Source organism: Platalea leucorodia (genome assembly GCF_965183815.1).
Source record: "Platalea leucorodia genome assembly, chromosome: 1".
NCBI classification, from domain to species: domain Eukaryota; kingdom Metazoa; phylum Chordata; class Aves; order Pelecaniformes; family Threskiornithidae; genus Platalea; species Platalea leucorodia.
The window spans coordinates 115,677,601-115,924,635 of record NC_138823.1 but is presented as its reverse complement, the minus strand read 5'-3'; the positions used below and the strand labels follow the sequence as shown (position 1 = coordinate 115,924,635).

The window sequence follows — 247,035 nt, the reverse complement described above, 5'->3', positions numbered from 1 at the left end:
TCTTATGTGGTGTGTCCCCGACGTGTCACACTTGCTACTGACCTGCATGTGGGAACACGATAACTGGCATTTAGCTCTGTGGACCCTTGCGTGTGGTAAAACTTCCCAAGAAACATAAACTGGAAGGATGTAATAATCTCTTGCATCAAGCAGGGTGAGACAGGCAAGCTCCTCAGTGTGTCCTGGCATCCTGAGAGCAAACTGCAGAGAGCTGCAGGACTTTCCTTCAGAGCAGCGCTTTACCAAAACCCTACAGAGAATGCAAAGTACATCCCTCCTCGTCTGTGTGCTGAATGGGGGGAGCTGCAGGACCTCCGTTTCCTTGGTAGGAAGCAGCAGTCTGTGTGGGGAGGTGTATATGATGTAGATGTGCACATTATTTATGTATTTATTATCACTAGTCTAAATTCAACCTTGAAAAAAATTCAATGGACCCTACATGTCCTGTCTAGCAGTGTGCAAGTGACCTGCGTGTCTGCAGAGCTGGGTCATTGCCAGAGGACTGAGGGTTTTCCATCTGCAAGAAGTGGTGTCCTCACCGCACCTCTGGCTCTCCACAGTCCTCACTCCCTCTTCAGAAGTGACACGTGGAGGCCCAGAGAGAGCCAAAATGTTGATTGCATTCTCAGCTCTGTGTGTGTAATGCTGCAGGCGGGTACTTAGTGGGGTTTCCAGGAGCTTCTCTGCAGAGTTCATTCCTGCAGCCCACCTGGCTCTTGTGTTCCCCCAAGGCAAGTGTCAGGGCCCTGGGGCACCCGTGGGCCATAACAGCCCTGACCAGCCCCACCACGGACCCCCACCCAGGCACCCTGCCCAGGGGCCCAGGACCCCTATCACAGCTCAGCCCTGAGCACCCGGTCCCCATCTGAGCTACACTCCCCTGCCTCCTGGCTGGACCTGATGCAAGCCCAGGTTGCAAACACGTTGAAAAAACAAGAGAGCTGGGGAGACAAAGATGCTCGCAAGCTGTAGGGTGGCCCCACCAGACCTTTTTGGGCAGGGCACATCCCAGGCATCACCCCTGTGCCCTGGTGCTTTGCAGAGAGGAGAGATCTGGTCTCCCATCGCTCCAGCTGCTGCACGCTTACATCTAGGTTGGCAGCACCTCCTGAGTCACCCTTCTCCCAGGTCTGCTTCCCTGGTTTAGATGTTGTACACAAGCCCAATGGAAACATTTATGATCAAATCCCTTCCTTTGGGACAGATCTAATGTGTTTTTTACCTCCCATTAACATCATTCATGCACTTACTAAGATTAAGAGACAATGTCATGTGCTCCTTCACTGCTATACCAAGACGGCTTTAGGTCTTACTGTCTTAGGGACTTAGAAGTAATATAAAATCTACTTGGCAAAAGGCAGGGCTTGCTATCTATCTGATTTGAGTGGGAAGGAGAAAGATTTAACACCCGGGGGGGAGGGGTTACCTTCCCAGCTGGCCTCCAAATCTACACATGCAAATCCCTCATTTGTCTGACCAGACTGCATATTTTAAAAGCGTTGGTGTTTTTCTTTAACTGGTTTAAGAGCTTGGAAAATGCATAAGGTATAGCGAAAACCAGCTCTGTCTCTGTGTTACGCACGATTCTGGGTTTTCTCACCACTCTTTCCACAGCCTGAAATGAAAGGAAATAACGCAGCCGATTATGGGCTAGAGCTGTATGCTTTGCAGGTTTACATGCCTGGGAGCAGCTTGGGATCTATCTATATACCTTATAAGTGCCGTTGTTTAGATTTGTATTTTGCTATAGATATAAAGCGGAAAACATTCCAAAGACCTCTCTGCTAGGAAGATTTTTCTTGCCTATTATTAGCACTCCGCTTTTGCAGCAAGCGCTCATGAGCCAATATGCAGAGTTTTAAAGGACTTCAAAGTGTCATTGGGAACCAAGTGATATGTGTGTTAAAAAGGGTTTAATGGAGCTGCAGTCACTGTAGCACAGTGTCTTTTTATAGCAAGTTTTTACAGCGTTAAGAAAAACATCCTGCAGATTTCAGTAGGATTGGCATATGGATAAGGTACTTTGCACTATGATTTTTGTTTATCTGCTATTAAAAAAAATGAAAACCAGCATTTCTAGCTATAGGGAGAATGATAAGCAGGAAGAGGTCTGCAAAACTCAGGCAACAGCTATTACTTCTATTTTGGTTGTTTTTTTTTTTTTTCTTTTTCAGAAGAAAAGCATACATTTGGAAGCCAATGGCTTGGTTTAGAGAATGGAGATACGGGGTGATTTGTATTCACATTGAAGCTTTCGACAGTCTTTTTTTTTTTTTTTTCAGAGCCACTGGATTATATTATCATTGTCAAATTTTGCTTATCAAAGTTGAGGCAAACTTTCTGGGACTGTCTTTAAAAATGTCATAGGTCAGGCTCCCACAGAAAAGAAGTGGTTTGCAGAAAAACCACATCAAATACTAAAGCTGACCTGATCCCTGTGCAGTCATATTGATCCATAGGAATGCCTGAAGATTTGGCAGGGAATCACTGATTTTAATATATTCTCTATTTTCCCTCTTACAACACCATTTACGAGTCTCCTTTACTCCCAGGAAGCCTGTGGGGATGCCAAACGAGGCAGGCTCCTCATTGCCCTTTAGCAACCATGATGACAACCTGTCTACTTCTGAAAAGGCCAGGCAAGGAGTGGAAAGGAAAGAGAAGTACCTGCGGCCAGCTGTGGGGGTAAGAGACTTGCCCAGGGTTAAACAAAAAGGCAGAGGCAGAGGTGGGATGTAGCTCTGGCTCTCCAGTGCCTCAGCCCTACGTTGTACCCTTATAGCCATCCTTGCATCCACAGCGTCTGGGATTTAGCTGTTTGGACTTGTTCCACCTCTCAAGTGATGTCATTTAAACCTATTTTACTCTCTGCTTTTGCTTCAGGCTGGGGAACGATGGGTTTCTGCCTTATCTGGGGGAATTAAAAAAAAAAAAAAAGAGACAGGGAAACCTTTAGTTGTTGTGACCGCCAAAGCAGGAAAAGATCAGGGCTTTTCAAGCCTCGCAGGAAGCTGGGGGGTGCAAACAAACGCGCTCAAAGCTGATGAGAACAGGGGTTCAGCTCCCACTGCTGCCCTTACGCCGGCAGCTGCCTCCCGTCCCCCCCAGCTCGACCCCAGCAGAACCAAAGCCCTGGCGAAACCCCAGCGTGGGAGCCCCGTGGCTGCAGTGCCCCATCCCTCCCACCCCCCGTAGCACCGGCCCAGCGGCCTCTTTCTTTTATTTTTCACGCTCTGTCCTGCCAAACGGAAACCCTGGTCGAAAACTCTTACAGAAGCAGCCAGAGATACATTTCTTTTCTTGTCTGCGGAAGAAGGCAGAGGAGTGACGTTGGGGGGGGAAGGGTTTGTGGGGTTGCATTTTTTTTTTTCTTTTTGCAACACTAGTTGTTCAGGGGAGTGTCTTGCGTTATTAATGCTGAGTGGCTCCAGTACTGTGGTTTAAGGTCGTTAGTCATCCGCTGCTACCGCAGGAGGCACGGGAGCGCTGAGCCAGAGCTGTTCATGCAACCCTCATGGTCCTCCCAGGCCAGCAGGTTGGGAAGAGGTGCAAATGGGGCAGCGGGGGCGTGTGGGGGTGTGGAGAGCGGCCCGGGGCGGCGGGGGCATCCTCCCAGCCCGGTCACGGGGCGCCCACCTGCATGGGACTTGCTGGGTTGTGGTGGGTGGCTGCACAGCCACCCCAAATGGTCTGAGAGGGGCAGAGGGGTGTGTGAAGGGCAGGGGCTGGGACAGCACCTCTGAGGCATGAGTGTGGGATCCTCCGTGCACCCCGTGAGAGGGCAGACGTGTGTCCCCCTGCCTGGGAAGCACTCCCTGCATTACATATAGCTACAGAGGCGTGCAAGTCTCCTTTCACCTTAAGCTGCTGATGAGACAAGGATGCAGGATGCTCCCTGAGCATTAAGGGAATACAGGTCCACATGTACCCTTCCCACTTGATTTCTTCCTTTTTTTCCTTCCTTAGGATGAGGGGGTCTAGGCAAACATTCCTTAATTTATTCTGCATCCTCTGGCTCCCACTTCTGCTGAAGGCTGCCTCTTCCTCCCCTCTCCCCCATGGCAACAACCCACCACCCGCTTCGCTCCCCTCCAGGCTGTACAAAGGACAAACCTGCGTCGGTATGTATTCAGGTTTTGTTTGCCTGCTGGACTTGTTCATTTGTTACTCCACCGGTGAGCTGAGAATTGCTATGCACATCATAAATCACTCCTTTATCGGTTTCAACAGCTGGACTGCAAAATACTCGTAGTCTTTGGCAAAATAATCACTGAAGATTTTGCAAGGCCAGCGTGGGGTCTGGAGTTATTTTATGATTTTGTTTTTGAGTGGCTGCTTCCCAAAGTTCATGTTTTCGCTCTGCTGGGAATGGCCTCTGAAAAACTGGCTGTAACATCTGTCGGTCTGGGACCTGGAAACAAGGTGTTAGGGGGTCCTAGTATTTATTAGGGTTCACGACGCATTTTGCTTCACTGCAGGAAGGCACAATTTCCCTCAGACTCACCCAGGGTTTCCTCATTGATTTCATTGCCTGGGAAACTTCTCTTAAAAACAGTTGGTCCATACTTGGGCCGGAGAGCTTTGTGGTCTGGATGGTCATCTCTGGATAGCCAAGTTGCAAGGGCTGTTTCCTCACATTTCCTTTCCTTTTCACCTCACATTTCCTTTTCCTTTTACGGGTCGTGTCTGCATGACCCGTACTGCAGTGGGGCAAGTGTGTTTTGGCAACTCCTCTCTCATGTGACATTGGTGACTGTGGTGATCTCTGCAGCAGCTATAGCTGGGGGCATCCTACAGCCTCAGCTGACTAAGGGATTCCCAGAGCAAGACCAGTAACACCAAAGTCAATGTGAACTGTGGGCATCTCTGCACCAGAAATGCCCTTGGCATGAGACTCTCTATACCTAGAGAGATACGGTAGCTTATATTTTTTATGTGAGCAAATGTTAAATGATGGATGTGTCTTATGCATTATGATAAAATGTTTTATTTTATCTTCTTTTGCTTTTTCAAGGCACTTCCGTGCTGTAAACATAAACCCTGTCATGGTTCTCCATCCTTCAAAAGGAAATATTTCCATTCAGCCCGAAATTATTTTCACTGTGACTCAAGGAACACAATTAGAAATAATAATCCTAAGCTTGATAAAAACAGGGATTTGCCTCACTTCTGAGCCATCCACAGTGCCCTCGCAGATTTTGGTGCCGGTGAGGCAGGGTGAACTGAAAGAGGAGCGAAGTCAGGGCGGTGAGGCTTGAGTAGCCCCTGCCAGGGTTTAGCCACCAGCCAGAAAATGAGAACAAATTGTGTAAAGCAGAAATGGTTGTCAGGGACTGGCCTTGTTTGGGCTGGCAGCCACACAGTGACCGAGCAACAGCCAGAGCGAGAGGGAAGTGGTGGTTTTTTGATGGTGAGATCTTTAGGCAGCTACGGTTTTGATGCCGCAGAAAAGGCGGTGAGCATGCTCGCCTGTAGAATTTTTACACTGGTGTTTTTTAAATGTCAGGTGTGAGCGTTGTCTGCCCTTCCCATCCTACAGACCCAGCAAGGCTCTAAATTCCTAAAGTGACTGCACGTTGCGTTGAAGTTGCCTTGCACAAGATAAATTGTGCTTTTTTTTTCCCTCCCAAAAGGAAAAAAGTTGTGCCAGCCCCGTTGCTGGGACCACTGAGCATCTATGTTCAGTGGGGAGACACCAAAAAACCTGCCTCCCACACCAGGTGCTCTCTCTGAGGTGTCCCTTCAGCGAAAAGCATCCGCATGATCTTGACTCAGGACCAAAACAGACTGTCCACACCTCTGTAAACCGCAAGCTAAAAATGAAGCATGCAGAGCTTTAAAACTGCAGGGGCCGGGCCTGGCAGGGAGGGCTGGCGACTGCACGCAGGCAGGCTGCTGCCTGCTAGCCCAGGCGGCTGCCTTTGGGGTTTCACCGATTAGCTGCTCTCTCAACTAACTCTTGAAAACACTGACAAGCCATCTGTGTCTCTTTCTTTTCACAAGCGGGAAAGGGAAAGCACAGAGGAGCTGGTGGTTACACTTGCCATGGCGTGGAGCAGGGGTAACGTCAATTCTTGCGGCTGATTTGGTGACCAGCCCTCTTGGGAGCAGAAATTAAGCTGAGATCAGCTTCAGCGGTAGGAGGAAGACTGTGATTTCTTTTCAACAGCTCGACCCCAGACCTCGCTAGCTCAGTTTGCCATCTGGGAAGGCACTGGGAGAGAGCCATGAGAATTTCCTCTGTGGCTTCTTGGCCTTATAGATCAAGGCAGCATTTTTAATGTGAAAAATGCCTGCTGCCAAATGTATAGGAGATTTTCTTGAAGAAATTGACTTTTTCATCCAAGTTAAATGTGTGGTCAAGTGTCTAATCTTTCAGAGTTATTTACCTCTCTTTTCTGAGGGAAACGAGGTGGCTACACATTGAATAGGCGTTTCTGATCACTCCTGTGATGATCGAGATGATTGCTATGTTAGTAGCCAAAACCAGCCAGAAAATGGATGCTCTTTCAGTAACAAAACCAAGAAAATATTTTCCATTAAGCCTTTCCACTGAAAGTATCACACTTCTTGAAGAAATACGTAGAAATGATATGACAGGAGAGCAAAATGCAGCCCTGGCACCTCCATTGACTGTGATACAACTCGGTTGCTTCCTTCTGTTTCCCTTGCTAGTGGTGCTCCCTGGGTAGGCACCATCTGCCCCAGTATACTCTGGTCATTCTGGGAAAGCAGCTGGATGCTTCAAGGGACTCCCCTGCCCTTAGCACATCCTGGGAAATGTATTTTGGGTAGGCACCTATATACCGATACAGAATAAGGCTGGAGGAGAGGAGGGTATGCATCCAGTGAGGTGCCACAGGAGGCTGAACAGTTCAGACAACTCATAGGGGGAGGCTGGCCGAAACATTTCTGCTTTCAGATTGTTACTTGTCTAAAAAAGAAGGTGACTTTTTTACAGCAAACTTAATTGTGTTAGAAAACATTTAGAGGGAAGTTTTAATCAGCCTCAGTAACTATAGAAAAAGTCACATCATTTTTTGCTGCGTTTTCTTGAAAAATTTGGCTGCTTCATTCAGAGAAAGTCTTTTCATAATGGTGTGTAAAAATAAAACTCGGTGTAAAAATAAAACACCTGGAAAGTGTTCCCACCTAAAAAGGGATTTAATAGTACTGCCTTTTAGAATTATGGAAAAGAGGGGGAAAGGACCTGATGATAATCCTCCTGGCCACAAAATCAGATGTAGTATGCCTAAGCAGTTCCTAACCATCTCTAACCTGCGCTTAAATAGATACGTGGTCTTTCTTTTGCCCTGTCACTAGAAGAATTTCCCCGACATTTGACACTGTCTTTTCTCCGTCAGCGTTTCCTGCCTCCCCAGGGTGGAAAAATGTCCCCCTTTTTGCATACCATGAGATCAGCTCAGGCCCTTCCTCTGGGCCTCTTGCACACTTTGCACGTGATACGTTCTTCTGCTTTTTCCGCATGGTAGGTAAAAGGGCTTTAGTAAGTTTCCCTATATGCAAAGGCCCATGAAGCTGGTTTTTCTTATGTAAAGACAGTGAGTTTTTGCTCTGTACACTGGTTTGGGAGCCGGATGCTAGGTCTGGTTTTCATTTCTGGGTTTGTTAGTGACTGGCAGTATGGCTTAAGGGATTTATTCAGGACAAGACCTAGAAACTCTTTTGCTAGGGGTAGCCTGGTAATTTCAGTGGCGCATCCTGAGAACAAGATGCTGTGTATTTTTGTCTCAAAAATTAATATGAATGATCCCTTCAGATACTCAGGTCTTTGACTTTCCCAATCTGTTAAATGAGGAAAATACTGCCCATTTCACAGGGCAAGCAAAGTTTTCCTTAAGTTAATGTTAAGGTACCCAAAGACAGTAGAGTAACACTGGTGACTGTTGACACTGGTGTTAATGTTTCGTCATACCTAAGATCATGTCCTTTATTTTTCTGTTATTTCTGATTAATTTTTAAAGGTTTTATTCCACACCTCCCACCACCCCAAATTATGACAGAGACCTTAAAGGGTCTTTGCAAATTGTCCTGTTCTCTAGCAAAGGTGACTTCATCCAGAAGTATCCAAAGCAACCTCAGGAAAGGCAGAAGCTGCCCTGGGGGATGCAGAAAGCAGGGGAGACACTGGAAGACAGGAGGGAACTGCTGTATTCATCTCTTCAACATGGTGAAGAAAGGAAATCTGGGGAACTGTAAATCAGTCAGTTAAACATCAGTTCCTAGAAAAATCCTGCAATAGTTAATAGAACTTCATAAAAGCACCTTTCAAAAGTAAATATGAGTAAGAGCCTCACTGGATTTATCAAGGAGAAACAGTGTCAGATGAATCTAATTTTCTTTGCTGATGGGATAATGGCACGTAGACACAGAAGAAGCAGCAGATGTTACAGCTGGACTTTAGTAAGGCTTTTGGCACCACCTCAGCACTAACCTAATGGCTGAGAGATATGTGACATTGCTTAAGCTTCTATACGGGAAGACAAAACTGGTGGGTGGCCTTCTTCAGAGAGTAATTACGAGTGGCTCACTCCCTAAGCGGAAGGATGTACAAAATGAGGTCTTTCTTGGACTTCTGTTTTGAACATAGTATCATTCCATATTTTCATTAGCCAGGATAATGAAATAGTGCGCTATTAAATTAGTAGTTCATATAAAGCTGAAAAGGTTTGCAAGTACAATGGAGGGCAGGATTAAATTCAAAACAATCTTGAAAACTTGGAATACTTGCTCCCAAAAAAAGATCATTTCAATATGGGTATGTTGAAGGCACTTCAGCAGAAATAGACAATGACACACAGAGCGGATGAGGAACGACCGGCTGGGTAGCATCCCTAGGGAAGATCATCTGGGCTTGTAGTGGCACGATGATGGCATGCTGTCACGAAGAACACACACACTGCGTACACTGAGACGTGTGAACAGAAGTTAGCTTGCAAGACATGTGAAGTGACCCGCTACCTTTCTCAGCATTGACAAAGCCTCAGAGGAATTTCTGCCTTTCCTTTTGGGGCTGTGCATCAAGCATGATGCAGAGTGACAGGAGGTTTTGGAGAAAACCAAACATAAGCTATAAAGAAAGACTGAATAAATTACAGTTAATTAGTCTAGAGAAGAAAAACTTGAGAAAAGACATGATATTTGTCCTCAAAAACATTAAAGGGGTGATCCATTCTCCAGGTTCATAACAGCTATGGCAAGAAATAACGGAAATGGATACCAGTAGGGACATTCAGGTTAGGGAGAAAATTTTCTAGTGGTAGTGATAAGTGAGCACTGTCATCAGTTCCTGAGAAGACTATAGAGACCTCATTAGAAATCTTTACCGATCTGTGTCTACCCTGTCCCTTCGGAACAGCATAGATGCCATAGATCAGCTGCTAGGGCAGAGGCTTGTGTAAGAGCACTTCTTCCAGGCCGGCTTTTTGGGGGTTCTGCACTATAACCGCGAGAACCATTTGCAAATAGCAGGGTTTATTTATTTCCTCCCCAGCAGCAGGCTGCCCTGCTTTTTTGATGATTAACTTTGGCTGCCCTTTTTGGAATGAGGCGATCAGTCAGGGCGCGCTCAATGCAGTCGGACAGCAGCGTTTTCCATCTTCTTTGCTAGTGAGCGGAGATCCTGTGGGTTAGCAGCCGGGAAGCAGATTTCCCCATCTTTGTGCTCGATATAACGCCATTCTCAGCAACCTTTGCGGGTCACCTCTTCCATTCACCCACGAGCACATAATTCCTAGCGTATGAAGAAGCATGTTTTTGAAACATATTTTCAGCTCTGATTGCATTAAAGTACGGATGTTTCCAAGCTTCCCAGCAGCGTAAAATGCCGACCTCTACCTGTGTTGATTTGTGTGATAGCCAATGTCCTCAACAGTTTGCCTCCGTCTAGCTGTGCATGAGTGCAGGGATGAAATATGCCCCGCGGAGTGGCAGCAGGACCGGTGGCGTTTGGAGTTCCCAATAACTTCACACAATGGAACATGCCAAATGGAGTTGGAGGCTTTTAATAACTGCGCTCAGACAAAGTGGCTGTGCACATATTGTCTGGGGAGGCACTATGACAGGACGTATAATTTACAGCTCAATGAGTTCTGTAAAAAGGCCATGCCCAATATCAGTGTAGCACCACAATGTATTTTACTCTGAAAGGCTGGGAATCAACTTTGATTACAGCTAAACCAGTGCCAAGCCACAGCACCTCTGTTCACTCCACCAACATTGCTCAGTTTACTCAGTGGCAAAATTTGGCCTGATGATCAGTAATAAGTACCGAATTTGATCGTAATATTTTTTCCTATGATTATACTTTGGATAGGAAAAACCACACGCATGAGTAGTACAGTAGAGATACTAAAGCAACTACTAAAATAGGAATATTTTCCTCAAGGATTCATATTTTTCAGCAAATGATGGTAAAAATTTTGTTTTCAAAATCACCCCAAGTCTTACTGAAAGTTTATGGCTGTAAAATGCAAATGTATCTATTGTTCACAATAAAAAGGTGTGCTCAGCATACTGACATATATACATGTATGCGTGTGTAAATACACAATTGTATATATTTATATGTGCATTTGTAGACATAGGTAGTCTTGTACGTTTTACATTGCTGATGCTTGCCTTCAGTGTAAGTTTTCTTTGATAATCTTATTTATTTAGTATTGATTGTCTGGTTGCTGACTGCCATAACGTGTGTGCCTCCCACTCTTGTTCATATGTTAGCCCTATACAGAACTTCTGCTTATGTTTAAGGCAATCACTTTCAGTGGTTTTAGGAACTGTATTTCTGAAACAAGTTTTGTGCATTCAGAATCTTAAAATGGTGAAACCTTTGTGACAAGGATGAAGTTATCCAGTTACATTAACTCTCTCTCCCACCATTCAGGCTTCAGTAAGTTTTTAATACCCTTTCCTGATTTGGAAAAGAAAGATATGTTAATGGCACACATACATATGCTTTTTTCCTATTAATTAATGCAGAAAGCATTTCCATTGGAAATGCCTGGGGTTATAGATTTTGTTAAATAGGGCTCTTTGAAGTGTAATGCAGGAAACACTAGGGATACATTTGGCTGGCAGGTATGGATACCAGAGTCTTCCACGAGATGGAAACTGAATTTTCTGTACCGGCATAACTGTTATTATCAGAGTGTCTTAAGGAAAAAATAATGAACAAATATTGCTCTGAAGTTAGGGGTCTGAAGTGGCTCACTGCTATTGCATGAGCAACAGAAATGATAATTGATGTTCCAGGGTTTGCTGGTTTTGTTACAGAGCTACAACGCACTCTATACTGCTATATTGATATTAATATTTCAAAAATGTCTTTAGCCAGCATACTATATGTAATTTTATGTCCAGTGACAGATTTGGTAATAGTGTACCATTTAGCATTTCCAGGATATTTTATGATGCTTAGCAAATGTAGGGGGGAAAGGTCTTGTATATGCCAACATATTTGAATATGGATACCTATAATTATATTCCATCACTTCAGTATCTCTATGAAATACATTAACACTGTGAATGGAATAGGAAGCAAAGTCTGAGTTAAAAGACTTTTACACTCAGATCTCTTTCTAAATTACTTCTCAAAGCAACAAATCCTCTGGCTGTATATGGGAAAATAACTATCCTAACTTTACATATAGAGCTATGTCATCTGAGCTGAATATTTCCATGCTGGAATGAAATCTTGAGGTTATAAAGGGCTGTTCTTTCTTTGAAAGTATCACCTTGGTGCTGAGAGGTGGCGAAAGAAGGCAAAATGGGTATCGGGAAGTATTAGGAAAGGAATATATAGTGAAAAAGAAAACATTCCTGTATTGTAACTTTGGATATCCATGGTCTGCCTGCACCTAGAATACCCACATGCATGTCCCCTTCTCAGAGGAGAAAAACTTATTTCTTATTAGCTCCCCATGTAAATGCTCTTATTTCAAACAGGAATGTCTTGTTCCAGGTTGAGCTGGAACTGGATTAGATGAATTTGGAACAAGGTATTTTTATGCCAGATCAACAGCGTCTGCACAAGGAGTAGCAGTATCGTCTTTGGTAGACAGGATCTGGGGACTCCTCATCTGTAGGCTTTAAGAGATGCGTTGGAGCCTATGATCATCTATAAATGGAAGAAGCAAAGAGTGTGTTTTGGGAAAACCTTCATCTTCTATATAAAGCCAGGAATGTGATAGATGGGTTCATTTATACAGGGGCTTGCTGCTGCGGACAGATATTTGAGGCAGAGGTTTGCTGCTTTGCCAAGCAGGGCTCCAGCTCCTGTCCCACTGGGAGCAAGCAGGGTGATCACAGCCTGGCCGGCAGGGTTTGCAGAGAGCTATTTGTGTCCGAGGCCACTTTTTGGGGGCGTATTTCCTCCTTGTGTTCCAGGGGGTACGTTTAATTTATGGCTGGGGAACAGCAATACAGCTGGAGGGGCGAGAAAGACCTCCAGCACCCAGGAAAGTAAGCAAAGGATGGCAAAGGAGGATATGTCAGGTGCCAGAAATCCCATTTAACAGAGTTTTACTCAGACAAATATATCTACAAATCTGAAACTTAGAGAGGCAGCTTTCACTATCCAGACACTTCTTGACATCCCTAGGTATAATTCTAATTATAGAGCCTTTCAAACGTGTGCGGCAGAAGTGGATTAAGTTAAATAGTCTGCTCAAACTGCCAGAGGCTTCACAGCTAAGAAATGAATTTCTCTAGCTCTGATTTTATTATTGGGGTATGATTTTTTTTCCGAGCTTATTGGAAATGTCATTTTATTATTACACGCTATTTTCAAATACATGGAGAGAAGTACTTCCTGACATGTGAGTTTTCAGATTACTGCTGCTGAGCAAAATGGTTATGGTTTTCTCTTATCTCTTCAGAAATTAATAGCAGATGGGACAAACTATCGCTAAAAGAGACAGGCATTTTATTAATACCAGAGTCTAGTTTCTAATGGCTGGTAGGCATTATAATACCAATGAATTTCTTCCAGAGAAAACATCCTTCAGCCTGTCAAGGCATTGAAACCTATTATTGAAGTGCGACAGCAGAGTCAATTTCTTGAATCTTGTTTCTAAAGAAAATCATGTGCAACTATAAAAAATTTAGAGCTGTTTTTAACCTTTAATTATGAAGCCTATCTACATTACCTTATACATGCCCAGCTCATGATGAGAAATAAATCGCATCTAAATAGCTATTAAATTAAAAGCAAGCAATATTTGCTAATGACTGTCCAGATCTGGAAGTGCTTTTCTACTGATGTCAGAGTATTAAAAAGTTTATATTCTCACACACATCATAAGTAATTAAAGCAGTGAGATTTCTACAGTTGAAGACAGCTGATTTCCCCCTGTCCTTTTTAGATAACTAATTATTTTCCGTTTTTAGCCAGCAGAATTAAGACCCATTAAAGGCTAGGATAACTGGTTAGCATTTCTGATGATATTTGGTATGCAGGGAGATTTCTGTTAATTTTGTTAGAGGGTAGTGGCTTCTTATGCTGCAGCCAACAGTGAATTATTTTTCTGCCACTAAACCTAGAGGAAGATGATATATATATATGATTTAAAAGACAGCAGGTTTGTAGTAGGAGCAAGGATAGTCTGAGTTAACTTTAATTTATAGACACTAACGTCTTGAGGTTTTACCAATAGTCCAACACAGGAGATAGGTTCTCCTAGAGGATAAATCTGAATTCCTGGGGGAGCATGTTTTTATCCAAAAAACCAGTGACCCTGGGTGGGTTAGACTCCCTGGACAACAGTGAGTCCCCTTAGACATTCCTTCTCCCTCCTCCCAGGGTTCAACCCTTTTCCTGAGTAATTTACAATCTCCAGCCCAAAAGCTGCTCCTGATGACATCAGTCTAAATGAAAGGCTTTGAGGCCAGCAGAGCCCAAACATAAGCGGGGTGTCCCCTGGGGCATGGCCCATGGCGGGGCAATAAGAGGTGCCAGCAGACCGTGAGGAGTAAAGAGAGATGGACCAAGGGCACCTGATAAAAGCCCAGGTAGATGGGGGAAACAGAGAGCAGATCAGCCGATGGCACACGTTGGTGGCACACGTTCCCGGGGAGCACCTTTCCCACCGGAGGGCAGGAAGACTCCCCAAATTCAGGTGCAGAGACTTCAGCCGTGGTGCCTGAGGCTGAGGATGCCGCAACTGGAACTGCAGACCCCTTTGAAAACTCAGTCAAGACTTTCCTTATCGGCTTTTCCTGTGAAGCATGGCATTTCGTCTGGAGTAAGTGCATTTGCGGGAGAGCATTTGAATAACCAAGGTGTGGTCTGCGGGTGCCCGAGGCCGGGAGGGTGTAGTAGCATGACCAGAAGCATCCTCTCTGTGATAGTAAAGACTAGTTTATTAGAGCAAACATTTTGAAGTTCAGCTCTGTGGGTTTTTCCCAAGTAGTCAGGCTATTATTATTGTTATTTATATTCATATAGCATCTAGTAGCCCAAGGTACTGCATTAAGTACTGCACAAACTCAGCAATGGCTCTATTAATTCTCATGCGAAGCAAATCTCCCTTTGGGCCTGGTTCGATAGACACAGAAGTGTCCAACTGACTTAATCAACATGAAAAAATTCCATTTAATTGCTGGGAGACTGCTCCATGAGTTTGCTCACCTGCATGATTGTGTTTGTGATTAAGAATTCTGTTTCTGTTTGGCAGAGCTGAACCAAAAATAGCTATTGTTTTCCCCCCCTCTCTGTGGTACTGTGACAAACATGAGAGAGAAACTCACATCTTCAGTGGAGACTGTCTTCTTGTATAACAGAGGAAATGGAAACACCAGGGGTATTTTTATCCTCAGCCCAACTTTTTGGATTTTGAGCACTCAGACTGTTTGTCCATAAGCCCCTTGCTCTGCATCGACTCTACTGGAGGCGAGAAGACCTTGCTGTGATAATGAAAACGAGAGTCATGGGGGCAACGTCTGACTCGGAGAGAGAAGAGCCTCTTCACACCCCCACCCTGCGACGAATCCTTAGGCAGGCTGCTGAGCCTGCGCTTGGGGTGAATAACTCTATTTCAGTGTAAAAGCGGTGCACTGAGGTGCGGCAGGGCTGAGCGCTGCAGCCAGAGGCAAGCTCTTTCCTCGGCTGCCGGGGAAGGCGTGGGGCCGCGTCGTAAGATGGTCTCTCCCGTTGCAAGAGGGTTGACTTGTTGCGTCGATGTTTTTATCAGGCTGGCTTTTACACTGAAATAAAATCTCTCCTTGCAGGGCTGGAGCCAACATTTTGGCACCCGAGGGTGCTGTAACTGAAAGCAGAGACATTGCGGAGGTTGATTTCTGCTCGCGGCTGGAGCAGACCCGCCACGACACAGGAAGCACGAGCTGTGGTGGGGGCAGCAGGGGGAGGCGGACAGCGTCCCACTCCCACCGGCAGCAGTCTGCAAGCTTCATTGCAGCGGTGCACAGCACCCTCTGGTCCCGCAGAGGATGAGGGGGTGCCAGAGGCAGGAGACAGACTTTTAGAAAGCTGGACCCAGCTGGAGCCCCCTCCCCATTCCCATGCCACTTGGTGGGGATGCCCAGCAAGCATGGTGGGTGGAAGAGGCAGCTGGGGGGGACAGGGGAGCTAGGGACCAAGAGAGAAGGACTCTGTCCTCTCTACAAATTGTAATGGCAGGCCCCAGCTGAAGGTGCAGCAGCACTGAGTTACACAGCACAGGCAAAATGAGCATCATTTCTCTCTGTTGCAGTTGGTGATGGTGTCAGCTCTCTGGTGTGACGGGTTACTGAGCCCCAGGGACATGACATCCCAGATCCCTCCAGTTTTCACCTGCCCCCCCTGTGTCTGAGCTCGTGCCTGTGCTCGCAACGGGGGCTTTTCCCTTGCTCTTCATCCAGGCTTGCAATTTCGCAGTCTGGTCAGGCCGTCCTGCTCCTCAAGCCACATCGGTGTCTGCTCCATCGCTGATGCCCACTTGCCCCTGTGCTCAGTTCTGCTACAGCCTGTGTTTTGGGGACTGTCTGCTCTCCCAACTCCTTTGCCCTCTGAAGCATTTTCCTCTGCTAACACTGCTAACCTCAGTGTCTCCCGAGTTTCCTTCTCTCCTCCTCATCTTCATCCCCCACAGACTCCTGGACCCATGTCTGCTAAGCACTGGCACATCCTCATTCGTAGCTTCCTCAAGCTCCTGGTGCAAAAGAATGAGAGGTAAAACAACAAAAGCTGTCTCCTTTAGAAAATATCAAAGGACTAGCTCCTGCCCGTCTTTCTGCTGGGACTCCTTTTTGTGTTTCTGACTTCTAGACAGCAAGATTGTTAGATAAAGGCTCTGACATTTCTAAGAGAAGAAAGGAAGGCACAGAAACAGTACGTGGTTTTGTGGTTAAGGCATCATTTTGGTAATTTAATTTTTCTGAGCCTCCATCCTCATGAATAAAACAGACATAGAAGGCAGCGGAAGGGTAGTTTTGGTTGTCTGTAGGTTGCTCATGTGTGTTAATAATATGACCTTGTAAGAACCAAGTTATGCAATGCCTTTTAGGTGTGTTTCCAGCGTGTTTCAAGGATGTGCACCGCCATCTCAGCGCTAAGCGATGGAGTCATTCCAGTGTGGCTATGCCCACACTACCCTTGCAAATAAGTCAGTGTCTGTTTTCTGTCTCTAGGGCCAGTGCAGGACATGGCTTGCACCCAAACAGCTGAAGTCTCTTGCACCCCTCAACTGCCCCCTGCCTCGACTGGATGTCCTCCTCCAAATGTGCTCTGGGGACGGGTCCCTAGCACAAGCACAAGCATTGCCTGGGGCACGGCACGGGATAAGGCTGTGCTAAGGCACCTGCTAGTGGTTAGACAGGGACCACGTGGCCCTGGGCTGTTCTTTGAGCCCAAGTCCTGAGCACGCTTTACCCTCCAGCTTGGATGTCCCCTTTGGTTTTAGTTTGGGTCTTTATTATTCTACTTTTTTTTTTTTTCTTTACGAGCTATTGTGTTTTAATTAACTGCTAATTCCTTGGGCTAGCCTGTGGCTATTTTTGCAGGGAGGGAAGGGAGAGGGAAGAAGGAATAACTTGCTTCAGGGTTTTTTCTTGGTTGTATCTGTCTCCATTTATTCTCCTATTCTTTTAGGCTGTCTGGAGGTAATGGCTCTTAGCATGCTTTATAAATCATTCTGCAGAGGACTTTGAGTGAGCATTTTATTTAATAAGTATGGAGAAGTGGGCTTTTATCCCTGCAAAGAGGTGGCAAGTTCACTGTAATTTCCACTGGATTACTGTATTTGGGGTAGAAGAAGTAATAGAAGACTCAAAGATATTGGTCTTGCAGCAAGTTCTAATTGTATTACCTCCTCTTTGACTTGCTACTTGATCCATAGGAGCACCAAAGTTATTTACGTTGAAAAACAGCACTTTGATTTAGTAGCACATAGGCAGGGGTACTTGGAAGGAATTTAAAAGTGCACTTTGAAGAGTTGTGCCAGTCTGAAAACCTGAACATTAATGGTCTTGAGCTTTGGAAAAAGGTGGATCTGCAGCCACATCCAAATGCTGCAGCTCACCTCCATTTCTAGACTGTGTCAGAGCAAGTCCTGAGAGCTGAGATTTCTTGCAGAGGGGAGGAAACAGGGTTCAGCTACAGGGATTTCAAAGAGAAATCTTTATTCAGGCTGCTGGAAACTGCCATCCTGGCTCCTTGCCTCCTGGCTGCCTGGGATACCCAGCTCTGTTACACAGGCTCTGAGTCCAGGCAGGGACCTCGCTCTGGCTGCCAGGTCTAACTATATTGGTCAGACTTCGCATCACCAAATGTGGCTTCTTTATAAAATGGTGAAGACACTGCAGAAACAGAGAGCACAATGCTGGCCTACAGCAATTTAAAATCAACTTGAAATGAACCATTTATGGTCATCACATGGATTTTGAATGATTGCTATGTGGGGACCACATTGAACCTACTTCATCCTAAGAATATCAGAAAAAGTGCTGTACATCTCAAGAAATGCTTCACTATGGTGTGCAAGTTCTTGGGTCTCAGCCACAGCTAGTCCAAGGAGCAGCTCGGCTTTAGCCCTGTTCGCACCCAGATTAGTGATGAGAAATAACCAGCTTTGTAGGTCATAGGAAATGGTTTCTTTCCAACCACAGAAGGAGAGCAAAATGAACTCTGAAGGCATTTTGGGTTTAGCAAATGTGTAGCTGGGCCCAGCAGCCCTGTGCGTGCCAAGCACCGCTGGGCTTCAGAGGAAAGGCTGTGAAGAAATGATGCAATGGATGCTTTGTGGTGGTCAGCACGTACGTCTGCTTTGTGACGTCTCTTCTGCAGGCACTCACACCCATTTGTTTTGCAGTTTCGGTAGCTCTCTGTGTGGCTTGTGTGGAGAGGTATAGAAGTCCTATCAAGTACAGACCTGTACCTTTTTTCTTGTGATAAATAACGAGAGAGCAGGTGGCCAAGCAGGCAGTTGTAACAGTGGCTGTCCCCCTGGCTCCTTGATTTTCATCATTGAAAGGATGGAAAATTGTTTTTTCAGGAGCAACATCCAGTGCTGTAAAAGCCAGGCTGTTCTGTGCGCTCCTCTGGCATCAGCATCCTCTCTGTGATAACTTACAAATTTTGAACAAAGACAGAAATTCACAGATATTTTTTCTCGTTGAACACTCATCTGCCATGGAGCCTCTCAAGAAATGAAATGCCCAACGATGCCTGAAATACTTCTATGGCATGGGGTGCTTCATCACACTTCACAGATAACCCTATTCCGTCTTTTTGTTTGTTTGTTTGAAGGATGCGTGCTTGTGGTGTCTGTAATTGAACAGCTTGCACAGTGGCACAACAGCACAGTAAAGGCAGCCGTGGAGAAACTGTGCAACTATATACCTGGTAAGTACCAAATAATACGCCATATGTTACGATAGTACTGCTGTATTTCTCTGTTAATTAAAAATTCACACGTGGAGTCTGAAAAAGCTCTATCCACTTCTCGTACAGCATTTCAAATGAATGTAGCTGAAAGATAGCAAGGTGCTATCTGCAGGGAAGTCAGTGGTGTGGCTCACTTGGCTTCAGAGCTGGGATTTTGTCCCAAAGTTAGAGTGAATGGAATTGTATTAAGCCCACATGCGTGTGAGCGCCAACACATGCAGACCCCTTCCCTCCCTTTTTCTCCACTTTGTCTCTTTGTTAGCAGCTTAAGAACAGATTCACTGTATGCCCAACTACTCCTCTTTCTTATTGATATGGGTCTTTCTTTATAGCAACTGTGAAGGTGAAAATATTTTCAGCAGGTATAGGAAGTCGCTATTGTAAAATCTCAAAAATGAGGTGAGGTTGACAGGTGTAAGATGTGAGCATTTGGTCTGCAGAGAAAGGCTATTGAAATGTAACTGAAGATACAAATTTCAAAAGTGATAGCTATTCCGTATGAATATATGTAGACTCCCCTTTTTCTGCCCCGTATTTTATCTGCCCAAAGGAGGTTAGCTGTCTGAATACACATCCCTAAATAAAAAACAGTTTGAATGCCAGAATAGCTTTGTGCCTCACAGACCAATCCTATAACTATTTAAGTAACTAGATCTCACACATTTTTAACGGTATGAATGTAAAAAGATGGCTTAGGATTCTTCATTAAAAAGTCATTTATATAGGACTTCATGAAACGTATCTCTGAGAAACCATCTTGCTCTGTAGACCCTAGTTTCACAGAAGATGCGCGTAGAATATTAATTCCCTCCTTTCCAAGAGAGGATTTCCCGATGCAGGATGGGGCAGAGAGGTAATTGCTGGGATTCATTCATTGATAGAATGACGCTTATCTGATTTCTATTCCATAAGTCATATCCTCAGTGTTTTAAATTACAGGCACATAACCATGAAGTTACAATTAGAAGCGCTGATCCTTCTATTAAAATACAATTTTCTTCTTTAAAATATGACATGCTAGCTCTATGTTCATGATTCACTCAGTGGACCTTGTTCCGCTGACATGTCAAGATATTTCTTTTCAGCTGCCATTCTTTACACACATAAAATCCTATTATCCCTTTAGTTAGATCTCTATAATCCAGTTACCTTCTATGAGATGCATGGATACACCCAATAGAAAAAAAAAAATGACCCTGAACTTGAAAGGAGTGAAAAATCCTATGGATTGTGTGGGAGCTACAGCATAACCTGATTTATCCTCCCCCGGGAGGTGAACGCTGCAGCCCAGCCAACAGCTTCCTCTTGCTGCTTGAAACAATAGAAAAGCTTTGGATGATCACGAGGAGTAAACCTACTAAAGCAGGCCATGCCATTTCACCTGAAGGAACAATTTCATTGTTATACACATGCCTGCAATTGATTGCAATAATGACAGCAACAAATTAATGGCAATGGGGCTTTTCCTAGGGCCAAAAGGGAATAAGGACTCGTGTGGGTTTTTTTAAGGGCCTCCTATAATTTCAATTACAACCAAGTTGGGTTTGGATCAAGCCTTCAGTGAAGTTATGTGATGTTCAAGAACAAAAAATGTTTGGAGAAAAAGAGAGAGAAAAATTCAGTACCCATCAATCCCACTCAATCCCATAGGCTGTGTAAAAAACAAAATCGCGTCCTTATTTATATGGAAATATTTGCAATGATGTGTGTGATTCAAGCGACATGGCCAATAAACCTATGAAAATAAGAACAGTAACACCATAAGTGAAGGAGGCTCTTGAGCAGACAGAAAGGCCAGGTCTGGGGGAATGGGCAGTATTTACATTGTAAAAGATGTTATTAGCAAGAATGTGTGTTTACCTGGATACTGGCTGTCTGCCTGATGCAACAGAGGTGTCTGATACCCGAAATGTGCTTTGAGACCATCTGCCTCCAACATTGCCTCTGAGTCATGCTCTGCTTCTGTGTTGGCCACTGCTGTGTAAACACCTTAGAGCTCAAGTGGAAATGGCAACACGATTAATACCATCTTTCTTGCAAATATTTATCCTCTGGGATTCAGCCAGAATTTGTGTTTCTGGGACTATGAAGCTATAGAGGAAAATCTTCCGGATTTTTATCACGTAAGAACAGGGCAGTTTAGGGGATCTCTTTTACCTGAAGCAGAGCAAAAGCAAGTATACTCTACATTTTCTCTAAATGTTCCAGCATTTAGTTTGGTTTAAGCTCTTCTCTTGCCTGTGAGCACTCAAAGTTATTCATCACGTTCTCTCTCTCTCTTCCCCTCCTTTCTGACTTACACAGCTTCTTCCTAACAGAGCTTTCTCTCTGCAATATCCTCTCCTTGTGTGTGTTAGCAGAGCTGGAGGTTTGTGAACGCATGAATGCAGGCTGGCTCGGAGGGCAAGTCCGGTAAACACTGCCTGTGGCTTGGGTCTGTTTTGCTGGAAGCCAAAGCCTGAATGGCATCTGTATCTTCCAAGAGGACTCTATGTGCTCAACAATAATTTTATGTTATTGCTGTTCTTTTTACCACCCGTCATTTGTTACACCATGGGGTAATTACATGTCAAGCTTCCTGTATGCATAAGGAAATCAGCGCCTAGAAATCAGTGTGACCAGCAGACCCCCAACATCAGCTCCCCAGAGCTGACGGCTAGCCAAACCAGTACAGGTTACAGCAGCCAGCTGGCTCCTCCAGGGCCAGAAACATTATGGAAACCAGCTGGTTTGGGAAACCCATAATGAGACCATCGCCTGCAACGCACCAGGGAGGTGTTGGTGAAGCCAGCCACCTTCTCCTGCGGGCTACTATAGGGAGCCAGGGGCCCTGCAGGCAAGCCTCGTCAGTGGGTGTTTTAATCAGCGATGATACCAAATGCAGGGTTATTGATGTCTGCGATGTCTTTCCTTTTAGGTGAACAAGAATAAAACCTAATTCTAGCCAGGAGACCAATTTTTAACTTGCAGATTGCTTCTAAAGAGCCAATAGAGAGGAGTTATGTGGCAAAGGAGGCAAAGAAATGAAACTAATAACTTGATTGAAATAAAACACCTGGCATGGGATAAAAAAATCAGCTATCATAGTTACAGAAGCTGCCTGCAACACCTTATGAGCAGGAAGGTGTTGGGGAAATTATCTTTTCATTCCCTGCTATGCCTTTCAGGTCCTAGTCCTCCCTTCTTGGGCACAGGTTGCCAGCTGGGATGTCTGCAGTCCTGGCAGGAGAGCAGCTGCAGGAACAAGAGCACACCCATGCCTGCTGACAGAGTCAGTGCTGCAAGGCTTCGTACCCTCCCTGGAGCAAAACTACCCGCCTTGTATGCAGCAGACCCCCGTCCCTGGGCATGTCCAGCCTGAGGCTGGTTAAAATTGAATATTCAGCCCAAAGCTGGAGGGAAGCGGCTGCTTTGGGGGTTTCTAAGGCTTTTCTATGGGAAAGATGAGGATACTCTCAGTTTTCGTCCCCAAATACAGATATTATCTGTCTGGGTAATTAAGGTGCAAGAGAAAACAGTATCTCTCAGGAATTTCAGGAGCTGCAAGCTTGTCGTTGCTGCACTTGTGTGAACCTGTCTCTTCATGACTTTTCACAACACCACCCCTGCCAAAACAAGGCCTGACACCTCCTTTGCAGGATACGTGCATGGTAAACCAGTTCTTGTCTGTTCAGGCCAAGAAACAGTCAATTTTCCTTCGTGGGAACTATCAGACCAGTGCTACTATCATGCCCTACCTGTATTCAAACCTCTAATCTCTCCCACAAATATCTTTGCTCGGGTGAGGGGACCACTTTTTTTTACAACAGTACCTTAAAGAAATCTCTGATGAGCTGTCTTCTGGAGGGCATGCTCCATCCAGGTTAAACAAAGCCACCTGAGCCAGCATCCCAAAAAGGCACACAGCTGCAGACTGTGAAAGGAAGCCCAACGAAAAGTGTCAAATATTTGTCTGAATGCAATTACTCCTGCGCAACTCCTGCTCTACGCAAAACATATTCTCTTAACTCTCAAAAACACTGAGAAGCTCTGAGGCAGCTCTAGCAGTAGCATCAGGCCCTGCATCACTTTCTGAGCTTTGATTTATATATTTGTTTTCTTTCTTCTTGCAAACCTACAAAGCTGTTTCTTTAAACTGCTTAGAAGATGCTGTGACATATATGATTTCTTTCAACTTTTCCATGATGCCATACTCAGAACGTTTAACAAATGCTAGTTATCCTTTTTAGTCTTTATCACGTGGCTTGTCTGAAGCCAGAGAAGGGCTTTAGGCAAGGTTAGAAATACAGGTTTTCCCATTCTCTGGTGCTATCCTGAGGTCATAGATTCACACGCCTTCCCCTAAGATAAATCAGCATTCACCTTAATGAACCAACTTCTGCTGTATTTTGACTGTCATAAAACCAGTTTCACTGTGCTTAAATACTTAAAAAAAAATATGTTTTCTAGAGAAACTGCAAGGTTTCTGTTACGTACTTGCTGAACTTTATGGACCACACATTGCTGAACTGTAAGTATTGCTGTGTCCTCTCAGGTCTTTGCTTAATTTGTTCTTGACACGTACGGATGTGCTGTCGGATTGAAGTGTAGAGGTTTCATTCTTAAAATCACATTATTATTAAAGCAGAGATGCTTGAGAGTGATTCTGGTTTGGCATTTGGCATAGCTGTTCCTGAGTGAATAAATACAGGCTGCCACTGGTAACCATTTTCATACTCCATTTGAATCCCAGATCAAGCCCACCTGATGTAATTACCTTTTGAAATTCAGCTCGTTTGGCTGAGGGAGGAATTTGAATAACTTGTGTGTGCGAGACAGGTTCTACAGAGTCACGCTACTGTAATACTTGGCTCTTGCTTTCCCTTCTACCTTTAATCAAGCTTTCTAATTGTCAGCCCCTACATGCTCTCAGCCCCAACCTTGATACACACTCTTGGGGAAGCCTACTAAGTAATGTAAGTGATTAAAAAAATAAAATGTAGGTCATTTTATTCCTCTTTGAAAGTTCTTAGTTTAATTAACAGAGCTTTTGCTAGACCTTCTTCCTCCCTAGGGTTTTTATTTTTATTTTTAAAACTAGCCAAGGGACTGCAAAGTGCTTACAGGACTAAGAAGTGCTATAATCAAACATCTTAATTTAATTCCTGATTAGCCCAGGGGTGTGTCCCAAAAAGAAAGAAACAATCCTAGCACTCATGCTTGGTGATTAAAGGTTAAGGATCTTTGAAGGATTTCTGGTTATTTTCTTGAGTTAATGATTGAACGTTCATATGTGCCAAATTGCATATGCATTAACTTTAACCTTTAAATCTTTGTCAGACTTATGATTGATTAAAAAACAGAACAGTCATAATGCATTTGATTCAGGTGCTGCATATAAAGCACGGCGCTTTTTCATCATCCTGGGATCCAATTTTAAATGCTGAGTAGGATGCTGTGGCAGCAAATCGTTAGGACCCAACACTGTACTGAGCAACTATTACAGGCCGCAGTGAAGCGAGCTGAGGTTATTGTTTGGCGTTGGGGAGATTTAGCTTCCCATGGAAACAGCTTCTACTTTCAAGCACCCAGAAGAACATAATAGTCTTTGTTTTCACACCATTTCCTTCAGCATAGACAGGGAAATGAATGCCGATGTGGTCTGCCATTCCTTGAAGCTATGTAAACAGGATCCAGGACAACCGCTTTGTCATCTCTACCCTCCTCCAAAGGTGAGTTGGTTTTCCACTTTTTTCAAAGCTACAGATGGTGGAAGGTCTTTTAAACTGGAACTGAATTGTACGGAGGCTTCCAGTGCACGTGCATTGTCTGGGAAATAAACATGAACATTCTGAGCATGGACACTTTTAGAAAATGGCTGTTTTAACAAAAGGTACATAACATACTTTAGGTACAAAGCACACTTGAGGTGTGTGGAGCATCAACAATATGGTTGTCAGAGAGTGGGAATTACAGGGCCAAAGTCTCTTGTACCAGTCTAGGTCAGAGAAGAAGAGCAGGCAAAATAAAATCTCACTTTCTCCAGACTTTATTGTTAATCAGTACAATGACCCCAAACCAAATACTCAGCTGAGGTTCATGTATACCACCGTGTTACCACGACATGACAAGTTATCCCCGCATTGCCTGATCTGCTGTGGCAGCCTGTGTAGGTACTAGTTACCCACTGCAAACGCAGGGCTATTTGGCTTGGATTAGTCTGCAAGTGCAAGAGGTTTAAGCTAGTGTGCATAATCCTTTGCCGCAGGCTGGAAACTTGTTTAGTTACCACCGCTTTTTTGATGTACAGTTATTTCCTACGCCACAGTAACTTGATTGCATGTCATAGACCTTTGGTACTCGGATACATACACATCTGCATAGGTGTCTAAACAGATACAGTTTGTTTTGGGATTTTTTTAGTTGTGTTTTTTGGGTTTTTTTCCAGTCATCATGCAGCCTCGGTCACACTAAAACCTGTGAGTGATGATGGTTGGTTGGCAGTGTCAAAAAGCAAGTGATTCACTTAGGCATCTATTTTTGTAAATCTTTTTCCCTGCATCTGGACGGGTAAAGACATGTTTGATTTCTAAAGGTTTGCATAAGATGTTTTACACAGGGCCTTATCCAACAGCCATTGAAATTAGTCAGAGCCTTTTAATGGGCTTTGGTGAGCTGTGGTTCATCTCCAAGATGGATTTAGTTCTGCCAATATTAGACCTGGAGAAACACTTGCCTTCCAAGAATGGCAGTAACATTTGTTCTATAGCAGATGTGTGTCCCAAGTGACTACTATGCTTCATGCTATGCCAACATAGAGATATATGGGTGTGCAACCAGGCAGGGGTGGAAGAAGATGAGTGCAGGCAGCAGAGAGGGCCCACACTAACTTGACTCAACCAGGATGCTGCCCAAACTTCGTCAAACGGGTTCCTTCAGAAATCTTGCGCCTGAACTGGTAAAACAGTTCATGGGTCCTTCCACCCTTCCCCAAGGTACATCAGAGCTACCCTATTGCAAGCTCTCCCTTAGTAATTGACAGGCCTTTACTCACCCCACAAACATTTGTGAGCTCAAGCACTTTCTGTGCTGGTAATTGCATGTTTTTTCCCTCTCCTGCACCTGTAACAGCAGCAGAGACCCTGTTAGTGACTGTGGGGCCTTTTTTTTTTTCTTTAAATTAGGAGTCCAAAAGGTAAAGGTGAGAGTACAGCAAAGCCTGGCAAGCTCCCCCAGTGTAGCAGATCACCCAGGAGTACAGCAGGAGGTGTAGCAATGGTGGCTGCATATGCACCGTGCTGCCAGCCTGAGAGTTAGATTTTCACATGGACTTGCTTGTATGCAGGAATAAAGAGAAGTAGAGACCACCCTGCACCCTGACTTCTGCTGGTGGCAGAAGTGCAAGGTGCCTCTTGGAGTGAAAGAGGATGCAGGCAATGAACTGCACGTAAAGAGCGGGGTGAAATCTCCATGGCTGCACAGTGAGCTAGGCAAACGAGTCTGGAGAGAGGGGCTGTTTAAACCAAAGCGGCTCCCGTGCAGAAATTAGATCTGTGGTGAAATACTTGGCCTATCAACCAGAGGGGACAGGATGCCACTCACGGGGTTGCTGTCATATCTTTGGTTAGCTCTTCCCGTCTCTCAGAGCCGGTGTGGGATCAAGCTGTTGACTCCTTCCACCCCCAGTGACAGCTCCAGCAACTGCATTTTCTGCAAGGAAAACTACTGAAGATGGGGTTTTTTGGTTTTGTTTTTTAAACAAAATTTGGACTCTCATTTGCATAGCCTGGAGACTGTCCCTCTAAGTGAGTGGCTCGAGCAAACCCTCTCTCTTCCAAGTGGTAGTTAAATCCCTTTCTGTCAAGGTGTATTTGTTTCTCACCAGGAATAAGGGACCTCTACCAAAAAAATGATTTTCCTACCCCGACTGTGCCCTCCTTTTTAGCTCACCTGATGCCCTGAGACAGCTTGAGGAGGCTGGGGGAGATGGGAGGAGAAAAGCAGTGCTTAGAGTTCATGCTCAAGTGGTTGATAAATTGCCCACAGTAACTCTGTGACAAGTCAGACTGAGTAAAGATGAATTATGGGTGAAAAAAATTAATATACAGTCAGAGATGCAGATGCATAAAATGCAGTTTACCTCACATTTGCTTCTTTGGTTTGTAATTTGATTGATCACTTCAGTTATATGAGCCTGCAAATGTTGGCTCGGTCCCCTGCCAAGTGTTTGAACAAGACTTTAATACTAATGACTGTTTTGTTCAACTCTATTGATTTTCAGGTAATTCGTTTATTCATTTAGACTTTGGGATGCCCATTTTCCCAGAATTAGTATCATATTTGTACTGGCGAAGGGAGTAAAATAAATATAGAGTTACTTGCCCTTATAGGGCAGTATAATGTTCAGGTTTTAATTGCCTTTAAGGTGGCAAATATCAACATGTAGCTGCTTTTTCAGTCAATAGTTTATTTTGTTCTGTTTCTGTGATGTTGCTCTAGTGAGATCGTGTGTCTCAAGGAAGGAAGAGCCCCTGCTTCAGAGGCCTTGCAAACTATCTGCATAATGGAGACACTGCAAGCCGAGTAAATGGTACGTGTGTGATATTACACACTTCCCTGGTCTCTGACAAATTAGCCCAAATTAATTTTTTTGCCAACCTGCCTGGAGTCATTAGCACTCTGTGATTATTCTAGGAGACTTGGCTCTAATTATGAATAAAAAATATTGCTCTGTTTGCATGCGGTGCAATGTTCTCAGTGCGGAGCTGGAGAAGGAGGGCATCTAACCTGGGCGAGGGTGGCTCCGTTGCAGGGGCTCCCCAGGGGCTTGAGAGAGGTGGGCTGCCCCACTGGTGGGCGGTTTCAGGAGCAGCCCCCTGATGTTGGTGGGGAAGAGTGGAAGGGGTACTCGCAGCTTGTGGATCACCCGTACGGCTGTGCGACCACGTCACTCGTAGTGGGGTCCAGTGAGACTCTAATTGCCACCAGTGGCCCATAGAGCAGAGCCTGGGCCAGGGCTGGAAGTGCAGGTAGATGTGCATGCATAGGCTCTCCTACTGCATGTTTCCTGCCCAGCAAGACGTTCTCCTCTACCCTTAGTATGAGGCTAGCAACACTGGGGACTCCTTCAACTCAAGAGGCAAAATAATATGGTGCATCAGAAGTGTAGGCTTACCATAGGTAGCTGGAAACTGGGCAGTATCTAAAGCTGCTGTAATACGCCTTGTAGTTTAAGCCACATCAACAGCAGATACTCTAACATTGGCTGCAGCACCTCTCCAAAATGCTGACAGTGGGTACAGGTATTCAAGCTAGCTGGTTTAGGATGACTGGATATTTTTTTAGTCAAAAAAGTTTATCAGCTCATATGGTGGAGGACTTTCTGCACCAGGTCCTGTGATACAGGGACATTCCTTTAGTGAACGAAAAGGGCTGAAATAGTGTGGGGGGTTTTAGGCACTGCCTACCAAGCTCCCCTTCTGGCCCCGGGAGCAAGCAGGTTTGCAGGAGATTATTCTCAGCTTGTCTCTAGATTGTTTTAAGCCAGCTGGCCTGTTCAGTTAAATGGCAATACTTTAATTGATTTTGTTGGGGCCAGACTTCAACACTGGAGTCCTGCTGCTGTCAATCTCTTAAACAGTCTGTGTTGGAAGGAGCTTGTACCCTTCCTTCTGCCTTTCAGAGAGCCTCTTCTGCTCCCCATCACTTTTCTGATCTGAATTATTAGAGACCTTGTGGCTACAGATTTTAGCTTAACATCCAGTAGTAGGATTTTGCTGGGAGTCATCTTACATCAGCAAAAATATACATGTTTATGCTAATGTCATTTTATCTTACCAAAATAAGCTTCATCGCCACAAGCACTCATGCTGGTTCATGTGCCCTCTATCAGGTCTTTCATTGACTTTGTAAAAAGCATGTCCCTCATGGACATTACTGTGGCCAGCCTGCTCTTTGACAAAGTAGGAGCCAACCAATTCCGGCTGGAAAAAAGAAACCTTTTGGGGTTTCATAAAATAAAAACACTTCAGCTATTTTCTCTCATTCCTCTTTCCCTCTCAGTGAAAATGTGAACTGCTTCTCAGGAGGTGAGGCAGAACCAAACTTGGGTGGGAGTGCTTCTGCATTCCTGGTAAGAGCAGGCTGCCAGCCAAAGGTAGACCTTGTGGCTGGGACCCATTTCCTTCTTTTGAGACCACAGGCTGTAAAGCAAGCATCTGGGAGGCAGGCTAGGTCCTGGGGAAGATGATGCCCACCTTTTAGCCTTTCTTTTTGGAAATAGGTAAAATCTACTGAAATGTGAGTTGTTTCTGCTGCAGTCAGAACTGAGCCCTGAAGAAATAACCTATAGACAAGCGATAGCAGAAGGCACAGTTTGAGCACTAGTTCTTCCTCTTCCACTCATTTCTCACCATTTCCCCTGCTCCTCTTCATTGGCAGAAAATAAAATGCAGAAAATAAAAGGCAGAAAAAAAACCCCTCAACCAAAAAAACAAACAACCCCAAAAAACCAAACCACACAACCCCAACCTTCCAGCAAATAAACCGAAATAAAACAGGGTGGGATGGGGTTTGCACGGTGCTGCATGCAGCTATGTTGTACCGATGAGGAAGCTGACCCAGGCAGGGCCCCTGAAAACAAGTCTTGGGCAACCCATGGGCACAGCGGCAGTTGGGGTGGGAGGCTGATAGATAAAAGCGTGAGGACAAGGAAGTGTTGCTTGTGGACACTGACTGTGTTTTACAGAGGCAAGCTAGAAAAAGTAAATCAAAATATTGCATCCAGAACACACAGAGTCCAAGCCCAAAAGAAACAAGTGGTGTAAAATGAGCAGAAGTCAGAGTAATTGCCCTGGGAGGAGAAAGGACCAAGTCAGGCTTCATGTGGTTTAGATCTGGGCTTGCAGGGAAGGTCCCTACTTTGCATCCAGAGCGCATATTGTTTGGTTTGGCTGTCCCATGCAATCATAAAGATTTCCCCTATAGCCTCTGCAGGATGAAAGGTGGGAGTTGTAGAACAAATCCCAGTTTTGCCAGTGCTCTTTAACAAGCTTTGCAGCGTTTTGGTACCTTGGCATGTGTACTCCTGGTAAAAGGATGATGAAAATGAGTTAGAAGGGAAACTTGGAGTGTTTTGTAAATATCCACTCTCCTGGGAAAGAGCTGGCTAACAAGGGTGATAAATGAGAGAGAATTAGAGTTGGTTCCTGTGTTTGCTTATTATGAGAAATAGATCTGTTTGCAAAAAATTAATTACTGGGAATACACAGGCTCTGTGGAGAGCATTGAAAGAAGGCAGTGAATGAAATCCCAGTGACCGCCCTGCCCTCAGCCCCATCCATGGTGCGGATATCTTGTGTACACCGGGTGGATGGAACTGGCTGCTCCCCAGGACCTCTGCACAGCCTCTGGGCAGCGGCTGCAAGTTCATCCATCAGCCTCTGGACCCTAGGGAGCCCCTTCCTCGGTGGTGTTTTCATGCCATGGGAAAGAGAGGAGGCTGCTTGCTAGCTGAGTTGCAGCAAGAGAGGTTGTATGGGCTGTATGGCCTTTGGTGGCAGGCTTGACATGCTGGTGTCAACCAGGGATTGCAGGTGACCCATGAAACCAAGAGTATTTTCTCCCAGATGGGTGTTTCAGCTGCCAGTCCTCCACAGCCCACCCTGGAGTCCTGGCTGAAGTAACTTCGGCAGGGGGAGAAGATCTTGTCCCTAGCATTTCAGAGAGAGCATTTTCTACACACAGGGGCAATTGAGCCTTTCCTCCCTTGTTTTCTGCTTTCTGTGTGCAATATTGCTATAGCTGTCTGAAGCGTGCATTTCTCATGCTCTGTTGCTGAGAGCAAGAAAGGTCTCTCCTCCCCTGCCCAGCAGAAAGCGGTTGATAAATCCTACCTCTCTGGAAATTTTTCATCTATCATACTCAATTTTAAGCCATTTTCCTCATCTGTCTCTCAAGTTATTTTATTGCAGAAGTGACAGCAGCTGGTAACATACAACATAACTACAGCAAGTGCAAGATGCATGCTTGGTTTTGGGGACAGCAGTTGCCCAGGGGGCAGAAACTTGGAAACAGTGTCTTGGCTCATTCCTAGCGTCTCTCATCTATCTGTGACACACCCAGATTTTTATAAGAGTATAGACACAATGAATTAAACATATATTAAGCACATATATTAACGTGACACATATATTAAAAAACAATAACTCAGAAGTCTGTGTTCCTTGCTGCTTATGATTATTCTTCCTTATCCCTTTATATTGTTCACTATAAATTTTTGACCCTTGAATTTCACAGTTAATTAATTTGCTTTGATCACTGCCTAAATCAATTAAAATGACATGCTAAATTTTATCCCCAGTAAAAAAACGTTGGTAATGGTTGCTTTAAATGCAAATATATGCTGCTTTAATATTCCAAGCTGGCATGCCCGCTGTTCAGTAAGATACCATCACTCAAGGGATATTTTCTTTTTTTCCAAATGCTTTAATACTACCATTTGGCGAAGCATACTTCCCCCCCCCATGTTGAGTTCCTGTCGCTGTAGCCAGATAAATATAAACTTGTGCTGAACTTTACCTTGGAGCCCTCAGACGCAGTTGGTGTTAAGCTAGCAGTTATGTCCTTAGGCTGGGCTGTAGCAGGTCATTGTCAGACAGAACAGTTTGGCCTCGCTAACAACTTTGATCAGAAACAAAGTGCTAACATGTTTGTGATACACCAGCTTTTTTCTTTCCATTTGAAACATTTTCAAATGTAATTGATTTTTATCTCCTTTTTTTATTTTTATTTTTTTTTTACTGATCCTCAAAGCCTACAGAACGAAAGCAGTTATTCCTTCTGAAAGAGGGCAAATGGGCAGCATTTTCAGCTGCCTTCATGCTGAATGCTGAGAGGAAGAACAGAGGCCATCACACAGATACTGCCTCACAGATATGACTGTTTGCAAAGGTGGCCTAATAAATGCAGGACAACATATGGGAATTACCATCACTGAAATGGAAGAATATTGTCCAAAAGTGAAAATGGAGCAGCAGGGGGGAGCACGCTGGTGTTATCCTGCCAGAAGCAAATGCTTTTGCCTGAAGTTTGCACACAAGTCTGCAAACGGAGCTCATCTCGGGCACTCAGCAACTGGCTGTCTCACGAGCAGGGCACCCATAGTACAAACTTAAATCACCCTCCCAGACCCCTGTGAATGTCTTTTTTTTTTTTTTTTTGTAAATCAAAGTTGTGAGATCTTCTTTTCCTATGGGAAGATGTGGCTGAATTTAGAAAGTGCTGTTCATCAGAGCTGTTAAGCAGTTGTTAAACATTTTGGACTTCATGAGCATATGTGGGGCATCTCCTCACCTCCATGACTGGAAAGAGTCCTTGTGGCAGGAAAACCACTGTGGTCTTTCCGTGCTGTGGTATGGGACAAATTTCTCAAGGCCAGGGGTAAACACTTAACAGCATGGTGCAGAAACAGTCCCCGCTTACTCTCCATGCCTTAGCATTTAGCCAGGCAGGACCCAGGGCTGTGGACCAGGTGGGCTGCAAAACTGTGTTGGTTGAGGTTTCTGCAATGGCAGAGCCTTGAGGAAGGCTCGAGAGCAAGACCTTGGCAGTGCTTGGCAGTTCCTGGCCATGGTAAGCAGCCGTCGGTGTGCGTTCGACCACAGCCCTGCTGCACCACACATGGCACATCCGTCCTCCTGCCGCCAGCACTGCTGGTCCCTGGCTGTCACTCACACTCATAGATGGTGCCCCTTGCACAAAATTTCCTCTCCTCCTTTGAGGAGCATGTGTGTAAACGAATTTGAGGAATTATTGGGGTATCACCAGTGGTTGACTTCTTTGTAACCCATGGCCTTACAATGGCCAACCTGTTCTCTTTTGATAAGGATGCCTTTCCAAGGTCCTTTCTTGCAATGGTTCTCCCACTCTTCCTTTCTATTTAGGTATAAGTACCCTCATTGTGGAGGAATCCCAAAATGCTTCTTCAGCACAAGTTTTCACGGACCCAACAGAAAAACAATCTTGCCACTGTCAGTGAGAACTTGCCCTCCAGGGCAGATATTTCCAGAATAAAAAGCTAACCTTCCTAGATCCTAAGCAGGAGATTTGCCTTCCAAACTCTATTCCCTGCTTTGTACCTTCCCGCACACTAGCTGTTCCCTTGCTGGGATGAACCTCAGCCGAGTATAACCCTTATCCGTGCAAGACCAAATGTTTCCTCTGTACCCTTCCACAGCAAGTCAGACTGACATTGCACGCATAACCCTATTTGGCCATCTAATGGGTGAGTAGTTCTTCAGTAGGAGTCACTGGAGAAGTCTGTCCTCTGCAGCTCACGCAGTGCAGTCAGGATATGAATCTCAGCCTTTCAACTTATCTAGACTTTTCCTTAGGAAATAAATGATGCCTTGGAGCAAAATAAATGAACTCTTGCAACTGGAGTTTCATAGGGGGTGATTGGATAATTGATTGTTAGTCCAATAAAAAGTAACTGATGATGAGTTTGTAGACTCATATATAATTTTTGTGCTGTGACTGGTATATTAGAAAAAAAAGGTAGGAAATGGGGAGAAAAACAGGTAGGATACTGTGAGACTGATCTGTTTGTTTGGGTTTTTTTTATTATTTTGTTCTTGCTCTCCTAGGTGGGGCTGAGTACTGCAATAAGAAAAGCAAAAATGATTATGAAGACTTCCAAGGACCTGGTAAGAAATCAGTGGCATTAGGGTGTCTTACACTGTACATGGATTTTATCAGCAGTGAGACCTCGTTTATTTTGCCTGATTGTGAATCCACATAATCAGCATTGAATTGAATGCTGACTCACTCCTACCTGGTATAGGATCTGCTCTATCAGGTGACACTGGGAAGAAGGAGAGGGACATAATAGAGAGGCAATATGAAAGTATGGGGAGAGCACAAAAAAACCTCATGAAAAATGCAGACTGCTTGTGGAGTAGGGATGTCTATATCTATCCAAGACATAAATTTATGTCTGAAATTTATGCAGCAGCTGAGGATCTCAGCTGTGAGCTCCATAGTTTAGCTTCACACTGAGACGCTTGCTTGTACTAGCCCGACTCGCCTTTGGTGGGGTAGCCAGCCTTAAAACAAGATGCAAGCAGATATAGATTTTGTTTAGATTTTTTTACAAAAGCAGGAATTTCTCACTCAGCCTTGCCCTGTGTTTTTCCATCCAGAGAAGCTTCCTTCCTTCCTTCAACCTTTTTGCAGTGTTTATTATTGCTTCTCCTTCTTTCATGCTTCTTCCTTGTCCCTTGTCACCCCTGCCTTGCCCTTGTAGCCATATGTAAGAGGGAGCCTTGTGAACCGAGCCACTGCCTTAGAGCACAGTGGCTGCACTTCGGGGTTGTCTGAAACTCAAGCAAGGTCCTGAATGCAAATTCTGCATATTTTTCCTTTATTTGTGAGAAGTTGCCTTTGCCTCTTAAATTTGAAAAGTGGGATTTGAAATCTTTCCGCCTCCACCAGTTTTCAGATTTGTAGAGGATCTCTAAAGGGTAGCAGAGAAGGGAAGGGTAGCTTTTATTCTTCTGGGTTCCGTTACATGAGTCAGCTCAGCCATAGAGTTTGCTTCCAATTGTCTTCAGGCACTTAATGCAGAGCAAATGTTTTTGCTGTTTGTGAAGAAATTATTGATATTTCTTCTTCCTGAATCCTCACTGTGATGCTACTCACAAAAGTGAAAATTGAGGTGCCTAATTAGCCTTTGGGCAATTGCCAAATTGCCAAGCCAGGGAAATAAACAACGCACTGGAGAGACAGGTCTCAGCTCCCGCAGAACAGCAATCAGCAGGATCTTATTCATTTTCCTTCCTATTCAGTGCTGTGCTACTGATGGCCTGAGATTTCCACTCAAATTACATGAAGTTTCTAATCCCCTTTCCCCGGGTGCAAGTCCCCACGTTAACACCTGCAGCGAGATGCTCTGAGTCAAGGACGTCCCTGCTGTTAGCCAGAGCCCAGGCGCAGGTGTGGGGATGAAGAAGGATCCGCGTGCAGGTGCTGGCCCTCGGGGCACAGGGCTCCTTTGCTCCCTCACACGTGCTTCTGCCCTTGGCATATTGGGCTGCGGCCCTCGCATGGCCGGCCCCGTGTGGCCTTTGTGGGCTATGCATGCCACATCCTTTTGGGCTCTCCTGGGTAGGGCTGCATGGTTGAAATCAATCTTTCGGTGCAATGGGGTCTCCTTCCAGCTTGCCTCTACTCTCCTGTATCCTCAAACCTGCCCAATGCCCCAATACATCTCAATCTCCATCGCAATGCCCTTGGCCCCTTTCTGCTCCTAGTTGCCCATTTACCAGCGGGAGGGACAAGCAGACTGTGCCATGGCTAGAAGCAGCAAGGTCATAGTTGGGTGTCTCCAGTCAATGTATTTCTAAATCTACATAGCTGCACGATACAAGGTCAGCTCAAATTAAAACAAGTATCATGTGGTTGGTTGGGGCTCTCCTGCAGTTACTCCTAGCATGTTCCCTGTAATGATCCTTGCTGAAACTTATTTTAAAGCTAGAAAATTAAAAATAACAACATTTCTAGAGGCATTACTGTATCTCGCAACTTCCCCTTCACCCAGATTGCAGTTAATTTTATTTCAAATCCAAAAAAACAATGTAGTAAGAAACACAAAGGAAGATCTCCAGGAGAGAGCACAGCATGCATCACACTTGCATAAGCCCCCATATCCCAGAGTGGCAGCGTGTGATGAAATAGTAATAAAATCACCTGCACAATCTGAACACTGCCAAATCATGGTCTGTTCACCTGCCCAGGCAGATACACGTGCCAGTGAGCAAGGGCCAAAGCAGCTGAGGAGCTCTTGCTGCTTGAGGAGAGGATTGCCTGGCTGAATGTGTGCGTCAGGATCCAGAAACACCCTGTCTGTGGTAGGACATCTCTGCATCCACACTGGTGGAGAGAGAGAAACATTCACCTGGCCTCTTTATGCTCTGGCTCGTGCTGGACAGAAACGTCAAATTATATCTGCTCATTCTTCCCATATCTGCTATTTTGGTTGCTTTTGCCCCATTGCACATTTGGGGAAAGCCTTCTGAAGAGGTTCCTGCAAGTTCACCGTCCCCATCTTTGCTTGGCAGCTGTGTGTGACTGAGCATAAAAAAGAGGTGTGATTATGGCTGTTGGTAATGAGAATAGGAGGTCTGTCTGGCTCCCAGGGGTTCATATTTACTGGGCATTTCTTAGGATCATTGTGGGTTTGGGAAAAAGAAAAGATATTTTCCAGATGTAGAGATGTAGCAAAAGTGGCTACAACCCAAAAAAATCTAATAAATGTCTCCATTCATTAAAAGTAGTGAGCCATCTGTGAGCGACTGGCTTAAACCAAACACCAACAAGCATTAGGGGTTCATTATTATTCTTTTTTGTAAAACCAATTAAAATAATTACAGAAATGTCATTAGGGAATGTTAACAGGCAATGAATAAAATATTGGTGTTATCAATCACTATGAGCACCTCTAGCGCTAACTTTTCTTACGGGTGGAAAAGATACTACGAGACATCTCTGAGCAACAGCAGCGTAAGAATGACGAATAGAGTCATGGCTGTAGCATTTAATGAGAGCAAGCACCATGCGTACAATCCTGTCGTGACTACGTGGTCCCTGCAAGTCACAGCCTGGCAGTGGGAGAAGTGGGAAGCCATGGAGGGAGCCAAAAGGTAATTGCAAGGCAGAGGGGGGCATGAACCGGTCTCTTGGCCACCTGCTCATGTTACGCAGGGGCAAGTAGCCCACCTCCTCCCAAAAACACATACTGCAATCATAGCCTGGCTCTGCTGGGAAGGACCCTGTAGTGCCTGCTCACTTGTGCTTGCGTGCTCTCTCACTTACACGTGCAAAGGTTATCCTTTTTTTTAACCCTGTGCTCCTTGCTGCCTTTTGAGAGTAGCCCAAGACACCCTCAAAGAGCAGATGAGCTGCACATCACCACTCTCTTGCGCATCGCCAAGCAGAGCTGAAGCATTACGTCCAACCTCACTGTCCCATGTGCTCTGGGACGCTGTTGCAGCTGGTCCTCAAAGCCGAACTCAACATCGCCCACACCACTTCCAGGGCACCATCACACCAACTATTCCCACCAAAGTTAGGCAGTCTGTTGGGGCTGCAGGATAGTCTTCCTTTGAAACTAACGGAGCTCCAGTTGGCAACAATTTTCAAATGACTAGCTGAGAAAAAGGCAGGAAAGATTTTATTCTACTTACAGCAAAGGGTAGACTTTAAATGCAGCCTGTGAGCAGAATGAAAGGAGGTTTGTTTTATTTATTTATTTCTTGCAAGCCCTGTAGTTTGTCTTACTGGCACAGTTTCAGCTCCAGATGCCTTAACTTCAAAGGCTTTGCATGCTGTGACTTAGGCTGAAGTGAAAAGCCGACAGCTCAAATGAAGACACTGTAAATCTTAGCCTGATGGAAAGCTTTAGGAGCCTCTAGTGCTTTTGTAGGCAGCACTGAGATTAGTCCTACATGAAGGAGGTGGGGGAAATAGTTTCTTTCCTCTTTCCAGGAAGGCATACATAGGTTTGCAAAGCTCTTTGAGAAAAGCTGGCATCCTGCTTGTGCAACTCTGGCACTCTCTGCCTACCTGGCCATACATGCTTATGCACACACAGAGAGCAAAGAGGAGGTCTGCGCCCCTGCCGTGCTGCAGGACATAGCCCCAGGGCAGCCAGGCAGGCAGGGAGATTAAATGCAGGGATACGGATGGATGGAGAAGAGCGTGGGGCAGCTGGAGCCACAGCAGTGGGACCAGGCTGGTCTTTCAGCTCATGGAAAGGCCCCACTCCCTGCTGCTTTTAGCCATTTCTATCCTCTTTTTTTGCGGTTGTGTTCTGGTTTCTCCTTTGACTCCACTGACACTGCCTCCACCTCTTGGTCGCCTCCAAGCCGGTGCAACTCCAGCCTTGTCATTTGAATGTGCTGGACAGAGCTGAAGAGAGTTAATTGATGGGGGGTTTTGCAAGTTTCTTGTCGCTCATGCCCCGACTTTCCTCCTTTTTTTCTCCTATGATTTCTCTATTGCATTCTTTAGAAAGTGCACTGTCATGGCTCCGCCTCCGGCACTGCAGAGCTTCCCCACAAGGCACCACTCTTGTCATCTTCACCTTGCTGCTTGGTCCCTTCAGCCACTGGTGTGAAGGTTAGCTGCCATCTTTGTACCAGGGCTTCTTTCCCAGCCCTACTCTCCACACTGAGATCCTGTCCATGACATATTGCTGTGGCTGACCTCCTGCTCTGAGCAGTGAGAGACCCTCATCTCCATCACCCCCTGTTAGCTGTCCAAGCAAACACCTTCCTGCCTTCCCTGGAGCTGCAGGGCAATGCCCTACACACCGCTGCAGTGACGCCTCGAAGTTCTCCTTTGTCACTCAGAGCTTTATATGCTGGCGTTACTGCCCCTCCTGGTGATTAATAGCCTTTTGTTGTCCTCTCCTGAGCTGTATCCAACCTTTATCTTCTGTTTTATCTTAGATTTGGGTTGTAATCTCATTAGGGCAAGGACCATCTTTTTTTTTTTTTTTTCTTCTGTGTAAATAAAGCGTGTAACACAAGGGAGTTGGTCGAAGGATAGAGCTCTTAAGTGCTATGGCAATATAAATAATTACCCTTCTTTGCATAAAGTTATGACTATGTCCATCTGCTCCATATTTACATGCTGAATGCAGCCTTAGTGAATACAGTTAATTAGACTGTGCACCAACTAGCCCTCCGTATTTATAGACCACCTGAACGCCCTCGATGTTTAAAGACCACCTGAGCTTACAGTGAAGCCACATTAGCAGCATGTTTGGAGGCTGATTGCCAATGCAGTGCAATGCTTCCATAGCTTGAGCATTCATTAGCAAGGTCTCTTTCGGCTTCTGAAGCTTCCTGGTTACCTGGGATCTCAACTGGATTGGCCCATGGTTATGGTCTACCGATGTTGAAAGAGTTTATCCTGCAGCAGCTGTCTTTTACAGCCTGCAGGTCTGGCCAAGATAAAGTCTAGTGAGATTTCCAGGTAAAAATCTCATTAAAAAATCAAGGGTGTTCTATGCACATGCTGGATCCTCTCATTTCTCCTCTCTTTGGGATTGTTCCTGACCTTTGGCTTACCCACCCCTCCCAAGTGTGCAGAAACCAGCCTCATGGTGCACCGTGTGTTGCTTTCAGTAGTTTTGCACTAAGTGTCAGATACCATTGTGTTTATCAAACATGAGAACAGTAATTTTTACGAAGAGTGAAAAAAAATAACTCTAGTACATGAGAGGAGACAGTTTCACATGAGCTTCTTCCTTCCTTTTTAATTTTACAGCTCTTTGAAAGCAAGAGTGGTTGGTTTATAAAATGTTCAGTGGAAATCCTTAAGTTGACTGCTGTGTCAGGTCTAAATCCTCTGGCATGTAGTATCCTTAATGGTGTCATTGGAGTTTTCAGATGTTTCTAGACAGAAAATACATGATTTAGCTCTGGACTTCACTGACACTGAATATACCAAGACATGCTGCCTCTGTGAACTAATGCATTCATCTTTTATTTTCTTCCTCTCCAGAAAAGCTTCACGGGGTTCTCAAATATATGTGCATTTCCTCTTCTGGCTAACCTGTGTGAGAAGATTAAATAGTATGTATAAAGTTTTCAGTCCTTAACCAGAATCAGAATATGGTACATTTTTCTTCTTTCAAAGGAGGAAAGTAATTCTCAGCTACACAAAGCTTCCTATACTTTAGTTCTGTTGATTTCTTTCATAAAACCACTGTCCAGGTAGCATAGAGGGAGGTTGCACAGAGTTCAGGTAAGTAAGAGTCCTCGGAGGGATCCCTGTGCTTTTTCAATACTTAAAATATTTGCATAATTTTAGTGGGCCACAGAGGTCAAATATATGACACACTCAAAGAAATGACACCTCCAAGAGGGAGACAATTTTCTCCTGAGATTTCCTGACCCCAAAAGACTTCTCCATTTCATTTGTTCACCTAATTGTGGTGCCAATGGCTCAGCACAGGAAGGCCACCAGCACCTATATAACTCCGTGAGGAAGATGAATTAAGTGGCGGTTGCAAAGTGTAGGAGAATCTCAAGGTACTTAAGAAAGCTGGGTGGATGGTGGACATGAAAAACACCTTATGGCAGCGCTAACTTTGAGTCAGTTTCTGAGAAAGGCTGTGGACATCCGCTGGGCTATTACTCCTAAGGCGTATTTGTCAATGTACTCCAACGAGTCAGAGGAGGAATCAAGCAAATCTAAAAATAAATATTATCAGCAGTATATTTTGACTGATTTAACTGCCAAGACTAACTTGCTCACCTATTTCTTCTCATATAATTGAAACTGTGAATATCGGGAGTGTATTGGGAATGGGTTGGTTAACACGAAACATCTTGTCAATGCCTTTGAAATGTAAGTCAGGACAAATAATCTGAGTCTGAGCGCTGTGAGTGCAGACAGTAGAAGCAGGAATCAAATTGTATATCATACGTTGGATTGAATGTGTTCAATTCTTCTGATCTCTTTCTCTCATGCACTCTCTCTCTCTTTTTTTTTTTTCTTCTACTTTTCTCCAATATGTTTGAGCATGGCCAGAAGTTTGTGGGACTAGATAGAGAAATTGCAAGATGAGACTCTGATCCTCAGTTAAACCATAAGGCCACCTGTGAATTCAGTGTGTATGGTCCTTCTTCATATTAAATCCACTTTTACCCTAAAAAATAAGCTTTTTTTTTGGGGGGGGGGGGGGGGGGTGTAGCTGCAGCCTGGTATGCAAACTGCAAATCTTCTAGACTGAACACAACAGGAGAGAGATGGTGTAAAGACTCGAGGGATGAATATGAGAAAGGGTATTTGCCATTTGTTTTTAACAGAAGGAGGAGATTAGTGTCCATCAGCATAAGGCCCCATTCTGCATCTCTTTCCCAGGTAGAAGGACTTCTGCCAGGCTGAGTGTAGTATTTATTTCCGAAAATTATAGTTACTTTTACCACAGATTTGATGTCCTAGTTTGTTTTAGAGACTGGAGGTTCAACAGTGCAGGCATACACGAGTCCTTCAGCCTCACCTCCAGAGCTCAGTCAGCAGACAGTGAAAGAAACCAGAATTTGCTCCTTTGGACAGAATCACTTTGCTGAAGTACAAGCACGGAGCTAAAATTGAATATGGAGCTGCGAATGACATGCCAGCTAATATCTATTCCGTACATTTTACCGTGGTTTTTTTCTATCTGAATAGGTTCCCTTCCATATGTTAATACTGCATTTGTTGGTTTTGTTTTTTACAGTGTCATAAAAAATAAATTGCCTTTTGAAGATTTTGATGGAGATAAATTTAGTACTTTCCCGGTAAGCAAAGCCTTTGCTTTGGTACAGTAATCCCTTGATAATGAGAATGTCTATGGGATTCATCCTACTTTCTGCAAAGCCTTATTCATTCATCTGAAAATAGGTATAGGAGTGAAGTGAATGGAGAGGATTTTTGTCATAAAAGGTGTTTTTTTCTGGATGAAAAAACAATCATTTATTTATGCCACCTGGGGAGATGCACACATAAAGCTGTGCTCCCTGCAGAAGCAAATTGCTCTGCTGCTGAGTGGTCTGTTTACTGAATTAATAAGAGGTGAAGTAAAGTCACATAAAAAAACCAAATTAAATTGTCAGCTTGTCTTATTTCTGCACCAAAGTGTGCAAGGTGTCATTTATTAAAGCTTAGCAAAGGGACTCTGGAATACAACCCATTTACTGGGTTTTATTCCTACACCTTGAGTTAGATTCTCATTTTAGATATTTTAAATTAAAAGTGCAAGAGTAATAATGAGCATCCTCTCTGTGTGCTTCTCCTGGCTTTCAGACGTTGAGAGGCTATCACTGGCGAGGCAGAGACTGCAACGACAAAAACACCACCGTGTACCCTGGCAGACGGTAAAGCTTTTAATTATTTTAAAAGCTTCCTAATAATTGTGGCTTCTTGAAGAACAAGCTCCATATTTGGTTTTGGCCATACTCTAAGAGACCACGTCACTGCTCATTGCTTGTTTTCACTGCGATGGAGATGAGAGGGGATGATTGAGACCAGGGATGGGGAGCATTAGCGTGAGGGGTGGTTCACAGGTTTCTTTCTTTTCTCTGAAGTGTCTGCAGCCAAAATTGGTCAAACAGGCCAAAGGTGGGGTGGGAAACCAAGCCACTGATGCTTACAAGCCTGATGGCCCTTGAGCTAATACAGGCTGTGCCTACTGTAGGGAGCAGCAGGGCAGGAGGGCAAAACAGTGGTGCTCATGGCTGGCTGCTGAGCTCCAGCATCCAATCCTCATGTTATGTTGGTGGAAACATAGAGCTAAATATGTGCCTTTCTAAATGAATATCTTCTGAGTGAATACCTCCCAGCTGCCCAAGCATGGGCTTCCATGCACACCCAAAATGGATAGCACAGCCAGTTGTAACAGCGTGGCCTTGAACAAGGTCCCCTGCTCTTGCTATTTTACCTTGTGCTCAAAATATTCTTTCAAAAGTAGAGCTCTCCTCTACTATGTGTTTGCTAAGAAGTTGTTAACCAGGACCATTTTTAAAGCCTAGGCATTAACTAGCTTGTGACTACATAAGCTGAGTTTAAGGGTGTGGGCTTGGGAGAATTATGGGCCATCGGCCTGGGCAGCACACCTGCATTAGCAGAGATGGGCTTACAGAGTCCACGTGTAGTGCTGGACTGAATAGATGGAGTCTCCTTGTAAAAGGGACCTGAGCTAATTACACTGTGTTATGGGCCAGAGGAAATCCTCATTACACGGCACTGAATTTGGAGTGAGGGGCTTGGCGGAGTTCAGTGAACATTTAAAAGAAAGGAAGAGGGCAGGGGAAAAGGGTCTGTCTTCTGCAAAAATCAATGCTATTCACTTCGCCTAAATGAATACGCAGACTAAAAGGGTAAGTTTCATTCAGCAACTTCCAGTATTAACTTGAAATTAATATTACATTTTGCTAGGAAAAATTGCCTCTCCTGGATTCAAAGGGGGAAAACTCCACCTTTCTGTGCAGAAAGGAATTCCTAATTATTGTATATTCTTAGTGAAAAATGGCACAAAGGATCTGATTTCCTCAAAAGCCCCTTTTGCTTTATTTTCTCTAACACTGTATATCCTTTTGTAACTGTTTTAGTCCTGATAACTGGGATGTGAAAAGTGACTCGAACTGCAATGGCATATGGGTAAGTAAATGAAGTTACTTTTTATACTTCCTTCCTGATTGCTGCTTCACTTTTTTCTTTCTTTTGAATTAGTCTGGAAATGTTTCCTTTTTATTTATTCTGGTTTATTAACTGATTTGGATTACTCGTATTTATTTACTGCCTTTGATATTCCAAGTAATAAAACTGTATTTATTAAAAAATAAGGAAACATAAGGGAAGCAGTTATGAGTGAATGTTGTTTATTGATGCTTATGATTATTTAAATTATAGCTGTTATAATTAATTTAAGTGTACATATACTTATTAAAATAATGTAATGGAAAGCATCATAATGATGATGCAGTGCTTCCTGCAGGCAAACATTCAAGAAGAACTGAATTCTCAGCCTCTGTTTTGCACGGCAATTTTTCAGGCGCTAGATAGATACTATCATCTGCCCCTTCTCTCCTCCAACAGGGTGTGGATCCAAAAGACGGAATTCCCTACGAGGAGAAATTCTGCAAAGGTAAATCTTTACAGTCAGTACAAGAAACAATGTGTCTTTTGTATTTATTTCATAAATATTATAATATTTTCATGGTCATTGCCAATGTAGGGAAAAGACAACAGGTTTTACAACTTCATGAGAAAGGTAAAATGGCAAAATTTTTTTTTTTTTTTTTTTTTTTTATCCTGAGGATGGTCAAAGATGAAACATGAAAAGCACAGGCTGATGGTAATTTCCCGTTAAAAGCCAGCTCAGTTATTAAGTTGAAATAGATAGATCAGGGACAGCAACAAACGGAGATGTCACCTCTGCATCTTCCGTGGTGCCTGAAGCCTAACGCAGAGGGATGGCCTTGGGATTCGGGAGAGCAGTTTAACATCCGTGTTTGTCCAGTTTGACCCGTTGCCATAAATACCGGCAATCATGCTGATACTTTTCCAGAGAAGGCCTTAAAGTGGTGAAGTAATGGCATCAGCTGATCTCCCCGACAGCAACGTGGGTGCCTGTGTATACACAGACGCACAAATAACACCCTCTCTGAACAGCCGTGACTACAGTTGCTGCTCACCTTGCCTTACATTTAAATCAGCATCCTAGGGATGAACCATTGCCTGGCAAGACTTTTCAACATTTTTAGATGAAAGGCACTGAACAAATGCTAAGTAACATTAATTATAAACCAGCCAGATTGTTCTAGCAGAAATACTCATATGAGTAGCACATCCACCACCCAGTTCTGTTATAAGGAGCTTTGAGCAATTTCCTGAGTAATCCGATTTCCCTAAATGTTTAAGTACTTTTTAATGCATATTCTAGGGTAGTAAAAATAAATGTTGGCTGCACAGCAGAGCCTCTGCTGAAATAACACATCCATCCTTGAATACAACCAGGATTTTTTCTGATTAGAAAGACCTCTCCCTGTTTTTCATGGCCAGTCCCTGGTTGTTGCTTTAGGGTTGTTGGCACATGCCTGATTGATAGCCATTTTTTGCTGCAGGTGGAGTAAAAATCCCATTGCAGGGTCTGAACATTTCAGCCACGTGAAGAGTGGTGTAGCCAGTCACCCCATGACTCCATCAGCTGCCATTGCTGTTGCTCTTTAAGCGTTGCTCTCCGTGCTCTGTTTTGGTTTGCTCTTTCTGCTCATGCGACTAACAAAATGCATTAATTAGGTGCGGACTCACAAGGGGTCGTGCTGTTGGGAGACTCGGCCGGCGCTCACTTCCACATCCCTCCCGAGTGGATGACCGTCACGCAGATGTCAGCGGTGAGGAATCATGTTCGGGTTGCCAAAACCACTATACTGCTGGTTGCCAAAGGGAAACAAGTGCAAAATGCCTCATTGCACTGGAATTTATCGTTATGGTCTCAACGTGTGTCAGTCCCCTACTGCAGCTGCTCTTCTGAAGATAAAAAAGCATAGCCCTGTGGTACCGCTGCTCCTCTGACATCTGTGCAATTGGGTCAGGGAACAGTTTGGCTTCGGTGGCCCAGTGCTGTGCCAGGGATGCAAACCAGGACATCTGGCTTTCCACACACATGCCTGCGGCTCAAGGAGACCTGTGCTGCCTGTGGGATCAGGCCCTGCTGTTAGCGGGCTTGTTGGTACGGCTCCTTGCTGTGCAAGTGTTGCAGAAGTGACCCTGCTGACAGTCCAGGAGCTTCTGTTTTAGGCATCTGGCTTTGAAATGATGGGTCCTGGATTGTTTTCCCTCTTCTGTGGCATATGTGAAAAAGGGCTTGTAACTCCAGCATTCAGGCTCTGAGGCTTGTTGAACAACTACATCTGCAGGTGTTTGAGGGTCATCCAAGGGTTTATAATGGACTTGTCCTAAAGGGAAGAGTTTCTGTAGTGACCATAAAATATCACTACCACACTAATGTCTATCTTTGGGCAGTATCCCAGCATTTCCCATTTTCAAACAACAACAAAATGTGCCTGACTGGGAATGATGCTGAGCCTCAACTGTTGCAGTTCACTGGCGTGGAATGAAATAATTGAGGGGAAAACATCATTCCAGCAAACCGCAATTGCAGGGTGGAGACAAATGTGCAGGTATGCTCCTGTCCTTCGCTGTTGTTTCCTATCCCGAGCCGGTGTCACTCCCTAGCCAGGGAGGACTGTGCGTTGTCCTTCTCTGCACAAGAGTCTGTTGCACGGGGGTGAGCAGATAGATCGTCAGTGCCCACCTTCTTTGGTGAAAACCTGCTACACCTCCAATGGCTCCTGTAGAAGAAGGATATGGACATTTTCTGGAGAACAATACTTGTTCCAAAATGTCAGTAGTTGGAGGTCTGAGAGTTTCATGTATTTTCCCACTTTTGCTCCCAGAGCTAAGCTGATTTAAATGTTGCAGATTAGCAGTTGTTTTTCTTTGTTAAACGTTTATGAGCAACGATTAAACGAATGACACTGATGACAGAGCTGATGATGAGCATAATAAATTACCACTAATGAGAATTGAGATTATCTTGTCTAATAAAGATGGTAATAATACTGATGGTGATGATGATTCTGTAAGTGACGCTAGTAGCAGAGCCGTGTAGGCAAGAAGAGTTTTAGACTATGTCAGCGTTTTTTTATCACTGTAATTAAGGTTTAGAAAGCATTTCTCTTGCTTGAAGCTTGCTGGTCCACTAGCTGGATGGGTCAAGGGCTGGTAATGGCACGCAGAGGCAGAAGCTTCAAGGTCGGGAGCTGGAGTGCAGATTATAAAGTGAGTTTTGATGGCACCTTGTTACTGTCTGATGGGTGTAGAGCAGCTTGCACAGGAAGGGAACTGGTGCTCTCTGTGTAAGGCCCAACAAATACATGCTTTCAGTGCTCAGCTCCATCTGGCCAGTGTGTGGGGAAGATCAAGGACTGGTTGGAAAGGGAGAAGTGGGCTGCTTTTCTTTGCAGAAAGGGTGACTCCAGGTTAGAGCTAGTACCCTGCACTGGGGCAAGGAGGGCAAAGAGAGATGTGTTCACTCTCTGACCTTTTGTAGTCACTCCACTCACAGTATATAAAATAAAAGGAGTTAAGGCATCACTGGAATTGGAGAAGCTAAAACACAATATATGAGTAAGTAAAAGAGAAGCCTGGACTTCACATGCAGACCCAGAGCTGTTGCAAGCCAGTCCCACGAGAGATCTCTCGTGCACCAGTACAAGGCACCAGGGCTGACATCTGTTCTAAGCCCAGTAAGGAATGGATGTATTAAGGTATTGCTTAAAATACCGCTTATTGGACCTAGCAGAAGAAGGTAAAAGAGGGTAGTATAGATAACCTTATGTCTCTTCAGACGCTGGGCACCCTGAGCTGGGCAGCGTCAGACAAACCTCTGACAGGGGTATGGCATGGTATGCTGGTAATGTAGATGAACTTGAAAAAGTCAGTTATAGCTACCCAGGGCAGAGCAGGGCTGGGCTAATGACCTTGCGGAAAATGCAGCCCTCCTACGGCTAGCTGAGCTCTACGGTAGTGCACTGCACAGCCGCCTGGGTGTCTGGGGTACGTGAGATTTGGGATAGGAAAGAACAGGTTCTTTTCTAGGACTGTTTGCAAGCTTTCCTACCAACCTAGCAAAAATACAGCAGTTAAATATTAATGCAGGGGTACAGAGATTTCAGTCGTATAAAAAAACCCCTAGTATCTGTGTTTAAGCTCTAGCAATAGTAAAAAGTTATTTAATTTGCAGCTCGCCTTAAGTAAGAAAGTTGTTGCCTGAGCACAAAAGTGCTAGCAAAAAAATTTCCGAGCTAATTCAGACTTTGTCTCTTCCTCTTGCTTGTCCTCTGTGTCTTGCTTTCTGTGTGCAGAATGGCAATAGCAGCAATTTATCTGCCTCGGGGTTGTGAAGGTGCAATACTGTTGTCTCTTGATGTGTAGTATTAAATACCACTGGCAAATATCCTTCATCTGTAGTTTAATTAACAAATTAATTGGCTTCAATCCTTTTTCAGTGCAAGGCTTTCCTCAAGGAGAATTTCTAAGCACATCCAGGTATGGTTTTCTGACCAGAGAGAGTGTGGAGAGTCTATGTCCTAATCTCACAGAAAACACCCTTAATCTGGGACCACAGCAAGAATTTGAAGATAGGGCTCTGAGAGGGGAGGGTAAAGCATTAGCCTCGTGTACCTGCTGCTCCCCCGTGCTGTCAAGACACTTTGCTTTGATTCTGCCAAAATTTCTTTGATAAGACACATAGAAAAATTAGTTTATCAAACGGTTTTCTCTACAGTCAATATTAGAGTCAGTTCAAAGCTTTAATTTCCATTTCAATGGAACCTCAACCCTCTACATGGAATTCCAAGTTGGACTTCACCCCCTGACCCCATCTAGGTTTTTTAGCATCTGTACAAGAAAAAGGTTGTGTATCTGTTAATTCAGATTTATTAAGTGTATTATTTTATTACTTTAATTTTTTTTATATTTTTACATATCTATTTTATATACTTTATATATTTCATATATTTCTTATTTATATTTATCCCTATACATGTTAACATATATAAGTGTTTACGTATACAAGTGTAAAGTAAAATTTACACTTGGTAGCAATGCTGTGGGCCCTTCTGTTGATCAGCACCACATCAGTGGCAGCTGTTAATACCTGTTTTAAAGCTAATTAGGTGGGGAAATACTTTTTCAGGAGAGATGCTGAAAATTTAGTTAAGAGGCTCTGCAGAATGGTTGCTTTCTCTGATTATGCTGCACAGAGTCTACCATGCAAAAAAGCAGTAATGATGAGTGAGGGAGAAAGAGAATGTGAATGAGAAATTTCCTCACTGAAGCAGGCTCAGGGTGTCGTTTGGGTAACTGGATGATTAGCACAGGCGTAACCAGATGGGTATTTGGGCTGAACAGCTTTGGAATTCAGATGCCCATGCCATTGTCTTGAAGACCGTTGTTGGGAAGCTGTTGTATACTGGATTTTGGATTTCCCGGTCTAACTGGGAACCTACTGCCCTCTTGGCATTGGCCTCTCACACAGTAATAACCAGCCATGTAGTCCAGTGCAGGGGGACATGCTCCTGTCATACATTCCATGTCAATGAATGCATCAAGTTGCATCATTCACTTGTCCCATATCAAGTCCCCTAGTGCCTTTCTGATCTTCCTGTTTTCTTAAACCTAAGTGACCAAATGCAGAGACCTGAATCATGTTCCTGCAGTCATCAAGGAGGCTGTTTTGGGGGCTGTTTGCAGGCACCCCCAGCCCATTTCATCTGTTGACAAGCCTGAGACGTGCGTTATATCAGAGTGGGTACTCATGTTTTCCAGTGGTATTTCCAAAGCCTTTACCTAGGAGCCAGTCACAAATACAGTTATCGTCCCTCTCAGAGTATGTTCTTCCCACAAAGAGCATATGGAGACACTACTTGGTGTGGAAAATGTCCATCACAAGATGGACACATCTTTGAAAGCTATAGCTCAAGCATCTTATTTCTTCAGTTAAAAAAACCCAAAACATCAAAAAAACGACCCCACCCTATGTAGCACTAGGGGAAGTTGCAGGTGCCTTGATTTTGAAGTTTTTGACCAACCTGGTACTGCTGAGTCCCAAAGTCTGCCCTACATGGATCTAGCTGAGGTGCAGCAAGACAGAGAAAATGATGTTGGGCCCATCACTGAGGATATCTGCCTGCATGTTCCTGCAGAGGCAGCCGAGTGCGTGGCTCTGTTCTTAACCTGCCATCGCTCCCGTAAAGCCCCAAACACCCAGAGTACAATTACAGGAAGAGAATTATACAGCTGTAAGAAGGGGTGAGTCAACTTTATTTTGGCTTTCTGCTTGTCAATAGGTTTTGGGTTTGCCAGGCTTTTCTTCTTTTAAAAGGTTCAGCAAGAATTGAGCTGAATGTTCAGTCCTTCGATCTGAAAATGTGGACACTAAAAATGAAGTGTAATGCAGTAGACATGCACTTTATGAGGTTTAGCAAAGCCGAAGAAATACTGGGTATTTTTTTGAGGTGGATGGGTTTTGCAGAAAGCTAATGTTGAAAACACCAGTGTGTCTAGCGATGGATATTGTGCTCCTGCTGCTCTGTCCATCTGCTTACAATTGACTTCCAAATAGCTACTAAATGCAGCATTTTTCTGTTATGTGTCTGGGATAGAAGCTTACTTTCAAATCTCATTTTAGAGGCAATTTTATCTGGAGATAAAAGCACTGTATTTATAAATGTGCTGGAAATTATACCCTTTCTAGGAAGATGCATTTTAAAACCCTTGGATCTCTATTTCATGCTGAATAAAGAGAAAAATAAATCCCGCATCTGTCTGTAATCCAGTAAATATCTATTTGCCCACAAATTCAAGGGGTTCTTAGGTTTCATTAAAGTAACTGTTTCATACTGTATATTTCCTATTAAAAGAATTCAGCTTTTCTTTAAGTGAGGGTTCAGGATGTCCCAAACACTTATCCCACTGACTTCTTTTTTTGCATCAGTAGAAAAAACAGGAGTTTGATCTGTGAAAATCTTATTAAAAACATTCTCTAACTTCCCTCTAAATCCAGTGAATTGCAGGCAAGTTTCTCCCAGCTAGTATTGTGATGACTAAGAAGCTGCATTTTGGGGAAAATAAGGTAATAATTTTGCTAATTTCAAACCTATGTCCCTTGCAGCTTTACAGAGTCGAAATGCCATACATGCTTTTTAAAAAGATAGGCTGTGCTTTCCTCAAGAGCTCTAAGGCTTACTTATTTGTATACTTAGAATAAGAAAGTTGTCTGTGGTACTTAATGCTATCATGAGGATTTGAACAGCATTAAAGTCAGTATAAAAACAAGTACCCAGTTCCCCTTCAAATTAAGGGATACTTCAGTGCTTTGGGGGTTTCTGGGACTGGCATTTCTAAAGGCTTATATGAGCATTAGGTTTCCAACACCCTTTTGTGTTCTGATTTTGAAAACTTTTTGCCATAGCAACCCTGAACCTTCTTCCATTTAAGTGCAGCTTGGCATGTGTGCGTTTAGCATCATCCATGGCTTAGGAGGTGAGGACATTCCTTCAAAATGAGACCTATCTAGAGCATTTGAGGCTAAAATATGGCATTTGAAGCTAGGCTGGAATAACTTTCTAATCATCCTCTGCTAAAATCTGGCATGTAGGCTGAAGCATGGTTTCTCAGCCAGAATAGTCTAGAGAATGGTATTTAAGCAAGGCTGTGCTCAGAAGAGTTTTAAGCTAAAAGTCAACATAGATCCACCTCTAGAGTGGGACACATTTGCATCTGAGACTAAGTGAAACGCAGTCTGTTAGACCATGCTTTCCAAACTACATCACTGCAGAGTTCAAGGTCTAGCATTCTTCTGAAATTTCCATTAACTACTCATCTTCACCCTTCGGTCCTGAAATATCTTCAACAGTCTGGCTTTAAGTGCTTTGCTGGAACAGTGTCAATGCTAAACGTATATACAGTTTTTAAATGCAACTATAATTCTGGGCTCAAATATTCCTTTCCAAACCAATTTGCAACTCAATTAGGTTCTGGCTAATTCATATTTAAGCTAAGTTTGCAGAGAAAAAAAAAAAAAACAAAACAGTTAAAAATTATTGGGAATTGTCCAATGAAAATATTGTTTTGGAGTGCCAACAGGAAATAATGAGAGGATTGGTCATAGGAGGATTTGTTTTAAAAATATTTAATAATTTTTTGAGCTCTTTTTATACTCTTATATGCTGTGGCTTATAAGAGAACATATCTATAGTTTGTTCTATGCTAAGTGACTATTTCAAGATTTCTGTCACTTTAATGCAAAGCTACGAGGAGGCAAATACTGCAAATGGCCAAGCCATACTGTACTCCCCCACTTCTGCTCATAACTGCGCCCTTGGATTAAGCACTTGTCTGCACATGAAACTATCAGATTTGAAGAAGGCAGATTTGGAATTTCCCTCCAGTCTTAAAAAAATAATCATTTCTATATATATGTGTATACATATATACAGAGACACACAAGGACACATAGATGTATGTGAGAGAGACGGAGAGAACTAACTGAAAGATAATTAAGCCAGACCCATTTTCACCTTGGTAACTAACAAAGATCTACTGTAAGTAGGTCAAATATGCTGTTACATGCTTTAAACTGGCATCTGCTGTGCATTAGGCTTCTCAGAGCTTGGCTTCAGGATTTCTTCCCCTCGACAACCCTCCTTTTCTCACCTCTCCTCCCCTTTCCCTGCATCTCCCCCCATCCTCTTACAGTCAAAACCTGTAGGCATATACTCAAACGTAGCTCCCATTCACCTAAATGATAATTTTCTGGGAATGACGAGTTGGTGGGGACCACAAGATTCAGCTCGTCTGTGGCTCCTCAGTTACCTCTGACCCTCCTGGAGAAAAAATTATGCACCTGCTTGCTGTTTATAGCAGTGAGGGTTTAAGGAAACCCCACAATTGCTTGAAAAGAAAATGAAGCTAATAAATTACATGGATTAAACCAGCCTGTAAGTTCTCTGATTTTATGTTTTGACCTTCTTTTGGTCATTACCTTTTTCATCAACAGTTTTTCAGTATGAGCACACTGGATTTATGCATTTGTCTTTGCGAGCATACCCCAGACTAGGAGAAGCTGAAAATTTACTCCATGTTCTCGTCCTTCTGAGGTGCCGCAATTTCTCGAGGCCATTTTTCTCGCCTTTCCTGATTTTTGACACATTCAGAAATCAAAGTGGAAATGAACAGGGCACTGTGTTTTGAATGTGCAACAGGGCTTGCATCTGCATCGAGGCTTTCGCAGAGGCAGTCGCTTAAAAAAAGCGTTAGGGACTAATACCAGCAAAAGCAGAGAAGGGTAAAGGTTGCATCTATTTGCGTGGGAAGGTTATGGCAGACCATGTGTTTTTCTCCCTGGTCCCCGCTGTGCTCAGGGGCCTTTCTGACTCTGTTGCTTCAGTGCTGTCCCCAGAATTTGCAGTGAGGACCAGGCAGAAGTTTTTAGGGGGCTGGATGCTTGCAGTTCATCCTGCTGAAGAGGACAAGGGAGCTTTGAGTGAATTTGACGTTATCCCTCTGCTGTATATGCTGGGGACATCATGCTGTCATCTCTTCCTGTGCCCAAGGAGACCCACCTTTGGACAGGACAGATGCCGCAGTGAATAGCTGCTGCCTTGGTGGTCTGCATCTGCAGTACGTGCTCTGTGTCAGGAGTTTTGGGCTCATCCAGAATTAAAGGGCACCAGGAGATGTGATTCAGATATCTCTTCTGCTTTTCCTTCCTCCATCTCTTGATAAGTCCGTCTTACAAGAGTCGACCTTTTAAGTATATGCATAAATGATTACCACTACAGCTATAGTTACAATTGCTGCTGTCCAGCTAATGCTCCAGCTAAGAAGTGCTCGAGTTTACTGAAAAGAATTTTTGTCTGTCAGGGTAACACCATGTTGATTTCAAAATTTCTCTTTCAGAAATCATTTGCTAATCTCCCAATGGCTTTCACCGACGAGCTTGACTGGCCCCAGTTCTCAGAGATCACTGGATTTCTGAACTCCACCATCGGGTAAGCCAACAGGCAGGGTGGCCAAGTCATAGCAAGTCTCAAGGTCCCTCAAAGCACAGCAAGAAAAAAAAAAAACAAAACAAAAAAAACCCAAAACCAGTGCTTGAAAGTAAAGATAAAAATGCTAGTCAGCTCTGCTTCTGCTTTTTCTAAAATCAAGATTGACACTGGATCTAGGGATTTTTTAAAATCTTTTAAATATATGCACAGTACGCTAGCCCAGTCTTCCTAAAATTCAGGGTAGTTTTTAGAGCTGGTCAAATTGTAATTTAGAAGGAGGAAAAAACCGAAGAAATGAAAAACAAACTTGCTTTTTTCAAAATTCTGGGGCAGAGAAAAGGGCAGCATTACTGAAACTAACAAAAATCAGCATTTTCCTTTTCTTATTTTTTTTTCTCTTTCCCTCATCCTCCTGTTTCCTTTTTGCTGCTGAAACAGTGGAAGAAATGGTAATCCCAGGGTTATTTCATGGTGTTCCCTTTTTTGGGGCAATCTTTCTTCCCCTTTCTTTTTTCACATTGAGAAGGAAGTAGCAAAAGAAGAATTTGGAAGTGCCTGTGACCTAATGTACTGTGTTACATTGGGTCATGTGGATGGGGAAGGATACAGGGATAGATGGAAAAAAAAGAAGTCTCTGCCAGAAGGGAAGGAAAATAAAGTCCAAACACAAAGAAAACACCTTGAAATGCCTGCAGCTTTAACTGTGAAGTTAAAAAAAATATTCATAATTTTGTTAATCATCTTTCTGGCCAGCATTAAGAGGCCCTTGACTCTTGCTGGAACTGCAGGATACAATCATCAACAGTGCCTGGTCTGGCCTGAGTTTCAGATAATTTTTATTTTGTATGTCTAAGATAGGTCATGAATATAGTGAAATGCCAAACCAAGCATGAGTCAAGCCTAAAGAGGCTCTCTACCAACAGAATTTAAAAATTGGCAGAATTCTTTTCCAGGAAAAATATCTGTACACTTGTACTTTTTGCTTCCTTTTTCTCCCTGTGCAAAAACTATGCTCTCAGCCTCAGCTACCTTCACACAAAGTGTGTTTTAAAGTGGTATACTACTTGACAAGCCAACAGAGAAGATCTATGCAGCCTCTTCTTTCAGTCAGCAGCAAAACCACCCTTTAAAAAGCTGTTACAATGTCCAGCTACTCAATACACAGTTTTTAACTGGGCTCCAAAGAATGTGAAGTTCACAAGTGATCAGAGCTTAGTATTGACCCTGAAGTTGTCAGTGATAGGCCTTGGATCAGTGTTCAGTTTTTAATCTCTTTTTTAATCTCTTCCACATCTGGAAGAAAGAGAAGAAGGACTGTTTGGGACTTCAAGGCATTTTTAAGAGAAGTAGCTCAAAATCTCACACCACAAAGACTAAGTGTGGTGGAGACTGGTTGGCAATGTGCAGTGGGAGGCTCCCATTTACTCCCAGCCTGCAGAAATAGAGAGGCAAAGTGATGCAGTCCGTGCTCGTCTTTCCCACCCCCCCAATGGGTGAACAGGGGCACCACTTTTTAATATCTTCTGACCAAGAAGGTCCGTTTTCTTCTCCTCGTCCGCCCTCCCGCTATGCTGAAAACCAAAGAGCTCGGGTGTTTCTTGTGTAGCCCATTGCACGGTGACTGGTTGATGTTATCATGCGTTTCTATGTAGGTAGTGTACTTTTTATTGCTGGTTTCAAAACTTATTGTTATCTTCTGTTTCTCTGCATTCGTCCAAGTTTGCTGTTCTTAAGCCATGGTATTTGTTACCTGATTCCTTTGGTGTCTAATTTCAAACACAAAATTAGCAGCCCTGATAGAGATGACCATGTACTCGTGGCTGGGAGCATGGTCTTCTCATCAGCTTCCCTTTGGGCTGTTCTCCTTTTCATTTGCATTTTCATTTTTCTCAGCAGCGAAAAGTAAAGGAGAGAACTAATCACAATCAAGCATAACCTGTTTTCAGATCAATCCATCCAAGATTTATGGCATTGGGAAACGAATGCCCTGCCAATATTTCTTCTTTTTTATTTACTGTTCCATAACAACCAATTGAAAAGTCAATTAGTGAGCAATCAACAGGATTGTTTTGATAAATGAAGTATAACAAAAAGGTTTTTAAACACCTTATCTGGACGACCAGGATAAAAGCATCCTGGATGGAACAATTTCAAATAAACTCTCCATCAATTTGTAGTTTCTGAGAGGATATGTTGGCTTCCATTTTAGGCCACCCTGTTCAAGATGAAAAAGATTTATGACCACAAAAAGGAGAGACGGTGCAATAGAAGTATATACGTAACTGGGGCATGGAGTTGTTCAGAGACAAGAACATACTTCATTTTTAATATCAGCTGTGTTTTCACCAGTATTACATGAGTTTAGCAGCTTGCATTTTCTTGATTTGTTTCAGAGGCTGGACAGACTCTCTGTATCTACGTTTACGCAGGAGAAATCGCTGCAATCACAGAGACTTACAGAACATTTCCCAAAATGGTATGTTAAGTTTTTTTACTTTTTTTTTTTAACCTTACTAGTCTGATATACTTGATGCTGCATTAATGAACATGATGCTGCATTAATGAACATCTTTTAGAATCAAATAGAAACCGCTTCTTAATTACATACGTTTCTTATGGAAAAATAGAGAACAGCACTTATTTACTTAACTCAGCGCCTTTTCTTCTGGCTCTGAGTAGGGAGGTGTGTGGTTTGATCACTTTTATCCATGCACAGACTAAGAATTTCCACTGGGCTAAAAATGAGTGTAGCCCACTGTAACTCTATGGGGGATTTTTTTGGCCATGGCCAAAAGGGGGGATTTAGAGGGATATCGCTAGCAGTGATGGGGCTAAAAGGTCTGCCCTTCCATCTCCTCTGGAAGCTGTGGCGTGGTCCCTGTTTGTTTGCACCCCCCTGCTCTGCACTGCCGCGGGGGATGCCGGGAGGGCCCTACGCTGCACCCCACAGTAGCACAGGGGACTCACAGGGCTGCCACACGGGCAGGCAGAGTGGGCACAAAACAGTCATCAGTCTCATAGCAAGGGTGTCCAGTTCATCTCAGTACCTGATACCCTATTACCTTGTTCTGCTCTCTTTACATTAATGGGGGTTGTACTTTCTGCTCTTCCTTTTCCCTAATTCCCTCATAGACTTTTAAGAAAAAAACCTCTCACTGTGTGCATCGTTCCTTTTTCTCTCCACTTCACATGTCTCCTTTCCACTTACATTACAGACACCTGCAGGATATAAAAGGAGGTGAGCCTATGTCAGGGCAAAAGACTCTAAAGAAAATTGAGAAGGGAATTTAAAAAAGGGAAAAATTACAAGTGACAGAAAAATCCCAGGATATCTTCCCTCAGTATCTTCTCTTAATCATTGCACTAACACCGCATTGTAGAGGTTTGCTTTTATTGCCTCACTTGGCTTAATAGTTTCCCCGAATGGAAGGAATTAAATGGCCGCCTTCAGTGTCAGTAAAGCAAAAAGCTGGCCACCAATCTGACCTAGCCCCACCTGGGACAACTTAACCTTCCTCTGAAAATGATGCTTCACAGCCCCACATACATGCAATGAGAGGATGAGACACTGGAGATGCGGTTCTGATGGGGGGAGCATGCAGCCAAGAGCTGGAGCCCAGGGATGGCAAGCCAAGCTAGGGGCTGAGAGCAATGCTCGTCTCCAGCCCCCCTACAGAAGCAGCAGTGCTGTGTCAGAGCTCAGCACGGAGGGACTTTTGCCCATTGCCCTTCTTGGGACATGCATCTTCACCCTAGAGGAAAGCTTCCCGAGCCTCCATGCTAGCAGGATTTCTGCCTTCCTTTTCTTAAAAAAATCCCATTATCCCCTGGAGATGGTGGACCCTTCCCTCCTGTGCAGCTGGCTGCAGGGTAGGGTGCTCAGCCAGGGCCAGGGAGGGTGCCCGTCAGCTCTCCGTGTATGTTACCCATGTCCCATGAATACATTCACATCAGAATTGCTGACATTCATTTTGGGTGACCAGCTTTGCTCACCAGGCACCCCAGAAGACGCTTGGTATATGAGATATAGGTTAATAATTTGTAACAAATCTGTTCTATGCCACCGTTACTGCTTTCAGCTTGTGGTTGCACAACAAGCAGCTCACAGTCCTAATCAATGTTTTCCATTGAAGTGGCTTGCTGAACAGTTTTCTACAGGTAATTTTTATGGGTTCATTGTTTTCAGTATGGTTTTGGTGGCTTGCCTTCCAGCAGCTTCACACAGGTTGGTAGGCCATGTGCTATTTCTGGTTTTTGACTGGGTGAGTGGGATGCTCAGGTGTGAGGGCCGGGCATGAATGGTTAGGTGTGGAGTTAGAAAGTTCTTCTAAATGTTCTCCAGCACTTGTTGAAGATCCCTTGTTTTGATAGAAGCAGCCTAATAGTAAAATCAGTTGCTAGAATATTCCAAAAAATCATCAGATAAACATGGTGAAAGTGAATACCCTCAGAATTTCTAAATAATTACAGAACAATCTTGCAATTGTCATCCATGTTTTGCAGGACATACTTGGATAATGTATGCTACTTCAAAACATAGATATTGTATATTCCTTTGCCATTTGTAGTCTGATCTGTCTCTTGGGGATTCTTGCCTTTGACCAGAAAAATTAGGCCTTGTTAACACATGCTGTGGCTCACTGAGCCATCAGGCACCAGATATCTCACACTGGCTTCAAAACCAGTTAAGAAATAATAATTTTTTTCTTTTTTTTCTTTGTCTGTCTTGGAAATTCTAGTTCATTTGGGGAAAACCAGTGACTTTTTTCTTTGCACCGTTACATTTCCAATTGCTTTTACAGCATAAGGGAGCAAAAGATTAGAAGGCAATAAGCCATTCTTGCCCACGCAGCACTTCTGGTGCTATCTGGACCCAGGCTCTTCCAGTGCACATTAGTGCTGCTCCTTGTCAGCCACACAAGGTCTAAGAGCAAGAAAATCAAGAAGTGCAGCTCAAGTATTCCACAGTTTATGAAATCTGGGGTTGCTCACAAGTGGAAGCAAACCCAACCCTCACTCCTCAACCAAAACTAAAAAACCCCACCTGTCTGAAAATGTTTGGAAAGCAACAGAGAGGGGGGCAGGAGAGATCCAGGAATAGCTGCCAGGACATTCAACAGCGTAAGGGTAACTGTTCTGCCTCATCTCTTTTTCTCTCTTGAGTGTTTTCATCACAGATTGCATCCTCTTTCACAAAAACTTTCTTAAAGACTCGATTTACCCATGAAAACGGTTCTCTAAAAAAACCCTTCATTTTCTTGATGTATTTACTTGATTTGTAAATGTGCTAATGCTTTCCACAGAGCTGCTTATAACTACCTACGCTCGTAGAGGTAATACATACCCAAGAACAGCTTCTTACTTTTTTGTAAATACATTTTTGATTTCTAGAGATTCCAACAGTTTATTTGTGCTGGAGCTTCAGCCGCAGTCCAGGGAGCCATGCGGCAGAATAGCTTAACCGAGGGGTGTTGAACTCTAGCTGAAAGAAGAGCTAATAAACAGAAAAAAACCTGCCAGTAGTTATGTTCCAAGCCATATTTTCTAAGGATTTTGTGGGGCTCTTATTCTGCTGAAAAGAGCTTCTCAGCAGAAGGGCTGGATTTTGAATGGACCAGCAACCCTCAGGAGAGAAGCAGCAGACAGATGTATTCATTTTTAGCTTGGAAGAACTGGATTATTTAAAGCATAAAGGATCCCTTGATATATGCGGTTGGCATCACTGTGAGAGATAGTAACAAAGGCACAACTATTAAAATGCAAAGTGTATTATTGCAACCTTAGGGGTTTATCTCTTAGATCTTTCCCCTATACCAATCCAGCAGGGATTTAATGATGTTCCGTCCACAAGTTTCCCCCCAAGAGCTGCGGGGAAGACAGGATTTGCTCCTCAAAGCAAGCTTCAGAGGCACAATGCAGAAAAGAGGAGAAGAGAGAGAGACCAGGGATGAGCTGAGCAAAGAATAGAGGGAGGGTAATACAAGAGGAGAAGGAGAAAGAAAAGAGGAGAGAGTGAAAATACTGCAAAATAAAAGCAAGCACAACCTGTAGGGCCTGCTTCTGTGAAGTTTATGTTGCTGTGAGGTACGCTTCTTGCAGTCAGAGTCCTAGTCTAATCTTGAACAAAGCATAAAGCTTTTTTTGGCTCCTCGTTTGCTATCACTCTTGCACTGCAGGTGATGGAGTTTGATTTGTGCGCTGTGGATAGTTAAGATGTATATGCATAGCCTTTAAAGCCCTACTAGTAAGTTTTATGCATAAAAACTTTCCTAATTGGGAATGCTTTTCTCCTTCAAGATATAAATGAAAGATTATAAATGCTCACAGATGCTTAGGTGTAGCTAGCTCTTTTCCTGGAGGAGGACAGACTTACATCCAACCATTTGGGTGAATTGCGATTGAAATGCAGATCTTCTTGGGAGGGGTGCAGCTGACCTAATACTATTTTTCGTAAGTCTGACACTCATGGGGAGAGTAATGCAGACAACCAAATGTTGGTGTCTAGTGCTATTTAAGATGCTTTACAGTATCTTTCCCACTTCCAGCTGCCTCTCCAGAAGTGCACAATCTCTCAGGCATCCTGTGTTGTATCTGCCAGCCCTGCTGCAGGTGCCTTGGATACTCTGGGATGTCAAAAATGGCACTTGGTGCCTATGTTTAGGACCTGAATCAGTCCCAACGTGGTATGGCTGTGAGACACTTACTCTCAGAAGAGTGAGAACAGTTCCCTTTGCAATTTATAGGGAAAGTTAAAAGTAGATCGACTGTTGACAAGTCAGGTTGGCTGGTTTACAAGAGACTACTATGTTCAACAGATGGGAAGAAGCTGCCAGATCTGGATTAAAAGCCAGATCCAAACAACCCAGCGCTTAAAAGTGCTGGATTTTCTGCAGTCTGAAGTGTGGGACTCAGGTAAGCAGCAGTAGGTCCCTGGATATAGCTTTACTTCCTAATGCTGGCACCCAAAAAAGTTACAGAGATGACTTGTTCCATTTTTATTTTTAATGTTTCTGCATTCTTGGAAATATGCAGTGAAGTTGGGTTTTGCGCTTCATTTTGTTTGTCACTATAACCATATTGTACTATTTCTCTTGTTCCCACTACGTGTGATCAGGTGGTTATTCAGGAAACCTCCTCTATTTAATAAAAAGGTGAGTGTTTAATGGGATTTGAATGGTGACTGGGGGTACAGAAGTGTTGCTGGAGCCCTACTTCTTCAAAAGAAACAAGCAAAGCACTGTAAGGAATGTATTATCCACAAGTGTCCTAAAAAGGACAGGTTCCCTTGGCCACTGTGCTCTGAAGTGCTGGCTGTTTCTTCTCTGGTGTAAATATTCATCAACAGAAGAAAAACTGTTTTAAAGTGTGGATGTCACCATCTCCAGGGACTTGATCTTGGCCCAGTTAAGCCAATGGAGCATTTCCAGTGATTTTAGGGAAGAGACTAAGCCTTTCCCTAAATCTGTGCTTTGTGTCCCCCTAACTGCATTACTCCTGGTTTGTAGCAGTGTCGACAGACATGGGCAGGTCCACTGTGTTATCTCCACATGGACATGATTGAGTAGCTGCTGGATAGTGAGAGGCAGTAACTCTCCTTTTCAGATGAATTTGGGTGGTCTGTGGGGCAGCTGGGTTTGATTTAGTTTGCTTGATGCTAATATAGTTCTCATCCTAAGGGATTTATTGTTCTGTCCTCCACAAAAAGTAGCAATGAATCCTTGACCTTTGGCACTGAACTTCAGACCACATCCTGATTTGATCTTGAGCCCAATCCTACACGTAAACTTGGTTGTCAGCCAAACATAGTCGTCTTCTCCTATCTCTGATTAAAAACTTCCCATCTTGATTTATGTCTTTGCCCCGAAATGAAACTACTTGATTTGGCTTCTGAATAATACAAAGAAGATAGAAAGCCAGCAGGAAAAACAATGAAAAAGGCAAGTTTATGAGGGGCAAAAGGAAGAAGTGAAAAAAAACGATATTTAAGAAACTTTACTAAAATACAAAACTGTAAAAAAAACTCGAATAAAACCCTTTCCCAGACGTAGAAGCGTAGTCATCTGAGCATTGGCCAAATCTAAGGGAGCTAATTCCAAATGTGATCTCATACAAGCATGGTGTGTGATTGACACTGAGAATGTATTTCCCCATTAATATAGCTGCGTATTTATCTTTTAGCTTGGCCAGAAACCAGCTGTTGGACAATCCAGCCATAGTTATCTATGCTACAATTGGGAATGATGTCTGCAATGGGTAAGGTGTAAACCGAATTAACATTTATAGTACCATAAATTTGACTTCTTTAGAGTACTGCTGGCTGCTTGGACATTTATGTCTCATTGCTTTGCACTTCCCCATGACGGCATTTTTCTTTGCAATTAGTCTGTGCTTCATTCTTATTTTTCTGCTGGAAATACTGGTTGTTACCTTACCTGTATTTGTCATAGCCACCCACCAGTCCTCATTTGGAGCTTGTCTTTCTTTCTTTCTTTTGCAAGCTGGTGATAAGTGACCAGTGGCATGTCTGAAGTAGAATATTTCTAACTTAGCAGATGAAATGAACAACAACAGGAGGGAAAAAAAAGTGTTTAAAAGCATGTATATCCATCTTACCCAGTGTGTCACCTCCTGTCAGGAGGTAGAGCGTGACTGGTTTACCTTTTCTGAAGAATGACAACGTAGTCCCCTGTTGAGGTCTATTTTCACTCTGCCTCTGCTGCACACTGCCTGCAGTCTTTGCTGTGTTCTCCTGACAAGGTGTTTTGTCTTTCTGGCTTTACTCATGTCATAAGCTCAGCAGGAGAATGAACTGAAGCTTTCAAAACTAATAGTTCTGGCATTATCCATTAGCAATGCTCATAGGGATACCAAGAGGTCACTAGTTGGATGCTTCCCTTCCTCCTGATAGTGGGAAGGCAGAAAACACCTTGCAACCAGGCCAATGCAGAGCACATCCGTACCACAGTTTTGGTTTTGCACGTGGTCCAAGTGCTGTTGTTAATGTAACATTATTTTCACCATAATGACTCTTCAGGTTTTCTTTTAAGTGGAAAAAATAAATCTGACTTATGCGGAGACTTTCAAAACACTCATTTTAATAAATGATGCATGCTCAGCTAAGTCCCCTTCCGAAGCTTTTGAAAAGTCTCACCTGCAGGTTGCATAATGAAGTCAGAGCTATTATGCAGGCTGCCAGACTTTGCCATTAAAATATCCTGGTTTTGGTTTCCTAAAACTTTGCTTAACAGCAAGTGCTTAGGTTGAAACTTTGCATGCCGGGTGTTGTGCTCCAGAGGTGGATGGCCAGAGGCCAGGCAGGGCAGCAACACGGAGCCCTCAGCCAGGGCAGAAGTGGGACCGCAGGGGCCACATTTTAGGTCCTTCCCTGGCACCATCATCTCCCCGGCCACCTGTGAGCAGCACGCAGAGTTAACCTCCCATGAAACATCTCCCTCCGCTGCTCGCGCTCTCTCTGCACCCCTGCCCAGAGCTGCCAAATCTGCCCTCAGCACCACCCTCCTGTTTAGGGAAGGATGCACAAATCCTCAAAAGTAACTCCACCACCCTTCGACTGAGGGGGAAAAGCAGTCACAGACCTCCTGCTACTTGCTGACAAGACTGTCCTGGGCATCTGTTTATTGAGAAGCTTATGGAGGTATCATCACAACCACCCCCAGGATGATGAGCTTCCCCCCCCCAAATAGCGCCTTCGCTGAAGTCCATAGCTCCTGCTGCAGAGACTTTCGAAGTGTCTTCTCCTAGGCTTGGCCCAGGCTCTGCTGTGTACATATTTAAATTCTGCTGTTTCACCGGCTTTGCTAAAAGCACCTCTTTTTCCTTTGTTTTATTCCTCATTCTGCAGGTTATTCCTTTCACTTCCTCTGTCTCTAACACTGCTTTCTATTCTTGCCTTAAGTAAAAAGAAATTTTCCACGAATTTAAACCATTTTGGCCTTGTCTCACCCATTTGTATGTCCTAAAACAGTGTTTATTACTTGAAACTCTGCTGGTTTTTTATCCCAGCATCCATTACCTCGCAGACACTTTTGTCTGCTCAAATCCTATCTATGTACTGTCTGTTTTCTTCCAAAACATTTGCTGCATCAAAAGAGGCTATCAGGCTGTAGTGATCCCTGTGACTCCAGCAAGGAAAGATGCTGTACCTTCTGTAGAAACATGCTGTTTCCATGCTTTTTCCATCGAGTGGGATGTACAGCGGAGAGAGATTTTTTCGGTGTCCGGTCACTGCGTGTAGCTGCCCTGGCTCTGATGTACCCACAGAGGTTACAGCAGATGCGGAGCATCTGATGGGCTTGACTTCAAACTTAGAGCTTGACAAATAAAAACCTCTTCAAGGACATCTTTAAACTGCAGTAATAGAGCCTTTCTGGCCTTATGCTGTATTTTGCCTTCAAAAGAGAGCGGTGTGCTGAGCACACTGGAGACACAGCTCTTAGCCAAAGCATTGTTAAAATGCCAGTATTTCATCCCATGCGAAGAGCGGGGCAGTGAGTAATATGGATGTTTGTAGATGAGAAAGATAATGAAATTGGCAGCCTGTGTTACATGTTCCCAGTAGTCTCCACACTGTGGTGTCCAAACAGGGGGGTTAGAAAAATAAAGACAGATGGCAATGGTATCTCTCAGCCCACTGAGGTGTAAATATGGGACACAATGTGGGACACACAGACCTGGAACAAAAAAAAATTCAGGCAAGGAAATAATGAGCACCAGCAGTCTCAAATTCTGTACAATTATTGCACGTATTAGTTGTGTTCAGGGTAAGGCACCATTTCTCCAGCCTCTCTTTTGCAGCTTTGTAGTTATGGCATCTGCAACAAACAGAAAGGAGACAGCAGCAAAGTGGGGTGAGCAGGCAGCCACCGGGAAGGGAACTTGTACAGAGCGGCACCGGCGCCAGCGAGAGCGTAGCACTCCTGTATTGTAAGGCTACCGTCACCAAAGCGCTGCTGCACCCCTCTGGCCCTAAAAATAGTATGAGAGCGTGCAATACCTCTAACTCTTGTGTCCCTGGCACACCACCCCTCTGCAGCGAGCTGGAGCTGAACGCCTGCACTGCGGATCCAGCTCTGTGTGTACGTGCATGTAGCATGTGTGAGTGTGTGCATGTGGTGTGCCTGCTCACCAGCTGACCCCGTAGGCCAGTGGCCCAAACCCTGGGCATGTAACAGCATGTGGCTGGAAAGCAGATATGTATAGCTGAAACATTGGCTGGGGCGGGATATTTATTTGGGTTGGGGTCATGTGGAGAGGGGAATCGCTGCCCTGCAGGACATGGGAGGCCAGGCCCATGAACCCCATGCAGAAGGAGGGTGGAGATCTGTGTATGGACTATGCCAGACCCTGTTATAAGGGACTGGAGGTCTCTGTGGCAGAGAAGAGCTGGAAAAGCTTTGCACAGATTGCATGAGGCTGTCAGGTCCCTCTGTGTTATATGTGTGCACAGCTAGGGTACCCGTGGTGTTAGGACATCCAGGAGCTGTGTGGACATCCAAGGATATTACTGTGTATTTGTGTATTGTAGGGGGGCAGAGAGTGCTCCCTAAAATGCCCAGATCCAATGCAACAAGAATCCTAACATTAATGTCCGCTTGCTACGCTCTGACACAATGAACCATGGCCAACATCAGCTTCCAGAGGCCGCAGGTAGGCAGAGGCTCTCACTGGCTGCTGCCTCCCAGGGGGACCGTGTGAGGGTACCACAACGCCCCCCCCCACGCTCACCCAGGCACCTTGGAGTCCTTATGGAAGAGCCCAAAACAACGTGCCTACAAGATGGCTTGCTTCTCAGTCGGTTTCAATTTCATAGCCTGGCACAAAAAGGAAATGTGAAGAAATGCACTGAAATATCTGCATGACTTCAGCAGAGAATGACAAGAGAAAGTGGAGTAATGAATGTCATATTAATTTCAGCTCACACTGACGTGTTTACTTGTAGTAAAGGCCTTACATCAGAGCACTATTTTGAAATCAAGTCCTGCAACACCTGTAGATGAAATGAAGTAATTTAAAGGCAAAACCACAGTCTTATCTCAAAAATACCTTGCTTGGGTGGCTGTCGCAAGGATAAGCCTGAATCTTAACACTGTTTTTCAGTTCTCCCTAACCAGAAAGTCTGAAATGCTTCAGCAGCACATACTGCATTAAGATAAATTTCTGGGCTCAGGGACCTCGTCTAATTATTATTTTGTGTGCAAAATGCAGCCCACTGAAGAATCCCAAATCCTGCTAGGGAACCCGGTTCTCCCACACAGGACTTAGCACCCTCCTGCAAACATTTCTAATGCCTCAAGACAGAACAAGAGTGCTTCTGAAGCTCCTGCTTCTACAATGTTCACTGACAAGAAATCCTACCCGATTCCCCAGCAGCTCACTCGGCACTGCAAGCATCAAGTTTGCCCTTCTCTTACCCCTGGGAAGCCGTGAAAGAGATTAAAGGACTTTCCCAGGGAAAGGACCTGGATGGAGCCTCCTGGCTGCTAAGCTGATCGCTTCCCTACAAGCCCATGAGGACAAAATACGGGAACCGCTAAAACAATAAGGATGGACATTAGTGCACCCTTATGCTACTTGGAAGGACATCCCTTGTCTGTCTTCTTGAGCAACGAGATCAGCTCCTCAGTGGGTGTTGAGGCTTTCTCTCTGAAAGCTTTGGTCCAGCTGAGCTGTACCACCAAGTCAGGGCCAAAACTGTCACGGGAGCCTGCTTCCCAAGGTGCATGGCCCATGCCATGCACAGCCGCACACATTGATGTGCTCCAAATCCCGGCTATGGTGCCCTCGCTGCTGTCTCTGGGGGCTCTTTTAAGAGCTTCTGTTGCAAATGCATGTCTTTATTGTCTTTCCCAACTCAAAAAAGGCAACTTATGGATTTACATGCTCTGCTCTGTGTGTCCCAAAGGGGCCCATGCCACCCTGGAGCTGCCTGGGGTTTGTGGAAGCACACAATGGTGTCCTTCTTTCCATCCCACTGACTCTTTGCCCTAAGAGAGGGCAATGGGACATCTCCGGACAACAGGAGGCTTTTCCCTAGAGCTGGCCCTGCTCTGCCTCCCAGGTGTTGCTGGAACGGGGCCCCGCAGAGCTGGGGTATCTCCCATGCCAGAGACCTGTGGATCCTCTCTTGCTGGGATGGGGCAGCCTCCTCAGGGCAGCATTCACCCACTTGCTCATAGCCCCTGTTATGGACACGTGCACCATGAGAGCGTGGCAATTGCTCTAGGGGGGGAGAGTGGGTGAATGCTTTTTCTGTAATAAAGTGGTTGTTTTAATAACATAACTAGAACAGTGTTCTCTAGGCAGCCTGGGGAGGTTTTGCTTGTTTGTTTTTCTTATATAAGCTGAAATTTATTTCAACTTCAGGATTTTATTTCCCCACCCCCTGCAGCATTTACAGCTAAATGCAAGAGGGGAGGGATAAACCTGAGCCTGGGACTCTGGTTTGAAGAGGTTCAGGCCTGCCAGTGAGCCACAAAATGTGGGCGTTCAGTCCATGTGGGACACTGACACAGCTCCCATACCCTAATGAACATTTCTGAGGACTATTTTATCTTAATTACCTCCTCCCTCCAGCCTCCTTCTCCTCCCTCCAGTCTCCCACCTTTGTCCAGACCCCTCGCTACTCTCCTGCCCTCCTGCAGAGCTGTAGTAAGAGGCGTACGACATGTGAGAGACAAAGGTACCTTAGATATTTCTACCCGGCATAATCAAAGAGCGTGTTGAATGTAAGCTACATGCAGCAACCCATGGGGAAAGAAGCCCTCCTTTCACCTTTCTGTGGGGCATCACACACCCTGAAGCCATCTGCGTAGAGCAGCACTGGTTCCCCCTGTTCAGAGCCGAACCACGGAGGCTCTTTTAAACAGATGAAGCAGGACCCTACATCCCCTTGGGGCAATGGATCCTTTTCCTACTGAAATTTGAGATAGATAGACATTAGATCAGTGAAATGTCAGCTGCAGACTGGAGTTTGATAAGTACGCCAAGGGCAGTGTCTTTGCAGTCACCAAAAGCAGCATGGACTTTTAAGGACTACAGCTAGGCAAGTTCCTGGGTTTATATCAAGTGGCTTAAGATGCTCTGCAACAGCTACAAAGAACATGGCACCAGGGTTACCGGCGTAGTTTTACATGGATTTTTAACACCACAGGAAACCAATGTGGTCATAGCCTGCTTCATGGATCTGATTCTCCTCTCTGCACTGTAAATAAAGACTAACTCATTTGCAAACTGTGGAATAAAACCCACAGGAGAGCTAAGGCTTTTTTTCTTTATGGAGGTATGCTGGGCCTGGCTAGGATAGAGTTAGTTTTCTTCATAGCAGCTCCTATGGTGCTGTGTTTTAGATTTTTGACCAAAACAATGCTGATAACACACTTTTTCAGCTGTTGCCAAGCAGCGTTTGCACAGCATTGGGGGTCTTATCTGTTTCTCATTCTGCCTCCCCAGTGAATAGATCGGGGGGGTGCACAAGAGGTTTGGAGGGGACACAACCAGGCAGATGACCCAAACTGACCAAAGAGATTCCCTGCCATACAACATCATGCTCGGCAATAAAAAGGGAGAGGAGGGGATTTTAGGTGGGTTAGCCATCTTTTGCTCAGGAACTGGCTGGGCATCGGTCTCCCCATGGGAGGTGATGAATGATTGCCTTTGCATTACTTCTTTTGCTTGCTTTCTCTCTTCTTCTACTTCTCCTTCGCTTATGGAACAATAACTTTTTTTTTCTTGACCCCCAAGTTTTCTTGCTTTTACTCTTCCTTTCCTCCTCCGCCATTTCACTGGGGGTGGGGGGCAAGCAAATGAGAGTCTGTGTGATGCTTAGCTGCCCACCGGGATTAACCCACAACAGGAGGCCACTCTATAAAAAAGGGATGCATCTGTCTGTTTTTAGCAGGGAGAACGGTTACACCAAGGGAGGTTTCTGTATCACTTCTGATTTTGGCAATAACAATGAGACTAAAACACATAGCATAATTTTTATAAAGTTTTACCTAGCTAACTTAATGTAGAAGAACAGCAAAGAAGAAAATGCTGCTGTTTCAGGTGTTTCACAATGTTACCTGACACAAAGTCCTGTTGGCATCCTCTTCTTCTGCAGGAACCGTGACACGCTGGCTCACATGACTACACCCAAAGAAATGCTCTCCAACGTGGTTCAAGCTCTGCAATACCTGGACTCCCGTCTTCCAAACGGCAGCCACGTGATTTTAACAGGCTTGGTAGATGGCCGCTTTCTCTGGGATAACCTGCATGACAGATACCATCCTCTAGGTCAGTATGAGATGTTGTGGGGTCCTCCTGGTTATCTGCTTGCTCGTGTTGCCTTCTCTCCCTGAATAACTTATGAATCTATTGACAATTTCAAGCAAACCTGACAGAGTGGAGGAGATGATTGAGAAATATGAGACAGATATTGGCTGTGTAGTAGAAGTAGCAGAGCCAGTTTACCATCCTCAGCGCAGGACAGGCCAGCTAGAAGGCAGATACCTAACCTGCCTGATCCCACCCCAAACTGGACCCTCTCAGCTCCAAACCAGGCTCAATATATGCTGTGACCATGGAAACAAGCTGTTCTGCCTCAGCCTTGGCCCAAAATTGTGGCCAGCCTGCCTGCACTTGATCCTGGTTGTTGTTACAGGTGGAGGTAGACATTCGGTGAACACCTTCACTCACTGACTGGTGGATGTCTTGGTAAAACTGAATGTGGGCCAGGACAGAAGATTAAGCCAGGGGGTTGCGAAAAACTGGTTAGATATTAGAGAAATAAATTTTCTACAAGCGCTGGGTGCCTGCCACCTCCTACCCTACCTACAGGTGTGACGATTGAAACCTCACACCATGTGCAGGCACGTGTTGGGGCGTTGCCTCAGAGTGCAGTTGCCGTCAGGTGCTTTGGGGCAGTGTTTTCAGAGATTTGGAGGCTGCCTTTGGGAACCTGTCATCTCAGAGTGTCCATGAAACTGTATGTCTGACTGTTGACAGACCACTTGCTCCTTGGCTTCATCCTGTGCCAAGCAGCAAGGAGGAACGTCATCAGAGGGGGCTGCATTCACATGCAACGACGTGTGATGTCCTTGGTTAGTCCAATGGATGTGCCTCTGGGGTCAGTGTGGAAACATGTCCCTGGGGACGTGGGAGGTTGTAGGGTTGGAAAGCTTGGAAGCTGGTTGCAGAACCCCTTCTCTACAAATTTATACCACCCCGCAGTGGATACAGAAGGTGAAATATTTTATGCAGGTAGCAAAGAAATACAAAACCAGCTAAAGTAAGTCTCTTGTTCTCCAGTCAAACGTGTGTACAAGGAACGATCGTGGCCATTCTGCTGTCAAATTTTAGACCAAAAGCATGTTCTTCCTTTTATTTGGGTAAAGGAAGCTCTCTTGCATCTGAACAAGTGCAATGTTGTTGTCATCTTAGTTCTCATCGGTAAAGAGAGAGAGAGAAGCTAAATCACACCATTAAAAGAGCAGATTACATCTTCAGATGATTTTGGCAACCACTGGATACTAGAGCTTTCAGCAGACTCTGTGCCATGGTTTCCCCAAGGTTTCCCAATCACTGCCAGTGGCCCCACAGCTTCTGCGTTATCTACTATGGATTATTTTACCCCTCAGAAGTACTTGCCTCTTCTCAGGAAGTCTGAGGTCTCCATTTCTATTCCTGATACATTGCTACCTTTTTCTCTAATAAGCACTATACTGCTATCAAGTGAAAGCAGAAAAAAAGAAAAATAAAAGAAAAATTTTGTCCCTTTCAGGGCAGGGGGAGCCGATGATAATTATTTTTCAGTCCCATAAATAGATTTCTTCCCTTGACTGCATGTTTATCACAGGGACTGTTCCTCTACTGGATATCTAATTATCAGAGACAACATGTAGCATTTTTTGGCACAAACCAAATCAGGAGTGATTAGCTATAGGACCAGTTGGAAATTTTTCAGAGGGGCTGATCTGCCTTGGGGGGACCCAATTAATCCGAAGCAACACGTTTTGTAGCAAGAGATCACTTCTGGCAGCTCCTCTGATGGGTTGCGAGCAGGTTTCCTCACTTGGCTGCCAGTCAGGTGCGACGAGACGTCAGTCTGGCTTTCTGCTGAATCCCTGGTCCCCCTGACAGCCCATCCCAGGGCCCGATGCTTTCAGGCTCCATGGGTCTGGGACATCCCCAATACCCAGGAGTGACACTAGATCTTTGAGCTCCCCATCTTTTGCTCCTCAGGCAGCTGATACTGCTGCTGGGTGATGGGCAGCCATGAGATGGGCAGGAATCACATCTATACCAGGGAGCCGCTGCAAAGCAACCTGAGGAGCCCGTTACACTTGGGAGTGATCATGCTTTGCAGTTCCCAAAACAACAACAAAAATTTCTTATTTCAGCACTGCAAAAATAACGAAGCCTGACAGGATGATCAGTGTGCTACAAACTCAGAGAACTGAGTGGCCATTTAATTTCCACCTTGGTTGTAGCTACCAAAGAAGCAAAAAGGTTGAGAAAATGGGTAATTTTCTCGGCAAGCCAGGCTATTGCGTAGCACAGTGAATTTTAGGGAATGTCAGCTGCGTGTTTGGCTTGATGCTTGAATTTGCTCCCCCACACAAGCATATCTACTTCCCCCTGTGACAGCAAAATTGTTCCTCCCTTTTAAGGCTAACCTCTCTGAGGAAAATGCGAAGCTCAGAGTATATACAGTCACCTCCAATCTTCCCTTCGGCTTTGCAACCCCTGGATTTGTTTGGAGGGTGAGAGACACGTTAATGGATAAAATACCAGTCACGCACCTGGGAGACTGGCACAGGCTGTGCTGACTAACCCCGTGTGTGAAACGAATGACCCGTGAAAGGCCGGAGAGGGATGCAGGAGAAGCGGAAGGGGCTCTGCACGCTGTGGGGACACAGGCGCTTTAGCGGGAAGGATGCATTGCTGCCACCTAAGTTGCATCCCGGCTTTGGTGGTGGGAGGGTAACCTGGGGGGGGGGGGTCGGGGCTCCCGGGGTGCCTCTCCCCACTGAGGGGTCTAATGAGTGGGAACGCACAGACCTGCAAAATGAAGTAACATTTGGCCATCAGGCACACGAAGTTTCCCTCTCTGTGCTTTGCAGGGCAGCTGAACAGGGACATCACATACAGTCAACTTTATTCTTTCCTCGACTGCCTCCAGGTAAGGTCTCTGTCTGTAGCTTACGAGCCCTGCTTTCCTCTCGGCCTGCTGCTAAAGCCCCACTCCCCGTGCCTGCCCAGGTGAGCCCCTGCAGCGGCTGGCTGACCCCCAACGAGACCCTCAGGAATTTGACCTCGGAGGTAAGTCTCGATGAGGCCGCAACGGGACCGCCCTCTTGCACAGGCGCTCTTCCAGTTTGCCCCTGTGTCTGAGGATATAAGCCTAATATCTCAAAGGCAAGACGTCAGCACGCTTTTTTCTTCCAAAGGCAGGGAGAAGATGCAGAAACATCCGTACCCATCCTTTCAAATGCCTCTCAGGCTCTCGGAGGCAGCACAGTTAAGTTAAGGGATTTGTAAATGTATTCCCTTTCCAACCTCTCAGCTGCCCAAATTTATTCTCAAGGGATGCGATCTCCCTGAGACAAAACTGTTCAGGTTCATGTTCTTTAAGGAGTAAATGTACCTGATAAGAAAGAAAAGGATTGTGAATCAAGTAGCTGTGAGTATGAAAAGCCAACTACTCAGATTTCGCTGGCAGCAGGAGCAGGCCCCGAGAGCAAGAGCCTTACCCTGTCTTCATTTGGGATTTGTGCTAATCTTCCTCAGACACATTTCTGTGGACTTAATCGCCAGATGGTGTGACCAAGGAGCATCCAGGCTCAGTGCAGGAATGGGAACAGACAGAACAGAGATGTCTTAAAAGTCACCCTAAAAATCTGGCTGCAGAATTGAATGTCACATAATATCAGCTCCTTATTCCCTTACGGTACAAGCTGATTTTTAATCCCAGCACCCCCCAGCAGCCATGTAAAAGAGCTAGTAACCAAATATTGTCAAAAATGTCATTGCTGTGTATAGTTATATTAATGCTTGCATTCACTAAACGAAAAATATGGCCTTAATTTCTCCAAGGCTTACATATGTGTTTCATTTTATGTCCTGTCCCTCTTGACTTCAGGGAAAGCCATTAAGCACAGTCCTAAATCTTTGCAGGATTGCAGCTTATATATTTATACCAACAATACAGAACATACAGTACATGTAACTTCTGTCCATGAACAATTCATATGTCTGCAGGGTATGAATTAATCTTCTTTCTGAGCCCCTGTCTGAAACTAATTGTCTGTGTTATTATCCAAACTGCACAATTTAAATATTTAGGAGATCCTGATCTCTGTTACGGCTGTAGAAATCACACAGGATATATCAGTTAAGTAGATGCTCAATGAAGGTAATTTACTCTGCTGAAAGTAAGGGCAGAATTTGGTCTGGATAGATAAGTGTTGGCACCCACAACACAGTAGCAGGAAGGATAATGGGAAAGGAGAACATTTTTGCTGTAGAAAAGTTTCAGTTTTCTTTAAGAGGAATGAAGGTGACTGGGCTGCCACTCATCAAGAGGCCTCCGAAACTGAGAAATTCAGATTACTTATATAGGCGTAGAGACACTACTAAAAGAGGTCTCCAGTAAAATAACCATATGCTGTATTAAACTTATCACATCAGCTGAGGCCTCAGTGCAACCTGCAATGACATATTGCATGGTGAGCTGGGTAGCCCAAAGGCTGGTGGTGCTCACGCAAGTCTATGTTATGATGAAGAATCCCATTTCACCTCCTTTCCCCCAGCTAAAAGGGCAACATTGGCTTTCAAATTCCTGACTGCGCATCGGTGACAAAAGCTGAATCCATGCAAAGCAGCGCAAGTAGCAATGAATTGTCGTTAAATTGCTTGATTTTTGCAGAGAGCTTTACAACTTTCCAATGTCCTGAAAGAAATAGCAACATCTAAGAAATTTGCCAACTTTGATATTTTCTACATGGATTTCCCACTGAGGCAAAGTAAGTTGTTTTTTTCTCATCTTTCTCGTGAAGCATTTAGTGAAGTGCTGGGCTGCTAATATGCTCCTCATATTTTAGCTGTGTACTGGGAGATGGGCAGCATAGCCAGCCAGCCTATGTGACCCTGCAGGCAGGGCTGGGGCCAAGGGGGGACCCTTAATGCCATGTCCCAGCTTCCCTGGTTGGGGTAACTGTGGACCTCTGACAAGATGAGACCCCATCACCAGCCTAGGGGCCACAACCTCCCCGCTGCTCCCAGCTGCCAGCACCCACAACGCCAGTGCGCAGCACACTGGCCATTTGCACTTGGGTGGCAGGAGGCGTTGGTGGTGAGACAACAGGGACAGGAGACAAGCCTCTGCTAAAAATGCCTCCTGCAGCTTCTCAGGCTGATGAAGAAAAAAAGAAATCTCAAACCTATCTCGGTCCATAAGATTTGGTTTTATTTTTGATCGTTGCTTTTATAGGGGGTCATCTAGGCTGGAGATGGCATATCCACAATGGTGAAGGTGGTCTTCTTGAGCTGTAGTGTACTACTTCCCATTGCCTCCTCTGGGATGAGCAGTGCCTCAGGAAGGAGAACTTTTCTCAGCCAGTTTTCCTGTCTGAATAACACAGCCACCTTCTCTTAACTCACTGTTTGCAAAAGTAGAAGCACCTCTCCCAGGAGGAACTGGCTTCTTGGCTATGCTTCCTTAAGCACCTACATATTACTGTAACTTTTGTCTTGAAGAGCTTACAAAGCTCATCTTTCTGTGATCTCAAGTGACATTAGGTAAGCACATTACCTAAATTACTTTCTTCTGCAACCGACACTTTAAAAAAAAAAAAAAAAAAAAAAGAACCAGAAACTTTTCCTCATTACCATGAGCATGAGTGGACAGTGCCCTTGTGGGGCTGGGGACAGACACCTGTCCCTGGATCCCTCTCACCTCCACTTCCCTTGTGAGATGCGCGTGGGTCCAGGTTAAGGCACCACCCAGCATCAGCCCAGCTCCATCGCAAGGAGAAATGCACTCACTCTATCTTTTTAAAAAAAGAATCAGGGATTCAGGTGGGCAACATATTCAAGTAGTTAGACAGTGATGGGAAAGTAGGAAAACACCTTTTTCCCTGAATCGAGCCTGATCCTCCCATGTTTCAACTTATACCTGTTGTCTGTCCCTCACTGTGCACTGCTGTGAAGAGACCGGCCCCGTCCTCATCACCTCCCTGTAGGTTCTTCCCCAGCGTGGACTGTCCCCATCCCTCAGCCTCCATTCACAGGGCAGGAGCTCCAGCCATGGCCACCTCAGGGCCCCCCCCGATAGCATGAATTCTTACATTCCAAAAATTGTATATAATAATAGGAAAAAAAACCCTGATCTGCATTTCCTCGGTTTTATATTTACATAGAGAGGTAGTTGCACGTTGGTCCTTCCTGAAAAATTTTGCCTGGAGACTATATTTTAAATGCCAGCATGCAGACAGCTAAAACCAGAGCCATGAAGGGACAGAAACACCCTGGCAATACTTCAAAGTGTGCATCTCTAACACCTCTCCCCATCAGTGGCTGGCTGTCCTTGGAAGCACGAAGCTGCCGAGGCACCTAAGATTATTGCAAAAATCTCATTTGCAGCCAAACCCTATCAAAATTCACAAACTTATTTTATCCTACATGACCCAATTCAGGAAGCTGATTCTGGGTCTCATGCAGACCATACGGAGGAGGAGGTAAAGAAGGGAGGATGGGAGAGGGAGTCTTTCTGTCCAAAACTTTATCTCAGAGAGGTGGGCTCCACTGTCAAGTTCGATAGCGTAGCACAGATTTTTCAGGACATCCAAGTCACTTTGTGGCTTTTGCCTCAGCTACTTAATATTTAACAAGTCATTAGGATTTGGAACAAACTACCTGCTGGGTAGGCAAATTATTTTAATAAGTTAAATGACTAACTTTAGGTAATTTATTTGCTTTTACGAAAAGAAACATCTTAATATAATTTGCTGTTCTTGATTACATCGCGTTAAATAAATGAGGTAAACAAAATCACACATGCACATACAAACATCAGCTCTGAAAGACACTTCGCAAAGTTTCCTGCAGCCCTGGAGCCAATGATTCGAGCTTGCTGTCAGGAAAGCTGTCAGTTCGTGAGCGTGCTCGAAAGCCAGCTAAGGCTGCTGACCTACTTTTCTGGTCTCTTTCTGAAGCGAGCGCAGATCCTCCCCCAAACTCTCCAGACATCAAATATTTAGCAGTGGTTGCACACTGTGATGAGTGCATTGATTTCAGGCTGGCCTGGACGTATATATACATAGCCGCTCCCAGCTTTCTTGGAGTAAAATTTGAGTACACCAGCATTTATTCTAAATTTAGATGGACGTTCAAGCTCAGAGGTTGCCTTCGGCTGAAGAACTTAGTGGTTCCTTTAAGAAGCAGTGCAATAAATACGGTGAATAGGAGTTGCTTGTTTTGGCTTTTTCTTGGTGTGGATGGGAACAAGCTCTTGTCTAGTCTAGCCAAGGCAATAGGCACTTTTAAGACAAACTCTGGACATACTGAGTTGGTGGATATTTCTTCAACTTCTCTAGGATTTTTGGAGGTCAAGTATAACGGTCTAAATTCGCCTATCTTGATACAGACTTTACTTATCTTACTTTCTCCTCTGCTATTTCTGGCAGTGGAACAGTAGTCTCTCTACAAAGTAAAGCACAATACACAGCCTCATACTCAGTGTATAACATCATATATAAGGGGTTAGGCAAGCTCACTCTGTGCATCTGTATGTGCGCTCCGTGGTGTAATCTGAGGTGAATAAGTGTTGTGGCCAACATATTGCAAATTTGTAACAAAGCTCCAAGCCCTGTGTCTTGAAAACAGGTTACTTTGTGTGCTGACCAAAGCACTTCAAGTAGGTTTCTATAATCAAAGCGGGAATATCGCCCTTCTGTGAATTCAGAGTTAGTATGGGGACACAGACAACACTTTTTGACAGAACAGCCAAGGTCCAAACAGTGGTGAGTCTAGGTCAAAACTGCGGTGCTTGAACGGAGAACATTTTCCCCCTGACAGGATGCCTGCATAATGCTATTAAGAATTCTTAATCTGTCATTATAAAAGAAATTATTGAATTTACAGTCTGTTAATGCCATATCCACTAGTCCTATGTTTGATCACTCCACAGCCCTTTTGAAGAGAGAAAGCTTTTTACTTCTCTAATGGCTCTGGGGCTTACAGCACAGCATCATTTGCATTGAATGTCATGCTTATGTAATTCAAAAAGGTTATTTTGTTGGAGTTGAAAAAGACGGCTCAGAAGAGAAGTAACTGAAAATGACAGTCTATTCCTGCAGACATCAGCCCATGTGAATATTATGTTACCATCTCTTTCTCTGAAAAGCACTGTTTGCTTTCTCTCTTTTATTTTTTTGTACTGCTGAAGATGCAACTAAAATGGGAAATGCAAAAGTATTAAATCACTATTAAATAATTTACAGCCTTACTTGTTACAGCATCCGTCTTAGTTGGGAGGGAAAGTGAATTGTTTTATGATCATTTATGTTCAAAATTCTTCCTTGCATAAATATTGCAGATAAAAAAAAAAATAATAAAGGTTTAAATACCGCCCCAAGGAGAGGGAATTGTACACAATATTGGCTCTGACAACTTTATATGAATTATCATTATCTTCATGCAGAGCCGCCGTGTGCTTAAAAATACCAGCGGCGCTTTGAGGAAGGGGGGGTACGTCTCCAGGCGGGCGCCTATGTGCTCACTGGTGATAACCCCTCTGCTTACGTTGTTCACAGCGGCCGAGGAGTGGCAGAAGATGGGAGGCGAGCCCTGGCAGCTGATTGAACCCGTGGATGGCTTCCACCCCAGTCAGGTAAAAACCCGGCCCCGGGAGACGGGCGGGAGGCAATGGGATACCAGCACCCGCCGCTGCCCGAGGCACCCAGTCGGACCTTGGGGAATTTCTCTTTTGAAAGAGATGATGGCTTTAGCCCCAGAGCAGTGCCCCCGTTTCATCTGCCTGCACTCTGCTCTAACTCCTGCAAGATCGTCTGCTGCTTGCTTTCTCTCATTGAGCAGTAACCCTGGCCAAACGAAACCAGACCCTTGCCACATAGGCTGGCTGGCTACCTGCCTGCTCAAACACACATGGGAGTTTTGCAGGATCAGGGAAGTGGTGCAACACTGGGAAAACCGGAGAGGCCCCCTCCAGCCCAGCCCCTACCCCTGCCCACTCAGCTTCTGAGGCCGGGGGTCCTCAGAGGAGCAAAGCTTTCTTTTTGAAGCTATACGTTTAAATTGCTTTGTGTTCAACGGCTACATAGTATGAAGAAGTGTTCTCCCGCTTGCTTGGCCTCCAAGGACAGGTGACAGGGGAAGGTTCACAGCCAGAAATAAATGAAAGGGAAGGAGAAGCAGCTGCTTCACTGTAAGTCCTTGCTTGGGTTTGCTAACCGAGTGTGAGGTTGCCTGGTTCCCACTGCATTTGATTTCAAAGTACTTTTTTCTGACTCTCTAAAATGCTTGGGGAGAGCATGTCCTGCAGTTAGCTACAAACAAAGCTAATATTGCTTTTCTGTACTCTAGCTTCAGATTTCAAACACGTATACAAAGCAAAGCAGCAGCCAGTCTTCCCCATACCGCCCTGAGAAAAACCGCACGAGCTGAAATCCCGTGTGCAGCCTGTAGCAGCAATGGCTCACAGCGGTGGGCATAGCCTGGCTGGGGCTCTCCTGCCGGCCACACCATGGTCAGCCCCAGCCACTAAGTCAACACAGGGTGGTGGGCAGGTCCCAAAAACAAAGACCACTCCTGTTTCCCATGCTTTTCAATCTTGACTCTTCGGAGCAAGAATTAGGCTAGGCTAAATTACAAGGTGACACATTCCAGGAGGTGCGCAAGACAGAGAGGAACAACAACAGCAGAGCTGATTTTCCCCTCTCTGCCAGAGGGCTCTGCCTGGCAGCAGCAGCGGCTGCTCTCCATCCCACATACTTAGCAATGGGTCCAGAAGTTTCTTGCTACCGGCTACTATGAGGGAAATGTGTCCTCTAAGCAGCCAGCTCCACTCCCAACATCCCTGCCCTGCCCAGGGGCGCAGGTCTGGGCAATGGCTGGGAGAAGGAGGAGTGACGTTCCTTGGTGATGCTTTTGTGGTGCATGGTACCAGCTCTGTGCCATGGCGAGAGCAGTTTGGAGAAAGCTGTTGTCTAGGGCCGATGCAGCCTTCCTCTGTGCTCCCGGCTGTGCGCTCTCTTCCACCCCGGCATAACATAGCCACGCAAGCAAACCCCGCCGCGCTGCCCAGCCCCCGGCAGTGCTGCTTGGCAGCTCCCCCTGCTCAAAAGCACGGGGTGAATTTATGGACCAGTTTTATGATGTGAGCTAACACCCCGCATATATTCACTCCCACACCCCCATCATCAAATAACCTGATACGATGCTGTCTTGCACGCTGGGAGAGAGCAGTCCGTGGAGAAGCACTTCAACAGGCGTGCGTTGCAAGCACTGATGGATTCCAACTTTTCGGCAGCTCCCCCCTTGACTATGCTGTCAGTTCAGCTGGGGAGACCTGCAAAGAGAAGCCCAAAGGCAAAATATGTGCTTTAGTTGTTATCTTTTACACCTGTGCCGGTCAGCTGGAGCAATACAGTGGCTTGCTTAGCCTTGCCAAGTCAAAAGAGCCTCCTGTTTGAAGAGGGACTCCTTCATAGCAGAAATTCCTGCCTAGCTACCAAGCAGTACCAGGAGATAGCTGCATGAACCATGAGCTCACAGCCTGGGGAGGTGGGGAAAGTGTGTCTGGATTTTTTGCTGCAGGCCTTTTGCAAGGAAGCAATTAGAGAAAACTTGGCAAATTATATGAGAGTGAAAACAGTGATGAAATGAACCCCATTCCCAACCCTGCCATCTGGGGAAACTGTGCAACACAAAGAGTCTGGAGTGAAGAAGAAAAGGTCTTTGCATTATTTTTATGTCTTACCCTGAGGCTGGCCTGAGGCTTCTTATAAACCCCAGCAACAGGGCACTGAGGCAGCCAAACTCGCCAGATCACAGCTTTTCATCCAGGCTTTTGCCCACATCCCGTATCCCACCAGCAGCTGGAAAGTAGCACAGAGTTGAAGGCAGCAAGCATTTTTCTTAAAGGAATCCTGCCTAAGCCAAAAGAAAATTACAAAAGGGCATTGAAGGGCAGCTGCAAACCTACACGCAGCCCCTGGAGTGCCAAGCTGCAGGATCTGGCCAAGCGCTGCCATATTTTACTCCTTCTGGACCTGGCATCCTGCAGCAGTTATGATCTCCCCCTCCTGCTGTTAGGATGACGTTAATGCTTTTATAGGTACATTTTCCCTTACAGTCAAGGTGCCAGCTGTAGATATGCCTCACTTCAAGTGAGTTATTGTCCTTCTAGGATTTATTAATTAGCCTTATCCAAACATCCACCTCTTTAAATCCATTTTTCTTTTCCTGCTCGTATATGGAAGTCTGTTATCAAGATACCACTATTTGGACTGAGACGTAGCACTCTGCTCCAAAAGAGTGGCTCTCTTAATAAAAAGAAGGGGAAGTGTGAGCAGAGAGTGATATTTAAGAGGACGCTTGAAAGAGATGATAAACAATTCACTCCCTTCTCATACTAGTTTTATTTAAAGTTTTACTTTATACTGATGTGAATGCCTCTGGCCCAGTACAGCTTTCATACTATCTAGACCTGCCTAGCGGGAGAGGATTGATGCTGTGCAGCTCGTCAAGTGAATGGGGGCTCTTACTTCACTCTCTGCAGCTATTCCCCACGCTTCACGTACAGCTTGACTAATAAACACAGTGGATAAGACCTAGCCTGGGTATTTCTACTGAATTTTCTCTCTGAAGATCTCAAAGCACTTGACAAATATTCACAGATTTTTTAATTGAGCAGCACTCCAAGGAAAGCATAAACATTTTAGCTCTTGCCTTCAGATGCAGAGAAACTTTGGAGTTTGGGGTACAAGAACCGCAGTGCCCCTTTCTGCCAAGGGTGAGCTGGAAGGGTACCCCGATCCCTAGTCGTTATGATACAGCAGTGGGCAGGATAAACTGGTGTCTGATGTTCGCTCCTGGATTTCATTTGCATTTATATCTGCTGTCTTTTTAATTAAAAAAAAAAATAATCTGCTGGTATAAACATGGCCGAAGCAGGTGTTAGCATGTATATCCAATAGTCCCGCTGTCCAGCCATGCAGGAGGGATGTGGAAGGGAATTGAACCTCCCTAACCAAGAGTTGTGTCCTTATCATTGCAAGGAGAAGGAAAAGAAAATAAGAAAAAAGGCAACACTCCCTTTGTCCCATTAGAGCTATTCTGTTTTTTCATGCATTGGAAAAAGGCGACGCTAGGACACTTGGGGAAAACCTAGCCCCCATAGTCCCCACGCCAGGCAGTATTTTGTATTTAAAAACCCTTGAAAGAAGGGATAGACACCAAAGTGCTCATTTGTTTAGCCAGGCCCAGAACTACATTCCCTTACTGCAAATTTCTTGGGGAGAAAGGGTTTTCTTCTGCATGCTTACCTGTTGCAAAACAGAAGGCTGCAAACAAGACACTCATTCTTGGCATAACTGCATTCCTCTTAAGTTTCAAAACTAAAATTGGGCTCCATGAGGTTTTTTCCCAAAACACCTAGCTCAGGCCATAGGTGGAGGAAATTCACACCATTTACTTTTGACACCTAAAAGCAAAATGCATCTCTCAGTCCTCCTAAGTTCCCTCTAGAGCTGTCTCTGAGACACCATTCCCCAAAGTCGGTCTCAGTTGTCCTTGGAAGAAATCTGACTTTCTCTTCCCATTGACTGTAGTGGAAACCCAGGGACTTTTTTTTCAGCATCTCTCCCTTACTACGAAATCTCACTGCAAACCATTCTGAGTGCCAGATGGCTTCAAGGACATTACTTCTCTCTAGAACAGCTGATTGCTTTGTTTGGATGACAGGGCCATGCATTTCAACAGGATCCTGCATAAACGGCTTCATTTCTTGCTTTTATGAAGTTACCAGGGAGAACGTGAAAGCCCTGAGCGTCACAAACTGGAACCTGAGATGCTTGCAAGATTCTTAATGATTATGCACAGGCAGGAAAGCACACCTTGAGCATGATTAGCTTCTCCCTTTTCTCTTTCCTTAAGACATAGCAAAGCACATTCCAGCCAGAAGAAAAAAAAAAAAAAAGAGAGAGAAAAAAACCTGACGTGACATATATCAGATTAGTTGGGTATTTACACTTTGCTGAGAGGCATGCCCATTGCCAGTTTGGTGCAGAAGGAGGAAAGAGAGAGCCAGAAGCTGCTGAAAAAACCACAGCTACCTCCCAGTCGTGGTCATGCAGGGGCCTATGAGGAATGGTTAATATTTCCTTTAAAAAAATTGCTTAGAGGTTGTCGTCCTCGCAAAAAATTAATTGCAAACAACATACAACTTGTAGCAGGTCTCAAAGCACAAGAGCTTTGGAATTTAAAAAAGATCTACAAGAAAAGTGATGTCTAGAATCATGAACCCTCTCTGTGCCACACTGCTGATCCAGAGTAAATTGTCAAAATCATCAGGACCCCATGTAATGATGTCTGAGCAGGACCTACATAACTTAGGGCAGTTGAAGCACATATGCTTTAAATAGCAGTCAACAGTAGTCTGAACACTGTAGAGCCTACCTCTGGTGATACTTTTGCAGAGGGTGCACCATGCAAAAATAGTAGGGTTTTTTAAACCAACCAACCCACCCTGCTAAAAAGCATATGGGAGGCTTAGGGACTTGTGAAGGAGGCTTGCAAGCTACCATGTTGGAGTGGATCACTGACAGAGACAAGTCTCAGCCCCCTGGCAGCCATAGGGTGTCCCAGAATAACCATGTCTGGTCACATTAGAAATTTTGACCAGGAGAAAACACCCTGTTGCACGATCTCCCTATCCCTCTCCCCTGCCCCGATTCCTCTGTTAGCTTAATGAGACCTTGAGTGACCAGAGCCTAGGAGCTTCCACCCCACAAAAGTGTCTCTTTGTACATTAGCTCTGAACAAAAGAAAGGTGTTGTCTCCTGGCCCATCATTACAGCTTTTTTCAAAAAGCACAGGATTTAAGAAGAAGCACATAAAAATTCTCCAAAGGCTCCAGCCTGTTCCCAAACTCTGAAACATCAGTATTCAAATAGTTTGATTCCATATCAAGGTCTTGGACCTTGATAAAAAGGCTCTGTTAGCCCTATTTAAGCCTCAGAATTATAATCCATATCACAGTGAGTTTTAGGATTGAAAGTAAAGTTACAATATAAGCAGAATATAATTGTAGGTCAGGAATTAAAACAAAAATGCACTAGCAGGGTGTAAAATTTGGGTAAAGGAGAGTTGGTCTGTTCTCCCCTTTTCTCTTACCCCTGATGTTTTTCACCCTGGCAATGTAGTGGATAGGATTTCTCTTTGGTACATAACTTCTAGGGCGAAAACTCTATGAAAGCTAGAGTGGTTCTGACAGCAAGGAGAAAAGCTATTTTACCACTTCTGCAGGTCTCATGGAGAAAAGCTCTGAAGACAACCAGCAGGAGGTGTGAACTTAGAGCATCAGAGCTGCATAGTTTTGAACCTAGGTATAATTGGGCCTCTTTTTCCTCAACACCCATGGCTTCCTTATAGGATAGCAGAGAGAAAATTTATTAGAAGTATCAGAAGTATTTAGGAGCATGAATTCCTTTGGACTTGCAAGAGTTTTATGCGTTATATCCAAGCACTGCTTTTGAAATACTTTCAAAATGTTTTGGGGACGGGGGAAAGCGAGGGTTTTGAATAGAAGTTTATGGACCAGACATCATCAGCATCAGGAAGTGGTTGGAGACTGTCGTTAGACCGAATGATCGGTCAGGGAGATGCAGATATATAGTCCTCACCTTATTTTTATTGTTCAGAAGGATTTTTCCCCATTCCAGCAGCTGGAATAGGGTATTTTCTTTGGTTAGAGGTTACGGTCCATCTCGTGGCTATGGAGAGGAAGACTTCTTTATGGTGGGGTCTCCTAAGTGCTGGCATGAAACAGCTACATTGCAGAGGCACAAGAAATTGATAGTATTTGTGCTGTTTGCAGATTGCTGCAGCCCTTGGAACAAGCATTACCTGGCAGAAGATGCTACATGAATGGCCTCAAGTGCTTGGAAAGGAGAATCCTTTCAACGACCAGATTGAAGCTATATTCAAAGATCAAGGTGGACACTGACTTCTAAACTGCCACAGCCCTGACGCAGTTTATGGTGATGCTTCCCGGTTCATTCCGCAAAACAAGAAGATTAAAGACACACAAAAAAAAAGGGAGGGCGAGTTATCAGGGGCAGCAGCAGTGGACATCACAAAACAGCATTATTTTCAGTCTTGCATCTCACCTGCACAAGTAGGCTATGCTTTTTCTGTGGAGTTACAAAAATAAAAATCAAAGGATACCTGCCACCTAGACCATTTATTGTACTGGTTTGCAAATCCATACAATTTTTTCCATATATAGCAAACTCTTAGTCCTACCTCGTGTTTTTCTTGACCCTGCAGAACATTCTTTCCAGCCTTTCCATTTGTACCATTTCAACAGTTAATAAGATCCCAAAAGGGGGGATACCCCCCCACCCCATTATGTTGCTATAAATTGTGTGTATGTAATTGCCCTGACTGTCAATACATTATTTAGCTGCTATTTGCTTATTAAAATGTGCCAGGAATAACAAGGTGCTAGAATTTTTATTTGTCTGGCAGCATTAGTGCAGGCTGACTGAGCACAGGTTCTCTTCCCCTCCCCATTAACAAGACAGTAACCTGACAGCCCTTCATGTATTTAAAACAGGTTACTTCTTCACGCTTTAATACATCTTTGCTCTTTTGCTTCCTAACACATATGATCTACTCAGTCCTGTAACTTTTACAGGCATGGCCCAGGGAATCACTGATGATACCGGGCAGCCCTTACCTGCTCTACTCCACATGCAGAATTGAAGGTTGAGAATTAATAGTAGTTTTTTTCACCAGCTTATCTGATGCTCTTGGCAAACTAAACAAAGAAATATGTTGTTTTTTTTTTTTTTTTTTTTTTTTTTTTTTTTTAATAAAATTAGGGACAGCTCTACCCTACTCACAGCCCTGCTGGCGATGAAGGGATCAGACAGCAAAAATGTCACTAATTCCACATGAAAAAAAATCTGGTAAATAGAAAGTGTTAACATGGCATGACTGAAACCCATCCAAATTAGCCAAAGCTCAGGCAGACTTGCTCTGCTCTTCATGCATAAGGCTGCGTCACCCGTGAGCCAGCTCTTAGGCTGCGGTCCAAACTAAAGGAGATGGCCTGGTCTTGTATGGACCTTGGCACACGGGCCATGGCTATCGGAGGTGCGTCTGCTCAGCATTTTGAATAGGCAGAGGATGACTTGCTAATCTATTTCATCTGAAGCACGTATTATTGCTATCCTAGGATCCTCTTCCTTTTTTTAAAGTACAGTCAATGCCACATCTTTTATTAAGATAGAAATTCCTTTGGGACAACTGCTAACATTTAAGGAGAACATTCAAGTTACCTACTTTAGGAAACCAAAAGGGAATACATTCCTTAATTGAATGATACTTACTAATAAGGCCCCAATTCATTCAAGGCATTTAGATGTTACCAAAATAGCCAGTCTCCCAAGAAACAGTTCCGACTCCAGAGAGGCATGTCTGAGGAAGACGGGTTAGCGTTAGAAGGCAATCTACCTGCTTCCGGTACAAATTCTCTCCACCAAACAGCGTAACATTCAATGCTCACTGGGCCAGGTAGAACACCTTTAACTATTTTTTATTACCTATACAGGTATCTTCCATTAAAAACAACTCAAGGACAGAAACAAGTGCATCCACATGGTTTTACTATAGACCAAGTACAGCACAGACAATAATTATAGAATATCAAATAATTTCCTCTACACCAAAATACAGAAATGTAGCAATTAAAAGGGGGAAGGCAACAGCATGTGTTTAGAAGCCAAATTTTCAGGCAATCTCATTGCAAATTATTGCATTTCATTTGAGGTTGGGATTTAATAACACCAATTAGGAGTTTTACAAGCTAGTAAAACTGAATTTTCCTCAGCTAAAATAAGCTCCATTGCCCAGAGCAAAGCATTTTCCATTTATAGACTTTCTTATTAGTGAACATCTTTAATTTCTGAACTACGGAAAAAAAGCTTTCTTATAAAATTAGAAGAGCATCTTCTCAATCAAAGATGACCTGAAACCCCCGTAGCTGAATCCCAAAGCAAAGCTCTCAGATTTGCCCAGTATAGCTGCTCCGTGCCTGATCGGGGGTCTCCGAGGGGCTTTGCGAAATGGGCTTGCCACCGGCTGAAGGAGCGCTAACCAAGCCGTGTGTCCTCATGCCTCAGAGGCGAGCTCTGCAGTTCAGAAATAGGCCGCATGCAGAAACTTGGATTTGTAACTAATGCAGTAACTATTTGCAAATAAAGATGAATTTTGGGCCTATTAAGCTGTCAGCTTTTACAACCACTATGTCTCTCCATTATTTCAAAGAATGCAAAAACCAGCTGAAGATCTGCACCCCCAGCCATCCATCACTTACCAGTACCGTTCTAAAGAGAAATGTCCTATATTTAAACAAATGCTTCTGAAAAAGCTTACTTACTCTAAAGCAGTAACGAACTATGAATCCTAGTCTGTTCCATTAGTTTAACTGTCTCCTCGTGCTTACATTGGTTGAAGGTGACAAATGCATGGGAAAGAGAAATAAACAACAACAACAAAAGTTTCTCTTGGAAAGCTTAAGTATAGTTCCATGAAATTCAAACTTTATAGCAGTACAGATTTCTAGAAGGAATAGTCTATCAAGGTCTTTTTTGGGGGAAGAGTTAGAGCATGTGAATATGGGGGGGATTACGTCACTGCCTAGTTCCAACGCACTGCAAATAGGAAGGGGTTTTTTTGATGTTATTCTGCTCATAAACTGTTTTTACAAAACTTAAAGCTTGTTTGAAATCAGACAGTAGAAACCATTTTTGAGGTATAGAACAAATAGCTTCAGATAACTATAGATGAATTCACACAGTCTGGCCTCTTCCAAAAAGATCCACTATGAACATGAAAAAAATATGTTTGCCAACATTTTCGAAGACTTTTGGACAGCCCACCCTTAAAAGGGCAGGGGGACGGGGAGGGAGGTACACAGCAGCGCAAGTCAGTCAAGCTGTACAGGCAGGCTTGCTGCTAAGCTTCTGTCGGCAGCAGTAGTGCACGTCCTTGCCACTGACAGCTTGTGCCTAGAACTCACCACCCAGGCAAGTCGGAAAAGCTGACATCACCTGTTACGCTTCATACCTTTCCTGGATGAGGATAAATTTTTCATCTTGGGCAATGAACAAACACAGGTTAGTTTCTACAATGGATAATAGCCCAATTAGCCTAAACAAAAACAGGTCATTCCCTTAGATGTATCCAGTTCCATTCTTAACACCTTTCTATGGACTCATTTCATGATTTTATATTTAATAATTTTTATTAACATCCACTTGGAAGTTTAAGTAGACAGCCTACCGTGGATCCACAGATGAAGTTTGCTCTTCCACTGCCCGTGTCGTATTGCTACTCTGCTGCCGTGTCTCCGTCACAAGAGAAAAGAACCGTCTCTCCTCTCCGTACTTGATGAACTGCCGGTCCCTAGCAGCCTCTACGTTCATATACGTTCCAACCAGCTCACGGTAACTGCGCACGGACAACCTGGCCTCCAGCTACAAAATTCGGTGCTAGCTACCCCTGAGGCATCACGTTATCTTCTCAAACCAAGCGGTATTTTGGGATACGCATACTGAATAGAATCCTTTCTTAAACGCTGTGTGGAGTCCAGCTTTTCTTCTTCAGTCTACAAACTGGTATCTCGAGTGCATAGATGACATTATGAAAAAAACATAAAGTGTTTTATTCTTTATTTTGAATGAATAAAATAAATCTCAATACATAGTTTGGAAATATTTAAAGACATCAGAAAAAGAAAACTAGATTTAAAAGCAAGAGTACAAAATTGGCAGGATGCAAACAGTATAAGCTAACAGAATTTAGTGTTTCAAGTGTGAATATATAACAGCAATAGCAAGTTTAAGTATTCCACTATTGCATTCGCAATAGTGAAGTAATGAGAAAGCATTTCACTAAGGCCAGTGAAAAGCTGTGAAAATTGCAAGTTTTAACTGAACAGTTTTGCCATTTTAATGATGGGTCTGAAGTAATGTTTTTATCTGCATTTATGGACATGTCTATGAGGGGGATGAAGACCCATACTTGAGGCCAGCAGAGTATTAGTTGGTACATAGCAGCTTCATAGTGTCTTATAACACAAGCACTTTTACACCTGTTCCTGGTTCTCAAATAGAGGAGAATTCTAGCTTGTACAAACCATGAGTCCCAGGAAATACTGACAAATACAATCCTAAAACTATTTTTTTCTTTTTTTTTTAATCTAGCAGTCCTAACAAAAATATTCGAGACATTTCATTTCTCTCAAAGTGCAATATACTGCATACATAATTCCACACCTGTAAACCACATAGGATACATGCCATGCACTTATCTATGCAAGTTTGTGTAAGAAATTGCAAAAGTAGTATGCATATATTGTGCATGTCTTTTGTTTTGTCCACAAGGACACTGTGCAAGCAAGAAATACCTATACTGCATGCTGTAGAATAAAATTTACTAGTAACTTCTATGCCTGATCATTACAAAAAAAACCTGACGAACCCTCCAACATTAAATCTTGTGCTTCAGCACCATCCTTGTTAGAGAACTCTGAGCTATTGTTTCTTTCAGGGAGCTGAGTTATTTAGTAAGCTTGTGTTTTCACTAGCTTGCCCCCTGCCTTCCTGCCCTGAAGTGTGATTTCCTGCAATAATTTAGTTGTTTAAAGAAGAGACTCTACTTAGCTAAAAAAGACTTCCAAAAAAGGAGTTACATAAATATTTAGCACATTTAGAAACAGCTAATTGCTTCCTACCATACTCAAAAGCTAGGAAGCAAAAAAGTTTTAAAATCCTTAAAGTGAAATAAAAATACTGCTTAACATAGTCCTGTATAATGTTACATACACTCTCAAATTTAAAGCATAAGTGACCCAGAGGACTTCCCACATTTTCATTTAAGTTTTTTTTTTTTGTGTGTAGTTCATGTGGGGTTTTGCGTACATATTTTCTTCATATTTCCCTTCCAGAGTTTAAAGCTTTCCAATAGGTTTGTAGCAGGCATCGGGCTGCCACATGCGAAGGTCAACAAGGACTTGGTTGAGCTTTTGCATCCAAAGGTTACGCTCTTCCTTAGTATCAGCAGACAGCCAGTTCCTAAAAGGCAAAGGACCCAATGGATTAGATAAGGCTTTCTCCACCTCTACTTAGTTATTCTGAAAAACATCAAACTAATCATCCATGGAAGACCAAACAGCAGGGGAAAAAAAATGAAGTCAAATATCCCACAACCCTGCTATCAAGGTAGCTGGTATTCTCACTTGTGGAAAAGTGGAGTTCTTTGTCCTCAGAAGACTGAAATGGGACAGCAAGACAAAATAGGACTAAAAGTGATCCTAACAGTTCAAGTGCCATCTCAAAGTCTTAGCATTTAAATGAGCTTTGCATTGGTGTGTTAAAGTTGTAAAGCCCCTATGTTATTAAAGCTGTCACTTGAGGCAAAACCCCCCTCCCACACACATCCCATGACCTCCCACAACCTTCGTGATTTTATCTACTCACTTTGTAACACAGAGTGTGTCTCTGCATTGGCTGACAAGAGTCTCTCTGTCATCTTCCCTCTGAGGACGGACAGTTATTAGCTCGAAAGTGTTGGGACGGGCACAGAACTCCCTGTTGGCAGGTTCAATCTGATGATTAGTGCAGTTAGCCAAGTTTATCCGGCCCAAAGGATGCTGAAAGTGAAGTTAGTTCATCAGTCAAGAATACTGCAATTGAGAAATTCCAAAAACCACATGCTTCAACAATTTTTGCCATATTAAGTGAACCCTCCCGAATCAATTACTCCATACAAAAAGAGGGATTCCACTTTTTGTGTTTAAGAGCCATAGCTGAAGCAAGATAATATAGACAACGAAACATGCCCTGGCTCAGCCACATACAATACAGATAACAAATCCATCCCTTACCAAAGGCTTAGGCTCTTTCAGTTATCTCCCTCTCCCCCCCATTTTTTTTTTTTTTGAAGGAAAAAAGAAAAGAGCTTTTTAACCCTCAAATTCAAGAGAGCTTCATAATAAAAAACAAACTGATAGAGCAAAGCCTACAGAAACAAGCACTTTAGGGATGCTTGCATCATTCTTGTCAAAGCCTATAAGCATATGGATTCATCTTCAAACATACAACTAAGGACTTAAGTGCCACATCCAGCTGCTTTAGCTCCCTCTGTAGTCAATAGCTAGACTCCTTCAAAAAGCATTTCAAATTTCAAGGCAGTTATCTTTCTGCTGACTATAGACAGAGGCTCAGCTCTATGCCTAAAGTTAGTTACAGACCTTGGCTCCGATTCTTCACACCTACAGAATACCTCATCAGGGAAACGTTACAAGCTCCTCTTGGAGGTTTGCTATTTGCTGGGCATGTTCACTATACTATTCCATAGACAGTTAAAATAACCTAAGTAACAGGAAAAAAGAAGGATAGCTCCATTTCGAGGAACATTGAGAAACAGGTTGTTGATGATATATGTACAGCCACGGGAAACTTATTTAAAAACACATTCCACAATTTAAAGCAATCGTTGCCCAATACTGGTATTTCTGAGCTACATCTATCTCTGCATGGTAGAACAGATATAGCGGGGGTAAGGGGAAGCATTGAATAAGGATAGAGTTTAATATTGCTGTAGATGATAGTATATCAAAAGAATATAGCTGACCCTTTCTCAGGATGATAGTGAAACAAATCTAGAAGATTTTTAAGAACAGAATGTGGAAAAAAAACCAAAGCTGCTTTCTTGCAGACAAAAGCAGAATAGGAACCTTTTTCTTGCTTAAGTCAATTTTTTTTTTGCCTATCTTCTATTACAGTAGGCAGAGATTTCTCCCTCTCTCCTGGCAGGGAAAAGAAAGTACATTGATATATTTTGGCAATGTCAACTATCAGCATATGGTCTTCCTCTGTTAGCAGGGAAGAAACTAAACTCAGGCATCTGGATTGGCATAGAAGACCCAAAAGGACCAGAGCTTGCCACAGAGTTTGGGAAAGAAAGTGTTCTGCCAACAAACAAGCAAGTGTTTAATGGTAAATTGCTTAAGTGAGTCAGAAAAACCCTCTTGAAAGCAGTCTTTGAAAGGACCTGGAAATATTTCAGTACACACTGCAAGAACAGGCTAAGGAGACAAGAAGGTTCACCTTAGTGACAGATGAACCTCTGATTTGTCTCATTAGCCAGACAATAACTTAGGTTTCCATGAGAACCATTTAAAAAGCACCAGTTTCAGCTATAATGTGGAGCTGCAAGAAAACAATGGCTGCAAATAAGATATTCCATAATTACAGCTATACTTCTGCAATATAGAAGAATTGCCCACTCTAATTCTTTACCATATTAAGTGTTAAAGTCATTATTTTGCCTAAAACTTAAGGCAACTAGATACACTCTGCTTATTAAGCTGTACAAGTCTGATCAATGTCAATTAAATAATTAGTCATTTCACAAGCACAATGGAAACCCTTAAGACTAAAGAGGAAATTAAATATGAATCTTCCTCCACTTTTCCCCTTTCCCACCAGATAAAGTGGTCAGTTTCTAAGTTTGCCCTGATTGAGGTCAGATTTATGAAGACAAGTCCCCTCCATTCCCCAAGGAAACTTTACAAGCTTGAATTTCATGCTTTCAATGTACTTACCTGTTTTAAGTCTAAATGTTACTGTCATTAAAAATGACCAGCTAGTTGTGTTGGGTGTCACAGAACTTTAGACCTGAGCTTTATAAAGCACCATTACCTTTCGTTTTTCATCATCTGGGTATGTCCAGTAAGATATACAATTTCCAGACAGCACACACCAGCGCCTATGCCATGCTCCGAATCCGCTAACATCTTCAAACATAGTCTTAAAAAAATTAAAAAAAAATAAAAAACAAAAAATGGGGTTACATTATACCTTGAGCTTTGTCTGTACTTAACTATTTTTTCTACCAGAATGGTTCTGCAAGTAGAACCCTACATTTACCCCTATGAAAGAGAAGGAAAAGATATATACTGGGAGAGACCTCTATAAGTGCAGGATATTTATTTTCCAGGTAGCACAGAAAACAGGCTTATGCTATCATTCTCAAATTTGCAGCCTTTTGCTCAAAATGCACTTATCACCGCTATTTCAAATTACCAGATTTTCATGTTGACAGTGGTAAGCATTCCCATTATTTTAATATAATGGAGGGTTACTTATAGGAGATACATGTTTTGTGAACCATTCATCCTGTATCACATAATAAATTATTATAGGTATCAGTATTTAAGTCATCTTTGACTTCCAATTCAGGATTAAATATGTTTGGCTATTCTGCAGGCCACGCTCAGGAGTCCAGTCAGTTTAAAAGAAATTAGAAATTGATTTTTAAATGTTTGTGTTGGCATAATCCTGCATCCAGTAAAATAACTGCCAATTTCAAGCCTCATTTACTTAGTACTGGAATGGAAAGTTTAGTATCTGCCTTCTAGTCCTGAGCCCTCTTGAACTTGTGCAGAACTTTTTTTTCCAATTAATTTTTGCGTGTTGTGTTCTTCACAATTCAGATTATAATTTTTAATGGTGCAGGAAGGTTCCAAACCCTTACTCTGAAAAAATTTAATATGAATGTACACCATTCTTCAGGTTTTACATATTGTATAGTAGAAGTAAACAAGGACTTTCTTAAATTAGTACACCAAGACATGGGATAGCAAATACCATAAGCATGTGAATTGTTTGCATCTAATGAAATCTGTTTAACTTCAATTAAGTAAAGGGAAAGGAGACAAAGAACTGCTTGAAAAGAATCTAAAGAAATTCTGATTTCTGAAAACACCAACATAACAGCAAATGTTAATGTTTTGCTGAAGTATTTTCATAGCACATTTACTGCCATCTGCTGGACATAATCTCAACATCTCCATTATTAGGGCCAACTATCACCTGCCTTTTCCAAGTCCAACTCCTTAGGATGTTTCTCAAAAAAATACTGTTGCTTCCTTGTAAGTCAAAGTCTGTAAGCACAGGGCGGGGGGGGAGGTCGGTCTTTTGCTAGGGAGAATTTGTTTTTACTACACACACAAAAAAAAAAAAAATCAAGATGCCCTATAAAAGTTTCTGGCAGAGAAATAAGAATCTCATCTCACATCACAGGTTATAGCAAGAGAAGGTTACCTGAAATTCACAATAACAAGTGAACAGTGTTTAGAAGAAAAAGATATACAGACTCCTAAAAGGTAGCTTTAATTTAGGCATGTTTAGAAGATAAACCAGTAAAGTTTTGAACCAGTTTTAAGCTTCACAATTGCTACAAATACATGTGTGAAGTTAAAAAAGTGACTACATTTAATAGAACCTATAATTTCCAAGGAAGGAATTTGAAGTGAATGCCTTACCAAGAAGCCTTTCTCCTCCACAGAAGAGTCCACTTGGCATTTTAGCTTTAGATATATGTGACCTTCTAAAGGAGACAAAAAGGGAACCTGCAAAAAGTAAAACAATTAGTCATTTAATTTTGACATCTCTCAATTCTACCAGTTCAAGCAAGCCACCTATACCAGAATGTTAGCACTGACTTGTTCTTAGGATCTTCAGCCGGAAAGAAGAAGTCAGTCTCAAGCAAGACAGTAATAATCACTTTTTGTTTCAAGCTCATTTAGAAGCTTTTCAAGACTTATTTGCTTGTTAGTTTGCTTGGGACATATGCACAAAACATGCTTCAATCTAGAAAAACAAGCACTCTAAGCATGGTTAAAAACAACACGAGGCACCAGTCCACATCCTGCAAGCTTCTGCCTCAGTTTGGCATTAAGCTGTTTGGAAAATATCAAAGTGGGCTTAAACAGGATTGGTACTTGGACACCATGAGCATTTTGGCAGATACTGATGTAGTAGTGCCTACTCAGATAAATATTTGTATAAAAAACCTAGAAGGGGAAAAAGTAACAAAAGCAGTTCTTCTCAACTGGCACTCAAGATGTTGAAGACCTGTGTTAACTCATTTCTAACAAAAGAGGTTCCAAGCCTATCTTCTACCACTGAAAAAGAAGCAGCTTAACTACTGTACCAGAGGTTCGTTAAATGGTTATTCTATATTCAAGAGTTTTGAGGAGCACGCAACAAGGACTGGCTTTGGACTTCCCCCATCCTTCCACACATAGCACCCCATTACATTGAGTGCTCCCACCACTACTGTCAAGAAATCACACCCCTTCTTTTTTCCACAGGGAAGCTAAGAGACAGATTGCTAACTCAACAAGCAAATGATGATCTGCAGGGCATTCTATGTACCATATTTTGTTGCTAATCTGAATAAGCAATGCTGTAAGAATCTTTAAAAAAAATCAGAAACATCAGTGCTTTGTCTTACTAGAAAAAACAAAAGTTGGTGGTGCATGCTCAAATACAAGGAAAGAACCATTTGCCAGGGAATAGGCATGTGCACACAATAATAAAGTAGCTTTTAGAGCCATGAAATCAATGTTGATCAAAGAGAATTAAATTTTGCTAGCAGTTAAGATGAACAAGAGTAACCCTCAGTAGTTAAAGGTGTACACCTATAGGCCTCAGTGAACCCTGCAGAACACCGAAACAGATGTTAGGGTTAGAAATTGATCGCTTTTGAATTGTAGGCATACTGCAGCTTCCTCCCAGACACAAGCAGGTGATCAAATCGTTTTTACATGTTAGGTCTACTCAACTAAGCATGCATGGTTTGCTCCTGTACTTGGCCCTACAGTATAGCACGGCAAAATTTTCAGCACCAGGTAGGAGTCTGTCCGACCATTTGAGAAGTAAAAATAGTCAAATGTTTGCACATAATAGAAATAAGTTGCATCAGTCCTGGATTTTTATCAGCAAAGACAACTGTAACCTTACATGCTACACCAGGGAACATTGGCTTGTATGCTACCAAACCACAGTAAAATCCATTTCTGAATAAGGGCCTCAAGGAAGTTCGGCCAATTCCTCACTTGAAGTTTGTGGGTTTTGTATTCGTTTCTAATTTATGTGAGGACAGAAGAATCTACTTTGTGGATTATGAAGTTTACCAGTGAAGAGCTGTGTGACAGTAAAGCAAAAAGGTTGTATAACAAACGGAACATATCAGTTATGCAGAGCCTACACCACCATTACTAATTACTAAAGCAGGTCTCAAAACACCTTCCTGTACACTTAATGAGAAAATATTGTATTCTAGCCAACAATATATCCCTTTCAAAGGCAAGTGGGGTGGAGGTGGTGGAAAGAAAGCAATTTGTTGAATATCCAGCTAGATGAAGAGAAAACTAAAGCCCATGACTAGGCTAGCTTGCATTCTGGTGTGGTCATTCAGATATCTACCACAAGAAGTTAGCTTACTGTCATAGAAGATTATCTGTAAAGATACTCAAGATAACTCTCAAGAATTTGCAAAAAATTGGTTTTCTTAGTAGACTTTTGATTATAAATAGGAGATAAGTACTAAAATTATCACCTGCTTAATTTTGAGAGAAAACAAAGTTATGTAAAAGACTTTCTTCTGAGGGATCCGAGTTAACCTTTAACTAAATAGAACTATTTTCATAGATTAGAGACCAATTATTTCTTTTAAGCATATGAATTTCCATAATTCCTAAAGCAAAAAATGTATACACCAAGCAAAATATTTTAATTGCAATTTGTGTACAAATAAGAACACCACATTTTGATGTGTTCAGTACTTTCAAATCTTTAGTTCTTTATGATTGCTTTTTACTTAAAAAACAAAGGTCTTGACAGAACAAGGTCTCGCTAGAATAAGAAACAAGATATTTAGTTCCTGAGTGATTTTAATTTGCTTCAGTGGCAACAAGTTAAACCAACATTTAGGCCGCCAGCCATTTTTCCCTGGTCCTCTATCAGCAGAGTAGCTGATTCTATGTTATGTGCAGTTCATCAAGAAGTTGGCTCAAATTCCCTGATTAGCGATCTTTAAGAGACACATTGATTTGTTTTGAAGTAAGAAAAACCCTCCTCTAGTGATCTATGAAGACAAGAGACACATGCTAGTTAAGGAAAAAACCCTAGGTGGCCTAAATAAGTTTGAGTTCTAGCAGCATGCTTATTATTATAAGAGACAGGGAGTAAAATTCTGCAAGAGTTAAAGGCTCCTAACATCTTATGTTGTTAGTAAATCTTTGTAAGCATTTTCTTAGAAGAAGAATTTAAAAATATATATATCTCCTGCAAAAAGACCAGACAGACGTAAGCAATGTGCACTAGGAAGCAGTTTCCTATTTTAATTTATAAACTAAAGGATCATAGCAACCTTGTCCTGGAACATATAGCCCAACAGTTCTTTATCCTCCCCTTCAAAATTTATCTAGAGAGAAAAGAAACATGCTCAATGCAATTAGTGTAAAGTTAAGGTTTATTAAAAATAAAAAAGGACACAGTTATACATCAGTACATTTCGGTCCTTTCTACCCTGAATTTTAACAGTGCATATAAAAGGGAGGACTGAAACTTAAAAAACCCACTGTGGCAGCAGTTTGTTCTGTATTAGAAATGCACAGAGCAAGCTAAAAAGCAGCTGTTTGGTACAGCCACAGGCCAAGTCAAAACTGAAGCTTTACAGAGGTGATAATTTAACAAAAAAAAGTCATCTGATAAAAAGAGGAATTCTTATTCATAGCTGTTGAAGCTTGCACCTGGAAAAAATTAACCAAGTGATGGTTTCCCTGGAATTCTATTTGAACCTTGTGCTTGTGCTATAGTTTACTAGTCCAGTCCAGTGTCCTGTCCTAAAGAGTAAACCAAAAAAGTTCAGACCCAAATTGCTGAATAGAATGAAAAAGCTGATTCCCATAACTCCAAGAACAAGCGTTTTCCAGTATCAAAGCCATAAACAAAAGAAGATTTCTACATGCAGTTCTGGTTAAGAGGAACATTCATGCTGAAGAACCAAAGCTGGTACTTCTGAAGTTCACACAGTCAGTAACAGCAGTGCAATGCAACTGTTAAGTTCTGCAAACTGTTTCAGTAAAGCAGTCTGCTTCTATCCACAAAAAGTAAAAACATCTAAAAAGCAAGTTGGGATTATTGCAATATTTTGTTTTTAATCTTGAGTGCAAACAAAATCAATTCTTGTTATCTCATCTCTCATCAGAAGCTATAATTGCAATACTGCTATCATCACAATAAGGCTTAATTAGCCAAGAAGAAAATTTATTCTTATGCTGCTGTTTGGATAGATAAAGCTGTAATTTAGTACTACCATAAGCTGCAGTAACTTTTGAATTAATTTAAGTTAGCTTAAGATAGCTGCTGGCATAAACACCTATTAAAATAGGTTCTAGGTATAAGATATAAGGTTAGAGATTACAATGAACATAAGAATGTATTTTTTAACTTCTAATGGTAACAGCCAATAAACATATTCTGTTTAGACAAGGAACTAATGGTATAAAACTCAATAATAGCTCTCTTTCAAAAAATATTAAGATAGTTTGCTTCTACAAATTTAATTGGGATATGAAAGGAAACTCGTACTCCTAACTATATTCAAATGGCAATTTTTCAGTCATTTAAATGTAGAAAATTTCAAATACTTCGTTATCATTGAAACACACTTAATGCCTTATTTAGTGATAACTGCAAGACTAAGAGCAATGAACAACGTGAAGACCACGTACAGAGATGCAAAAAGCATACATCAATTTTTTGTCAGTGAAAGCAAATTAGTAACCAAATGCCTTCATTATCTTTGCATAACCATGCCTTACATTGAGCTATAGAAAAGAATGAACATCTGGCATAATAACGGAAGTCTTTTTCTGTTGTATCTCAAAATTACATTTCAGTCATACCTATACATAAATTTTATATATGCGTATATAAATAACATACCTATAAACCTATATGTTTCATTTCTAGGATAGCAATTTTGCCTGAAAACAGTAAAAACTCAGACTCATTTGTTTTTCCAGTAGTATGCAATTACCTTTGGATTAGTAACCAATAATTTCCATTACCTTGTCCAATGCAAATTTGGCATTTCCTACAGAAGACAGCGATAGCTTGTGGGATCCAACAAGGATGAAATTAGTAGTGCGTACAGCATTAGGGCCACCTGGACTGGCCATGGCTGTGGAGAAAAAAGTTAAAGTCAAGTTGTAACACAACACACAATCAGCGTGCTGCAAGGCTTAAAAAGGCTTTATTTGTACTGCTATATGCGTGCCCTACTCAGTACTCCAGGAGAAGCACTCTTTGCAGTGCAGCCCAGCAGCACATTCAGACAGGATCTTGGTGCACACCATTCCTCCTTAGGTGATCTTTTCTTTCAGAAAAGTTTTGAAATATTCCAAAGGGAGAAGACAAAGCATTTTAAGAAGTCTCACGGGAACAGAGAGCAGTCCAGGGCACACTGCACAGCACACATGCCCTGCACCAGGAACTTGACTTTCAGATCTCTTAACCTCTTCAAGTGACACACTGCAGTCTTCCAGAATTGGTAGGCCTATATCCTTCTTTGCACTTTTGTCAACAGAAACAAACACTATGGCTCAGGCACAGGAATCTGACTAGTTGCAGCAGCATGGCAGACATTCCAGAGTTAGTTCATGAGCGCTTTATTGCTGCAATTTGTACTAAAGCTAGCTCAAGTATCTCATACTGTAGTCAGACAAGTGTATAACACATTTTTATGTTGTTAGAAAAATGCTCAGAGATGCTGCTGTTCTCCCCCAGGAGTCAGAAATATATAAACATGTTAAAAACACTACACACAAGCAATACTTCAGAATCTGCTCATATTTTCAAGTTTGCTCTGTATTACTTTGTTGACATCAGACTCTAGTTTAAAATCTTAAAGTTTGAGTTCACCTTTTCAGGAAAAGAATGTAAGCCACAGGCATCTGATACCAGATACTAATTTTGAGTTTGTGAAGAGATCTTCCATCAAACATAATGGTAACTCAGATATAAACACAGGGCCAGTTTCTGGGCTGGCAAACTGACATAATTCTGTGCTTATTACTCCCAAATCATCATCTGTTACAAATATTATTTATTGATATACTGCTTTAGACAGCAAGTGTAGATTATTCAACTTGGCGTAAGATGTTTAGATTTTACTTACCTGGAGTAAGAAGGGTGCTTTTCTGGAAAGAGAGAGAGAAATAAAAGCTTAGTAGAAAAGTAATTTCTGACAATTTCTACAGAAGACTAAGCTAGGTTAGAAAGAAACTAGATCTGAAGTACTTTAAAACAAAAACACACACACACCATGAAAAGGAAGTCCAAATAAACATGTAGTAACTGCATATTTCCAGTATTACACATTTAGAGCTGTTACTTATTTCTTGAGCTGATGGCTGAAGAGTTTGGCAGAAAGCTGGAGAGTTTATAGAGTTTCAAGTAAGGGACACTAAGAGCGTACTATGGGCACAGCCTTATTCAGTGTGAGAATATGGCCTTTGGAAGTGGTCATAACCAGATCTTGTTACAATATTATATTCATACTTACTGAAGTAATAGATGTTAATAATCTCTTTGGAGTAATAACCTACAAAAGAAGATAAATGCATTTGCTACTGAATTTGTCCATCACATTAGCATGAAAATTAGACAGTGAAACTATGGAAGGCTTATCTAAATAAATTTTGAATGGATACTAGTTGTAATAAGTAAATCTTGTTTTTTGACTGAATGTAACGTATTTCAGTGGAAGGAATGCTACATATCAAAGAAATATTTACTGCAGAAAAGTTTAAGTATTAGCTTGGGATTGACAGCATGCATTTGAAAAAACAATCTTAGTAGACCTTTTTCCTTCATGTAACAGGCTTCAAAATTATATTGGCTTATTAAAGATGAGAGTTAACAATACAAATACAGAGATGTTCAATGTGCTACTGTTGTACATTATCTATATTTTCAGGTGAAAATCTCAAAGTTTAAGTCAGACTGTATATTAAACATGAACTGGAATTATGTACTCATCTATTCTTGAAGCTGAAAGACAAGTGTAAGAAGCTTGTCAAAAAGCAGATACAGGATGCCATCAGCAAACCTATAATCCCACATCGGCAACTTACCTACAGTGCCACAAAAACTTTCAGTTTTAAGTAAAGATTCCTCTAAACTACAGCACAGGAGAGAAAGAAACCCTGGACTTCAAACTAGTTTTATTGGGGGACAGGTGGAAGCACGCTTTCACTGTGCCAAATAAAAGTAAAGATTAAAGAAAGTTCCTATTTCTGTTTGCAGAGACAGGATTTAAGTACTCATTCCAACTGTTTTGAAAGACACTCAAGTTTCTTGTTTTTATTAAGTGACAAATATCTTGACAAGGAGGAAATCGGACCTAAAAATCATTAATACACTATGTACCCAGCTATTGGAATGACAAGAAGGAAAAAAAAAAAAAAAAATCAAAACACAAAAACCAAAACAAACACCTCCAGAAAGCCATTGGCTTGTTTGGAGTCATAAAGCCTTAATAAAGCACAAATACTTGAAATGTACACCCTATTCAAGCTGAAATATTTATGTCCAAGGAGTTATTAAAACAACATTAACTTTAAAAAATAAGCATCTAGTACTTTTACTTAACCCTGGGAAGAAAGAAAAGTGTTGCAGTTGATCAACAGAACCTTTAAGACAAATCAAACTGCAGGGTAGGGCATATTGACTGGTGTAGTTTAAGTAAAGTGGAGAATAAGGGCACTAAATCACTACCAGAGGCACCACGCCTAATAAATAAAAGTTTGCAGAGCATAGCATTTTGCAGAACTAGGAAGACTTCTTCTCCTTCCCCTCCAATATATTCCAGACTCAACCAAGTGCTGCAGGTCCCATCTACTAATAGCTGCAGGACTCCATAACCCATCTGTCATTGCAGATGTTCCAAGAAAGACCAAGAAGAGTAAAAGCAAGCAATAGATTGTTTAAGACCATTAGTCAGTTCCCCCTGAACACTGCAATCTTCCTAGTGTACCTTCTGTTGAAATACGACATACTCATTTTCATGTTTCATTTACCTTAGATTTATTTGCCTTTTTCCTTTTATCAGTGCTTGTAACTTCTTTTCTCTGCACCTGTAAGGCAAGAAGGTATTAAGGAAGTACAACACATCATTCTCCCTTACGGGGAGTTCTCTTGACAGGAACTGATACATACCAAATTGTAAACTTCTATATTTATTTCAAAGTCATTTGACACATCATGCCTAAAAGGGAAGAGGGGGGGGAAAATAAGTTAAACACAGACTGAAGCAAAATGGTTTTGTTTTGTTGGGTTTTTTTTGTTTGTTTGTTTTTTTGTTACTCTTCTTCCTTCCTTCTGCTCCTTAAAACTGTCCAGGGAGCAGCTAGGTTCTACGCAAGACAACCTTAGCCATAGTGCTGACTAATAGCTAATCTCTTATTAGTTAAGTCATAGTTTGTTCCTGCAGGTTAATAGGGCTGTTTGAGATCCTTTCACTTCTACAATAGTACTCTTCAGCGCAAGCAGCATTGGTGTTTTTAAGACTTTAGTGTATTACTATTTCAAGATACTTTCTAGAACTCAAAGAACAAAAGGGGAGGGAGGACAAGGGGAAGATAAAGTGCATCTACTATTTCTCAGATTGCACCCTTCAGTCCACTGCTGGCACACATTTCTAGAAACAGAGATTGTGTTTTTTGAGTAAGTAGCTTTAAGTGAAAATTCCAGTTGGGTTGGACTTTAAAGAGGGAGTTTGCTTATTTATTTTGGAAGACTTTTGCTAATAAACAGCCATTTGAACTCACAACACCTTTTTAGCTAACATATGAGAGTTGAAGTTTTAGTTTTAAGAGTACTATTTTTTTTCCAGATACCAAAACCAAATGGCTATATAAAAATGTTAGCTCTCGCAAATGAGAAGAAACCCCATCATCTCAAGCAGAGCAATCCATCTGTCATTGCAGGTGTTCCAGGAGAGAACAAAAGTAGAAAAAGCAAGAGATAAATTAGCCAATGGATGGTAGAATAAGTCTAGATTGCTCTTTTCAGAGAAGTGCATTCCAGCTATTTCTTGAAGAAGCAAATACCCATACCACAAAATCTCACCATATTTGTTTGCAGAATATGACATCCTTATATGAAGATTTTAAACATTTTTATGCATGCTCCACCATCAGACTTGAAACTGGTTCCCAAACAGTTTCTTTATACTTACATAGTAAATGTCGTAGTAAAAGTAAGAGCATCTCCATTCAGGGAGGTGGCAGTACTTGCTAATGGAGTTGCAACCATGTTTTCTGCTCCAGATCTCAGTATTATTACATAGTAGTAATTTGCTGCTTCTGTAAATACATATGAGATGGTTTTGATAGCCAGAAGTATACAAGTATCTAACAAGCCTCAAGTCCTGCATTGCCATTGAACACACCTCTGTTTCACCCCACTTAAAGACTTGGTTACAGTCAAGATTTGCTTATAAACTTAATCTTAAAACAAGTTTTTTTCCCCCTACTGTGTCCACTAGTAAGACTGTCTCCACAGGATTCACAACTGCATTAGTGCCTGGGGCATCTCAGGCCAGACCTACACCACCCAGTGCATGAGAGGGGAGAGGAAGAACTTTCAGTCAGATTCAGCAATTAATCTTAGTCCCTTTAACTCTGTTGTTATTCTCTAGGCCTGCCAGCTTACCCATACATCAGCTTTTGCTACTGCCCATTCTCATGCTTTTTTTAGTCCTAGGAAGGAACTGGTTATCCAGGCAACTCATTTCCCTAACTTTTCACATAAAGGGAAAAAAAGAAGCACATCTCAATAATGTCAAGAGATGATTTGGAGTTTGCGCAGCAAATTGCTGAACAGTAAAGCAAGAGTGTTGCATAATATCATACCACGTTAAAAAAAACCAAAACCAACCAGTTTCAGTACTCTGTTGTATGGGACAAGGCACAGCTTTCCAAACAACTGTTGGAGACTCCAGTAAGCATTGATTTGTACTCTTTGTATTTGATGTTCTCTTCAGAGATGGAAGTAATAAATAGTAATAAATGGTAGTAATAAGTAATGGAAGTAATAAATGGTGCACAATGTATAGCAAATGCTGCCCTTTCAGAATAAAAGTTTTGACGACAAATAGTTCATAGTTGTTTGTTTAGACAATTTAGTTGTAAGAATTACTGATAGAAACTAAACATATTTTTGCGACCATTAGAGAGGCTTTCCTATAACAGAGATGAATTGTCTCATGCAACAGGAACTGTAACATGTTAGGGGAATGGAGGTGGTAAATTATGTCAGATATTTACATTTATATTCTTGGTTGTGGTTTTATTTGAAGATATAAAAATGCACTTTACATTTCATAGCACAGTTAAACAAGAAAAGCTACATATGAATTCATTAGAAGAAGTTTTGCAACCAATATTAAACAAGACTTTGTCCAATTACTTTTGTCCTTGAGTTTTAGTGAGGCAAAAAGTAGGAACCTGTCCAGCTACAATAACATTCTGTGGCATTATATAAAATAGCACTTGTTATTGTGGGCTTGGAGATTCTTTAAACCACATGACACAGAAGCTTATTATGTTCCAGGATAAGTCTCTAGACCTACAGTAAGATAATGCCAGATATTCTTCTGGAACAAAAGAAGAAACAAATCCACATTTTAATGGTTTAATGACTTAAATATGACATGATAATGGAAGACTAGTCTTTGTAAATTAAGTATTTTGGGATGTTAACAGAAGGACTAAAAAAATAAAAAATAGAGGCTTAATGAGCATCTCGCAACACTGCACAGGTCAGAATTTATGTAGTGATATTTAGTACCAGACTTGCATCCATCAAAAAAATTCCAAGGAGGCAAGAGAGAAGATAACCTGAGATACAAAATTCTACTTCCTCCCCAACATGTTACAGAGGACCACAAAGATCTTTAAAACTGGCTGGGAAAGTCTTGATAAGTTTCTTGAACTTCATAAGCCAGAAAAGGATGCAACTAGAAATGACCATGGAAACTATTGAAAATTTAGCTAAAAAGCATATAAATTAAGTGTAATTGCTAAGTTTTCATTGCCTTCAGAGTTCTGAGAAACACCAATGCAGAAGAAAAAAACCAAAGAGAATAAAGCAGAAATATATGTAGGGAGGATGGTGGAAGGGGGAGGGGAAGGGGTAAAGCTTTCAGTTGCTAGTTTTACCTGGCTTTTGAACTGTACCACATACAAAATCTGCTTTTAGAGGTAGACGCATTTCTGAAATGGAAACAGATCCCCTGGATGGAGCAAACCCAGCAGATGTAGAAGCAGCTTTATTTCTTCTACCATGAGGTCCCTCACTCTTCAGTTTATTCAGTTCTTCCAATAAAGCAGTTCTCTTTTCAGCTGCATAGAGAAATTAATTAATTATAGTTTTAACAGAGTAAAAAGTAGTACTGAACAAATTTTTTTTTTTTTTTTTGCTCTAAGTATGTGAAATGCAACAGAAGTGTTAATCATCTTCCAAAACAGTAGGAATATTAGGGACGAGAGATACCAAAGATGTCCTCTTGCCTATAGAAGCTGAGACAGAACAGATATTATCCTCTCCAGTTTTCCAGGTGAAAAACTATAAAGAAGTGGCTACAAGGTAGCATAATAAATGCATTTCCAGAGTTCATCAATTCTTCCTAAAGTAAGTGTTCATGACAAGGAATTGAACTTGAGTCTAAAAACCTACTTGCAAGGAGAAGAAGTCTCTCTGCCTCTGCTTCCTCTTGTGACCCTTTTCCATGTTCCTCATCAAAACAGCAGTTCAGAGCTTGACTGGCTTGATGAATCACTGTCTGCTGCATGTTGATCTCATTATTCAGCTCCTACAGTAAACCAGTAGCAAAAATACTTAGCAAGAAGAGAGATATTTACTGTTACGTTCAAACAAGGAAGTGTCTTGAGATTAGCATTTTTGGGGCTATGTTTCAGAAAAATCAGACCATTTACATAGTAAACTACAAAAATCTTACAGTTTACAGTTACTTCTGCAAGAGAATATTGCAGCACAACTTTGACCTCAGAGGTAATTTAAATATGGTGGGGAGTGAATTACTTCAATGTTTGTATGCTCCGTATCCAATCTATTCTTCCCTTCACCAGGGGAAGCAATGTGGGTGAACAAGGCACCAGTGAAGATCAGAATATTGCCTACTGAAAGTATGTAATCATGAATCCTGCCTAATTCAAAGGCACTAATAAGATATAGATTGCCCGTCCTGTTCTCAAAACAATGCCTTGTTCTCTCCAGACTTACTCTATAGCATGATCTTTTTAAGAGATACATTAGCTGTTCAAATTATGCAGTAACATTCCCTGCCATTAGATATTTATGCTAAACCACCTTATTTTGCAGTTCTAAGCAGTCTATTAATGTCCTGGACATTCACAGGGGAAATTAAGCAAGGAAACAGTAAATTAGAAAAAGCATTTTAAGAAGTATATTAGATACCTGCATTTTCTTTTTGATATTGACTTGATCAGATGGGCCATTCTTTTTCAATTCTAGCTTGGAAGCAACATCTTCTTTGCGAACAATAATTTGCTTTATTGAAGGACGATCAGTTTCTTTAAATCTTTGAGATCTATATGCATCAACACTTTAAAAAGAGGAAACCCCATTAAATGTTTCACAGGTGTGCCAACTTTTTTTAATATACATACGCATGTATCGGGTATTGATGTTTTCCATCTTGCCTAAATAGCTTTAAAAAAAGCATTCTATCAGTTCATTTTAAGTTAAGCAACATAAAGACTACACAGAGACCATCTCTGATAAAGGCCAAGATCTTGGAAGAAAGCTTCTTGTGTAGTTTAAGCAGTACGCTTCATTAGAAGTGTTAAAAAAGCCAGTGTCTTAATTTGCACACTTACAGAATCAGGTGTGGCTTTCTGTGTTTATTACCTATATGGAAGGTTGCGATCTTCTGACATAGAGCCAATACTGTCTCCAGATTCTGCCCTGGGGACTTTAGTCCTTTGGAACTTTTCAGACTTCAGACTTGCATCACTGATACTGCTACCTTCACCAGTTGACTTAGAAGGAGAACCAAAGGCCTGGGGAGAAGAAAAGGTTATATTAAATATCTGTCCACATTAATCATGACCTGTGTCCTCTCACCTTTACTTGTTTCGCAATTACATATAAACAGTAAATTTGGAAGCTGCTTAATATTATTTAACAGACATTTTACAAGTATTTCCTAGGACACGAAGCAAGCTATTTTTATTTATTTATTTTAGACACACCAACAGAGTATTGAACTCAAGGAGATTTCACCCTTAGTTTTCAAACTGGTACAGTTACAAAATTACTTCTCTTCAGATTTTCATCAGTAACCACTTCACTGAATGCATGTACATATGAAATCCAGCACAAGTAATAGATGTATATACTCAAGCTTGATTTAGCAGAAGCTAAACCACTTGTTTAGCAGAGCATCCAGTATACTATGCTACTTTCAGAGGAAAATAACTTTACCTCATTATGTTTGCATTAGCAAAACGTCATTTGTAACTTTGCTATTTGCCTGTGTATCCCAATACAAGATATCACTGTTGACAAGCAACTTGTCCATCCCTGTGATAAACCGGCCCTTCCACACCTCCTAAGAACTCTCACCTCTGGACCAACAGATTCCACTAGAGGGGTTAACAGAGACATTGATGAAATATTCAGTGACTCTTCCTGCTCATCCTCATCACTTTCACCTTCCAGGCTCATACTCATTTCTTTCTTCAGCTTTTCTATGTCTGGACCATCCTCTTGAAGAACTTCAAAAATCTCATTTATCACCTTTGAGCTATTCATCTCGTCATCCACACTCATTTCAACTTCATATACTTCATCTGAAGGGTGATGTTTTAAAAATATTAGTAGCATCAAGATTAAACTCTTCATTCTCATTAAGTGAACAGAAAGATGTTAACAGGCCAATTATTTTTGTTTTTCAAGTAAGCTTGATTAAAAAGCACTTTTTATTGTAATCATACATATAGAACCCTAAAGTATAGTCCCATCCTTATTTTAATATACTGTTATCCTATATACTGCATAATTGATACAGATGGGGAATAAAAAGATGCACTTGTTAGACAAGTTTCAACATTTTAGTTCAAACAAGTCTGAATCTTAACTGCAAGTCCCATAGTAGAGCAGTCATTTCTGTTCTTTCCCAGTAAACTATATCAGCATTTTAATATTCCTTGAAGGCTTGAATGTCAAGAGAAGGATTATGACAAAAGAAGTTCTGATGTGTTTTATATAAGCTGCATTACAAAACACATGAGTGTCAGCAGATGTATAGTGAATTCATTGTTCAGACTTGAAGGATATTAACACTCCGCTGGACAAGTAGCAACAGATAGCTAAGTACATTAATATACATCTACTCAATACAAACCTTTTGGTTTTTCAGCAAGTTGGTCAAGTTTTGAGACAGACATCGCTTTTACAGGGCTCTTTGGCTCAGTGATCTTCAGAGGGCTGGGTTTATCCATCTCTTCATATTTAGGATCATCTAAGTTTATGAAAAAGAAGTCACTGAAGATTATGTCTATCCTTCGAATTTTTTTTTTTCCCCCAGTTATTGAATTTTGGAAGTTTGATAATATAGCTGACAACTTACAAAAAGCCCACTAGATTAAGTATTCCAGTTAGCTTGCTGTCAAAAAAAAAGCATTAGAATATATACCTGCCACAACCTATACAGCTAGATTTCTATCTTATAATCAAAACACTGATAGCAGCAGAAAAAAAATGCTGAAACTACAGTGGAGTGCAGGCACTCAAGAGCAAAAAGGAAAAATGTAAAAAAGAAAAAAACCCCACCACACAAAAATCACCACACCCAAACGCAACTCAAGAGCAGGATACAATCCTGTTTTTCTAGAAGCACATTTGATAGCCTGTTTGCCCATAATGTCTATAAGAAGTGTTAACTAAGTTCACTCTTTTTTTCACAGAGAACTAGAGGCTCTTCCACTCACTAAGCACCAGAAAGGATGTCATGAGCATCTCTGAATTCTTTTCACGTCCCTTACTATAAGAATTAATATCATAAGGGGATACTGACAAGGGAAGAGTTCCCTCCCATCAGATTATTGTGGAAATTTGTATCCTCAGGTACTGTATAGATTAAATCTATAACTGACGATTCTCATTCACTCTCTCTACACTTAACATACACGAAAGTATGAAACGTAGGTAAACCCACTGAGAAATGAAAAGGCAGTCTGCCTTGCCAGTCTTTCCAGTGGTATAGGAGTGCAGAGCATTATTATCATACAAGAAGATTTAGACAAATCAGTAACCAAACAAGAGATCTATTTCTGTATGTCAGTACTACTAGCCTCTTTATCTGCTCATGAACATCAAGGGCAGTGCTTCAGTCCAGTATTAGCCACAGGCAAGCAGTGACAGTTCTTACCTGAAGACTCTACACTGGGAGCCTTTACTGGCCTGTCACCTGCTGGTGTGTCTTCTGCTGATCCAAAAGGAGTGGCATCTGAACTAGGAGGACGTTTTGGACTAGTCTGAGATTGGCTTTCCTGGCAAAAATAAAAACATAGTACATTCAGGAGGTAATGTTCAAAGTGACTAAAAAACTGCTAGAAACAAACACATTTTAACACCTGCTAGGAAAAAGAGGTTGCTTATCCAATATCAAGAAGGGTCTTATTTATGTAAGAAACTCAGCTGAAGTACTAAATACTAAATTGATTGTTTGTGTGAGGAGCTTTCTTTTGGTTTTAAAGTTATAGAATATAAAAAACTACACTTAACATCATAAAAAAAAAAATCAATTGGCTCAAAGCAGTATCACTTGTCTCAATTGATTCTGTAGGAGGCAGAAAAAAATCTAATAATTTGTTAATGATCATACAAACCGCTTGACAAACGGTCTTGCACAACCTCAGCATTCAGAAAGCATAGGCTTTTACCTTTTATTTACATTTGCGCATCTATCCCTGTGTTCAGAACATGTTAATGCAATTCACAGACTATCATCTTTTGATACATGGAAGTAGCACATTACCATTTTAGCTTCTGGAAGTTTTCTCTTCGAACTTTCACTTTTCTCTGCACTCCACAGATTGCCCCTATCAAACCGGCCACGGAGACATGCAAGTTCTCGTTCACGTTCCTAAAGTAAATAAAGGGGAATGGGGAAAAAGCTGACGGCTTTAAGATGTCAAAACATTTCAAATTCCTCAGGTGGGTGCAGAACAGTAAGAATCTTCCCCTAGCTTATAAACAAGCTATGAATGTAGCAAGTCATACCTGCTTAAGCTGAAGCGCTAAACTGGCAGTAGAGGAATTTTCATTTTGTTTGAGAAGCCTTTCCTGGATTGTCCTTGTATTTGGGGTAACAATGGGTGTTCTGCACCCTGGAGTATTCGTAGCAGGACTCCGTGCACTACGCTCTTGACAGCGCTCCCCAAAGCGTTCCAGGAAGGGCTTAATTCCTGATCCCCCTACAAGAACAATTGTTTTGCCTTGAAAGAAACTCTCAAAAACACAGAAAGAAGGCACGGCAATTTTGCATCCTGCTGAAGGTTCTCAATGAAGCAATTAAGTTGCCTCCTTTATAGCTCTTACTCCATTATACTTTATACAAACTAAACCTGAAGTGCAAATCACTGCAGTAACAGAACACCGAAGCTAATAAAGGAGCAAGTCAGAGCAAATAGATGTCCTTCTCTTAAAGTCCATGCGCAATCCACCAGTTATTTACACTGGTTTGCTTTTTCAACATTTCCTCTATGACCAGCCTCGTTTGCATCCTTCATGTAAATGAGCATTCGAGTGCATAAGGCGGATACGTTGTTTGGCATCCACCCCACTTTACTGAGCTTATCTTTTATTGTCAGCATATCTAGAGACACACACTTGCTCTACAGGCCATGATTTCAAAGAGTTCAGCTGTTAGTCCAAGTTTCTGACCCAATAAGCAGTTGAATTTAAAACTGGGGGTGGTCACTTGTTTCAACATCAATGCTACCACTGAAAAGAAAGACACTATGCAAAGTTAAGGCACCTACGTGGCATTTAGCTTTGATTTCTTCTAATACATGCAGACTCTTTACCTTATATTGATTGGATACACATAGTATCCAAAAATTTGGAAGAAGCTTTGAATAGTCTCAATGTTAGCAGGATACATTTTAGATAGAGAGAAAAGTTAGATTGATTTTGCTCTCAAGAGTTACGAAAATGTGCAAGAAAATACCCTTGCAAAATATAGAAGCTGTACAATTTATGATAATTATCATGGAACTCTTCAGGATTTTACTCAAGTTACAGCAGGAAATAGGTGTTATCATCTGATATGTTACCATAAATTCTTAACTATTATGTAGTTTTCAACACAGGACACATAAACCTAATTTGAATGAACATTTATTGAAGATGAAAAACAGCTTACCTGGTGTTGTGGGTTTACCCTTAGGTTCAAGTTGCACATGTGTTCCTTTGACTGGCTCTTCTTTGGACTGAACTGGTTGAGACAAAGTTGATTTTGCTGTTTGTGTACGCTCTTCAGTTTTCCGAGAGCTGCAGGGATTCTCAGTTTGGGGTTGTCGTACTTCAGATTCCTTAGAACAGGGAACAGTGACTCTTGAGGATGGTGTTAAAAAATTGTTTGGATCCTTAACAAGGGAAAAAGGAATAACATTAAAATGAGCCTATACATTCTTATTCTCTCAAGAGGAAAAAGAATGAATGCAGTCTGCATAGCATACTATAACATAACGCACCTATTCCATCAACAATAGAAAAAGCTGAGAACAAAAGGGTTTTTGTAGATTTTTTTTTTTAATCCAATGTTTCAAATTCATTTGATTCCAGGTACTTCTGCCTTCAGGTATTTTCCCACATTTGCCTAAACAAGACTGCACATGGCAGATATTGCCGTTTCATAAATGGCATAAATTGAACAACAGATATTTGGTACTACTAATTTCAGCATTCTGATTGAATTTTCATACAGTAGTAATATTTACAATTTAAGTCAATCAACTATATGAAGTTACAGAGTGGAACCCAATATCTCTGTAAGAAGCCCCCTCCTGATGGTCAAAAGGGCAGCAATCAATTACTTTGACATCAACTTTTACAAGACTTAAGTAGACTGAGGTTTAAGTCTCAATAAAAAGGACGCTAATCTGCTTCATGTTTGCTATTAAAAAAAAGGGATGTGGGACTGCAATAAAGCAGAAGTTGTAAGTAGACTAAAAATCGCTCACACCAAATCTTTAAATTCAGATTAAACAGTTATGAGTTAACATTCATGTCCCGTCCCCCCCCGATACTCAAATCAATTTTTAATCAGCAACTAAATCAGGCACTCACCGCTATCTTTGAGTTTGCTGATTTATTAATAGAAGCCTCGACAAGCCTTTGAGAACAGGATGCAGCTTCCTGCTTTACACTGTTACTATTGATTCTAGCAGATGCTCCACTTGTAGTGGACAATTTGGATAAACAAGTAGTGCCAGGCTGTTCTTGTGCATTGTTTTGCTTTGCAGATGGATGACTTAGGTCATCTTCCCAGGAACCAATTGTAGCAGCAAGGTTGGCTAAACGGCCCCTTCTCCCAATAGGGGTATCACTTGCCAGGGCATTAGATGTCTGCTTAGGTGGAGAAACAGACAGATCTTTTGACTTGAGGGGAGACAGAGGCACACACTCAGAGGGATCTGGAAAAAAGAAAAACATTTATTTTGCTAATAAAATATATTGAGACATATTTGCATCTTTTGTATTTTGCTATATATTGAGTTTATCAACAGTTAGATGTTCTTGCCATCAACAGAATCAAGCTACTAGTGTCAATGCCTTCAGAGCTAATCAAGTTTAATTAAAGCTCATTGCAAAGCCAACACATTTTTAACCAAGCAGTTTATTAGGTTTACGTTACTGTTGTGACAAGCAAGGCATCACACTGGTAGGGAAAATATGTATAAAATTAAGCTGTAGTCAGCAGTTTCATTATTTTAGGCCTTCCCCAGTGCCATCTAAGAATTCTTTATGAAAACATTAGCATTCACACACACAAAGTTGTCTTCTGATAGCAAACATCATCATCAATGCAAACACTGAAAAACACCAATACTGTTTAGCAAGTGAAACATACCCTCACTCTCCCAGCAGCGTCGCTGTTCTGCCAATTTCTGCATACGTGTTTTGACTGAAAGGGCTGCAGGAGTCTCTGACTCTGTGTTTGTTTTTCCTTTCTCAAGAGGCTGAACCAACGAAGCCCTGTTAGAAGCAGCTACGTGCAACTCTGAAGTCATCTCAGGAGAATGATGGCTTGTGGAACTTGAAGGAACTGGCTGTACGTTCTCCGTACTGGAAGCTTGAGTCTCCATATTGTTAGGGCAGAGCCTCTTTGATGGTGATGGCTTTGTACCAGGTTTCACTGTACAGGTCAGAGTATTCAAGAAAATTAGTATTCAAACAATCTAAAATATTTTCAGAGACAGTATAAAACTGTAATGCAAATAAAGTTATGATTTATGGATACCCTGATATGCCTCCCAAAAAACTGCCCTTCCCAAATTCTACCAAGCACAAGGCACTATCTTTGGCATTATACAATTATTTTTAAATAGCTTACTAATTAGAGCATCTGCTCTCAGGTTAGGCTAAACATTAGCCATATTCAGTCCTAGTGGTCAGGTAACTGCATCCATCAATATTTAGTTTAAGATAAATGCTAAGTGTTTTCACCTGCCCTTGGGAAAAAAAAAAAAAGGAGATGGGACTTGTATCAAAAGACAATCTTTATTAAACTTGTTGCAAAATACCTTCTTCACCAGGAAGAGAAGCCTGGTTACCAGTTTCTAACAAAGGCTCTCTGACCCTTTTGGTCTGCATTGTGGGTCTCACTCCCATCTTGGGCCGCTCAGCCATTTTCTTCTGCAGGTTCTCTCGCCTGGCACGGGTTCTTTCAAGGAGTTTCTGAGTAGTCAAGAAATTATGCGTTACTGTACATTACAATAAGTGCATTAACTAGTAATAGCTCAAATTAAAAGTGTTTGAATTTTATATAGCATATACCAAGACCCACAATACCAGAAATTTATAGTGAAGGCTACATTGAGACAAATGCAACTCTCGGATGTTGCTAATTGATCTACCGCAATGCAATAGAAATATTCAAAAATCTGTTTTTCTGACGGGCTATCTCCCCCTGAAAGCAGAATGAACAAAACATGTTTTCTATACTGCCAACTATATGGTTTTTTTCTGTCTGCCTCCTTTTTCTCACTGATAGCCCCTGATCTCCATGCTTTGATTTCACCATTGCAATACCTACAGCTTCTCCCATTTTCAGCAAGTACCTGTTACACAAAAGGTAGCTCACACTTTAGCACATTCCAAGCTACCTTCTTGCTATGTGGCCGGTCAGTACACGTCTGCAGGTTATCTGAAGTTCTTTGGCCTACAAGACAGATAACAGGCTGCAGCATCTTCTTCACATAGGCAATGGTTTGGGTCTTTTCACCTAGCCACAAATTTTCATGAAAATTGTAGAAGCAGTTAAGTTCAAGACATCTACTCTTTTACTAGGAGGAGGTGAAGCTAGTCAGTAGGTTCCAAAGTTCTGGTCATTAAATCAAAGTGTCTCCCATTAGCTTGGCTTTCAAAGGAAACCAGGCTTAAGAGACACAAGCAATGGCAAAATTAAGAAAAGAAGGGAGGCTTCTATAGAGCCTGAAGTAGTCAGAAATGTTTGAAAGTAATTACTTTTTTTATTGAATCACTACATGGGTCTTGAACTGTCATGTCTTGCTAGTAGGTTTTTTTTGACATGTTGCTAAAGCATATGGTGAAGTCACCTGATTGGCACTAACCCTCCAACAAAATAAATGACATTGAAATGATTGCCAAGTGGTCATAAAAAAAAAATTCAACAAATTAAATGCATAGCTGTTAATATTAAAAAAAATTGTTGCTATTACACCTTCTAAATCAAAAGGTGAATTTCTGTTCCTCAAGCTTAAGTTTTAAGAAGAATAGACTGATGTTATAACTAGTTGTCCTAATAAACAGGCTATTTATCACGATATATCTGTATACAGAACATATAAAGAGATACCAATTAAGCTAACAACATTCTCTTTCATTCCCTATACGTTGGAAATGTGAGTACTATGATCATATTCCATCCAAAACAGCTGTTTTAGTAAGTGTTCCACACTAGTGAAAGTGATTCCTTATAGCATCCAGGTTTGAAATATGTTGCTTTTTTAAAAAAAAATATTGCATTTATAGATCATTATCACTCAGTTTGATCACATCTAAAGGATACTTAATTACTCCTTTGATCTAGGTTTTAAGGCACTTTGAGACAAGAAATTGTGTTATTGAACTAATGGCCTTTAAAGGGAAGCATATAAACTGCACTTGTTTGGTGGCACATAAATTATTGTGAGAACTGTGCCAGGCATTCTCTGTCCTGTTGCACAGCAATTAAATACACATTTCACATTTTTAACTGTCTAAGGCTGAAGTCTTAAACAATGTTCCATTGTAGGGCAACACAGGACAAATGGAATGTCAATCTCAACAGTTTTTTGTGGGGAAAAAAAAAAAAAAACAAAAAACAAAAAACAAAAAAGGGGAGGGGACACATGGCATGCCAGGAGCTCAATGCAAGTTCCATGGCTAGTTGTGGACACAAGTCAAGTTTCCTTATTTCAGTCTCCAAAAGGCAGAGCTACAAAGTGCAGGTAATACCCACATAAATAAAATCTTAAAGACTATATAAATTAACTGTTCTTCTTGCACAAAGTTGGGTATATCTTCCACAACAGTATTCCTACAGTTCTATTCAAATGCAGTCACATTCCTTTCTGTTTTGTTAGTTCAGTAAAATGGAGTTTCAGTTGTTACAAATAGGATGTCACTTCCCAAGAATGCAGGCCTCTGCTGTTGAACTCCAGCTTCTATTGGGTTTTTGTCTCTCGAGTTTTCCATGCAACTGCCGTAATTCAAACTCTGCTATTACACATGATGAGTAAGCCAGTCACCAGAACTTGAGACTTACTTTGCAAGTTCATCAGCAGGGTATTTGCTACAAGTACGTTCTCCAAGCGTTCTGATGACAGCCAAAGTTTCAGAGTTGGACATACCTATTTCATTACATCTAGGAATTTGAGAACTAGTAAGTTGCAGTTAGAGGATCACGGTTGGTGTTGCAAAAGCACCTTCTAAAAATCAGAAAAGGCCTTTCCACTTTAAATGTTGATGGACAATTTTGCTTTTTTAAAAAAGTATGTTTTAAAGTACCTATTTAGCAGCATTAGAGAAGATACTCGGGTCCATATGTGATTACAAGAATTTGTTCTAACTACCCTGCTTTACTAGCAGAATGCAGCAAAGAGAGCAAATTTACCCATGACATTGAAGGAACAGTTAACTTCAAACTTCGCATATGCAAATTTTTCCCTGAGCAACTGCATCACTTCTTTCTCTTTGGTCATCCTCCATGCTAGGACACCATACGTTGCTCTATGAACGTTAATAAGTATTTTGAAGTACAAAATAACCTAGACTATTTCTAACATTCTGTAGTACCGAACACAAAGCATTTCATGCGAGAAAGGCAAATTATACAATCAGCTATAAACTGAAAATCACAAATAGTATGTTCATTGTGATCCTAAAAACGTATCCACTGCACCATCTTCTCAGGGCATTCTGTATTAATAGTTTGGTTGAGATTCAGAAGGTTATTAGTTTTTGCTTGTAAGATCAATCAAAAGAAACATTATTTCAGAACTGTCTGATTTGAAAGCATTCCACTGAATCTTACGTCAAGATTTATTTGAGCTTAAACTCAGCGAGACCAGGACAAAATTTGTTACTGTAAAGTGATCAGCAAACCCTGAACTAACAGCATGCTTTGGCAAATTAAGGCTCGTATTACACTGCTTTACATAACCAACACTTACAGTGCCTCACCAGTTCCCTGCAAGTAACAGAGCATGCTGATTTGTAGACAAAGATTATCTGAAAATAGTTAAACTAAGAAAAGGTTATATTAAAAGAAAAAAAAAAATCAGAACATAAATACTTCATAGTAGGCGATAAAAAGCTTCCTTTTCAGAAAGCCTTTTTGAGGAAAGTTATTAAACTTCAATACTAATACACTAATATTGGTAAGATTTTTACACAACAGTGGAATGTACTCCACAGCATAAACATTCTTGATAAGGCAACATTTTAGGTATTCTGCAACCCCAGCTAACATTTGAATGAAGTTGACTCTAAGGAGTGGCCTCGCAGTTGGTCATAGCTTTTCAAAGTCAGTTATCTATAAGAAGGGCGTGTTGAGGTTGGAGTATCTCCCAGCATGCAAAGCCATTTTAAACTTGATTCAGTAGTCTGGACTTGAAGTTTATTTAAGACTAGTCAGATCATGTCACTTGCTACCAATTAAGGAAGGAGGTTTTAGATGTTTATACTTAGCAAGCCTTTACATGGGGGTAGGGTAAATCTGCCTTGGCATTACACATTTAGTAAATATGTGCAGATCAATACCTTATGTTCAGTTTTTTAAATCAGATCTGTGCAGTTGCCTTTTTGGGGCACTCTATTTATTTAAAGTATATCAATTCAATATACAGATTTTCAAGGGGAGGAGAGAATATTTCACTAACTTATTTGATTTGGATTTTTTTTTTTTTTAAGTAGTTTAGGTTTTTGTTTAGGCAGGCTGTGGATTGAAGGCCATTTTTATGACATTTCTCAAATCAGTCACAAGACAGCTCCACAGCTTTACATCTGTCACTCGTAAAAATCAGAGTACAGTACAGCATCTTTAAGAAACCGCCAACCTTCGTACAGATTCAAGCTGGTCAATTCCACTCATTTTGTTACAATTTTTCCTCTGTAAAACTCAAGCACACTCAGGCAAATCCACCCTAACAACTGACTACTTCTTTTTTTAAAAAAAGAGGAACTCTGTCTGCAAATAAAAGTGACCAATGACGGGTGGCAATAATATCAAATAGAAAGCATTTTTAATCAGATGACAGCTGCTTTGGGCAAACTTCCCACTCGACTTTTAGATATAGCAGGCACAATGCCTGTCAATACCACTCCCATCGGCTTCCAGAGCCCTTTCTGTTTCAGCCGAAAATCTTATCTGCCAGGCACACATGAAAGACAAACACTAAAGCGCTAGGAAACGCAGTCAAGTATCAGCCCGGTTTAGAAAAGGTCCTCTCCTTCACAACCCCTTGCATGAATAACCTTTGTCCTCTCCTGGAAGAGACCTGACGCCCCACAAATAGCTGGGCGGCTGCAACACTGGAGGTACGAGCAAGACGAGGGGACAAAGAGAGGTGGCAATGAGACCTGTCTCCCCGTTGTAGAGAAAGAGGCTCTCTACAAGCCCACGAACCCCCGGAATAACGTGTCGGGGGACGGGGGGGCGTTGACAGGCCTTAGCCAGAAGCCGGAACTGGGAGAAACTATTCCGCCCCAACAGCGCGGCCACAAGGAGCAGCTCCCCTGCGGCCCCCGACCGGCCCTTGCCGCCCTCTGTCCCCGCGGCCCCCGCCACTGACAACTCGCCCCCTCCCCGGATCAAGCCCCAGGCGCGCCCCCTCGACAGCTCACGACTCGGGGGTCGCCCTCACCTCAGTGAACGGGTCCATCGCTGCTGCTGCTGCTGCTGCTGCTGCTGCTGCCCGCGCTCGGCCCGATGCCTCCGGCCGCCCGAGCGGCAGAACCACCCCAACCGCTCCGCAGATTTGAATTTCAGCGCCCGCCTCAGCTGCGCATGCGCCCTGCCACGCCCGCCGCACCGTCACGTGACACCCACGAGCGCGTGCCCCGCCCCGCCCCTGCCGCGTCCCAGCTAGGCAACATTCCGCCCCGGCGGGCATTGATTGACAGGAGTGCTATCCAATCCGGCAGCAGCCTGCCCTGTGAGGGCGAGGGCGGGGAGGGGGAAGGCGCGCAGGGAGCTCCTCCGGGCCGCGCCGGCGGTGGCCCCCCCCCCCCCCGTCCCTGCGCGGCGCTCCGGGGTGGCTCTGCCTTTCCCGGCTGTGGGAGCAGGCCTGGCCTCGGGTGCCGTGCCCCCGGGCTACGGGCCTGAGCCCCGCGTGTGGCCGTGCCGCCCAGGGTTTCCGTCTGTGGCACGCAGGGAGTGCTTCCAGTCATGGCGGCCCCGTCACCTTCCCTTCCTCCTCCTCGTCAGCCCAGCCGGGCGCGAAGTTGTGGGTTTTTTTTAAAGAGAACGGGGGTTTTTACCTCCCTTACAGGCAGGTAGAGCAATACGGCCTGGTGGACTCCACGTCTTGATGCGGCTGCTCAGTAGGAGCGTCCCCTCGGCCATTGAGATCTGAAGCTTTATTTTTCAGCTGGCATTGACAGGAAAACATGATTTTAATGTTACTCTGTGCATGGAGAGGATACTTAGCCCAGTGCAGTTGCAAAAGTCGTAGCATGGCTTTTACGTTTCTCCTTGCATTACAGCCTGTGGTCAAATCAAACCTAACGCCCTAGCTCTTCCCGCCCTCCCGCCAGCCTCTTCTCTCCTTCACTGACAGACCTTTCTCAATGTGCAGGTGTTAGGGGCGCGGAATTGGCAGAGACTCATCGGGTGCTCAGATCCAGCCATCGCTATCCAGGCACCATCTCCCACACCCCTTCCCATAAACGTGTTGAACACTGTGGCAAATACAGCTCATTTTTTGTCTCTACTGTTCCCTCCCTGGGAGGCTGCTGTAGGCCTGACGGCCTGAATGACTAAACCCTGTCAGATTTCCAGACTTATCTATACATACTGACACCCCTTTATACCTTTTTGCTCCTATGTAAATAGTGTTCATTACCTTCCATGAACGTCCTTCCTCTCTAGTGTTGTCCTTGCGTTTTGGATTATTTATAGGCAGCAGTCATTTCTTCTTCCAACCTGTGCTTTGCCTTATGCCTTACTAAACTCACCATACTCTTCTAATCGTCCCTCATTAGAAAATCTTTCCAATGCCTTATTTGCAGACAGCATGGCATCAGCGTGCAGCGGAACGTAAAAATACAATATCAAATAATCCTTTTCTGAAGAAATCTTCAAGATTGGACACCCTGGCCAACAAATGTCCCTGCATCATTCTCAGATAAACATGGGTTGGAGCAGCCTGAGGTCCAGTGTCAGAACTTGCTCACACACCAGGCTGAAAATTGGGACTTACCAGATTGGACTCATCACTCATTCATAATCTATGAACCAGCCTGTACAGTGATAAGAAAGGACAGGCTTTATTTCCTTCAAGAGAAACTAGGTATGGCTATCATTAGGAAATAACAGAAACATTCCTTTAATGAAGCAGTAGAGAATCAATGCAGGCAAATAGGAGAGACAAAATAGCCAATAAGGAGCTCAAAGTCATCGGCAGAAAATAAAAAGAGAGAATTACCTTTAAGTCTTTTCTTTCTCCTGCCATCCCAAAGGAAGAAAAGTCATGCACAATTTGAGCCCTTTAAATATAACACAATTATTGCAATTTAAACATGCGTTCTGCTGTACATGTGGATCCATGAGATTTATACAGTGTAGCTCCAGCCATCGTTGGTTTCCAAATGTGGCTCCATCTGTTGCTGTCATCTTTCAAATGATAGAGCATAGTGCATCATGTTCAGCCTAGGGTCCAACCAAAATGCTGTTAGCTGCACTGTTAGTGTACATAATAATCTCATCTGCTATTTAATATTAAAAAAGAGGGAAATAATAATGCTTTATTCTGTAAAATAAATTTCTTGTAAAAATTATTTCTGTAAAGTATATTCTGAAAAATGAGATTCCTGGGAGTGTATAACTGCTTAAAACGTCAATGCAACATGCATGTGACAAATGTCCTTTCCTTTTAGTCTCTACAGAGCCAATAATTTCTTCATCATTTTGATCCAGAGTCAGTGGGGCCCTGCTAGAAATAAATAGAATACTTAGTATCTCATCTTCTCAAGGAGTTATGTCTGTCTTCCAGAAAAGCAATGGACAGTAAATAGATCTTATCATTTTATCACTCTAAAGAGCCAAAGAAGGTCAGTCTTTTTCAGGAATGGTGCTATAAAGTGGTTATGAGATCCGTTGTCTGAGTAATGGTGGAGGGTACAGCCCGTAGCAATGGAATTTCCAGTCAGGGTTATTTTTTTCTTAATAAAACTGTTTGCAATTTATGGAAAAAATCAACTGATGTTTCACAATCTGAAAGCATAAAGAAAAAGAGAGGGAAAGAAAGGAATGCCATGTTGAAACCAGCAGAACAATGAGCCGGCTCTGCCTGCTGAACAGCATTATATTTTATGCCAGCCTTTTGCATTCAAAAATTATGAATCACACCCTTCACTGTCTCCTCACCCCATGTGATATGGTTTAAGATTTCTTCTTGCCCGGGGTAAGCTAATGAAAAGTAATCCCTTCTGTAACAATAAATAACACAATACAAAGCACTTGGGGAACGGTTTTTGCTGGCTTGCAGTTTTCATGGGAATTGAGAGCATGGGCACGGAAGCCAGTCATTTGTCTTTTAACATGGCAAGAAAAAGAATTTTACTTCCCCAAGTTTTCCTTCAAAAATTTTTAAAGCATATTGACTGTTTTCAGGGGTGTATTTTCATTTTTAGAATGTTACAGAAGTTTGCATTAGCACTTTAATAAGAATGGAGCACTTTTTAACTAATAAGGAGATCAGTAGCCAAAGTTTTTGTAGTTCTGGCTTCCTTGCAATACCGATACAATCATAAATGTAAAATATTAAAGGCAAAAATGCTGATCCTAGTGTAGTCCACTGTATAGCTCCATTCTGTAATCCTCAGAGAATATTTCCTAGAACTTTCTTTCTGCTGAGAAATTGAGTTCATGATTTTGATTCCAAAGGAAAGATGAGAAAGATGCTTCCTTTGATTCACAGAAAAATCTCAGTAATCGTGTCATTTAGAGAAAAATACTATTTTCCAACTTGTAATTTCCTTTTACTCACAGTTAAATAATTCAAAGTGAAAGTTGATGCTCACCTATCTTCCTCTTGCAAGCAGATTCAATCTATTGCATGGTAATACAGTGCATTATGATAGAGGACATTGTAGTATTCCTTGTAGTTTAGATTGACCTTCAAAAGGCATTTTTTACCAGCAAATTCACTCTTCCGCTAATCAGTTGGAGAGCTGTCATGATTCTGATACTCATTTCACAGTGGTAGTGTGATTGCATAGGATGCCATAGAGAGGAGAAGCAAATGTATAGTCTAGTACAGAGTGTTGTGCATAATGATTTCTGGACTATAGTCCCATTAGAATGAATTCTTCCGGGTGACTTCAGACAAAGAGTTTAACCTTGGGGAAGAGGCAAGGAGACAGCCCTTGCAGAGCTTCTTGAGGACTGTGGCACCAGCACGGACATCCCTTTTCCCTAGCCCACCATCTGTTTGCCTCCAGCGGATCCTGGAGGACGCATGGTACAGGTCTGACTCTCCGTGTTTCGGTGCCTAAGAGGAAGCCAGGCTGTAAGAAATTCCCCTCTTCACAAGCCACACAGGTCCTGGGACCCCTGTATAAGGGAATCCTGTGCTACAGAAGAGCAGTAAGAATATAATACCGATGCTTTCCTCAGTGATTCTGCAATGAGGACCGAATTGTGCCTTCAGATTCTTTTAAATATCCTAGCATGCCAGAGACTTGGCGTGGGAAAAGGCAATTTCACCCCCAAACAATGAATATGAGGGCTGCTGTGTATGGCAAAACACAGCAGTTTGGATTAATCTGTATTTTCTGTTGCAAATATTACATAATCAGAAACATTTTGATGGGCAGCATTTCAGATCTTTCTCTGTGCCAAGCCAAAGGTGATTATATTGCTTTTGTCAGCTCCTATGATAATCACAGAGGCAACTTAGGCTGACGTTATCCGGTAAAGGAATATATTTATGCCAGGAATAAGACAGGTTTCGTGAGTAAGTAACCCAATGCATGACATGGATTTAAATTAGCAATGCTCAGAGCACAAGTCTCTCTTCTAGTAGCCTGAGTAGGAATTGATAACAAGCTCAACCAGACTAAAAGAATGTGAGACCCCGTAGCCATTACAGTCTAACTTTTAGCTGGGATTTTGCTTTATTGTACCAAAAGACTTCATTTATTACTCTGCCTTGGTAAGTGTAGTTGGGGAGAAAATCCTTTAAATGGGACATTTGCTGGAGGAAAATATGCTACATTTTCAGAATGTACAGAATGAATGTCAAACAGTGTGAATTTTATTTGTTCCCTCTCTTGTCATTTGCAAAATATGGGAGGTTCTCAAAAAAATGCTGGCTTGCTGAAGACACCATTTATATTAAAGGTTGGAAAAGCACACCATCATTTATATTCTATACTAAATTACCATATGATGACATGGATGGATTAGTGTTAACTGTTGTCAGAGCTGAAATGCACCATCTCATATGAGGAGCGACTGAGGGAAAATCACACAGAAATCAAAGGTGGAGGGAAAAGCAAAAACATGGGGAGAAAGAATAAAAAAAAGAGTGGACAATGGTAAATTAACAAGGGAGTATAACAAAAAAAACAACAGGAGGAAAAGACAGAAGAGAAAATATATTAAAATGGAAAAATAGTGAAAAAAGGAATGAGGCAAAACTCATATTTCATTAACAATAAGAGACAGTTGTCAAATGGACTCAGTTTCAGAAAAAATCTCTGGGTGATTGAACTCTGCATTTTTACAAGGCTGTGGGAGTTAAGAAACATTTGCCTGTCATGCACTGAAAGGATTTATTGCGTTCACAGTTTCCTTAGTATAATATGGCATTTGTGTCACTAAATCATGGAAAGTTTCTCAGGACCTTTCATTTAGGTCTCCTGACTGATTTACAAAAGAGAAGGGGAATAAGACTTCCTTCCTTTGTGTCTCAGTTATAAAATACCCACTTTTCTTTCTTTCTCCATACAGTACAGCTGTACCATTTGCTGACATAAAAATTCTGAAATGTGAGAGTACTTAAGTGCCATTATGTTAATTTAGACCACGATGTTAATTTACAGTACCTGAGACTTGCTTGCAACTCTGCAGCGTAACACAAACGGAGTAATCACATAAGCACATCAGCAATTTCACCAGCCAAATTGTATGACATTTCGTAGTCTTGAAATAATTTTCTGAAAGATGGAAAAATTAGGAGATTCTTCTTGAAAAACAATTTTCACCAGAAAAAGTGTTCTATCAGCTCTAGTTCCTCTTTGAAGACTCAGTATGCTGTAAGCTCAACAGGTGATAATTTTCTGACCTCATTCTTGCCATCTTAGTCTCATATTTTAAACAAATAAATGAAACTATAGGACATACATAAAATAAACCATAAATGATGCATAAGGAAGGCCAAGAATGTTACCTACAAAATTACCTTAAAGTTTTTAAAACTAAAGTAGGCGCTTCAAGTTAAGCATAGCCTATACGCTTTGCTAAACAAGGAAAGACCTAAGGATATGAAATGGGGTTTATATCGGTTCATGATATTTTTTTTCTCTTCACTTTCCATGTTTTCCTCTGAAAAAAAACCGATACAGTAACATGAAATCTTTTCTGCAATAGTAGCATGTTTACACTAGAGGGTGCCACTTAGACAGGATTTTAGGCTGCTCAGTGTTTTGCTTTGGAAACCTTTTTCAATATTTGGAAAAAAATGCACGTCTGAAATAAGAAGCAGCTGTTTTTAGAGGGAGAAATTCTACTGAAATTTGAACAAACTAATTAAAATGTAACAGTGATGACATTTTCCACACACGTACCCATGAGGGACACTGGTAATACAGTCATCTCGGCTTCAGTAGAAACTACATATATAATTACACTGAGGCTGTGTTAGACATGAGTAAATATCCCTAATATTTCAGTCTGCTTTTGCTTAAAAAACTATTGTGGCATGGAAAATAAACTAAAGGAATATGAAAATAAGATCATGGTTCATTGTAAATGAAAGGGACAGAAACATCTGATAGAGTAAAACATGAAGTACCAGTCTGTAGTACAAACACAGCATCACCGAATGTCTGGGTGCGATGTGATGGAGGGTTGCCTCACCTTGCAATAAACTACGAAAAAAAACAAAGGGAATGGAAATGGCCAAGAAGTTATTTTAAATAATTCTTCCCTTGTCCTTTCAGTGGTGGTGAGGATTGTCAGAGCCCTGAACATGTCTCTCCACATCTCCAGAGGCTTTGGCTGCCTGGAGTCAGAGCCCACATGGAGATGGTGGAGGTCTTGGGCCATGAAGAGAGCTGCTGCTCCCTGAAACGGTTTGCAAGTGGCTTGGTGTGGGCAGCTTCTCTTCTTATACGTCTAATCCAAAAATCTCGTTTGAACTCAGCAGATCTGTAAGAAGGCAAGATGGTGTGTGCCCTGCACTGTCCCCCACTCAGAGACTCTGGAGGTCCAACTCTGGGACTCTACTAACACCGTGATAAAGTGGTACCCAGGGAATCTCCAAAACCAGACATGAGATGGAGGAGAATAAAGTCTGAGAAGAACTCTGTCTTGGTTTACGCTTCTCCCAAACTTGAACACTATTTCCATCAGCTGAATTTGTCACTGGTATCACTTGAAAGGGATTGTTCACCATGAAGTAAATATAATTACCCCAGCTGTTTTATAGTCCCATCTAACCCCACAAACTGTGCAGAAACCTGCAAGGTAAAGCTCGGTAGCAGTGCCAGGCATGTCCTTGGAAACTGGAAAAAGAGAGTGGGCTTACATCTCGGGTGCTGCCCCTCATTGAGTCCAGTGCTTCTTGAAAACAGGACTTACCAGAAGACCACCTTCTCCAGGCCAGGCAAAGCCCCTTCTGCTCTACAGATCCTGTCCTAAGTGAGAAGATCCGGATGTCCCATGAAATTAAATGCTTTGATGAAGAAGTAGATCATTGCTCTTTTCCAGCTGCTGGATCTTTGCCCATTGAGGTCAACTGCGAAGGGTCCCCTGCTCCCGGCGCTGGCACTCCAGCTCTGGGAGAGCTGGCAGGCAGGTGAGGCCCCTTTCTCCAAAGCACCATGTAGTCATACCTGTTTGTTACTGCACACTTTGCATCTTGTAAAAAGCTGCTACGATGGTGTTTGGTGTTTCTTGGATATCCCCTTTTATTTTCTAAGTCTGTTGCATAGCCTGGACGAGCAAAAAACAGGGGATCAGGTAGGCGGTGTGGAAGAGGAAGGGATAAGGAAATGAATGGCAGTAGGGAGAGAAACATTGTGCTTTTCTCAGGTTGGTTAGGAAACAAGTGAAGTCCCCACCTGATCAGCCAAATAGGGCGATGCATTACTATGAAAACATTTGCTTTTCTACTGAAATTATCCCAGCACCACAAAAGAGCTGGCAGACTTCAAAATGCCCAAAGACAAAGTAGGAACATTTAAAAAATTCTCGTTATATGGGGGCGGATTGTCGTTAGCCCTGTGCTGCCTGACCTGATATTTGCGTTGCCACAGCAAGGTATCCGTGACTCATCTGCAGGTGTTTGCAGTTCGGCAGGCAGCCTGCGCTCGCTCGGGCTGCCTGCCAGCCCTGCCTGCCAGCCCTGCCTGCCACTGCCGAAGGCAACGTCCTGCCTTTCTCAGAAGGAGCCCTGTAGTGACAAGGCATTGCTGCCGAAGTGGGCAGACGGTTAGAGGAGGAAAGGTCAGGAGGGGTGTATTGGTCCATCGGTCCATCCTGTAAGCAGGTGCATGCTTCGCTGTGACTAATGTATTTATATATCCCAGTTCTCTGCCATAGGAAAGCAGCCTCTTTTTTCTTAGTAGGTATATGTGCATTTGTGAGTGTACAATAGACATCTCTGATTTTTTTTCTCCATATGGTAACGGACAAGAGTCAGCTACGTTTGTAGGTTCACATCATGAGGATCTTACATTGCTTTCACTTCTCTGAACTTTACTGCAAGGTTTGCCTGCATTTTGTTTCCCCTTGTTGGGCTGGGTTTATGGTATTGAGCCTCCTTAGCATAAAGCGGGAACAAATTCAGTGGATAAATCAATCTGAATACTGGAGCTGTATCAAGTTGTGCTCTTCGAGGCATCTTAAAATAGCAGTCCCATTGAATAAGACTATGAGTAAGCTCCCACAAGCATGTGCTGCCTTTGCTGTGTACTAGAAACGTAGGACCCACCTGGAATCAGACGGCAATGTTAGACGTTTCAGAAGGCGTTTCTAGAAAGAATATGTCTGGAAGGACGGTCAGTTGGAGTCACTTCGTCGATGAAATTGTTTGGTCAGAAGATATTCAGCCAGCTAAGAGTCATTAAGTCGGGGAGGGGAGGCTGACCTTGCCACTCTGATGGCCCTGAAGCTGTGCCAAATTATGCAGAGTTAGTTAAGGACTCTGGTTCGCAGCTTTCGTAGCTCCTCAGGGGTTCTTTCCTGTCAGCACAGAGAAGCGGAAGAAAGATGTTGGTGTGAATATGGGGGAGGAACCAAATAAATCCGATACTAAAACAAGTGCGTGTGTATATATGTATATGCATATTTAAAATCCAAATGCACATATACACATATACATTTATATACGCGTGTGTGCGTGTTTGAATTTTGCAGTGTTAGCTTGTGGCAGATGTAGAGATCAATAAAATGTATCACTGCTCTTCCAGACTGTACATGTTGCAGAGCATATTGATGCTAATATTCCTATAAAGATACTCTTCTGCATACAAGACATTGCAGTATTTTTGACTGGGTGAATATGAAATTATCTCTGAAGGCATCACAAGGTAAATCTGAAATCATCTCTGGAAGTAATGTTATACTGAAGCCAAAATACAAGATGCATGTCAGCTTTAATTCTGTCTCCTAACAATGGATACGTGATACCACGATATAGATCTGTTTGTATGGTGGAACTGTATTATTTAAGCTGTATTCCACAGTGTGGCTCATCTACACCGTACCATTTGTCCCCATGTCCCCTCACCTCGCTACAATGTGACCTGTGCCAGCTGCACTGATGGCCTCCAGGAATTTTTTCATGACAGAGTAGCTCATCTTTTTTCCACTGTCCGTCCGAACAGACTTGCAAGCTAAGATGCCTTTGAGGTCAGAACTGCTAGAGGTACATTAAATATATATATAGCATTCTTGTCATATTGAGATACTTAGTAATGTTTTTCTTGACTGAGGTTTCCACATTATGCTTTTAATCAACAAATGTGACAAAGCTTGCTCAGAGCCAAAGCAGAAAACAAGGGCAGGTGGCCTTTTAGCATCCCTCCTCTGTGCCTTCTGCTACTGCCTTTGGCATGCTCTTACTAGAGCCAGGAGCTAGCATGACCTAACAAAACCTTCAAGCCACCCTGCAAAGGAAAAAGGCCAGGAGGAAAAGCAAAAAAAAAAAAAACCAAAAAAAAACACGGAGGCAGCAGATTCAGAGGTGACTGAATGCCCAAGCGCTCGGTGAAAAAGGGCTGACAGACACCAGGGAGAAGTAGGCACGAGATGAGAAACATGGAGAGAAGGCATCCAGCGGAGGGAGCAAGGAGAGGGGATAGATGTGTAAAATACACATCAAAGCTGGAGTTACCGATTTCATTGCTATGGCTTCCAAGCATATATGAAGCATCATCTCTAAGAGGAGAATTTAGGGTCTACACAGCAAAACCATAGGGGAGTTACGGTAAAATGGTACATTGACTTTACGTTGTAGCAGCCATCTATTGGTTCTTCATCTGCTGTGCTGATTGTTTGCAGTGCTTGAACCAATTCACAGTTTGGGGTTTTTTTTCTGCAATTGCCATGTATCACAAGCAAACTCTAACCCATCACTGACAGCTTGGTCTCTCTAAATTTAAAAGTGTTTATTCAGTTCCTGCAATTTGAGATTTGGAGATAAGCCTGCCAGGTTCCAGATACTACGCTGTTAGCAAAGTACTTTAGAGGGTATTTTAGGTTAAACTTAGACATGTTGACAGAGCATATATCTTCTCTGTTCCTCAAAGAATTCAAGTTAAAAGGGACATCAAATTTGTCAGCTAGGTAGAAGTGTGTCTCAGCACTAGCTCTTCATTAGCAGACTGAGAAAAATGACACCTCAGTCTTTTCATAGCTGGTCTTAGTGCCTGTCTTTGACTATGTGTGAGGCAGTAGTAAATAAAATGAAAATATGTGCTTTAAACTCTTTTTTCTTTTTAATTATTGCCTGTGAAGATTGATATGAAAGCAGACAGAACTATCCGATCAGCGTCTGCTCAGTCGTATGATTGCATACATGCAACTGTCTATAAGAAGGATTCACAAAGTTCAGTAAAACTTTTCCAGGTAGGACACAGAAAGGGGTTCTCAGAAGTATCAACGAGCTGTGATCTGTGGAATTCCCATCCCTGCTACATGATGATACAGCCAGACCTTATACCTTATAGGGCGATGTTATGGAGAGGATTTATGTATACAGTGCATTGCAGGTATGAATTTATTGATGGGAGGGAAGGTGGCAGACATTTGAGCTATTCAACCAAAGCAGCGCGCAACTTCCCAGCTCTCCTTTCCCTGGCAGATCACTACATTCACATAATGTATGTTGAGCACTATTGTGCTGTTAAGTCACTTTCAATTAAATTGCTTTCTCTGTTAAGTGTTGACCATTTAGAAAAGTAAATGCATTAACACACTAAAATGTATTCTTGTGTAATCTGACTTCCGTAATGCCCTTAAGTCTGCATGAAGAGTACAAAATCTTCCAACACCATGCCTTCATTAATTGGTTACACAACTGTAATTGCTAAGGTAGAATAACTTGTTCCTATTTGAAGTTCAATAGGCATTTGAAAACGTGCAGGTTACATTTCAAGGAGTGGAAGGTTTCACAAGCAAAGCAACAGATTGCACAAGTAAAGAAACAGAAGGGTGCAACATAAAGTCTATCTTCTGCTTTGAATTCTATTTCTTACTTATCAATGTATGAGAACCATCTTGATTACTAAAGTCAGTTCTTGCCCCAAACTGTTGTTCTGATGCAATTCCTCCATTCTCGTTAGCAAGGGACAACAGCTTCTTGTCATAGAATCATAGAATCGTTAAGGCTGGTAACGACCTTGAAGATCATCAAGTCCAACCGTTAGCCTAGCACTGCCAAGTCCACCACTAAACCATGTCCCTAAGCATGACATCTACCTGTCTTTTAAATACCTCCAGGGATGGGGACTCAACCGCTTCCCTGGGCAGCCTGTTCCAATGCCCAACTACCCTTTCGGTGAAGAAGTTTTTCCTAATATCCCACCTAAACTTCCCCTGGCACAGCTCGAGGCCGTTTCCTCTCGTCCTATCGCTTGTTACTTGGGAGACGGACCCCCACCTCGCTACAGCCTCCTTTCAGGTAGCTGTAGAGAGCAATAAGGTCTCTCCTCAGCCTCCTCTTCTCCACACTAAACACCCCAGCTCCCTCAGCCGCTCCTCGTAAGGGTTGTGCTCCAGACCCTTCACCAGCACGCACCCTGCTGAGCACCCTTGTCCCATGCAGCCCTTTCTCTGCCTGCCTTAGGCCCAGCAGATAATTATCAGTCGTACCAATTATTATCAATTACAGCAATGATGATAGTTGATAATTATCAATGTACTGCAACGCAGTCGCTGGATTCAGTGCAAGTTCCGCCTGCCAGACTCCTGCAAAGGATGACGCTGAAAACCCGTCGGTGTTGCTGGCACCTGACGTCAAGCCGTGCCGCTGCGATAAAGCGGGCGCTTTCGGCGGTGTTTTTGGGTGCAGCTCGGTGCCCGCCCCGCCGGCGGCCATCCCGGGACAGCGGCAGCCCCGCCCCGCCGCCTCCCCTGCACTACAGCTCCCAGGATGCAGCTCGCCCCCCGCCCTGCCCACGCCAGCGCTCGGGCGGCGCACGGCGCGCCGGGACTTGTAGTCTGCAGGCGCGGGCGGGCGCTCCGCTGCTGCGGCTCCTGCCTGCCGGGCCGGGGCCAGCCGGGCTCCCCCGGCCGCGGCGGGGCCGGGCCGGCTCCGGTGAGGCGTCGAAGCCGGCACAGCCCGCGCCGCTCGCTGCCTCCCTCCCCGCCTCCTCTCAGGGCTCCCCGCCCAGGAGGCGGGAGCCCCGCCGCCCGGCCCGGCCCGGCCCGGCCCAGCCCGGCCCAGCCCGCCGCGCAGGGGGAAACCGGCGGGGCAGAGCGGCGGCGCTGCCCGGCGGAGCACCATGCTGGAGTCCATCCGTGTCACCGGTGAGTACCGCCCCCGGCCCCCCAGCCGCTCCCGGGGCGGCAGCCTGAGGCGGGACCGGGCACCGGTGGCCGCGCCTGCGGGGCGGCCGGGGCGTTACCGGCTGGGCGAGGGGCTTGCGGCGGCGGGAGGAGGGGCGAGGCGGGGCCGCTCTCCCCTCAGGCGCTGCCCGCGGCGGCGGGGCAGCCAGCCCGCAGGTAGCCGCCGCCTGACGGGAAAAAGAAAACATAAATCACCCGAGGAGGCGTGCCCGCCCCGCGTACCTGCCCGGGGGGAGGGCGGCGGGCCGGGGTCCCGGCGGGGCGTGCGGCGGCGGGGCGTTGGCCTGCGGCCCGGCGCCTTGGCGGGGAGGCGGGGGTGGCGGCCGCCCGGCAGCGGGCGGGGGGTGCCGCTAAGAGCGCCAGTAAAACTATCGCTAGTCGTGTCTGGTGTCTCCCGCTCCGTGGCTCGCCTCTTCGCCGTGTTTTCAGAGAAGTGAACAAATATTTATATAATATGTGCGTATAAAAACCTGTATTACGGCTCTGTAACGATAGTATGGGAGAGTATTTGATACCACACAAAACTATTCTCTTCAGTGCTGTGTATAGGTGTGTAGGAAAACCTACAATACAGCGGCTGCTGCAAAACAAATGTTTCACTCGGACGTTTTCCGTGTTTAAATTTGACGTCATTTCGTGTGTCATTACTTCAGCTGCTTCAAGGTTTCAGGAAAATCTATCTAGAAGAGATCTGGTGGAGATGTCTCAGTGTCCCCTCATACAATACTGTTACAATCATAATTAAGATTTCTTACAGCTACTCTTTCTCTGCCTAATTGATATGCCATTCCATCTGTGCATGGATAGGAGTAGGGTGTTACTTCTGGTAACGCGAGTAGAAATAAAGTTCATGGAATCGGACGGAGCATCCCTGGAGATGTACAACAGCAACCGTAATCTTAAAGGACTGAGGTTTCTTAAAAGGAAAGAGAGTTCTTTTGGGTCCATACCCCTCCATCAAATATTCCTGAACACACCTGTGCTGCAGTAGAGCGAGCTAGAGATCTGCTTGGATGGGAGTTTCATCCTGTGCAGGTCTGTCTATAAATCCGTGTTTTGCGATTATATCCTGAGTCTATTCAATCAATGGGAGTTTGTTACTTGATTTCGGTAGGGCCAAACCTTCACTTTTACTGATTATTGCTGTGCTCATGTAATTTAATTTGAAGAACCTGTATTTGGAGTCAGTTATGTAATATCATATTTCAGTGTAGAAACATGCATGCAAGAGACTGCTTGCAAGTCAGTTCATACTTTTTTTTTTTTTTAAGGTAGAAAGACTACATCTTAAATATCATTGTAACTTTAAAGAAGAAAAACCAAACTGCATAGTCCAAGATCATGCCAATGAGTCCTGTAAATGCTGGATATTTCAGAGTTATTTACAAACACTGGCAGTTAATGAATCAGACATACAATTTGGCTCATAGTTGAAACTTGCCCTTCATTTTGGAGCTCAGAATTAAAGTTCAATGACAGATAATGCTGTTACAGGAGGAATTTTTTTGGGGGAAAAAAAAAAGTCTCAGGTTAAACGTCAAAGTTCCCAACATCATACAGGCTCTCGTTAATAACTAACATGCTGTGAAAATAGAAAATAGCTCAGCACCAGTCTTTTTACAGGAGCTCACTGACTAATTCTAGAGCTAAACCATTTTCAGTCATTATAGACAGAGCTTCCAGTGCTGTCTAGTTCAAGTGCCTGACACTTGCTGTTCAAAGCTTGAGTGTTTGTAAACCTTAAAGGTATTTATAGTGGTGAGGCAATATACTACAGGATTCTGGTCAGATTCAGTTACTCCACAAACATAAGCCTGTAGTATTTGAGAGGCAGTGGAACATTATAGATTCATATACAACACTCTCTTGTTGCCTGTTTTTTGCAGAATATTCTTCCTACAGCCCTCTGCACCCACAAACCATACAGTCTAGAGCTCATAAACTACAGGTAGTTGTTAATCTACTCATATTATCTGAATATTAAAGGTAAATATTTCTTTGTAATGTAATTGTACATTTGCAAAATGTGTCAAAGGAGGAATCTTAATCGTCACGTCCATGTATTTTCTTCTCATCTCAGTTTCAAACTTCCCTATTTTCTAATTACTTGTAGACAGATCACATACATGGCTTGCATTTCTAGAAATTTGAAAATTGATGTCAAGCTATTGGAAGTGGTTTCTGATTTTGAACAAAAAGAAATTCAAGCGTGTTCTAACATGATAATGGTGAACTGAAAACCAAAAGCAGTGGCTCAGGCCATTACATTCCTAGGACAGGAGGAACTGCTCCAAGAACATCTTTGCTAAGCACCTTAAGAATCATACCTGCAGTTTGGAAAGGATTTGTCCATTATGCCTATGTAACCTGAGTGACGGCTGCTCAAAAACCACAGGAGCTCTCCACTTTTTTAGAGCAAGGCTAGTTGGGCAGAGAGAGATCTGTGCCCATAAATATCTATCATTAACCTCATTCCACGTATGGAATAGGTATTTAAGAAGCAGCTTGGATAGTAGCTACCCAGTGGCCTAGAGGAAGATTTTTCTACAACACTCTCCAAAGTCTGGAAAAATTCTTACGTTGGGATTTTGCCACACACATTATTAGCATAATAAAAGATTAGCTCAATTCATCAATTTCTAAAGGATGGAAGCCAATAATGTAACCTAGCTCCTGAATATATTGTAAAATCTGATATATTTTTTCCTAAAAAATAACCTCTGACAAGATTAGGCAGTGTCTGCGATGCTACAAGACTCAAAGCTAGTGACTGGGGTGCAACTTAAGACATGGAAAGTGTATCATTAGTGCAGAACTATAATTAGATCTGTGGTTCCCGCATATTCTCTGTTAGCAGTCTTGGGGTACATCCCTTCTCCAGTACTGCTGTGACACTGGCATAACTACACCCATGTAAATGAAGTTACACAGGGGTGAAACTCCCCTGTTGGCAAAATCAAGCTCGTGGTATTTTGCATTGTTCTGTGACACACAGTACATTTGTATCTGCAGGATGGATTAAGTCCGGTACTGCTGATTCCAGCAGATACCTTGAAAATGATGAGATTTTTGCTAGGGCACAACCTACTCTTGTGTGAGGCCCTTTAGACACACAGGGGGAGTTGCCCCTGGCTGGCCGGCTGCCCTGCTAACCCACCTTACGGAGTAGCAGAAACCGGACACAGAGGCTCCGAAAAGGGGCAGAGCTCTGCTCTGGCCCAAGACAGACCAAGTCTCCCTTGAACAGGAGGGGGTTCTTTCCTTTGGTACCCTAATGATGCCAAAATGGGCACAGGCGGCTCTTCTGCACCCTCCTTGCTTCTTCCTACATCATCACCTTCCACTCCAAACCTGGCAGATTGTTTCATTTAGTAATTCAGCCATGTCTCTAGGACCTATGTTTTTATTACTGTGTTGTTGCAGAAAGGAACAAAACATCAATAAACGGAAGTAAACATGATGGGAAATCTTTTTGGAAGAGACTATGCTAGTTTTGTTGTGGGGGTTTTTTAATTGTTGCAGGACTTGGGGCTTTGTGACTTTGAATGTTTGGAAGTGAGAGCAATGGAGAATCTTTGTACATAAATTACACATTTTTAGAGAGGCTCTCAAAGGTGACTGGAGGTTTGGGCATATGTTCTTTGACAGTTTTCTGCTGCAAAAACTGAAATATGTAAAGTCAGGAAATTCAAATTTGTGCTTCTCAGAACACATGTAACACACATGGATGAGATACAGAAGATAAAACCTATATGATATGTAGCAGGATAGAGTTATGCCATAGTACGGCAATTTTCAATTTGCCTTTTTCAGACCTTTTAGAAGTAATCTGTGACAGCTGTCCTATGGTATCCAGAGTTTAAAAGCTGGAAATCACTGCTAGCCAATCTCTGTAATTAATGTGGCTTGATAATCCATTCTCTGACTGCCTACTTTATAGCAGTACGGTATCTCAGTACTTTTTGAAACACTGAAGCACATTTATAGAATACAGGCTGTGCGATGAATTGGTTTTATATTCAGAATACTAGACATCGGTTTCAGTCACCAGGCATTGCTAATCCTTGGAAAATTTGGATATAGTTTAGTAAGTCAAGTTTCCTAGAAGACAATGTATTTTTCGTTTCATTGATGATGTCTTACAGATGTATGAGTATAAAATGATAACTATTACAGATTAAATAAATGTACTAAAGAAAGAACTTGAAAATTTGGTGTTTTGCAACATGATTTTGACATCTCAAATATTGTCTAGTTTATTTTGTAAAATAATGATGTTAAAAAAATTTAGAACAGTAATTACATGACTTCTGTGAAAACTGCAGTGTTATCTAATATAATCTTTCAAATCTGCTGGATTATCTGTTGATTCTAGATTTCCAAGACAAACATGCATCAAACAGTATCCTTCTTTAGTAGTAAGAAAATTAAGGACAGCCACACTTAGTCTGGCAGCTGAAAAATCATTTTGCTACGAGATTGCACATACAAAGTAACTACCGCTTTGGGGACAATTATTTTTTATATCAACCATGTGCATGTGAAACCTGCCAGTACGTGTTCAGCACTCGATCACCATTTGTGACACTTGCAGGAGAATTCTGGCTTGTGATGTTCAGAAATTATCTAGATATAGATGCATTTATTTCTGGCCAGGTGTACTACTCAGCTCTGAAAGCTTACTGTGATGAGTTTTTGGTATTGGATCAACACAAGAGCTTGGGGTAGGGGGGTAAGGTAATTTTGAGTTGTTTCATTAAATTCTGTTTATGGGGGGTTTTTTTGTTTTCTGTTTATCACTTCTCAGATATACGTGTGGTATTAATTCAAAATATTCCCTATGTAATAGTAACTTAAGGCTTCTCTGCTCTTTGTGGCTTTTGAGAATTGGTTAGTAGAGAAGGTGAAGTGTTACCGCCACTAGGGGTACACTATTCTCTCATCTGTATTTTAAGAAGTAGCTCTTTAATTTCCAACTTCAATTTTGTCTACACAAGCAAAGTCACATGCTCAGAAATTTAGTATTTCTGCATTCATTCTGGAAACCTTGCCTTTCATTTCCCCTTCTTAAAAGTAAGGATTCTCATACTGTAATACTTGGCGCAGACCTGAAGTCAATCTTAAATACTTGCCAAGAAACATGTGCGAGCTGTCATCTTATTCTGTTGTCCAAAAAATGCCTCATTTTATAGCAGTTGTTTGTAGATAGGTGCACACATAAATGAAAGCCCACTGCATGGTATCCTGGCTGCGTATTTGACGTTGTGTTTCTTGCGATGGGAATTGTGGTTCCCCGCCGCTACAGCTAATGGTAAAGCAAGAACGAGCCACGTTAGGCAGGTTGTCACGTACGTGATGAGACTGATCCGACAATTTGAAGGGGAATGCCAAGGAGCGCGTTCCTGCACCAAGCGCAGAAAGAAGATTCGCAAACTTCCTATGAAACAAAACTGAGCTTGCGTAAGATACGCATACTTTAGTGGAAGAGAATGCTCTAATGTTTCTATCTCTGTCTTTCCAGTAGAGGAAACAGACGGGCTGCAGATTTCCCAATAGGTCCAAATAGGACCTCTGTCTTTTTGCTTTTTAGAACAGCATCCTCAGGAGAACCGAGGAACACAGACTGACATGGAACTGACAGAGGTCCAACAGCATGAAATACGTTGTCATGGTGCTTATGTTGGGAGCAAAAGCTAATTTTACTGTGAAAATAAAGCTGAAGTTAAACTACTATTGATTTTTTTTTTTTTTCCTCTTGGAGGCATTTAATGATCTCATGCTCTGAATTGAACGTTAGCAAAATTACTGTATGTAAAGTAATTACAGCTCAGCTATGTATAACTGTGGGCTGAAGCTCAAATCCCTTTTGCGGGCTTTAGTTGAGCTCCAGCCATATCTCCTGTTCTGTGAATCCTTTCATTTTAGGTGCAGAAGCAGGAGGCATTTCTCTGTGGCAGGATTTATTTGTGCCCTTACTTTCGGCTCACCTGATGTTCTAGGATGAACTGGTTGGCGGGAGAAGAGGATGGTTAGAACCAGCGGAGAGGGGTCATTTCTCTGTAACAGGCCAGCACAAATGTTAAATACAGTTTTAATCCTCAGTGACTTCTCTGTGCGGCTGCTCTGCGCCAGGGACCTGTCTTCCCTGAAGGCTATGCCAGGGGCCAGAGCAAGAAAGGAGGGTTCATTCATTAAAGGAACCTTATTCACATCTTGCATTCAGTTTAGTTCATAATGTTTCTTCTCAAGTGTTTTCTTAAAGCCAGCTGTTATTGTAGGACAACTTTGAATACATGAAATGACAGCGTTGTCATAAGGATTCTCAGGGGTGTGTTTGTAACTAGCTGATCTCTCTCCTCTTTAAATATAGCCTACTGTCTGTATTAAGAAGGAATACGTGAAACTGAAGTCTGTAAACTTACATTACTATTCATATGGTGGTGTAAATTGTTCACAGTGGCTGGCCCATTCCAGTGTTCTCATCTTTTCTGAGAGTAAATTCTATAAATCAGATTTTGCAGATGAGACCACACCGGACTGCTTATATCACAGCACCGATCCTTGTGGGACTTCACTGTAAATACTGCTCACATACTCCTATACAGTCTCCTATTTTTTTAAGTTATTCTTTATCCATACAGAAAGCCATCCTTGCATGAAAAAGATCAATCAGATTTTGCTGAAAACTAAAAATTTGTTAATGTAACAGTAAACATTCATAAAGCCCTGCACAGTCTTGTTTTAAACAAGTTAGTTCTGAGCTGCAAACAGTGCACTTGTGCATGGAGATGCAAGCATAAAACACTTGTTTAGCTGGGTCTTACAAGACCCAGTCTAATTGTTCAAAAGTGATATACACACACAATTCTCCCATATGTCTAGAAGTCACAACTAACTTGATGTGACTACAGTTAAGGCAAGTTTTGTGTTTCATTTATGTTGCAGTTTTGAGTCCTTTATATTAGTATTGCTGTGTGAAACAATCAAATTTATCCTCAGCTCTTTTTTTTTTTTATCCTTCAATGCAGAAAAACTTCACTGGCCTAAGACAGAGCTTTCTAAGAAATCAGTCCTGAGTCCAGCAGAACATAAGCCGAACATTAATAATGAAAACAGCCTCCGGCACCCACCTTCTGGGATCCTTAAGGACATTTTCACAACAGGAACCAGTAGCTATAATGTCCTTCTGCAGAGCAAAGAGGAGAAAAAACACCAGGCTCAAAAGCAGCCATCTGCTCACCACAAGAAACACAGAAAAACTACAAAGTGTTCTACCACCTTGCGAAGCAATGAGCACCGCAAAATCAAAGTCCCGCTACCCTTGCTCGGCAGTGGATGGTACTGCACAAACAGGCAGCCCTCCATCATCATCACTAGCCCCGTGTCTACCAGCATGAAGTTTACAAACAGTATTTCGGTTGCAGGGAACAGCATAGGACTACCACCTCGACCCAGAAGTAGAGCTAAGAGGCATTTTAATCTAACAAAGCCAAAGCAATCCCAGTCATCAAAAAGCCATGGAAAAGAGGGAGATGTCTCTGGCCGAAAACTCTGTTTGCTGACTGCAATCAAACCTTCCAATGTGGAGAAAGAGAAGATGAAATTCTTCAAGTCAGATTTCACATACAATCCTCAGTTTGAATATGCAAACCCTGCTTTGCCAAATGTGTTAGCTAAGCATAGCCACGCATCTGACAGATTTCTTAAGCAGGTATAGTTACTTTTTTCCCCTCCTTTTCCACTGATTATTTTTCCCTACACTTGTAAAGGTGGTATTTGGCTTTGTTTGTAGCAAGTGAAAGTTGTTCCTGCTTATCATCCTGCCCCACTGTTTGAGAAATGCATCAATGATGAGAATACAACAGTAGAACTGAAGGAAAGTCTTTTTAATTAAACAATGAAAGCCTTCCTAATATTTACAGGATTCTACATAGGATAAAGGCACAGTTCCTTATAAATGGGTTTACATGAAACATAATTTGAGGCAAGAAAGCTTTTTAGGCAATGAAGCATAGTCAAATACAGGAAAAATACAATGTCTAAATAGGCTTTAATAAACAGAGGAAAAAAGCAGTGTAGAGATCCAGCCAATCCTCTTGGGGATGCAGGGATTGGGAGGGAATGGCAATTATTTGAGGTCATGGTTATTGGATAAGCATATGCTGATGTTCCTTGTTTTAACCAACTTTGAAAGAATATTTGCATTATATGAGGCTTGATCAAGCAGCGGACTGAAAATCCATTCCAGAGATAGGTAAAACTTAAAAGAAATCCTTTCTTTTTTTTTTTTCTTTCATAATATGCAGCCACACTGCATACAGACATTCCTGTTCTGTGTAACTACCCTGGCTTCCTACCTGTCTGAGTTACAAAAAAAAAATCCCCAAAACCAACAAGGAGGACAACAAAAAACATCTTCCTTTCAACTTTTACCTAAATAACAAAAAGCAGTACCTATCCACATAATAACAGAAACAGTCCTCTTCCCACTTCTGTTGTTTTTTGGTTGGTTGGTTTTTTGTTTGTTTGTTTTGTGGGGTTTTTTTTGTTTTTTGTTTGTTTGTTTTTTAAAATAAGATCTTTCTGAACTACTAAGTCTGACAAGCTTTTCTAAAGAGGGAATCTCATACTTCAGGTGATACTTGGGAAGAGATCCTGCCATTCCATGAGTTTCACTTCTTTGTGATACGAATATTTCACTTCAAAACCCCTAAAATTCCCCGTGTAAAGGATACATGAATTAAAGTACCATGGATTCTAATAGCTGACCCTTGACTTGTGAAGAGTCTGACATGTATTCTCAAATCCAATAAAGCACACAGGTGTTACTACCCATTAAGTCATCATATTGTAAGGCTTCATCTGCATTTTCACATTAGAAAGATCTGTGTATTTTAAAAACCCAGTAGCTGTGTTTTCATTCAGAATTTATTTTCTTTATGACAACAGAGAACGGCTGATCTGTTCTTAAAATCAGCTTCCATGCTTTTAAATAACCAACTAAATCATACTAACACCAAATAAAACCACTCCTTGACTAGAGCTTTTTAGCAAATTTTCCTTTGATTTTTATGGCAATGTTAGGAACATTAATCATAGATTACAGTAAATCAACAATAACTAATTTGCCAAAAAAATTTAATGCAAATTATCCCCTTCAGTATGAGGTGATAGAGCTTTAAAAACTATTTTATGCATGATGATTTTATGGAGCGGGCCTGTCATTGATTTACCCTTCTTTTAATAAGAAAACCTCACACCTAAATAATGAAAATTTTTTATCATGAATTATTTGTTAATATTATTCCAATTTGTAACTCTACCTTTTTCACTTTACATACAAAGCATGGGAAAATAAAGGTTTTATAACAACTTTATAAAAAGCAGCGAAGTATTTAATATTCAATGAAGTATGATATCTGTGAAACTTACCAATGAGTATCTAAATTGTTTCATAAGATTTAGTTTAAGTTATAGAAATTTTTAGCAAGAAAAGTATTTCTTCAAAGTTCAGCTCCTAAAAATACTGAACAACAATATCCTGCACTTCATATAAATAACCAAAAAAACAGCTATAACACAGCTCCAAGCCCAGCAGGTGGCACTCTCTCTTTTTTAATCTACAACTAGCTTTAGAAATTTTCATCTCCACACAAATTTGAATTTCATTTCATGCAAATTTACTATCCAGAAAAAGCAGCATTAATCAAAATTTTAATCAGCAAATATTGTATGAGCACTTGCTTTTCCTCAGTGCTATTTTTTTTTCCCATGCAGATTTTGCTTGTCAGAATAAACACATAGGTATCTTACAGGAAGCGTTAAGTTCAGGAAAGAGTACTTCAGCTGCAAAAAGTACTCATAGCATCAAGATTCGGGTCTGCAGTAAAAACACAATGGCATGTAGTCATCCTTTTTCCTGCAACAAGGATAAATTAATTTTTGGTTTTTTTTTTGAAACATTTTTGGCTTTCATTTGTTGCTGTGCTTATTTTAGGAAGCTTTGCTTTGTGTGAACAGAAATAGAATTATTCCTATTTCATTCTATAAAAGGTGCTTACAGCAACTTATACTTGCTTGCTCTTCTATGACTAATATCCCTGTAAAACCAGCTTTCTACTGACACAAGTCACTGATTTTATAGGGGACTTTTAGGACACTTCACTGACATGAGCTCAAAACCTGACATTTCAGAAGATTTTTAATAATTTCAAAAATATTTTTACCCACAGCTGTGCATAGCCTGCTAGGACATTAAAACAGATTGTGTTTTCTTATTGCCCTTTCTGCTTTTATGCATGTCTGTGGAATTGGTTAATATAGCATTACTGCAACATATCTGGAAGATGAATCACACCCTACCCCCCCCCCTTTAAAAAAAAAAAAAAAAAAAAAGGGGGCAAAGAACACTATGGATTTGCAAGCCATTAACACAGCAATGCTGCAATAGGGAACGCCCAGGCTTGCGAGCACCCGTTTCACCCCCAGGCCACTAGTCAGATGAAAGATTTTTAAACCTTGGGCACAGCCCAACACTTTTATTGATTGACTTTTCATAGACGTAGAGTAAACATTTTTGAATTATTAATACATATGAAAAGAATATTTTAAATGTCTCTCTTATACTTTGCTCTGTTTCTTTCTATTTTATCTTGTTCTCTTCATAATAAGGTTCTTTCATGAGTCACACAATATGTGCTTTTAGGGAAGGGAACTTGAGAATAAAAAATAGTATGCAGACTTGCAGCTTTTCATATTGATTGACATATCTAATATTACAGAAATTAATTCTCTTATTGCTGTGTTTCAAGGTCAGTGCAGCAACTGTGTGCTCTAAGCACTATGACAGTTTTCTGATTAGCACTCCTTCTGGCTCAAACTACTTGTCCTTCATTGTTAAGTTTTCTTAACGCTTAAAGTGTTTGTTATTTTTGCACAGATGCTAAAGGTGGCAATACTTTACCAGAAGTAATTGTCACCAGTGTTTGCAGAGTAGATGACTTAACAGTTGCAATTTGCTGAACCAAAATCAGCAAGGAAGTTGCAGTGCCAAATAACCTGTGTGTTAACACCTACTTCTTCGCATTCTACATGAAGGCAGGAAATCTATTTTTATATACATATGTATTTTTGAAAAATCATCATTTTGTTGAATGAGTAATCCCCCTGTGAAAGAGTTGTACATCCTTTTCCCTTGTACTCATACAAAATATAGCAGTTTTCAGTTAATAAATAAATCGGTTGTGCCACATTGTAAGTGTTTGTGTTACACACCTTTTAAGTCATTAACACAAGTAGCCTACAATTAGCAAATTTATCAGATGTTGGAAAAATAGTTAGGTGGAGCTGGAAGGCTAAACAACAAGACACTGAACACAGAGTAACCCCTTGCAGTGTCCAGGTGATGTCACAGCTTAGGCATGTTGAAAATTCAATAACGCATCACTGGCTGTAAAAGCACTTAATTGTAGAACACCTCATTCTCCACTAGTAACAAACTCTCTCCTAAACTAAGATTTATAGATAAAGTATGTTAATATATAACACAAAGCATATCAGGCTATCCAAGTAGCATAAGTTCTCAGGGCCCTACACAAACTTCTCTCTTCCATTCACCGGCTCCTCGTGGTCTTTGATCTTTCTAATGACCACATCTCTAAGTAAGTCCATAAAACACATTTGAGTAGGCACCGATGCAAACGAGACCCGCATCGGTTGATGCATTTTGACAGTATAATGTAAGGGTGAAGGAAAACCAGTCAGCACCACCCTGAGCGGCTGTCGGGTTGGAGCCCAACATTAAACCCGTAGGCACAGGTTCAGGGCAACGCTATAATTTTGATGCCAGAAATTGGTATCACCATTGAAGTTACTATCAAATGATTGGTGAGGCCAATCGATAGGGAGGAAGAAATTATAACTCTAGACTGTAGATCACTTCTGGTGATACTACAGTAGAGGCATAGGTTTATTTAAGGACAGTCTCATATAAGAACCAAGTGAGTATTAATTCCTTGCAACGTATTTGAAAAGTTTTCCATTAAAAATATTTCCACCAGCTTTAAATCACTAAAACACACTCTTTATCATGCAAAGAGCAAGCATGTAAAAGAAAAGCCACTGTAAATACTAAATAAAACTCAAAATACTACAGCCTGAATAGACTAGCCTCAAAAACCCATTCTTACCTCTCCCTGTCTCTCCTTTCCACTTGGCCCCAAAAAGAAGGGCAACCACCATTTTATGGCTGTTGATTAGACTAACAAGTTGCATCTGGTGTTACCTAAGGATGCAGCTGGGAAGTTTTTCCCCTCAGTAAATAAGCTATGCGGGGAGGAAAGCAATGGTGCCTGCAAGCCTTGTCTGTCTCGCAAACCTCAACAGGGACTGCAACCCTTTTGTAGCAGAGCTGCTTCTGAACGCGGGGGGGCTGACTCCTTGGTCACTGAGCCCATTTTTTACCTTGATTGCCTCAAACAATTCATGAGCATGTCTCATCAGTACATCTCTCTACAATAACTCTCAAGTAACTAAGCTGTGTTGCTGCACATGGGTGACTTGGGATTCAGAGACTGACTTGGCTGTAAATAATTTATTTAAAAAAGCCACCGCCAAAACCTAAACCTGTCAATTAAACAGACCCTAGTCTTGCTCTTTTTGTTGCTTCTGCGTCACTACTTTCTTGAGCATCAACAGAGTTTGCTGTGCAAGGGGACTTGTCTTGGGAACACTGCTTCTTTTGGCACTCTTCAGTAGTGATAAGAGGGATTAAACCAGACCTTTTAGATAATAATGAGAACAGGAATTACTACTTCTAACCAGTAACCTGGTACAGCCACATAGTCCTTCCTTTCTTCCATTTTTTTACCTGTTGCTCAAGAGTTTACAGTTTGGTCTTGGCAACTGTGGCAATATCAGTACCTTGCTTTCCACTGGCCCAGAGGCTGGAAAACAGGTTCATAGTTGGATGCTGGAATAGGCAAGAGCTGGCATGCTGGTCTGGATTTTTCCCTTTCCCAGCAAGTTCTTGCAACACCTGACTTTGAGTCATCTCACCTCTGAGACAGGTGCAGAACCCCAAATGAAGGGCTCTGTGTTGTATTCAGTGCCTGGGATCCAAAAATATCCCAAACCTTTTCCCCTCAGGAACCACCACCAGCCGGCGCAGTTGTGGCAAGAAGTGTCCCAACCAGCAGCATCACTGGGGATGGGGCCCATCTCAGTGCTGGGGCGATCTGCCACTCCCCAGCGATTCGGGCGCTGGTGGCAATGTGTGTGTATATGATGGCTCTCTCTGTTGTTTCGGTGCTTGCAGAGTCACACCTGGCCACTTGGAAAGAATTATTGGGACTTCTTTTGTTTTGCTTAAGACAGAGTCAAGGGAGAAGGTGATAGTGGTGAGCACCCTTCTTAGTAGTTTCCTAACCAAGAAAATGCATGTTCAGCAATGTGGAGGCTTAAGCTTAATGACTTCCTCAATATGCATGGGTTCAAACTTTCCACATCTGCTTGGAGGTGGCTGAACTGTCAGGTTATGGGTTACTCAGCGTGGCACATACGGTAGAGGAAGCATCCTTCAGTATCCCACATTTCGCCTTTGAAGCTGCCAACAGTGCATGGGGTTGAGTGGAGAGAGGGCAGAGTAGGTCTGTGCTTCTTCAGGGGGATGTCTCTTTGAAACCCTGCTATTCACATTGTGCTGTTGGTTCAAGTGTTTCACAGCGTTTTAGAAAAAGCCTTAAAACAGCTGCGGGAGAGTTCAGGAGGGCGCCTGCCGGCAGGCAGGAGGAGCTGGAACGTGGGCCTCCTGACTCCCAAACTCATGCTACCTCCCTGAGTACGTGTGGGTCTCAGCTCCAGGGAGTCTGCTGTAATGGATGGCCAAGCAGGAAGTTTAAGGCACATTCAGTGCTCGTTTTCGCACTGTTTGTTGTGATGAGGTGGTTTTAGAAAATACCTGCACTCAAAGGCAGGAGAGTCCCTTGGAATAACCTCACCAAACACACCTACGTAAAGCTGCATCTCATAGTAGTAATGTCTTTATACACAGCGTCAAAACAGAGAACTGGTTAATGGCGTTTACACGCCCTTCTCAAACACCCTTACTTTTATGAGCTTTCATGTTGAGAAGAAACTGACCCCTTGCTCTCAAATGGTTTTGGCAGTCCTCTGCTTCATCAAACCTGCTCTCATCCACCCCTACTCGACTGGCCTTGTTTGATTTACTAGTAGACATGTGTAGCCTGAATGCTGGATACTTTCTGAAAGATGCCTTAAGATCCCTTAAAATGGAAAGGACTAAATCCTGGCAACTTTTGAAAATAGCATCCATCCCTGTATCAGTTCCTGTATTAAATACCTTTCAGAGAATTTAAAGCCGAACCATTCCACCTATTGCATCTTGCTTCTTCATGTCGCTGTGATTTTTATAAAAGGCTATTAATTATAACAATTTTTTTCCAGAATTTATTACTGAGAGATAGAATTAGCCACAGGACGAGATGGGGAGAAAAGGAAGAGTTTTGAGAGACAAAATGTCGTGCTGCTGGGCAGCAAGTCTCTTCAGAAATGGAAATCACTGGTGCACATTCAAAGGAACTTAAGCATCAAAGAATTTAAGTGGGTACTTAGTGTGTTTAATCTAATAGACTTCATGGAAATTTAATATCAACAAGTCATGAAGACAAACTTCATGCCAAAAGATTAATTCAGAGAGTCCTTCTTTCAGAGTGAGCAAATGAAGTTAGTTAATTGTTCAGAGAAACCAGATACACTGAACAAGTAGCAGGTGACATTAATATGTTAAGGATCTGGCACCTTGCAAAGGAAACTGAAGAACTGTTATCACGAATTACTCAGGCGGCCGGCTGAGAATAAACTTCCTGGGATAGGGGGCAGGCATTTTGGGGTTGCTTCTTTAACCAAGGATTTTGTGTAAGGCAGGAAAATGCCTCAGCATTTGCAGACACTGAAAAACTTGTAAATCAGCCAATGTTTTCAGAAGTTAAGAACTCATATGTAATTAAAAAAAAAGGAAAAAATCCTTTGGGAAAGTAGACAAGCTATTAAACAAGAACTAGATTTTGCTCTGATTTGTTCTTTACATCTAGCCCTTGATCCTAAATTTTGCTAGAAGCAGTTGTCATTAGTCTCCAGAAACATTAGGCCCTGTGTGAGGGATTCATGTATTCTTTCTTTTAATACTTAGAAACTAACCTTGCTTCATTTATCTGAGGTCATTTTTAAATGACAAGCGATGTTAAGACTTGACTGTTCACAAGAAAAAATTATTATTTACTGACATAGAAAAACCTCTCTAATCTCTTCTTATAATCTTTTAGGCCCTGCCACACCTATGCATTCGTACAAGGCCTAATGTATGAGGAAGTTACTGGGAACCACAATCCCATTTACCTCGTAGGTTACCAGTACAGATGTGTAGTTGTCCTTACTCCTATTTCTGTGCAATAAGTTAATGGGAGTAATAGTAAAAATAACAGCACTGAACCTCTGTCAAATACCTACAGGAGTGGCTAGGCAAAATGATGCCAGAGCTACCCAGTTTGCACCAGAGGAGGGTGTATCCTCTATTTTTAATATATTAATCTTGAAAAACATGATTTGTTTTTAAGTTGCAGAAGGACGTTGCAGTTTTCACAGCAGCAGTCCCGTCGCCGCTTGTCTTTAGAAGCAGTAGGATTTATTTTCTCTGCAAACGATCGAGCCAAAGGCCTGCAAGGTGCCTGTTGATTCTCCTGGGAGTCACCCGTGTCGGCGCCGAGTGGGGCTGCGTAACACACGACACGGGGCCGTGCTGCCGTGTGTGCTCATTGCGGTGTTGTAACAGGGAGAGGCAAAGCCAAATCGTTTGCGGTGGCTCGGGTAGTGGCACGGCGTTCCTCTTTTTACGATACCTCTCTTCAGACATCCTGACGCCCGATCTTATAAAGAAAACGTGAGAAAGGAAAGATAACATGTTCCTCATTAGTGCCTTTCTTTACAACATCCGCTTCTTACTCATGCTAGCTTCAGCAAGTGCAGGGGCACGGCTGCCCAAATGGGTCAGTTCCTGGGAACCAGCCAAACGTCACCAGGCCCCCGGTGGGTCCACTGCAAGTCCCTGTCAAGCCTGAAACTACCACCGCTGGAGATAGCGTGGTGGCTAGGGAGTTTTGGCCACACAGGAGGCAGTGAGAGGAAACGGGGTTCACGGAACAACCCTGGGTGGCTTCACGGTGAGCCTGTTTCTACTGGAGTCACTCTCGTCAGGCCACGTGCACTGACTTTTTGGCCAAGTTCCGCGAGTAACGTATTGCGGTGCTGCGGGGCTGTCCCTGAAGAACTGGTGGTATAGATCTGGGAATAACCAGTAACAGATTTCTGTTTATGCCTCACTTTCTGATTCGCTATTAGTGCTCTCTGCTCCCATGTAAATAAAAACTTACTGTGGAGACTCAGGCGCAGTGGGAATAGAGATCACAGCAGTGAGACACAGTAGGTAGATTCTTTGCTTGCAGATCGCTTAACCCTCCCAAAATGACAGCCTTCTTTAAGCTAACACTTTTTTTTTTTTTTTTTAATCTGTGCTAAGGTAGTAAATTATGCTGCTTTCTTCATTCTTGAAAATGAAATTCAGATCTGACCAGGAGGCCCTTTGAATTTGATAACAAGTATTAGAGGCAGACAAAGAAATACTAAACATTAGGTGCAGCATTTCTTTGGCACTCACGTAAGTGATCTTTCTCTCACCGAATAGCTACAGGACTTTAAGAATACATGTAGCTAGCATTTATGGCTTTCAGTAGCAATTACTCAGGGTTGCTTAGTTTCAGCTGAAAAAAATTAGAATAGGATTGTTAGTACCTGTGGGAGATACAAAATGAATCCTATTTTTGTGGTCAGTAAGCGAATCTGACAATGTCAGAATTACATAGCTGGAAACAACAAGCATGTTATCAGCTTCATGCATGGATATAAGTGTACAATGTAAAAAAGAGATTCAGTCTGCAAGATTCCCACCTTCATCACTAGTGGTATTTTCTTAGCAAGACCATTCATTTTTTAAGGTAGTATCAGTAATATTGTTTTCTCTATGAGATTCTTGGGAGCTTCTGTTATCATATCTATGAAAAAAGCCATTCCCTGTAGCAGGGCTATTGCTGGGCAAGAAGTTATTCTATACCACATTTTCTTCTAAGGCTGTGAAATGACATGTTGGGAAGTAGATTACTGGGGATGAGCATTTCACACCCCACCAGCAACATCTTCAACATGCAGAGTTCAGATCACGTTGCAGGCATCATGCTCTGCTTTCCACCCACAAGGGACTTCTTCTAGCAGCAATACGTAACAGAACTGTTGATACCACTTTATTTGTCTAATAAAACATTCCTCCTTCATTTTGGTGGGTTATAAAGAAGTATTGTGATTTAAATGAAAGGTTTAAATGAAAGTTCTGTGAGTAAGGTTCCTGTTCTCTCTCCTCCTTTCTGAAACAGACACCCATGGTACAGAGGATTTCATCATAAGGAGACATTTTTGGTAGAAATATTATCATTAAAATTATAGTTACACATCTGCTTAATCATGGTTCAGCATTCCTAAATTAGAAAATATCAAGAAATGAAGCGAGATGACAGTAATAGTTGATCTTTGTAAAATTCTTTGGAAAGCCATAAAAAGAAACATGCTGACAACTTAAAGTGCAAATGTCCTTGTGACCTGTTATGTCTGATTTACAAGGCGGTTGTACAACATTCCCAAAATTAAAGAGAAAATGGGTGTTATTTCACTAGACTGATAATCACCTGTGTCACGCTGATGTATGTGGGTCCAAGATGAGTTGATCAGAATCTTTTTTCAGTACTTTGGCATTAATGTATGTCTGAAGATGGTATAAATTGATTACAGAGTGTGTCAGCCTGTATCTAATGACTACAGTGACTCCCAATGAGATAAAAAAAGAAGAAAGAGTTTTAAAAAAGAGAGATTGAGAGGGAGAGAAAGAATACACATGCCAGTCTGCCACAGGGGGTCTTACTGCATTCATATTTTCCATGCTTTTGTGTTTTATAGTCCATTAACATTATGGAGCGGACACTGCAGAAATACGGAAGCTATGAAAAATTTGAACAGGCCACTGGAGGCAGCTTGCTGACCAAAAGTCGCATCTGGAATCACGTCAGGAAGTACATGGTGAAAGAAGGCTGTCTTGGTGAGGTAAGTCATGCACTGGGTCAGGAAAGAAACTTTTATGTAGATCTCAGAAATTACAGATGGTTGGGCGCGAGAGATCGTTTGGGAGGGCTCTCCTCCATAATTACAAGAATATTCCTTACATCATATTTTTCTCATGTCTGTGCCTTGTCTAATTTTTGAACAACTGAAATGATGCAAATTCCTCGTGAATGCTTCAGCCATCTCTCTGAGCCTGTTTCCTGATTCATATATGCTTGTTCTTAAATTCACCTCTTTTGGGAGTACCCAAGAACGACACCCTTCCTTCCCTCCTTTTTTCAGCTACTTGGAGACTAGCACATTTCCATTTATTCATCAGTTCTGCCATCCGTTCTTTTGTATCAAATTATTTACACCAAAGGAAAGATTTAAGAAAAGGCCAAGAAAAATAAGCAGCAGCCCAAGAGACTGATTTATAAGAAGCAACACAAATGAAAGTGACATAAGTGAATAAAAATGTCTGAAAGAGGTTGGCTTGTTGAGTTGGTTTGAGTGCTGTTTTTTCCTGACTTTAACCATCTAATTTTTTAGAGCCCTGTGCAAAAAGCTTATTTCCTATATTCAGGATTTTAAAAGTCCAGTTTGACTGAATTACATAGAATTGTTTGGAAGAGTCAGATGAAATTGAATGTATAAAAAGAGAATTATTCCAAATGAAAACACCAGCTGACACAGTCCAAGACTTGGATGAGATCACTGGCAGTGAGCAGGAGGAGTCTGGAATGGGAGATCAAGAGACAAAAATCAGTTTTCCAGAAACTAGGTTTAATTAATAAACATAATATTATTAGGAGAAACCATTAAACTCATCACACCTTTTGGGGAGACTATAATTTGACACTTATACCAGACTTTACCTGTGTTTCTAAGAGTGAGGTTATAAAACCACAGTTTAGAGCAAGCAGAAAAAAAATATATTTTTCGTCTTTCCTGTGCTTTTATCTCCCTTTGCATTCATTTTTGTCTTGGTTTGTCTTCATGGAAGCAGGATCCTACACCCTCATCAAACATGCCACGTCCTTCTTAATGAAATGCTTTACTTTTTCTGCAAAAATAGGGTTAATAAATCAAGCTTAGTATGGTCTAAAATATTCTGAAAATACGCTCTCCAGTTGAAGAGATGTTAATAAAGCTAAGCGGTACCCATGCTTTAAATATAAATGCTTTGGGATTTACCTGTCTTTCCTCCATCTTAAATACGAGTGCTATGGGACTGATGGTTTGCTGTTGAACTTGAAGCTGAATGGTGGGTTTTGAATACAGGGAAGTGTCATGTTAATGCCTTTGATCCCTGGGTCCTTTGTTGTTACCTTTGACATTAAAAAACACGATCTCTCTTGTAGGTACTTTCCCTTCTACTCTTCTGAGCAGTACTGTTTCTTTAGGCATTACATGAAGAAGGCAAGGTGCTTAGTCTTAAACAGAGTTTCCCTTCTCCCTCCCAGTCACTTGTTTAAAAAGTCTTTTTAAACTCAAATAACAAAATATATCAATATGTATTAATTTCCTTCTCTGGCTTTGATTACCAATTTTCCAAGAGAAAACAGGAAAACAAGAACTGCATTCCTGTATAAAACAAAACAAAACAAAACAAAACAAAACAAAACAATACCAGTATTTTAATAATATTTCAAGTCTGCATCATGTATCAGGAAACAAAGTACACAGTGCTTCCCCCTCTCATTCATGTGGCTTTAGAATTGCAACTAAAAAGGTTTCAGACAGTTAAGTATATGGATACCTAGTCAATTTATTTGTGCTTATCTAATATTTTTCAGTTCTCAGTAATACCAAGATACTTGAACACAGTTAAAAAAAAGGAATGTTCTCTAATTTACTCTGCATATGGTTGCTCCCCACCCCCTGAATCTGGTCAGTGTTACCGTATTAAATTTTGCAGTCTCACGTCTGTCTACCTTAACCCTCATGCTGAGTCCCACTCAAGTCTGAGGTTTTGTCAGGAGCACCAGTGACTGGGATAGCTCAGTGGAGTCAGAAGTGTCTCTCATAGGTGATTGCTGGTAGCAAGGAAGAGTTGTGAAGGGCAAGGGACCAAAGTGAAATGAAATAATGGAAGGGCCAAAGGGAAGAGCAGGAACAGGAGCAAGAAGAGAGCTGTTTGCTACCTGAACTCTCTCATCTTCAGATTGTGGTCCATCTCACGGAGGACCTGCTATCTCGAGCCTCAATGACAGTGGTGAATGGCCGTCCCACTCTCACTATCAATATCTCCACTGCGCGAGAGCACTGGCTGGAAGGGATGCTGAGACATGAAATTGGTATGAGCATGACATGAGTTCTTCAGGCAAAGGGGAGTACTTGCATGCATTCTTGCTTATTTTGCAATGATGGGCCAGGCACTGTACACATACAGAAGGAGGGAATGTCCCTGTCTAAAGAACCTATGCTGTAGGTGTGCTAAAGGGAAGGAGAAACCTATTTATCACTGCAGCATGCAGTAAAAGGAAGATAATCCACTTGGGGATTCCTAGGGTTCATGTACATTAACATTTTAGGTCAGATCAGGAGTGAGCTTTTGAAGAGAGTCCCACTTACTGCACTGAGGTTCACACACCAAAGGAATCTTGGAGCAGGCGAAGCGTAATCCATTCAGATGATGCTAGCCCAGAGGCTATGCTCCAGGGCATACCTTCTGTGCTGTCACTGCTCAGGGACATTTTGCTCATGAGAATGATTTAGAGCTAGTCTAGAGTAAAAAAAAGGGAAACAGAAGTAGTGCAACAGTTCAACCTCAGTACCAGCCATTTCACTTTACAAATCTGCTTCTGTTATGCTGTACTGCTTGCAAATGCAGGCATGCTTTAGGTATGAAGAATTTACCCAGTGACCCCTAAACTGGTGTAAGGTTGCCTTGATTTTGCATTACACAAAGTTGGCCCAGCCCCGTGGAAAATTTCTACAAAGTTTTCAGTGTTTTAATTAAGTACGTCAAAGCTGGATAAACTTGGCTAGTGCCTGAATTTCAGCTGAAGAATAAGCCCTGCAATTGCCTTGAACCACTGTTACTCACATTGTAAGGGGAGATGGCCTCTTCCAAGGCTGCAGTAGGGCTGTTTGATCACCTTCAAGAGGCAACATTTCTGCCCCCTTACTTTGATTCTCCTTTCTTCTGTTCACTACAATGCCTAGCCTAAGCTAGAGGCATTCATCATGTAAGACACTTTCAAAAATTCCTTTCCATGGATTTGGGAACTCAAGTCCTGCTGACATTTGTATTCCTTAGGCATTTTCAGGAGTCCCACTTGCAGTCAGCAGGTGAATAATTGCACCATTTATCTACCTCTGACAAAATTCTCTGTTGTAGACAAGGCTGAAGTTGGCACTTTTCCCAGTTCCCAGTCCTACCAGTTCAGAGTTCTGAAATGGGAATTTCCTTCCATATTTTATAACTTTTTTTAATCATCAGATGCTACTGTTCTAAGTCCCGTATTCCTTTCTTTTCAGGAACTCATTATTTTCGGGGTTTTAACAACAACAGCCAGCCTTGGTGCAACTGGAACGGACGTAGAAAACACGGGTTAAAACCAATCAACCCTACAGAAGAGGGGCTAGCGAGCATTCACAGTGTCCTGTTCCGCAAAGACCCTTTTCTTTGGAGAGCTGCCCTGCTCTACTACACAGTATATCAGGCTAGCCACATGTCCTTCAGTCAGCTTTTCCAGGACGTGGGGAAATTTGTCAAGGACCCCAATACTAGGTGGGATTACTGCGTACGAGCCAAGAGAGGGTGGACTGACACATCACAACCAGGTGGGTTCCCTATTTGTCTTCTCTATTTTTGTACTTCAGGGAGGTTTTCAGAACATGCACAAAGCTCCTTCATCATGTCACACAGTAAACCCTTTGCAAAAGGGAGAAATGGGACTCCGCCTTTTCTGAAATGAGGCAGCAGAATTTCTGCTATTGAAAACAAGGCTGAAAATGCACATCTGTGAGACTTTCAAATTGCATCAGCAATGGATTTTTCTTGTTGGAAGTGGGAATGTAAATTGCAAAACCGTACAAAAGTTCATACTTGCAGTTTGACCTCCTTTCAAGTTTATTACAAGAGATGTAATGTTGCTGTGGATATTCACAGACACCATCTTCTGTGTTTGATTTCTTTCTCTGGCTAGTGGGTTTAGCCTTCTACTTAGTTTTTGGGAAGGTTTTCAAAGTCTGGGATATAAATATCTATTTTTTAAAAATAAAATTCTTCTACTCATAATGGCTTCTGAGAATATGCCTTGAACAAACCCTGACAGAGTGCAATGTATCTTGCTTCCTTTTAGGTTGTTTCAATAAGGATCAAGTGTATTTGGATGGCATTCTCCGAATCCTGAGATACAGGGAGTCCATTGATTTCCATCTTCTGACAGCCCTTGGAAAGGTGAGTGGACTCATTCTCACCAAAGGGTACAGTTTTATCATTTCAGCAAGCCTGCCTGTAAAGAGCTGTGAGTCATTGTGCTCTGTTTTACTTTGATCTAGAAATCTCTGTTCTGTACAGCACCTTGTATTACATAGTGCAAGTTACAAATATTTTGAGGTCCTAAAAATTTCTCCCAGCTTTTCCTCATTCCTCGCTTATCAGATTAAGATTTTATGGTCATATTTCTCAGACTTTCCTCCCTTTACAGGGTCTTTACCTGACTTGCAGTACAATGGACTGCCTTGGGCAAGCGGGACAGGTGCTAGATAAGATCCCCTTCCACCACAAAGAGTTTTTAATCTCAGATTCCTCTCACTGATGTCACCTCTGATGTTTTTTAAAAAATCAGGGTTTTTTTCCCCAGAATACATGGCATTTCTACATTCACAGAACATGTTTTATGTCCATTCTAACTGTCATTGCTTGTTTGTTCTCAAAATCATACTAAGAAGTGCAGAAACTTTGTCACGCTTCCTGAACTAAATCCTTGGATTACTAAGGTTCCATAGTTCATAAAGCAGGGTTCATGCTCACATAAACCAGAATTCAAACGGATGTTGCTATGCTTGCATTTAGAGCTGGTATACCAACATTTCTGCCTACTTGGCAATCGATGGGTGATAAAGGGAAGTGGCATATTATGATAGAGGGTTTTGGTCCACATTTAAGAAGTTTTGCCTTTAGTATCAGAAACATCCGTATTGGTGAGCAGAGCTATTTAGGTAACTGAACCAAGTCAGGAAGCTCTGAAAATAAAATCACACTGTCAAATAAGTCTCTGCAACTTTATTCTCTGAAACTTCCTTTTGCTTTAAGCCTGCTTAATTCCACACAGCTTCTTCCTGCTAAACTACTGAACGCATACTGTTCCTGCGCTGCTTTATCCCTTTCTCGCTTCAGGGAGTCTCCAGGATTGTCAAGCCACTTCAAAAACATAAGAAGTCATTCCTCATATAATTACAGATTCCGCTATAAACCTCATGGCAAGGCATCCATATTAAGGGTCTACAAGCAATTTAATTCTAGCAGTATGATAATGTGTAAGTGTTTGACTTTAGAACTTCTAAAATCAAGGGATCTTAAAGTCTACTCTGAATGTTTTTGTTGCACACGTCTTCTGCAATCAAACTGGAAATTTGTGTATAAGAGCAGTGCCTGCTCTCAGCATCACAGATCGGTTGAGGTCTGCAGGCACCTCTCAAGATCATCTAGTCCAACCCCCACACTTAAGCAGGGTCAGCTAGAGCAGGTTGCCCCGGACCATGTCCAGTTGGGCTTTGAATGTCTCCACTGATGGAGGCTCAAAACCTCTCTGGCAGTGTGTGCCAGTGTTGTACCACCCTCACAGTAAAAAAAGCGTTTGGTCTTCAGATGGAATTCTGTGCATTTTAACTGGTGCCCATTGCCTCTTGCCGTGCCAGTGGGCACTGCTGAGAAGAATCTGACTCCCTCATCATTCCTTCCCATCAGGTACTTATACGCACTGGTAAGATCCCTCTAAGCCTTCTCTTCTCCAGGCTGAACAGCCCCAGCTCTCTCAGTCTTTCCTCATAGGAGAGAGGCTCCAGTGCCTGAATCATCTTAGTGGCCCCTCACTGGGCCTGCTCCAATATCTCCGTAAACTCTCAGGAACAACATGTTCTCTGACCATCGCGGAATAGGAAGCTCACACTGAGATCTACCCTGTGGTTATTACGAGTCTATCACCATTCTAAAGAGTGATTTATTTGTTTGTTTAGGGTGGAATAGGAGGATCAGGCAGTTCTGAAGGGAGCATTAAGCTCGGCTGCCATGTCTTCCAGGTTAGAAGAAAAAGCACAGGGTTTAAAGATAGGGAAGCCCAGCATCTAGTGGGAAAATTTTCATTGCCTTTTGAAGATTCTCAGTGTTCTTGTAACAAATGAGCTCATTTTTCTCAGCATGCCTGCCTTAGGCATGTTTTTGTTGCAAATACAGTAAAGGTGTGAACATAAAAGGAAACAAAAGCAGTCAACTATACTGCTGACAACAAATTGCTTCTGTGCTTTAGTAGGTAGTTAACACAGTTGTAAAATCAGAGCACTGCTTTCTCATGTGAATGTATTTAAGACAGAGCCACGCTGAAGTTTCTGTGTCTTCTGTTCTCATCTGAGTGCTAGAGATCTGGCTGATGGAGGCAGCCATGCCTTCCTGACGCTTCGGACATTGCTTACAGTCTAGAAGAGAGCAACGTGCGCAACCAGAACACTGCTTGTGCACTTACGCAAGCTGTTCAGCATACCTGGAAGCGACCAAGGAAAGAGCCTGAAGCCTGAGAAAAGATGCTTTTGGGAAGGAGCAGTTTTAAAACTTTGCAGTAAAGAATCGAATGTGGGAAGCACTGCAAAACATTCACGTGGTAATCACATGCAAGTAATATTAAAGAAGAGGCACAGAATGCAGATATTGGGTGCACTTCAGCATAGCATAACTACCATAGTTTTAAAAAGCAAAAGCAGCAAAATGTCACCTACTATTGTGTTTCCCAAGAACGTGAACACATTACAAAGAGCCTGAGTAAGCCCATTTTAGCCTCAGTCTTTTTTTACCTAGTACAATAATTTTAATTACATGTGGTAAGGAAGACAACCTGTTGCCACGGTAGGATGAGATTATTTTTTTGATCTCCTCAGAATGTCAACTTCTGTAATTTTTTAGCAATTGAAATGACTGGGGAAATACATCCCATTCATACCACACCTTGGATCACAGATACTTGTTGTTCCGTTGCAGCAGTAACAGGAACGCCTGAACATAAATATGAGGGGGAAAGGGTCCTTTTTCTTTCCTTTGTTTGGGAGGAAAAGAGGTAGAATTTCAAGCTGGGACAGGAGAGAAGGTCAGTATTTAATCTTATTTGGTGATGTGTCTCCAGACTGAGAGGAGATGCTATGATTTTATATAGCTCCTCTGTATCTACTTCTAAATAGTTAATCAGGTGTAATGCCACACCATCTTCAAACAGTGGTATCTTAGTGACTTGAGTAAGCCTAGGCGTGGGTGTATGTTCATTTTTTTTTAATCAGGATGCATCTTGTCATTGCAGCTAGGAAAGCATACATGTGTACACAGATGCAAATTCATTCTCTTTGTGGATTTTGTTCCCATCATCAGCGAGATATGCACCCCATGTCTCACTGCCTCTATGGATCAGGTTTAGCATCTGGATTAGACCCTCCTATCTTTCCAATCAGCCCTTCCATGTCCCTTACATATCGATGGATCATCCATGCTCACTTTAATCTTTACCGAACAGGAACCATCACCTGCTAGGAGGGCAGGCTGTTTCCAAGGAGCCCTGACCACACAGCGCTCAGCTTCTTAGAAGGAACATGGGGTTAAAAAGGTTGGACAGAGCAGCCTGCACTCTCAAGCCACCTGGCACAAACCTGCTGTGAGGAAATAGGATGTGCCAGTTAGTAAGCACAGCCAGGCTTGTGGTTTTTGCCAGTACATATGCTTCTGTCTGCAGGGTGCCCAGAACACGCAGCTTGTAGACAAAGCGGCAACGACATAAATTTCATCACACTGGATAGCTGCCCAAGGAGTCCTGTTCTGTGCTTGCAGGACAGCTTGTGTAGCTATTGCACAGCCAAAGCATTCATCCTTTCCGGACCATCATTCACAGCATCTTGAGCTACTGTGAGCTCAAGACATTAAGTCCTAGCTCGTAGAATCATAAGGCTATGGAGAAAAATTTCAGCTTTCATTAGAAAAAAAAGTAGTAGGCCCTGTAATAGCGGGAAAATGTTTGAGAGTGTCACACCTATACCCAGAAGGCTCTGAGTCCAAGAGGCAAACCCAATCTCTGCCCTGCTATTGAATGGGGGGAAAAAAAATTGTGATGCTTAAGGGTCGCCCATGCTGTAGTTAGTTACTAGAGGTGCATTTTAATTTAGCTTTGCATAAGCACATTTGCTAGTGAAAATGAAAACAGCAGAGTTCAGGTCAGCTGGCGCCATGCCTTTCCCAAAGCTGGAGCCTGCCTGGTTCCTGTGCCATGCCTGTCCTGCACTCCCTTTCTAGTTCCTCAGTCTTTGGCACAGTGTTTTTTCCATTCTCATGTCAATCTTTCCACCTCTTTGCGAAGAGACTCCAAGACCCGCATGTGCTCCATCCTTTCCCTCTCTATTCCTGCAGCTGCTGTAGGTCATTCTCATTCAGGTTCCTAGGAGTCTGTTTGCTGACTGAATCAAAAGCAGAATCAGGAAGTATGGAGGCATTTGCTAAAATTACATTTTTTTTGCATCTTCCACTGAGGCACACAATTACTCATGTTTTCAAAGAATTCTCACAAGCTTTTGAAACTCCCAGCTCTGAAATCTTTTCTCATCTACAAGAGAGAATTCAGAGCCACAGCAGAGAAGTAGAAGGGCTATAGTGTGAAATTAACCCATGTCCTTCCTTGCAGATCTCGTATGAGGATGTGGACCGCCTGAAAGGATTAGCTGTGATTGAGAACATGAGGGTACCGCACTTTTTGCAAGACCATGCCCGGTATATGGAGCACTTGGAAAAAATCATGGAAGTCAATGAGCTGACTGATGAGGAGCTCCAGGACCTCATAAATTAACAGTATTAGCCCACCATTCACTTACTCTGTGCAACTGAGGATGTAGAACTGGACTTCCCAGAGCCTGCAAAAATGGACTTATGAGGGGTGGGGCGGGAGGGAAGGGTGGCCAGAATATGTGGAATTCAGAAGAAGTCCCTTCGTGTTCCTTTTGCATTGTGATTGTATACATATTGATTATTTTTTAAAGGGTTTGTGCATTTTTTTAAATTTGGCTTAGGAATTCCTTTGCAGTGATCTGTCCAATCATCTACTCTGTTTTATATGCTAGGTATAGTGCTTGACACTGTCTTCTGTAAGATACTGCCTTTTCCCATCCAGGTTTAGAGGTGGAGGAAAAGAGAAAGAGGAGAAATTCCCCCTTAGTTCACTTGTGTTTGCCCTGTCTTTGGTCATAGCTTTCACAGTTCATAGCAATAGAACGGCTGTAAATTATGCTACATCGCTGTCTGCGTAACTTTCCCATTTGGTCATCATTGCAATGAAAAAACGTCTAAAAACACAGTGCACAGAAGCGGGTCTTTGTGCCATAGGATCAAAGCCCTGTAATGCTATAAAAAGTTTTGGGGTTTTTTACTGTAAGACTTAACATTTAAAAAAAAAAAAAAAAAAAGATAGGTATTGCTGTTTTAATGACTGTAAGCAGGTAGCAAAGTTATCCCCTTTGTCCCGTCGAAAAGTTACACTGTTCCACGTCTTTATCTGTATAGTACGTGTTTCAGGAAGCTGAATTCTGGAAAGGGTCTCCCTCCTTTGAGGGCAAGCATAGCATGTCTAGGAAGTTCAACATGCTAGTGTTTTGGAAGAAGGACTGGGCGGAACTGTGATTTCACGACTTACGTGTTTTAAATAAATTCAGGAGCACAGGGACATGATTCAGCACAGCAGGCAACAACACCCACTTCTTCTCTGGGTCACCTGAGCCTACAGAGGGTCCAGCCACTTTTTGAGCAGTAACTCCATGCTCCGGCCAGCTTGAGCGTGCAGAGCTTGTTGACGAAACAAGATGTGAATGGGGGGAAAAGACAACTCACAAGTGCCCTATTCCTGTGTTCCAGCAGAAGTGCTGCACCACTCCGAAGCAACCTTACCTCTGTTTTAACTGCCGGTGCTATATCCAGAACCAAGCAGAGAACGCACCTTACTGTAAGGCATGGCTAGTCACGTGAGAAATAGCTTAGAGGACGCAGGAGGGCTTCCTGCATAAACTACATTTTCTGATTCCAGAGTATTATTGAGGTAAATCGAGTTTTGCACCTATAAGTATCCTGACAAAGGGTTTTGTTTTAGTAGATGGCATTTTACGAGGGCTCCTCTGAACTCCTGGGAAGCAGCTGTGGTAGGAGAGGCTGGGCAGGAACAAACGAGAGCCTCAAACAGGGCTTTAGCCGTTTCTTCCCCTTCTGCCTTGGCCCACTGGTAACAGGCCCGGCATTGGATAAACCAAGTAGATAGAGCCAAGGTTTCCTCCACGCTGCATTTGCATGGACCTGAGCCCTGATATCCTTCCCTCCCTGCTTATCCTGTTCTTTAATGAAACGGATGGAATAACCCTCCCACCAGGACATTACCGGCCTTTACAGCAAAGTCTTGAGAACGCGTTTTCTGATCCATAGGAAAATCTGTGAGGAAAAGCTCTCAGTTGGCTAAGAGGTCTGAAGGCTTTTGGATAATCCCATGAAAGCAGCTGCCTTTTAGATAGTATTGCAGGTGCATTTGCAGCAGCTGGCTGGCTGACTGCTTCAAAAAATAAAATGCACTCAACAAGCATAAATTTACTAAATTTGGTTATTTTCAAGGCAGGGACCAAGAACTGCTCACAGCAGCCTTAATTTTGTATTTTCACTATTGTTCACGAGCTGAAAGCCTTTCACCCTCTCTATGCTGAAATAAAAGCCCTTTTTCTCTCCTCCCCCGCTCAGGCTGTCTAGTTTGGTCACTGGTAACTTCGCCTGCCCGGCTTTGTTTTAGAGCTGTGCTGAGTAGACACGGCATTGCAGCAGCCTGACGGGAACCATTTGCAGTCACACACCCGCGTGCTTCAGGTTTTGGCTCCTTTGCCAGAAGCAGCAAGAAAGCCCACACACGGCTGAGGTCGAGTCAGAGATTGCAGTCAAAAGCTGTCTTTGGAGTAAACTGGGCAGCGATCATTTGAGCTACACCGTGGAAGAACCTGGCTCGCTTTGCTGACTCAGGGGTATGTGTAAGGGCCAGTCCTTTATGAAAGGGACGATTTTGAACTGATTTTTTTCTTACAGGAGATATGCCTGCCTTCCTCCAGTGACTTCTACATTAGCAAGGTGCTTTTCCTTCTCCCCCCGTAGTAATGTCTTATAATCTAAGTGTACGTACATAATGTGTCCTCGAAACCAGGAGGCTGCGCTAGTCAGCCTGCTTTGCCACAAAATACCACGCCTACAGCTCTTCATCCAACAGCCGATTGACTCTTTTACCACTCTGTAGCCCTAAGCACTACTACGGGCCTTTTTGCTTTACTTGAAGATCTGCACCACATTTTCTTCAAAGCAGTAGGTGCCATTAAACTTCTGTTCTTTGGTAGTCTAGAAATAGATTTGCCTTGTGCAAGGTTGGAGTCTGGAAGCGGTCAGTATCAAAGTAGCAATAGATGAAGCTGTCAGCTTCTGGTTTTGGCATCAGACTTGTCCTTCCTCCTTTGTAAAAGTGTTTCAAATTTTGAAGTGTAGCTTTTGTAAATTTTCCTGAATTTTTTTCCCCACTGTGAAGAGGCTGGTTGCTAAGCCAGGATACTGAAGTTCTGTAATAAAGCGTATGGACAGCAGTGCATGTGAGCTCACCTCACTACACAGTTTCATGATGTCAGTGATGTGATGACAACCTTTCTAGCAGTCTGGCTCAGTTGCTTAGCTGGGTATCCACATCTCACTACTTCTATGATGTTATGCCTATACAGAAACCTGGTCAACATTGGAAAGGCCTCCCTGTTTCACCAGACCAATTTTAAAAGGCATTTTATACAACTTTTACAAATAAAGACAAATGAAAGAATGACAGAGACGAGAGTACTGAAGTGTTACATCGTGTTGTGCGAGAGCGTTACTCTCTTTCGAGGGCATTGGCTCTACAGCTCGCTGGACATCCCAAGCTGTGCACGGAAGAGATGGCTTTCTGACGCAGTTTCAAAAAACATCACTTGGGGTTGGAGTCATGAAGGGTCTGTTGAAGCCTTGCGTCGGGTATGGCTCCCTCTGCTCTGTCAGAAGGCCCGGCTGCTCCCGAGGAAATTGCACACCCTCCCTTTTTCTGGGATATGGTCTGAGGCATCCTCGGAGCCACTTGGCTGCATTGCGTTTCTCAGCGCCATCCATGCGGGAAATGGTAACTCCAAATGTTCCACTTTAACACTTTGATCCACCCCCCCACCCCCCTGCTGCTTCATTTCAGGGCCCCTTCTCCCCTCTCGCATTATAAAATGTGCTTGCTTATCTCCAGGGAGTCCTGTCATCTCCTTATGGTTCAGCTCCCTCATGCACAAGGATAACATTTAAGGGTTGTGGGTTCTTTTTAATGGAAATACTTTAAAAGTCATTAGCTGCTGTGCCTTGCAAGATAGCTAAATATTATTGCATGACATTCCCCCTCCCTTGCTAGCTAGTTCAGAAAACTCAGCCCGAAATCTCCCCCCTCCACAGGCTCCCAAATCCCCACTCTTCTCCCTCACCCAGCACATCCCAGATACCCCTTCTGCAGTGCCAGCAGCGTGAAACACAAGGCTCGAGCTTTGCTGGGCAGGTATATTTCAGCACTGAATAAATTTCACATTTGTTACAGGTGATCTGCAGGACTACTGCAACTCTGAAATCCTTTTTCCAGCACTCGAGTGCCAGGCTTGTGAAGCTGGATGCCCTGCAAGCAGTTTCAGGAGCAACTCAAGCACCGGGGGTCTCAGTGATGCTCCTGCCTGCCGGGTGAGGAGGGAAAACTGGAAATCATTTACGCTGGAAACCAGGATGGAAGTCTGATAGCACACGAGTCAGGTTGGAAGTCAAGAGAGGCGCTGTCTAAGCCAGGAGAAAAGCACAAGGAAACAGCTGAAACAATTGTTTTTTTAAGGAAGCGTTCATTTTAAAGTATCTTAATAATTTCCATAATATATTAATTAGCACCAAATTAAGTTCTTTGAGTTCTTTTCAGTATGCAGTTTAAAATGAGATTGTGTATCTTTAATGTACAGAGGGGAGAATCTATTTTGGCTTCGCTGAACAATTATGGACTTTTCACAACTGAAAGTCTATATTAGATTAAATCCAGGAAATCTGGATATTGAATTTTAAACCCATTCATTTACATTGATTCAATAATAAAAAGATGCCATCAGGATAACCTTTCAAGGCACAGCCATACCCTTCCCATTAAAGTTGTCTAAATTAATTTCTTACGGTGCTGCTGAAATATTTTGTATCATCTTCCCCAATCGCATAGCGCCTCCGAGACATTTTAAGCCCCTTTTCCTCAAGTGTCTATGGACACGCAGGGCAAAGTACAGCGTTATTTCAGCTCTCTAGATAATGAAGAAACCAAGGCTGAAGTTACAACTACACTGGCCACCGTACGAAGCGGGAAAGAACATGGATGGAGACCACACAGCTGGCGCTCATGTGAGTGAGCAGGCTTGGGTTGGATAGACGTGGTTTTGAAGAGAAAAAAATTGCTAAGAAAACTCAGCGGTGGGAGAAACACGGCCAGTGACGCAGGAGTGGCTCCAGGCCACGGTACTCCTCTGGGGCCGCAGGGTCAGAGCGGGGCGGGCGCCTCCCCGCAGGGACCCTCTCCGCTGGCCTGTGCGGTGCTGTGGGGCTTTGGAGGAAAAACAGAGGGCACAGGCCAACACCAGCCCCCCTGCACAGCTACTCTAATACAGCAGAGCTGGGCTTACCTTCAGGGCCTGTCCCAGCAGCACCCTGAAAATTGTGCTTGGAGGGTCTCATGTATATACATTAGGGCCCAATTTCCATCTCACGCCACATCCCAAACAAAAGACCGGTCAGGCTGTCTCCTCCAGCTTACGTGCTTATTTCTCCTGCTTGGATTTTGTCCTGGTCTCTAGCACTCACCCTTCAGGCTGTTTATTTAATCCCAGTCTTTCACCTTCCTTTTTATCTCAAAAATACGTTCACTACCACACCATCCATCTCTGAGCCTAGAAAGTAAGTCAATTCACTCCTACCCACCAAAAAAAAATCCATATGCGATCTATGAGTCAACCTCTTCTCCTTCCCCTCCCCCCGCCAATATTTTAAAGCTGAGGTCCCCTGTATTTTTTATCTTCCCTTACAGCTTTCAGAAAAGAAGCTTCTCCAGGTTTGGGCAAGATTTGTCACCAGACACACAAGACCACATGGAGAAGCCTCCAGCTGTGATTCACTTCTCCATCTGCTCTCCCATCGCCATCCTTCCTCCGTTCCCAGTCCCTCTCTGCCCCACACTCCTCCAGCTCCCAGCATCCTTGCTCAGACATTTCTCTACCCTTCTCCTTAGGACCCTCCATGTTGCAGCTGTGTCCTAGACGTGCGTCACTTTGGGGAGCCCCCGTGCCATTCCTGCCTGTCTGTTGGCATGCTCCCGTGCATTTGCAATCTCTCACACATCCCCGACTCTTCAAGGCTCCTTCATGGGTCCTCGACTGTCCCAAGAGCAAAATAAATCTTTTTCCTTATGTTTTGAAGTGAAAAATGCGGTTACATGTAGCTCTGGTCACACCTCCCCTGCCTGTTACATCGCTGCCTTCCTGCTGCAGAGAGAAAGGAGTGACGGCGGGTCCCCAGCCTGGTGGGACAGGCTTATTTCTAAGCATAAAGCAAAGCATGGTGCTAGAAGCAGATGCACTACTCTCTCCCTCCCAGAGGTGACAGACAGGGAAAAGCACAGTGTGCGTCAGCTGCCCAGTACTGCCGCCCTGCGGGTCTCCACATACGCCTCTGTACCTCCCCGCAGGCGCAGGGCAGAAGGCAGGGAGGAGACCTAGCACAAGCGCTTCTCCTCCCGCACCTCCCTGAGCCAAGGGAGCACGTGGGTGGATGAGGACAGGGTGAGAAGTCCCTTTAAAGCAGCTGGGGAAACCTCACGTGCAAAGGGGAAGAATAGCACGACCAAAAAATTACTAGGAAAATGAATAATAGTCCTACAGTTGAAAGAATCAGGTGAAGGTTCCCCCAAGCGAAAGTACACAAGAGCACTGAGGTGCCCAGCCAGGCGCACACTGTGAGCGATCTTCGCGGGAGCAGGCCGATAACCTCAAGCAATAAGAGAAGGGGGGACATAATGTAACCACCCAGCTGCCAGGCAGCACCTCTTGTCTACCAGCGTGCCAAGGGGTGAAGGAGGTCTGAAGGGACGGTCTGGAGAAGGAGGAGCTCCCTTGAAGGCCACTTCATAAAAACTGGTGGGAAAATGCTTGGAGAGCTCGGTGCTGATGCTCTTTGTGTTATTTCTTCACACAAGGTTTGAGCAATATTGCAATTCAGGTCTGTGCACATTCCATTTAATTTTCTTTTTAAACAAGGTCTGTGCTTTCACACAGCTGATAAAGAGACACCTTTGGACGTTCCTCAGGCTGGGAACATCTCATCATGCAGGGTTACGAGATGGCCAGAAGGATGGGACATCAAAGGGTCACCCAGCCACATATTTCGTTAAGCGTACGTGTCATCTGTCGGTAGTCAGGATTAAGTCCTTTTAGCTACTTTGATTCTACGCAGGAGCTTTTTTACTTCCAGATATGGACGTAAAAATAACTTAAGACTTAAAAACCTAAAAAACAAAGAAACAAAACCCTCGTGTTATAACCTGCTGAGAAAAAGGGTCTGCTTGAATGCTTGCGTGTCCAAAGAAGGGCAATGAAGTTGGTGAAGGGTGTGGAGCACAAGTCTTATGAGGAGCGGCTGAGGGAGCTGGGGTCATTTAGTCTGGAGAAGAGGAGGCTGAGGGGAGACCTTATTGCTCTCTACAACTACCTGACAGGAGGCTGTAGCGAGGTGGGGGTCAGTCTCTTCTCCCAAGTAACAAGCAATAGGACGAGAGGAAATGGCCTCAAGCTGCGCCAGGGGAGGTTTAGGTTAGACATTAGGAAAAACTTCTTCACCAAAAGGGTAGTCAGGCACTGGAACAGGCTGCCAAGGGACGTGGTTGAGTCTCCATCCCTGGAGGTATTCAAAAGAAGGGCAGACATGGTGCTTGAGGACATGGTTTAGAGGTGGACTTGGCAGTGATAGGTTAACGGTTGGACTCAATGATCTTAATCCAACCTTAATGATACTATGATTCTATGAATGTACATGTCTTTATATTATAAACTGTCCTATATATGTGTGGCCTCTCATAGGAGGCACCTGATCGCAGAGTTGCAGCCTCCTGACGCGACTTATAACCGAGGCAGTAACTGGCAGCAGCCAACATGTTGCTGGGAACAGCGAAAGGATTGCAGCAACACCTCCATGAGGGCACCTGCCATTCCCTCGTACACGGTACGTTCTCAGTGGCTCCAATGTTATAAGCTGTCAAGCCTTATTATCTCCTAAAGTGTTTTAAGGGGGAGGGAGGAAACCCAACCCAAACCCATCTGAATGAGCAGAGGAGCCGGGCAGCGGCACAGGCTGGGGTACGAAGCCGAGGGCTCCGTCTGCAATTGCGGTCCTGCCCTGCTCTGCGGGACATGGGACACAACCCAGAGCTGCTGAGCGGCGGCGGCGAGAGCTCTGCAGATTCACAGTCGCCGCTGCACCTCTTCTGAGGATGAAAAAAGCTGCGGCAGGCTGTTTCCCACGAGAGCCCTGCTTCACAGTCAATGTGACTCCTCGCACAGGGGAGAACTTTGCGTTTTGCTTCCAAAAAAACAAATGAATGCACACCTCCTAAGAAGTTTTTCCCATCTAGAAACTTTGTATGAAAGTGTGAAATCTGGAAAGCCAAAGGCCAGGAAATGCCTGCATGGCTTTGCCTTGCTTCCTGCAGCCAAGTAAAAGCTCATAACCTAAATATGGGACATTTCCACCCAGTTTCTGAGTGCTTGAATTTATGACCTGACATGCCCCCACGGAACAGCAGCTGCTTCCCCAGGAGCTCTGCTTCCCATCGCATCCGGCTCCTGCCCGCGGCCAACGTGCTTCTTCAAGACACCAGTTTTAAAACCAAAAATCAACTCATTCTCAAAAGAAGGCATTAAGATGTCTAGGAAAACCTTGAAATCCCCTGGGCTGACCCTTTTCTGTCCTTTTCTAGGAATGCTGAACACCAATTCCTGCGACAGCTCAGGAGTGCCGAGACCAAGGCTGGTTACCTCGTGTGATCAAGCTTCCACCCCTGCTGCACCAGGATTCATTCAACCCACTGCTGCCACGACCCGGTTTTTGGAAGTTCATTTCCAGGACAGTTATTTAGTTGTGTTTGCTCCTCAGAGGTTTTTAGCAACTCTCCAAAATACTCCTCCTGTATCGCAACTCCTTTTTTTAGACCATTTGCAGCACTGCTTGGCACAACACTGCAAAGCCAAGTGACCAAATGGTCCTTTGCCAAATAAATCCTCCTAACAAGCCCACAGGACAAAGCAGAGGCTTTTCCCTGAAGCAAACAGGTCAGAGCAAGTAGGAAAGGAGAATAATTGGGCTGTGGATATTTTAAAAGCTTTCGCCACAGGGAGCAAAGAGGAGAGGCCAAACAGCAGACGTGCCCCCCTCAGCCTTGGCGAGCAGGGCACTGCTTTAAGCTTTTATTCCAGCAAGTATTAAAAGGTAGAAATCCAACTTGAAAACTCAACCGTGCCCCACCAGGAGCCGCCTCTCCTCTCAGAGGCTGCTAGGACGAGGACAGAGCTCCCCTCCAGAAGCCACCGCTGCGGGGCCTCACCAGCCGCAGGCACCACGGGCTGCGCATCAGCTGTCACCATGTCACCTGGCCAGGGAGGTCCAAGGCTGGCACATACACAGGTGAGCTGAATTGCCTTCCAGAAGTGACTATACTTAAGAAAAAAATAAGCCTGGACCAAATCAGTCTGTAGCCACTGGTAACATTACTTACGAGGCAGGACCCAGCCTCACAAAATCTGGACTCATGAGGGGAGCACAAAACATGCGAGGTGTACAGCCTGTACCAGGCCTTTTGCAAGCAAGACTCACTGTTTCCATGCCGCCTCCATTGGTGCTGCCAGGGCAATACAGCTACAGAAAGCTGAGCTAGCCTCACTTCTGCTATAAGCATCTTGAAATAAAATTGCTATTCAAGTTTGCTCCCACAGCAACCTCTTCAGCTTCTGAACCACCATAACATGACAAATGCTCTTGGAAACTCCAAAATCCAACAGGCTCACAAGCACCTCATCATCCTCCAAGGATGTGGCACACAAAAAGCAAAGCAAGCTTTTCAAAACCAGTGAAACCATCAAGCACTACTGATTCCCAGCATGAAGTAACCAGGCACATACCTTGTACTGATGCTCCACGCAAGGCAGAGCTCTACCTGTAGGTACCAAACTCCTCTATCCTCCTCCCTCTGACCCTGTAGGACACATCTGACTCCAGTCATTCACCAAATAATTGCCTTTCCAGAGCTCCCAGTGGGCTGGGCTAGGCTGAGCAACCTCCGGGCTACAGAGCAGCCTCATTAACCTTCCCTACAGCTCACACATGGGTTAAGGCTGACTCAGCTCATTTCTCCTGCTGGCAGCCCATGCTAATCGGCAACTCACGAGCCAAAGCAAGGGCCCCTCCTGCGACTGCAAACATTGCTGCTTGCAGACTACCGCCCACACAGGAGACTGCAGGTGCTCCTCTAGGCTTTGGGGCCTCTGCATTTATCTACACCCGCAGCAGACTAAATGGGGCCTGGCCCTCTCAAGTTTTATTTCTGGAGGTGTGAAGTCATTTCAGCTTCCAAACACGTCTATAGCGGGGAAACATTACCAAACACGAGTTGGTACAAGAGAGCGAGTGTGTTCTTGGGGATTTTACTGCCATTCTCCTCATGTGATATTCATTTGACCAAGGCAACTCTCTTGCATCCTCATCTATAGTTTGCAGTGGTCCAGTGAGAGTCGCTTGGGGAATTTGGTGCTGCACAAATTAAGGGGGGACAGCAAAATCATGCCTGCTGGAAAAGGACAAAGCAGCAGCAAGGATCCAGAACGAAGGCTGGAGCCAAGCTCTCCCGCTGGCTTCTTTAATGACCTGGGACAAATGCTTGCACCTCCCATTTTCAAGAGGGAATGCTGAGCAAGTAAAGATGCATTTTTGGTCTGATGCTCTGAACTCTTAAATCATTGACTTAACCACTTGAAACATCAATGAAGCCTCCTTCAGTTTCCAGGCTATTCCATCTTGCTCCAGTTTTCATTTTGCATATAGTCAGAAAAACTGTTTGAACTATTCAACAGTGTGTTTGCATGTGAATTTACTCAGTTGTTGCTACCTGAAAAGAAATGATATTTCAGAAAGTAAAAGTAATGACAATGCTATGGGAATATGATATTGGTTTGCTGTAAACCCCTCAGTTGCAACATCTCCTGTGATGTGGCACTGCTGTCAGGAGTAGTTTCCCCTTTATGGACCAATGAGTTGTGCCAGAGAGCTTTCCTTTCCACTCAGCAGCAAAAAGTGCTGTGTAGGCATCTGGAGCCAGAGCAGAAGGTGCTGGGCTACTGGGCAACTCAGCGCCTTTCACACTCAACCTATTTCTTTTGCAGATGCTGAATTGCTTTTTCCAGTCCCTACATGTTTCCCTTCTAGGTCACTGTTTATTAATTGCTACTTGAAAAATTTTATGTAGGTGGCAAATTGAATGCTCCATCCCCAGCAGTGTCATGGCAGCTTGCTGACTGAAGCCCTCCCCACCCAGGACATGCACAGAAACAAACCTCCTTAGAAGCAGACCCCATCCCTGCCATATGCACGATGACCATACGCTGTATTCAGACTCCCTGTTGTGGTGCCTGGACCAGGCTTATGCAGCATCGAAGCTCGGGAAAGTGATGCATAACTGCCTGGTCTTCCAGAGGAAGAAACTGAAAACCTCTAAAAAAAACGATGGGCAGAGGTCGGTGCAATACGTGCATCAGCCTTTGCAGAGATCATGTGAATGTGGGCTTGTCTATAGACCTCCCACCGTTGCATGACCTGTTTCTCCCCGATGCAGAGCCCTGCTCAGAACACCGACTCCTAGACAAAGACTCAGGGCTACATCTCCTCTTTGATGCCAGTTGCAGGGCCAGAGGACATGGGCTGTTCCTGCCAGATCACCAACAGGGAGCAAAGCAAAGGGCAGTGGAGAAGCGGACCAGGTTCTGCAGAGGGACAAGTCGGTGGCTTCCCAGCTCCTGAAGGCTAGTGTGCAGGAAAACAACAACACTGGATGCTGCGCACCAAACAAAAAGCCAAAGCCAAGCTCCAGGAAGCCCTTCTGGGGCAAAATGCACCCTGCCAGGAGCATCAGGAGAGAGGAAGGGAAGGACGAGAGGCACCCACATCCACATGGGGCTGTGGAGGAATGGGGCCTCTCCAGGCTGAGCCGGAGGGACCACTCAGGCCTCATTTCAGGTCATGTAGGGACCAGCTCCGGCAGCTTTTGCAGGTGCTGAACAGCATTTGTGACTTGCCAAGAATTTCCACGGTGTCTCTCTTTTTGGGGCCTCTCATTCCCTTAATTTAGAAGGAGGCAAAGGAAAATACCCATCACTGCCCCCCTCACCCTCACAGCAAAGCCCCGCTCGGCTGCATTTTAGCAAAGATCCTGTACAGTATTAAAAGTACACTTTATTTTCTGTACAATTCTCATCCACATCTGCAGGCATGGAAATGCCCACTGTGTCCCCAGAAAAAACTGCAGATTGCTCTGCTGCTGTGAGACGCCCCACAACTGTCCAGGAGAGGCACAAAGCCAGGGCCACCAAAATCAACTGCTGATACTTTCTAGGTGCGGGGAAGAGGGAGAGGGGGAGGCAGTCCTGCTCCGCCGCCGAGCCGCGAGCAAACAGAGCCTTCAGCTGCTCCCTGGGGAGCAGAAGAGGCGTCCTCAGGTTCACGTCATCGTTCGTGCTTAGCGTGGGAGTCGTTGCGTTCAACCGTCACCCCGTTCCCGTTCCGCGTCACCTCCTTCCTGTTCCAGTCCTTTTCCAGGTAAAATTCAGCGAGCACGGGGCAGTGGTCCGAAGCCACCCCACCCCAGGACCAGTTATCGGGGATCCATGGGTTTGTAAGACCTTCTCGCACAACAGCCCAGTGGCCTGCATGAAAAAAAATCACAGAGAAAAAGATAAGTAATATTGCCCAAATTTGACACATGCCACTAACCTAACTAAAGGTTACACGACCTCACTAAAAAGCAACTCTACCTGTGAAAACCTTTTTCAAGCTCCGACTGATCCAGATGTTATCCAGTGACTTGGATCCTTGGGGGTTTTTTGTGCTGATGTTGGTGAAGGTGCTGGAAGGGACCAGGTGATGGAACTTCTCCTTCCTCAGGATGTCATGGTCGCTGCTGTCTGGGGCCTGGTTAAAATCTCCGAGGATGATGACATCTTTTTCTCCTAGAAAACAGGAAAAATAGAAACTAATGGGAGGAACGGACATCCATCACTTAAGCAGAAGAGGGAGAGAGGATAAATGGGAGGAGGAAAAAGACAAATACTGAGTAGCAAAGCTGACTTTACTCTGAACTTCTGAAAGAAATGCTGTTTAAAGCCTTTTTCACTGGTTATTTAATTATGGCCATTCTCTTCATGACAATAAAAACCATCCAGTACACACTTCATGCTTGTTTTTAAGTATCATCTCACTTATATTGGCGTCCTTTGCTTGCCGTTCACTGATAGTGACATACTCAAAGACAAGCAGTTCTGATCTTAGAGGTTTTTAGACACCTGTGACTTTGTAAGCTTATTTTTTACTTTTTCTGCAAGAAACACATATTGGCTTTAACTTGTCCTGACATTGTCTTTTCATAGATTTGCTGTAAGAGTCAGGGACGCTTTTGTGAGGATCCCAGGAAGACACAGCCTTATGCTGGTATATACCAGAGTTCCAAAAGCACAGTGCTCGTTTTAACCCTCTGCATATAAGAAATCCCAAGGAACAAGCCCAAGGAGCAGCCTGCAAGCCTAATGGCAGAAGATGAGTTCACAAACCACACGGATACTCCCTGACTACAGCAGCTTTCCTTTGCCTGGCCGACTGAAGGGATACTGCTGAACTTGGGACGTCTTAGATTTTGTCTAGGGCTGAATTTTCAAAGAAACAAAGGGAATGACTTGAAACGCTCATCAAAAAATCCTGTCTTCATGTGAATAAAAAAATGACATCAATTACATTTTATTTCCAACCCTAATGAAGTGAGAAAAGAAACTCTGGACCCTAATTTCATACCCACAATGTGTGCTCTCCTAGCTCCACAGCTGCAGATGGAGACATCCCAGCTGTGCGCTGAGGTACGAGGACAATGCACATGTCCCAGGGCCCATCTCAAACCACTGCCAGAAATGTCGGGTAAGACAAACTCAAGAGTGCTGATAGCTGATCAGAGATGTTGCTGCGTTACAGCTTCGTCCTGGAGAAGAAGGAAGATGCCAAAAGGAGGCACAAATGCACCAAAAATTATCCCAAAGCTGACTTCAGAGAAGAGAACTATGAGAGCCTGTAAGCTTTTTCCTTCTTGGGATTGAAGTGTGGGAGGAGACGGGGTGGACGGACGGATAGCTCTACCATACCTAGTCCTCACGGATAAACCTCCTCGCTTTGTGCTGTTGCTGTAGGAGTAGCCAGCCAGGAGAGGGAGCGCAAGTTCAACAACAAAATCTATTCCACTCCTGTCTTGCACTGCATGAAAGATGAATTGGGAAAGGGCAGGAGAGCGGCGAGATTTGATAGTGTATGACTTACAAAAACTTCAAAACATGCTGCTTGCTAAGATGCAGAGGGGCGGCAAAAAGGTAGTGAAACAGTCTGCAGTTTCTCTACCCTTTGCAAGTCACAAAGCATATTGGAAATGACATGAGGTTTAAATATTATTTTATAAAGTGTTCATGACAGTGGCCTTCCCACCTTTAAAGGAAACAAAAAAACCCCCAAACCTGAACCTGAGCTATTTTAAGCTCCATCAGAACCCAAAGGAAAAATCAGTGCTTGTCCAATGGGACGATGGTGCTTGCTGGGAGCTGGCGGTTTTGCACGCGTCTCATCGCAAAAACCCGAGATCTCTCTCTTGGCAGGACCAGGAAGGCTGAAATGCGACTGTGCCGTCTCGATCCTTCAGGACTAATGCTTGCTTAATGGCCCAGGCAGCGCTCAGCTCCTTCCATGCTTTCAGCTCAGCCATATAAGTGGGGAAAGGCCATTACAGAAACCTCTGGAGCACATCCTTGGGGGATGGTGTTTAAAAATGACAGAGAGGCAGGGATCTTAACAGCAGTACCTCAGTCCTGCACAAAATATATTCCATTCCATTCCATTCCATTCTTAAAACACTCGCACTTCTTTTAGCAAATCCTTAAAAGCCTATTTCCCTTACATGAAAAATCTATGAAAAATACATACTCAAAAGTGAAAATTTTAACTGACTGCTCCATTCTGAACAGTGCAGAAATAGCAGAGGGTAAAAGACCCAGCACCTGGACGTGTGCTCGGAAGGAGGTAAGAAGTCAGGCTGCGGCATGCCCAGGAAGGGAGTCACTGTATTCTTCACCTGTTTAAAATTCTACATGCAGAATAACTAAGCATAAAATCATAATGCAGTGTAAAGTTGACAGACGGAATAGGGTGGGGCATGTCAAAGAAGCTGAAACCCAATTTGCCACCAGGGAGGGAAAGGATTGCTTCTGGTCCCCTCTCAGAGGAGCTGAGGAGCTTCTGGGGCTCCCTGTGACTGCAAATCCCCAGGGAAAAGGCCAGGCAGCCCTGCACTAAGCATGAAAAGCAGGAAACACCAACTTTCTAGATAGCCACCAACTTCATTTCCCCTTCACTCTCAGCCCTGCTCCTGCCTCTGCCAGCTCCTGCAACAGCAATGCCACGCACGGCGGTCTCGTCTCTTGTCTGCCTCCTGAGACCCTGCCAGGCATCAAGCAGAGGGAGGGAAGGAAGCAAACCTGCCTGGATCCTCCCGGGTGCGTGACTGCGCCTGATCGGTCGCCCCTGGGGCCCTCAGCCGAGGCAGGGAGTGGAGCCGCCACGGAGCAGCTGCAGCTCTCAGGGGCCTCAGGATCAGCCCCCACGGCTCTCGGCCAAACTTTGCAAAAGGTCTAAAAGGTCCCTTGCCCGTAATGATGGATGATAGCTGATCAAAAATTGCGGTCACGATGTTCACAGTTACAATCAGGTGGTGGGAGGTAAGAAAATGGAGATAACGCTACTGGTGCTGTGATGTGATTTTCCTCTTTTGGATGAGAAGAGAGTTTGAGACTGGCAGGGCTCACTCCTCCTCCTCAGGGCTGGGCAGCAGAGGCTGCCTGAGCCAGAGGCTCCTCAGCTGATGCGATCCGGTCCTCCTCCTCATCAGCAGCAGCAAGCGCTCCCTCACCAACCCAGCTCTTGCTGCCAAGGTCCCTCCCACAGACTACACTGTCCCACAAGGACCCAGAGCCTCCGTCTGGGTGGGACGCGGTGGCAGACAGCCTCCGGCAGACAGGCACGTGTCCCATTACCTCTGAGGGGTGCTCCCACGCTATCGCATTCAGACCCATCGGGCTCAAAGCAACCTTGCCCTTGTCAATGGAGAACTCTTTAGGTAAGGAAAAAGTCTGACCTGTTTCCAAATGCATCTTCAAATTCACTGAAGCACCAGCGACTTTTAGCAGTGCCTGCGGGTGGCTCTCGGCCAGCAAAGCAAAGCGCTGCCTTAACTCAGCCCTGTGCCGCAGCGGCTGAGCCCCGGTGTGTCAACGCAATCAGCCGAGGGACTTTCAGTGCCTGCAGAAAGTCTGCAGTGTTGAAATCTGCTTTCCTGCAGGAACCGGGAAACCCTCCTTTGCTTCCTGGCAGTCCAAAGAGATGCCTGCAGGACACTCTCCCTGACTTTCCCATGCCCCAAATGAGTCCCCTCATGAATTAAACAGACCCTTAAACCCCCAAGTCCTTCCTGGAGAGAGTAAGAAGCAGATGATGAGATGGATGTGATGGCACATCGGCCGCTAAGAGGCTCCCCACTGCCTCTCAAAAGTCTTCTAAGCCTAGTGCCCGATGCATTGGTAACCTGTGGAATATGGCGAAGCCGGACGGGAGAAGACGACTAAGCAAACACCCTGGGTCCAAGCACTACCAGCACATCCCAAATAGCATCTGTGTGCTGCCCCGGGACACCACACTGAAGAGGAACTGGTGGAGCTCTTGAGAGAAGGCAGAAGGGCTGCTGCAAATACTTAGCTATGAGCAGCCAACAGCCACCGCGTCTCTCCAGTACTGCTGAAGGGAAAGAAAGAGGGGGAAAAAGGAACCGGGGCCCACTGGTCTGATGGGAGAAATACGGGGACGCTAGTGCTCTGTATTACAGGAGGCTGTGGATAGTAACCAAATTTCCTCAGACGCTCACGTCTCTTCATAAGAATGAAAGATAACGGAGTAGGCGTCTGTTAGCAAAGTGGGAGCAGAAACTCAAATTTACTGCAGTACCCACAGACAAATCAGTTCTTGTTACCCATATTTTATGGATTGATTTGGAAGAAATTGAAGGATGGTGGTAATTTTAAGCATGACATTAATTTTGGCAGGGTAATTCAGTACTTCAAAGTAACACGTGCGCACTACCATTTGTTTAGGAAACAAGACCTACATCCCACAAGTTTGGAGGAATCTGAATCTCTTCTTTTGTGAAAGACTAAGCCAAGAACAAGCATGCTCCAGTGATGTGCCTGACATATGAAAATAAAAACATGACATAAAGAGAAGCCCTAACGCCGACAGTCTAAATTTAGATGCAGTGGAAATGCAACTCGGTTGACTTCGGAAGAGCTACACATTTATCTGTATCTCAGTTCAGCCTTTGGGGATTAAACAAACAATCCTTTTGTTTACCTTCATCCTTTCCAATTTCAAGGTACGTGGACAAATACTTAAATCAGTAGCACTTAAAAATAGCTCTGACTGACTTCTTGCAGCTCAAGAGGAAAAACAATAGAACATACATAAAAACTGCAAATACCTCGTGTTATACAAGAGGGATATTAATGCTTCCAAGTGACCAACCTTGATAAACTGAGCCAAGCTGAAAATCATCACGCATATAACCTTGTAGCCCTTTTGCATCTTTGTTAAGCAGTAAATGAAGGGCTAGATTTTTCTATTCCTATAACAAGATCAGCAACATTTAGAATCTGAAACGTGCTGTTCTGCTTCATAGAAAATTGAACTTAATTTTCAAGCTTCAAAGTAAGAAGCAAATTCTCAGAAATGAGGTAAAGAAATTCAGCTGCCTCTTACATTGCTCAAGTTCAGATCTAAATTCCGGTGTCCCTCATCCTGGTGTAAAACCAGAGCATCTTATTTGAAATCAACAAAATTATCCCGCATATTACACCCAGGTACGAAAGCAGGATTTGGTCTCTTTTCTCATTAGCAGCCATCTCCTGATTTGCATTGGGTTTTCCAAAGTGCTTCCCATTATCCAAAAAGTAAATATATAGAACCTATTTCTTTTGGGAAAAAGCCATTAAGCTTTGTTCTGATATCAGGTAGGTGTCATTTCCACAAAGCACTTACAATAGGGTCTTAACCCTGGTGTCTTGTCTTTTTTTTTTTTTTTTTTTTTTTTTTTCTGAACTTGCTCTTACACTAGCATAAAATCAGAATGAACTTCATTTGAAAAAATGGTGCCAAAGCCAGTAGGATCCCCTGTGCTCTTTGTGTTAATTAGGAAAGACTATAAGACAACGAGCAAGGGAAAAGCACATTTGCCATGCTATGCATCGTTCAAATACAAATACCGGTAAAGACAATCGCGAGGCTGATGAGGATATTTGTGAAACTCGCACTGAGACGCATTATTTTTTTTTTAAATTCCTTTTGATTAGATAAACTGGCCAGCGTGTGCATGATAGCCGGCAGAAAAAAACCCTGCCCTACCTTTCAGGGTCTCCTGCAAAGTCTGTGCAAAGGCTGCCAGTTTGTGGCTGTCGTGGTTCTTCCCGGTATTCTCTCCCGCCGAGGGCGACAAGGCCAGATGAAGGTTAACCAGCGTTAGATCATTCATCCCAACCTGGGGGAGGAAGGAGGAGAAATCAGTGCCAGGCAGACAGGGCACGGAAGGTCACGAAGCAAAACCACATGCTTGTTCCCAGTACTTTCGGTAGTAAATCTGGGTGACTGGGACTCACTTCACTATATACGTGGTGTGTTTCCGTTTGTCTTGGTTTTGGGAGGGAGACGAGGAAGGCATTCAGCAGCTTTGTCTGCAATAACGTGATACCCTCTCAGTTCTGGGGAAACTGGTTTGCATAAGCAAACAGCTTCTTTCCACCACGGCTGCAGAAAGAAGCCAGCTGCTTATGAAAATCAGTTTATGCAAAAACAGTCGTTAATAAGCTACAAATAATGTCGTGGTCATTACATGGGCTAATTACTACTCTCTTGTGATTAGCCCTGCCTGTCACAGAGACTAACCAAGAAACTTAAGGTACCTTGAAAGGAGCTGTTGGCTCCCTGCAATCTTCTGCTTACCTTCTGGGACTCACTTGGCACAAGTAATACTTATGCCTAATATTGACCTATTTACATTCTTAATTAATATTTATTATTATTAATAATTTAGTCATAATTATTTTATTAATGTTTCTTTGAAAGCATTACCAGAGATATCAAGTTCCCCAAACTGGACCCCTCCATCACAGCCTCTGCGGAGACGAGCTCTCTCTGCTTGTACGTTCACTCAAGCATATGTACAAGAACTGTTTCCAAAATGCATGATGTTCTTTTAGATGGGTTCAGCCTAGTGAAAAAGCTTCAAAATGGAAGCTCTGCAGTATGCCAGCAATATAAGATAGATCAGCCCGAGTCTCTCAGGAGCACTGTGCGTTCTCTCTCTCTCTCTATGCGTCTCCATTCTGCCTACATTTACCCCTCTCCACTCACAATTCGTGGCACTGACAAGAATCACAGCCCTGTGGCTGGCTGCTGCTGGATACGCACCTCATCCTTGCTGTGTTAATTTGGTAAAAGCAGAACAAGGTGACTGGTAACACTCTCGGTGGAGACACACTCTGTGACTCTGTCACACTCTCGGTGGCTGTGGATGCTACTGAAGATCCATTGACCCTCGTGTGCCCAAATGCTCCCTTGCAGCAGGATTTGCTCCCACAGGACCAAGGGAAAGGACTGACTCTGGTGATCTGCCATATGTATTAAGGCCCACTAAACACCTTTCTATAATCAAGCCGTGAGACAGTGCTCAAGTGATGAGATGGGTTAGAGCCCCATGCAAATTTTTACCTGTTAGAAGATTGCGTCTCTTTCCATCTTACTCAATTTTTTTTAATAAAAGCTAAACTCTGCAAGGGTCTCTTGGTGCAATGGCAGTTACCTTGAAATGTGCAAGATATGGGTGAGGATATGAGTGCTTCCCATTGCCGTTAGTCTGTGCACTCTCCTGAGATGAGGCATCTTTCAGTTCAATGCCAGCTGTTGTATCCCAGAGGAAGCCAGAATATTCAACTCCCTGGAATTAAAAAAAAAAAAAGAAAAAAGCTAGTAGTAAGAAGGTAAAACCAAAACATTCTGCCCAAACACAGCCCCCAAGATGAAACTTTCACCCGCAAGTTTGAGTACCACTGTTTCTGTTGGCAGCGGTTTACATCACTCCCAAAATTTGCAGAGGCGGTAAAAGATGATACAGGTTTATATCTGGGCTTGGCGCCTGCAGGAAGCCCAGCTCGCTGTGCACAAGCGTAAAGGAGAAACAGCATCCTAGGCTATCAGTAGGAGATAAAGAGAACAGGTGGAAACGCTTCTTTATCTCACCCCGGCCAAAACCCCCACCAGATGTGGGAGGAACGCCTCCCGGGCAGCTCCACTGACTTCACTGAAAACTGAGCGCACCAGACTAAAACCCATATTGCTCTGCTACCCACAGCCCCTCGCGTCTGTACGCTGGCTATCGGACACCCAGGTAACTTTAGCACTGCTCGGTCCAGCCAACAATTTAATAAGCTGTTTTATCTTACACAGGTGGAGCGCGTTCAGGACCGCCGCAGGGGTGAAAGATAAAGATGCTGCCTCTTGTGCAAGCGTTTGGGTTGATACAGTCCTCGTTTCCTCCGAGCCCAGGCAAGGCATCAGATTCTTCTGAGCGTGGTCAATAACGAGATAGTTTATTACCCATAGGAAAATAAGGACTGTTTGTCTAACCCTGAGCTCAGTGCCTTGTGGTCTCACCGGGCGACTGCTAGGGTTGTGGCAGACGATGCTGCGCACAGTTGCACCTTCTCCCCACGGCGTATGCCATCTCACAGATTTCTGTCGCCCGCAGGCTAAAAATATCCAGGCTCCTTGAGTCTCTTGGCATGAAATCTGGTCTAGACCTTTCAGCCCTGTCGATCTTCTCTGTCTCTTTTCCAGCTCCAATGTTTCGTGCTCAGCTCTCTCCTGCTTTCAGCTCTGTTTCTATCATCCTGCATAGGTTTTTTCAATTACTTTGGGAGATGGAGTTGCCATTTGCAGAAAGCTGCCCATCCCAGTCACACCAGCAGCGCTATCTAATTCAAAGCCTGTCAGCCTCTCCTCCCATCACCCAGACGCCATTTTCCTTGGTATCATGCAAACCCACTTCCCTTAGCAAATGGTAGTTAAATCCATCGCAAGGAAGAGTTTTTTCCATTTCAGCTGCAATAAACAAGTGCTATCTGCTCTGCTGACTTCCCATGAGCCTTGAAAGAGAGTATTAAGGTTGGCTAAAATCCTTTGGTAGCTCCTTTAGATAACTCACCTTTAAAATACTGACAAAATCATTCCACCAGTCGGAAGTCTGAGGTCTGAAAACTGCTACAGGAAAAGATGTGGAAGAATAAATTGCTGTCAACAGCTGTTCGCTATTCCCTGGCTCCAGATTGCACATCAACATGGTTGTCAAAAGCCATTGCTTGGTTGAAGGCCAAATATCTGTGACGTGTGGAAGCACGAGCCTGAAGTACCATCCACCGTTTTGCATTATTTAGCCCTGTAGAGCATCCCAAGATCAGCTTGTGCCGAAGATGCTCTGTGCTCAGGGTGACACTGCCTTACTTCACTGTACTGCACTTCTGTACACAATGTTCAAACCTGATGGACCCATTAACTAACCCGAGGGGTAGAGCAGACTTTTTGGCTTAGCGGAGGGCTCTCCAGCGCAGCCAGATTTCTGTTAAAGCAGGTAAAAGGAAGAGTCAGTGGATACCATTTCTATTCTTAGCTTGGCCACGGACTTTTCCCATAATTTTGGGAACCATTCGTCCTTACATCCTTACCAGTAAAACAAGGTAGATAATGATTTTTAATTACTAAGCCCATAGTCAAAACTTTCATTATTATCTTTGGAAATACAGCTCAGGAAAAAATAGACTAAAAACTCTGAATTCAACATAGAAACTCTGAGACAATTATTAATAATTCTTGGAAAAAAAGAAAAAGCAGAGGGAACAACTTTGCACAACTTTTAAAATTCAGTGTTTTATTTTAATGATCTGGCCTAACAAGAGATCCCAAAGGAAAACTCCAGCCAGGAATGAAAACGACCCGAAGTGGATTTGCACTCTGCATCAGAATTAAGTGTGAATTGTGTTAAACCTTGGACACATTCAGACCCTTTGTGTCTTTCTAATGGTAGCTAAAGTCCAATCCTTGTGCTGTTCAGGTGGTGCGTTTTGGTTTTTTTTGTTGGTTTGTTTTTTTTTTTTTTTTCTCTCCTCTCTCCTGTTAGTTGCCATTCTTGGGTTTTACTCAGAAGGGCAGCAAAAGTGGCTGCACCGCCCAAAACATAGGAGTCCAACAACAGCCTCAGGTGTGAACAGTGATACAACTTGATTTGGAAAAGCTGGATTAAGGGAACAGCGTGATTACGGGATACAACTGCAGCCACGTCTTTAATAACGACAGTGCTCAGAATAGATGAAGACAGCCCGATGTACTGCTAGGCACCATTCATTACATGACAGGTCTCGGTTCCTGCTTCCACCCCACAGCAACACCCGTGCTGCAATAACTGTATCACGAGAGTGATCTCGTTCAGCAACAACAGGCTCGAGCCCGCGGAAGACCTTGCTCTGAAATCTCATTAGCACCCTTACAGGGAAAAAAGACAGATTTTCCAAAGTAGCTATACCTTGAATACTGTCAAGGGTAGCAGGTGCAGCTGTCACCACCTTATAAATTAGTACCTCACTGCAGTATGTATATATATTCCCACGGCATAAGATGCTGCAGGGAAAAGCAGAGTGCAGCACGGTGCCGATTTCAGATGGAGTCTGCAGCATTCTCAACACCTGTGCAGAGCACTTTGGGGAACGTGTGAGACAAGCTCCTCTTCCAGATGAGGATGGCAGGCTGCTCTGCGGGGTCTTCACTTGCAAACTAGGAAAATGGGGAGCTCTTCTGAATGCCAGCCGGTGCTGTGCTAGGGAACGAGCTCAGCTGACTAGCACAAAAAAATCTGGAAGTACTGCAGCCTGCCAGGGGCAAAACCAAGCACTCTTTCCTTGTCCTAATGTGTAGCCTTTCTTCTATATTTCTATACTGTTTTTCTCCACCATACCTCCGCCAAACAAACACACCTTCCTCTTCACAAGCATGCCACAAGGCCGAAGGAAAACAATTCTTCCAAAAAATCAATTGCACAGTTAAATCGAAAGCTATAGGAACAGTCAGCTTAAAAAACAAGAGATGCAAACCTTGCCAAAACAGATTTGCAAAATGTTTTGCCTTAGACAGATTCAAAATGTGTCCTTGCTTAGAGGGGAAAAAAAAAAGCAAAGCCAAAGTTCAAACTTAGGGATTAATGTACCTTGTGTAGCTGTCCCGAGGGTTTTTCGGAAACAACACCCTTCCAACATCCTCTAGGGCCCTTCCACTTGCGGATGTTTGGCAGCGTCGGCTGGTTCAGCTCCATACAAAACTAGAGAGAGAGGAAAGAGAAAAAAAAAATCAGCTTTGTAGGGTTTTAAAAAAATTGCAAAATAAAGCATGTCGCGAGGCATTGGTAAGAGACACTGTGGAGTCTCTCTGCCCTCCCTGAAGGCTTGCAAAGGAGGTGGTCTGGGCCGCATCCCAGGCTGACTCACCCCCGATTGGACATTATTTGGATATAAATAAAAATTAAAATAGCTCAGTGCAAATGCTGCGAGTAGAACGTTTCTCCCTCAGACTCTTTTTTTTCCTCCAAAGCTACTTGTTTGACTGGAAAGGGGTTTCCTCTGTGCCGCCTCCAAAGATGCTGACTGCACTGTATCCCACCCCTGGAGGGGCTCCGCGAGCAGCTGCCGAACCCTCCCGGGGGGCAGAAAGCCCCCGCTGGGGGGCTGGCCCCGCTCCAACACCGAGGCTGCCGGCACAACACCAGAGGAAGGGAGTAGGCCACCTCAGGAGCTGGCGTTTTGGGGTTAGGGCTCCCCTGACTTTACGCCAGGGACACACGCGTGGGACTCCCCCGTGCACGAAGGGATCGGCTGCAGACTTGCAGGCGCAGCGGATCCTTCTGGTGCTCCCCAGAGGCGTTAGTCTTCCCGGACACTGCTGTACAGCCACAGCACCCAGACACCTTTACGTGTTCAAGCACACGGGCAGAGCTATAGAGGCTGCGCGCTCATGCCCAACAGATCAGGGATACTATAACTGCGGACACCGTGGAAAGCCCCCAAGTCCACCTGGGGAACACCTTGAGATTGAAATAAAAAATAATAATAACAAAATAACCCTATGCCCTGGAAAATCTGGAATCTGAAACCCCTTGATGCGGACAATATGGAATACTTTTTGCCTGGAGTTTCAAAATAAAGCTTAATAGGAGGAGCTACAGCCCTTTGCACAGCTGATGTCAGGTCCAGGCAGATTCGGGCTGGAAGCAGGAGGCAGCCGAACGCCCGGCCGTGCAGCAGGGCCTGCACGCAGCAGCTCCGGCTGCGGGGAGAGGGGCTGGTAAAAAGTAATCGCTGCGAAAGAGCAACAGGGACCTTCAATGTGCATCATTTTGTTATATCTGACACTGGAGAAACTGTGTTGAAACACAGAGGTTTTCACAGTGAAAGAGTACCCTCAGACAAAATTTTGTATCCAGAATGTCCCTCCAAATCAGGCAGCAATTTAACAAAGAAGGATTTTCAAGTTAAACAATAACCTCCTGTACACAGCGACTCTTTGCAGTGGGACATGCCAAACACAGTTCAAAGAACTACAGTGATAAACTGCATGGATATAAGTGTTTCCTACGTGGGTATCAGCAAAATGATGGGACAGCTATTCTCGTGTTTATTTTATCTTTCGTTTTAAAAGTTAAAATCAAACCCTGCTTGTCTGCAAGTTCAACATCCTGGAGGCTGAAGCCATAAGCATTGACTTCTCAGATATATGCAACCCAGCAACCCTTTTTTGCCTTGGAAGGCTGAGAGTCATTTTAGTTGCATACCCGAAGCGAAAATGCTTGGCACACCTTTTAAAGCGGTTTTCTGAAATGCAGAGATTGGTTGGGGCTTCCTATTCAAGAGTAACGTACTGCGTTATTGCCCGTTATATACCTTCAGGCAGCGCTAGGGCTGGGCCGATTTATTAAACGAGGAGGCGCGCAGGGTGTTTGCACCGCCTGGGAACAGAGCTCTGCTCTGAACTGATTGCCAGCTGCTACCCTAATAAACACAATAAATCACGGCAGCAACAATTATTCATTCCTGCTGTCATTCTGATGACTTTAAACAGCGTGAATTTGGTGAATGAGTTTTCTAACATCTTAATAAGTTCAATCAGAAAAAAAACCACGTTGAAATTAGGAGTTCAACTGTAACCTGACAAAAGAGTTAACTTATCTCTGGGTCGCAGCTGCCTAGAAAGTCCAGCCAGCACAAAGTACACGACAGGGCTGAATAAATCCTACAGAAACCACCACTTTATTAAAAAGGGCATCTGCAGTTGACTAGTTTGAATATTTTGTTTCCTCCAAATTGATTTTTTTTTTTTTTTAAGGCCTTGATTTAACTTTGCTCAAACAAAAAGATGACAAGTAAGATTACACGGTTTGTTCAGAAAAAAGCCATCAGCCCGTTCTGGGTACGGTTGCAGCAATGCAGAGCTTGGCCTACAGCAGCTGACTTTAATCTGTGCCCATTTCCCAGGGCTTACAGGCACACAGATTTTGAAGCTGTGGCAGCATACTTGCTTAGGTCACGTTTTTTTGCTGAAGTGAGAAGGGCATTTCTCATATCACGTTGTTCTGCCAACAAAACCCAACATCAAACACCATTACGCTTTCCCTCGTACAGTAAAAATATACAGACAAGCTTCTAGCCCACATTGGGAATGAAAAAAATGCCTTTCCTCCTTTGCAAAACTAAGTTAGAGCTACGCCAATCCCTTTGAGGAGCAGTTCTTCAAGTGGTAAAGAAAAATCGAAATTAAAATCTCAGTCAATCAGAACAACATTTTTCTTTCCAAAATCCTCCTAAGCAACAAAGTTCTAGTTTTGTTTTTCTCTAGAGCCTTTCAGACTGCAAGTTTCCTGAAATTCAATCAGCTGCGTCATTAAATCCTACCCATACCGAGTCAAAACTCACACACATACCGTAATACCAACAGCACCAGGGCTTATTTCCAAGGATGCCCTGTATTACACCTATGCTACCGCGGTCTCTCTTGCAGCTGGGTGCTGGTTTTTGTGGGATAGGCAGTGCTGCCAGGGAGCAGGAACACGGCAGCACCAGGCTCCAGGCATGCTCTAGGCAGAGAGCAGCCTGTGCTCTTGGGAGGTCAACCCGCCTTGTGCCAGGTACCTGCCCATTGCCCCCATTTGGCGTGCAAGGCGCCAACAAGGGCCACCACCCCAGGAACTGGGACAAGCCCCGTTGCCTTTGCTCATCAGCAACACGTCATTTTCCCAAGAAGGGAGGATCCAAAGATGTAATTGCTCTTTGTCCACCCTGATAAGGAGCCGGTGCCTATGGCTCCCAGCCCCTCAAGAAGCAGAGACTGGTACAGGAATGAGCTTATGACTGACACTGGAAAAGAACAGAGGGCAGTTGGAAGAAGCTGGGGGAATGCACATTTGAGGAGGGACTGGCAAGGGGAAGGCAAAGGGTCTTGGACTAATTTGGAAGCAGGGAGAAGAACATATGCTGGGCTGGCATGTGCTGGAGATCATTAAGGGAGTTACAGACTCCCTAACACACCTACCTGCCTCCCCGAGACACTCCAAGCACTGCCAGCAAGAGCATCTAAGAGCATCTAATTTGTGCATTAGTTAAATCTCTTCCAACGCAGTAACTCTGCACATTAGGAGAGCTGCCAGCGAGCACCCTGCAGTAGCCCACGAGCAGATCTCCCCACCTCTTGTTCAGGATGACGTGGTTAATCTTTGTTTTCTTTTGGGGTGCTATTTGTGCAGCCAGTCCCAAACCAGGCACAGCAGGGTCATGTTTTCCAGATGACGACACCACTTTGCGCTGAACATCTTTGCCTGTCAAGTGTTACTCCTGTAATACCAGCACTGGGGACCACGCTGAGCCAGTGACCTCCCTTGAGGTGAGCATCTTTTGCTTGAAAAGAGGGTGCGCTACTCCTAAACCCTGAGGAAACTAAATGTGACCCAGGAAATCCATGTCTTAGGGCTTAATAAATTACATGTTTCTTATCAGCCAGTGATTCCTCTTTGGAGGACGCTTCCATTTCAGATCTGGAGTCAGAGCGGAGGCAGTAAGGAGAGCGAGGAGAGGAGGAGCTTCCAGGGTGAGCCTGTTGTTATGGCACGGTGTCTCAGTACTGTAATCATCACCTGAACTTTAGAAAGGCACTCAAAGCAATTAACTGTCCCTTTTGGTTAATTACCACAGAAGCTTTCAGGCCAAAAGGGCACTGCAGTAAAGGTAAACAACAACTTACTTCATCAAAGCAAAGGTGATTTTGGTTCCTCTTAACCAAGAGGAGAGATGAAAGCTAGGGAATATTCCATTTCTAAATGTCACATATACACAGTGCCTTTATTTTTAACAGGCACTAGAGGGAGCAGCTTTAATGAGTACCAGAGATGCATACGAAACTTCTATCTATTCCTTATCATTTCAGCTATGTTGAGGTGTCATATTAGTAAAGATTTGACATCGTCATGGTGAAAGAGACTTGGAGTTCAAATGTGGGAGCTTCCAATAGTTGAAAAGGAGACCCTGACCAGCAAAAAAAGATGTTAAACTATATTATTAGGTCAAAATTCATGACCTTTTTTCAAATTGTAGATCCTGGATAGATCTTGAAGTAGAAAACTGTACCTGTGCAAGAAGAATTTAAGTCTTCTGGTAGTGGGTTCACTTTCCTGTTATTTTTGAGGGACCTCTTAGTAGTAGTTCATGGACTGCAGGAATCTGCAAGTCATGGGCTGGAAAACACCAAGGTAAGGGCTGTTCCTCTCCAATAAAACTCCCATCCTCAAACAGGATCTAATATATTTCCGACAGAAGATACAACAAAATTGACAGTGGCTTCATGAGACCATCTGGCACTGCTCTTTTTCAGTCCATCCGTTAATATATATATGCCTTCCCTGCTCCATCACTGGGTATTGTATAAGCTAAAAATCACGTTCCTGGAATTAATTGCACATTATCCTTTCTTTTCTTTGTTCATCCCAGTGGACTGTACTTTTATTTGCAATTGAAAAAGCAGACTCGAATACCCGTAATCTTAATCCAATCTACCACGTACAGGACACAGCTACAGTTGGTGCACCCGAATGAAGCCTGACCTGGAAAGCTGGGAGCAGAAAAGTTAAAAATATTTCTGAGAACTTGAAATCAATAGCTTTGGTTTTCAAGTAAAGCATCCTGATTTGACACCGATGCTCCAGAAGAAGAGCGTTTTGTTAGATCACATTTGCAAGGAGGAAGAGGCAGAGTTAGGGGGTGGAGAGATTCGTGGGTGTTGTATTATCCTGAACTGCCTATTGAGGTAGAGGTAAGGAAAAGGTCAAAAACTTCAGGACTATCGTCCTGGTGCAGCCACGCGTGGCAGTGCAAGGCAAGTCAAGAGGGGACGCAAGACGCAGCGGGGCCAGGATGCTCAGCGCACTTCTGCAGCCCAACAACGCCGCATCCACTTCCCACAGGCAGGAGCAACTGCGGAAGGGGACACAGAGGAACATCAGGCTTTTCATTTACATCTGGATTCTCCTATACCCAAATGTAACGGCAGGGAAGGAAGCATTACTGTGGCTAAAGCCTGAAACAGACTCAACATTGGATCCCATTTCCCACTGACAACAGTGTTATCTCAGGCCTTCATTGCTTGTTTGCCTTTCCCTCAAGTGTATCCCTTTCCCGTTTGCAAAAGTAGCCAAAAAATACACACACAAGAAATAGATGCATCCACTGGCCTGGGGGATGCACTCACAAACTCTATTCAGAGGAACCATATAAATAATATGAGGGAAAGCTGGGGTGGCCCTAGGTTAAGATATAACAATTTTCACATGCCCATTCAACTAGTCCCTTCTAGGAATACTTCATTAAAGATTGCATAATATTTATTGCTTGTGTTGTTCAAGTATTGATATTACATAAAGACAAATAAAACTTGGCAGGCGGATGGGGGTCTGATAGACAGATAATATTATGAGTGTTTTCAAAGCAGAACAACCCCCCTCCAGGGAATCAGTCTCAGTCTCAGCCATATCTACACAGTCGTGTTGGAAAAAGTTTTCTACTTCTCCCTCTTGTACATAATTGTACATAATTCTACAATGAAGTTAGAGCTGAAGAAATAATAAAAAAAATTATAAAGTTCAGGAGAAAAATTCTAGGATGAAAGAAAAATAAAGATAAGGAACCAATCTACTGAAAGTGCATCAGCCACAGAATTACTCCTGGAAAGCTTCTCTGCCCCTTCTGCAATGCTAGCGTGTCCTGCTTGCACTGGGTCATCGAGACCTGGGGCAACACCTTCCCATCCTTTATGTACTGGTTTTGTTGTTCCTAGAGCTAAACCACAAGACCCAGATTGATGATCGAATAAATCCTTGCCATCCTCACAAACATTATCTAACACATCCTTCAAAGAGCTCTATAAACTCATTGCGAGCAGCAAAATCGAGGCAGAGCCCTTCAGCACAGCCAAATCCTCAACCAGTGTCTTTCTCCAGAGATAATACAGCCCCTATAGGCACAGTCATCACCCGTATGTGCCTTGCACGCTACGGACATACAGAGCTCATTTGTTGCACTAACATGCATGCATATTGGGGTCCCAAGTCCATCTGAACACAGGCACCTACGGCTGTTTCATCAGCTCGAGCAGGACTCATTTTTTCCTGGTAAACGTGCTGCTTCTGCTTCTTAAGGAGCATCCCAGTAATTCAGACAGACACCCACGGAGGAAGGATTTCCTTCCTCTGGGGATCAGATTCTCAGCTCCTAAATGACTGCTCCAGGCACCATGTTACGGACCAGAGAGCAAAATTTACCGTACAGCAGCCTCACTGCCCGGGAGCCATGTGGCGACCTGAACTCCTGCCTTTGCTGCACAGACCACTTCTAAGCTTAATACTTAAAAAAGGAAACCTCTGGGACTGAGCTCCTCAGAGCAGACAGGATGAGAAAGGCTCATTTTTGAAGCCCAACTATGCATAGGCAAGAAACTAAGTTGTCCAAGTCTGCTCTGCCTGCTTCAGATGAGGGTAACTCTGGGTCTGCAGAAAGGTACCACTCTGCTTACCTGAGGACTGTGAAAGCAAAGCAACAGAGGTCTCCATCATTTAGGCCCCCCTGCGGCTAGGTAGCAGGTAAATGTCGCTTGGCAGGAGTTTTTCAAACTGAAGGCATCGTCTCCCGCGTCAGGTATTCAAGCCCTTTCATGAGCCTGGCCCTGTTTTGAACCAGCCCCTGGATGTGAATCCAGCTGGACACGCGCCTCTCTCCTGCCACCGCTGTATTACTCACCCATTGTTCTTCATGAACGTGCGGGAAATAATTATGCTGATAAGTTTAACATTATCTCAATTATCAGGTGTGTAATGATTTGTTTCCATACACAAACCTGTTTGAATCAAATCAGATTTTTTTTTTTAAGACAGGCTTTACAGGATCAGTTAGGGAGTGGTAGGAGCTGATGTTTGCACTCCAAGTTATTTGCTTTCCTTTTCGAGCACCTATTTTGGAAAAATTTAGCAGTGAGTTTCTACACTGCCCTCCCAGATGAATTATAGCTCGCTGCCGTCACCCAACGGCTTAATTCTTTGTAGTATCCGAGAGGAAATTACATTCTTTATCCCTGAATATATGATTAAAAAAACCAGACTGTAGCCGATAAAACCTGCTCGCCTTTAATCATAGTGTTCCCGGGACAACAATGCAGATCATTCCCTGGCATGTTCTCCTATGCCATCCTAAACAAAAGTGGTTATTTATATAAACAGTGTCTTTTTATAGATCTTCAAAAGGAAGACACGGAAACCTTCAGTGCAGAGCTGTGAAACAACAACTGAAAGAGGCAATGCAATAACTCTCCTAACACATTTTAAGTGCTGGGGCCACTCTTAAAGAATTACAGGATGCTCAACTACCTGTTGTCAAAATGGGATATGTAACATCTTTCAGCCAGTTTGCCATTTAAGGGGAAGACGTCTTCACATATGCTTGTTGGAAATTTATGCTGCCTTTTCCCTGTGGAAGACAGCACCCGTATTTGCCAACCTCCGTGTAGGATAAGTTTTATGGCTTCTTAATTTCTCATGTTTCCATCCACAAGCTGAGCTTTTTTCCTTGTACTTCATGGGACAGGCTCATTTTGCAGAAGACACTTCCTAACTACTTTTCTTACCCTTAAGGACTTTTTTTATTTTTAAACATAACACAGGAATTAAGGCTCAAGAGGTTGTCAAGGATGGTCACAAATCTTTGCAATTTATTTTTGAAGCCTTTTCAAGAGGGTGTTTTATTCTGCATAAGTAGGCAGTGTAATCATTAACAGCAAGAATGGCATGCTAAGGCAACTGATGTGATATAAAGACGACTAAAAAGAAGCCCTCATGACTATGAAGCTATCTTTTTCATCAAGCTGCTTTTGCTGTGTCATAAAGCAGTCTGCTCAACTGGTTGTCTGCTGTAAATACTCAGGTGCTTTTCCAAGTTTTTTTTCCCAACTCATTATTTCCAAAGGAAGAAGACAAGTTGCATTTTGCTGCCACTTCTACCACCAGAAATACACCTCTCTGAGAACACAGCTGTATGCTTAGGGAAGGTATCATTGAGATTATTCAAGCTATGCAGCATCAGCTATTTTAGAAATACTACTCTAAGTGTATAACTACAGATACCACTTCAAGCAGTGACCAACACAGAGGGATGCAAGTCTTGCACAGAGCGAGCTATTGCACATTTACCCAGAGCACATGTACTTCATTTTGACCTTACGGCCACCATTCTGCATGGCCATGCACTGTGCAGCAGATACAGGAGACGTAAGCTGCGTGCTCATTTGGACTAGATACAAGGCACCGCGCAACCGGGAGTCAGTGGCTTCCTGGGAACCCCTTTTGTTTTGTTTTGTTTTTGTTTTTGTTTAATCCCTGAGCTGATTCTTTTCTCATGAAACATGAAACTCAGGAATCGATTTCTGCGGTGTGGTATAAAACTATACCATCATGAGTACAACCTTACTCACCCAGTAACCCCTGGAACTACATGAGGTGCAAATCAGTTTATCAGAACCTAGCCCTTAATACGGAAAGCAAATAGAAAATCATCCTATGAAACATGACACCTAAAAGTGATAAGAAATAGTTTCTTGTTCACCAATTAAAAAAACTAAACAAACTGACCAGTGAGATATATCGATTTGCCAGGATCTGAATCTCCTTTACCTGCACAGTGCCTTCAGCCAGAGGAAAAGAGGAGGGGAAAAAATGTGCTAATACGAAAGAAGAACAAACAAAACCAAAAGGGAATGGGGAAATCAGTTTTGAATGTTATAAATCAAGGAAAGCTGCTTAAGCATGTAAGATAACTAGGTCTCTCTCCATTCCCATGATAAAAATTTACTCATTTCCAGCAGTGTTAGCAAGTGAGTTGGGTTTTTTTGTGGGTTTTGGGTTTTGTTGTTGGTGGTTTGTTTTTTTTTTTTTAAATTGTCCACTTCTGGTATATACATGGCAGTAAAGACGGACAGGACTGTGCTGATATGCAGTATGAGAAGGAATAAGAGCAGTGTGTTAAGAAAATTGCTGTGACACAAGTGAAAAGGCACAGCTCTCATTATTACAAGGTCACAGTTTGGCCACCTGTACAGAGCCTTGCATCAAAAATAGTTATTCGCTGGGCATTTTGCATCCATCCATTTGTTTCCTACTGTTAGTATTACTGTTTTCCCCAACTGATTTACATCTCTGCTTAGAGCAAGCATTCTTTCCCATGGTAAGAACACATAAACAAGGAAGAGAAAAATATATAATATGACTCACAACCATTGTCAGCCTCAAATATTTATTCTTCCTTCAGGCATTGATTACGCCACCATACAGAACACTGTGCCACCCTCTGTAAAGTTATTTAAATCTGTCTCGTATCCTATTCCATTACTTTTTTTTTTTTTTTTTGATGCTTATTATTAGGAGGATCTCTTCCAGCCTGCTAGCATTAGGACATGTCATCTCACCTTTTTTTTTAAAATCTTACACACGTCTACATTCTTTATCACACCTCTAGTCCTTAATTTAAAGAGTCCAATTTGACACTGATTCCTCTCTGAAATAGCACATTCTTTATCTATAGGTTTGCATGAGTTTTCTGTCTTCACCCACTAGCACGCCCTCCACAAAGTCTACGGGAGTGTCCTCCAACCCTGACCAAAGTTCTGCTCTAACAGATGCAATGGCCTCTGGCTCCCCACAGAAAGCATATGCATTACTTAATCCATATAAACTACCAAAAAATGATTTGGGCTGACATTAAAACACTCTATTAAAAAGGGAAAAAAATGCCTCCCTTCCCTAAAATTGCTGACTATTCAGAACTGGTCCTGTTCTATGAACTTGCATTGCCTTCTGCCATCTTCTAGAAGAATGCCAGGGAAAAAAAGGATCAACTAAGGACCCCTATTACTTCTACCACTCACAAACAAAACTTAAACACATGCCAGCTTTTATAAACATTTATGAACATTTATAAACATTTATAAACACATATTTTCTGTTTCTCCTTGTTGTGGAAGTGTAGAGAATAATTTTACTAATGGAAAAGTTTGGCCTCTGTCCAGGGATAGGACTAGATGCCTCACAAAAGAATGCCAGGCTAGCATAACAAGCAATCTCCATGCCACCACTCCTCAGAGAGGCACAGCCATGTGGGGAGGAAGAGGGCACCTCCTAAAGGACAGCATTTTAAGAGCAGCCTGTGTTCTCCATGGCTCCCAGTGACGTGTATTGCATGGCTTCTAGTGTTTTGTTTATTGCAGTGCAGTGATCATCAGAAATGAGACGGGCAATGCAACTAAAGGAAAAAAAAAAGATCAAAGATGCCAGACATACTAGTAGATGAGAGCCTGTGCTTCCAATGCTGCTGACCATTTGACAACGGTTTGCAGTAGAGGGACCTGGAAATATGAAGTAGTCATAGGTTCCCTGCAGAGAGCTACTGAAATCATCGTGGAGCTGGCCAGAGCCATAAGGTCCACCGATAGATACATCTCCTTAAACTTCTAGCCATCTAGATCCCTCCTAGAGGACAGAAAGGAGGAAAAGAAGTGAAAGGCCAGAGGCAAATACTGTACAGCTGCAGGGTTCCTAAGTCAATTTAGTGGATGGGATAATCCTGAAGAAGCCTCCCATATTGCAAGAAATGGTGTCAACATCGTTTCCAGCTCCGCTCAGCCAAAAATGGTTCCTTCACAGTAACAGCTGTACTTCCCTTCACCCTGAGATTTCTTGACCCCGGGGGGGAAGTCTGAAAAAAAGACTTTGCACCCCTGAGTATTACCTGCACTCAGATAAGCAAGCAAGACAAGGGAAAGAGATAAGGGGAAATATAGGAAGTGTGTGGGAGAGCAAAAGGGTAAGTAACAGGGAATAAGGTGAGAAAAAGAATTAAAATAAACTCAGTTGGACAATTTGGAATAATCTCCTTTTACTCTGAGTGGTCAATCATTGACTCCATGGTGGCTTTGAAGGAACAGGGCAGGAGGACCTCCTTCAGCTGACGAATTGTGCAGAAGTCTGTCCCACGGCTGAATTAGGCAAAGGGTACAGCGAGAGGCTGGATTCCACCTCTCCTCCCTCAGAATGGGGAACAGAAAAATGAGGCAGCAACAGGGCTGGAAGAGATCGATCAAAGGTCCCGAGTGAGTCAGTGGCCAAGTCTACATCTCCTTTTCCTGTCCTCTGAAAGCGAGACCGACGTTTCCTTATCTGACTCTAGAGGACATCCAAATGTACCTAAGTTTCAAAGAGGTCAATCTCTTTCTGGAAAGGACAGTTCTAAGAACAGGCAGTAAATGTAACTCATTTACAGCAACTAATTCATTTGTTGCCCATTGCCTTATAATCTTTTTTAACTAATAGCTCCAACCCGAAGGGAGATTGCAAGACAGGGCTCACACTGTACTGGAGGACTATGGCTTTTAAAAATATACACACAAAGACTCAGTCCTGAACTAACTGCATTTCTGGGGCACGCGTCGAAACAATTCACACAAGCGAGGAAGGACCATCTTGGCATTAGAAGAATGTCTAGGACTCAGGAGACCGAGGTTCACTTCACAACTCTGTTCAGAGTCGGTCATCTTAGGTGACTCTGCCAAAATCATATGATTTCCTTGTAACTCCAGCACACCTCCATAAATCAAGGATAACCACCGTTCTTCCCTGCCTCTCTGGGACCGCTGCATGATTGCACTCTCCAAAAAACTGAACAGCAGCAACAGTGCAGGATATTTTGGCTGCATGGGCAACAGATGCATTCCAGGTGGTCCAACCCCAGTAGCTGCAGAGCTCAGACAGCAATGGTAGACCCTCACCCTGAAGGGGGTTTGTCAACAGCCCTTCCCTGCTCTTCCTTCAGGAGACATTTATGGTAGCTCCCGTGCCAGTGCCGGCTTATACACAGGGAATAACATTTGCCTGCAAGGGCAGGATTGACCGCATGACCAGCCACTTGGTGCTTATACTGAGGAAACAGTGACCGGCCAGATAAAAAGGGTGACCAGCTGCTCCATGTCAAGGCATACTATAGCTCACTTTCAACTGTCCTAGCAAATGCGCACACAAACATATTTATATCCACGCAGGCAAGCAGCGATGCGCCTATGCTTACCCCTGCAAATGGAAAACAGCACCTCTCTTTCAAACACCAACAAGCTCCTAGGGATAACCTTTCACAAATAAACAACCTGCTCTGCTCCGAGAGGGATTTTATAAAGAACAGAGATTACAATGGGCTTAATCATGATTAAACACTGATCTGGCTCAATCTACTCAAAAGCAGACAAAAGATAAATAAAAACCTCCAGCAGATGCATTTCGTACTGGAAATTCTGGAACCTCAATTGACGTCATACTTTTTATGTTCAGATAATATCTGGAGGAAACAGTAGACTGGATCAAGAAAACAAAAGCAAATTTCTAGTTAAAATTCTCCGTGCTCTGTGTAGAAAGGAGAAGGCTATGGTGGGGAACGCACAGCGCAGCTCAGCATTTTACAAACCCGTTTTTGACTGTAGCTGAAATTGCACTATTAGAGCGATGCCAGTAGAAAGAAACAAGCACTCCCTTTTGTCCTCATCTGCTGGGTCCTACCTGGTAAAAGTGGGCAACATTAGTCATTGCATTCCCCCTCAGACAAAAGCTGCTTCTGATCGATGACAGGCAGGTTAACTTTCTTTTACTAAAATAATGCCACCTCCTCAGTGTCACCCCAGCTGTGGTGCATTGATTCCTCAGGCACAGGATGAAAATTCTGCACGATGAGAAGGGGTTGCATCTAGCGAACATCTCCCAAATACAGACATCCAGTCTTTCCTACAGGTGAGGAAACCCAGGAAACAGATTCCACATCATGGGATACAACTCCAGCCATTAGTACTGCTGAGGGAGGTGGAAAAAGTCAAAAAAAGAGCACAGATCCTAGGGATTGTTTGCTTACAGTGCTAAGCTTCCCATTTTATTCAACAGGATGAAGATGTCCTCTTCGAGGAAAGAGAAATAACTCTTCATATGGGGGGGGGGGGGAAAATTCTATCTGGAGAAGGCTGATCAGAGTTTTCTCATTCTATCATCCCAACTCCTCACGTCCACCCCAGCAGAATGCCCAACGGATGACCGTGTCACGTCTGGCCAGCAGACAGGAGAGACCCCTTCCTGTACTAAGACGGCTAGTAGCTACGTCGCTGCCTCTCCTGGCGCCTAGCTAGAGTATCCTGTGCTTCACAGCTACAGGACCTCTACTTCCGAACACCAGGTGAAAGACTTTCAATCCCTTTTGATTTGTGACCTCCAAAACTTCTCCAGTGAAGGTGAAAATCCCCATACAGACAACGTAAGCCTGCTGATAATTACTTTGTTCTTCTCACTTTCTTTTCACTGACCTCTTGGACGTAGCTCACAGTGCATAAATTTGCCATCACTGGCACAGACAGACCTTGATAGTGAAACCTACGTTACTTATCCTGATTTTCAAGCTGCAAGTTATCAAATTCAAGAACATCATCCCTGAACAAAATCACAGTTCTCAGCCCAACTCCTGCCACGCTTCAGCCCACCCAGCGTATCTCTCATGCCAGCCCGGACAGATCACTTCCAACTTCAAGCAGAACAAGCATCACTTTGCAGATGAACTCTGCACTTTCACAAACTGCTGAATCAGAGTTATACAATTTGCATTTCCTAGGTGAGAAGCCAACAAACTGCTCTGTCCTTGGAGGCAAATGGACAGTCCTTTCTCATCCCCAGTAACAGCAGATGCACTTGCTTGTTAATACACAAATAGGAAACTAATGGGTTAATGTTGCTTGCTCCCAAAGCAGGCTTACTTTATAAAAAGCTGCCACGGGGTTACTAAATATAATGTTGTTGTACAGATTATTTTACTTTCCTCAATAACCTGCCTCTGAAGGAGAAACGAGTTCAAGAGCCCGTGTTAACACCTGAACGGCACAGGGGGGAACATTTGAGAGAATGCAAAGGATATTTTTATTTTTCTTACAATATGGATGACTCTTCCTGCACATCCTACTGGCATCAAGCACCACTGAGAACAATCGCTTTGGCATACTTGTTGCCTATGGAAAAGGACTACGGATTTAAATGCTAAAACAGCAACCAATGTGAAATGTCACCTAGCTAGGCAGTTCAATCTGCTAATTACTTAAACAGATTTATTTTTAAACTATAAAAACAGCATGTTCCTCAGAAGAATTATTTTTTCCCCTTCCCCAAATAAATACAATTAACACTTGCCAAGTGAATTGCTTCATCTGCAATTAAAGACTTCCCAAGATTAGACCGAGTAAAGTACTCAAAAACACACTGGGGCAAGAGCGTCCCTGGGGGCCTTTCCCAGAGCTGTGCTTCTGGAAGAGGAAGAGATGCTTCATACAGGACGCGGCGCCAACAAACCTGCATGCCCGAGATACTTCTTTCTAAAGCCTGAGTGGCCTTGAACCCTTGCGGGGACAAGGCTGTCACGACTGCAAGCCTTCCCTAGGCATCTCGCCATCTGTGTTCATTGCTGCCCCCAGCAAATGGCAGCAGCACTTCTGAAGCAAAGGCACGCCAGCAACGCAATCCCACGGCAGCCGGGGCAAGCTCAGCAAGGAGGCAGAGGGAAGCAAACAGATGGATTTGAAGGTTCAAGGTAAGACAAAATGCAGGTAAGCACGCGCTTAGTTTTAAGCTGCTGGTGAGACCGTTCACGTGGAGTACGTGCTGGAACGGGTCTGACACAAACAAGCCCTTCTCTGACACAGAATTTTCTCCAGGTAAAGACTCTTGTTTTTCTTACGTGACCTGGTCCTGTTTCACCAAGATAAATTATTATTTTCCCGTTCCCCTTAATGACAGCAAGCGTGGTGCTGGGGTCCAGCTCCACAAGCAGCACCCCCCTTCTGCAGTGCTTACAGGTGCCCGTGGCACCCCAGAGAAACAAACCAGCTGATGAGCAGCACCCAAGGGTCAGACAAGCTTGTCCTGAGCCAGGACAAGCTGTAATTAAACCCAGCCAATCACCGGTTGTAGCAAGGTGGGGGTCGGTCTCTTCTCCCAAAGACAAGGGGACATGGCCTCAAGCTGCGCCAGGGCAGGTTTAGGTTGGATCTTAGGAAAAACTTCTTCACCGAAAGGGTAGTCAGGCACTGGCACAGGCTGCCCAGGGAAGTGGTTGAGTCTCCATCCCTGGCGGTATTTAAAAGATGGATCATTCTATGATCCCTTCCGTCTCGGCAACCCAGGCATAAATGCAGCCAAGTGTGGTAGATCTTTGGCTTAAAGGGTCTTTTTGGCCAAATCTGCCAAAACATTAGGGTTTAGGGAACTAAACAAATAGAGTCGTTGCATGACACAAAGCTTCTCGCAGTGTGATCAGTTTATTTTCAATGGCCAAGGTGGTAAAAACTTTTAAAGATAATAAAGTATCTAAGATAGGCAGAATGACATTAAACCCTATTGCTGTAAGCAATCAGTCAATAACTGATGTGCAGCTTTTGAAGCACGGCAGCGCTCCGCTACACAAGGGCAAGGCTTTGTGCGACGTACCCGCAGGGGGTTGCCATCTTCTCAAGACCCCAACAGTTCAAGTAGATTCTCCCAGCCCACTCCAACAGCGTGCTGCTTCATGTGCCTCACCTCCCAGACCATCATCTTGTTTCAAACAGGTGACGGTAAAGTGTGTTTTGCAGTGCCAGATAATTTTCTGATACCGTCTCAAGGCCCTGGTTCTCAAGAGACTCACTACACACGTGCTTAACTTCAGTGTGATTTGATTTAATGGAGCTAGTCTGCGGCACGAACACTAGTGTGTGCCCCTAAGTCTTTTCAGGGGGCACTGCTGTTAACCAGCGTGCTTCTCCTCACTCTCAGTTTCCATGCGAGTTATCAAAAATATATAACAACAAAGTTGAGCATTGAATTTTAGAAATAATAAGGTTACAAAAGTTCAAAACCGTCTGACAGACTAGAAAGTGTCCTATAGGAAAAACACTTTTAGGTTATCATGTCCACGGCTATCTTAAAGAAAACTTCCCTTCAAAAACCAGAAAAATCAATCTTGCAGTGAATATTAAAATATTGTAATTTAATAATATTCTGTATTCCTGCAATATAATGCAGATATATAATGATTTATGAATACAAAACTCAGCACATGTTCTCAAAACCTGACTCTGCAAGCAGGCAGGACAAGGGATTTTGTTCCAGTCTACTTTTTTCTCCCTCCTGTATTTAAAAAAATAAAGACAGCAAATTTCTTTGAACTTACATAATTCCACCCTGTTATTTTCCAGAGGGCTAAACTGGCCTTTTAAATTCTTTACGGTTGGCATTGTATGAAAGCAGATATCAAATATTCAGAGAGCTTAATTTAGAAAGATCATTTTTCTGAGGCTGAGCCTTTCTGAAGAGCTTCCTGCAGAGCTCCAGACAATGCCTCCAACACCCATTCCCACCAGGCTGCGGTCACTCGCCCTTGCCAAGCCGTGTTTTAGGAGGTGTTGGGCCAAAGGGAGGTGCAGGCCCGACAGAAAGGTGAGAAGTGTACAGGGTGTGAGGTGCCAGAGAAGCTGACTGCTGCTAACAACAACAATTTGTGAATATTAACCTGTTTTGCACAATGAGCGGTTGAGAACCGTGTCTGCTTCGCACGCAAAAAAACTACAGTATCACCTGCCTAGTCCTCTGTCACTGCCTTTTAGCAAAATCCACCGCTTCGGGTCAAAATCTGAGTTCACCAAAGCCAATGAAGAGATGCCCCTCTTGAACGAACTGGGTTGTACATAGGACCTCTGTGAAACGCATCTCCAGCCAGTGGCAAAGCACAAGGCTGAAGCACCTGCTGCTGCTGGATTTCATTTTACCCAGTATTTCTAGAGTACCCAGCAGACGTAGCCATGGCTGTCTGGCTTTAACACAGTGCTGCAGGGCCTTCTCCGTCACACAGAGAAGATGCGCTCGAGGCAGGAGAAGGTTTCTCCCTTTCTCCCCAAGCCTTGCCAGGTCACTCATAGGTACAGAGGGGCTGCTTGGGTCAGCAGCAGCTCAACGCCTGCCGTAAGGCGGTAGTTTTCCCAGCAGGGCTCTGAATCCAGTTGTTTTCTTTGAATCCTACCAAGTCTCTCATATTTCCATGCTGCCTCCCAGCTGGCTCCTTGGTCTTCTAGATGAAGGAGCTGGTGTGCAGAAAGTGAAGGGAACCCACCAGTCCCAGCATGGGCACTGGGAGTCCAGTCCTACCCTCCAGGCCAGCAAAATCACAAACCAGTAAGAAATACAACATTTGGCTCTTCACTGAGAAAGAAATTATCTATAGGGTACTGCTGTGTTTGCAATACCCTTGGGTGAAGAGCAACACTGGTTTTTTTTATTTACAAACCCTCCAGTCTTTTGTGGCGGCTGGTTTTGCTGCAGCTCCGCAGGTGGGGTCTCAGGCTGCCGAGGGACAGGCGCCTTGGCTAAGCCGACGGGAGGTCGTAGGCACTGGACCAGGGGGATGTGTCCCCTGAACAGGACCACGCTGCTTGGACACGGGAAGCCATTGGCTCTGCACAGCTCCTCCTCTCTGCCCCCCACCCAGCCAAGCACAGGCTGTTTGCAAACCTCACCATCCCTGGGACAGTTGATGGATGCACACCCCTCAGTTCCCTGGAAGGCCAGGCTTAAAGGCAGGCCTATCCCTGCACAAGGCATACAGGAGGAGAGCTCAGGCTAACAGACACCATATACTCGGCGGGTGTTGTTAGGGTTGATGTTGAGTAGCTAGCTGCTTGGATCCCTTCATCACTAAATTAAACCACATTTCTGCCGAGGCACCTCCTGCCATTCTCTGAGCTGGATGTTCAAAAGGGGCTCCTCAGACACTCTTGCTGCTTCAGACATTCATTTGTGTCGGTTCAAATCATCTACTTATCCTAGCTGCTAGCAAGGAACTGATTTCAGGAAAGCCAATAGAGGCATTGCTTACCCCAAGCCCACTGTAAAATCAGAAAACACCAAAAGCATGCAGTCAACTTGGACAAAACATCGCCCCTCTGACTTCATGTACTATGTAGCTAGGAAGATGTCCTATTTTATGCTGCACGATTTTCCATAAAGTTAGGAAGCCCGACTAACACAGAGGGCTTTAAGAGCTTAAATGTATTATGACAGTTGTATTAGATATATTTTTAAATACCTTTTCCAGCGCTTCTCTATCGACCAGCTCCTGCACAGCCAAAAGCTTGATACTGTAAGAAAAAACAGAGAGAAAAAAAGAATGAATCACTCCATTGGAAGCATTACAGAAACACAAGCAACAGCAGAACTGAAGCTCTCTTTTTATCTTACCTCACAAAAGAGCCTATAGAGGTAAAGATACAAAAAAGTGCTAAGGATATAATAAACCAAAGCAAGACAGAGCCAGTGTTACTTCGTTTGCTTTGAATTAGCTGTCCCAAAAAGATCGTTTCTGACTTATAAGCATATCTGAATTCACCTTACAGAGAAACTGCATTGATCATTACATTTTTAATACCCTAAATTAACACTGAAGGATCTTCTGAACGACTAACACAGAGAAAGACTCTAAACATTTCTATCGGTTTTAGTCAGCTTTGTTCTTCAGTATCAACAGGTTTCTATGAGTCCCACAACAGTCAGTCCCGGGGGTTTACAATATTATATATTAGGTACAGTTACTAAGACAACCCAGCTCAAGAAATTTGAGGGACATACGAGGGAAATGTGCATAACTGTTTGAAAGTAGCGCAGAGAGATAATCCATCATTATTATTCTTGCAATGCCATTTGCTAATCAAACCCAAATTTCTTCACCTACTGAATCTTTTCTAAGTTTACCTCTGGGGCCTAAATCCTGCACACTGAATTTTGTTCACTTCAACAAGATTATGAGAGTTACTCAAGCAGGATTTTGCCCTGTAAGACAGGTAAAATCACAGCTAAATCAAGGTATGTAAGAGAACCTTGTACAACATCTATACTTTCATAATCAGTTTAATGACTAATTAGAACTTATCCATCCTCCTTCAACTTCAGTTACTTGCACGTGTCCCCATGTAGTGCAAAAGCCCAATCCTCTCCACGCTAAGGAATTTCAGGAAAAGATCTTGCTGCATCCCCACCAAGCTGCAGGGCTCACAGGACAGGGATGAACCTGAAAAGTCTTGGCAGAGCATTGCCAGCAGGTCGAAGGAGGTGATCCTTCCCCTCCACGCAGCGCTGGTGAGGCCCCACCTCACACCTCCCTATCCCTGGGCACTCGCCATCAATGGTCCACAGCAGCTGCCTTGGCCAGAGAGCAGAAGGGATCAACAACACATCCACTTACGGAGCCAGGCATCTACTTTAGGACGGCGTGGTTACAATTCAGCCCACCTAAACTTTCGCTCTCTACAGCTTTGGTGCCTAATCGAAGCTAACATTTAGATTCGCTATATGGTCAATGAAACGAGAGAGGAACCTCACTTCCCCAGGGCAGTTCAACCCACCCCTCCTGGCATCATCCCCTATGTCCTCCCACGGGGCAGAAGCTGCTGTCACGCTATGCTGCCCCAAGTCAGGCTTGCAGAAAGCTGGTAGCCTTTTTACCCATGGAGTAGACCAGTATTGCAACTCCGACTGCTCACCTTCCTTACCCAGTCTTAAAACCAGCCGCTTAATATATTACCCTTGGACTCCAGAGGATAATTTCCTTTACCCAGGGATACAAAAACATTTCCGTGGCAGTGTCAGAATCAAATGATGCATATAAATATTGTTTAAATGACTCTCACGACTCTGTAGACAGACACAGCAAAGAGCCAGTATAGTTAAAAGCTCATATTCAAGACTGTGCAAATAGTTGATGTAGAAGTCTGCCAAAGGATATAATTTGCCATGTACTACAAGGAGTTTTACTAGCCTTTCAAAACCTCAGAGCAATGTTGCATAATTCTTGACTGTTCATGGACATCTTATACATTAATTATGTATGTCCATCCTGTAACAGCAGCTGGCAAAACATGGCTTTAGTCCTGTCCTTCTACTGTGTTACAATGCTTTCCACTACAAGTATTCACAGCCTAACCCCTAAACATGAATGTGCTTTCACTTTAATGTACTTCTAGTTTTCAGATGTCTTCAAAGCATCATAAAAAGCCTATATCCAATGAGTTATAAAATAGCCCCAGACCATACTTTTCCAGTCTGTAGGTGCTATTATTACTAAGACAGAGAGAGTGGAGATGGTTCAGAAAACAACGGGATAATCAGGAAAAAGAAAAAGGTATTCCATTAAAGCCCAACCACTACAGTAGCAGGAGACACGTGATTTTCTGCTACCGTTTGGTGAACACACTAGGCTGCACACAAGCATTCAGCTGAACTGGAAGGTACTTAGGGAAAGTATAAAGCCAATACAAGGTATTTTTTGACATCATTTTCCTTGCAATTCAGCCAGCAAGCAAAATTAAGATAGGATGGGCACCGAGCAAAGAAGGCACCTCCATTTAAAAACACTGCAATGTTGGGTCCAACCCTCAACTTCAGAAGGAGCCTAGGCTGATGCATCGAAGTTCAATAACATAGGCAGTAGCAATGCAGCCCTGATCAAGACCTGTCTCTGAATTCAGGGCTCGCCTCTTAGTTTTGGATGACCCACCTCTGTTGCAGTGCACTTCGGGAAAACGCAGGACAGATGAGAGGGAGGTAGTCTAACACGCATGTGGTGGCATCTAGGATGCTCACAGCCAGCCGGGCTGCTGCAAAGATTGCTTCAAGTCCTTGTGTACATAGTAAAAACTAACATTTTGCCATTCCCTTCTGCAAGCTGTACAACAATGTGGGTTTTGTTATGCAAATTACTTTTGTCTTTTTCCTTTTGAAATCAGAGACTTTTCAATCACTTAATCATCAAGAGGTAGAATTTATCAATCAAGGCTGCTGATGCTTCTGCTGATTGACTGATTTATTTCTAGAACATTAATTGTGGATTATCTGACACTCAATAGCTGCAGAAGAAAGACATAGAATGCCCCAAATGCAAGTACTGTTTTCATTAGAGATCATCATCTTATTGTACGAACCTACCCTCCTTCCCATTTACACCAGTAAAGCCCCACAAGATCGCCTTCAGCTGGTATGCTTTTATGTAAAACAAAGTATACCAAGTTACACAGAAGCAAGTAACAAAGCAGGGAGCACGAATCTTTTTACTTTATCTCATTATATTTCCAGGGATGCTGTACTCTTGTTCAGAGGTGAAGAACCCATACAAAACGTTTACATTCTGCAGAGAGAACTGCATAAGCAGGGCCAGAAGCAAATCCGAATTCAATGTTGTTACATGATTTGCAACAACATTGGTTTGACTCTTGGTGAGAAAAAGACTTCCCTCTACTGTTAAAAATTTACAGAGATCAATGTTTGCCCAGTACTTTACTCTTTTCCCCTCAGGTGACACCAGGTATTTTTTCTGGGTCAAAAGGAATCAGCAAATGCAAATATCGGTCTTCATACAACCAGCTGCAAGACACTTCTTTCCTTGAAGCACCATCACGGATGCTGTCTCTGCCCATTGGATTACAGTCCACTACCTGGAAAATTGCTCTTGATAGCCAGTTATTTACTGTTATTTCTTCCAGCAATTCCAAGCAACGTTTGTACGTGCTACTTTATCCAATGTCGGCTTGGAAATCCAGCTTCTTTCAAGGCTGCTGCTTTGGAGGTTTGATGCTTTGAAAAGAAATCAGGCTGTTTGTTTAGGCACTACATCGGCAATCCTACAAGCACTGAAAGCAGCTCCTAACTACATACGCTGTTTGCAGCTTATGTGTTCGCCAAGGATTTTGGAGTAGATGGATGTAGAGCTACTCAGTAACTGAGAGAGAGGAAAAAACTCTAATAAAGCAGAAATGCAAAGAGCTACCAAAAGCCAATGCTGAAGCCCAAGGTCTTGCTGTCTACAATACAACACTTATGTACTCTGTTTATATACCGCAGTGTCATTTCTTTCATCCTCACCTGCACCTCACCAACTCATGAATAAAGTTGTAGAAAAACATATTTTCTGAAGAAATCTCTTGGTTACTAGTGCACCTGCTCTAATCTACCAGCTTTAAAATATACTGGTAATAAATCTGTACTGCAAGTAACTATATCGACTTGATGAAAATGGCCCTGGTTATATCTGAAACCATATTAAAAATACTGACTCAATTACATGATCTATTTACAAAAAGCTATTGAAATTAATATCCTGGCACCCCAGGCACACTCAAAATACTTGAAAACATGCAGTGATCAGGATGAAGGACTCTCCTCCAGCAGTAAAAATATGCAAACATGATGTGCTGTCACGGAAACACATGACTCCCTCTTTTTTTGGCCGTGGGTGACGCATGGCGTTCTCCTCTAAGGGAATTCCTTTTGGCTTCCAGATGAGTCACAGTGCTGAGCAAACGCCTATAGCTACAGCACATTTCTACTCCTCAGGGTAGCTTTGCAATCCTTTCCTCTAAGTCTTCTTACTTAAAACCACGTAGCATTGGGTTCCTCTCTCTAATCTCACATATCCATGAATAATTTAAGCCTTTTTAGCAACGTTTTGCAATACTGCAAACTCGCCGATAGGTCCCTTGCTGGTTGGTGCATTCCTATTCACCATGAGCCATCATCATGTTTTATTTGCATTGAGCTTCACTTCCCAGCTTGAGTTCGCATTGCCCCCAAAATCCCATCTGTTCTTGCAACAGGTGACGTCAGGGCCTTCCTAAGAACTACAAACCAGTGAACCTACAGCTCTGCAGCAAGGCAGATGGGATAGACAGAAACTGCGGCGCAAGGTAGATCCAAGATCTACCCATGCAGAATGCACCTGAGGTTTTCACCTGAGGAAGACAAGCTGCTTCCCCCAAAACCAGCTTGAAGGGTGAATTTTGGTAATTTTGAGAAAAAGGGAAGGAGGAGGAAGTGAGGAAAATGTGAAGCATTAAGTTCAGTGATCAGAGAGTCAGCAAAGCCTTTAAGCAAACGCTTGGCCTCACGACGGCATCCTACAGAAGCTGCTAGGTGCTGTGATGCAGGGCGGCTGCAAAGGTAGAGTAGCAAGACCCCAGCTGGAAGCTGGCACTGCCGGCGCCTGCGCCTTAGCTCTCCATGCCTTGTTAGCCTGCAAACAAACAGCTGGTGCACGGTGAGTCTCCAGGCATGCCAGCACAGCCGGGTTTACTACTGCTTTGCTTTTCCCTCCCTGCAGCCAGCCTCCCTCCTCAGCCTGCAAGAGCAGAGCTCCCCAGCCAGCCAGTGCTGCCTGTCTCCTGCCTGCGGGTCGGTACCGCCTGTGGCTCACTGCCAGTCTTCACCGACCCAGGTTTGTCACTAAGCAGCAACGTGAACTGAGGACTGGTCTCAATTTGCTTCGCAAGCTTATACATCTTTGCTTGGGGCCTGAGTTTTTCCAAAAGCCTCATGCTTTCTATTAGTCAGTGCATAAGCCTGACTAACGTTAACAACATGAAGAAATGCCATTTGACTTAGTTTTCTGGCTCCTTCTTCAGCATACAGCTGTACCAAATCACGCTTCGGCTAGACTCACAGACATTATTATAAATAGCCTGTGCAAAACCCACTCAAGCCCAAACCATTACTTTGAGCATCATTAAATCATTCCCTCCTCCCTCCTTTTTGGTCCATAAACTTTTCTCCTTTATTCTTGAGATAAGACACCATAGCCATGTTACGGCCCATGGTGAAGTTTTATGGATGACTTCCATATCCAAGAGTATAGCATGGATGCACGTAACAGAACTGCCTCCAACTCACGTTAGGGTTAATTAACACAAAAGAAGAGGACGAGACCCCTTGAGTCATCAAATTTGTATGCTAAAATTTTATTTGCCTATCTACACAAACTGACCTCACTCATAAATCAGTTCTGCTCTACAAGCTGGGCATGAAACGTGAGAGCTGGGAGAAAAAAAGCCAAAAAAAAAAAAAAAAAAAAAAGTAGCTGAGCTCTGCTACTGGCCCCTGGTACCTGGGAGGGAGCGCTCCCCATCATCCGCCCACTCTCCCCACACCTGACCTCAGTGCCCAGCTCCCCTGCCGCAAGGGCATGCTCCGTTTCATCGCCGTTCACATCGCAGCCCACAGCCCCCGTTTCTCCTTCGGCGTTTGCCAGATGCCAGGGAGAGTAACGATAAAGATGGGGAAGTGGCCGTTGCGGGCACGTGTTCACTGTGAGGGCTGTGGCACATCCCCGCTGCAGCCAGCTGTCGACAGTCTGACATTAAGGGCTGTGATTAACTGTTTTCTAATTGTTTTAGGTGCAGGCAGAAGCTTAGGCACCAAGCACGTGCTGCTTTGGGAACTACATGGAGGGTGGGGAAAGATAATAGCCAAAAAGTGACAAACACAGAAAAACATATATCGTGCTGCTTAAGCAACTGGGGTGGGGGGTAGGAGGGGACTTAGGGTGGGTTTTTTGGGGAGCTGAGGGGTTTTTTTGCTTGGTTGGTTTAAATATAGAGCTGCTGCTGACATATTTGGAGCTGTTCCTTGCTGCTAATGTCTAACGAGACCCAAGGCTTGGTTTCGTGACTCGGCCCACCCCGGTGATGATGACCTTGTACAAAAGCAGGTGAAAGAATGGCAGGCTCCCACCCGCAGGATGGTGGACTACGCTTAACACGGTGAGATGACCGAGGAGCAAGTCTCTGAGCACCGACTTGAGCTCCAGCCCTGGGGGGCTGCAGAGCCATCTGTGCTGCTCCCTCCTCGGGGCTGCCCACACCGACTGGGGCAATGGGCGACCTAAACGGGAAGCCTCTACAGTGAAGGATTAACCTTTAAGACGTTCATCGATGCATGCACTGTGAAAAACCATCTCATTTCTACTGACATATCCCATTTACAAAGTTGTCTTTCCCCCCCAAGCCCTTGTTCACTCAAACCCCACTAAAAACAAAAGCAGACGGAAGAAAAGAAAAAAAAGCATGCTTAATGACTTTCAGCCTCATAAACTTCCTCCATCTATCCCTACAAAGTCTGACAAGGAAATAAAATCGGTTTCTCCTTTTTCACTAAAAGCATCTGCGTCTTCTCAATCACTCCTTAAATGGAAGGAAAAATCGCGTCCACCGCCACGTCTTAACGGCTGCTGGAAGCCACTGGAGAGCTTATAAAGTAAGCTGACAGGCTTGGATGGGAATACCATGCCATATTGCTGTGGGACTAGCTGCCAGCTAATGACACGACAAAATGATTTGGTAGGTTCTCAGGAAAAATATATCTACAGTAAGCAGAAATTAGGATAAAACCAGGGAGCTGCATTTCTTCTAAAATATATATATATATATTTATACTTACTTTATATATATATCCCTATATATTATAGCATACTATGTATATATAAATACATCATGTATACCTATATTATATATTAAATAGCCATTATAAATTTTATATATAATTTTATAAACATATTTTAATATATATGTATATTTATTATTTATATATACACATATATATACATGTATATTTATTATCTATATATATTTTTATATGTATATTTATTATTTTTATATATATACACATATATATACATGTATATTTATTATTTATATATATGTAAATTTATTTAGGGCCACTTTTTTGCAGTTTCCTAATTCGGATGAAAGCAGCTGTTCTTCGATGTCTAGCCATCATCGATTTGCCTGCAGAATGGTTTGAAACCAAAAAGCAGATGAAGGCTCCGCAGCTGGGAAGGGAACCAGGAGTAAATGGAAGGAGCAGAGAAACTGAAATCCATCAAGCAAATTGGCGGTGTAGCGCAGCCCGGACAAACACTGTTCCCCCGATGTTTGCATTCACGGATCCTGTTACATTATGTGAGTGATTGGAGTATTTGTCATGGGGAGAAAGGAAACTGTAATGGAACTAAAAGGGGGAAAACATGAATTATGGATGGTTACTACTGAGAGTTGAAGGGGGGAAGCAGCAGCATTACCCAAGCTAACAGGCAGGAGGCAACTGAAATAGTTCACTCCTTTCTTTTTCCATTTCAGTGGTTCCCTGGGTCCAGGGCTGCTCTCTCAATCCTCTCTCACACACAGTTCTCTCCTTGCTATTCTCTTTCCTACATCTTCGGCAAAGCCATCATTTTGCAGGACCTATGAACTTTGCGTCAAGGGTCTGACTTATGTTTAACTGATGCTGTGGTTTCAGCACAGCTATATCATTGCAGGAACAGAACGATGATCCATAAACCCTGGACTCTGTGTATTCCCAATGCAGGAGTACAAAAAGGGAGGTTGCGAGAACAGCAAACTTCCTCCTGGCACTCTGGAAGGGAGTAAGACGTGCTCACCAAATGACCCACCAAACCACAACCACTAGCAGAAAGCACTAATGCCCACATATAACGAGACCTGGAAACCTGCTTGACCTCCTCCTTGGGAACACGCATTCCAAGCTGTTTCCAAAGGGATTAAATCCATGCTGCTGTGCATATGGACATTTCCTACATCAGTAAGCAGAGCAGGTCATGCACAGAAAAGTTAAGAGAGGAGCTGCTAAAACTCCCAGACTCTCTGTGACTTTAAAGAAAGATCATTCTTCTCTTGTCCGTCTACCCAGAAAAGGTGTCTCCTGAGCTGTGATGCTCAACACGACACTTCTGCAAATTCTGGGGGTTTCTATCATAGAGAGGATTAAGAGCTGGAGGGAAACATCCTATTTACCTCCTCCTCCACATAGAGGATCACGTCTCAGGCCTAATTCTTTCCTTTTTCAGGTAAGGGGGAAGGAGATTGGACATCGTCTACTCATTTCCACTTGCATAAAGTGTCCCTTTCTGAAGATTCCCTCAAACTTTTAAACGAGAAGAAGTGCAGAAGGAGCATCCTTTTGGGTGCATGTGCATGTAAGTACTCTCCTTTCAGTCATTATCATGTTCATACAGATTTGCTATCCCATCTCAATTTGGGGTGCAGAGTACTGAAGACACGAGCCCAGAGCTAACTGCACTTTCTAGAAACACTTTGCTTGCTAAGCTATAGGCCATCCTGTGGCCCTTTCTTTTGCCGTCCTCTTCTTCTTCTTTCCTACCCTTCTCCAGCTCTCTCTCTGCAAACTGGTGCAACGCCAAGAGAGTGGCAGCAGTTAGAAAAGTAAGCTTCGTGGAAGACTTCCAAGGTTCTCAGAAGAAATGCTGGTTATTAAGGGCTGAGATACATTGCAGTTGATTGAATAGAACCAAAGCTGATTCCTGAGAGGCAAAGGTTAATTAGACAAATGGCTCAAAAGGATCAATCTGTTCTAACTCATTATTTGTTGATTTTTTTTTTTTTTTAATATTTTAAAAGAGAGTTTAAAATAGACTAGGCAGCTGAAAATAACCCCCAAATTCCCAAATGCATGAGATAAAACCACGGAAGGCCTGAGACTGCCAGTAACATAACGATTACAGAGTAGTAGCCTAATGAATAAAGAACAAGCAAATCAAATACCTATATTAAATTATATTGAATGCAGCAATCTTGTCTGCATGTATCTTCTAAGGGGGACCAGGTACAGACAGTGGCAATGCAGCTTAACTTCCAACACCATTCAGACCTCGGAGTGACAATCCAGGAGGCTTCTCTGTCACCACTTCCACCTACTCCTTCACTGATTACTCCTGTGCCAAAGCCTTCACTACATGATAATTCAGGCAGCAGAAGAGAATACTACTGCAAGGGGATGGGGGGGCAGGGGGGATAATCTGATGACAGTTATATTTACTCACAAAAACCACATAAGTTGTTTCAACTCACTTCTGACAGACAGCAAACCAAAACCAGTTGCTCATATTAAAAAACAGGAGAGGTGGTTTTTAGTTTCATTTATATAGTGATAAAATGTATTCTTCTTCTTCCATATTGCATTTCTTACTATATTTAGCCAAGAGTAATAATGTCTCCCTTTAAACTGGTTCACTTTATTTCCAGCGGTTTTGAAGCTAGGGAAAATGCTCTGTATAATGTTCACAGTCTTAGGGTTTTTTTATTTTTTAATTTTTCAAAGGATGCCTGTTTCCTTGTAATTCCACAGGAAGAGAGAGGCTTATAGAGAGTGTTGTGTTTGCGGCAACATTGATTTCTTCTGACTCATTAAAACTGGACATGGGCAAGTTATTTAACTTGCACTGAATTATTCAAATCTGTCCAACAAGGGAGGAGACTAAGCCTGAAAACAAAAATTTAGAAGCTCATAAAAATCAAAAGGTGACTTAGAGCTTCCAAATATAGGCATTATGTTATAGTGGTCTCTGGCATTTGGCTCTTTTTCCGGATTTTCTGAATCACTCCCTGCTGGGGTAGAGCTTCTTAGTTCCAGAAACGGCACCTTCTCCTATCCAACCCTGCCCTACTGCAGCAGTGGAAAAACTGAGTAGTCCTTAATTAAATCAAATGGGCATGTTTGGGAAAGGGCACAGCACCACGCTGTCGTTCTGTCATGAAGAACAAAGCTGCCAAAAAAATTATGGGGGCTTGGGATGCGAAGCAATTAATAGGGACTCTACTTGAAGAATTTACCTCTGTGTCCCTGCAAAACAGACTTGAACTTGGGAAGCAATAAAATGCAATTTGAAATAGTTTGCATCCCCTTTCTCCATCAGGTATGTGAACCATAAGCTATCAAGCTCTTACATGAAAGCTCCTCATGTCCTCTTATTCGTTCTCAGAAACTTAATGCAATATTACCTTGTCATACATGCACATCCTCCTCTCAAAGAAATGGGTTTGCCCGGCTAAAAACCTTACAAAGGAATACAGTGGGAGCCAATTCATTTTGTTAAATACAGGCCCAAGAACAAAGCTGCAGTTTGGTGGCAGGAGAACCAAGATCAGCTGGTGGCATCTGAGGGCCAGTAAAATTTAGCCTGGCATTATGCAAAGAGCATTGAAGCTTCCTGGCTGAATCTGGATACAGAACTTCAAAGTCTTTTATAGTATGCTCTTAACAAAGAGATTCACCCTCAGAAGTTGGCTCCTGTTTTGAAGAGGCTGGCGGAGCGCCACTGCAATTGTGCATTTCGTATGAGCATCTTCTGCAGAAGACTTCATGCCAAAGTGGAATTGTTTAAACAGTGGAGGAGGCCAAACACCAGGGATTAAAATAGGAGAACATACACAAGCGGTGCTTGTAGAGATGCTTTGAAATCTCTGAGGAGAGGCAGCGCAACAAGGGGAAAGGAGCACTACAGAAATCAAAAGTGGTGCTTTGGTCAAGTGTACTTTACAGCTCTTTCACGAGCAGCTTACGTTGTCTTACAAATTCAAAGACATTTCGACAGAAAGGATACAATGAAGTGCATCATTACAACAGGTAGAGAATAAAGCAGAAAATGTATTAGCAGACAGCCCGTATGTTTTAAGGACTTCCCACTGCGTGGCTAAAAGCCAGCCCAACCATGCCTCTAGAGTGGAGCTCAGGAAGCTGGTGACAAGACCCTGATGCTGCAGTGCCCTGCAAGAGCAAGGGGCAGGCATCAAAGGACGAAGAAAAGACTTTGCCAAGGTGACTGAGGCCTTGTCACCATGAGGGGGAAAAAAAGAGGGGTTTGACAAGATAACATTCCTGCATTACTACTCCAGCAAAAGTCTCCAGCGCAGGCCTAGCCTAACATTATCAAGTTTGCACGTCAACAGAGCTGAGCATGTCAGTCAGCACAGTCATCTACTGCACCGCAAACAGGAATGGCGACAGGATCCACTGCCAACAACCGGGTCGTTCTCTTTATAGCATCTCTACCATATGGTGAAGGAAAGGCCACAGTAGATGAGACTTCATCAAAACTGTCACTTGGCTAGCCCACTAAAGATTACAGAAAACAGAACAATTTGGTACGCAAGCTTTGAATGAATATGAACATCCATCCATCCTCCTAAAACTGAGGTCAACTGCACATTCCAAAATGTGAAGTAAAGAAACAGAAAACTGTGAAAAGAAGCAGGCCAGAGGGAGCAGAGGCAGAAAACCTGAGTTTCGCATACCAGTGACGATGGCGGTCCTCTGTCTTGCATGCACCCAAGACTTTAACTGTCAGGAACACCACTGAAGACAACTGAGTAAGGCTACTCACAAGTGGAACTGATGTCAAGCCATAAAGAATTTTGTTTATGCTGATGCTACCCTCCTAGGTCACCAGAAATGCAAAGAATATTGTAGTCAGAAAATATCAGTCAGCCAGTACTGAGGTCGCATCTTCAAGAGCCCACAGAAAACACAAATCAGGTAAGAAAACGACCCGTCGTGTAAGTGTAAGAAGTTAAAAGTCTCCTTTCCAAGAGCTAATTACAAAAGTATCCTACCAGCTTCATCTACAACATCACATGATACTGCCTTAGAATAGGGAATTTAGCTTATGGGGCATTTGGAGTACCATTTATATAACTTTAAACCAACTAGCAGACCAGACAGTCTTTCTATCAGTCCAGTTGTTTTTTACTTTAATAACAACTTTGAAGTGTGATAAGGGCTACACGAAGCTTAAGCCTCCGGTTAGCCAAAACCCACAACCTCATATAGCCTTAGCTCCGAGTAGCAGAGTAACACAGAAAGGTTTTGATTTAAAACTCCAGGGGATGCATCACATAGCTGCAACTCTAATCCGGGAGAGAATGTAATCCTTCCTCAATTCTGAAAGTCAGAAAAACTGGCTGAGTCGGCACTCTCCCAGCCAACTGCTGTCCTCGAACCAGCCTCTGCTCTGTTTGCTGGCTGAGTTTTCCAGCAGACCTATACTAAGCAGAAGGGCTAGACCACTCAGAAAGAAAGTATGCAACACAGACATATAGCAGAACAGACTACAGCCTGCTACCATTCGCTTTTTCTACTGCATCCCAGAAAATTCCTAGAGACTGTGTAGTAAAGAGAAGAATCCTCCAGCAACCAGATCCCGGGTATCTGTCTCCAAGAGCACTACAGAACCACAAACGGAGAAACGTTGGCCAAAAGAGACCGTCTGATGCAACAACCCCCTCAACACGGGACTATCATGAGGTCAGCTGTGGCTTCACCCAGCTGAGTCTTGAAAACCTCCAAAACACTAAGACTCCATGGCCTCGAGATAACTTCTTCCAGTGCTGCACCAACGTCTGAGCAAGAAAGCTTCTTCTAGCATCTGTTCTGAAGATCTCAATGCAGCCAATTGCCCACTTGTACTAAAGCAAGGAATTATTTTACCTGCAGTGCTAGGATTCTTGTTGAACTTCATAAGGCTCCTGTTGACCAAGCTGAGTTTCTCCAGGATCTTCTGGACTGAAGGGCTACCATCTGCCATGGCAGCCACTCCCCCAAATTATGTACTGTTACAGTGCATAATATCTTATTACCCACCATAAAGTATAATTACCCTGTGTAGCAAATACATACTACCACAATGGTCTTTGTTGACAGAGGAATAGGTTTATCTCACTAGACAGGTGGATCAAGTAACTTTTTCCCACCCCAACAATGGCTTGTGCCAGGTTCTTCAGATGACAAAGCAAGACACATACTAAAGAAGCCAAACAGCTGCTCTGCTTTTCCCCCACTCTCGTCTCACATAATGGGATGTCACCACTGTCCATATAATTGTCTCACTTGGCGGTTCCCAAGCTTTCTGAGCTGCAAGCTGCTGTCAAGATTGAAGCTGCTCTTCATAGAAGATTACACACCATTGTGAAACTTTTGACCAAAAGACACTACAGAAGGGATGTCTCACCCACCATGAAACCATGTCAGTCACACCTCAGGAATGAGGGAGGCAGGGGGGCGACTAATACTTTACTTGAGCTTCAAATAAAGTAAAGACTTCAAAGACTTCAAATAAAGACTCCAAAGACTACAAATAAAGTAGACTTCAAAGACTACAAATAAAGTGAAGACTTCTTCAAATAAAGACTAATACTTTATTTGAGCTTCAACTCTACGTTGTCAGAGTATGCAGGGATGCGGTGAGGAAGGCTAAGGTCCACCTGGAATTAAATCTGGCAAGGGATGTCAAGGACAACAAGAAGTGCTTCTTCAAGTACATCAGTAGCAAAAGGAAGACTAGGGAAAACATAGGCCCACTGCTGAATGAGGTGGGTGCCCTGGTGATGGAGGATACAGAAAAGGCAGTTACTGAATGCCTTCTTTGCCTCAGTCTTTACTGCTAAGGCCAGCCGTCAGGAATCCCAGACCTTGGAGGTAGGAGAGAAAGTCTGGAGAAAGGAAGACTTTCCCTTGGTTGAGGAGGATCAGGTTAGAGATCATTTAGGCAAACTCGACACCCACAAATCCATGGGCCCTGACGGGATGCATCCACAAGTGCTGAGGGAGCTGGCAGATGTTATTGCTAAGCCACTCTCCATCATCTTTGAAAGGTCATGGAGAACAGAAGAGGTGCCTGAGGACTGGAGGAAAGCCAATGTCACTCCAATCTTCAAAAAGGGCAAGGAGGACGACCCAGAAAACTACAGGCCAGTCAGCCTCACCTCCATCCCTGGAAAGGTGATGGAACAGCTCATCCTGGATGTCATCTCTAAGCACGTAGAGGAAAAGAAGGTTATCAGGAGTAGTCAACATGGATTCACCAAGGGGAAATCATGCTTGACCAATCTGATAGCCTTCTATGATGGCACGACTGGCTGGGTAGATGAGGGGAGAGCAGTGGATGTTGTCTACCTTGACTTCAGCAAGGCTTTTGACACTGTCTCCCATAACATCCTCAGAGGTAAGCTCAGAAAGTGTGGGTTGGATGAGTGGACAGTGAGATGGATTGAGAACTGGCTGAATGGCAGAGCTCAGAGGGTTGTGATCAGTAGCACAGAGTTTAGTTGGAGGCCTGTAGCTAGCGGTGTTCCCCAGGGGTCAGCACTGGGTCCAGTCTTGTTCAACTTATTCATGAATGACCTGGATGAAGGGTCAGAGTGTACCCTCAGCAAGTTTGCTGATGATACAAAACTGGGAGGAGTGGCTGATATACCAGAAGGCTGTGCTGCCATTCAGCAAGGCCTGGACAGGCTAGAGTGTTGGGCGGAGAGGAACCTAATGAAGTTCAACATAGGCAAGTACAGGGTCCTGCACCTAGGGAGTAATAACCCCATGCACCAGTACAGGTCAGGGGTTGACCTGCTGCAAGGCAGCTCTGCAGAGAAGGACCTTGGAGTCCTAGTGGACAAGAAGTTAACCATGAGCCAGCAATGTGCCCTTGCAGCCAAGAAGGCCAATGGTATCCCGGGGTGCATTAGGAAGAGTGTGGCCAGCATGTCAAAGGAGGTTATCGTCCCCCTTTACTCTGCCCTGGTGAGGCCACATCTGGAGTACTGTGTCCAGTTCTGGGCTCCCCAGTTCAAGAAAGACAAGGAACTACTGGAGAGAGTCCAGTGGAGGGCTACGAAGATGATCAGGGGACTGGAGCATCCCTCTTATGAGGAAAGGCTGAGAGGGCTGGGTCTGTTTAGCCTGCAGAAGAGGAGACTGAGCAGGGATCTTATCAATGCTTACAAATATCTTAAGGGTCAGTGTCAGGGGGATGAGGCCAGACTCTTTTCAGTGGTGCCCAGCGACAGGGTAAGGGGAAATGGGCACAAACTGAAACACGGGAAGTTCCACCTGAATACGTGGAAAAACTTCTTTACTTCGAGGGTGACAGAGCACTGGAACAGGCTGCCCAGAGAGGCTGTAGAGTCTCCTTCTCTGGAGATATTCAAAACCAGCCTGGACGCTATCCTGTGCGACCTGCTCTAGGTGAACCTGCTTTAGCAGGGGTGTTGGACTAGATGATCTCCAGAGGTCCCTTCCAACCCCAGTCATTCTGTGATTCTGCTGAGCGCCTAACCAGCATGGCATTTTCTGGAATGGACTTATTAACGTGCCATGTTAACAACTCCCTTGAAGCAAGCACAGCAGAAGGTTTTCCCCTTGTTCTAATATGTACTTAGAAAACAGCACAGTTGAGTTATTTTACATTCACTTATCAAAGTAGCCTTTTTGTTCTGGTATCTCATGACTTTGAGATCAGAATGAACCTCATCAGTTAAGGAATGTCATTAAAATGACCTATTTCTTCTACAGAAGAGGAGAAATCTGAAGTTCGTATCATGGAAGATATCATTGAAAGTTTTAAATTGTGGAATAACAAGTTTCAAATCAAGAGTGTCGTATGGGTACATACACAGAAGCTTATGTCGCTAGCAATAATGGGTGCTGTTACAAAGGCAGATTAACCATCTTTCAACTCATGACTGCAAAAAAGCCTGTGTACAACAGGACACATAGTAAATGCTTCCCTGCAGCTGACTACTGTACACAGGAGCAAGTCGTGACATTCCCACTTATTTATGACAAATACAACCGCTGCATTTGTCAGAATACAAAAAAAAAAAAAAAAAAAAAAGAAATGCACCACAGTGTCAGTCTCCAAGCGCTCCGATCTGATAAGGAATCACACGGCATGGCTGGACCTCATCAGACGGAGCAGCACCACGCTGAAACACAACAGCACTGCCCAAGCACCCTGCTTCCAGCGCCAGCACCACAACCATGCCGGCCGCATTCCCCCTCCCAAGACAGCTGCCTGGCAGAGCTCCATCTCCCCTGACGGGCAGCAGCACTGACCAGGCACCAGAGGTGACCACCTGGTGGACCTCTCCCCACTCCACGTCCCCACCATGCAGCAGCTCCTCTGCCTGTGTATTTTAAAGTTGGGGTCTTCATACACTGTTCCCTGTGGACCTCCACATGCTTTACAAAGGTGGCAAGTGGCACTGCCCCCAACACATACACCCAGGGCATAGTCTGGCTTTCTCTTGCGACTGCGGATAAAGTGGCTTGAGCAGTCACCGCTCCCATTCAGCAAGCCGCATTCAGCAGCAATTTAAGTGAAGCCAACTTACTTGGCAGACAAGAAGCTCCCAGATTAATCTGGTCAGCTCTGGGTGCTGAGAAAGAGTAACAAGCAGCTAGTGGGAGGATCTCAGAAACAGGTGCTGCTTAAGCGGCGACGAGAATACACTTGAAGCTGCAGAGAAGTGATGACACTTGTCCAACACCACATCCGAGATGGAGACGGGACAGAGCCATGGTGGCTACAGTCCAGGCCATAGCTTTGCTCTCTTACACCACCTCACTTTTTATTCGCTCATTTAGACGTTTTACAGTGCATGAAAGCATATGCATTATATAAGTGGTAATTATATAGTGTACATGGCTCTTACTTCAGATTTAAGGAAAGCGTTAATGCATTATTCATTACTTCAGCATTTACTCTTTGCGATTTGGATCACTGCTCTAATTTTTAGAGTAGGCCCCCCCCCCCCTTTTTTTTTTTATTTGGCCCTAGGTTCCTAGGTATAATTTTGATTACAATTTGCAAGCGCTGGTTTGTGGAGGATTAATTATGGTGGTGGAGGCAGGGGGAAAACCTGGTGGATGACCAGTGCTAGTTTAAAAGTGCAGGACAGCAACAGGAAGCATCACAGTCGTCTTCTCGGCAAGACTCGGTCAAATAGCAGAAGTTTCAGGCTGCCTCTTTCTCAAAGTGCGACAAATAAATACCCAAATACTGAACAGCTACAGCTTGGTCTTAAAAAGCCGTATGCTATTTTAAAAAAATAAAATAAATAAAAAGTCAAACCAAAAGCAGAGCACCTAAGGAATCACACAGGCTGGGAGGATGGAAAGGGACATTAATTTCATTAGTCAGCTCTCATTAAACACAGATGCCACCACTGTCACAGAATACAGCCAGCATGCAGGTACGTAACCAGGTACTATAGAAATTTATAGAAATGACCATTACATAAATTGCAGAGGGCTGAGTCTATGGAGGAATTTTCTTTAACCAGCCTGCTAGTATCCACTAAGCTCTAAAGCAAGGTTTAAGGTCTAAAGCAAGGAGGACTTGTCATATCTGCTTCACCAGATGCATAACAGGGGACAATAAACATGACTCTGTTGTGTCAGCTCTGTTGCCAAAGGTTTTGCTTTAGAGAAGATACAGGTAAACTTGAAAGCAAAACTCCAAATCCTTCTAGTTTTAAAAAGCTGTGAGCCTGTTGGGGATTTAAAAAAAAAAAAAAAAAAAAAAATCTTTTTAAAACCTTTCAGAGAGCCACGAAAAGGAGATTTTTATTAAACACGTGATTCTCAACATCTTCTTATTTGTGCTACACAGCGTGAGTAGGGCAAAGATGTAAGGTGCTTTGCCTGCGAGGGATGCAGGCTGCTGCGAGCTGCGGGGAGCGTGAACTCCCTGAACTGAAGTAACCCTGCGCAGGCAGGGATCCAGCCAGACGTCTTCGGGGTTACTAGGATTCACGTTTAAAGAGGAGAAACACTGAGTCTCTCTCTCTCTGATAAAAATAAAAATTGCCAAAGGCAGATGTCTCCACATGCTTAAATTCAGTCGGATATTATGTGGTTGGGATTGCATTGCCGCAGGGTTTAATAAGAGGAAGTTCTCTTATCTCTCTTGGTTAGGCAAAAAAACATGTCTTTTTTGCTTTATAGAGGAAAGAAAAATAGCACCCACCACACAGCCACAGCCTCTGTGCTAGTGTAAGGGGAGGAAAAAAAAAGTTCCTGACATTATGCAAGTCCTAGCAGTGTAAGAAAGGTTAATAGGGTTTAGTGGACTTCTAACAGAGGATAACTCTAGCATTTCTTCACAGACCATGTGCACCAAAAAGGTGATTTCATTTGTTTTCTTGTTTATTCCTCCATGACTACACTCAAGGCCTCTGCTTCCAAGCCCATTCTCCTTTCTGAGCCAACGACCAATTCCCCTCACCATTCGCCTTGGCTAAGCAGGGCGGTTTTACGCAGCTGTGCAGCACGTGTAAGCGTACTGACACTTGCAGACACGGCAACGCGTTCCTTCCTCCAACGGGACTGATTTTGGTTTGCAATCTAGGTGGCCAGGATATCCAGTGAGAAGGAAAGCCTCCGCACCTTCTCCTAAGGAGCGGCATCTCAGATGTCTGTCCTCCCAGCCGCCTGGCTGCTCTCCCAGCGTGGCGGCAACCAGGCACCTGGGGCTTCCAGAACATGGCACCAACTTTGTCTTACAACAGATCTGCCTACGGCCCCTTGGATGCTCACCAATCTTTCACTAGTTTAAACCTTCAAATACGATTCAAATCATTACTATGGCATATATGTACAAGATGATAAAGCCTCCCCAATGGCTCAAACCCCAATTCTCAGGAAAAGATGAGCCATGTCACAGGTGATGGGGAAAAAAAAAAAAAAAAAAAAAAATCAAGTACAGCAGCATTCACCAGCACTTCACTGAGAGAAGAAAAAAAAAAAAAACAAAACCTAAGCACAAGATTGCTATTTGGCATCTCATTCAGGATAAGGTCAATATGAAGCAGCACCATCCTCACGGGAATGAGCTCAAGGAAAGAAAAAGGGAGTCCTAATGGAGTGGAGGAGTACGATGGGTCTCTGGGTGACACCGTAGAGCAAAGTCAATCTGTTATCGAGTCTCCAGGGTGCTCAGCGAGGCCGTGAAGGTGAGCTCCCCAGCCACGCGTGGGCCTGGGTGGTCCCACCTGGGGCAGTGCCGCTTGTGCGAATGACCGCGCAGCGACGCAGGAGGGAAGCAGTACGCTCGGGGAGGGAAGGCTACAAACAAGAAGAGGCGGCAGTCACCCCTTCCTCTTTTAGGAGAGCACGGGGGGGAGATGACAACACACGTAACACCTCATGACACAACCACACAGAAAAATGCTAAGGACAGCTTTCCTAGAAAAGCAGGGTAGAAGAAAGGAGCAGGAAGGAGAATTTCCTTCTCTTCAGAGAAAAGCATGAATAGCTCAGGCAAAAACTGTACTGTTAGGGCTGAAGCACAATTTAATAGTCAGGACAGACAGACAAAGAGGCTGAGCAGTCACTGGAGCAGATCCTCAGCAGAGATGCTCCCCCCTTCACTGCAAAGGGAGGGCCCTGGGCTGGGTGGCAGGGTCCTCTTTTCCCATGGCCCGAAAGAGCAGAGTGAGGATCACTACAAAACCTCCCACCCTCCCACCAACATGGAGCCTGGCAGACCACGCAGGAGGAGCTGGCACACACAGGCCGTTTAGCAGTAAGTTGCGTACCTTCTGCCTACACAAAGAAACTCAGGTTATTTAATACCAGTTGCTACTTCATGAAAGAAAAAGACAACTCGGCTTTTTTCCAGCCTTGTAAGAAGCCATTATCCACGTGCATACACAGTAACGATGGTGGCATTTCTGCTCAGTCATAAAACACCCAAATAAATGCGTGTTGCCCTGGCACACAGCAAGGGAGCCGGAGGGACAACCTCTTCTGGTGAGCAAACAGGGGTGACGCGTGCCTGCGCAGATGCAAAGACAGCGTGCAAAGGGGGATGGGTAACATCACGAGATGAGCCAACACTTTGTTGGGATCAAACCCTCCCTGGCAGGAAAACACTGCTATCACGAATTAGTCAACGCTGCCACAAAGCACCTCACTGCCAGCTCCGCGCTGAAGAAATCTCTTACGTGGCAGGCAAACCATCTGATGTCCTAAGGCAGCAGAGCCAGGGCGTCGGGCTTTTGCTTTCCTCTCGCCCCCACCCCCATCCCAAAACACAATAACGCGCCGAAACGCTCTTTCAAGAAGGGAAACACCCATCGCGTCTACAGGATGCGAGAGGCGAAAGGGATGTGGGTTAGCTGGAGGAGGTGCAGCAACTGCCGTGCCCTTCAAGTCAGACCAGGACGTGCCTCAGAGCTCACAGCGGACAACGGCAGATCTTGCATATCAACGTGGGACCTGGCTGTGAAGCATCCTACCCACCTCCCATTTCAGCTTTCCTTTCTCAGGGCAGAACGTAGCCCTTTCCACAGGGCACGGCTGTGAGGAATGAATGCAAAAGGTGTGAGGTTATAGATCACAACACTCTGCAAAATTTGTAAGTGTAGCTCTGAATTAATCCTGTTCTTGTTTTTAGAGACTATATTCATGATTTTTGAACATTCAGAACAGGCGATACTTGAAGGTTAGGGTCCAGCCCTGCAAAGGGGACTCCTACATCTATACACCATCGATTTAGGGATCCCAGTTGAGCTGGCTGGTACTCATGGGTAAAGCTGTTTACAGGTTCTCACAATTAGAAGGAGGCATCCTGAAGAAAAACCAAGCGATCAAACTGTGCGTACGAGCTCCTCTAGCACATCTCTGCGCGCCTCAGACCACAGCTTTAATTCTACCCCAGCTTCCCTCTCCTCAAATCAACTCCTTTAGCACTCCAAACACCCGTGGCCAATAACATCAGAAGGGGCAGCAGAGCAAACAGCAGCACAGCCAGGTGTACTGGGAGAAGTTCTCACTTCACCTGAGCTCCTGACCTGCTAGAAGGCAGGAAAAGGTGAAATAACTCAGCTGGAATAAATTTCCTTTTTGTCCTTTATTTGCTCTGTCTCCTTAGGCCTGTGAGTGCCTCAAGAGCTGCACAGAGTCTTCTGGAGCAGCACCTTCAGGTGTCAGGTGGGTTGCCCTCAAGGCCACCATCTTATAAATGATGCAATCCAAACCTCCAAGGTCAAATCCCTGCACTGAAAGGTGTCCTTGTAAAGACATTTGAATAGATATTCATTACCTTGTTCTCTCTCTCTCTCTCCTTGTACCTGGGTTTGGGAAGAAAAAAGGCCAGTTCAGTGGAAAGCATCCTCTTCCCTGTCCCATTAACCTGCTTTTATTTCCCCTGGCTACCTGCACACAGAAACAGCAAACCAGCAGCAAAGCACCCCCCAAGTGACTGCAAGCAGGGTCGAGAGGGAGGTGTCGTTTCTTGCTGCTGAAATCCAGGAGCCCTGCTGTGCTGAACATTTGTGCTCCTTGACGGCAGGCCAGCAAGCAGATAAATGGAGCACCACCATGAGCCAGCCCGGCTAGCTAAGCATCCTCGCTAGCGCGCCGTAGAGCCGAGCGCTCGTACCACCGTCACGCCATATAGCCGCCCTCCGCCTTGGCTCATCGCTAATTCGGGGTTACGTTATTCCCATGAACTGCTGTTTGTCTTCCCGCACGGAAAGCCAACAAGGGAACATGCTAGCCTCCCGAAAAACCATACTCTGCAAGGAGGAGGGGATTAGGAGGGAACAATGTCAGAGTGTCTTCAGTGAGCTGGAAGCAATCCCAGCTTCCAGCTGCACAATGACACGCAGGAAGGAGTTTTGAAAGCTTCCCCGTCACAGAGTACCCCTGCGTGCCAGGCTCAGAGATGTCTGGACATAAGAATGGCCTTTAAAGCATAAGGATGCAAGAGGACTGCAGAGCCCTGCATGCAGACCGGCCCTGGCAAAGCCGGGAACAGTGGCTCGAGCTTAGCTTTTTTTTTTTCTTGGCGTTGGGTGCTAATTGTGTAGTCCAGATCCTTAACCTTATTTAGGTCAGAGGCTTCAACACAAAACAGTCTTAGAAACACAGATCTTCTGTGGGAATGAGAAAGCCTGCTTGGCCAGACCCAGAGCTCTCCAGATATTGGAGCTGAAGTTAGAAAGGGATGAGAGGAGGAGATCGCTGGGCTCCACATGGCGGTGCAAAATTATGCCTCATGCAGCTTTATACATAATTCGCATGTTTTGTAACGAGCTCCAAGGCGGATAAAGCAGCTCTCAGCGAACTATATACAGGGCATGAAACAGGATCGTGTAGACGCTCACGAAGACTTTCCCCATCGTTTTGCCCTGGCTCCCTGCCAGCCACGGCGATGCCATGCCTTCCTCTGCTGCGCTGCAGATCATTATCTTCTCCCGCCTGAGCGGGTGATAACCCCCCAAAAAGCTAGCAGATAAATGGTGAAGGTGGTAACGCAGGCACCCCCAGGCAGCAGGAGTGAGAACATTGCACGCTGAGTCCCGGTGACTGTTTTATTGGATTCAGTATCAGGCATAAAGCAATATAAAGAGGGCTCCAGTGATTCTTCTCAACAGTGCTTACACACCTGCAGGCCTACAAAGTACATGGAGCAGAAATTATAACCCTTTGAAAACACTGTTCTCATTCTCATTTCTGGATTATTCTGAGGATAAAGTAATCATTGCTCCATGAAAAGCATTTCAGATTATTTGAAGAGGTGCGACTCGCACAGGTTTTGCTAGCATGACTGCCTCCTAAAGTTGTGCCATAGAAACAATCAATAAAAACAATCAAACCAATGATTTAATACCTATAGGCCGTAACAGAGTACTAAAATATCAAGCTTGCCATTCATTGCACCCACAAGGCAAAATGTCAGTATGGAAAACGGGATGTAAAAATAGGGCGACAGGGAAACATGCAGAAGCGTTTGACTGGATGCAGCACCCAGGAACATGGAAACAAGGAGTAAGCAAACTGCCCAAAGTTTAACCACCAACTCAATGGGAACAAACTTTTAGATTTGGCAGCGTTTTCAGGAGCATCCCAGTTTTGAGGAGCAGACCTGGGAGGTGAAACTTGAGCCAAGCATGGGGAATAATAAAAATGGAAGCAACAATCTCTGTGCTTTCTTTGGACAGTGGACTCAAGCTATTGTATGAATGACCCTTGTTCCCCAATAACATGAAATCATCCTGCAGCAGATAAATACACAGGCAAAGTTTATGGACAACATTTGATCAAGTCTTTAGGTTATAATGAACCTGGGAAGATCTCATGAGCAGTAAAAAAAAAAAGGCAAAAACAAACAAACAAACAAAAAACCCAACAAAAAACCCACCCTAAAAAAAAGAATAACAGTATAGACATCCGGCAAAATTTCTCCTCCGGAAGAACTGAAGTTTTCAGATCACCACACTTATGTTCCTAGAGAAAAACACACTTATATACCAACTAAGAGAGTACCCACACTTAGCACCGATCTGGCTGTAGACTCCAAACAATCTCCCAAAATGTACCAATAAATACTTTAAAAACTGGAGCAAGGGGAGTCTTGCATGGACAACTCAGGCTTTCTCCTACAAATACCAGGGTTTAGCCACATCAAGCCATACCTAGGCACTGAAGACAAACGACGTGGCCATGAAAGAGCTGATATTCCTCCAGTACTTTCTCTTTTTAAGAGCTATTCTGAGCAGTGCACCGTGTTGAAGAGCTGCTAGACAAAAAGATCCTTCTGATATAAATTCATCAGTCTCTCCTCAAAGAGCTGACGTCTCCAGACACTATCTTTAGGAAGATAAGATGCATATGGAAAAGGAATTGTAAACTGTTGGTGCAGCATGCACCCGTACAGCATCATCAGGCTCATCTGAAGATAGGAAAAAAATGCTGAGCGCTTGTGCTGCCAAGCTCCTAATGTACATACAAACTCCTTTTAAACAACTGCTTTTGCAAGTTAAAAATAATTCCACGTCCAACACGTCAGGAAGTTAAGAAGGTATTTTTCTGCAGAGCTTTAAGTACCTCTGAGGAACAGAAATCAAAAAACACAAATACTTTTTTTTCCTTTAAACCAATGGTACAGGAACCTCCTCTATTTGCAAGAACTCATGACGCCCCCTGAAATAAAAGGCAAGGCTGCAGTTTTCAAGCAGGTTTTGCCTGAAACTTGAGATAACTTAAAAGGTACTGATTTTCAAACTGTCTGGCAAGAGGCTTCAGCAGAGGAGAAAGAAATGCTGCAGCACATTTTGGAACAAGACGACAGCATTAAAATGATTTTGAGGGAGATATCACGGATGATCCAAGGAAACTGCAGTCCTTGGCCTCATAGGTGGGAGATGATACCGTTCAACCGTCATGGTGTGAAAGCAAAGGCTTGATCGAAATGCACTTGCAATAACTGGAAGCGCTCAAGTTGTGGCAACACAATCTAAAAGCCAAGCGCAGCCAGCAGAAAGGCTGTAGTTCAGTCGGACTGGAGAGAAGACAAGGAAGGGGGTCACGTTCAGGTTACGAGAGCAAGCTTTGACGGCCAGGTCAAAGATAGAGGCAGGTTTTATGAGGCAATTTCCTTTCAACCTATGGATAACCAGTAAACAGGAATCTGCCCATCTTCTTACTTTCACTTTCTTTTGGCCAAATTGGAGCGCACAGCTGGGCAATATAGAGTGCCACCACCATCCTTGCACACAGCTCCTCAACAAACAGCTGTACTCTACACACACGCAAAGTCAACAGGGAAGGAGAAGCAAGTCAAACCACAGCCACATCCAAGTGGTCTCGGTTTAAAAAAGAAATGGGAAACACCACATGCTTAAAGGTGTCTTTTGCTTGTGCAGCACAACCTTCATCTACGGGAAATGTTTCCAGAATTTTTACTGCCAGCAGCTCTGCGTGGAAATTGTCCAAATATCTATTAAATCCACGAGCTGCTGACTGAGGACTGTTCAATCGCTGAACCTTTATATTGTCCTTTAAGCCATCGTTTCCCTTTCTGCGGTGCTACGTTGCACCACAGAACTCAGAAGCAATTAAAACAAGAAATCATGGGGGGTTTTTTTTGGTAACCAAAGGGTCATCTTTACCAAGAGATCCCTCTGAGATGCGTTGGAAATAAGGCTGAGCTATCTGCCAGCTGTACCAGCCCCTTTGCCCTCACACAGGCCACAGGCTGCTCATTGCTCAATGCCGTGTTTTTGGGAGGGCGGCCAGTGCGGAGGACAGCAGGCAGCGCTGGTAGCGCAGTCTCCATTGATTACGAAGGGGGAGTGTAAACACAGCTAGAGATAAGAGAAAGAGCTGTACAAAGGACTAGCAGGTAGACAGATAGCCAAAAATTACACTACCATTGCTGCCGAAATCATAGGTAAACTTAGGCTGGTCAGCATAAAGGTTGCAAAGTGTAGTCAGGTACCACTGCAGCATTTTCCTGCCAATAACATTTATTTTCACACTTAACTCGGCAGCGGCTCTGATGTTTTATACGTGGTAGGGATCCCGCGCAGGCACAGCGTACTTCCTCTTCTACGTGTTGGGGTGCCGGTACGTGCCTCACCACCACCAGCCCCACACGCCACGAGAGGGGAACAACTCAGAGGCTTCCCTAAGGTGGTCCTCATGCAGGTGGACCCCATCACTGCCTCCAGTAGAAGAGCCAGATCTGCCCGTGTTAGCTTAAGATGGTATTACCACTGGAAAATTGCTGCCTTGTTTAAAACACAAACTGTTTTAAATCATGTAATATGGGTCCTTCCCAGCTCAGACTATCCTCCCTGACAGGGGCTCACACTTTTCCATCTTCTAATCTGCTTAGAAGGAGGAAAGACGAGGAGTAAGGTAGTAATTTTATGTGCTACAACAATAGCAAACCTACGGAACTGACTTTGCATGCATAAAAGCCACAAACTTGCCTATTTTACAGTTCTTTTTTCAATACCAGATTAGAATGGCTTCTGCCATAACACTCTGCAATTCAGTGGCGTTAAGCTAGAGGCGAACTTGGTCTTATTTGCTTAAATAGAATAAATAAAGAAACCAAACACAAGGTTTCTAAGTTAACATCCAGTGCATATCCAACAGCACGCTGCTTCCAGTTCAGCAGAAAGCTTGCTAACCTTTACGCCAGCCGAGCCCGGGCGAGGGAGGGAGGCAGGGAGGGCACCGACCGGCAATGACCCTGAGCAAGGCTGGAGCAAGGCTGGAGCAAGCCCTTGGTGGCCAGCGGGACAGCGCCTGCCCCTCTGCACCCACAGGCCTGCGACAGACGGACCGACAAGGAAGCAGAGGGGAAAACAGAGCTATAAATATAAAACGATTTGAAGGATAAGTCCAAAAGCAAAAGCAACAGCCTCTTTATGCTGGAGCTGGAGAGGTTTATGCTCCCCCCCCGCCCCCAGCCTTGTTAAGCGAAGGGCACAGCGCTTTTGCAGGACTGGCAGTGTGTCACGAGCGCGAGGGATTTAGGGCAGGAAGGCGGCCGCCGCGCCGCACAGCAAAAGCCTTGTTGATCAATTAGCTGTTCAGTAACCCATTAAAAACCCGTTCAGCTGTGAACGGCTTGGACAGCTGTTGTAGCTAAATTTGCACAGGAGCTCGAGCACGTTACCTGAAACGCCTATAAAAACACGGCAAAAAATAGCCACGCAGAAGGAAAAGGCAATTTTCCAATTCCTCCTCCTCATCCGTATCCATAAACCTATGGCATGAACTGCACCCAGGAATAGCTTTGCCCCGTGGGATGTTCCCCAGAAAGAGCAGGAGGGCATTACTATGCTCTGCCCTCCACCCCGTGACAGACTTAGAGACAGGACAGACAGACAGCCTGCATAGCCCTGTCAGACAGAAGGACTCCAACCCACTCTGCACAAGCTGGCTGCATTTATTCCACTGCAAACACAACGTGCTTAGTAACCCCAGTATTTCTGGCCACCCTTAGCATGGATGACAATATGATCCCAAATGTATTTTTCCATGAGAATTAATTTTTTTTTTTAGTTATATTTTTATACATAGTTCAACTTTTGGAACATGCACATGCATGGGGCACGAGCAGGGTGAATGTATTTCTCTTACTAACTGGCCTCTAATAATTTTACCACAGGCACTGAACATAACAGCTCGGCACTGGTGCTGGGCTCCTGCCTGCACAAACCCCCCAGAAGCAGGGATGGAAAGGAGGTCAGCGGCACTGATCCTCCTCGCCGGTGACCCAGCAGTTTAAAACACTCGTGCCGTTTGAAAATGCCACATGGCTCGACTGGGACATGGATATGCTGCATATGCCAAAGGTTTCTCAACAGAAAACATCTTTTTTACCATAGCTACGTATTCCCTTCACTGTGCCTCTGCTGTTGACACGATGCCCAACCTGCTCTTGGCATCTTATGGGGCATTTCAGAACCAGACATGAATCACGCGAGCCCGAGACGAGAGAGGGGACCAGACCGAAGCAGCGTGGAAAGCACATCCAGACCTCCAACGCTGGAGAGGAGGTCTTCCGTAGGTCTCACCCTCCCATCAGCAAAGCCACCAAATGCTTTCATTCTCTGATAAATCAGTGGGGATTGCCAGCTATTATTCAAACAAAGCAAAGTCCCTCATGTAAAATAATAAATAAAAAAATCTGGAAATGAAGAAGCCACTGAGTTCCTATTTTTAAGCAGTGTTATTAATAATGTGCCACGGTTCTTGTCTCCATCACCACACCATATAATGGTGTTGAGAAATTACTGCAGCGTATTGTAATTATTTCAGTAAGGACACTGTGCCTCCGTCTGTCAGCATACACCTGCATCGCAGTGAAGAACAATGCGACTCAAAAATAAGTTAGGTGCACACTGTAATCTGTGTCCTATCAACTTTCCTCTGCTCATCCGGCCAAGCCTTGAAATCATTGCTTGGGCAAGACTCCCAGAGAAACGCTAATTGGAGGCTGAAGCAGCAGGGTCCTCCTAACAACGCAGCTGTAGGAAACACGCTGAAGCCCAACTCCAGCAAGAAGGGTGCAGCTAAATCTGTAAAACCAGATTCTCCCTTAAATGTCCCTGTTCACAGAGACCCGTGTTCACAGTGAGCCAGACCAGCACTTGGTTGCAGAGAGAGTGTTTTCCTCTGGTTAAGAGGGACTGACTGAGTTTCGGCTCTTACCTTCTCAGGAACTTGGAGTATTTAATTCCCATGTTTGTAGTCCTTTGGTCTTTCTTTCCTGGTAAGAACAGCAGCAGCAGTTTTGCCTTCAGGAACAGTCCTATTGCTCTTTTTAAAGCCAACACTAGAAAACCACCCTTCCTGCAGCTGTACCGTGAGCTCCTAAACCGCAGAAGAATCACAGAGCATTAAAGATTTCTGTTTACAGGATGGAGCCCTACGTGTAGATACCTAGTCTGTCTTCTATAGTCGCGTGGCACAAGCTTTCTGAAAAGTCTGGCAGGATGAGGTTAGAGCCTTGTGGCCTCTGCTTGTGATTCAGGAGAAGGCAGTACAGCATCGCTGACTAATTCACCAATTTATTACTGTAAATCAGCCAACCCATTTCATCTTTGCCGCGTGTAATACAGCAAACCCTGTAGGATCTGCAGGAGTAAGCTGGCCGCTCCGGTTTATCAAAATACCTGCGACCTGCAACACGAAGCTAGTGACATGAAATAAATGTGCAGAAGAGCCCAGAAAGCATGGATTGAAACTACACAGCCGTTAAGTGCTGCCAGATGTATCAAGTACACATGTTGGGAGAAACAAACAAACAAAATATATGTATTTTATCATATATATATGTGTGTGTGTATATATACATACACACACACACATATATATATGAACAAACGCTTTCCCCACTGATCCATTCCATTTTAGTCAGGCTTTATGGCACAAGTAACAGTGGCAGGGTATGATTATAATTTTAAAAAGGAGAAAAATAAGGTTTATTTTATATGGATAAATTAGCCTTTAACTATACCATTTTCCAAGCTACATTCTCAACTTTAAAGCAGATAAAAATGGCTGGTTAGATACAGCCTCTCAGATGTTCAAGGAATACCCCGAGGCAGTTGTTCAAAGTCAACAAGATGCCCAGACCTCCCTTTAAAAGAGAAAATCCCTGGGAAGATTACTCGGGGGTGATTTCAAGGGCCTGTCCTACATTCCTGTGTCATGTCCAGGGCAGGAAAGCTGTGGGGGCCGTGGCAAACCCAGCAGATCCACAGCTGTCGACAGAGACCAAGCAGGATCAGATAGCTCAGCACATCCACCTCCAAGATCTCCAGCAGAACACATGACTCCAGATGCCTTCTCCAAGAGTCTGGACACGAGGATGGTGTACATCCTTCATGATCTTGCTGTAAGTCCACTCACTGCTTTTGATATCTCCTGCAAAGACTCCGGAGTTGCAAAGTATCTTGAGCAAGCGACCCACCTCCTACAGGAGGAGCCGGCAATGCCCATATAAAGGGTCTCAGTACTGCATCCATTTGAAGCAGAGGCTGGGAAATGGAATTTAATTAATTTAATTAACTGACATCACCTCTTCCCCCAGCAGCAGTCCTGAAAGGGGCTGGGATCCCTACCCAAGATGGGAGCAGTACTGCTGAGGAGCCTCAACCCCCAAGGAGACGGTCGTGCTTTTTAGCACTGAGCGGCGCAGCCTTCATGGGATTTGGCATAGACAAAGCAATGGGCCAAATCCTGAACAGGAGTAAATCAGTAGAGTTTCATTTCACTGGAAAACGATGTGACTCAGGGTCTGACCTGAGAAGATCTTGCTGCTTTCCCCTGCCAGATGGTATGCAGAAGGCAGTTTCAGTCTCCCACTTGTCTCCAGCAAGTAAAATATTGTTGATCTCATATAGGTGGAGGCCAAAAAAACCCCAAAAACACAATAAAAAAGCCAACCCAAAAAACCCCAAACACAACAGCTCTTCCATTCACCCCATTTTTTTGTTCTCAGAGGTATTAGAAAGTGCAAATTAATGGTGGCTTTACATGCATCTGCATTTCTATTGCTCATAAAAATCCCTTTGTGAAGTGCACATAGAAGATATCATCTAACAATTCCTTTTTTCTCAAGTTTTTCCTGAAGTTGCAGGAGGCAGGATTTCCTCCCTATTACATAAGGAGAAGAGGGTGTATTTGTTCTTTCGCCGTTTAAGACTTATTAGCACAGTCAGGTTACTCGAGCCAGGCCCTCTTTCCTGATCTTTTCTTGCAGGGGAATTATTCTTGGCAAGGCTCCAGTCTAGTATTAACCCGATGGAGAAAAACCAAGCGGTTGTATAAAGAAAGCGACATAAAACAGATGCACCTCGGGGCTTTGCCAGGCCACCGAGAGCTGCAGCGACAGAGTAGAAGTAACAAATACAAGCTGGTGCTGAGCCTCCGAAGCATGCAAGTACAACCATCGCTACACTACTACGATGTCCATTTGAGGGGGTGATGCACTACTACCATGTCTGTTTGAGGGGGTGTGATCCTTTTCCATCATCCTGCCAGGAAACACGGCTACAAGCCAGCAGGCAAGGTAACACACCGCAGCCCTTCCCAAACAAAGCATCAAGCCCTAGTAGTAAATAATTGCCCGTTGTACTGACCCTACTTCTCAGTCCAGACTAAGAGATTGGAAAGGAAAACAAAACCCCCACCCTATTATTTCATGTAGGGGAGAGATGGGAAAGTGGTTCTCCTGCCTCCAGCGCCTAGTGTGAGGACCTGAACGAAATGGCTTTTTCCCCCATCTCTTAATAGAAAGAAGCTCCTCCAGAGGGTGGTTCAGGAGCTTGCCTTTTTTTTTAGGTGACGAGAGGATGTGTTTAGGGTGACCGCTCCCCTGGGACACCTACCAGGGGTAGGTAGGACTAGGAATAAGAGCTTCAGTGTATGGTGGCACAGTGAGAGTTACCCAGGGACTACCTGTCCACCCACTGCCTGCCAGGAGGCAATTTTGGGCTGAGGTTAACCTACCCTTCCCCCAGCAGGAACACCAGTTTGGGTCTCTGAGTCACAGAAATTAAGGTTAACTTCTTACCTTTGAGAGACTTCTACGCTTCTATCTAACCAAAGTGAAAAGAGCTAACTGGTTACAAAGCTGGGGGAGGAAGAGGGGCTGACATGTTCCTAAAGGGTAAGCACAGAGGCTTGCTGTCCAAGAAACCAAGCCAAGAAGAGAAAAAAAAAAATTAATCAGTGCTAAGTACAAACCTTATATTGGTACTTGTATTTGTTAGTCTACAGACATGTAAGAAAGGAATTTTTTACAGTGAGAACAGTCAATCACAGGAACAACCTCCCCAGGGATGCAGAAGAGCCCCCACTGCTGGAGGTTTTCAAGGTGCAACTGGACAGGGTGCTAGATGAAATTATCTAGGCCCCCTTTCCCACAAAAGGTTGGACCAGATGATCTTTTGAGGTCCCTTCCAACCTGGGCTCTTCTATGGTTCTGTGATTTTTGCAACAGATGTTAAGGCGGTATTACTTATACTTTTTGCATCTAGAAGGTGTAACCGCACCAAGAAGCTGACCGAAGCAAGCAGCAGAGGGAAGGAGCAGCCTGAACTGCTTGACATCTGGAAGGAAGCAGAGCTGGGCTCCGTGGACCTGAGCCTCAACCCTGGTACCCCACCATCATCCTGCCACACACTTCCTCTTCCCTCCCATCTCTTTTTTATTTTTAAATTTTTTGAGAGAGAGTGCAAGTTCTGGCTTTCAGACCCTCTATCAATTTTGATTTACTCAACTGCAAAGTGTGCTTACAAGAAAACAAAACAAAACAATTAAGAGGTCTTCACAAAGTTACCACTCAGTATTATAAAGCTTAACAAAAACCAGCTGGAAAACATCCGCTGCAAACCATGCTGGGAAAGGTGCACAAGGGATCACTGCCCTCGGCTACTAGCAAACTTTCAAGCAAGCAATTAAACTAGAGGATGCACCTTTAGCATGCTCTGTGTATCGGTCGGTGTTGCACACGCCTGCGTCACGCTTCTCGATGCGGTCACCCAGCAGGCGCCCCAGCACCTAACAGCCGGAGAGAGCGGTCACGGGGTGTCGTGGGAGTCACAAGCTCGGTTTCCGGCCAGGAGGGACAGGCCTATGGATGAGGGGTGGAAAGAGTGCCCTTCCCTACGGACCTGGGGTACAGCACAGCTCTGGGGTACCTCCACCAACCTTGGCCAGAGGAAACATCTTTGCTGGGACTACTTATTCTCCCCATGAAAACATTTGCTGCCTTTGACTTGAACTTGCTCGCCCTTTCGATCATGCTACCCTAACCCTATATTTTTCTTTTTTTTTGGTGAGAAGAAGCTGTTGGTTTCTTCATCCCCCCTCCATGGGGAGGACATGGAGGTCAGCTGGAGGGGATGACCTGCACCCCCAGAGACAGGTCAGCCCTGACCCCCTGTCAACAAATCCCAGGTTTGCTGCACAACGCTGCAAGAAACATTGCAGGTTTGGGCAAATTCACCTCACATTTTATACTTTAATCCAATTATGCATCACGCTCGCCTCCACGTTCATCATGTTAATCTCTTCTAAAATTACCCTCTAGTCCTCTGAATGAAAACACCTCGTTCCTCCACTCCAAACACTGTGATAAACATAGATCCTTGTAACACGAGAAAGAGGGTGAGGACCTTGCTGTATTTCATTATTTTTGTATTGCAGCAATGAATTTCAAAATAGCTTAGCAGTAGTAGTCATGCTCACTGATTTGGTATACATTCCCTTTGCTGCTCTTCAGAAATTTAGGAATTCTGGGCATGAGTGTGAAGGTTTAGGTTGGTTTTTTCCCTCCCCGCTTCAGCAGATTACTCTACATGATGACATTTTCTTGCTTTTTGTTTTGAATGAAGGCACAGCCCTCTTTCTTTCCTGCACAACTGTTCCCTCAGTGCAAAGGCTATGCAGGGCTGGAAGACAGGAGGACCTTAATCTTCTAGCCCCACCTGGAAACGAGCAGTAATTGTCCCCGTTATTAATTCCTGAAAGAACAAGCCGAAGGGGTCTCAAAGCTACTTGCTGTGAACTGGTCATGAGAAAAACAAACAAACAAACAAACCCAAGCAAACCCCAAACCAGCCTTTCAACTGGCATGGAAGTCCCCGAGATCTCAAATTAAGATCCTTTACTGCTCTTTACACAGTTTTAATACAGTCTTCTTGCCTTGCTGTGCTTTATTCCTGGACTTAAAAAGCCAGGTGAGGCAGGTCCTCCAATGGGAGTACTGCAACAAGGCAGTACTCCAGCTCCTGAGACCACCCCGGACTACGAGGGACTGGCACGCAGGAGCACGCTTACGTACGTGAGGGCGGCCGTGCACAAAGTACATCAGCAAGCAGGTGCCCATCAGCGTAGCTCGTGAGAGCATCTGCCTGCTGTCAGACTAAACAGCCTCCAGATCCACCAGGCAACAGCTTGGGTCATAGCCGGAGACTTCAGCCACAGGTGTGGGACACGTGCTGAGCAGGCACACGCCCCATGGATGTCGTGAGGCTGAAGTGCTGGTGAGCCTGGTGCAGCAGCGTATTCTCGCTTGCAGAAACAAGAGATTAATTTCTCCAGCTGATTATCAACCGAAGTTGATTTACCTGGGCAAAGATTAGTTTGCAAGGCATTTTATCAGCTCCCAGGGTACATGACCAGAGCCAGGAGGGAGACCAGGGAGTTCACAGACAGAAAGAAGGCAGTTTCTGGCCTCAGCTGAGACTGTTTTACAGCTGCAAAGCTCCACTGACCTCAGCAATGCTAGCACAAGCAAAAGGAAATTCCTCCCTGAGGTGCTGAGTATGACTTTTCCCAATGTATACTTTTTTCCTGCATTGTGTTGATTTTTTCTGTTCCCACATTTATTTTCCCAGGAAAGTTTTGCAGGCTTGTCTGTGGATGCACATTATTCTCTTTTCTTTCCAGTTTCTCATGTTATCACAGATAGGATCAAGTACAGAAAACAATTGCATCGTACTCTCCCTGTGTGATTGATGGCACATATACATGCAATAAAACAGAACAAAAAGAAGTGCTTACATCAGGCTGCTTTTAAACTTCAAAGTATCAGAGAGACCTTTCACACCACCCAGCACAACTCAGTACCTGTTTGCTAAACTGGATGGAAACAAAGTACCATGCAGTTTAAGAGCAAAAGTAAACCAAACTGCTAGGGCCACGCTCTGCATACACAGTGGCCAGCTTGGGCTAACACAGGCTTATTTTATAAGTCACTTTCTCTGCCTAGCTTTTTTAATAGGTGGACTGTTTTGTTTTGTTTTTTCCTCCCCAAAATGCTGAAGATGCACAAGTGACAGACAGTTAACACTTTACTGGATGAGGTCCTTAAAAAAAAAAAACCACCATATATATATATATATGCAAATAAATAAAAATAAATCAAAGTCACTTTTCTTCCAAAACTGGATTATTAGAATAATCCTGAGACCAGTGATAATCAGAGATGTTTCTTTCCTCAGCAGGTCTGTCCGCCTCTGCCCCCCACCCTGATGCCCAGCCCCACCAGACTTCATCCTGAGGTCCGCTCCGGCCAACCAACTGCTCACAAAAGAACGAGAGCAGTGGCAAAGAGGGAAGCACGGGATACCTGAACTAGCGGAGCAGCCGAGGAATGCTGAAAGATGTTAGGCTGAAGCCATCAGCATAACATCTGAATACCCCCATTGGACTGTCATCTCTATTTTGGCCATCAAACAGCAATGGCTGAGAGATGACAGATGCTTCCTATGCAGGAGCATCAGGCTCCCAAGCAGTGCACAGCAGAGGTATCCCCGACCACAAATACTGTACTGCAGCGCAGGACGTCACATCACTGTCACCATCCTTCTCACATGCCTGACCTCTGCAACCACACCGACAAGAGCCATTATTCAGCATACTACTGGGGAAGGACAGCGCTCTTGGCACTGCCAGAGATTAACTGTTCATCAGCACTTCCCCTCCCCACAATATCCCCTTCGTAGAAGTCTAAGAGTCCCCTGTCCCTATTCATTTCCAGCTGGAAGTCTGAATAAAAGCCAGAAAGAAAAGTTAGCTTCCCAATGCTGTAAACTAAATGCCAGACCAGCTGGGACAGATTTCACACGTGGAGAGGAAAGGGTGATAGTGATTTCAAAATCCTTTTTACATGCTTACATTTCTGTATCAAGCAGAAAGTTTAGCAAGAGAGACATCCCCAGCACTGCTGCCTGACTACCTTACTCAAAAAAAACAAAAAACAAAACCCAAACCAAACCATCTCAGCTTCTCAGCCATTAACACTATGCCACTTGACCACACCACAAACAGACCTTGCTCCATGCCCACATGCCCACCGTGGGTCCGCCTGGTGCGGGGACAGCACAGCCTCCCCAGACCGCTGCCCCCCCGTCTCGCACCCCCAAGGATGAGTGGTCCCTCCAGCTCAGCAGATGCCCCATGACCGCTCATTAACGAGTGGTGTCACCCTTGCGGGACGAGCCTTGGCATTCCACGCTTGTTACACAGCCCAAACCATCCTGACCGTGCTCTCAAGCCTTTTGGTTTGAGGAGCAGATCCGAGGCAGAGCAGACTACAGCCAATGCTGATGTTAAGGAGGTCACCACCCAAACAAGACTTTCTGGAGAAGAGGACAGCTTGGCAGCTCTGAGAGAGGCGGATGTAGCGCTGCATCCTGCCTCCCAAACCGGCAGTAAGATGCTCTGGGAAACACTGTAAGAAACAGGGTACATACAGAGCAGTCCTCCTCCTGCTATTCCCCCCCAGCTTCTGGCAGGACAGACAGTCCTCCGTGACTTGTTCAAAAGGCTTTTGACAGAGAAACAATCCTTGACCAACTATTAACAGGCCCAACGTGACCGACCGTAACTGCTCGGTCTTCCCCACACAGATGTGTGTAGACACATACCTCCTCAGGAGGTCCACCACCTTTCAAGGACTATAGCGGCTTTATCAAGGGACAGTCACTACAGTCCCAGCATCAAGACGCAACCAGAGTTCCATGCAAGAAGCGGGAAACATTTAATAATCCTGGGAAGGAGCTAGTCCCACTAGGATTGCAATGGGACTCTAGAGTGCCCAAACCCCAAAGCCACTAACCTACAATCCTGCATGGAGCTGGGCCTACGGGTCAGGTGCTGCCTCTTACCTGTTCTCCAGCAGCGTCATGCACACGACCTCCCGCACGCCTGGGTTGTTGGCTTTCTCGATGGAGCAGCTTTGCAGGTTCCAGGTAGCCACCCTCAGGACAGGTCTGCCATCTCTCATCCCCCCGAACATCTCCACAGAGGGGCGAGTGGATATGATCTGGGTTGGACCCCCAGGAGGAAAGTCCAAGTCCTCGCTCTGGAGGCTCAGAGACGTGGGGCTGGGGTGAGGCTTGGCAGTGAAATTGAGGCCACCATTGGTGTTCGTTGAAGGGGGCCGGGACCGCTCTGCGAAAATCTGGTGCCTGATTTTGTCCAGAAAGGAGGAATTGATGCAGTCCATCCTCACCAGGTCCTCGATACTTTTGAAGGGCCCGTGCTCTTTACGGTAGTCCACGATGCTGTTGGCGATCTTCTCGGTGATGCCGCGGATGCTCATGAGCTGGGCCGGGGTGGCGGTGTTAATGTTGATCTTGGTGGCGGAGAGGTGGTGCTCAGAGGCCGGGTCCTTGCGCAGGGAGCTGGGCGAGTGCTGCGCCGAGCTGCCCTTGCTGCTCACGCAGATCTCGAACTTCACCTGCTCCAGCTTGGCCGCCCCCACCCCGCTGACCAGCGCCAGGTCCTCCACTTTCTTGAAGCCACCGATGTACTCCCGGTACTCCACGATGTTCTGCGCCACCACCCGGGTGACCCCGGGGAGGGTCATCAGCTCCTCCTCCGTGGCCGTGTTGATGTTGAGCCTCTCCTGGTTGACGAGGATGTTGCTGAAGTTGCACGCCGCGCTGAACTTGCGGCTGTGGCAGAGGTCGGCCGGGTCGCGGGGGATGGAGCGGTGGCAGCCCAGGCTGCCCCCCATCTCACCGCCTCCTCCTCCACCGCCGCCGCGCCGGGCGGCCGCTGCCGGAGCCGGGGGAGCGGGCGAGGGGCGCTGCCGGGGCTGCCCGCCCGCGACTCATGGACCCCCGCGGGAGGCCGGCGACGCCCCGCGGCTCCGCGCCAGGGGACGGGCGGCGGCTGCAGGGCACCCTGCGGACAGACACCGGCACAGCACAGCACACGCCCGACCAGGCGGACCCCGCGGAGGGGCCCCCGCGCCCTTCCTCCTCCTCCCCGCCCTCCTCCGGGGGCGCCGCCGCTCCCTCGGCGCCGGAGCTGCCGCCGCAGACGCTGCCCGCCCGGCCCGGCCCGCCGCTCCGCTCCGCTCCGCTCCGCTCCGCTCCAGCCCCCGGCGCTCACGGCGGCTCCTGCCGCTGCCCCGCGCCCCGCCGGCGGTAGTAGTAGCTCGGCGGGAGCCCCCGCCCCCTCGGCCGGGCGAGGCGGGGCCGGGCGCCGCCGCCACCGCCTCCCGGGGCGTCACCCGCGCCGCGCCCGCCCTCCGCCGCCCGCCGCTGCCGGCGGGGCCCGGCCGGGGCCGCGGGAGGGGCGGGCGGGCGCGGCCGTCGCGGCGGGTCTCCCTGCAGGCTCCGGGCCCGGGCCCCGTCCCCGGGCGCCTGCGTGGGGCGGGGGAGGGTGAGGAGGGGCGCTCGCCCCCGAAAGGTGGGGTCGGGCGCGCAGGGGGACGCGGCACGGCCCCGCTGCTGTCGCCTTGCCGTTGAGGGCAGGGTTTTCCTCCAGGTGAGCGGGGCGCCGGGGTCTCAGGTGCTCAGCCGCTCTCTGCAGCGTGCCCAGCCCTGAAGATCCTTGGGCTCGCCTCCCCGCCGCCGGCAGGGCGCAAGTGTGGTTTCAGACCTCACGAAAGCCTCATCCGTCATCTCCACTGGCTTTCTTTTGCTGTTGAAGGCACTATGCTTTTATACAGCTGGGTAAAGTCTGCTAAGTCTGCTTCCCCCCCCCCCCCCCCCCCTTTTTTTTCCCCCCACATCTCAAGCAATCGTGAAAGTGCTCAACAAACTGAAACTCCTTGCAGAATGATGCTTTTGGATGTATTAGACCCGCATACCAGGTCTGCCTCAGCCCATGGCTTCTGGTCTGCTGCGTGCCTAACCTTTCCCCGAGACGAGACTACCACCATCCTGCACCGACATCGCCGTTCTGTATCACTCGTGTGCCTGAGCTGGCTTTAACGGAGTTTGTTCGTGCCCTGAGAGCCGCAGCAGCCCACCACAGTCCATGTTGGTAAAGCCACCAAAGTATTTACCCAGCTTCTACTGTGCAATGCTATCTGTAGCCACATAAGCTCGTTTAAAACTAGCTTGACTGTGCCCACACAGGAGTGACTGCAATGTCAATGAACCCAAAATATAATCAGTGGGTGTAATTGAAAGGAAGGTGGAGGAAAACTGAAAGAAAGAGCAACATATGCTTGCAGATGCCAGTTATGCACCCTGATGCTGCCTGGTGCTGACAGTATACATGTATTTCTTTTAGCCAGACAGGATATGGTGCACATATATTTTCAACATCAAGACTCTTAGTTGGCCCTCTAATAATTAATTAGAATTAAACAGCTTGTACTAGCAGCTTATACATGTATTTTTCATGGCAAGTTAATACAAATTATTCGGGTTCACCTAAAATAAAAGGCTGAATTTGTTCGGCTTCTTGGGGAAGGAGAACGCAACGTGCATAAGGGAGTGCAGGCTGCACCAGGCTTTCAGATTGCACAGGGGCACTGCTCCTTTAACATTTGCACTAGATATTCTGCTGCAGATCACACATTTCTCTCCCGTTCGCCTGAGCAATAGAGTTAGCTAATTACCATTACAGGAATGGGTACTGGCTGCATTAGGGTATTGGCTCTCTGCTGACTGTTGGGAGTGGAGAAAGTGCTCGCTTAGGTGATTAAATGCTTCCACGTCTACTGGAAAGTGCTCTGTGCGCTGCGATAACAGCGGCCAATGCAGCAAAAGTCATGCTGGGCCTAATCCTGCTGGGATGATGCACAGCGCAGAGCTGGAAACAATTAACCATTGAAACAAGTATCCTTTGCGAGGCAATATTATTACGGTAACAGCTCCACAAGCTGTTATCTCAACGGAGAACATACTCTTCTGCTTTCTACAGCAGGTTGTTTTGAATTGATCCAAGCTCATTAAATAAGTTTTGAAGCTGAAAAGCACCAAAATCCATCTGAGACATCATCTCCGTTGCAGGCAGCACTAGGTTTTCTGTGTTTCAGAGAGAAGGCAGGAGCATCTCCAGAAAGAAAATAACAGATGTCCCTCTCGTTCAGCACTTTCTATTGTCAGCAGCTACTCAACATTTTTTGAATCTGCAACAGCGAGATAACTTGCAAGGCTGGATGCAGCTGAGGGAGCGGGCTCAGAGGGATGCAATGGGTGTCCCATCACCTAATCCTGAATATGATCCATGCTAATGGGGGGTACAGGGGAGAACAGGGGGGTTATCACTCGATTAGCCCCTTACCCTTATTTTTTTGTCAACACTATGAAAATGACAGTTACAGGGAGCTTACTGAGCTCTGAGTCAACTTTTGACACGTCTTAGTATTTTTGGGAAGCGCCAAAAGATGTGAAAAGGTACAGGCTTGGTTTATGTTTTAAAAGGTTAAAAAAAAAAAAAAAAGATGAGTCGACTGGCTTGACATGAGTGTTAGGCAATCCATTAACATGAGAAAGCTAAAAATGGGGTGCAGTCAGTAAATGATTGAAAAAACAATGGCGAAATTATTGACAGCCAGTGTAGGCAACAGAAGATAAATCTTGTGAAACCCAGGTAGATACCAGGTTTTATCTTCGATCCAATCCCAAGCTCAGTGTATTTAAATTTATTCAAGATGTGATTGATCGTGGTCTGCTGGTAGGCGCTGGCTGGCAGGTAGCCTGCCCGGGCTGCTCGGCACCTAATGTGGCAAGTGGCCACAAATCCAAGATTCCTGGATCTCCGTCAGCCCCAACAGGTTAGAGGGCTCCAAGACGCCGTGGGTGGCTTATTCCTCAGGATCCGCAACACGCTGCCTACCAAGCAGCTGGCTGCCTGCCAGGGCTGGCTTAAAAACCTCTCAGCGGAGGCAAAATGGAGTCTTGCTGCTTTGAGAGCGCAAATCTGGGGAGGACCTCACAGGGCCAGACAGGCCTCGGCGGTGAGAGGAGAGGGGAGGACACCTGCAAAAGGCCATCAGGAGCAGCCATCGCCCATCACGCAGGGTGTTTTTGTCTATCACTGTAGAGTGTTACAAAGCGGGCAGCAAGGGAGCAACAGTTTTATCACTGCCCAGCAGCCATTTGTTGATCTTGGGCTTTCTTTGCCACTGTCTAGAGCCCTCCTAGGTTGACCAGCTCGCACCCTGTCCCCCCAAGCAGCTGGCAAAACACGTTTCTGGGCAGCCGAGTGGCACTGGGACAAGCAGCTGGCCCCGTGGGAAACCCAGGGGCAGGGTAGTGTCATCTGCTTGCCAGCTCTGGAGGTCTCAAACTCCTCTTCCCTGCAGGAATTGTTCAAAGTGGAAAGAAGAAAAGTAAACTTTTTCCATAGGAAGGAGGTTCTCCAACACTTAAATCTTTTAAATGCATTATTTAAGGAAGATATGGAATTGCTTGAACCCATAACAATGGGGTAGATGCAGATACTGCTGAGCAATGTCTTTTGACTTAAGTCAGGCAAAGAATCGGCATAGAGGGCACTACATTTTAAAAGCCTGATTTCTCAGCATTTAAGATGGTCTTAAAAAATTATTATTAATCTATTTTCACATTTCCCGAAATGCATCAGCTACACTGCAGAGAGTCTAAACAAATAAACTCTTGTTTCATGATGAGGGCTAGAAGGAGCCAGAAGATGTTGCTCAACAGAATACCACAGAGTTTGCCTTCACTTTGCCTTTGCAATTGCAATTCCTCCCAGGCCACCACGTGACAGCAGCGCCTTTTCCAGCTCCCACTTCCATGGCCTTTGGGAGCCGGGGGCTTGGCGCTGAGCAGCAGTCACCCTCCTAGGGACTGTGTTTTCAGACCTGCCGCACTGGGCTCTTAACGGGCAAGGACTTGGAAAAGCAGCTGATTAACTGCAGTGCCTGTATTTTTATTTAAAGGAGCTATTAAAATAATTGTTTTCCTTCTGAGAGGACATCTTCAGTAACACTTGCAACAGATGCCCGAGGCAAAAGACAGACAGTGTTTTTACGAAGACAAGTAATAACAAGTAGGAGTTAGCAATTTCATGAGCGGTGGCACTTATGAAGCCTGATTTCTGATGGCTTTTTCCTCTGTTGATTTTCTGATGTATAACAATACCGCCGAGTATCCATTAGTCTCTCAGTGAGGTCACTAATTTGGATGTCTCTGTTCTACGCAGCCATCAGTTTTTGTGGCATTCGTAGGAACTCTGTATTTTTTGAAACATTTAACCTCTCTGTCGAATTTGCTTGAAATTAACCCACATGCTAATAAAATCCCTGGGGAGGGGATGACAGGCAGAATAGCAGAGAACACGATCACATGAGTTTTTTCCTAGGAATCCAATGTCTATGGTGTGAGCTCTTTTTCCTGTAAGGCATTTTATATGGCTGCCAAACTTGTTGCAAAAAGATTAAGTGATGTCACCGGTGCTGGGTTGCCAAGTTACGAGTGTCACATCCTACAGAGAAATACAGTCAGAAGGGTGAGCAGAAGTGACTCATCCTTATACCTTGATTAGGGCTTCTTTTTGGTTGGTGTTGGGCCTGAAACCCGGACCTCTCCCTCCTACAGAAGATCCCAACCACTGGCCCTCCGTTCTCTCTCATCAGTGCGTGGTGGGACAGCTCATCCTGGAGGGAAATGAAAGGAGCCCATGCTAGAGAGCACCTTCTCCAGCAGAGCTTTAGATGTGGTTTCCAGTTTCCTTAGACAGCAGGGGAATTTGATTCCCATCCCTTACATCTGAGGTAACACTGTTAATTACTCAGATATCCCTTGGGTCACAGGGCCAGAAAGGACTTAAAAAGTCTAGTCCTTCCTTCCTTCACCCCAGGCAGAGTCACCAAGGTCGTGCTTACAGAAGCTTGACTGCTCCGGGCCTCCAATGCTGGCATCTCCTGAACTTCCCAGATGAGAGATGTAGGACACAGTGGACCTGTGTCACAACTAATGTTTTCTTTGAGGCCCAGTCTGGCAAGACTCTTGTAAAAATGCCCACAAATCCCTACTTTGTGATTTTGGCAGGGGAGAAAGTCAGAATTGAGAGCTAGGTGTCTAAGCTCTCACCCTGGGCAAGCTTTCAGTGGTTCCACCCAGAAGCATCAAGTGGATTTTTGTGAAAGACGTATGAGCAATGAGATTTTAGGCACCTCAAGAGCCAAGCAAGAGGAGAGGGAAGGTAAGCCAACATGCTGAAAAGGGATGTTCAGTATAGCGTTCAGCACTTCACACAGTACTTTGGTTATCAACAGTTGGACAGCCAGCCTCTCAAACATTGCCTCTCACATAGACCTCTTACCCTTCAAATGTCTTTAGGTGATGCCTCTTGGTGGTGGCAGATAGGGATTTAAAATGCAAGCAAGTCAGCTCGCTAATTTATCCTGAACCATGGACTTAACAGGCAGTGTGTTTCATTAGTCCTTTCTAAATATTTGCATTTCAAAAGCAGCATAACTTGTTGATGTTTAGTGCCAGAAATAATGATAAATATTGAGGCCTATCTCCTGATCATTCTGTTGTTTCACTGAATAAATTAATTTGCATTATTTGTCATTTATACCTTACTTGTAGTTACTAGGTTACCTATATGAAGAGTTAAAACATAATTCATTTTCTTGTTAACAGATTTTAAAGAAATGTTTAAAAAAAAACATGTTTACTTTGGACTTTTCAAAGAGGTTCATGAACATTAACTAGTTACCTCATACAGACAGCTTTTGAACTCAAAGCGATTCTGCCGTTACTGTAGCAGCCAATGCAATTCTGCCCACACTTAAGTATTACTTAGAACTTCTGCTATTTGGAGGTTTTGCTTTTAGGTTTTTTTTTGGTATAAAAACTTAAGAGTTCAGTCTCTACTTCTCATTCACGTGAACAGTTGTGCTTCAGACTCTGAAATTATTCAGAGAGACAAAACCTGTACTCTTAGTTCTCCTAATTTTCTCAGACATAAGGAGAGGTCAGTCAGGTCTTCATGTTGTTTACTTGTGCTAAGATTCATTTGTTTCCTGTCTCTGCCTCTCCATGTGTAAACTTCTGTTTATTAAGAAGAAAATAAACCACAAAGTAGAGTCAAATTTTCCCTTAGCCCCAAATTCTCAGAGGAGATCTGCAGAGGACAGAGCCTCACTGTAAAGCCTTAGCGCTGCTGAGGATCAGGTCATTGGTTTATGAAACAGTAAATGTTTTGTTTAAGACTTTTCACAAAACATAGCATCTTGCGTAAATGAGCATCTCTGCACTACTCTCTTGAGAAAATCTGTCTCTCACATTTCAAGTCCTGCACCAACAAGTAAAATGGTTTCATGACCTCAACCACTCCCAGCAGACTTTGAACTTCTCTGAGGAACCTCCCCAACGAGTGACACCTAGCTGCCTAATCCTTACATCTTCTGTGAAGGTTTGATCCAATTCCCATAAAGATAGAGGAAGACTGATTCAAAAGGGTTCTCAGCTGCTCCGAGCTGGCGGACCTGTGCTGTTGATGGAGTTGACTCGCATGGTTCTCCATCTGAAAGTCAGGTTTGTTCAAATGAGAGCATAAAGGAGGTAGGAAAGCAGGACAGTATAGAGGTCTTCCTCTAGAACCAGGTCCTGTAGGATGGCTGCTTGGAGGAGACACGTAAGCTCAGGTCAGTAGCATCTGGGGAATTGGCAGCAGAGCATCTGGGGAATTGGCAGCAGAGCATCTGAGCAATACTGGACCACTGGAGGACAAACAAGTCCCTAAGCATCTGGAGATGACCACCACTGAGCTATTTAAAACAGAAAATTAAGGACCCATTAAACCTAGCTCTGATCCCTGGGAAGACCCTGGCACAAATACGGATTTTAAGTACTTGGAAAATAATTAGGTGTTCAAAAAACCCACCAGCATGGCTTTACCAAAGTCACTTTTTTCTTCGACAGGGCAACTGGCTTGAGGGATAGAACAGAAACAGCAGCTTAATGACAGAGGGGGTGGAAGAGAATATACTTACAAAGCTTGTGGGTAGCACCGAGCCGGAGGGCCTGCAAGGACTTTGGTGGGTGGGATCAAAATTCGAAATAGTCTTCACAGATCAGAGGGACGTTCCAAAATTTGCAAGGTGAGTTTTGGTAGAGACCCAGGGAGGAGAGATTCACAGCATCCATTTGAATGGTGGAATAACTGAGCCACAGATGGGGCAGGAAAAGCTCAACAACGTAAACAGGAATCAGCAGGGTGGCCCATTAGGTAGAGACCAAAGGCTGTTTCTAGCTGATCTCATGAATCCTAACAACATGATTAGGAAAATAGCTATGCAATGAAAATTACTGTCAAGAACATTAGAGCCACCATACCAAAGTATTGATGAATTACTGCTAGATGTTGTACAAGTAGCAAAAACCAAACTGTTCCCCCAAAACAAAACCCACAGCCCTGAAGTGCTCCCTGTCTTAAGCCTAGATCCTAGTCCTTGCTTATGCCAAAGAATATATACTCTGATAAATGGCCTAATTGGAATCACAGGGACTATGAAGTACTGCTGGTCAGGAATAAAGCTTGAACAGCCTGGAGTGAGGAGTTTGCTTCCTAAATAAGGGCTTCAATTACATAAGATGCCAGGTTGTTCTTTGTACTGTATGCAACATTATGGCTGAGGTCATGTCCACAGCTCCAAACCTTGGTCTAGCCAAGCATCATCTGCTTTGGAGAGGCTATTCCAAAGCTTGAAGAGCCATGAGGAAAAACAGCTGTCACCATCTTACACAAGCTTTTCTGTTACGTCAGCAGCGCAAGCTCCATGCGCTCTGCAGGACCTTCATTCCTGTTCACCTGGTTAGCGTGACTCAACATGGAAACAACACATCAGATATTGGCTGGCTGTAATTTCTATGCAAACATTGTTCTGAATATTGTGGGACTTCTGGTTTTCCTGTGATGGATTCTCAGACTTTGCTGTCGTTCAGGAACAGCTCCCAGAACCTCCTGCTTCAAAAACAATCTCACTATGTATCCTAAAATCAGGTTTTACCCCTTCTCCCAAGTGACCCGAAGCATGCAGTTGATTAATTGTGATTTCACGCCGCAGATAGCCATGTCACACACACATACCCTTGCCAGCAGGTACACGAGCCACATTCTTCCTATGTTAGTCATGGAGCACGTTTGCCTTTAACTTACACAGTGGCAGACAATTATGGGACATGGGGTGCTCCTCCTGTGACTCAGGAGACATTCTTGTCTCCTGATGCTGCAAAGTGCCGGGCGTCCCTATCCTGTCACCTACCAAGTGACGTCAGGGGATGCTGATATCTCACCAGTGTGACTCCTAAGATAGGGCAGAAGGAAGACGGGACACTCAGCGGGGACAATAAGTTCAGAGAAGTGGTTGGAATGACTCTCTTAAGCTGACTAAGGCCCTATCCCAAAAGTGCCCATTGCTGGATCTGACTTTTTCTCATGTGCACACACACGCAAGCTGCAGCAGTCAAGCACCTCCGGGAAGACAAAAGCTGCTCCTTCAGTATATATACCATGCTGCCATCCCAAACTGGACGTGAACTCACTCCACACTTAATAGAGGGCTGACTGCATGGTAACCTACGTGCCTTGGGCTTCAGGGTGTCAGGTACCTCTTTTGGATATGCCGATTCCCTTGGCCTGCCTGACATCCAGCACTCCTAGGCAAAGTCGTCAGGCTGCCCACAGTTCACCTCTCAGACCATTAGATTTGCCAGGTACGAGTCACTCAAACTAAGCAAGCAGTTGCTGTTAGGTGCCCTGCAGCCTTCATGCTGCACAGGGATGGGGAGGCTGATTTTCAGCAAACCAAGGCATCATTCATACTATTTTTTTCCCCTGCAGCTTTTTACATTGCATTTCACTGCTTGAAGGCATTACTCCTAATAGCATAGCACAATAGGGTTTTAGAAAGGCAGGTTAAAAGAAAACCCAGAATGGTCTCCATTTATTTTAGAGAACTTAAATATAGAGATTATCTATCATATCAATAGGGGTCTGCACATTTCTAATGCTTTCTGGCCCAGCTCAGCGAGGTCTTTGGACCTGAGCCTGCCGTTGCATGCTATGCCTGAGGATCTGCCATCTGCACTGCCCTCGTTGAATCCAGCTTTCTCTATTGTGATTATAACTAGCGGGAGCGTAGGGGATTGCCCAACATGAGGAAGGGTATCAGCATGTGGCCTTCGTAGGGTGTGTTTGAGATACGCCGCCACGCATGCTAACAGTTGGCAGCGACACTAAATTGCGTTCACATCAATTGATCTTGATACCATCTGGTTCCGAAAGGGCTAATACTGCCAAAGACAAACACTCGACAGTTCTCACCGTCTTTGCAGTAAATTGAAAAGAAATGGAGAAGGAGTTTTGCTCCATCTGTATTCTTTTGTCCTCGCTGCTTTTAGATAAGGCGACACAAATTTGCAGATTCCCTTTGGATTTAAGGTGGTAATTGTTTAAAGCACAATGACGACTCTGTGTCACGAGAACAAATGATGAAAGAAACATTGTTAGAGAAGAAATCCCTCAAGTCAGGGAAAGCACTGTGTTTTCTCCTTCGTTAAACTCTGAATTTCATTTATTTTTGCCGGGCAGAGGCTCTGGCAGGTGTAATGTGGGGTGCACTGCCCCGCAGAAACATTCCACCAACTTACTGCAGGATGATAAACCAAAGTAAATACACAGAGACAAGTTCTCGGAGGTGTTTGCAAGTCCCTCGGCAGTGCCGGGGGCATTCTTTCCCTTGGGTTTCAGGAAGAGTTAGAGATTCCCAGGAAATCAGACTAGGCACCGTGCATGAAAACCAAAAGGCAAGACAAGAATTGGTGTTACCTTAAATCAAGTAGGGGAAAAAAAAGAAAAAGAAAAAAAAAAGAAAGAAAAAAATCCAAGCAAAAAAGAAAAAAAATCCAACCAAACAACAATGAAAGCCAACACTCACATTTTTAAATCAAAATGTTCAAAAAGGTTGTATCAAGTACTTTCACTTTCCAGAACTGGAACATTCATTAAAAAGTCAACTATAATCTTGATTTAAAATGTTGAATTAAGCTTTAAAAAAAAATTCTTAGAAAAATGGAATATCCCAACAAAATTTCCTTGATTAGAAGAAGGCCTCTTGCTAAAAGTCCCAGACATTTGTGATGTCAAACAATTGTTCCAAGCTCACTGCTAAAAAAACAGAACAGCCAAAAATTTTAAGATTTTTTTTTTTTTTTTTAAAAAAGGCTTGAAAAGTCTGTAATATTTGACTGATCTACATTGTTAAAGGAACTAGCTGAAAACGAGTTCACCTCACTATACTGTGTCACTTTGTATTTAATGCTGACGTATTTTAATCTTTGGATAAAGCACGGGGCTGCCTGCAGATAAGATACCCAGCACTCTCCATGCTGTTTTCTATGTTGCCTATGGCTTTGCTCAACAGCTCCCTGACTTATATGAGGGCATTGCAAGAGGCTCATAGCCAGGACCACTGACAGGCATTTTAAATCCAGGAGCAAATTATCCAGGAGAAGCTATTTTCTTTGCTTCCCACCTTATGTGCCACCTACTTTCCTTCCTCTTGGCATCCACTCCTGCTCTTCCGAGCTGTTTATGACTTGGAGCTAGCAGAGGCAGAGGAGCAGCAGCAAAGGCTGAGCTGGGTGAGGAAGCCTCGGACGGCACAAGGGTTTCTCTGGGCACCCAACTGCCTCAGTTTAATCTCCTCTTCACAGCTCTGCCAGCCCACTGCGGTGGGTTTTTCATTCTTGCTGTCAACCAAGAAACCCTTCCCCGTGCCTCTGAAACATTAAAGCTGTGTTAAGATTCAAACTCAGTGCCAGGATTGCTGAGATAAGAGAGGGGCTCTCATTTCTGGATGCAAGAGGAGAAAACATGTCACTCCTAACCATGGGCTAGTTATTAAGACTAATAAAACTAATTTAAAGTCTTTAAATGTATTCAATTTCAGCAGAAAATTCTGAGCAATCTTTCCCCCCCAGATATCCCCATGAGTAGTGCAGCCCTGGGGGAGGAGTCCAAAGAAGCTGAGGAATCACCATCCTCGGAGATATTTAAAACTCAACTGTATGTGGTCCTGAGCAATTTTGACCAGGAGATCAGATTAGATGACTTCCCTTCCAACCTCAATTATTCTGCAGTTTTGTAGAAGATGGTGGTCTTGGACTTGTGGCCTTGGTAAACAGGAGCTGGGGGAGGATCTGGTGAGCTGCAGACAGCACAGCTATGAGAAGGAGAGGAAGGGAATAGAGGATGGGTAGTACGGGACTGGTAGTTCATTCTTGGCAGATCCATGGGGATAACCATCCCATTTTAAACTCATGAAGTAGCTTACAGTTGTATGTTATTTTTGATA

General features: G+C 43.8%; 4 protein-coding genes across 7 annotated transcripts; 2 read left to right on the top strand and 2 right to left on the bottom strand.

Annotated features, from left to right (window-relative positions):
• Positions 1-3,449: 3,449 nt before the first annotated feature.
• AOAH (acyloxyacyl hydrolase) lies at positions 3,450-83,637 on the top strand. Its single transcript, XM_082303718.1, has 22 exons — positions 3,450-3,535; positions 3,967-4,121; positions 18,764-18,859; positions 23,351-23,411; positions 24,513-24,612; positions 33,526-33,585; positions 39,449-39,519; positions 41,172-41,232; positions 41,738-41,808; positions 43,042-43,090; positions 43,529-43,577; positions 44,732-44,826; positions 52,961-53,052; positions 55,446-55,528; positions 60,167-60,203; positions 61,231-61,305; positions 68,174-68,346; positions 71,175-71,233; positions 71,314-71,373; positions 72,980-73,076; positions 76,866-76,942; positions 83,171-83,637. The coding sequence occupies exons 1-22, from the start codon at positions 3,504-3,506 to the stop codon at positions 83,297-83,299; spliced, it is 1,782 nt and encodes a 593-aa protein (XP_082159844.1). The 5' UTR covers positions 3,450-3,503; the 3' UTR covers positions 83,300-83,637.
• A 4,675-nt stretch (positions 83,638-88,312) lies between these two features.
• ANLN (anillin, actin binding protein) lies at positions 88,313-116,974 on the bottom strand (the record flags this gene model as incomplete). Its single annotated transcript, XM_082307674.1, has 25 exons — positions 116,930-116,974; positions 112,085-112,238; positions 111,412-111,696; positions 110,628-110,974; positions 109,702-109,924; positions 108,558-108,751; positions 108,313-108,420; positions 107,704-107,824; positions 106,678-106,794; positions 105,897-106,123; positions 105,180-105,331; positions 104,727-104,874; positions 103,965-104,100; positions 103,448-103,630; positions 101,464-101,590; positions 100,443-100,491; positions 100,304-100,360; positions 98,788-98,826; positions 98,401-98,422; positions 97,292-97,404; positions 95,587-95,640; positions 92,693-92,779; positions 91,068-91,175; positions 88,842-89,014; positions 88,313-88,436 (listed from the first exon to the last, which is right to left on the bottom strand). The coding sequence occupies exons 1-25, from the start codon at positions 116,945-116,947 to the stop codon at positions 88,313-88,315; spliced, it is 3,366 nt and encodes a 1,121-aa protein (XP_082163800.1). The 5' UTR covers positions 116,948-116,974.
• Positions 116,975-129,368: 12,394 nt separating this feature from the next.
• MATCAP2 (microtubule associated tyrosine carboxypeptidase 2) lies at positions 129,369-156,864 on the top strand. Of its 4 annotated transcripts, XM_082312439.1 has the most exons (7): positions 129,369-129,486; positions 136,554-137,236; positions 147,601-147,744; positions 149,909-150,041; positions 151,228-151,533; positions 152,055-152,152; positions 156,624-156,864. In XM_082312439.1, the coding sequence occupies exons 1-7, from the start codon at positions 129,462-129,464 to the stop codon at positions 156,783-156,785; spliced, it is 1,551 nt and encodes a 516-aa protein (XP_082168565.1). In that variant the 5' UTR covers positions 129,369-129,461; the 3' UTR covers positions 156,786-156,864. The 4 variants fall into 4 exon arrangements, with proteins under 4 accessions (XP_082168565.1, XP_082168568.1, XP_082168567.1 ...); XM_082312442.1 differs by lacking the exons at positions 129,369-129,486; positions 136,554-137,236 and adding an exon at positions 145,199-145,264; XM_082312441.1 differs by lacking the exons at positions 129,369-129,486; positions 136,554-137,236 and adding an exon at positions 145,277-145,480.
• An 11,692-nt stretch (positions 156,865-168,556) lies between these two features.
• EEPD1 (endonuclease/exonuclease/phosphatase family domain containing 1) lies at positions 168,557-235,846 on the bottom strand. The gene is made up of 7 exons (XM_082304070.1): positions 234,617-235,846; positions 198,307-198,358; positions 179,760-179,870; positions 176,310-176,444; positions 174,857-174,989; positions 169,141-169,335; positions 168,557-169,032 (listed from the first exon to the last, which is right to left on the bottom strand). Exons 1-7 carry the CDS (start codon positions 235,468-235,470, stop codon positions 168,833-168,835), a joined length of 1,680 nt encoding a protein of 559 aa, XP_082160196.1. The 5' UTR covers positions 235,471-235,846; the 3' UTR covers positions 168,557-168,832.
• Between the last annotated feature and the right edge of the window lie 11,189 nt (positions 235,847-247,035).

Excerpts from the sequence above, each read along its gene's own strand:
- AOAH (XM_082303718.1), top strand. The coding sequence starts at position 3,504 with ATGCAACCCTCATGGTCCTCCCAGGCCAGCAG. Across the intron at positions 24,613-33,525 it reads ATCTCTACCCTCCTCCAAAG|GTGGGGCTGAGTACTGCAAT; the intron begins GTGAGTTGGTTT and ends TTGCTCTCCTAG. Across the intron at positions 44,827-52,960 it reads CCGTCACGCAGATGTCAGCG|AAATCATTTGCTAATCTCCC; the intron begins GTGAGGAATCAT and ends TTTCTCTTTCAG.
- MATCAP2 (XM_082312439.1), top strand. The coding sequence starts at position 129,462 with ATGCTGGAGTCCATCCGTGTCACCG. Across the intron at positions 129,487-136,553 it reads GGAGTCCATCCGTGTCACCG|AAAAACTTCACTGGCCTAAG; the intron begins GTGAGTACCGCC and ends CCTTCAATGCAG. Across the intron at positions 151,534-152,054 it reads GACTGACACATCACAACCAG|GTTGTTTCAATAAGGATCAA; the intron begins GTGGGTTCCCTA and ends GCTTCCTTTTAG.
- EEPD1 (XM_082304070.1), bottom strand. The coding sequence starts at position 235,470 with ATGGGGGGCAGCCTGGGCTGCCACCGCTCCATCCCCCGCGACCCGGCC. Across the intron at positions 174,990-176,309 it reads CATATCTTGCACATTTCAAG|GTTGGGATGAATGATCTAAC; the intron begins GTAACTGCCATT and ends TTCCTCCCCCAG. Across the intron at positions 169,033-169,140 it reads CTTGAAAAAGGTTTTCACAG|GCCACTGGGCTGTTGTGCGA; the intron begins GTAGAGTTGCTT and ends TTTTTCATGCAG.